General features: G+C 46.2%; 2 protein-coding genes and 1 long non-coding RNA gene across 8 annotated transcripts; 2 read left to right on the top strand and 1 right to left on the bottom strand.

Annotated features, from left to right (window-relative positions):
* Window positions 1-2,714: 2,714 nt before the first annotated feature.
* On the top strand, window positions 2,715-128,685 carry PRDM15 (PR/SET domain 15). 6 transcript variants are annotated; one of them, XM_049874919.1, is made up of 25 exons: window positions 2,755-2,777; window positions 3,427-3,497; window positions 47,276-47,321; window positions 47,942-48,035; window positions 50,553-50,706; window positions 53,534-53,786; window positions 59,836-59,937; window positions 75,518-75,742; window positions 78,782-78,911; window positions 80,472-80,653; window positions 80,864-80,958; window positions 81,435-81,522; window positions 86,781-86,948; window positions 92,267-92,361; window positions 93,374-93,505; window positions 96,028-96,162; window positions 97,691-97,854; window positions 98,680-98,759; window positions 99,116-99,235; window positions 107,910-108,041; window positions 109,996-110,079; window positions 110,492-110,667; window positions 118,120-118,200; window positions 123,335-123,544; window positions 125,005-128,685. In XM_049874919.1, exons 3-25 carry the CDS (start codon window positions 47,285-47,287, stop codon window positions 125,482-125,484), a joined length of 3,417 nt encoding a protein of 1,138 aa, XP_049730876.1. In that variant the 5' UTR covers window positions 2,755-2,777; window positions 3,427-3,497; window positions 47,276-47,284; the 3' UTR covers window positions 125,485-128,685. The 6 variants fall into 6 exon arrangements, with proteins under 6 accessions (XP_049730877.1, XP_049730878.1, XP_049730874.1 ...); XM_049874920.1 differs by lacking the exon at window positions 3,427-3,497 and having other exon boundaries at window positions 2,715-2,777; window positions 59,842-59,937; XM_049874921.1 differs by lacking the exon at window positions 3,427-3,497 and having other exon boundaries at window positions 2,715-2,777; window positions 123,335-123,526.
* Window positions 128,686-133,582: 4,897 nt separating this feature from the next.
* LOC126062119 (uncharacterized) lies at window positions 133,583-149,811 on the bottom strand. Its single transcript, XR_007513982.1, has 6 exons — window positions 149,743-149,811; window positions 148,797-149,001; window positions 145,172-145,259; window positions 135,268-135,405; window positions 134,622-134,701; window positions 133,583-134,176 (listed from the first exon to the last, which is right to left on the bottom strand). It is a non-coding gene; the product is annotated as an uncharacterized LOC126062119 (long non-coding RNA).
* Window positions 149,812-153,178: 3,367 nt separating this feature from the next.
* RIPK4 (receptor interacting serine/threonine kinase 4) lies at window positions 153,179-187,143 on the top strand. Its single transcript, XM_049874916.1, has 8 exons — window positions 153,179-153,390; window positions 163,795-164,086; window positions 172,134-172,282; window positions 174,520-174,569; window positions 177,073-177,231; window positions 178,141-178,244; window positions 181,057-181,321; window positions 184,410-187,143. The coding sequence occupies exons 1-8, from the start codon at window positions 153,209-153,211 to the stop codon at window positions 185,591-185,593; spliced, it is 2,385 nt and encodes a 794-aa protein (XP_049730873.1). The 5' UTR covers window positions 153,179-153,208; the 3' UTR covers window positions 185,594-187,143.
* Window positions 187,144-215,287: the final 28,144 nt, after the last annotated feature.

Here is a 215,287-nt window from a genome sequence, read left to right as displayed (position 1 = left end):
CTGTGGAGAGAGCCTCAGACATCGGAAGGATGACTTTCCAGCTAGGATTCCAGAATCTCTGCTCTTGTGACTGGATATTACATGGTGGCGTGGAGATACATCTCGTTTGGAATCAGGTGTCTAGGGACTGGGTTGGTTGCACTGTTGCCTCACCTGTGTGACTGTGGATCTACTCTGAGCCCGCACTCTGGAGGAGACTGGTGAGTTCTGGAAGGCCACATGTGCCCCTCTGCACCTACTTTCCCCACCTGCTCTCCTGCAGGTCACCTCCAGGTGAACACTGTGCCCTTGACAATCCAGTCTACACTGGCCAAATCAATCCACCTCGGCCACCAGCGGGCATTCTGGAATGTTCACTCCTGGGCCCCAGCACACCTCTGACTCACTGCTCTAATAATCTAGGGAAACTCAAGCTCTGCCTTCTCCATGAAGTGGCTTCAGCCACTGAGGATGACCCAGGGCACCTCCAAGGGCATCGACTGTGACCCGTCACTAGGTCTTTGCACCCTGAATCACTCACCAGCTGCTCTTGCTCCCCGGTTAGAATGCAAATTCCCATCTCCCCCCGTCCCCGGGCTGAGTACAGAGCCCACCCTGTGGGGCAACACTGAGTGTCAGCTGATAATCCTTCCGTGAGCACACACAGAAACCTTGTTCCCCCTATCCCACCCCATGTGCCAAAGATCCAGTGTTGGCGGACGGAACAGGACCTGGGAGGGGATGTCTGTGAGAACATACTGATCTTGGCTTCAGTCACCTCCTGACAATGCAGGGTGCTGTGTGCATATGGCAATCAATAAGTTCTAAAAAAAGAAAGTGCAGGTTGCTCACGGAGGGCTAGGTACTGACGGTGGGGTAGGGTCTACCTTAGCTGCAGTGGTCAGTCTAGGGCGCTCGGGGAACTAGGGGAGCATTTGGTCTAAGACCCGAATGATGAAGACATGGTCATGGAAAACCTGGTAGTGCTCAACACGTGCAGAAGACCCGAGAAACTGTTTGAGGAACAGAAAGAAGGTTGGGGGGAGGTGGGGGATGCCATGGCTGGGCAGCATATGAGCAAGGCCGAGGTGAGAATGGACAGGTGGTGCCATCTCACAACATCTCAAAGGCCATGGTTCAGACTCAGTGCATCTGGGAAGCCGTTGTACTCTCAGGAAGGGGGAGGAGTGACCCCCTAGCAGTGAAACACCCATCATGCTCTCTTCACCTGCAGAGCGCTCCCACCTATGTATGTACCATCATGTGTCACAGTCTTCCCTTTCAATGGGTATCTAGTTGATGATTAACCTTCTACAAGAGTCCCTGGGTGGCACAAATCATAAAGTGCTAGGCTGCTAACGGAAAGGTTGGTGGTTTGGGTCCACCCAGAGGCACCTTGAAAGACCTGGTGATCCACTTCTAAAAAATCAGCCACTGAAAACCCTGTGGAACACGGGTCTCCTCTGACACACATAGGGTCTCAGTGAGTTGAAGCTGACCCACAAGCACCTAGGGAAAAAAAGCCAAACGAAGCTTATACACGAGCCATTTCATACAGGTGTCTAAAGGATGAAGTCCTGCCTGTGCAATTTCAATTCTCCTACCAGCAAAGGATGAGAGCTTGTTTCCCTACAGCCTCCTCAAATAACGCGATTAAACTTTTTGATCTTCGTTAATTCGATAAAAATGATGTGTAACGTTTTCGCTTATTACAGTATAATTGAATAGCTTTCCATAAGCTTAAGAGCCAGTGTGGTTTCTTTCCTGCGAACCGTTCATTGACTCTGCTCCTTTTTCTATTGGTTCCTAAGAGCTTTATGTATGTGAGGGTATCACTGAGCCCTGTGTGGTATCAATTCCATATTCTCTCTCCTCAGCTTATCATCTCCTTTTTCACCTAGCAGTTTTTGCTAGGCAGAAATGAACAAGGCAGTTCGCTTCTCTGAATCCCAGATGCCAGGAGTAGGCTGAAAGCTCTCTAGGGACCCTCCTACGGCCAGCAGTTTGTGACTGCATGTCCATTCGAGGGACGGGGTCTGGAGGGCCACCAGCAGGGCTGGGGACGTGGGCAGGGCGCAGTAACACAGGTGTGGATTTCAGGAGCCCACTCCGCAGGGACTCCAACCCCACTCTTCACTCACCAGCAAGGAGCTGGGCCTCGCCAGGCCTCGGGGGACTGGATGCTTGGCGTTGCGGAAGTGTTTGTGTGTTTTAAACGGGCTGGGGACACGACGCTCCGGCAGCCACCCACCGGACACTCATGACCCGCAGGAAATCCCAGACCCGCTCTGGAGAAAAATCCGACCCCCGCTTCCACCCACCACTTTAAAAAAGGCATTAAGGCTCCACGCAGCCACCAGAAGAGGGGTGAGGGAGGCCGTGCGAGCTGCCGCCGCCGGGGGACGCGGGGTCGGGGACAAGCCACGCGGGTGGGAGCCGCGCGCAGCCCCCCGACGCCCCCAGCGACCAGAATCCGACCCGCGACACCCAGCGGACCTGGGGAGGCCCGCCGCCCACGCCCCCGTCAAAGGGGCCCGTGTTCCGTCCACGCCGCCCGCTCCCCAGCTCGCGCCCCCGTCCACACCGCCCACTCCCGGGTCCACGCCGCCCTGTTCCCAGGCCCGCTCCCGCGCGCCGTCCACGCCGCCTGCTCCCAAGTTCTCTGCCCCGGCCGCCCGCGAACTACAACTCCCACAATGCTCCACCGCCGCCCCCCGGCTTCCGGTGCTGCGCAGTTTCCGGAGCGGATCGCAACCCGGAGTCAGGATCCGACCCCGCTCTGTACATTCCACAGGCAGGTAAAGCCCCGGGCCGCGTCCCGCACCGCCCGCCCCGGCGTGCGCCGCCCCAGGCCCCGGCCCCCGCCCGCGCCCCGCTGTCCCGCGCGCCCGGTCCCCGGCTCGCCCGCCCGCGGCCCGCCCGCCCCGGTCCAGCCGCCATGCCGACTGTTCTTTGTTACATTCGCCGGCTCGGCCCGGTGGCGATCGGAGTCAAAACCCGGCTGGATTCCGCGGAGCCGCTCCGGGATCGCCCTGCGCGCCCGCCGCGCCGCCGCCGCCGGGTCCCCCGCGGGCGCTCCGGGCCGGCCGCACAGGGCGGCCGCCGCCCGGGACTCAGCCCGGCCCAACCCGGCCCAGGCCCCACCGGCCCGCCAGCCCGCCCAGTGCGGGACTCAGGGGCTGCGGGGCTGCGGGCCGGGAGGCACGGGCGGGGGGCTCCCGGCGACCCTGGCCCGCCGCGCCCGTGCGGCCGCCTCCCCCGGGCGGGCACCTGGGTCGCCGACGGTCCTTCCCGGTGTCACTTTTCCCTCCCTGCCCTCGGGGACAGCCCAGGTGTGGACTCGGGGGAGGGTCCCTGTACCCCTCACCCACCGCCCCCCGCCCTAAGTGTAGCAGGTCCCCAGACACCCCCAAGAAAACCTGCGTTTCATGTTTCCAAACCTTACAGTGACTCAGGGCAGGTGGTGAGAACGATGGACAGGTGACGTGTGCCCGCCCCCGGGGTGGGTGGCCGCACAGGTGAGGCTGGCCCCGCCCCGCGCCAGTAGGGGGTCGTCAGCCACGTGCGGGAGGAGGGCGAGGTGTTGGGGTGAGGTCAGTTTTGAGGCGACAAATGAAAAGTCATTGTGCATATAGCGACCCACCTGATGGTTATGGTTGTTATTTATTTACCTTTATTACAATCTTAATATAGTGGGCGAGTGTTGGTCACAAATGCGCAGAAACTGCGCCCCCTCCCCCCGGGCCACCAAGAGTGGGTTAAAACGGTAAAAAGCAGCGTGCGGTCGGGGTCATGTGGACCGGTGTAGGTACTCAAACCTGCCAAGACGCGTTTCTGAACCCACTGAAAATCCCAGACTTACCAGTTTGAAGATAAATTTTAACGCGGAAAAATAAAAAGTAACAGCTTTTCTGATAAATCCTAAAAGGCAGTGGTGGAGAACTCACTCTGAAGCGCCTGCACTGACTGTAAAAACTTCATTTTTAAAAGCGTGAGCCCCCCCCCACACACATTTTGTTTCAAACCTGGACAATTTCACATTCTCCACATTTTCAGAGCTCCACTCTGCTTCCTTGGATTTACTTGACAGAGCTGGTTTACGTGAATGACTAAGAGACAGCAGACCCTGGGTAATCTTTAAACTTAAACAAAAAATATCCTGTGCAGTCATCTTAACACCGAACAGTAGTTTAACTTAACTAGTAAAAAAAAAAGGTTTGCCTTGAGCAATTGGCTCTTTTAAGAACTATCTGTATGGTAACAAATTGACAAAAAGCAACAGCAAAGATTAGATAGGAACCTTAGGGGGCAGCGAGTTCATGCTGCTGAGGGAGGAACAACTCAGAAAAGGAGGGTGAGGTTGGTTGTAGAACCCAAAGAATGTCATCAGTGTCGCTGAATCGCACATGTAGAAACTGTTGAATTGGTGTGCGCCTTGCTGTGTTATGTTCTCAACGAGAGCAAAATACATTTAGGGGAAAAAAGAGCAGAATAATAGTTTGAATCTTGAAAGGGAAACATTTTTCTAAATTTTCCCCTTTATAGAGTTTGCTTTTTTTTCCCCTTTTGCTGATATCTATGATTCATATTTTTGTAAGAAAGTTACAGCCAGTAACATCATAATACGTTCAATTTCAGAAGCAGGAGAAATGGTTATTTCTCTGGAAGACAAATAAGTAAAATCAGCCCCAACTACAAGGCTGATAGATTTTTCTTTCACTGATTGTCTTTGAGGTGGAGTCTGTTCACTGGGCATGCGCCACTCATGGGTCATTCTTTCTATATCATCTGTGCAGAAGGCCAGGAAAAAGAATATTCCTCCTATGTCGGAAATTTAAGGGAACTGGTCCTTATACATGTGTTTTCAGAGGCTGAGATTGTGAGCAGTAACCTAATGCTTTCGCAGCCTCTGTTTCTTATTTGCGAAATGTAGGTGACATCTGTCCAACTCACCTCAAAGGGTTCCTGTGCACACTCATTTATTCAGCCACACATTCATTCATTATTTGCTGAACACCTACCATGTGCCAGGCGCTGTCGAGAACAAGACTGAAAGGCCCTGCTTGGTGGGCATAAGTATAACTACAAGGTGACAGACTAGGAAGAAAGGCCTGGCAACCTACTTCTGAAAATTAACCAATGAAAACCCTATGGTCATAACAGAGCATTGTCCTATCAAGAGCTGAAAGATGAGCTCCCTAGGCTGAAAGGCGCTCAAAATACACAATAGCTGTAACAGTGGACTCAAGAGGGCAAAGACCATGAAGCTGGTACAGGACCGGGCAGCATTTCATTCTGATGTACATGGGGTCCCCACAAATCGGAGCCGACTCGATGCTAACGAACAACATTATTAATGGGATCTCAAGTCTTTCTCTAGCTTTTGTATAAAATGCCAAGGAGCCCAAAGCACCTAAGCATTCATCTCGGATCAAAGTATACTTCTAGAGCTAGACAGCACTTGGTGGGAATGAGCAGTGGGTGACTGGAGGTGCAGCTGATGGATGTGGACGGCAGGGGCAGCCAGGGGCCCTATTACCTTTGAGATGTCACAGTGCCCCTGTGGATGGGAAAAACCTTTGCACCAGGCCAAGGTCCTCACCTTCCCTCTGCGCTCCCTCTCTCCCTGCCTGAGAGAGGGCCCCCTCCTCACTGTCCAGGAGGCCATGACCTCTCAACCATCCCAAATCTCGAGGTATGGAAACCTCAGGATCCCAACAACTGTGGGGTGAAGGGGGACTCCACAGTGGAGCAACAAACCCCTGGTTTTCAACAGATTGAAGGGGTCCTGAACTTTTGACCCAGGAGCTGTGGACTGGTGGGCGTTTGCAGTGATTGTTGGTTAAAAGTCACTGTGGTCTTTGCATGTAACTCAGAAGGGCCAGGTATTGAGGAACACTGTCCCCTTGGGTCCTTGGGAGTGAGGTATCTGTGCCCTGATGTGTATCAAGGCAGAAAACAGGAACACAGCTGAAGATGAATCATCTCACTATAGCATTAAGTATTATCCGTCCATGGCGTGTGAACTGTTTGGGAAAAAAACCCTATCCACTTCGTTATGTTGTTGCTGCGTGCTGTCGGGTCGATTCTGACCGTAGCAACCCTGTAGGACAGAGTAGAACCGCCCCACAGGGTTTCCCAGGCTGTATCCTTCATGGAAGCAGACTGCCACATCTTTCTCCCACGGAGCCACTGGTGGATTCAAACCACCAGCCTTTTGGTTAGCAGCTGAGCACTTAACCACTGCACTACCAGGGCTCCTTTCACTTCATTATACACACCTTTTATGTTAGGTAATTATTTATAAAAATGTATGCCACATTTCTGTCTCAATCAGTTGTGTTCCAGTTATCATAATGATAACTCAATCTGGAAGAATTTTTTTTAGCACAGTCTTGTGGTCAAAGAAAATAAAAAATTATTCAACCTGGTTGCATTTTTGCATTGCAAAGAAGTACGTCGGGTGATCGGTAGGATGATCTCAAGCACAAGTCTAGGACGGCAGGTTTAAATTCTGTAGTCATGGCGGTACGTGTTCTCAGCTGTTGTAAGCTTTCTGGTGGTGAAAGGAGAGCCTGCTTACATTCTCTGTAAACTGATGGTGGATGTGGCTGTGGTGCTTAGATTCCAGCCTAGCTTTTAGAAGAGCGGCGTAACTGTCTTACTTTAAAACGTCAGTATTTACAATAACCCAAAACCCACTGCCGTCGCTGGTCAAAACATCCCTAAAAAAAAAAAAACAACCCATTGCCATCGAGTCAGTTCCGACTCATAGCAACCCTATAGGTCAGAGTAGAACTGCTCCGTAGAGTTTCTAAGGAGCACCTGGTGGATTTGAACTGCCAGCCTTTTGGTTAGCAGATGTAGCTCTTAACCACTGTACCACCAGGGTTTCCGGACATCCCTAACGGCTGTTTAAACTAGTGCCGAGCAGTTTAAGCTGTCAGTGGAAGTGTGGGGAATCGTGTTTTATAAAACTTTTCCATGGGGATATTGGCACATTGGCCAGATGCCTCTGGTGTCTGGGGGAGCGTTGGAGTTGGAGCCTGGGACTCAGGGAGGGCGAGGTGGGGCCAGGAGGGCTGATTTGGGAGGTGATGAGGTTCGGTTGCTAGGGGGTGGGTGATGGTAATGAGAGAGAGGACCAAGGAGTCAGCCTGGGTTCTCTCCCTGGACAGACGATGGACACACATCAACAGCAGAGGGTGTTAGGAAGCAGCAGCCTTGACGTGGGAAGAAAATCAGGAGGGCACGGGAGGAAGGGTGTGATGGCTGGTTGGGGACCACAAAGTGAAGGGCATCTTATCAGGGCGCTTCCCTGGAATGATGTTGTTATTAGTTGCCATTGAGTTGAGTCCGACCCATGGCGACCCCATGTGTGCAGAGTACAACTGCTTGCTCCATGGGGCTTTCAAGGCTGTGATCTTTCCAAAACAGATCCCCAAGCCTGTCTTCCAAGGCACCTCTGGGTGAGTTTGAACTGTCAACCTTCGAGCTAACAGTGGAGCTCTTTACTGTTTTCGCTACCTAGGGACTCCCTGGAGTAGTGGGGGCAAAATCTCCAAGAGGGGATGGGAGGTGAAGAAGCGAACATAGCTCCTTCTAGACCATTTGCAATAAAGGGAAACAGAATGGGGCATTGTGGCTGGAGGGAGAGGTGATGCCAAGGAAAACTCATCTTTTTTTTTTTTTTTAATGAGCAAGGGCTGACTGAGACTGATGGGAAGGACCCAGGGTGTCATTAGGTGCTGCAGGGAGAGGCGCGTTATCAGGAAGGGACAGGTGGCATTGGGGCTCCATGGGAAGGTGGGTGTGGTGCATCTGTGTGGGTAATGATTTGGGCGGGGAAGGAGCAGGCTAGGAAGGCTTCAGAGAGGAGGAGACGTTTGGAAGTTTGGATAGGAGTTTGACACTTGGAGGGAGAGAGTTTCTGGAAGAGAAAGCTAGAGGAGGGGGGCATGGAGGCTGGGAAGCAGGTTATGAGTGATGGGGGATTGAGAGAGGCCCACGGACTGGCTCTGGGCAGCTCGGGGTCACGTGGAGGCCGCTGAGATGCCTTGTCCTGTTGAATCAGGAGACGAGAGAGCTCCGGGTCCTGCCCTCCCTTCTTCCAGGGCCTGTGGGGGCTGATGGGCATAGAAGGCTCAGCATTTTCATATTTCCGTGGCCTTAAACACTTGGTTGCTAACTGAAAGATGGGTGGATTAAACCCACCAGCCGCTTCACAATAGAAAAATGTGGCAATCTGCTTCTGTAAAGATTGCAGCCTTGGAAACCCCATGGGGGCAGTTCTACTCTAGCCTCTAGGGTCTTTCTGAGTCAGAATTGACTCAACAGCAATGGGTATGGGTTTTGGGTTTGAGGTGAAATTGGGAAGGCAGTGGTTGTTCAATGATAGAATTCTTTCCTTTCATGTGGGAGACCCGGGTTCGATTCCCGGCCAGTGTACCTCGTGTGCAGCCACCACCCATCTGTCAGTGGTGACTTGTGTGTTGTTACGATGCTGAACAGGTTTTAGCCAAGCTTCCTGACTCGGATGAACTAGGAAGAAACACTCAGCGATCTGCTAAGGAAAACCCCGTGGTTCACGGTGGTCCAATCTGTAATCGATCAGGGGAGTAACGCGGGCCTGGGCAGCGTTGTGTCACGTTGCGTGTGGGGTCACCATGAATTGGGGGCTGACTTCACGGCAGCTCACAACAGCAAAGTAACCTTGGAGCTTGCATTTCTCAGACGATGGTTTTCTTTACCTGAGACACGTGCTAAGTTGCTGCCTGTTTTAGCTGTTCAGCCTGGCCCGCCCGCCTGCCTGCGGATGACAGGTGCAGCTGTTTGTGATGGTAATTATCATCAGAAAACCTGCATTCAGTGACCTCCACCCATGATGTTGCCCCAGGCAAACGTGTTGGAAGTAGAGCAGCTTTTCAGGTCATGATTTGTGTAGGTTCTGCATGGGATTAGATGGCTGTCACCATTGAATTGTGTCCCCCCAAAAATGCGTGTACCTTTTGGGCTGGCACATGATTCCCGGTATTGTGTGACTTTTCTACTTGTTGTAAATCCTGCCTCTGTGATGTTAATGGGGGAGGATGGGCGGCAGTTGTGTTAGTGAGGCAGGACTCAACCTACAAGATTGGATTGTGGCTTGAGGCAATCTCTGAGATATAAAAGAGAGAAGCAAGCAGAGACACAGGGGGACCTCATACAACCAAGAAAGCAGCACCAGGAACACAGTGCATCCTTTGGACCTGGGGTCCCTGCACCTGAGAAGCTCCTTGACCAGGGGAAGATTGATGACAAGGACCTTCCTTCAGAGCTGACAGAGAGAGAAAGCCTTCCCCTGGAGCCGACATCCTGAATTTGGACTTGTAACCTACTAGACTGTGAGAGAATGAATTTCTCTTTGTTAAAGCCATCCACTTGTGGTATTTCTGTTATAGCAGCACTAGATGACTAAGACAGTGGTGCAGTGTTTAAGCACTCAGCCATTAACCAAAAGGTCAGAGGTTCAACTCTATCAGCGCTCCGCGGAAGAAAGATGTGGCAGTCTGCTTTCGTAAAGATTACAGTCTTGGAAACCATATGGGGCAGTTCTGCTCTGTCCTATGGGGTCACTCTGAGTTAGAATCAACTTGATGGCAACAGGTTTACATGGGATACTTGGTAGGACTTTCCCTTCCCGCCTACTTTCTGGGAGAAGGGAGCCGACCCTTTTGGACAGAGTCTGTCTTTGAGAAGTGGTGTTTCAAGGCCTTTGGTTCTTTGTAAGTTTAAAAACTGTATGTCCTACAAGCATTGTGGAAAATAGTTTGGCAGTTATTAAGGCAGACATGCACTTATTATCTGAGCTAGCAATTGTACTCCCGAGCGTGAGAAATGAGAACTTACATTCCTGCAAACACCTGGGTACAAATGCTCAGAGAAGCTCTGTGCAAAATCGGCAAACACTGGAAACAACCCAGATGCCCTTCAAGGGGTGAATGTAAAAAACGGTGGTATCTGTAGCGTGGACTACTAAAAAAAAAAAAAAAACAAACTACTACCCAGCAATAAAGAATAAACTATGGGTAGATGCCAGAACTTGGATGAATCTCAAGGAAATTACACTGAATGATAAAAGCCAGTCCTAAAAGATTACATAATGTCTGAATCTATTTATTTAACATTCTTGAAGTAACACCACGCAGAGATGGAGAACAGATAACTGGAGCCAGGGGTTAAGGATGGCTGGGCTGGGTGTGGTTACACTGAAAACCAAAAAAAACCCCAAACCATTGCCGTCCAGTGGATTCCAACTCATAGCAACTCTATAGAACAGAGGAGGACTGCCCCATAGAGTTTCCAGGGAATGCCTGGTGGATTGAACTGCCAACCTTTTGGTTAGCAGCCATAGCACTTAACTACTACGCCACCAAGGTTTCTGTGGTTACACTGGGATAAGGGAACACTATAGTGAGGAAAAAGTTTTGTATCTTGATTATGATAGTGGTTACACAAATACACACATGTGATAACATTGCACGAAGCACACACACGCACACAGCTGGTAAAACCTGAGTGAGCTTTCTCAACTGCGCCGCTGTCGATTTCCTGGTTTGACATTGTACTGTATTTATGTGAGATGTTAACGGAAACAGTGAAGGGGACTCCGGACCTTCCTATACATTTTCCCAGCTTTCTGTAAAGGTATAATTATTTTAAAATAAAAACTTTGTGTATATATATGTGTGTGTGTACACATACACATCACCTGTTGCTATCAAGGTGACCCCAACTCATGGCGACCCCATGTTGTCAGAGTAGAACTGTGCTCCACAGGGTTTTCAGTGGCTGATCTTTTGGAAGTAGATTACCAGGCCTTTCTTCGGAGGTGCCCCTGGATGGACTCAAAGCTCCAACCTTTCAGTTAGCAGCTGAGCGCATTAACCATTTATACCACTAAGGGACCGTTTGACAAAGGTTCAAAGGGAGTTCAGTGTTGAAAGGATAGCCATTTCCACACCTGTTACCAGGTAGGCGTGTGCCACTGTGTGAGCATAGACCGGTGGACAGCAGGAGTCTGGACTAACTGCGTGGAGGAAGAGAGCCTTAGTGGTGGAGTCCAGGTGACCCCAGGAGGACAGGAGGACTCTTCTCCTGGCCTTGGTCATTTTTCAGGTGACAAAAGCCAGCATAGGACCACGTTGAGGTGCTGTAACCCAACCAAAGTTTGGAGAGCTGCGGTTTCCTTATTCATGGTGACATAGCCAATGGCCCCGTTTTTTCATGTTTTACAATATATGGAGACGGGGTGGGCCTCCTGGGTCCACTTCTGTGAACCTTAAGATCTTGGATGGTCAGGTGGCGGGTTAGATGATGTGGCACTTTGGAAGTTAGTCTCGAGATGATGCAACATTCAACATATAGTCACTGGGCCTCGTGTGGCTTGGCTGGGGAAGTGCGGTGACCTGTCAGACTTGAATTCTGCCTCATATCTGCTCGCTTAAACTTTGTTGTTGTTAGCCGCTTAGTCATCTACTGCTGCTGTAACAGAAATTCCTCAAGTGGATGGCTTTAGCAAAGAGAAATTTGTTCTCTCACAGCCTAGCAGGCTACAAGTCCAAATTCAGGGCGTCAGCCCCAGGGGAAGGCTCTGGAGGAAGGTCTTTGTCCTCAGTCTTCCCCTGGTCTAGGAGCTCCTCAGGCACAGGGACCCCAGGCCCAAAGGATGCACTCTGCTCCCGGTGCTGCTTTTTTGGTAATATGAGGTCCTCCTTCTCTGCTTGCTTCCCTTTCCTTTTCTCTCTTGAGGGAAACCCCCTTTACATTGGATCAGAAATATGACCTGGGTAAGGGTGGTGTTACAATCCCACCATAATCCTCTGTAACATAAAATTACAATCACAAAATGGAGGACGACCACACAATACTGAGAATCATATTTTTGGAGGGACGCGATTCAGTCCATGACAGCTGCCATTGAGTTGGTCTCAACCCATAGCAACACGCAAGCCTCTGATGACAGATGGCTGGTGGCTACACATGAAGTACCTTGACCAGGAATCGAACCCTGGTCTCCTGCATGAAAGGTGAGAATTCTACCATTGAACCACCACTGCCTCACATGTGCTCACTCTAGTAGGGGGAAAGGGTATGAGCATAAACAGTGACAGCCTGTGACTTTAAAAATATCAAGTGCTCCCAGAGAAAGAGAGAGCAAGAGAGTTGAATCCAGCCTGAGACAGTGGGCAGGTGCCAGTGCTAGGGTGGGGCTTACAAGGCAACAGACTGTCAGGAAAAAGCCCAGAAATGAAAAACCTTGGGGCATGGAAAATCGCTTGATTTGCCTGGAGCAAATTGCCATGTATAATAGGAAATAAGATTTCACAGAAAGGGAAGTTAGAATCAGTCTATAGAACTGTCAACACCAAATTCATGAATTTGAGCTTTGTTAAATGGTAGACCAGCAGCACTGCTGTGTTTTACTGTTTCTTCTGTGGGAGTAGAGGATTGTGGGATGAAAATGTTTGAGAATCACTGTTTTATGAGGTTGCAATGATGAGCTGAATTTAAAAATCATACCTGTACAGGCTGGAAAAGAACTCAGCATATAGTGCAGCCCTCCCATTTTACAGCTGAGGAGACTAAGGCCATCAAGGGGAAATAATTTACTCAAGGTTTTTCAGATCTAGCAAACAGCAGAGCCCAAACTGAGACCCTAGTCACAGGCCTCATGTAGCAAAACCAGGTTCTACCCTTCTACCAACTCACCTGAGGTCTGTGCTGTGGAATGATAGTTTTTTTGTTTTGTTTTTAATAATTTATTTTTATTATTGTTGAGAATATATTCAGCAGAACATACACCAATTCAACAATTTCTACATTTACAATTTAATGACATTGATGATATTCTTCAAGTTGTACAACCATTCTCACCCTCTTTTTCTGAATTATTCCCTCTCCATTAACATAAACTCCCTGCCCCTGAGTTGCCAGTCTACTTGTTGGAGTCCCTGTAGATAGATAAAAAAGATAGATAGGTCTTTAAAAATCACAATGCTTAAGGCAGACATTCTTTACTAATTAACCTAAATTATTGTTTAGTTTTCAGAAGACTGTGCTGAGAAGCTTCTAGACTGTTAAGGAGTCTTCCTCCAGTCCTGATGCCCCGTTCTTCATATAGTCCAGCTTCTGGGATTATTTGCTTAGCATACAGAATGAATAAGTATGGTGCAAGGATACAACCTTGACACACACCTTTCCTGACTTTAAACCACGTAGTACCCCCTCATCCTGTTCTAATGACTAGACTGTTAGAGAATAATTTTTTTTTTAAGCCATCTACTTGTTATATTTCTGTTACAGCTGCCCTAGATAACTAAGACACCAATTAAACTTCTGACGGGTATACAACTTATTGGCATCAATTACTTTAATAGGCTGTGCACCCCTTACCCTTACTCAGTGTGGATTTTCCATCACCTTCATCCAAAACTCTGTGTTCCATAAACAATAACCTCCCGATTCCCCCTCCGTTCTGCCCCTGTTAGCCACTAATAAACTTTGGTCTCTATTCCTTTCCCTGTTCGTGCCTTTTTATATAAGTGAGGTGGTAAAATATTTGTCCTCTTGTGATTGACTTATTTCACTCTATATAATGTCTTCAGGTTCCATCCACGTTGTAACATGTATCGGGACTTCATTTTTCTCTCTGGTTGAGTGGTTTTCCATTGTAAAAAAAAAAAAAAACCTTGTGTATATGTACCACATTTTGCTTATCCATTCATCTATTGATGGGCATTTAGGTTATTTCCACCTTTTGGTTGTACGTACATCTGTTCATGTCATTGTTTTCAAGTCCCTTGTGTATATATCTCAGAGTAGATTTGCTGGGTCATATAGTAGCACTATTTTTAGTTTTTTTGAGGAAACACCATACTGTTTTCACGATGGCTGTATCATTTTGCATTCCCACCAGCAATGGAGAATGGTCCCAATTTCCCACATCCTTGGGTTGCTATGAGTCAGAATTGACTCGACAGCACTGGGTTTTTTTTTGTTTTTGCCCACATTTATTATTTTCCTTTTTTTTAACTACTAGCCATCCTAGTGGAGGGAAAGTGGTATCTCGTTGTAGTTTTGATTTGCATCTCTAATAGCTAATGACATCGAGGTCTTCTCATGTGTTTGTTGGCCATTTGAATATCCTCTTTGGTGAAATGTCTGTTCAAGTCCTTTGCCCATATTTTGATTGGGGTATTTGTTTTTTTGTTGTTAAGTCGTCGAAGTTATATATATATTTTGGTTATTAAATTCTTATCAGTTATTAGATTCTTATATGGTTTCCAAAGATATTCTCCCAATTGGTATCTTGTCTTTTCACTTTCTTGGTAAAGTCTTTTTTTTTTTTTTTTTAATTGTATTTTAGATGAAGGTTTATAGAACAAACTAGTTTCTTATTAAACAGTTAGTACATATACTGTTTCATGATATTGGTTAACAACCCCACGACATGTCAACACTCTCCCTTTTCAACCTTGGGCTCCCTATTACCCGCTTTCCTGTTCCTTCCTGCCTTCTAGTCCTTTCGCCTGGGCTGGTGTGCCCCATTAGTCTCATTTTGTTTTATGGGCTTGTTTAATCTTTGGCTGAAGGGTGAACCTCAGGAGTGACTTCAGTACTGAGCTGAAAGGATGTCCAGGGGCCAAACTCTCAGGGTTTCTCCAGTCTCTGTCAGGCCAGCAAGTCTATGCTTTCTTTTTGAGTTAGAATTTTGTGCTACATTTTTCTCCAGCTCTGTTTGGGGCCCTCTATTGTGATCCCTGTCAGAGCAGTCAGTGGTGGTAGCCAGGCACCATCTAGTTGTACTGGACTCAGCCTGGTGGAGGCCACGGTAGATGTGGTCCATTAGTCCTTTGGACTAATCCTTCCCTTGTATCTTTAGTTTTTCTCATTCTTCCTTGCTCCTGAAGAGGTGAGACCTGTGGGGTATCCTAGATGGCTGCTTACAGGCTTTTAAGACCCCACCAAATTAGAGTGTAGAATATTTTCTTTATGAACTATTTTATGCCAATTGAGCCAGATGTTTCCGGAGATCAAGTCCCCACAGTCCTCAGCCCAGCAGTTCGGTCCCTCAGGGAGTGTGGATGTGTCTATGGAGCTTCCATGACCTTGACTTGTACAAGTTGTGCTGGCTTCCCCAGTATTGTGTACTAAGACAGTACTTCAACAAAGTTACCATTTAACTGTTGTCTGTTTAGTTTTTTTTCCATCCCCATCCCGCCCCACCCTCATAACCATCAAAGATTGTTGCTTTTTGTATGTAAACTTTTTCATGAGTTTTTACCAATGGTGGTCTCATACAATATTTGTACTTTTGTGATTGACTTATTTCTCTGAGCATAATGTCCTCCAGATTCCTCCATGTTTTGAGATGCTTCACAGATTCATTGTTCTTTATAGTTGTGTAATACACCATTCTGTGTGTACCACAGTTTGTTTACCCATTCTTCTGTTAATGGGCATCTTGGTTGTTTCCATATTTTTGCTGTTGTAAATAATGCTGCAGTGAACATGGGTGTACATATGTCTATTCGTGTGATGATTCTTATTTCTTTGGGATATATTCCTAGGAGTGGAATTGCTGGATCATATGGTATTTCTATTTCTAGCTTTCTGATGAAGCACCATAATGTTTTCCAAAATGGTTGTATCATTTTGCATTCCCACCAGCAGTGCCTAAGAGTTCCGATCTCCCCGCAGCCTATCGAACATTTATTTCCTTTTTTTTTGATTCGTGCCGGTAATGCTGAGGTGAGGTGGTATCTCATAGTGGTTTTGATTTGCATTTCTCTAATGGCTTTTTTAATGGCTGGTGATCACGAGCATTTCCTCATAAATCTGTTGGCCACTTGAATGTCTTCTTTGGTGAAGTGTCTGTTCATTTCTTTTGCCCATTTCTTAATTGGATTATTTGTCTTTTTGTTGTAGAGGTGTTGGATTTTCTTGTAGATTTTAGAGATTAGACCTTTGTCTGATTTGTAATAGCCCAAATTTTTTTTCCCAGTCTGTAGGTGCTCTTTTAACTCTTTTGGTGAAGTCTTTTGATGAGCATAAGTGTTTAATTTTTAAGAAGATCTCATTTATCTTGCTTATCTTCTGGAGTTTGGGTGTTGTTGGTTGTGGTTTGTATCCTGTTAATGCTGTATATTGGGGCCTGTAGTGTTGATCCTATTTTTTCTTCTATGAACTTCATAGTTTTTGGCTTTATATTTAGGTCTTTAATCCATTTTGAATTAATTTTTGTATTTGATGTGAGGTGTGGATCCTGTTGCATTTTTTTGGAGATGGACGTCCAGTTTTGCCAGCACTGTTTGTTCAAAAGACTGTTTTTTCCCGATTTGATGGACTTTGGGCCCTTGCCAAATATCAGGTGACCACAGGTAGATGGATCTAAATCTGGCTTCTCAGTTCTCACCTATTGGTCAATGTATCTGTCATTGTACCAGTACCAGGCTGTTTTGAGTACCGTAGCTATATAGCAGGTTGTGAGGTCAGGTAGCGCTAGTCCCCCTACTTTATTCTTCTTCAATAGAGCATTACTTATCCAGGGCTTCTTCCCTTTCCATATAAAGTTAATGATAAGATTTTCCATCTCTTTAAATAATGCTGTTGGTATTTGGATTGAGATTATTCATATTCGTAAATCTCTTTGAGTAGACTTGTCGTTTTCACAATGTTGAGTCTACCTATTCATGGGCATGGTATGTTTTCCCATTTATGTAGATATCTTGTGGTTTCTTACAGTAGTGTTTTATAGTTGTCTTTGTATAGGTCTTTTACATTCCTGGTTGGATTTATTCCTAAGTATTTTATTTTTAGGGCCATTATAAATGGTATTGTTTTCCTGATTTCCTTTTCATCGTTCTCTTTATTGGTGTATAGGAACCCAACTGATTTTTGTATGTTTATCTTGTATCCTGGTACTCAGCTGAATCTGTCTAGTAGTTCCAGTAGTTTTCTCATGCAGTCTTTTGGGTTTTCTATGTATAGTGTCAGAACATCCACAGATAAGGACAGTTTAACTTCTTCATTACCAATTTGGATGCCCTTTATTTCTGTTTCTTGCCTTATTGCTCTATCTGGGCCTTCCAGCACAATGTTAAATAGGAGTGGTGATAAAGGGATCCTTGGCTTGTTCCTGTTCTCAGGAGGAATGTTTTCAGCCTCCCCCCTTAAGAATGATGTTGACTGTTGGTTTTGCATAGATGCCCTTTATTATGTTGAGAAATTTCCTTTCTATACCTATTTTATGGAGAGTTTTTATCAGGCATGGATGTTGGACTTCGTCAAATGCCTTTTCTGCATCGATTGAGATGATCATGTGATTCTTTTATTTATGTGGTGGATTACTTTGATTGATTTTCTAATGTTGAACCATCCTTGCATACCTGATATGAATCCCACTTGGTTGTGGTGTATTATTTTTTTGATGTGATGCTAAATTCTATTGGCTGGAATTTCATTGAGAATTTTTGCATCGATATTCATGAGCGAGAGAGAAAATAAAAAGAAAACTGGTTGCTGTTGGGTTGATTCCGACTCATAGTGACCCTACAGGACAGAGTAGAACTGTCCCATAGAGTTTCCAAGGAGCACCTGGTGGATTTGAATTGCCAGACTTTTGGTTAGCAGCCGTAGCACTTAACCATAACGCCACCAGGGTTTCCTCATGACAGATATTGGCCTGTAATTTTCTTTTTTTGTGGTGTCTTTGCCTAGTTTTTGTATCAGGTTTATCCTGCCTTTATAGAATGAGTTTGGAAGTATCGCTTCCTTTTCTATGTTCTGAAATAGTTTGAGTAGTACTGGCATAAGCTCTTCTCTGAATGTTTGGTAGAGTTCTCCAGTGAAGCCACCTGGGCCAGGGCTGTTTTTTGGGGGGGAAGTTTTTAAGTTACCTTTTCAGTGTCTTCTCTTGTTATGGGTCTGTTCAGATTTTCAACATCATTTTGTATTAGTTTGGGTAGGTAGTGTGTTTTTAGAAATTTGTCCATTTCCTCTAGGTTTTCAAATTTGTTGGAGTTTAGTTTTTCATAGTACTCTGTTATGATTCTTTTTATTTCAGTTGGGTCTGTTGTAATGTCCCCTGTTTCATTTCTTATTTGCATCCCTCATGTTTTTCTTATGTCATTTTGGCCAATGGTTTGTTGATTTTATTGATCCTTTCAAAGAACCAACTTTTTGTTTTTGTTGATTCTTTCTACCGTTTTTCTGGTCTCTGTTTCAATTATTTCTGCTCTGATCTTTATTATTTCCTTTCTTCTGGTGGCTGTGGGCTTCTTTTGCTGTTCTCTTTTTCTATTTGTTCTAGTTGTGTAGCTAATGTTTTGATTTTGTCCCTTTATTCTTTTTTGGTGTGTGCATCTATTGCTTTAAATTGACCTCTGAGGACTGCCTTTGCTGTGTCCCAAAGGTTTTGTATGATGTGTTTTCATTCTCATTTGATTCTAGGAATTTTTTTATTCTATCTTTGATTTCTTCTATTACCCATAGATTTTAAGTAAGATGTTATTCAGTTTTCATGTAATTTATTATTTGTTTTTTTCCTTGCTCTTCCTGTTTTTCATTTCTATTTTGATGGCGTGTGGTCAGAGAAGATACTTTGTATTACCTCAGTGTTTTGGATTTTGTTGAGGGTTGCTCTGTGGCCTAAGATACGGTCTGTTCTGAAGAACGTTCCATGTGCATTGGAAAAGAATGTGTACTTTGCCGCTGTTGGGTGGAGTGTTCTGTATATGTCTATCAGGTCAAGTTGACTGATTGTGCCCTATAGTTCTTCTATGTCTTTATTGAGTTTCTTTCTAGATGTTCTGTCCTTTACTGAGTGTGGTGTGTTGAAGTCTCCTTTGTGGAACTGTCAATTTCTCTTTTCAGTGCTGTTAAAGTTTGTTTTATGTATTTTGGAACCCTGTCATTGGGTGCGTAGATGTTTATTATGGTTGTCTTCATGATGGATCATCCCTTTAATCATTATATAATGCCCTTCTTTGTCTTTTATGGTAGATTTTGTTTTTAAGTGTATCTTATCTGAGATTAGTATTGCTACTCCTGCTCTTTTTTGGTAGCTATTTGCTTTTTTCCATCCTTTGACTTTTAATACATTTACGTTTTTGTTTCTAAGTTGTGTCTCTTGTAGACAGCATATTGATGAATTCTGTTTTTTTAATCCAGTCTGTCACTGTGTCTTTTTCTGGGTTCATTCAGGCCATTTACATTCAGCGTAATTATTGATAGGTGTGAGTTTATTGCTGTCATTTTGTAGTGCTTTTTTTTTGTGGTGCTAGCATTTTCTTTGTTCCTCTTACTCTCCTGTGCTGAGTTTCTTTTGTTGGTGGATTTCTTTTTTTTTTTTTTTGTAGATTTTGTTTTTATTGAGACTTTATGTTTTTCTTCTTTATTTTGATGAGTAGGTTTGTTAACTTTCTTTGTGGTTACCTTGGAATTTACCGTTATCTTCTTAGGTTTGAACTAGTCTATTATTACTTGATATCGCCTTGCCTACCTCTCCATTAGAAAGTTCTATATATATACCACTTATTCCCTGTTTTATTGTTCAGATGTTATTGTCATTTACATATTAACCTCTCTGGTTCCCTGTTGTAATTCTTTTGGTTTTGGATAGTCCTTCAGAATTCATTTCCAAGGTTGGTATCTGGTTGGTGCAATCTTGCATCCTAGCTTCAGGTCGTGGTCTAATGTTGTTTGTTCTCAGACTGAAAGATTCCCTTTAATAATTCTTGAAAGTTTGTTTTGGTTTTTACATATGCCCTTAATTTCTGTTTACCTGGAAATGTCTTAATTTCACCATCATATTTGAATGAGAGTTTTGCAAAATATGTTATTTTTGATTGGCAGTTTTTTTCTTTCAAGTTTTTATGTGTGTCATCCCATTGCCTTCTTGTCTGCATGGTTTCTACTGAATAATTAGAGCTTAGTTTTATTGCTGGTCCTCTCTATGTGACTTTTTATTTTTCTTTAGCTGCTCTCAGGAATATTTCTTTGTCTTTAGTTGTAGTGAGTGTGAATATGATATGCCTTGGTGATTTTCTTTTGGGGTCTATGCTATATGGGGTTCTTTGAGCTTCTTGGATGGTCGACTTTTCATCTTTCATTATATTAGGGAAGTTTTCTGCCAGCAGTGCTTCAGTGATCCTGTCTGTTTTTTCACTTTTTCCCCCTATTCTGGAACTCTGATCATGTGCAAATTTTTGCTTTTGATTGTGTCCCACATCATTCTCAGGGTTTCTTCATTCTTTTTTCTGATTTTTCCTCAAACAGAGTTGTATCCAAGTCTTCAATTTCGCTGACCCTGTCTTCCATCATTTCAAACCTGCTCCTCACCCCTTCTGTGACACTGTTTATTTTTGAAATCTTGTTGTTTATCTTTTGAATTTCTAATTGTTGTTTTTGTATGATTTCTAGTTCTGAATTTATTTTGGCATTTTGTTCCTGTATTATTTTCCTGAAATCTTCCATTTTTTTGTCTGTATTTTCCATGAATTTGTCTATTTTTTCCTCATTTTTGTCTGCTTTTTGCTTCAACTTTTAGAGAGCTCTGAGTATTAGAGATTTGAATTCCCTATCAGATAGTTCTAGTCCCTTTTCTTCTACTGGAAAGTCATCTGGTGTTTTATTTTGGATGCCTATGGGAACCATCCTGTCATGTTATATGTTTAATGTTGTCTTCTGTCTTCTGGACATTCGGTAATTATTTTCTTCATTTATTGATTGTAGATCTGTTTGTTTTGTCCTGCTTTTTTGTTTTATTTGGTTATATCTGAGCAGGCAGGCTGTGTGTTTTTTGTTGTTTACTCCTCTGTGGTTACAATACTTTTCACCACCTTGTCTTATAGGCAGGGCCAGTCGATCAGCTATGGTGCAGCAGGGTAGGTCCAGCTGAAGGGGAGGGGCTGGGATGGGTTGTTTGTGGCAAGAAAAAGCAAACAAAGAAACAAACAGAACAAAACAAAACAAAGCGAAAAAAAAAAAGCATCGGGGATCCCACCAGCATGGTGTTGCAGGCCAGGGGAATGGTTTCCCAGTTGAGCAGTGATTCACAGCCTTTCAAGAAGAAGCAAGGATGGCCCCCAGAGCCAGGTGTTCAAGAGAAAGGAGGGGAAGGTGGCGGGAGGTGTGGAAGAAACCAAAAGAAATGGAAAAAATCAACACCAGCAACAGACAAATGGCTCTCAGGGAGCCAGCCAGTATGGGCAGGGTAAGTCCAAATGGCATGGCCACTGCACTTCCCAGCAGGCTGAGCCACTGCTGCCAGCCAGGAAGCATGGAGGTAGAGCAGCGGGGAGAGGATGGGGGGTGGGAAAGTGTGTATTGCTGGTTATTGGGTACTGTGTCTCCTGCTGGGAGCTCCGTTAATCTGCTTTTCCATGTTCCCTGTCCACCGATCTCTGACAGGAGTCCAAGATGGTGAATCTCTGCTGTGTTACCTGATAGGGGACCTCCACATGTATCTCTCCTTGCTCTCTGTTCTCTGTCAGTTTCTTATTCCATTCAATTCTTGGCTGAGTTCTTTATCTCTTCATTGACACTTCAGGTTCCAGGAATGATGTTTGTCTCTGTTTTACTTAGTTTTTCGGGTCTTTTCTATAGAGGGATGGTGTGGTGCTTCTGTCTATGACACCATGGTGGCTGAAAGTGGTAAAGTCTTTTGATGAACAAAAGTTTTAAATTTTTATGAGGTCCCATTTTTTAAATTTTGTCTTCTGCTGTTTGTACTTTTTTTTTTTTTTTTACTAGATAATCCATTGTTAAAAACTAGGCCTGACAGCCCTGCCCCTGCATTTTCATCTAAGAATTTTATGGTTTTAGTTTTCACATTTAGGTCATGAAATCTATTTTTCATTTGTTTTTGTGTATGGTGTGAGGCATGGATCCAGTTTCATTCTTCTGCATGTGGAAATCCCATGGTTTTCCCAAAACCCTTTAATGAAGAGATTCTTTTTTCCCCATCAAATGGATTTAGCACCCTTTTTAAAAATCAAGTGACTGTAGATGTGTGGATTTATTTCTGGGCTCTCAATTCTTTTCCATTGGTCTATGTGTTCTACTATTCTGTAGCACATGTTTTCGAAAACAGCACTTGCATTTTTGTTTTTTCTCTTAAATAAAAAAAAAACTTCTCGAACCTGTAGACTGCATACTGAGCAATTAAAATGTAGCTGGTCTGATTTGAGATGTGGTATAAATGTAAAATACACACAGGATTTCTAAGACTTGGTACTGAAAAAGAATGTAAAATATTTTATTAATACTCTTATATTACATGTTGAAATGATAACATTCTGGATACATTGATTAAAAAAAATACATTACTAAAATTGTGTATGTGAATCCCAGCAAGATTTTTTTAGATATAATTGTTCTGAAATTTATATGGGAAGGCAAAGGAACCAGAATAGCTAAAACAAATTTGAAAAAGGTGAATTAAGTGGGAAGAATCCCTCGATCTAATTTTTAGGCTTACTCTAAAGTAATAGTAATAAAGATTACATGGTATTGGTGGAGAGCTAGACACACGATCAATACAGAACCCAGAAATAGACTCACACAAGTAGGGCCGACTAGTTTTGCAAAAGATGCAAGAGCAGTTCAATAAAGGAAGGGTTGTTGCTGTTAGGTGCCGTGGAGTCAGCTCTGACTCGTAGTGACCCTGTGTAAAACAGAATGAAATAGTGCCCAGCCTGCACCATCCTCACAGTTGTTACTATGCTTGAGCCCATTGTTGCAGCCACTGTGTCAGTCCATGTCGCCGAGGGTCTTCCTTTTTATCGCTGACCCTCTGCTTTACCAAGAATGATACCCTTCTCCAGGGGCTATTTCCTCCTGATAACATATCCAAAGTGTGTGAGACGACGTCTCACCATCCATGCTTCTAAGGAGCATTCTGCGGCTGTACTCTTCCAAGACAGATTTGTTTATTCTTCTGGCGGTCCATGGTGTATTCAGTAGCCTTCGCCGACGGCATGAATGGAAGGTATCAATTCTTCTTTGGTCTTCTTTATTCATTGTCTGGCTTTCGCACGCTTATGAGACAATTGAAAATACCTTGGCTTGGGTCAGGCACACCTTAGTCCTCAAGGTGACATCCTTGCTTTTTGACACTTTTAAGAGGTCTTTTGAAGCAGATTTGCCTAATGCAATATGTCGTTTGGTTTCCTGACTGCTTCTTCCATGGGCGTTGATTGTGGATACAAGTAAAATGAAATTCTCGACAACTTCAATCTTTTCCCCATTTATCATGATGTGGCTTATTGGTCCAGTTGTGAGGATTTTTGTTTTCTTAATGTTGAGGTGCAATCCATACCAAAGGTTGTGGTCTTTGATCTTCATCGGTAAGTGCTTCAAGTCCTCCTCGCTTTCAGCAAGCAAGTTTGTGTCATCTGCATAACGCAAGTTCTTAATGAGCCTTCTTCCAATCCTGATGCTGTCGTCTTCTTCATATAGTCCAGCTTCTTGGATCATTCGCAACTTAGAGATTGTGTAAGTATGGTAAAAGGATACAACCCTGATGCACACCTTTCCTGGTTTTAAACCATGCGGTATCCCTTCGTTTTGTTCAAATGGCAGCCTCTTGGTCTATGTACAGGTTCCTCATGAGCACAATTAAGTGTTCTGCAATTCCCATTCTTTGCAGTGTTATCCATTATTTGTTATGATCCACATAGTCAAATGACTCTGCATAGTCAGTAAAACACAGGTAAACATTTTTCTGGAATTCTCTGCTTTCAGCCAAGGTTCATCTTGACATCAGCAATGATATACCTGATTCCATGTGCTCTTCTGAATCTGGTTTGAATTTCTGGCAGTCTCTGCCAATGTACTGCTGCAACTGTTTTTGAATGATCTTCAGAAAAATTGTAATCATATGTGATGTTAATGATATGGCTCGATAATTTGTGCATTGTTAGATCATCTTTCTTTGGAATGGGCACAAATATGGATCTCTTCCAGTCTGTTGTCCAGATAGCTGTCTTCCAAATTTGTTGGCATAGATGAGTGAGTGCTTCAAGTGTTGCATCCATCTGTTGAAACATTTCAATTGGTATTCCATCAATTCCTGAAGCCTTGTTTTTTGCCAATGACTTCAGTAAAGCTTGGACTTTTTCCTGTAGTACCATTGATTCTTGATCATATGCTACTTCCCGAGATGGTCAAACATCAACCAGTTCTTTCTGTTACAGTGACACTGTGTATTTCTTCCATTTTCTTTTGATGCTTCTTGTGTTGTTCAATATTTTGCCCGTAGAATCCTTCAATATGTCAACTCAAGGCATGAATTTTCTTCAGTTTCTTCCAGCTTGAGAAATACCGGGTGTGTTCTTTCCTTTTGGTTTTCTAACTCCAGGTCTTTGCACATTTCATTATAATACTTTGTATTCTTGAGCCGCTCTTTGAGATCTTCTGTTCAGCCCTATTATTTCATCTTTCCTTTCTTTCCCTTTAGCTACTCCTCACGCAAGAGCAAGTTTCAGAGTCTCTTCTGACATCCATTTTGTTCTTTTCTTTCTTTCCTCTCTTTTTAATGACCTCTTACTTTCTTCATGCATGATGTCCTTGATGTCATACCACAGCTCGCATGCTCTTCAGTTATTAGTGTTTAGTGTGTAAAATCTCTTCTTGAGATGGTCTCTAAATTCAGGTGGGATATACTCATGTCATACTTTGACTCTCATGGACTTGTTTTAATTTTCTTCAGCTTCACCTTGAACTTGCATATGAGTAGTTGGTGATCTGTTCAGCAGTTGGCTCCTGGTCTTATTCTGAGTGATGATATTGAGCGTCTCCATCATCCCTTTCCACCGATGTAGTCGATTTGACTCCTGCATATTCCATCCAGTGAGGTCCATGTGTATAGCCACCATTTATGCTGTTGAAAAAAGGTATTTCCCATGAATAAATTGTTGGTCTTGCAAAATTCTGTCATGTGATCTCTGCCATTGTTCTATCACCAGGGCCATATTTTCCATCTACTGATCCTTCTTTGTTGCCAGCTTTTTGCATTCCAATCACCAGTAGATGTGTGGTGGCTTTGGCATTTATCTTAGAGAAATGAAATCTTGCATCCACAGTAATACCTGTACGTGATTGTTCATAGCAGCTTTATTCATAATAGCCCCAAACTGGGGAGAAAAAAAATTTTTTTCAACAAATGAATGGTTAACGAAACTGTGGTCCATCTGCACCATAGAATATTACTCAGCAATAAAAAGGAATGATGTATTGATACGCACAGCTACCTGGATGGATGTCCAGGGCATGTTGCTGAGTAGAAAAAGCTAATCCCATAAAGTTATACACTGTATGATTTCTTTTATATAACATTCTTGAAACGAGAAAATGGAGGATGGATTAGCAGTGCCCAGGTGTTAAGGATGGTGGTGGGGAGGGTGGCTGTGATCACAAAGGGGTATCATGAGGGAGATCCTCATGGTGATGGACAGTTCAGTATCTCAATTGTGGGGATGTTTACATGAGTCTCCGCATGTGATAAAATGGCATAGAACTAAACACACACGTTGTACCTATGTCAGCTTCCTGGTCTTGATATTGTACTATTGATACAACAAAAACATCTTTGGTTTTGGTAAAAAATTATAGGTCTTTGGGTGGCACAAACAGTTTGCTCTCAGCTACTAACTGAAAGGTTTGTGGTTTGAATCTACCCAGCGGTACTGTGGAAGAAAGGCCTGGCTATCTATTTCCATAAGATTACAGCCATTTGAAAACTCTGTGGAGTGAAGTTCGACTCTGAAACATGTGGGGTTGCCCTGAGTTGGAGCCTACTTAATGGCAATGGGTTTGGTTTTAGGTTGGTAAGAGTTTTGATATTGTCCTATAGCTATGTAAGATGTAACCTTTGGGGGAAACTGGGTGAAGGGTATGGGGACCTCTCTCTAGTATTTTTGCAAATTCCTAGGAATCTATAATTATTTCAAATAAAAACAGCCACAACAACCAAAAAAAAAAAAAAATTATACATGGGGCCCACTTAATATTTCAGAGTATAGTGCTGCTCCTGATACTGAATAAACAGGATACTGACAAATCCTCCAGGCCAACAGTGGACTCCAGAATGGCCCTGCCTCACTTGCTAACCATTCTTCTCTTTCATGTAAGCGGGAAGTGGAGTGCCAGGAAATTCCCAACCAGGTTAGCAGATGAAAGAACGTCATTCCACACTTGCATCACCAACCTCCTTAAAAACACCTTCCTCTTTGAGTTATTTCTAGCTACCTGTCCTTTAAAATTGTGAAACGTTTTCATTTCCCAGTGTTTTAAAAATATGATTGCTTTTTCTGAACCTCAGTCTTTGCAGATGACATTAAGAAATCATCTTTTAAGAGGTTTTTTTTTTTTCTGCATTTTCTGAGGAAGTCGAATAGAGCCTTCACTTGCTATTCTTTCACTGTATGCAGGGCCCCTTACACAGAAGTGTTTTTTGGGGGAAAAAAGAGCCCTCCGCCTTTTGGAAACAAATTTTGCATTGGGTTGGTCTGTGCTAGAAGGAGTTGCCGTTTTACTCTCTCTCTCCTTACTCTCCAGGTTAGTGTTTGACAGCAGCGTGTTGTCCAGAGGATGTCGAGTGGCTGATATTCTCTAGAACCACACTGAGTTTTTATAATTTTATAAAAAATTCATACAGAACTCAGAATAGTCAGGTGAGTTACCTGGGTGTTTGGGCCAAGGGTGGCAGCGGTATCGTTCCACATCTCAGAGCACATGCAAAGACTGTTCTTAGCCATAGAGAAATTCAAGTCTCCTTAGCGTAGGGTTTGTGGCCCCTGAGGTCTTCAGGAGATCTTATATGTAACAGAATGAAACGTTGCCAGTCCTACAGCATCTTCATTATCGTTGGCGTGTTTGAGCCCATTGTTGCTGCCATTATGTCAACAATCACGATGTAGTACTGGTTTATTGAGTGGGAGAAGTGGGATTGGCATGGACCCTCGTGTAGCCTTGCCCCACAGCTCTGCTTAGGTGACTGAGTTTGTAATTGACTCTAGTAGGGAGATCCGCCTTGGCAACAGCAAAACAAGCCCATATACGTTGTCCTAGACGTTTTCCCCTTTGTACTTAATGTACATGTTAGTAAAAGCTGGACAATGACAAAGGAAGGCTGAAGAATTGACACATTTGAATTGTGGTGTTGATGAAGAATACTGACTATGCTGTGGACTGCCAGAAGAACAAACAGATCTGTTTTGGAGGAAGTACAACCAGAATGTTCCTTATAAGCAAGGATGGCGACACTTCCCCTTGCTTACTTTGGACAAATCATCAGGAAAGACCAGTCACGGGAAAAAGACATACTTGGTAAAGTAGAGGGTAAGCAAAAATGAGAGAGGACCTCGGTGAGATGGATTGACACAGTGGCTGCAAGATGGCTCAAATACAGCAGTAGTTACAAGGATGGTGCAGGACCGGCAATGTTTTGTTCTGGTATACATAAAATCGCGGTGGGTCAGAGCTGACTCGACAGCGGGTGACAACAGCTTAGAAACACACGTGTAGGGCTTCTTCGAGAAACTGAAGCCTTCTGCCGAATTCTCCCCAGAAATGGAAGATGGGTATGTTTGTTTAGCGAAATCTGGCTTCTACTTTAAACAAGCTGTGGACTGCCTCATCTGTTGTATAGGACGCTCATCTGACTATTCTGAGTTCTGTATGAATTTTCTATAAAATCGTAAAAACTCAGTGGCTCTAGGGAACACCAGCCATTCAGCACGAAGGAGAGAATGTTCATACTTCCTCTTCTATCCCACGTAAACAAGCCCTCAGCACACCTAGATATGATGATACCCCAGGAATACCTGGACGAGTGACTTTGTTTTATTCGAGCTGATAAATGCTTTTGTGGGCACCAGACTGTTTGCTGAAAAGCTGTCCTATCTAGAACATTGTTGCCGGTTTGCAAGATTTCATCGCTAACACAGATTTTCTGTTAGAACTTTCTTCCGAGAGCATGTAGCCGGAAACCTTTAAGCAGGTTTAGCACGGGAGGAAAGGAAGGCTGGGGTTGGGCAAAGCGTGGACAGGCAAATGTAGCCGTCCCTCTGGGGGCTTACAGAGGAGAAAGACCTCAGTTCCAGGAGCCTGGACATCATAGGGGCAGGGCTAAGTAGGACCCTCCTTCCGAGTTCTGGGCCAGAGATTCCGTAGAACCAGCAAGGGTCATTGTGGTGACTTCAGAACCTTGCCCAGAGCAAAACCAATTTCTGTCGAGTCAATTCCGACTCATGGTGACCTGTGTGTGACAGAGTAGAACTGCGCTCCATGGAGTTTTCAACAGGTAGTTTTTTAGAAGTAGATCGCCAGGCCTTCTGTGGGGCCAGTGGTTTGGCCAAACACTAGTCTAGGTGTTGCTGTGAAAGTATTTATTTGATTAACATCTACAATCAGATGGCTCTAACTAAAAGAGATTATCCTCCATAAGTGGCTGGGCCTCATCCAATCAGCTCAAGGCCTTAAGAGCAAAAACCAAGGTTTCTAGGAGAAGAAGGATTGTGCCTCAAGACTGTAACATTGAAATCCTATGAGAATTTACAGCCTGCCAACCTCCCCTACAGATTTTGGACTTGCCAGTCCAAAAATCACATGAGCCAGTTCTTTAAAACCAATTAATCCCTGTCTCTTATATATAGGAGTCGCTTGGGTGGTGCAGATGGTTAACATGCTCTGCTGCTAACCAAAAGATTAGAGGTTTGAGCCCACACAGAGGTACCTCGGAAGAAAGACCTGGTGATCTGTTTCCAAAAAATCAGCTATTGAAACCCCTATGGAGCACAAGACACCACAAGAAAACTACAGACCAGTATGCCTTATGAATATAAAAGCCAACCCACTGCCATCAAGTTGATTCTGACTCATAGACACCTTATAGAACAAAGTAGAACTGCCCCATAGGGTTTCCAAGGCTGTAAATCTTTATGGGAGAAGACTGCCACATCTTTCTCCAGCAGAGCAGCTGGTAGCTTGGAACCGTTGGCATTTTGGTTAATAGCTGAGTGCTTAACCACTGCACCGTCAGTGCCCCTTCTTATGAATGTAGATTTCTAAAATTCTCAACAAAATACTAGCAAATAGAATCCAACAGCATATTAAAATAATTATATACCACAATAAGTGGAATTTATTTCAGGAATACGAGGTTGGTTCAACATTAGAAAATCAATGTAATAAGCTACATTAATAGAGCAAAAGAAAAGAATCATATGATCATCTCAGTTGACACAGAAAAGACATTTGATAAAATCCAACACCCTTTCTTGAAAAAAACTCTCAATAAGCTAGGAATAAAAAGGAAGTTACTCAACATGATAAAAGGCATTTATAAAAAACCAACAGCCAATATTATACTCACTGGAGGAAGATTGAGAGCTTTCCCCTTGAAAACAGGAACAAGGCAAGGATGCCCACTCTCACCATTCATATTCGATATTGTACTGGAAGTCCTTGCCAGAGCAATAAGGCAAGAAAAAGAAATAAAAGGTATCCAAATTGGAAAGAAAAAGGTAAAACTGTCTGTGTTCACAGATGACATGATCCTATATATTTAGAAAATCTCAAAGAATCCACTAAACAGCTTCTTGAACTAATAGAGGAATTTAGCAAAGTTGCAGGACATAAGATCAACACACAGGATTAAGTTGGGTTTCTGTACACCTGGCAATGAGAAATCTGAAAAGGAGATAAAGAAAGCAACTTCATTTACAATAGCATCTAAGAAAATAAAATATCTAGGAATAAATCTACCCAGGGATGTGAAAGACTTATACAAGAAAAATTATGAAATGCTATTATAAAACACTGAAAAAGACCTAAATAAATGGAAAGACTTTCTGTGCTCATGGATTGGAAGACTTACTATAGTCAAGACATCAGTACTACCCAAAGTGATGTACAAATACAGTGCAATCTCAATCAAAATTCCAACAGCATTCTTTATATAAATGGACAAACTGATCCTCAATCTTATATGGAAAGGCCAAGAAAGCCTGAATGGCAAAGCAATTCTGAAGAAGAACAAAGTAGGAGGCCTTACACTTCTTGACTTCAAACATACTATAGAACTACGGTAACCAAAACATCCTGTTTAATAATAGACACATACTCCCATGGAATAGAATGGAAAACCCAGAAAAAACTCGAACATCTCTGGTCAATTGATTTTTGACAAGGGAGCAAAATCCACTCAATGGGAAAGAAATAGTCTTTTCAACAAATGGTGCTGGGAGAACTGGATTTCCACATATAGAAAAATGAAGCAAGATCCATACCTCATGTCATACACATAAACTAATTCAGAATGGATCAAGGACCTAAATGTTAAATTTTAAAAAACATAAAATTTTTGGAAGAAAATACAGGAGCAAAGCTATGAGACCTGATTTTTTCCAGTGATAGATTATCAACGACATCAACAAGCGCCTAAGCAGCAGAAAACAAAATAGATAACCGGAACCTCATAAAAGTTAAATACTTAGGTTCATCAAAAGACTTTACCAAAAGAGTAAAAAGACAGCCTACAGACTAGGAAAAAACCTTCGGGAACAATATAACCAATAATAGTCTAATATCTAAAACATATATAAAGCTTCTACCAGCACCATTCTTTACATAAATGGAAAAACTAATCCTCAATTTTATATGGAAAGACAAAAGATCCCGAATAGCCCACAGAACCCAATTGATAAATGGGCAGAGAACATGAACAGACACAGGATATTCAAATGGCCAACAAACATGAAAAGATGCTCAACATCAGTAGCCATCAGAGAGATGCAAGTCAAAACCACAACGAGATACCATTTAACTCCCACTGGGATGGCTAAGGAGCCTTGGTAGCGCAGTGGTTAAGAGCTAAGGCTGCTAACCAAAAGGTCGGCAGTTCAGATCCACCAGCTACTCCTTGGAAACTCTATGGGGCAGTTCTACTCTGTCCTATAGGGTTGCTGTGGTTTGGAATCGACTCGACAGCAATGGATTTTTTTGGGTTAGGATGGCTAAGATTAAAAAAAGGAAAATAACGAATGTTGGCGAGGATGTGGAGAAATTGGAACTCTTCTCTATTGCTGGTGGGCATACCAAATGGTACAGCCGTTGTGAAAAAGTTCTGGTGGTTCCTAAAAAACTAAAGATGGAATTACCATATGACCTTGCAATTCCACTCCTAGGTGTATACCCTAGCCATCTAATGGAAGTAGCACAAACACGCATATGCACACCTATGTCATTACAGCACTGTTCACAATAGCAAAAAGATGCAGACAACCTAAGTGCCCACCAATGGATGAATGGATAAGCAAAATGTGGTACATACATACAATAGCTGTAAAGAAAACATATAATCAATAATAGTCTAATATCTAAAATATATATAAAGATCTCAAAACATCTTGCAATGCAGATGAACCTGGAAGACATTATGTTGAGAGGAATTAGTCAGTCACAAAAGGGCAAATAGTTTATGTTCTCACTTTTATGAAATGAAAAGGATAGGTAAATATACAGAGAGTAATGTTTTTTGGAGGGAAATATTCCCTGGGTAGTGGTCACTTTTTGTTTATGGTGATGGGAAAGGTCGCACCAAATGTGGATGAGGTTTGCACACCTTGACAATTGTAATCGATGTCAATAAGCTGTACATAAGAAAAAAGGATGAATTGGCAGATGCCAGGTGATATATAAGTTTGCAACAATAACAGCAACAAAGGAGGGAGGCTACAGGAGCTGATGCTGGTTAGACATACCCAATCACCTCATGGGATTAGTCCTCTTGGTTTGAGGGTGTTATGTATTGAATTGTGTCTCCCCAAAATGTGTATCAACTTGGCTAGGCTGTGATTCCCAGTATTGTATGATTGTCCACCATTTTGTCATCTGATGTGATTTTCCTGTGTGTTGTAAATCCTACCTCTATGATGTTAATGAGGCAGGATTAGAGGTAGTTATGTTAATGAGGCAGGCTTCAATCTATAACATTAGATCATATCTTGAGTCAATCTTCTTTGAGGTATAAAAGAGAGAAGCAAGCAGAGGGACATGGGGATATCATGCCACCAAGAAACAAGAGCCAGGAGAATAGCACATCCTTTGGACCCAAGGTCACTGTGATGAGAAGCTTTTCTACCAGGGATGATTGGTGAAAAAGACCTTCCACCAGAGCCAACAGAGAGAGAAAGCCTCTCCCTGGAGCTGGCATCCTGAACTCAGACTTCTAGCCTACTAGACTGTGAGAGAATAAATTTCTCTTTGTTAAAGCCAACCACTTGTGGTATTTCTGTTATAGCAGCACTAGATAACTAAGACAGAGGACTTATGGTCATGGTCTCCTGGGACAACTCAGTCAACTGGCATAATATAGTTCTTAAAGTTTATGTTCTGCCAGTGTCTGGGGTCTTAAAAGCTTACAAGTGACCATCTAAAATACAAATATTGGTCTCTGTTTGTCTGGAACAATAGAGAAAGAAGGAAACCCAAGAATCAGAGAAAGAACTGAACTACAGAATGATGAATTGTCTCCATTAACCACTGCCTCCTCTACCTTGAGACCAGAAGAACTAGATGGTGCCCGGCTACCACTACTGCACATTCTGATCAGGGGCACAATAGCTGGATCCTGGTAGAGAGGGAGAAAAATGTGGAACACAACTTCAAAGTCTTGAATCCAGACTTACTGGACCTATTGAGGCCGGATGAGTCCTTGGGACTATTACCCTGAGATACTCTTCAGACCTTGAATCGAAACTATCCCCTGAAGTTACCTTTAAACTAAGTAACAGTTCAGCTCAAAAAGTAGATTTTCACCCTGGAGTATTGTGTTCTTTTAAAAAAAATTGTGTAAGACCAAATGGACAACAGCTCTTTTAAAGTGTAGATGAGAAGGTTGGGGGCAGGGAGTTTAAGTCAACGGAAATGAAACAACTAGGACCGAAGTAAAGGAGAATTTTGACACCATGTGAAGGAAGTAACCAGTGCCACAAATCATTATGTCTAGAAACTTGAATGAGAGCAGGTTTTGCTGGGTATATTTTCACCAAAATTAAAATACTAATCAAAAGAAGAAAACCCTATGGAGCACAGTGATACTCTGCCACACATGCGGTCACCATGACTCAGAGTCAACTAGATGGCAACTGGTTTAGAGATATGAACATGTCTCCTATTGGTTCTGTTTTCTGGAGAACCCTGACTAATAAAACTTCCAAGTGAAGATGTCAGATGAGCAGTTGGATATGCACGTGGGACTCTGGATAGAGTCACCAGCATCAAGGTGATGCTTAATGTAAACCCCAAAATCAGATGTGATTGTTTGAGGGGGAGGGTGTAGGAGGAACAGAGATGGGAAGAGGGCTTAGGGTCAAGGTCAGGTGGTGCATAATGGAGGAGGACTCATTAAAGGAGGCAGAGCAGGAACAGAGAGAGGAAGAAAACCAGGAGAAAATGCCCACAGTAAAGACGAGAGAAGAGAGGTGAGTGGTTCACTGTGCCTGACACCACCAGGAGATCAAATCAGGAGAAAAAAGTCTTATTGGGCTTGCCACATGCCTGAGACCAGTTTGGGGGGAGGCATGTGAAGAGTGAATGGAAGACGAAGAAGTAGAAAGAGTGTGTCAGTACTATTTAAAAAATGTTTGATTATGAAAATTTTGAATGTAGAATACATTCACGTGTAGACAGAATAGTGGTAACAGACTCCCATGCACCACCACCAAGCACAACTGTCACTCATGGCTGATCTTGCCCCACCTACACCCCCATCCAGATCTCCTCACCAGTCTTATTTAGAAGGAAATCCTGGACATATAATTGAATTTGTGAACATTCCAGTATATGTCTTGAAAGGATAAGGACTCTTTTAAAATAACCACAATACCATTAGTACACTTAAAACACTTAGTACTAATTTCTTAATATCATAAAGTATTCAGCCAGTGTTCAAATTTCCAGTTGCCTAATAAATGCCCTAGGTGGCGCAAACATTTAAATGCTTGGCTACTACTGATTGAAAGGTTGGCGATTCAAGTCCATCCAGAGACACCTTGGAAGAAAGGCCTGGCAATCTGCTCCTGAAAGGCCACAGCCATGAAAACCCTGTGGAGCACAGTTCTACTCTGACACATGCAGGGTCTCCATGAGTCCAACTTGACAGCAACTGGTTTGGTTTTTGTCTGGTAATAAATGTCATCAACACTCTTGTGATTCAATCAGGACACAAACCACATCCAGACATTCATCTGGTTGCTTTGAGCCTTAAGTCTCTTTTAATCTATAGGTTTTCTTTCCATATCTTTTTGATTATTATTATTATTAGCCTTTTTGTTTTGAGTAATTGTAGATTCACATGCCGTTGTAAGAAATAATACAGAGAGATTCCATGTGCCCTTTACCCAGTTTCCCCAATGATAACATCTTGCAAAGCTGTAATGCATTATCCCCACCAGGCTATTGGCCTTGATCCAGTCAAGGTAGAGAACACTTCCATGTTATATAAATTGAATCATATAATATGTACTTTTGGGGATTGGCTTTTTGACTCAGTATGATTCTCTGGAGATTCATCCAAGCCGTGGTGTGTATCAATAGTTCATTCCTTTTTATCGCTGAGGAATATTCCATGGTGTGGATTTGCCACAGTTGAACCATTCACTTGTCACCGGGCATCAGGGTTGTTTTCTTCCATCCCCACAGTTTTTAGTTATTATGAATAAACCAGCTGTGGTGGTGAGTGATTAAAGCTACGGCTGCTAACCGATAGGTCAGAAGTTCGAATCCACCAGCCGCTCCTTGGAAACCCTGTGGAGCAGTTCTACTCTGTCCTGTAGGGTCATTATGAGTTGGAATCAACTTGATGGAAATGGGTTTGGTTTTGCTTTTTTAAACATTCGTGTACAGGTTTTTGTGGAAACACAAGTTTTACGTAAGTTTGTTTTTTTAAACATAAGTTCATTTCTCTGGGATAAATGTCCAGGAGTGCGGTTGCTGCGTCATTTGGCGGGTGAGCCTTTAGTTTTTCAGAAGCCGCCAAACTGTTTTCCATTCCCACCGACAGTATGTGATTGATCCAGTTTCTCCTCAACCATGTCAGCATTTCAGCCATTCGGACAGGTGTGTAGTAATATCTCATTGTGGTTTTACTCTACATTTTCAGAATGGCATTTTTTCACATGTTCATTTGCCATCTGTACGTCCTCTTCAGTGAAACATCCCTGCATGCTGTTTGCTCACTTTCTAATTGGATTATTTCTATTTTTACTGTTGTGTTTTGAGAGCTCTTTATATATGCTACATACTAGTCCTTTGTGGTACATGTTTAAGTGCTTGGCTGCTAACTGAAAGGTCTGCTGTTTGAACCCACCAGGAGCTTCTTGGGAGAAAAGACCTGGTGATTTGCTCCCCTAAAGCCTCGGAAACCCTATGAGGCAGTGCTCTGTCACAGCATAACAACAGTCCTTTGTCAGATCTGTGGCTTGCAAATATTATCTCCCAGTTTCTAGCCTGTCTTTTCATCCTCTCAGTATAGTCTTTTGCAATGTAAAATTTTCAGATTTTGAAGTCTAAATTTCAATTTTCCTTTTATAGGTTGTGCTTTTGGTAATGACTCTAGAAACTCTGGCTAGCCATAAATCTCAAGGATTTTCTCCTGTTTTTTCTAGAAGTTTCATCATTTTACATTTTAAGTCTCTGATTCATTTTGAGTTAATTTTTATATAAGGGGTGAAGTTTAAGTCTAAGTTCTTTTTTTTTTTTTTGCCTTTTTTGTTGTTGTTAGGTGCTGTCGAGTTGCTTCTGATTCCTAGCAACCCCATGTATAACAATGAAATACTGCCCTGTCCTGTGCCATCCTCACAATCGTTGCTATGTTTGAGCCCATTGTTTTAGCCACTGTCAGTCCACCTTGTTGAAGATCTTCCTCTTTTTTGCCTGTCTTCTACTTTACCAAGCATGATGTCCTTCTCCAGGGACTGGTCCCTCCTGATAACATGTCCAAAGTACGTGAGACAAAGTCTCACCAACCTTGCTTCCAAGGAACACTGGCAGTGCTTCTTCCAAGACACATTTGTTTGTTCTCTGGCAGTCCGTGGTATAGTCAATATTCTTCACCAGCGCTGTAATTCAAAGGCATCGACTCTTCTTCGGTCTTCCTTATTCATTGCCCAGCTTTCACATGCATGAGGCAGTTGAAAACACCATGGCTTGGATCACGCACACCTTGGTCCTCAAAGTGATATCTTTGCTTTTTAACACTTTAAAAATTTCTTCTGCAGCAGGTTGGCCCAATGCAGTACATCATTTGATTTCTTGACTGCTGCTTCCATGAGCGTTGATTGTGAAACCAAGTAAAATGAAACCCCTGACAACTTAAGTATATTCTCTGTTTATCATGGTGTTGCTTGATGGTCCAGTTATGAGGATTTTTGTTTTCTTTTATGTTGAGGTGTTATCCATACTGAAGGCTGTAGTCTTCAATCTTTGTCACTAAATGCTTTAAGCCCTCTTTGCTTTCAGCAAACAAGATCGTGTCATCTGCGTATCACAGGTTGTCCTCTAAGTTTTCTTCCAATTCTAATGCTGCGTTCTTCTTCATATAGTCCAGTTTCTTGGATTATTTGCTCAGCATACAGATTGAGTAAGTATGGTAAAAGGATCCAACGCTGACACGCACCTTTCCTGACTTTAAACCACATAGTATTCTCTTGTTCTGTTCGAATGACTGGCTCTTGGTCTATGTACAGGTTCCTCATGAGCACCATTAAGTGCTCTGCAATTCCCATTCTTTGCAATGTTATCTATAATTTGTTATGATCCACACAGTTGAATGCCTTTGCATAGTGAATAAAACACAGGTAAACATCTTTCCGGTAATCTCTGCTTTCAGCCAGTATCCATCTGACATCAGCAGTGGTATACCTCGTTCTATGTCCTCTCCTGAATCTGGCTTGAATTTGTGGCAGTTCTCTGTCGATGTATTGCTGCAACTGTTTTTGGATTAGGTTCAGCAAAATTTTACTGGTGTGTGATATTAATGATATTGTTAAATATATTCCCCATTCTGTTGGATTTTTTACCTACGAATGTCTAATTGTTTTAGCAGCACTTGTTGGAAAAACTATCCTTCCTCCACTGTGTTGCTTTTATGCCTTTGTCTGGTATACGCTGGGCACATCTCTGAATATCTGGGTCTATTCCTGGGTTCTCTATTCTGTTCCATCGATCTGTGTGTCTGTCCCTCCACCAATACCACCAGGTTGTCATTACTGTAGCAGTCTAATAAGTTTTGGACTGGAGTAGACTGATTCCTCTCACTTTAGACTTCTTTCTCAAAATTGATTTTAACATGCCATCATTGGGACCTGCCATGTAAACTCTAGTCATCATAGAAAGCATTCATCTGAAATCACCCCCTCGTTTCCTGTTGGCCACCGAGTTACATGCAGGTAGTTTTGCTCTGAGCTAAAGTGACATTCATGATAAATTTGGTTTCCTGATAAAACTATTACTGTGGTCTTTTTTTTTTTTTTTGTACATCAGATGAAGGTTTACAGAACAAACTGGCTTCTCATTAAACGGTTAGTACACATATTGTTTTATGACATACAGTGACATATCAACACTCTTTCTTCTCAAACTTGGGTTCCCTGTTACCGGCTTTCCTGTCTTCCTCCTGCCTTCTAGCCCCTGGGCTGGAGTGACCCTTTAGTCTCATTGTGTGTTATGGGCCTGTCTAACCTTTGGTTGAAGGGTGAACCTCAGGAGTGACTTCATTACTGAGCTAAAAGGGTGTCCGGGGGGCATACTCGGAGTTTCACCAGTCTCTATCAGGCCAGTAAGTCTGGTCTTTGTGAGTTAGAATTTTGCTCTATATTTTTCTCCACCTCTGTCCGGGACCCTCTATTGTGATCCCTGTCGGAGCAGTCAGTGGCGGTAACAGTGCACCATCCTGTACTGAACCCAGTCCGGTAGAGGCCGTGGTAGTTGTGGTCCATTAGTCCTTTGGACTAATCTTTCCCTTGTGTCTTTAGTTTTCTTCCTTCTTCTTTGTTCCTGAAGGGATGAGACCAGTGGAGTATCTTAGATGGCTGCTCACAGGCTTTTAAGACCCCAGGTGCTACTCACCAAAGTAGAATGTAGAACATTTGCTTTATAAACTGTATTATGCCAATTGAGCTAGATGTTCCCTGAGACCATGGTCCCCATAGCCCTCAGCCCAGCAATCCAGTCACTCAGGGAGTTTGGATGTGTCCACGGAGCTTCTGTGACCTTGCCCTGTACAAGAGGTACTAGCTTCCCCAGTATTGTGTACTATCCTACCCTTCACCAAAGTTGCCACTTATCTATTGTCTATTTAGTGTTTTTCCATTCCCACCCCTCCCCTCCCTCGTAACCATCAAAATTGTTTCCTTTTATGTGTAAACCTTTTCATGAATTTTTATAGTAGTGGTCTCATACGGTATTTGTCCTTTTGTGATTGACTTCTTTCACTTAGCATGATGCCCTCCAGATTCATCCATGTTGTGAGATGCATCGCAGATTCATCATTGTTCTTTATCGTTGTGTAGTACTCCATTGTGTGTATGTACCATAATTTGTTTATCCGTTCATCTGTTGATGGGCATCTAGGTTGTTTCCATCTTTTTGCTATTGTGAACAATGCTGCAGTGAACAGGGGTGTGCATATGTCTATTCTTGGAATGACTCTTGTTTCTCTAGGATATGTTCCTAGGAGTGGGATTGCTGGATCATATGGTATTTCTATTTCTAGTTTTCTAAGGAAGCACCATATCATCTTCCAAAATGGTTATATCATTTTGCATTCCCACCAGCAGTGCATAAGAGGCCATTATTCTCACAGCCTCTCCAACATTTGTTATTTTCTGTTTTTTTTTTTTCCATTTGTGCCAGTAAATGCTGGGGTGAGATAGTGTCTCATTGTGGTTTTGATTTGCATTTCTCTGATGGCTAGTGATTGTGAACATTTCCTCATGTGTCTGTTAGCTGATTGAATGTCTTCATTGGTCAGTGTATGTTCATTTCCTTTGCCCATTTTTAAATTGGATTATTTGTCTTTTTGTTGTAGAGGTGTTGGATTTTCCTGTAGATTTTAGAGATCAGACCTTTGCGCAATTTGTAATAGCCAAAATTTTTTTCCCAGTCTGTAGGTTCTCTTTTTACTCTTTCCGTGAAGTCTTCTAATCAGCATAAGTGTTCTGTTTTTGGAAGGACCCAGTTATCTAGCTTATCTTCTGGAGTTTGTGTGTCGTTAGTTATAGTTTATCCTGTTAATGCCGTGTATTAGGGCCTCTAGCGTTGATCCTATTTTTTCTTCTATGATCTTTATAGTTTGTGACTTTATATTTAGGTCTTTGATCCATTTTGAATTCGTTTTTGTATGTGATGTGAGGTATGGGTCCTGTTTCCTTCTTTTGCAGATGAACACCCAGTTTTTCCTGCACCATTTTTTAAAAAGACTGTCTTTTCCCCATTTGATGAACTTTGGGCCCTCGTCAAAGATCAGGTGGCCAGAGGTGGATGGATTTACGTCTGGGTTCTCAGTTCTGTTCCATTGGTCAGTGTGTCTGTCATTGTACCAGTACCAGGCTGTTTTGACTACAGTAGCTGTATAGTAGGTTCCGAGGTCAGGTAGTGCAAGTCCTCCTACTTTATTCTTCTTCTTCAGTAGTGCTCTATTTATCCGGGGCGTCATCTCTTTCCGTATAAAGTTAATGCTCTTTAAAGAATGTCGTTGGTATTTGGATCGAGATTGCATTATATTTGTAAATTGCTTTGGGTAGGATTGTCATTTTCACAATGTTGAGCCTACCTAGCCATGAGCATGGTTTTTCCATTTATGTAGATCTCTTGGTTTCTTGCAGTAGTGTTTTGTAGTTTTCTTTGTATAGGTCTTTTACATCCCTGGTTAGATTTATTCCTAAGTTTTTTTTTTTTTTTTTTATGGGCTGTTATAAATGGTATTGTTTTCCTGAATTCCTTTTCATTGTCCTCTTTATTAGTATACAGGAATCCAACTGATATTTGTATGTTTATCTTGTATACTGCTGCTCTGCTGAATCTGTTAGTTCCAGTAGTTTTACGTGGAGTCTTTTGGGTTTTCTTTGTATAGTATCTTATCGGAGACCCTGGTGGCGTAGTGGTTAAGTGCTACAGCTGCTAATCAAAGGGTCGGCAGTTCACATCCCCCAGGTGCTCCTTGGAAACTCTATGGCAGTTCTACTCTGTCCTATAGGGTCGCTATGAGTTGGAATCGACTCGATGGCCCTGTGTTTGGTTTTTTGGTTTAGTATCTTATCATCCACAAACAGGGACAGTTTAACTTCTTCACTGCCAATTTGGATGCCCTTTATTTCTTTTTCTTGCCTTATTGCCCTAGCTAGGACTTCCAGCACAATGTTAAATAGAAGTGGTGATAAAGGGCATCCTTGTCTTGTTCCTGTTCTCAAGGGGAATGTTTCCAGCCTCTTTCCATTAAGAATGATGTTGACTGTCGGTTTTGCATATATGCACTTTATTATGTTGAGAAATTTTCCTTCTATACCTATTTTACTGAGAGTTTTTATCAGGCATGGATGTTGGACTTTGTCAAATGCTTTTTCTGTAGCAATTGAGATGATCATGTGGTTCTTTTATTTATGTGGTGGATTACATTGATTGATTTTCTAATGTTGAACCATCCTTGCATACCTGGTAAGAATCCCACTTGGTTATGGTGTATTATTTTTTTGATGTGATGCTGAATTCTTTTGGCTAGAATTTTGTTGAGAATTTTTGCGTCTATATTCACAAGAGATATTGGTCTGTAATTTTTTTGTGTGTGGTGTCTTTGCCTGTTTTTTCGATCAGGGTTACGCTGGCATCATAGAATGATTTTGAAAGTATCGCTTCCTTTTCTAAGTTCTGAAATAGCTTCAGTAGTACTGGTGTAAGCTCTTTTCTGAATGTTTGGTAGAATTCTTCAGTAAAGCCATCTGCGCCAGGGTTTTTTTTGTTGTTGGGAGGTTTTTTTTTTTTAAATTATCTTTTCAATCTCATCTCGTTACAGGTCTGTTCAGATTTTGAACATCATTTTGTATTAGTTTGAGTAGGTAGTGTGTTTCTAGAAATTTGTCCATTTCCCCTAGATTTTCAAATTTGTTCGAGCATAGTTTTTCATAATATTCTATTATGATCCTTTTAATTTCAGTTGGATGTGTTGTAATGTCCCCCATTTCATTTCTTATTTGGGTTATTTGAGTCCTCTTCTGTTTTTCTTTTGTCAGTTTGGCCAGTGGTTTGTTGATTTTGTTGATCCTTTCAAAGAGCCAGCTTTTGGTTTTGTTGCTTTCTGTTGTTTTTCTATTCTCTGTTTTGTATATTTCTGCTCTGACCTTTATTATTTCCTTTCTTCTGGTGGCTGTGGGCTTCTTTTGCTATTCTCTATTTGTTCAAATTGTGTAGCTAGTGTTTTGATTTTGTTCCTTTCTTCTTTTTCGATGTGTGCATCTATTGCTATAAATTGACCTCTGAGCACTGCCTTTGCTGTGTTTCAGAGGTTTTGGGATGATGTGTTTTCATTCCCTTTTGATTCTAGGAATTTTTTCATTCTATCTCTGATTTATTCTGCTACGCAGTGGTTTTTAATCAGGGTTTTACTCAGTTTCCATGTAATTGATTTTTGTTTTTCCTTGCCCTCCCTGTTGTTAATTTCTACTTTGTTGGTGTTGTGGTCAGAGAAGATACTTTGTATTATCTCAGTATTTTGGATTTTGTTGAGGGTTGCTCTGTGGCCTAAGATGTGGTCTATTCTGGAGAAAGTTCCATGTGAGTTGGAAAAGAATGTGTACTTTTCAGGTGTTGGGTAGAGTGTTCTATATATGTCTGAGGTCAAGTTAGCTGATTGTGTCCTCTAGATCTTCTGTATCTTTGTTGAATTTCTTTCTAGATGTTCTGCCCTTTACCAAGGGTGGTGTGTTGAAGTCTCCTACTATTATTGTGGAACTATCAGTTTCTCTTTTCAGTGCTGTTACAGTTTGTTTTGTGGATTTTGGAGCCATGTCTTTGGGTGCGTAGATATTTATTGTGGCTATGTCTTCATTATGGATCATCCCTTTCATCATTATATAGTGCCTTTCTTTGTCTTTTATGGTGGATTTTGTTTTAAAGTCTATTTTTATCTGAGATTAGTGTTGCCACTCCTTTTTTTTTTTTTTGTAGCTGTTTGCGTGATGTATATTTTTCCATCCTTTGATTTTTAATAAATTTACATCTTTCTTTCTAAGATATGTTTCTTGTAGATGGCATATTGATGGAACCTGTTTTTTAATCCATTCTGTCACTGTCTGCCTCTTTATGGATACATTTAGGCCATTTATGTTCAGTGTAATTATTGATAGGTGTGAATTTATTGCCGTCCTTTTGCAGTGCTTTTTTCGTGGTGCTGATATTTTCTTTGTTTCTCTTACTCTCTTCTTCTGAATTCCTTTCGTTTGTGGATTTTTTTTTCATTTCTTCTGTTTTTGTAGATTTTGTTTTTATTGAGATTTTGTGTTTTTCTTCTTTATTTTGATGAGTAGGTTTGTTAACTTTCTTTGTGGTTACCTTGAAATTTACCCTTTTCTTCATAGGTTTGAACCAGTCTGTTATTACTTCGTGTTGCTTTGCCTTCCTCTCCATTCGAAAGTTCTATACCTACATCATTTATTCCCTCTCTTGTTGTTCTGACAGATTAACCTCTCTGATCCCCTGTTGTAAATCTTTTGGTTTTGAATAGCCCTTGGAAGTTCATTTCCTAGGATGGTATCTGGCTGCTACAATCTTGCATCCTAGATTCAAGCTGTTGTCTGATGTTGTTTGTTCTCAAACTGAAGGACTGCCTTTAATAAATTCATGTAAGTTTGGTTTTTGCATATTCCCTTAATTGCTGTTTATCTGGAAATGTCCTAATTTCACCATCATATTTGAATGAGAGTTTGGAGGATATATTATTCTTGTTTGTTAGTTTTTTTCTTTCAATGTTTTATATATGTCATCCCTTTGCCTTCTTGCCTGCATGGTTTCTGCTGAGTAATCAGAGCTTAGTCTTATTGTTTTCCCTCTGTATGTGACTTTTCATTTTTCTCAAGCTGCTCTCAGGATCCTTTCTTTGTCTTTGATTTTGGTGAGTGTAGTTATGATATGCCTTGGTGATTTTCTTTTGCGGTCTACCCTATATGGGGCTCTTTGTGTCTCTTGAATGGTCAGCTATTTATCATTCATGATATTAGGGAAGTTTTCTGTCAGCAGGTCTTCAATGATCCTCTCTGTGTTTTCCATTTCTCTCCCTGTTCTGGAACTCTGATCACTCAAAAATTTTGGGTTTTATTTGTATCCCACATAATTCTTAGGGTTTCTTCATTTTCCTTCGTTCTATGTTTTGTTTTGTTTTTCCTCAAACAATGTTGTATGCATGCTTTTGTCTTCAATTTCACTGATCCTGTCTTCCATAGTTTCAGACCTACTCTTCAGGCCTTCTGTGACACTGTCCATTTCTGAAATTTTGTTTATCTTTTGGATTTCTACTTGTCGATATTGTATGAGTTCTAGTTGTGAATGTATTTTGGCATTTTGTTCCTGTATCATTTTCCTGAAATCTTCCATTTTTTGTCTGTATTTTCCATAAATTTGTCCTTTTTTTTCTCATTTTTGCATGAATTCCCTGTTATGTAGTTGTAGTGCCTTTTCTTCTACTGGAACATCATCTGGTGTTTGATTTTGGATGCCTACTAGAACCATCCTATCCTGCTTTTTTATATGTTTTGATATTGTCTGCTGTCTTCAGGACATTCAGTAGTTATTTTCTTCATTTATTGATTATAGATTTGTTTGTTTTGTCCTGCTTTTTTATTTGGTTATGACTGAGCAGTTGGACTGTGCATTCTTTGTTGTTTGCTTGTCTCTGGTCACAGTACTTTTCACCTCCTTGTCCAATGGGCAGGGACATTCGCTCAGTTGTGGTACAGCAGGGAAGGTCCAGCTGAAAGGGAAGGGACTAGGATGGGTTGTTTGTGGCATGTACTGGGGTCGACAGGGGAGGCCGAGGGTCAGTGCAGGGCAGGTTCCGGTAGGCCGTGTCTGTGCTGCTTGGGGGTGTGATGTTCAGCACACAGTGCAGGTAGGCAGGAGCGAGAAGGAAGGTTGTGATGCGTGGAGCTAAGATGGGTATGGGAAAGACAAGAGAGAGGAGAGAGAAACAGGAGCCAAACAAACAAACAAAAAGTGCTGAGGGAGCTTCCCATTGGAGTGGAGAGATGAGAAGCTGAGAAATAGAGAAAAACAAACAAAAAGAAAAGTAAATAAAAATTTTTTTAAAAAAGAAATGCCCCCAGGGATCCCACTAGCGAAGTGGCTCCCAGTCCTCGGGCCATAACCTGTTTAGAAGGGGCAGAGATGGCACACAGCACCAGGTATTCAGTAGACTGGAAAAGAAGGTAAGTAGAAAGATATGAAGAGCTGAGAAATGAAGAAAAACAAAAAGAAAATAAGAAATGCCTCCAGGGATCTTACTGTGGTCTTATGATTACCATTTGTTTTGGTTATTTAGTTTTGTTTTTTTTTTATTGTAGTGGTAATAATAGAAATTTTTTTAAAAGTTCAGGGTGAGGCAGTGCTTCTCAGACTTGAGCTGCATCTGACTTAGCTGCAGGCCTTGTTTAAACATATTTCTGGGCCCTACCCCACAGTGTGTGTTTCAGTAGGTCTGGATGGGGCCCAAGAATCTGCATTTTTTTGTTTTGTTTTTCTCTTGTTCTCTCTGCTTTTCTCTAAAACAGTACTCTTTATGATCCCTTGTTCTGGGATTTCTTACCTGCCACAGAAGCCTAGAGACTGACTTCCCTTCTGCAAAGGAATGTTCAATGTTAAAGGGATCTTGTAAGAGAGCAGAATCTGTGGTGTCTGTTTCCAGGCTTATAAAAACCATTTTAGAGATCATGTGTTGGGGACCGGACACTACTAACAAAGAATGTTATTCCCAAGATTTAGGCATTTACACAGATAGCCCTGGTGGTGATCTTCTCCCATAAAGATTAAAACCCACTGCTACTGAGTCAATTCTGACTCTGAATGACCCTGTAGGGCAGAGTATAACCACCCCATTGGGATTCCAGGGCTGTAATCTTTATGGAAGCAGACTGCCACATCTTTCCCCCATGGAGCAGCTGGTGGGTTTGAACCACCAACCTTTCAGTTAGCAGCCAAGCATTTAACTAAGGGAGATCCTATGGGGCAGTGCTGCTCTGTCCTGTAGGGTCGCGATGAGTCAGAATCAACTCGATGTCTCACAACGACAGCAGACATTTGTATATAATAAGTGTGCAGTAAGATTAGAGGCTAAAACTTGAAGATACTTTAATACCTTCCTTCATATCGTCCCTGTAAAAAAAAAGCCAGTTGCATTCGAGTCGACTCTGATTGATGATGACCCCACGTGTGTCGAGTAGAAGTGTGCTCCATAGGGTTTTCAAGGCTGTTTTTTGGAAATAGACTGCCAGGCCTTTCTTCCAAGGTGCCCCTGGGTGGACTCAAACCTCCAGCCTTTTAGCTAGCAGCCGAGTGTATTAACTGTTTGCACCACCCAGGTCCGCTTTCCTTCCTGTAGTCGTCTTTAGAACCTTTCTCAGTGGGCTTTCTTCTGGGAGACTGGCTTGGTGGAGGCATTTCTTTGGGACACAGCGGAGGGCTGCCTGCTTCCCAGCCTCCTGCAGTCAGCACTACCCAGGAGGAGAGCCACTAGCCGGGGCCCGTGCATTTATTCAGTTTACACAGCAAGAAAAACTAGAGGGAATACCCTTCAACCTCTTGCTCAGATTTTGACCCGCTTTGTAGGCTCCATACTCTGTTGTGATCTGACTGCAGGTTTTTAACATTTTTTTACCTTTTTTTTGTGTGTGGTAAATATATAGGTAACCACACATTTGCCATTTCAACAAGCCTCACTTGTGCAGTTCAATGACATTAAATATGTTCATCAAGTGCAACCACCGCCATTCACCGTTCCCAACCACAGTTTGGAGTTGCCTCTTGAGAACCCGCTGTCCACTGCAAAAGGTCCTTGACGTTGAGCCACAGTGGTGGGTGGAACGCGTTCTTGCCCAGGAGTACACAGGGTCTCAGGCTTCTGGAGGCACACCAGCAACTTATTAGAGCCACACACACCCCTCCAGTCCTTCCTCTGCTTCTTCATTCCCTTTCCCCTCTACCACGGTGACCAGCTGCCATCCCTTTCCCAGACTGGCCACCAGCCACTCGTGTGGTGCTGGGCAAGCCAGCTTGGAAAGGCTAGGCAGAGTTTCCCCATTGGAGCCCTAAGTTAGTGTGCTACGGTGCGAGAGACATCTTTTAACTTAAATGGGTGTTCTCTTTTTTGGATCAGGCTTCTGCAGCAGAGAGAAGTTGAGGAAAATAAAATCTTTCGTGCTTCATTTATGGGTCGGGGGAGGAAATTGTGAGGGCACATTAAAAATCCCCATCTCTTCCTGTCTGTTACCCTTCAGCTCTTTCAGTGGTCCATAGGGAAGCCTTCAATTCTGTTCTCTGCTCACAAAAACGTATGTTCGGCAAATCTGAATTTTCATTTGGACTTTGCATCATCTGCTTCTCATTTTTTTAAGTTTCCAGGGGAAAGGGATGGGGGCGGAGGGTGTGTGGAACTGGCATTCAAGTACCCAACAGGAAAACTGACTCTCTAAACAAATGGTGCTATATTTTGGGAGTCCCTGGGTGGTTCAACTGTTAATGTGCTCAGCTGCTAACCAAAAGGTTGGAGGTTCAAGTCCTTCCAGAGGCACCTTGGAAGAAAGGCCTGGCATCCTACTTCTAAAAAATCAGCCATGAAAACCCTACGGAGCTCTGACACACATAGGGTTGCTGTAAGTTGGAGTTAACTCGACGACCACTGAAATATTTATTTTACAAGCGACAACTGATGGCCAATATAAAAAGATGAAAGTCTTAGTTCATGAAGACTCTCTACTATGAGGCCATTCAAATCAAATGCTTTTATTGAAAAAACAGATCACATTATTTTGGATGAGAACACATTTAAAGCCCCCTCACAATAAGAGAACAACCCCTGCGTGTGTCCTTTAAGGCACGAGCTAACGGTCCCTGCACTGGCTGTAGGAGGCCTTTGGTAGGAATTGCCTTTAAAGTTCGCTTGAGCAGCAGCTTGTAACTAACCCTTGTTCTCTTGTGTCCTTCCCGACAGGCGTCAGAGATGGCAGAGGACGGGAGCGAGGAAATCATGTTTATTTGTAAGTCCCAGGGTGCAGCCTGCGTGTGCTGGCTTTTAGCCGAGCCATGTCCACATTTCATTTATATAATTCAGAGAAGCTGTGGGTTCTTTTTTTTTTTTTTAAATGATTTCCTCTTGCTTCAGAAAACATGCTTTATTACACAAGAGATGAGTTGCAGAGGCATGGCTTTGATGGGGTCATCTTTCTCAGAACTCCTGGCCAAGGGCCCTTTTCAGGGAGTAACTGTTGATTCAGAAAAGTAACCCAAGGGTTGGAAAAGAGCGTGGTGTGTTGGCTGTATGATGGCAGATTGACGCTGGTGAATTTAATTCTCCTTTTTCCTGGGGGGAGACTTGTTCTCGGTGGCCACGGACGTAACCGTGTACCATTTGCAAATGGGCCATAGCCCTTGAGCTGGCTCTTCTCCTTGGGGGAGATGTCCTATTTATTTGTGGGTCCCTGGTGGGATGGTCTTCATGATGCACGTCTCGCTCTACCAGCTGAGCCCTCCGTGGTCTTGATGTGCATTTGTGTCATGGCCATTGATCACCTCCATCAGGCAGGGATCTGCGCCTCCCTGTGTGTGCCACACAGTTGTCAGCTATATCCAACAACAACGCTCCAATGTCTGCTTGCAGGGTGTGAAGACTGCAGCCAGTACCACGACTCCGAGTGTCCCGAGTTGGGCCCAGTGGTCATGGTCAAGGACTCTTTTGTCCTCAGCCGGGCAAGGTGAGTGGTGGCCGTGAGCAGTGTGTTGTACCCTCCTGTCTGGAAGATGGGGTTTTCTGTAAGTGAGCTGCTGTGATAGCCTGGCCGCCTTCATGTCTGTAGGAAGAGCAGACCCAGCTGGAGAATGAGAGTGGAAAATACCTGCTTTCAGCTTCCAGAGGCCATTAAGGGTTTCTAATCCACTGTGCACCGAGCAGCTTTGCTGCCTATGGCATGCGAGTGCCTGTCGTTGGGTTCAGGTTCTCAGGAGCCAGCTGTCTCAGGCGCAGCATGGCTGACATGCAGGGAGGATGGGTTTAGTTGACTTGCTCATTGAGTGATAATAGCCTGGCTTATAAGTTGACTGTGAAATAGTGACTTCACAGGACTTATCTAATACTACTCAGAGGAACAAACACTGCTCCACCTTCTGCATGCTTCAAGTCTAGGCCTGCCATCTGACCAAGGGATGCCACGGGGCAGGGTGGGCTGGGTGTGGCCCTGGGTCAGAGTGCAGGTAACAGTGCAAAGCCATTGCTGCTTCTGGGCAAACAGCTGCAGAGCAAGTGATGGATGCTCGGCGGCTGGCCTCTACAGTCGGCCCCGCCATTCCACACTCACTGGGCCACCCAGCTGGTGTTCTGCCTCAGGGAGCTGGGCTCGCCAGGTGCTGCGGAGCAGGGGCTCTGAGGTCACAGCCCAGCCCTGCTACTTAGCTGCTGTTTGAACCTGGGCAAGCATTTCCCCTCTCTGAACCTCAACTGCCTCATCTGTAAAGTGGGAAGATAATGGTGCCACCTGTAAGGTTGTTGTGCCCATCATATGTGATTGTTGCTGTTAGTTGCTGTGACATAGACGGTGGCTTATGGTGATCCCCTGTGTGCCAGAGTAGGGCTGCTCCATAGGGTTTTCAAGGCTCTGATCTTTTGGAAGCAGATCTCCAGGCCTGTCTTCTGAGGTGCCTCTGGGTGGGTTCAAACCGCCAACCTTTCAGCTGATAATTGAACACACTTAACTGTTTATTCCACCTAGATGCCTGTTATATGTGATAGTGCTTGGCATATAGAAGATGCTAAAAAGGTTACAGGAGACCCTGAGTGGTGCAAACAGTTAACGTGCTTGACTGCTAACCAAAAGGTTGGAAGTTCAAGTCCACCCAGAGGCACCTTGGAAGAAAGGTCTGGCAATCTACTTCCGAAAGATCAGCCATTGAAAATCCTGTGGAGCACAATTCTACCCTGACACACATGGCATTGCCATGAGTCAGAATCAATTCAACAGCAGCTGGTTTTAAAAAGATTATGAACTTACTGGTACTGTTTCCAGAAGCCTCTCAACTGATTTTCTTGGCCTCTTTATTATTTTTTCTCTTTGTGATTTATCCTACCCAGACTGAGATTGATATTTTTGCCTAAAGTTGAGGCCTGACCAACTCTTCCCTCCCTAAAAGTCTTCAGGGGCTCACTGTTGCCACTGAAATTCAGTTTACCCCATTGTCCCAGGCTCTGTGATTTGGGCCTCTCCCTCTTAGCTTGACCCCTGCTGACCCCGTCAATGAGTTCTTTGCTCCCCAGCCGCTCCTGGGCTGCCGGAGCCATGGCTTATGCTGAGGTCTTCTGCCCACGAGGCTCCCTCCTCCGCCTTCCAGTGATCAAAATTCCCAAGTTTGGTTGAAAAGGCCATTTCCTTGATGGAACTGTTGGCCCAGTTCAACTGAGCTGAAGGCGATTTCTAGCCGTGGGGCTGCCTGTGGTCCTTTTGAGTTTTCTTTGTGGTGCTCTCCTCATGGCAGCTGATCATGGAGGACTCTGTGTACTACCTGCTAGGCTAGACTGTGCACCTGTGAAAGCAAGAACTGCGTCTGCCTCACCTTGTTTGAACCATAGCACCCTTCACCCGGAGTAGATGTGCTGGAATGATCTGATGGACAGGGAGCTTAAGGCATCCGTCACCGAATGGCCCCTCCATTGTGTGCTGGGCAGATTCTGCTGGGGCCATAGAGGAGGCCTTTCTTTGCACTTGCTGTTATTGTCATTAGCTGCTGTCGAGTCACCCCCGGCTCATGGCAACCCCGTGTACAATGGAGCGAAACTCGGCCAGGCCCTGCACTATCCCCATGATGGGTTGCAGATCGGACCATTGAGATCTGTGGGGTTTTCATTAGCTGATTTCATGAAAGCAGCTTGCTAGGCGTTTCTTCCTAATCTGCTTAGTCTGGAAGCTCCACTGAAACTTATGCAGCATCACAGCAGCACACAGCCTCCACAGACAGACGAATGGTGGCTGCCCATGAGGTTCGTTGGCAGGGAGTCGAACCCGGGTCTCCTGTGTGGAAGGTGAGAGTTCTACCACTGAACCACCACTTATTAGGGAAGCTTTTATCTTATCCCTCTTTAATGTTTCATTTCAAAGGACCTGCCATGGCCACTGAGAGCAAGCCTTGAGGCTGTCTTATTCAGTTAGCCCTGGGATGCGAGCAGCCACTTTAGCAACAGGGACACAGAAGCACGAGCCTCTCTCATTTGTTTCCATGCCTAGGTCATCTCTGCCTTCCAACCTGGAGATCAGACGGCTGGAAGATGGAACCGAGGGCGTGTTCGCTGTAACGCAGCTCGTCAAGCGAACCCAGTTTGGTCCATTTGAGTCTCGGAGAGTTGCCAAGTGGGAGAAAGAATCGGCATTTCCACTGAAGGTAAAGACAGGTGCCAACCAGAGTGTGAGAACCAGAAATGGTTTTTTTGTTTTTATTGCAGTGAAAATATACACAACCAGACAGTCACCAATTCACCAGTTTCTACATGTACAATTCAGTGACGTTGATGACATTTTTCATGTTGTACAACCATTCTCGCAATCTTTTTCCAACTTAACCCACCACCAGCTACACAAACTCAGTGCCCCCTAGGCAGTAACTTCCCTTCCCTCTCCTTTGTGAGTGAGGAAGGTTAACTCCCGCGTTTCGGTAAATGTTCTGGAAACGTCCCTAAATATTGTAGTTTTGCTTCATTTCCAAGGAAATGTTTCTCTTTTTATTTTCATGCCCAGAGATAATCAAGGTTAACTTGATGTTTTGTAATTTTCCACTTTGTGGAATGGTAAAAAGAGCATATTTAAAATGTGTGCAGGAGAATTAGGTCAAAAATACTGGTTTGAGTTCTCTTCCAACGGGTTGACCCTGCAGGTTGCACTTGGTGGCGATTTCGTAGTTTTTTGCAGGGGCGTCAGCATAGTTATTTTCACATCCTTTGCAGTGTGTGGAAACCCTGGGGGCGTAGTGGTTAAATGCCGTGGGTGCTAACCAAAGGGTTGGCAGTTCGAATCCGCCAGGCGCTCCTTGGAAACTCTATGGGGCAGTTTTACTCTGTTCTATAGGGTCGCTGTGAGTCGGAATCGATTTGATGGCACTGGGTTTTATTTGGTTTTGCAGCATGTGGGTACTTTTCAAAACTCTCTAAAGAAAGGTGCTTTGCTTAGGCAGGGATGAGACACCAGATGATAGGACAAAATTTGGCAGCTCTAAAAAGCACACCAGAGAAAAAAGGCAGCCGCTCTCTTTTACCATCGGGAAGAACAAAATGCGTGTAAATTGCAACAGGGCCTTATAAAATAAGACTCTGGAAGCTCCGTGAAGAAGGCAGGGCAGGATCTGCTCACGGCCCTGACCCCCTAGATTCCAGCTCATGGTGACCCCATGTGATTCAGGGTAGAACTGTGCTCCGTAGAGCTTTCAATGGCTATGATCCTTTGAAAGTAGATTGCTAGGACTTTCTTCTGAGGTGCCTCTGGGTGAATTTGAACTGCCAGCCTCTCAGGCAGTAGCTGAGCACTTAACTGTTTGTGCCACCCAGAGACATCTGTCCCCTTACCCGTACGGAAGAGTGCCTGGCGCAGAGCAAGTCTTCAAACATAGTTGTCAAATAGACAAATGAGAGTGGCTGTTTAGTTATCCCAAGTTCCTGATGGAGGTGTGCTTTTCTTAGAAAGCCTTAAAGGGACGCACTTGTTTCAGGACAGGCAGATGGAATAGATGAACTCAGGTTTTTGGCAGTCCTTTGACAATATAGTTGACCAGGCGAATTTCAGCAAAGAGGGAGAAGTAAAGGCACTCGATTTACTTACAAGGGAAGAAGAAGGAGGGAAGGAGGGAGGGAGGGAGGGAGGAAAAAGAGCCCTCTGTACCCTTTTTGGTCTTTCTGGTACTCGATTCTGAAGGTCGGTGGCGTCTGGTGTTGAGTTGTTTTGCGCACTTCCCTCGGTGCTGTGCCCAGCCTGTGTGCCGAGGCGGAGAGTGCCCCCACAGCCAGGCGCTGAGACCAGCGGGGGTACGTCCTCCACACTGACTCGGGGGTCCCTGGGGACCAGTAGGAAGCCCTTAAAGGAAAAGCGTCAGGAGATAGAAAACATTTCTTCCTACAGTTAGGAAGCAATAATTATGTTGGAAAATAGGGGACAAAACCTCTAATTGTCAGGTTTATTTGAATTTCAAAATATTTTAATTGTTGGGGAGCACTGAGTTTCTGTTGACGGTAATGGGAAAATTTGGAAATGAACAGCAGTGATGGTTGTACAACGTCATGAATGCAATCAATGTCACCGAATTGTACATGTAAAGATTGTTGAGTTGGCGAAAAACAAAATGTAAATGTTTCTTTTTGCTCCCTGTCTGCCTGAATCCATAAAGCAATAGTTCTGTTTTATGGTGAGGAAGCAGCTTAAAACGGAAGAACTTTGCTAATTCATCGAGCATATGTGTAACAAAGCCAGGAGTAGAACTCAGGTGTCCAGATACCTACCTGGACCAGGAGTAGAACTCTGGTGTCCAGATACCTACCTGGACCAGGAGTAGAACTCAGGTGTCCAGATACCTACCTGGACCAGAATTAGAACTCAGATGTCCAGATACCTACCTAGACCAGGAATAGAATTCAGGTGTCCTGATGCCCACATAGGTATAGAAATCAGATGTCCTGGTACCTACCTGGAGCCCTGGTAGCGCAGTGGTTAAGAGCTATGGATGCTAATCAAAAGGCTGGCAGTTCAAATCCACCAGCTGCTCCTTGGAAACCCTATGAGGCAGTTCTACTCTGTCCTATAGGGTCGCTATGAGTCAGAATTGACTCGGCAGTAACAGCTTTGTTGTGGTACCTATCTGGGCCAATAAAAGAACTCAGGTGTCCGGATACCTGCCTGGACCAGGAATAGAACTCAGATGTCCGGATTCCTACCTAGACCAGGAATAGAATTCAGGTGTCCCAGTGCCCAAATGGGCCAATGACTTTTTGCTGTGTCTACTGCTTCCTTTTTGCCTGTGATGAGCCAGAACCATGTGGCCTTCCTGTGATCCTCTTAATTACCATAAACCCTAAACAGCCCCCATATAGGAGCCTGATGTGGACCCTGGCGAGGTGCCATCTAGATTGATTCCCCAGCACCCCCTCCTACACACACTGACACGGAGACACAGGTTGGTCCGTGCCCAGCTCCTCCTTGCCCCCCCGGGGGCTGTGCTCACCCCTCAGGTGTTCCAGAAGGATGGACACCCCGTCTGCTTTGACACCTCCAACGAGGACGACTGCAACTGGATGATGCTGGTGCGGCCGGCAGTGGAGCATGAGCACCAGAACCTGACAGCCTACCAGCAGGACAGCGATGTGTACTTCACCACCTCACGGGACATCCCGCCTGGCACAGAGCTGCGCGTCTGGTATGCTGCGTTCTACGCCAAGAAGATGGACAAGCCCATGCTGAAGCAGGCCTGCGCTGGCGCCCACGGTGCGTGGCTCCGACTGTACTTGTTCCCTGCCCACAGCTAGCCTTCCCTCCTAGACACTGATACAGTAAGCGCTGTTGGCGAGCTGTTTGTGGTGGGAGAGTGCAGGGTTTGAGTGATGCCACACAGTTTGGGTCTGTTGATCTATTTCTTAAATATCTGCCGGGTGGACAATTAGAAGGGCTCCCCCGTAAGCCACGAGCTGGCTTGTGGCAAGTTCTGTCCCCATCTCTACCGCTGTAAGTTGGGTACTTGGACACAGCACAGCTGACACCGAGGCAGCTGTGTGTCCAGGGCTTTCTATGCAGGAAGCTGTCTTCCCCATGCTGTGAGGTGGGACCTTACAATCCTTTTTGTCAGAGAGGCTGAGCACAGAGAGCTTGTATTAGTGTTTAGGAGCTGCCGTAATGAAGCACCACAAACTGGGTGGTTTACAAGGACAGAAATGTATTCCCTCACAGTTCTGGGGGCCGGAAGTCCCAGCTCAGAGTGTTGTGAGGCAGGGCCGTGCTCTTTCTGAGGCTCTAGGGGAGACCCCCTCCCTGTCTCTTGCAGGTCCTGGCTGGCCCAGGCACTCCTTGGCTTGTAGGCTCATTGCTCCAGGCTCTGCCTCTGTCCTCATGTGGCTTTCCTCTCTGTGTGTCTGTCCCTGTGCCCCCTGCTCTTCTTAGAAGGACACCAGTCACTGGACTTAGGGCCTACCCTACATCTGAGATGATCTCATCTTGAGGTACTTAACTGATTACATCTGCAAAGATACTATTCCCAGATAAGGTCACAGGCACAGGGACCAGCGGTTAGGGCTTCAACTACAGAGATTAAAGGACTTGCCCAAGGTCACAGTGCAGGAGATGAAACAGGCAGTATTTGAACCCAGGATCTGGCTCCACTGTCAGTGCCTTTCACCTCTGCAGCAGCTGCCTCCCAGCTTTGGGGTCTTTGTGTGTGTGTGTGTGTGTGTGTGTGTATGTATATGTACATGTGCATCTATGTGTGTGACCACATGTACATATGTGTGCGTGCACATGTGTGTGGGTGTTGTGTGAGGGTGCAGCACACATGCATGTGTATGTGTGAATGTATGTACATGTTTGCAGGTATGCACACATGTGTTTGTGTGTGCATGAATGCAGGCGTTTAAAGAAAACCCTAGAGAGGTCATGTGAGTGATTTGCCCAAATCCGACATTCCTATTGGAAGAGGAAATCGAAAAGCTTGCCCTCCCAGCCAGGGTCAGGTACATCCCTGCTGTCCCTGAAGGGGAGCCCACTATACTTTAACCACCTGTGCACCGTCTTTTGGGTATGGATCCTCCACGTCACCTCCAAGACCCATATGGAATGGCTGGTATTTGACACCATTTGATGCACAAAGACAGCAGTTACACAAGGGTTACCTAATACTACCCAGGGGAGCAAACCTGTGAACTGTTGCCCTGAAGATAATTTGCTCAAGGGAGAGAAGTAGACAGCAAATGGCTCTCCTTCTGAGCCCCAAAATGCTGTGATTCTGACAAAAGAATAGTTCTCTTTTTCTTATAAACGTAGTGTGGTATGAAGTAACCCTACAGGGTAGGTGTCTTAATCTATTTGCAAGGACCTGGTCATTCCCATGTATGTTCATTATAGTTGGAGTTTTGTAAAATACAACGTGACGTAGCCTTTCTAGTTGTCCCTGCCCAAAGAGGTGAGGGCAGGAGTCCCCGATGGGCTGCGTCTGAGTGTCTTGGGACGAAACAGCAAATATTTATTTTCCCAGAGTTCTGGGGGCAAGAAGTCCAAAATCGAGGTGTCAGCAGGCCATCGTCTCTCTGGAGGCTCCTTGCCTTTCTCCTAACTTCTCGTGACTGCCAACACCCCTTGGCTTGTAGACCCATCACTCCAGCCTCTGCTTCCTTTGTCTCTTGGCCGTCTTCATGTCCTCTCCTTCTTACAAGGACACCTGTCACTGGATTTAAGGCCCACTCTAAATCCCAGGATGATTTCATCTTGAGATCCTTAGCTAATTACATCTGCAAAGACCCTGATTCCCAGTAGGGTCATGTGCTGAGGTTCTCTGTACACTTGCCTATTCTGGGTTGTTCGTATAAGTGAACTCATACAGTGGCCTTTTGCGTCTGACTTATCTCACTCAGCATAGTGTTTTCAAGGTTCATCCACGTTGCAGCATTTATCAGAACTTTGTTTCTGCCTATGGCTGAATAACACTCCATTGTACGTGTATAGCACATTTTGTTAGTCTTTTCACCTGTTGGCTTGTTTCCACCTTTTGGTGATTGTGAATAATGCTTCAGTGAGTATTGGGGTACAAATATGTGTTTGAGTTCCTGCTTTCAGGTCTTTTGATATGAACCTGGGACTGGAATTACTGGGTCATATGGTAGTTCTATGCTTAACTTTTTGAGGAGCTGCCAAGCTGTTTTCCACAGCGGCTGTACCATTTTCCATTCTACCAACAATGCACAAGGCTTCCAGGTTCTCCAGATCCTCACCAGCACTGGTTATTTTCTGTTTTTCTAATAACAGCCACCCTAGTACCTGTGAAGTGGCATCTCCTTGGGGTTTTGATTTACATTTCCCTAAGTTGAGCTACTTTTCTTGTGCTTATTGGCCGTTTGTATGTCTTATCTGGAGAAATTATTGGCATATTTGACTAGCATCTTTCTGTTTTTTTAAAATAGCCTTGTTGAGGTCTTATTTACATGCAGAAAAATTCACCAATTTTAAGTGTACATTTCAGACAGTTTTGGCAAATGTGTATACTCATGTAGGCTCCACCAGAATCAAGATCTGGGACATTCCTATCTGCCCAGAAAGTTCTCCTGTGCCGCTTTGTGGTCAGTCCCCCCTGGCAGCCACTGAGCTGCTTTCTGTCCTTCAGGTTTTGCTGTTTCTTTTCTGGTCTTTTAAAAATTGTGTTTTTACCTTAAACCAAAAATATTCCCTAAAGTCATCTTCAAACCAAACAATAGTTTAGCTTAACTAGAAAAAAGATCTGCCCTGAGCATTAGGCTCTTTTAAGAATTATCTATATGTGATCAAATTGACAACAGCCACTGGAAAGATTAGACAGGAACCTGAGGGGGCAGTGAGTTTATGCTAATGAGGGAGGACCAACTCAGATCAGGTGAGAATGGTTGTACAACTTGAAGAATGTCGTCAATGTCACTAAATTGTACATGTAGAAACTGAAAAAAACTTTTTTTTTTACAAAGTTGAGGTCTTACTGCATGGTCCGTTTTATTGCTTACTTTTATTTGCCTATACACTTTGTACTTAGGATCCTCTGTGATGCATTTTCCCTATCATTACTATGTTTATGGCATTGTCTTATGGCTGTGTAGGGTTACATTTTGCATGTTGTTGTTAATAGCCCATCTGTTCGGCTCGGACGCATGACAACCCTGTGAATAACAGAACGAGTATTTGCCGGGTCCTGTACCATCTTCATAATTTTTGATATGTTTGAGTCCATTGCTGGCGGGTGTTGTGTCAATCCATCTCATTGGAGTTTCCTGGGTTTTCGCTCACCCCCCACTTGACTAATGTGCTATCCTGTTCTAGAGATTGGTCTTTCTGATGACAGGTCTAGAGTAGCAAGATGGAGTCTTACCATCCTCACTTCTAAGGAGCGTTCTTGTTGTATTTCTTCTAAGACTGATTTGCTCATTCTTCTGGCAGTCCATGGTCTAGTCAATATTCTTCACCAACATTACAATTCAAATTCATCAATTCTGTCTTTCTTTTTCATTGTCCTGCTTCTGAATGCAAATGAGATGATTGGAAAGACTTGGGTCAGGCACATCTTAGTCATTTTACTCAAACACTTCTGTTTTGTTGGTTATTTAAGTAACTGGCAATCTTGATTGCCCATTGCTGGCTATTTTTTTTTTCTTCCTTAAGATTCTTATCTTTTAAAAATAACTTTGGAAAATACCACCTCTTGATGAGAGGTTAGAAGTCATGACTAACTTGTTCTAGTTCTTCGAGTTAGTCCTCTTCACCTAGTATCTGAGCATCAAGTTGAAGAGAACCAATTTCTTTTTCTGATTAGTTTGAATTAGCATTCGCAGGGGCTGGGGGAACCTTATTGCTGTAGACATAGGATTGTTCAGAGTTGAAGAAATCACACCTGCTCCCAATTAATCCAGATTCCCAGCCTCCAGCAAGAATCCTACGTGTTTGGGAACGTGAGTGAGAAGCAGGAATTTGGCCCTGTTTTCCTGTTTGTTCCCCTGTCCGTACCCCGCAACCCCAGTCTCTTTTTGGTTCTTCAGCCAGCAAACTCTCCAGTGAGTGCAAAAGAGAGCCGATCTTAGCAGTAGCCTGCTTTGCACAGGGCCCCAGCCTGGCTCGTTCTCTCCTCTTTCTGTTAGCTTTAATAGGGCAAAACAAATTCCACGTTGCACTTACACTCCTTTTTTTCTTCTTATCTTAGAAACATACTTTTTTTTTTCTTCTTATCTAATGAAGGCCCTCAGAAAACACGTGTGGAACAACTTAGCAGTGATCCGCACGTTTTTCTTCTGTTCTTTGCTTCAGGATCGCCAGCTTTTGCCAACTTTTACAGCTTTTTAGGAGCTATTGTGCCCACGGTTCTGAATGGCTTTTGTAAGGACCAGGAGTCTTTGCGTGTGACTGGCTTCTGAGGGTGGCAAGGGTCTGGAGCTTGAGTCCTGGACGTTTGGTGGCAGAGCAGAAGGGACAATGAGGGGCTCTTGCCCCGGACCAGCCCCGATCTGAGGCCATGATATCTGGGAGGCTGCCAAGCAAGGTTTCGAGGAGCTGGGCCAGATCAGGAATTGTGCAGCTCCATTCGTGAAGGACCCTAACTTTTTGGCCCCACAAAAGCATCGGTGATAAAAAAGTAAAAGGGAGTCTGTGATTCTCCTCTTCAGAGCCAGGTGCACATCCTACCCACCTTTGTCACTGTCCTCCCTCCACTGACCCCTGTGTGGTGGAGACAGAGGGCCATGAAGAAAGATTGAGCAGCACTGCTTGGGATGGCAGCCTCCAGCCCCATGTGGCTGTTTGAATTCAATCCAAAGGAAACAAAGCGAAAGACTCAGTTCCTTGGACACATTAGCCACATCAAGTTCTCATTAGCCACGGTGGCTCTTGGCTGCCGTCCTGCACAGCACAGATACCGAGCATGTCTGTCCTTGCAGAAGGTTCTACCGGACAGCACTGGGCCAAGCCGCATCCATGCCGGGTGCAGGAGCCCCCACTGGCTGGCTGTTTTTGGTCTCCCTTCTTTCACTTGCATGAGCCAGTGAGAGACTGACAGATTAAATTTGGTTCTTTAGGATACTTTTTTTTTTTTTTCTTAAAGTCATCTGAAGGATGCATCTGACCCCACTGGTGCTTTTTGGGAGGTGGCAACAATTCCGTGACTGGCCACAGGGGTCAGGGGCTGAGGCAGACTGCTCTGGTTCAGACGGTGGTGTGATTGTTCCTCTCCGGGCTCAGTTTTCTTGTCTGTTAAATGGGGAATGTTTTGAGGCTGGAATGAACGAATGCATGTTAGACTCTGAGAATGGTGCTTTGTAAGTGCTCATTTTCTTGTTGTTGCTGTTGCCAGGGAGTCGGCTCCAACTCAAGGTACCTCATACACAACAAAACATTGCCCGGTCCTGTGCCATGTTGCCATGCTCCAGTCCATTGTTGGGGTGCTGTGTCTTCTGAGTGCCTGGCAACCTAGGGGCTCATCTTCCAGCCAGCACTGCATCAGGCAGTTTTATTGTGATTCATAGGGTTTTCATTGGCTAATTTTCAGAAGTAGACTGCCAGGCCTTCCTTCCTAGTCTGTCTTAGTCTTGAAGCTCTGCTGAAACCTGTCCACCATGAGTAATCCTGCTGGGATTTGAAATACCAGTGGCATAGCTTCCAGCGTCAGAGCAATGCACAAGCCCCCGCAGTACACCAAGCTGACAGACGGGTGGTGAAGTGCTCATAAACACCAAACCACCTGCCAGAACAGATGCGTTATTTGCTGGACTGGGGCTCCGTGGAGCTGCTTGTGATCACTGTTTTCTCCTCCTTGTCTTTGAAGCTGCAGGCACCCCGGAGAGCAGTGCCCCTGTGGAAGCGGAGCCCAGCCAGTGGGCATGCAAAGTGTGTTCTGCCACATTCCTGGAGCTGCAGCTCCTCAACGGTAAAGGGGCCTGGTCGGGTTGGCGAGTTTAAAAAAGTGCTGTGCTTGGGCTCACGCTGATTCCCACTGTCTCTGCCACATGGTCCCCTTTGGATGGGGACAACACATGCTCACTGTGTCCTTCCAAGCCCTGCCCTAACCCTCTGTCACACTGAAGTACAGCCTGTGGCCTTTCATAGTATGTAGCAGGTGCTGACGGAGCCCAAGCTCTATATGATACTTCAGGCAGTGCGGTTGTGAGAGTGTAACTGAGGAGGCTGTACTGGGCTGGACAGTGTCCCCCAAAAGTCCACATCCATGTCCAGGATGCCTTCACTTGGAGAGATAGGGTCTTTGCAGATGTAATTAGTTAGGATGCGGTTGTACGGGATTAGAGTTGTGTCATGAATTGAATCGTGTCCCCCCAAAATATCTGTCAACTTAGCTGGGCCATGAGTCCTAGTATTGTGTGATTGTCCACCATTTTATGTGATTTCCCTATATGTTGTAAATCCTATCACTATGATGTAATAAGATGGATTAGTGGCAGTTATATTGATGAGGTCTACAAGATTAGATAGTGTCTTAAACCAATCCCTTTTGAAATACAAAAGAGAGAAGTGAGCAGAGAGACGGGGACTTCATGCCACCAAGAATTAGGAGCAGGAGTGTGTGTCCTTTTGACCTGGGGTCCTTGCTCTGAGAAGCTCCTTGACAAGGGGAAGATTGATGACAAGGACCTTCCTCCAGAGCCGAGAAGAGAAAGTCCTCCCCTGGAGCCAATGCCCTGAATTTGGACTTGTAGCCTACTAGACTGTAAGGGAATAAACTTCTGTTGCGGAAGCCATCCACTTGTGGTGTTTCTGTTATAGCAGCACTAGGTGACTAAGACAATGGGCTCTAACTTCAATGACTGGTTCCTTAGAAGAAGGGGAGAACAGACAGAAAAGATGGCCATGTGGTGATGTGGGCAGAGACTAGAGTGATGCTGCCACACACCAAGGAACACCTGGAGCTTCCAGAAGCTGGGAGGGACAAGGAAGGATCTTCTCTAGGACCTCAGAGGGAGCATGGCTCTGCCGACACCTTGATTCTGACTTCTGGACTCCTGAACTGTGAGAGAACCAATCGCTGCTGTTTGAAGCCTCCCAGTTTGAGGTACTTTGTTACAGCAGCCACAAGACACTCGTACAGAGGCGTGCAGGCTGGAGGTGAGGGGCCCAGCCCAGGTCTCATCATCAGATTAGCAGTCAGAATGTTCCGGAACCTGTAAAAATGTTTTCTCGAGGCCAGATAAGTTTTACCAAAAGAAAGGTTAATATGAGCTTTCCACAGACTGGCAGCTGCGATTACAGAGCAGATTCCTCAGTGGCTTTGGGACGACTCCAGCTCCCGTCCTGCATTCACGGGGACATCCTGCCAGTCTGGCTGTAATGCGTTTACTGACGTATCATTTGCACTCTGCTTGGAGAGAAGCATTTTGTACTCGTCAGCAAGACATAAATAGCACAGCGGTCACCAGGTTTTCTAGGAATGCAGTGTTGCTGAAGAACAGGCATGTCCCTGGAACCACGTGGTGTCCAGCTGCAGGCATGTCCCAGGAAAGGACATTTCAAAAGACGTGATATTGAAACCACAGAGAAGAAAGGCTTTCTGTTTGTTTTTTACACTTTTCGCCTGATGACTAGAGATAGATGTTTCAAGTGAAGAAGAAATAGTCCTTCACTTTAACAGTAGCATGCCACTTCTAGTCATCCAAGTAAGGTAGTCAGTTCTGGTGCCCCTTGTATAATTGCAGCCATGGTGGTGCAGTGGTTAAGCCCTCGGCTGCTAACCAGGAGGCTGGCAGTTCGAATCCACCAGCTTTTCCTTGGAAAACGTATGGGATAGTTCTACTCTGGCCTACAGTGTCCTGTAAGTCAGAATGGGCTTGACGGCAACGGGTTTGGGTTTGGTTTTGTATAATTTGGCTAATGTTCACAGAGACCGACTTGGTGCTGGGCCCTGTTCTAGGCACATAAATGTATTAACTCAAGTCAGTCCTCACAATGACCCTTTGGTACAGCATACCAGGAGAGAGCTATTAACTGACTTTTGTGCAGCTAGTATCTAGTGGAGTCCAGAGCCCTGCTCCTTCCCTGCGCTGGTGGGCAGTCTCCTCCCGCGGTGCCAGGGTCCAGCAGCAGCCTGTCTCTGGGCCAAGGAGCTGAGGAGTGGGGGCCAGAGCTGAGCAAAAGAGAACTGCAAAAAGCAGGACCTGGGAGGCTGTCCTGTAAGAGCCATGGGCGTGTGTGTGTGGCCAGCAAACTGGCTTCGAGGCAGCCCCAGAGCTAGTGGTGTGCATGTTTGGAGCAAGGCTTCAGAGAACAGAATGGAGTCGGCTATGTCAAGATTCCTGTGTTTTAATGGGGAAAAAAAATGGGCGTAATCACTTTATTTCTTATTCATCCCCTCCTTTAGAAAAAAACAATGCAAGGAAAGGTCTGTAATCTGGTGCTATCTGAAATTGCCTTTCGTAAGGCGACATGTGAGAGATTTGCCTGATTTAGGAAGACTTGATTTTGTAGCTTCAGGATCAAGCTTGCCACTAAAGTGCTTTTCGAGGTTGGCGTACTTCCAAACCAAACCAGTGCTTTGGGTGTGGAGCCTTTTAGTTAAGTGATTAATTTCTTTATTTAGCATTCATTTAATTATTGTTTTTTGGAATCAGGCATAGAAGATGCATAACATCAGCAAATAAAGGTTGACTTAGGCACGCCCTTCAGAGCACCAGGACATGGGATGGCGTTGCTAGAGCTGGCAGGCTGGTCAAGCAAAAGACAGCCGTCCTTGCCCTTCCCTTAGAAGGAATATGCCACTTCCCTCTCCTGCCCTTGGTGAGTCCCACTCATCCTTCAAGAGTCAGCCGACGGACTTCTGAGTGAACATGGGGCTTCCAGCATGTGCATGAACGTTGACACCTTCTGAAATTCCACTAAATAACAATAACAAATAGCAATAGCAAATACACCAAAATGACAATAACAAAAGAATGGGGAAGCAGAGAACAGCTGGCAGTTTTGGGAGTTGGAAAGGATTTGGACAAATGAGAACTACTAAGCAGACAAGAGAAGCTGAAACCAGCCATGGGGGAACCCAAGAAGCACGTCAGCTCCTGCTGCAGAGTGCCAAAAAACTCAGGCATTGTAAGTGGAGAGGCCTTGAAGCCACAGGGTGGGACTGAAACAAGGTGTTGGTTGGACATCTGCGTGAGAAGTCGTAGACCTCTAGGTTCCCTGTCCTGTTCCTCTCAATTACCCATCTCCTCCTGCCCCAACCCAGCAGGTACTGGGCCCACCCACTGAAGAGGTTGACGTAGAGGGACTCGTAATTGGGGACAGCAGGCGTGGCACTGTCCTGGATATGGAGACTCAGGGAAGGCTTGATCTGGAAATGTGAGAGCCCTTCTGCCCCTTCTCCTGTTTTTTTCCCAGAACAGTGGCAGCCAGGTTTATACTCCAGGGGGAATGTGGGACTTCTCTGGAGAAACTGACCAACGAGAGAAGACTGAGGAATACTGTGAGGGGGCCTGACAATAAAATGACCACTCGCTCTCCCATCATTCTGCAGGGAAGCTACCATGCACCTGGGTACCCAGTGAAATTTTCAGTGTGAATGTTCTGCCCAGGATCACTAGCATTGCAAGGAATTCTCTAACATGAGAGAGGGGGACTACAACAACCAACAGGAAAAAAATTGTGCTGAGAAAGCAGGGTAAATTTCACAGAGGAGAAACTAAAAACCAAACCCCAAATTATGATACTCAGGGAGGAGATATTAACCCAGTGCCGTCGAGTCGATTACAAGTCATAGCGACCTTATAGGACAGAGCAGAACTGCCCCACAGAGTTTCCAAGGAGCGCCTGGCAGATTCTTGAAATAAAAACAGGTTACTTTAAAAAAGAAAAGAAAATCATTGGAAATTATAGCTATGCTAGCAGAATTAAGTTTGATGGATGAGTACCGGATAACATAGAGGAAATCTTTTAGAACAATGACCAAAAGACAACACTATAGAGAAAAGAAGACTAAAGTATTGATTCAGGAGACTCAACATATGACTAAGAGTAGTGCCATAGAGGAGAAAATGGAAGGGAGGAAATAAGCAGCAAAATGTCCCAGGCCTAAAGGACATGTGTTTCCAGGTTGGAAAAGCCCAGCAAGTGATCAGCACCATGAATGAAAATGACCCACATTGAGCCACGTCGTCGTGAAATTTAAATATTAGAATTAAAAAGAAGAAAAACCTTCAGAGAGATTTAAAAAAGGTAAAACAAAAAATCACAGCTCACTTCAGAAGCATTGCAAATCAGAATGGCATCATATTGTACGTCTCAACCCCAACTGAAAATTCCTGTCCCAGCCAAGTTATTGTTCAAAAGGGAGAGTAGAGAAAAGCTGTGTCAGCTCACACTACTGATGCTGGCTCAGACCCCAAACTCATGCAGCCTCTGAGAGCCAGGTGGCTCCACTAACTTGCCACAAAATGTGTCCCACGGGACTGCTGCCTCCTCACACTGCTCACAGCCAAGGTCACAGGCCTACGCTCAGGGCAGGAGAGGTTGGGAAAGAAGGTTTCTTGGGGCAGTAGGGCTCAGACAGTAAAAAATTAGCAGAAACATCAGAAGGACGTTTTATAGTTCTGGGCAACCAGAAAACAGGGCAAAAGGCCACTGCATGCAGGATACAGAAAGAGGGGATCAGGGTGCAGGGAATACCCAGGATGCTGATGAAGGAGATTCCAGGACAATAAATGTGCTGGCTCCGATTGGAGCAGGATCAAGGGCACCAGGAAAAATAGCTTAAAAAAAAGAAAAGAAGCACATTAACTGATGAGTTCTATATAAAAAAATTAATCATAACACATATATGGCTCAGCTGTGAATAAATTTCTATGGTCGTAATCATGTGAACGCTGATTATTGATTTACCTGAAAATTGTGATGGAAATATATTGAGGGGGATTGGACAGAAGTATGAGTATTTGGGAGGGGTTACAGTGTATTAAGAAAGCTATATCCCGTCTGGGGTCTTAAAAGCCTGTGAGCGGCCATCTAAAATATCCCACTGGTCTCACTGCTTAGAGAGCAAGGGAGAATGAAGAAAACTAAAGATACAAGGGAAAGATTAGCCCAAAAGACTAATGGATCACAACTCCACCAGAATGAGTCCAGTACAACCAGATGGTGCCTGGCTACCACCACCAACTACTCTGACAGGAATCACAGTAGATGGTCCCAGACAGAGATGGAGAAAAATATAGAACAAAATTCTAACTTTCAAAAACAAGACCAGGGGGCCAAGATGGCGGACTAGGTGGGCGCTACCGCGGATCCCTCTTGCAACAAAGACTCAGAAAAACAAGTGAATCGATCACATACATAACAATCTACGAACTCTGAACAACAAACACAGACTTAGAGACGGAGAACGAACAAATACGGGCAGACAGCGATCGTTTTCAGAACCAGGAGCCAGCGTACCAGCTGATTTCCTGGAAAAACTAGTTTCCCAGTGATGGCTCGGAGACAGCAGTCCATATCAAACCACATAAAGAAGCAGACCATGACAGCTTCTCCAACCCCCCAAACAAAAGAATCAAAATCTTTCCCAAATGAAGATACAATCCTGGAATTATCAGATACAGAATATAAAAAACTAATTTACAGAATGCTTAACGACATCACAAATGAAATTAGGCTAACTGCAGAAAAAGCAAAGGAACACACTGATAAAACTGTTGAACAACTCAAAAAGATTATTCAAGAACATAGTGGAAAAATTAATAAGTTGCAAGAATCCATAGAGAGACAGCATGTAGAAATCCAAAAGATTAACAATAAAATTACAGAATTAGACAACGCACTAGGAAGTCAGAGGAGCAGACTCGAGCAATTAGAATGTAGACTGGGACATCTGGAGGACCAGGGAATCAACACCAACATAGCTGAAAAAAAATCAGATAAAAGAATTTAAAAAAATGAAGAAAGCCTAAGAATCATGTGGGACTCTATCAAGAAGGATAACTTGCGAGTGATTGGAGTCCCAGAACAGGGAGGGGGGACAGAAAACACAGAGAAAATAGTTGAAGAACTCCTGACACAAAACTTCCCTGACATCATAAAAGACGAAAGGATATCTATCCAAGATGCTCATCGAACCCCATTTAAGTTTGATCCAAAAAGAAAAACACCAAGACGTATTATCATCAAACTTGCCAAAACCAAAGACAAACAGAAAATTTTAAAAGCAGCCAGGGAGAAAAGAAAGGTTTCCTTCAAGGGAGAATCAATAAGAATAAGTTCAGACTACTCAGCAGAAACCATGCAGGCAAGAAGGGAATGGGACGACGTATACAGAGCACTGAAGGAGAAAAACTGCCAGCCAAGGATCATATATCCAGCAAAACTCTCTCTGAAATATGAAGGAGAAATTAAGATATTTACAGATAAACACAAGTTTAGAGAATTTGCAAAAACTAAACCAAGACTGCAAGAAATGCTAAAGGAGATTGTTTGGCCTGATGACCAATAATATCAGGTACCAGCACAATACAAGGTCACAAAACAGAACGTCCTGATATCAACACAACTCAAATAGGGAAAGCACAAAAACAAACAAATTAAGATTAATTCTAAAAAATAAATAAACAAAATAATACACATAACAGGGAATCATGGAAATCAATAGATAAACGATCACAATAATCAAAAAGAGGGACTCAATATAGGAGGCATTGAACTGCCAGATGGAGAGTGATACAAGGCGAGATAGAATGATACAAGTCAGGTTTTTACTTAGAAAAATAGGGGTAAATAATAAGGTAACCACAAAAAGGAATATCAATTCCATAACTCAAGAAAAAAGCCAAGAAAAACGTAATGACTCAACTAACATAAAGTTAAACATTATGAAAATGAGGATCTCACAATCTACTAAGAAAAACGTCTCAGCACAAAAAAGTATGTGGAAAAATGAAATGGCCAACAACACACATGAAAAGGCATCAAAATGACAGCACTAAAAACTTATTTATCTATAATTACGCTGAATGTAAATGGACTAAATGCACCAATAAAGAGACAGAGAGTCTCAGACTGGATAAAGAAACACGATCCGTCTATATGCTGCCTACAAGAGAAATACCTTAGACTTAGTGACACAAACAAACTAAAACTCAAAGGATGGAAAAAATATATCAAGCAAACAATAAGCAAAAAAGAAGAGGAGTAGCAATATTAATTTCTGACAAAATAGACCTTAGACTTAAATCCACCACAAAGGATAAAGGACACTATATAATGATAAAAGGGACAATTGATCAGGAAGACATAACCATATTAAATATTTATGCACCCAATGACAGGGCTGCAAGATACATAAAACAAATTTTAACAGAATTGAAAAGTGAGATAGACACCTCCACATTTATAGTAGGAGACTTCAACACACCACTTTCGGAGAAGGACAGGACATCCAGTAAGAAGCTCAATAGAGACACGGAAGACCTACTTACAACAATCAACCAACTTGACCTCATTGACTTATACAGAACTTTCCACCCAACTGCTGCAAAATATACTTTTTTTCTAGTGCACATGGAACATTCTCTAGAATAGACCACATATTAGGTCATAAAACAAATCTTTGCAGAATCCAAAACATCGAAATATTACAAAGCATCTTCTCAGACCACAAGGCAATGAAACTAGAAATCAATAACAGAAAAACTAGGGAAAAGAAATCAAATACTTGGAAAATGAACAATACCCTCCTGAAAAAAGACTGGGTTATAGAAGACATCAAGGAGGGAATAAGGAAATTCATAGAAAGCAACGAGAATGAAAATACTTCCTATCAAAACCTCTGGGACACAACAAAAGCAGTGCTCAGAGGCCAATTTATATCGATAAATGCGCACATACAAAAAGAAGAAAGAGCCAAAATCAGAGAACTGTCCCGACAACTTGAACAAATAGAAAGTGAGCAACAAAAGCACCCATCAGGCACCAGAAGAAGACAAATAATAAAAATTAGAGCTGAACTAAATGAATTAGAGAACAGAAAAACAATTGAAAGAATAAACAAAGCCAAAAGCTGATTCTTTGAAAAAATTAACAAAATTGATAAACCATTGGCTAGACTGACTGAAGAAAAACAGGAAAGGAAACAAATAACCCGAATAAGAAACGAGAAGGACCACATCACAACAGAACCAAATGAAATTAAAAGAATCATTTCAGATTACTACGAAAAATTGTACTCTAACAAATTTGAAAACCTAGAAGAAATGGATAAATTCTTGGAAAAATACTACCTACCTAAACTAACACATTCAGAAGTAGAACAACTAAATAGACCCATAACAAAAAAAGAGATTGAAACGGTAATCAAAAAACTTCCAACAAAAAAAAGTCCTGGCCCAGACGGCTTCACTGCAGAGTTCTGCCAAACCTTCAGAGAAGGCTTAACACCACTACTACTGAAGGTATTTCAAAGCATAGAAAAAGACGGAATACTACCCAACTCATTCTATGAAGCTACCATCTCCCTGATACCAAAACCAGGTAAAGACATTACGAAAAAAGAAATATAGACCTATATCCCTCATGAACATAGATGCAAAAATCCTCAATAAAATTCTAGCCAATAGAATCCAACAACACATCAAAAAAAATAATTCACCCTGATCAAGCGGGATTTATACCAGGTATGCAAGGCTGGTTTAATATCAGAAAAACCATTAATGTAATCCATCACATAAATAAAACAAAAGACAAAAACTACATGATCTTATCAACAGATGCAGAAAAGGCATTTGACAAAGTTCAACACCCATTTATGATAAAAACTCTTACCAAAATAGGAATTGAAGGAAACTTCCTCAACATAATAAAGGGCATCTATGCAAAGCCAACAGCCAATATCACTCTAAATGGAGAGAACCTGAAAGCATTTCCCCTGAGAACGGGAACCAGACAAGGATGCCCTTTATCACCACTCTTATTCAACATCGTACTTGAAGTCCTAGCCAGGGCAATTAGGCTAGACAAAGAAATAAAGGGTATCCAGATTGGCAAGGAGGAAGTAAAGCTATCACTATTTGCAGATGACATGATCATATACATGGAAAACCCTAAGGAATCCTCCAGAAAACTACTGAAATTAATAGAAGAGTTTGGAAGAGTCTCAGGTTATAAAATAAACATACAAAAATCACTGGGATTCCTCTACATCAACAAAAAGAACACCGAAGAGGAAATAACCAAATCAATACCATTCACAGTAGCCCCCAAGAAGATAAAATACTTAGGAATAAATCTTACCAAGGATGTAAAAGACCTATACAAAGAAAACTATAAAACTCTGCTACAAGAAATTCAAAAGGACATACTTAAGTGGAAGAACATACCCTGCTCATGGAGAGGAAGACTTAACATAGTAAAAATGTCTATTCTACCAAAAGCCATCTATACATATAACGCACTTCCAATCCAAATACCAATGTCATATTTTAAGGGGATAGAGAAACAAATCACTAATTTCATATGGAAGGGAAAGAACCCCCGGATAAGCAAAGCATTACTGAAAAAGAAGAAAGTGGGAGGCCTCACTCTACCTGACTTCAGAACCTATTATACAGCTACAGTAGTCAAAACAGCCTGGTACTGGTACAGCAACAGGCACATAGACCAATGGAACAGAATTGAGAACCCAGATATAAATCCATCCATGTATGAGCAGCTGATATTTGACAAAGGACCAGTGTCAGTCAATTGGGGAAATGATAGTCTTTTTAACAAATGGTGCTGGCATAACTGGATATCCATTTGCAAAAGAATGAAACAGGACCCATACCTCACACCATGCACAAAAACTAACTCCAAGTGGATCAAAGACCTAAATATAAAGACTAAAACGATAAAGATCATGGAAGAAAAAAATAGGGACAACCCTAGGAGCCCTAATACAGGGCATAAACAGAATACAAAACATTACCAAAAATGATGAAGAGAAAGCAGATAACTGGGAGGTCCTAAAAATCAAACACCTATGCTCATCTAAAGACTTCACCAAAAGAGTAAAAAGACCACCTACAGTTTGGGAAAGAATATTCAGCTATGACATCTCCGACCAGCGCCTGATCTCTAAAATCTACATGATTCTGTCAAAACTCAACCACAAAAAGACAAGCAACCCAATCAAGAAGTGGGCAAAGGATATGAACACACATTTCACTAAAGAAGATATTCAGGCAGCCAACAGATACATGAGAAAATGCTCCCGGTCATTAGCCATTAGAGAAATGCAAATTAAAACTACGATGAGATTCCATCTCACACCAACTAGACTGGCATTAATCCGAAAAACACAAAATAATAAATGTTGGAGAGGCTGCGGAGAGATTGGAATTCTCATACACTGCTGGTGGGATTGTAAAATGGTACAACCACTTTGGAAATCCATCTGGTGTTATCTTAAACAGTTAGAAATAGAACTACCATACAACCCAGAAATCCCACTCCTCGGAATATACCCTAGAGATACAAGAGCCTTCACACAAACAGATATATGTACACCCATGTTTATTGCAGCTCTGTTTACAATAGCAAAAAGCTGGAAGCAACCAAGGTGTCCGTCAACGGATGAATGGGTAAATAAATTGTGGTATATTCACACAATGGAATACTACGCATCGATAAAGAACAGTGACGAATCTCTGAAACATTTCATAACATGGAGGAATCTGGAAGGCATTATGCTGAACGAAATGAGTCAGAGGCAAAAGGACAAATATTGTATAAGACCACTATTATAAGATATTGAGAAATAGAAAAAATGGAGAAGAACACATACTTTTGTGGTTACAAAAGGGGGAGGGAGGGAGGGAGGGAGGGAGTTTTTTATTGATCAATCAGTAGATAAGAACTGCTTTGGGTGAAGGGAAAGACAACACTCAATACAAGGAAGGTCAGCCTAATTGGACAGGACTAAAAGCAAAGAGGTTTCCGGGATAAAAGGAATCCTTCAAAGGTCAGCAGAGCAGGGGCTGGGGTCTGGGGAACATGGTTTGAGGGGACTTCTAAGTCAATTGGCAAAATAATTCTATTATGAAAATATTCTGCATCCCACTTTGAAATGTGGCGTCTGGGGTCCTAAATGCCAACAAGCAGCCATCTAAGATACATCAATTGGTCTCAACCCACCTGGAGCAAAGGCAAAGGAAGAACACCAAGGTCACACGACAACTAAGAGCCCAAGAGACAGAAAGGGCCACATGAACCAGAGACCTACATTATCCTGAGACCAGAAGAACTGGTTGGTGCCCGGCCACAATCGATGTCTGCCCTGTCAGGGAGCACAACAGACAACTCCTGAGGGAGCAGGAGACCAACGGGATACAGACCCCAAATTCTCATAAAAAGACCATACTTAATGGTATGACTGCGACTAGAGAAATCCCGGAGGCAATGCTCCCCAGACCTTCTGATGGCACAGGACAGGAACCATCCCCGAAGACAACTCATCAGACATGAAGGGGACTGGTCAGCGAGGGGGAGAGAGATGCTGATGAAGAGTGAGCTAATTAAATCAGGTGGACACTGGAGAGTGTGTTGGCAACTCTTGACTGGAGGGGGGATGGGAAGATAGAGAGAGAGGGAAGACGGCAAAATTGGCACGAAACGAGAGACTGAAGGGGCTGACTCAATGGGGGAGAGCAAGTGGGAGAAGGGAGTGGGATGTATGTAAACTTACATGTGACAGACTGATTGGAATGGTAAATGTTCACTTGAAGCTTAATAAAAATTAATTTAAAAAAAAAAAAAAAACAAGACCAGACTTGCTGGCCTGACAGAGACTGGAGAAGCCCTGAGAGGGTGCTCCCTGGACACCCTTTTGGCTCAGTGATGAGGTCACTCCCAGGGTTCACCCTTCAGTCAAAGATTAGGCAGCCTCATGAAAGAAAACAAGACTAAAGGGGCACACCAGCCCAGGCGTGAGGACTGGAGGGCAGGAGGGGTCAAGAAAGGTTGTTAACCAATGTCATAAAACAATATGTGCACTAACTGTTTAGTGAGAAGCTAGCTTGTTCTGCAGACCATCATCTAAAGTACAATTTTAAAAAAAAAGAAAGCTAAATCCTTGTTTTCTATATTAAATAATTAATAGGTAATATATAATACTGAAAAATGATGTAAGCTTGTTAGTTAGAAATTCACTAATCTGAAACATTAGTTTTAAATTTATGTACACCCAAAAACATAGCTTCAAAATATATAAAGCATAAAAGAGTTACAAGGAGAAATAGAAAAATTTACCCTCATAATGGGAGATTTTAAGGCATCTATTTATTTTAATAAACATTCATAAATCAAGCAAACAGAAAGGGCTTAAGGCTATAGAAGATTTGAAGAACGCAATTAACATACTCGCTTTAAGGGGCCAATAAAAAATGTTGCCTCCAGCAAGTAGAGAGTATATATCCTTCTCTTTGATATGTGGTCTGTGCCTCTCTTATTTTTTGGTTTTAATTATTTTTAATTTACATAATTTTTTCTGTTTTGAATTTGCTGTTGTTGTTAGTTACCATCAAGTCGATTCTGACCCATGGTGACCCTGTGTGTGCAGAGTTGAACTGCGTTGTAGGGTTTTCAAGGCTGTGACCTTTTGGAAGCAGATGACCAGGCCTGTTCTGAATTTAGAGTTATTTAAAACAGCATTTCCTAATTTCCATAGATAGGGTTTTTACTCCTTGTCATCTTTTGTTTTATATTTCTAATCTTTAAAATCACTTACCCGTTGTCTTTCAGAATTTCCTCTTGACCAGGCCTGTTAGTGAAAAACCCTTCTGTGTGTGTCTCAGAATGTCTTAGTGTTTTTTATTGAAAAATATTTTTACTGGGTATTGAAATTGTGGTTTACACTTATTTTCTTTCTGCATATTGAAGATATTATTACACTGCCTTATAATTTCCCTTACTTTTATCAAGAAGTCTGTTCTCATTTCAATTGTTCCTTCATAGATGTATTAATTTCCTAGGACTGCCATAATAAAGTACCACAAACTAGGGGGTGTATAAGAACACAAATTTATTCTCTTACAATTCTAGAGGCTAGAAGCTCAAATTCAGAATGTCAGCAGAACCATATTCTCTCCAACAGCTTTAGGGGAAGATGCCTTCTTGTCTCTCTCAGTTTCTAGAATCCCCAGGCACTCCTTGGCTTGTAAATGCATCTTTACATGTCTGGCCTTCCTCCATCTGGGTCTCTGTGTCTCTTCTCTGTTTATAAGAGCACCATTCAGCGGACCCACCCTACTCTGGCATGAATGCATATTAACTGATAACATCTTTAAGATTTTATTTCCAAACAAAGACACATTCGCAGGTACCAGGGGTTAGGACCTACATACTGGCCTTGGATGCATTTGAAGTCTTTGTCATTGAAGCTCTGCAGTTTATTACAGGGTCATCATTTGCATCTTTATTTTTATTTATTCTCCTTGCGACTTATTATGAATCTTCGATCTGAGGAATAATGTCCTTCATTCTGGATCATTTTCTTCCATTATCTTGCCCATTGCTTTTTCTTCATTCTCTGTTCTGACCTTTTGAAGGTCCTATTGTACATGTTTTAGACCTTCTCATATTGTACTCCATGTCTCTTTACTTCCCTCTTGTGTTTTTCTAGCAAAAAAAAATTTTTTTTTCTTTTTTTTAGTCTCTGTGCTACATTCTGGATAGTCTTTTCAGCTCTCTCTTTTAGTTTGTTAATTCCTTCTTCAGTTGTATCTAGTCTTCTGTTTAATCTATGTATTGTGTTTTTAATTTCAGTGTCAATATTTTTCCTGTTATAGATGTTTTACTTGGTTATTTTCCATATCTGCCTGCTATTTTTCATTATATCTTAATCTTTCCTTATAGTTTTTAATCCTTCTTTACTCATTTAAACATTTCTCCCATATATTACTTCCAAACATATTTTATTCCCAGCTTGCTCCATTATCTCAAAATACCAGTCTTCCTGTTTTTTGTGTCTGCTGACAGCCTGATGGTGAATTGTTTCCTTGTTCAGTTTTTTGTTTGTTGGTTTGCTTTTATTATTATTATATTTTTTTGTGTGTGAAATCTTTAGCAGGGATTCTTTTCTGTGGTGGTTCTTTTATGTACCCTGGATTGTGGAAGTATTGGTATAGGGTGCTTTTATTTTGCTTCTGCCAGGCCCCCCAGGGGTTTCATAGGCCTAAGACCAACTTATATATATATATATATATTTTTTTTTTTTTTTTGGCTTGAGAAGTATAAATTTGTGTTCTGCACCCACATGTGGCTCTGGCTTGGGGCCTCATTTTCTTATGGGACTCATTTGATCCCTCCATCCCTCCCTTTGTGATATCTGAGCAGAGACCAGCTTTTTCTTGCTTTCCTGGGCCAATGGACCCTAGAGGAGTCCTTCCAGAGATCTCGCTTTCTATGATCAGCTCAGCTTATAGACTCCCATGCAGACCCAAGGCCTTGTCTTCCAGACCTGTATGTATGAGGACCCCAGATCCCAATCCCTGGGTGCCTTGATATCAACCCATGTTTTTATTCTTTGGTTTTAAGTTTCTTCTGCACGTCTGGCATGAAAGCTCTTGCATTCTTTCTTTTAAGTTCAATGGTGTATTAGAAAAAGGGGGCGGTGGTTCCTATTTTCTCCACTCTTTCCCAGTGTTTCCAGCCCAGTGGGGTCATTGCTAACATGTTCTGCTATGTGGCTGAACTGCCAAATGGGTCACCCTGTATTGTAATTGCTTTTGAAGTTTCTTTCCCTTCCTCCATCCAGCTCGTTGAGGGCACAAACCCAGCACAATACTGAACAAATGAAAAAATGACAACCACTTAATCTTGAATGCCTACGTCGAATCAGTTGAGCTTTGCAATGGGAAGAGTCAGTCTTTGGCTCCAATTTGCACGAAGGTGCCTTCTGTCATTCAAGTGCTGTGGTTTTCATCTGTCTTGCGGGTCATTTCCTTCCTTTTCTTGCTGGTGCTCTGGGATCCTGCTTGTCTGAGCTGTAGGCTCCTTCGTTTGGGGAAATTGTCCATTCTTCAGCTGTGTGCCCCAGCCCTGCCCACCTGTTCCCTGTGTTTCTTACACTGATATTTTCTTGGGAGATCTCTGAGGCTTTCTTCAGTTGAAAATAAAGCAAAGCCGTATTGCTTCTATGCAGTGTTTTGGTTTTTTGCACATGCAAATGTGTGTATACTTTTGTTTTTTTACAGAACTCTGCATGGTGAACCTACCCTGCTTTTTTCATCTAATTTACTTTTGAAAGTAATAGTCATGTTTTGGGCAGTGGACATGCTTTCATTTTCTAAAGCAGTGGAAATAAAGTTTATTTACCTGTGTAAAGGGCACACTATTAGCAAAGAAAATAACCTCCCCACAGAAAAGCGAAAAACAAACCCCAAAACCCAGGAGGAGCAGTGGGGTAGGGGCGGGGGGGGGGCATACTGACAGGCTTCCCATTGTTTCTGCTTCTTAACTCTCGTCTAACAGTTGTATCTCTTTTCTCACAGAGCACCTGTTAACTCATTTGGAACAAGCCAAAGGAGCTCCCCCGCCCAGCCAGAGCGAAGCGACTCCCGAGAAGGAACCAGAGGCACCCCAGGGGGAGCCGCCCACAGGGCCCCAGACTGTCAGTGCCACCAAAGAGCTGAAGAAAAAGCCTCGAAGGGGGAGAAAGCCCAAAGCGCCAAGAACTGAGCAGCCACTAGTCATCGTGGAAGACAAGGACCCTGCAGGTAAGGGAGACAGTCCCTGGGAGCTGAGGGCCTGGAGGGACAGCCCCTTCCTGGGCCCCGAGGTCTAAAAGGTTTGAGGGGACCCTGAGGCCATCTCACCCTGAACAACCTGGGGAAACTCAGCATTGAGAGGTCACATGGAATATTCCTTCTGTCTCTAAATCATCTCTATGAATGTATGATGTGCTATAGTAAATTGCACACTAAAAAGCGCACAGGTTGTAGACTCTGAAGAACGTGTACACCTGGGCAACCAGCATTCCAGTCAGGACTGAGAACATTCTGACTCACCTGAGCATGCCCACATGACCCTTTCTAGCCCATCTTCCCACCCCCCAAGCCACACTCCAGGCAGCCACTTTTTAAATTTATTTTCATCATGAATTAGTTTTGCCTATTCTAGAATTTTATGTGAATGGAGCCCTTTTTGTGGCCGGCTCCTTGCATGTAGCATCATGTGTGCGGGATTCACTGTGTCATGTCCAGAGTTGCTCTTCTCCCTCGTGGCTGACCAGCGTTCCATTGTGCTCACGCGGAACCTGTACATAGACCAAGAGGCAGTTGTTTGAACAGAGCAAGAGGGTACCATGTAGTTTAAAATCAGAAAAGGCGTGCAGCAGGGTTGTATTATTTCACCTTACTTATTCAGTCTGTATGCTGAGCAGATACTCCAAGAAGCTGGACTATACGAAGAAGAACTTGGCATCAGAATCGGAGGAAGACTCAGTCTGTATGCTGAGCAGATACTCCAAGAAGCTGGACTATAGGAAGAAAAATGTGGCATCAGGATTGGAGGAAGACTTGTTAACAACCTGCAATATGCAGATGACACAACATTGCTTTTTGAAGATGAAGCCAACTTGAAGCACTTACTGACGAAGATCAAACACTACGGCCTTCAGTACGGATTATATCTGAACACAAAGAAAATGAAAATCCTCACAGCTGGGCCCATGAACAACATCATGATAAATGGAGAAAAGATTGAAGTTGTCAAGGATTTTATTCTACTTGAATCAGCAATCAACACCCATGGAAGCGGCAGTCAAGAAATCAAACGACGTGTTGCATTGGGCAAATCTGTGGCAAAAGACCTCTTTAAAATCTTAAAAAGCAAAGATGTCACTTTGATGACTAAGGTGCACCTGACCCAAACCATGGTATTTTCAGTCTCCTCATATGCGTATGAAAGCTGGACAATGAAAAAGGAAGAACCAAGAAGAACTGATGCATTTGAATTGTGGTGTTGGTGAAAAATACTGAATGGAACATGGGCTGCCAGAAGAATGAACAAATCTGTCTTGGAGGAAACGCAGCCAGAATGCCCCTTAGAAGGCAGGATGGTGAGATTTCTTCCTACTTTACTTTGGACACGTCATCAAGAGGGGCCGATTCCTGGAGAAGGACATCACACTTTGTAAAGCAGAAGGTCAGCAAAGAAGAGGGAGACACTCAATGAGATGGATTGACACAGTGACTCCAACAGTAGGCTCAAACGTAGCAACGATTGTGAGGATGGCGCAGGACTGGGCAACGTTTTGTTCTGTTGTACACTGGGTCGCTATGAGTTGGAGCCAGCTCAAGGGCACCTAACAACAGCAACAACAGTGTTCCATTGTGTGAATATACAACCGTGATGTGACTACCCCACTGTGTCTGACTATCCCAGCGTTGTGTAAATATATCAACCTAGTGTGACTGCCTCACCATGGTGTGAATACACTGCCTATGGATGGGCATTTGGGGTGTTTCCAGGTCTGGGCTAATGCTCCTCCCGTGACTGTACAGTGTCCTCCGTTGATTGTGACCCCCTCTCCAGGGGTTCACAGCCCTGCAGGGCTCTCCAAACTCTGTCCTCACTCGGCCTTCCCAGTCAGAGCTGCCGACACACGGCAGTTCCTCACCGGCCCCCTACATGGAGCCAGACATGATGTCTGGACGTTGGTCCCTTCACAACCTCGTTACTGATCACTGGGCAGGTTTCTCTTTGCTGTCTGGCGTATCTCAGAATTCCTTTGTGAAGATGAGAAGAAATTCTTATTCTGTCTCAGAATTAACAAAGGAAGTTCAGAAGAGCCTCTCATCATCTCAGGTTGACCTTTTCCTACCCTGGGCAGCCGCCATCTCCCAGTGTGTGCCCTGTTTAGGTACTGATAAAGAGGAGGGGGTTTAACTTATCCTCCAGCAGCATTGCTACTCTGTGTAAACAGCTAGCAGAAGGTGGGAAGGCCATGGGAGGTTGTTAAGTGATTACTTCGCTAATTATGACTTGTGTTAGGAAGACATTTAATAGGTGAAGTGCCAGAAACCAGTGGCTACCACAGTTGTCTTATTTCTCCATATTTAGTTGGTCCAGACTTTCAGGCCTGGGCCCCTGCAACGTGGATGTTTGACTTCTGTATACAGTGGTTATCTGCTTTTTGAATATACACAAGATGCCATGTCTTATTATAAAGGTTAATATTTCCAAATCGCTGTCAGAATTAATGTACTGAGTTATAAGTTTCCACTATATATCCAGAATATTTTTGATAGGTGTGCAGAGGGATTGAAGTAATGCTATGACTGCTGCCTAAGGGAAAAAAAAAATCGTAAATTATAACTCTGGTTTTGAGTTAAGAATAAAATTTTGTCTTTCTGTAGATACGGGTTAGTGTATAGATTCTAAAATGTTACTGGTTGGGTTTTTTCCCCCCTGTTTTTTTTAAATCTTAGAGTTTAGTTTCTAAAACTTTGGCTTGGCTGTGGTTCCCTTGGAGTTTCTGGGTGGCACGGTTAACGTGCTTGACTACCAACCAAAAGGTTGGAAGTTCAAGTTCACCCAGAGGCACCTTGGAAGAAAGGCCTGGTGATCTCCTTCCCAAAAATCAGCCACTGAAAGCCCTGTGGAACACAGTTCTCTGACACACATGGGGTCACCATGACTTGACAGCAGCTGGTTTGGGTTTTTGGTTTTGGTGCCTCTCCTGGGCAGGTCTTCTTGGTTTGGCGTGTTTGTCCCCTGCCCCTATGGTAACCTGTCACATTCACCTTTCACAGAGCACGTGGCAGAGATTGTCACTGAGGTCCCCCCAGATGAGCCTGTGAGTGCGGCCCCAGATGAGCGCATCATGGAACTGGTGCTGGGGAAGCTGGCCACTGCCACCAGCGACAGTGGCTCTGTTCCAAAGTAAGTCCCGCCTCGGCGTGTGGTCCATCTTGGTGGACAAAAAGCAGGCAGCTGACCTGATGGGGAGGGAAGTTGCCTCCCAGGGGCAAAGCCTGGTGAGAGGGGAATGGCAGTATTTCTTGTTTTCTGAACTCGTAGGCCTGGGAAGCAGCGGTGACGTATGGAACTCAGGTGTTCATAGTACATCCACTGTGATAACAGTGTCATATTTGAATGTCAGTAACTTAACACCTAGCTCTGGGTTTTGTTTTTTCTTTTTGCGAACAAGGAAAATACTTCTTTCTCCCTCAGCTATTATTCTTCATTAAATTTTTACCCTGAAGTAAAATTTGTGCTCAGCTGCAAATGGAAAGGTTGGAGGCTTGAGTCCTCCCAGAGGTGCCTCAGAAGAAAGGCCTGGCAATCTACGTCTGAAAAATCAGCCATTGAAAACCCTATGGAGCACAGTTCTACTCTGACACACGTGGAGTCACCATGAGTTGGGGCTGACTTGACAGCAGCTGACAACAATATGTAGTTGGTGAACCGGTGGACATACTGAAAAACGAGACCGAGTTAATGTCACAAGGAATGTTGCCTGTTTATACTCCGCTTTATTGCCAAGACGGTTTCAGGTGGCTTATTGTCAAAAGCACATTTCATATGGAGAAGAAATTTTTAAAAATCCAGTCAGGAAAAGTATAAAATAGAATAAAATGTCAAAACCAAGTGAGAAGAACAGAACACAAACGTACTTACTCTAGGTGAGGCACGAATTGAGCTCCATGCATCCTGGTGGCCGGAGTAAAACACATCAGAGGTGTGGCTATTACAGAATAAATTCATTAATGGCTGTTATATAGTCAAGGTGTCTTTCCCTGTTGGATGCTGTCTTAGTCATCTAGTGCTGCTATAACAGAAATATCATACATGGATGGCTTTAACAAAGAGAAATTTATTTCTTCACAGTAAAGCAGGCTAAAAAATATTTTTTATTTTAAAGTAGGCTAAAAGTCCAAATTTAGGGTGTCAGCTCCAGAGGAATGCTTTCTCTCTGTCGGCCTTCTCATCAGTGTTCCCCCAGACTAGGAGCTTCTCTGTGCAGGGACCCCGGGTCCAAAGGATGCACTTTGCTCCTGGCACTGCTTTCTTGGTGGTATGAGGTCCCCCTGTCTCTCTGCTCACTTCTTTCTTTTATATCTCAAGAGATTGCCTCAAGACAAAATCCAGTCTTGTAGACTGAGTCCTGCCTCACTAACACGACTGCTGCCCATCCTTCCTCATTAACATCATGGAGGCAGGATTTACAACATATAGGAAAATCACACAATACCAGGAATCATGGCCCAGACCAACTGATACACACATTTTTGGGGGGACATAATTCAATCCATGATAGATGCCCTGACACCTGGGGCAGTGCCGGAGCCCATTCCTACAAATCTCCCGTGTAGGCTCAGGCTTAATTGGGAGGTTGGGAAGGAGGCTGGCTCTAAGACGATTGCAGCCTTGGGCTTCTGTGTTCTCCAGCGACCCCGTCACTCTCCTCCCTTTAAGCGACTGGCGTGTCTCACCTGGCAGGTTCACGCATCCCCCGCATAGCACCATCAGCCTCAAGAGGAGCCTGATCCTCTCCAGCAGACACGGCATTCGGCGGAAGCTCATCAGGCAGCTGGGTGAGCACAAGCGGGTCTACCAGTGTAACACCTGCAGCAAGGTCTTCCAGAACAGCAGCAACCTGAGCAGGCATGTGCGCTCGCACGGTGAGTGTCCCATCAAGGGGTCCCTTCTGCGCTGTGGGAGACAGGGGTGATTCTCTCCCAAGGTGGGTCACCCCCAATGTGGAGGGAGAGAGGGCTCTGTAGACCTTTAAAAAAAAAAAAAAACCACACTTCAGTGATTCAGAGGTGGTGAACCCGTTTCCTAGTCAACGCCTGAATAGTGAATCAGCTTTCTGTTGGTTGGTTTCTTAGGTGACAAGCTGTTTAAATGTGAGGAGTGTGCAAAATTGTTCAGCCGCAAGGAGAGTCTAAAACAACACGTTTCTTACAAGCACAGCAGGAATGAGGTGGGTGGAAACGACCCCAGGGTTCTCCTTCTAGTTCGTGGAGGAAACAGAGGGTTGAGTCTAAATAATCACGTTGGGAAGAGAAGAAAGGAGAGAGAGCGAAAGAACAAGTATGTGCATGAGCGAGCCCAGTGAGGGACGTCTGTTGCCTGGGGCGTTTGTGGACCCATGGGCTGCACAGTAGCCCACCCCTGCCTGCTAAGACTGACAAAGGCGGGGGAAGGAGTTTGGGAGAGCGGGAGGTTGACATCTGGAGTACCATGACCTGGATATAGGATTCTCTTTCTAGGGCCGTTGGGTGGCAAGAGTGAAAAATTTGCTGTGCTCCTAAATAGAGTAGGCGGGTAGTAGTGGGAAGAGCTGTAAAATATACGCACTTCAGAAAATGCCAGAACAGTACACTGAGCGAGCTCGTTCTCCGTCCTAATCTGGTTCCCGGTGTCCTCCTCCTAACCGTGCTCCCTGTTTGAATCCAGGTGGACAGTGAGTACCGATACCGGTGTGGGACTTGTGAGAAAGCCTTCCGCATTGAGAGTGCCCTGGAGTTCCACAACTGCAGGACAGGTGAGAGGGTACCTCCGTGCGCCGCCATGACCTTGGGCGTCTCTCTGACTCGGTGCAGCTTTGATTCCCGGGCGTTGTTGTTCTTAGTTGCCATCAAGTCGATTCTGACTCATGGTGATCCCTTGTGTGTCAGAGTAGAACTGCTCTGTAGGGTTTTCAGTGGCTGAGTTTTTGGAAGCAGGTTGTCAGGCTTGTCTTCCGAGGTGCCCTGGGTGGGTTCAAACCACCGGCCTTTCAGCTAGTAGTCTTATGCTTAATCGTTTGTACCGCCCAAGTGGATAACCTGATAGAAACCATTGAACTTTTAAAAAGAAGTTAAGATTATTTTAATGAACAAACCTTGCCTCTGGCGTTTCTCTCGGTTCATTTTGCTTCGAAGCAGTTAGCACTTATGCTAAAGATACACCGTGGAAACTTCCGGTGTCAAAAGGAATTGAATTCTTACTTCCTGTCGGTCTTCCATCGAAATGCCATGTGGGCTCACATTTGAGGCCTTTGTTGAATGGGGGTTTCCATCCTTGCTAAGAATGGTGAGCAGCGTATGGTTTATTACAGAACCCTGTGGGAAGTACATAAAAAGGTCAGGATAACAGCTCTAGAAGGAGGTTCTTAGTGATGCTGATGGGTCATGTGCTCAGCTGCTGACTGAAAGGCTGGCGGTTCGGATCCATTCAGGAGCCTTGAAGAAAGGCCTGGTATCTATTTCTGAAAAAAATCAGCCACCAAAAACCCTATGAGCACAATTTTACTCTTATACACGTGTGGTCACCAGGATTCGGCGCCAGCTCGACGGCAACTGGTTTAATGGCTTTCCAAGAGAGAGTTTTGCCTCAGCCATTGGAGTGATGTTCCTTAGTTATTAGCTGGCCTTGACTCATTTTTCTTGCCAGCATCCAGCGTAGGACATTGTTGATACCTTGCAAAAATCATTTTTCTTTGACCCTGCTCTGTCCACCAGTCTCCAAGAGTAAAATGAAAACTCATTCCTGTCCCGCCCACATGTGAAGTCACAAGCTGCCTTGCTGTGACCAGCCTGCGGAGAGAGGAGGAGGCGTCTTGGGTCCGGCAGAGTTTGCAGCTGGCTGTGGTGTAGCAGGGAGGCGTTCATACAGGAATCCAGTGGTGCACCCCCTCTCCCTGCCTCTCTGCAGACCCTCCTGGGTGTGCCATGGTGGAGCCACACACCTCCCAGGTCCCCATGGTGGTCATGGCAGGAGGCCAAGCGCCAGGTAGTGAGGGTGACACTGCTTTGTGTTGTGTGTCCTGAGGAGTCATGGCAAACCTGGGATGGGGCACCAGTGGCGGTCGGCTCAGAGACCTATCAGGTTAAACCATTATACCAAACCCCTTTCTCACTGATCACTTCGTGTGCGTCCCTGGATCTGTGGTGGCAAGCCGTCCCCATATCCCTCCGAGAACCATAACCGGCATTAGCCAGGTGGGAGCAGCCCAGCCACCAGCCCGCCTGCCTCCGCAGTGGCTGCTGGTGTCTTGGTTTTGTTTGTTCCCATGTTGAGGGTTCCTATTTGAAAACCTGTCTTGTTTCTCTGCCCACGGGCCTTTGTCCCCATGGCAGGTCTTTTGTAAGTCTTGGTTTGACCTAAGCTTTAGCTGCTCTAGAGGATAAGGGTCTGAGGTGTGAAGTAGCCTCCAGAAACCTCCAGATGATTTTTCAGTGTGCCACCCCACCTGTCTTCTAAGGCCTCCCCTCCCTAGGGTTCCCATCCACCTATTCCCATCTGGTGTGGTATCCGTCAGACGGACCAACCTTCGTTTTGTTAACTGTGGTCAGGGAGGGTGCCCCTTCAGCCGTGGCAACACATGTTCCAGGTAAGTGAGGTGATGGTGGCATCAGGACTCAAGAGAGGGCACGTCCCATCCCAGTGTCTTTTGCCGTGGGGAGGAAGGCCTCTGGGCCATCATCTCAGGTAGAGGAAGAGAAGCTGTCCACTTTTTATTTTGAATACTCTCTCTGCCCATGAATGAAGGAGAACAAAGTAAAAGAAGTCGAAGCAGCAGTTGCTATGTGTCAGTTGAAAGTTCTGTTACATCAGATGTTTATCTTTGTTCGTTAACCGTTTGCCGTTGAGTGGAAGCCGACTCACAGCGACCCTGCAGGACAAAGTAGAACTGCCCTGTAGGGTTTCTGAGGCTGTACTCTTTACGAAAGCAGGCTGCCACGTCTTTCTCCCAAGGAGCGGCTGGTGGGTTAGAACCGCTGACCTTTCAGTTAGCAGCCGAGTTCTTTAACCACTGTGCTCCCAGGGCTCCTTGTTTGTCCAGCAAACAGAAGTAACTGAGCAACAGTACACTGAAATGCAATTTCCTTCCCCTGGGATGCTCTCATTTCAAAAGTTAGAAGTTTTAGGCTGAAAATAACAGGATACAATCTTGAAACTGAGCTTATTTGCATAATATATTGTTAGCATGGTATTTGTCAATACTTTTTATAGCACTGAAGTTATGAGAATGTTTATCTCCCACAGACCATTATACTGAGAATTTGTACAACGCAAGGGAAAGTGCTCTAAAATGTGGAGGCTGGTGGTTTTTTCTCCAGCTTTGGCTCAACGGGACAAGTCTTTGTATTTATCCCCTGCAGTGAGACAAACTGTTGATGGGACTCATCTGAGTGTTCACTCTGCTGCCTGTGACCTTAAAGACTGACAGAGAGGAGCAAAGCCTGAAGTCCAGGCCCCCAGGCAGGCTGGTTCCCTCGAAACCCGCTCCCCTGTTTCCGGGGAACCCATGTACTTGCCCTTCGTAACTCACCCTCTTCCTCAGGCCCAGGGACAGGCACCTGATGCAAGTTGTTACATTTTATTAAAGTGAAAACATAGACCCCACAGCAGCGGGACCATTGATAGAGAAGCGCTGTCATTGGGATCAGGTGCCTTCTTGGACTCCTGATCCACCAGCATCTGACACCTGCGGTAGGAAATCCACCCTGTGATGTGGCCAGTTAGTCCCGCACCTGCAAGGAGGGCGGGCTCACCTGTGCTGTCCCGCATCTGCAGGGAGGGCGGGCTCACCTGTGCTGTCCCACATCTGCAGGGAGGGCAGGCTCACCTGTGCTGTCCTGCACCTTCAGGGAGGGCGGGCACACCTGTGCTGTCCTGTACCCGCGGAGAGGGCGAGCTCACCTTTGCTGTCCTGTATCTGCAGGGAGGTGGGCTTACCTTTGCTGTCCCGCACCTGCAGGGTGGGCAGGCTCACCTGTGCTCCTTAGCAGGCCCAGGTTGGATAGAGAGCATCCTTGATTTGATGAGGTGGCACTGTATGGGTGTGGCCCCTTCACAAAGCAAGGTGGCGGGTGCCCTTGAGTTTGATGGTCTCGTTCTTAAAAATTCATGTGAAGGAAATATAGCAGAGGAAAAAAGGTCCGTTATTTTAAATCGCATCATTAAATTATCTACAAGACCAAAGATAATGAAGTAAATGGTGACAAATTTAACTGGATTGAGTAGTATGTAGCCATTACAATAACTGTGGAAATGTTTAGCCTAACATTTAGGAAGCATACATCAATGCTTGTTCCCTAGGACTGCATAGCTACGTGCACAGACCACCAAACACTAAGCCAGAAAAGCACGGTGAAAGGAGTGGGGTCGTGTGGGTCATTTTACAGTTTAAAAAAGAAACCCAAGCAGTGTGTTGGGCTGTGCAGCACCATCCAGGTGAGAAAGGCTCTGAGTCAAGGCCACACCGTGGGTCCAGCTGCCACTGCCCCAGTCTCCAGCTACAGGAGCTCCAGGCCCGGCTGACCCAGCTCACCCAGAGGAAGCCGTCAGGGCTGGGCCGCGGGAGCACCGCTGGCTCAGGGGAAGCCAGGCAGAGGAGCTCAGGGGGTGTCCTGGGCGCCTGGAGGGAGAGTTCCCACGTTGGGGGGTATATGAAGTGGGACATGGATGGATGGGGCCCCGGGTAAAGTGAGGAAACCACAGTTTGGCAGCTATTGGGTGAGAAGGGCTTGAAAGGTGGGGCAGTGGACACAGGGATGTGAGCTGTGCCTGCAGGCTTGGTTGTGTGCGTGTGTGTGTGTGCGTGTGTGTGACTGAGAGTGTGTGCATGAGTGATAGTCTTTGAAAGTGTGTGAGAGCGTGTGTGCAACTGAGAGTCTGTATGTGAGTGTGTGATAGTCTGTATGTGAGTCTGTATGACTGAGAGTGTGAGATTGAGTGTGAGTTTGTGAGTCTGTGAGTGTGTTTTAGTGATAGAGTTTATGAGAGTGTGTGTGACCGAGGGTCTATGATTGTGCATGTGAGGGTGTGTGTGTATGACTGAGAGTCTGTGGTTGAGAGAGTGAAGGTGTGTGTGTGACTGAGACTCTGTGAGTGTGGGGCTGAGGGTGTGTGTGTGTGTGACTAAGAGTCTGTGATTGTGAGTGTGAGGGCGTGTGTGTGTGACTGAGAGTCTGCATGTGAGTGTGTGAACGTGTATGTGCGAGCGAGAGAGTGTATGTATGTGTGTGGTGTGGGCATGTGGGTATCTGCATTGAGTGTGTGGATATCTGTGCATGTGCCAGTGTGTGAATGCATGAATGCCTGTGTGAGAGAGTGTGAGTTTGCGTGAGTGCGTGTGGGATGTGGAAAGGTTTCTACGAAAGGGGAACCTAGGAAAAAGACAGATGTATTTAATGGTGGAAGAAACTTGGGGATATTTACCTGCCATGGGGAAGGAGTCTGTGGGAGAGACAGCAGGGAGCAGGGGGATTGTTGGTAGCGTTGATGGAACCTGCTCTTGGGAAAGACGGGTAGGGGGCAGGCTTGCTGAGGAGCTGGCAGAAGGAGGAGCCTGTCCGGGAGGAGAGAAGGCCACCGTTCCCTTTAAGGTCAACCCCACCGACCTGGGGCCTGAGGACATGTGGGGCCAATGGCCACAGCCACATTTGATGGAGGTACAGAACCAAGGACAGTGTTGGCTACTGCATTTTTTGCAAGGAATCACCCCTGAATGCTGTGGGGGATGTTTGGCGTGGGAGGGAACAGGGCTGACATAGTTTGGCAATAACAGGACGTGAGTTGTTTGTTGTTACAGCTGAGAATGAGCCTTCTCAAGGGCATCATGACCCACCTTCTGAGTGGCGGGTCATTGGGTAGATGACTGAAGACAGGGCAGGGGTGCTCTTTCCTGGCCACGTTGCCCTTTGGGCTCCCTCCTGTCTCTTGTTGCTTCTTGCCATTACTAAGGCACATGGTGGACTCTGTGTGAAATGCTATTTCACCTTGACATTGTTTGTTTGTTTGCTTTCTGGACAGATGACAAGACATTCCAATGTGAGATGTGTTTCAGATTCTTCTCCACCAACAGTAACCTTTCCAAGCACAAGAAGAAGCATGGGGACAAGAAGTTTGCCTGTGAGGTCTGCAACAAAATGTTCTACCGCAAGGACGTCATGCTGGACCACCAGAGACGGCACCTGGAAGGTGAGTACGCCGCCTGGACTACGCTCCTCAGTGGACGGTGGCGGGTGGTGAGCTCTCCTGCACCTGGGGACGGATATGTTGGCACAGCCGCTTTGGAAGGCAATTTGACATTGTCTTATCAGGAGCCTTAGGAATGCCCATCATTAGATCCAGAATCTTCCTCTGGGGATCTGACTCGGACACAGAGATGTGTTGGTGTACACAGATGTTAATAGTGTTGTGTATCAGAAACAACTTCAGTCACTAACCAAAAGGTTGGCTGTTCAAACCCACCCAGTGGCCGTGTGGAAGAAAGGCCTGGCCATCTGCTCCTGAAAGGTCCCAGCCGTGAAAACCTTATGGAGCAGTTCCGCTGTGTAATACAAGGGGCCACCACGAGTCAGGGGGCTGACTCAGCCGCAGCTAACAACCTCAGTAGAAAAAATTGAAAGCATCCTAAATGTTCCACAGTGGGAAAAGGATTAGTGAAATACTCATAAGGTTGGATGTTACACAGTAAATTCAGAGTATTTTTTTTCCATGAGTTTTTAATATTGTGGGAAAATGTTTTTCCTATTAAAAAAAAGCAGGAAAAACAGTATATGAAATTATGTCTGTGATATGCTCTCAACTGTATGCTTAGAAGAGAACATCCGGGGTGGTTGTTGTTGGTGGGGGGGTCATGAGTGGTTTTCCCCTTGTTCCATATCCTCTTCTGTGTTTCCCATTTGGCCTCTAGTGAGCGTTTATCGTCCACTGGGCCCCTGGGCGACGTGCTGCCATATGTAGCAGGCTTGGGGTACAGGGGCAGGTGAACTTACGAGATAAAAGCAAAAGCAAAAAAAAACAGCATTTACTCTACTCATGGCAACTCTGTGTGTCACAGTAGAACTGTGGCTCCGCAGGGTTTTCAATGGCTGATTTTTCAGAAGCGTATCACCAGCCCTTTCTTCTGAGGCACCTTTGGGTGAACTGGAACTGCCAGTGTTTTGGTTAGCAACCCAGTGTGTTAACCGTTTGCACTACCCAGGGACTTCATGAGATGCCAAGGGCAGGGCAAAGATGAATTTCCACAGGCCAGTTGTGTCTGGGGAAGAGTGAGGCAGCAGGACAAGGAGTAAGTCGGGAATGGGATCGAGATGCAGGGGTGTTCTGCATGCCCCTCGAGCGTGTTCACCTTGCAGAGCAGACCCAGGAAGTGGATAGCTGGACTTGAAAAGCTCCGTCCACAGTAGTCGGAGAAGCTGCTTGAGTGCAGACACCCCTCAAGGTTCCCAGCACCCCAAGGCCCTAGGTGGAAGGTCCCATACAGACCCTGGTCCAGAGGTGCTCGTAGTTTTCTGCTCAGACAAGCCCTCTGTCTTTTAGAGAAACAGAACCAGTACAATGTATGTATGTGTGTGTATCACGAACCAATTCCTTCCAGTAAATCCATATCACTCGTCCTGTCTAAATGTGTGTGTGTGTGTGTGTGTGTGTGTGTGTGTGTGCATATATATAAAACCTGTTGCTGCTGAGTCGATTCTGACTCATAGTGACCCTATAGGACAGAGTAGAACTACCCCATAGAGTTTCCAGGGAGCACCTGGTGGATTCGAACTGCAGACCTTTTGGTTAGCAGCCATAGCACTTAACCACTATACCCCCACGGTTTCCTATATATATAGAGAGAGAGAGAGATTGGTTTATACATAGAGACAGAGAAAGAGTAATATATAAAATATTAGATATATAAAATACCTTCTTCAGTATGTTTAGAGAGGGAAAGATATTAATGGATTTACTTCAAGGAATTGATTTATGAGATAAATGTTGTTGTTAGGTGCCGTCGAGTCAGTTCTGACTCATAGTGACCCTTTGTACCACAGAATGAAACACTTCCTGGTCCTGTGCCATCCTCACAGTCGTTGTTATGCTTGAGCCCATTGTTGCAGCCACTGTGTCAATACATCTCGTCAAGGGTCTCCATCCTTTTTGCTGACCCTCTACTTTACCAAGCATGATGTCCTTCTCCAGGTACTGATCCTTCCTGACAACATGTCCAAAGTATGTAGGATGCAGTCTCACCATCCTTAACTCTTTGCTTTTCAACACCTTAAAGAAGTCCTTTGCAGCAGATTTGCCATGTGATATATAGGTTTTGTTTTGTTTTTTTATATAGGTATAGATATATGTCTGCCTTAGTCATCTAGTGCTGCTAAAGCAGAAGTACCACAAGTGAATGGCTTTAACAAAGAAATTTATTTTCTCACAGTTTAAACCCTTTGCCGTCAAGTCGGTTCCGATTCATAGTGACCCTACAGGACAGAATAGAACTGCCCCATAGTGTTTCCAAGGAGCGGCTGGTGGATTCAAACTAGTGAACTTTTAGGTAGCAGCCGAGCTCTTAACCACTGCGCACCAGGGCTCCTCTCACAGTTTAGGAGGCTAGAAGTCCGGATTCAGAGCACCAGCTTTAGGGGAAGGCTTTCTCTCTCTATCGGCTCTGGAGGAAGGTCCTTTCAACACCTGTGGGCCCGGTTTCCTTGGAGATCTCCATATGTCTTGGCATCGATCTTCCCTAGGTCTAGGAGGTTCTCAGCTCAGGGACCCCAGGTCCAAAGGATATGCTCCATTCCCAGCTTTTCTTTCTTGGTTATAGTGATGTCCCTCTGTCTCTGCTCGCTTCCCTCTCTTTTTATCTCTTGTAAGATAAAAGGCTATGCAGACCACACTCCAGAGAAACTCTCCTTACATCGGATCAGGACTATGACCTGAGTAAGAGTGATGCATCCCACTCTAATCCTGCCTCATTAACCACAAGGAGAGTGTAGGATTTACCACACATCCCAAAATGGAGAACAATCACACAATACTGGGAATCACGGCCTAGCCAAGTTCACACATATTTTGGGGAACACAATTCAATCCATGACAATATCTTCTATCTTACTGGTAAATATATATATTTAGAGAGAGAGAGAAAGGTACTGATTTATTTCAAAGAATTGGCTCACCCTGTTGTAGGGGCTGCCAAGTCCAAAATCCATGGGTCAGCCAATAGGCTGGAGACACCTGCAGGCTTGAGTCCTAAAATGCATAAGTCAGGAAATAGAAGAGTGAGGGAGTTCCAGCAAAATATCCATTCATGGTCTGGAGGCAGAACATACCCTCGGGAAACTCCCTTTTTGCTCTTAAGGCCTTCAACTGACTGGATAAGGCCCACCCACATGGTGGAGGATGATTTCATTTACTAAGACTGATGGATTTCATCACATGTAACTACTCCATAACAGCAACTAGACTAGTGTTTGGCCAAACTCCTGGGCACCACAGCTCAGCCAAGTTGACCCATAAAACTAACCATCACACCCTCTTTAAAGTTAGCATTTTCTCTTTGGTCATCCTGACTTTTGCTCTAAAAGCGACTGCCCTCTTGCTGACCAGCACTGAGTAACTACCACACTCACTGACCACAGCATCTTTTTATAAAAGTTTGAGGAAAAAAAGAAAGCCGTTTTTAAAAGAATTGCAAATGAAGTATATGGTTGTTGAAAAAAAGCGTCAGATTAGAAAGTCATGTATAAAGTATAACTAGATCCATACCAGTATGCGTATAGGCATATCATTGTACCTCTTTTAAACACAAGACTGGAATCCCAGCCTGCATGACTTTTTGCACCTTGCTTTTTCACCTGGTACGTAAAGATCCACAGCTTTTTCCTGTTTGATCTGCACATGGCGTACACAGGACCTCTTGTGTCAACCTATCTCAAGTCAAACTGGACTCCCACTTAGCGACTAGATGTAGGTATCCCTCCTTCTCCAACACACACCAGCAAACCCTAAATCTCCTCTCTGACACCAGCTGCCCTCACGGCACTTCCTTGTGTGATCCTAACCGTCAGAGCTAGGTCTCATAAGTTAAAAGAGCACAGTCCTCAGTGTAACCCAGGGGATATGCTTGTTCTGTGAGTTTTTTCTTCATATTGGAGTGTAGTCTAAGTACTTCCTCAGACTTGACGTGGGGGCTGTGCCTTGATGTCACTGGTCTCTTCTGGGGAATGTTGAGTGTGTCTCACATCCAGTGGCTGGAGTGTGTCCGCGTTAACACAGCACTGATGCCACATTACTCAGGGGTGTTCCAGAAGCTGACCTGAGAAGGGCTTTTCTCTCCCTCTTTTGTTCAGAGACGACCTGGTTTGTGTATTTTTTTTTTCCATTTTACTGTGATAAAATATACATAACAAAAGTATGCCGTTTTAACTGCACAGTTTATTGGCATTGATTATGTTCTACATTGTGCAACCATCACCAATATCCATTCCTAAAAGTCCTTCATCGCCCCAAACAGAAACTTAATACCCCTTAGGCAATAAGCCCCCTTACCCCACCCCCTGGTAAAAAAAAAAAAAAACACTCATGCGGTCTACTTGATTCCGACTCATAGCGACCCTATAGGACAGAGTGGAACTGCCCCATAGGGTTTCCAAAGTTGTAATCTTTCTCTCGTGGAGCAGCTAGTGGCTTTGAACCGCTGGCCTTTTGGTTAGTAGTTGAACATTTAACCACTGCGTCCCAGGGGCTCCTTCAGCCCCTGGTAACTGCTGATAAGCTTGGTCTCTATGCACTTGCCTAGTGTAGGTATTTCACATAAGCAGGATCCTATAGTGTTTGCATTTGTGTCTCATTTGTTTCACTCAGCACCGTGTTTTCAAGGTTCATCCACGTTGTAGGGTGTATCAGGACCTCATTTCTCTTAATGGCTGAATGATATTCCACTGTATGGATACACCACACTTTGCTTATGATAGGAACTTCTACAAGTCTGCTTTGATTCCTCTTATGAACAGCACGCCCTAAAACCATAGAGATTTTATTATCAGCTGACTTTGCACTCTGGTCCTGATTCAACTCATTTAATTTGCACAGGATGAATATTTGTGACCTTCTAATAAATATGCCTGCCTACTTACAGCCATCTGAGAGAATCATGACTTTGCCTTGAGCCTTTAGCCTGAGTGAGAATACCTCCCTCGATAGTAGCTCACCCTAACTTTTCCATATTATAAAATTCAGAAGGCACGAAGCCCTGACGTTTCCAAATGTCACTGATGGGAGATCTGGGTCACCCGTCCGGCAGCCTGGCATCACGTAGGCACCCTTCTTCCCTGTCAGCTCCCAGCCACCTGAGAGCCAGCCGGTCAGGAACTGTGGTCAGTTGTGGCCATGATGTCACTTACACCCCTGTGTATCAGTCCCTCCACTCCAGCTGGGAGGGACCCTGTGCTGAATCAGAACTGACCTGTGTTGATGTGGTTCTCATGTCCTGTCTCATGCTGGGGGGCTGGGGGTTTCAGGAGTGAGGCGGGTGAAGAGGGAAGACCTGGAGGCAAGCAGCGAGAACCTGGTCCGGTATAAGAAGGAACCTTCTGGATGCCCAGTCTGTGGCAAGGTAACACTCCGCTGTCAGTTCTGTCATCTGCAATACAAGCTCATTGCTTTCTTCAGTGAAAACTCAGAGTGTTACCCATAGAACATTGAGTGGAAAACATATTTGGCCTAACAGTGGGCTTTTGGGGGGTCTTAAGCTTAAGTGTCCACCTATTCCATTACTTGTCATTGTGATCTTTTAAAAAAACAGACACAACAAAATATATACCAATGTAACAATTGTTACACGTACAATTCAGTGACATTGATTGCATTCTTCAGGTTGTGCGACCATTCTCGTTGTATCGTTTTTCAGATCATTCTACCACATTAATGCACTCAGTGCCCCCTAACCAAAACCTCCACCTCCCCGCCTGTGTGAGGGGGTGAGGGTAACTACCGTGTTTCAATACATGTTCTGGAAACGTCCCTAAATACTGTCATTTTACTACATTTCCAAGAAAAGTTTCTCTTTTTATTTTTTGGTCTCATTTTTACGCCACAAGAGAATCAAAGTTAACTTAGTGTTTTGTAATTTTCAACTTTGTAAAACAGCAAAAAGAATGTATTTAAAATGTGTGCAAGAGAATAAGGCCAAAAATGCTGGTTTGAATTCTCTTACAACAGGGGTTGATCCCGGAGGCTGGATGGGAGGTGGTGATTTTTGTAGTTTTTTGCGGGGCGTCCACATAGTTATTTTCACGTGCCCTGCAGAGGGTGTGGTACTTGGCAGAACTCTCTGAAGGAAAATGTTTTCCTCTCTCAAACCACCCTTTATACTGAAAACTAGGAAGTGGTTAATTCTGTCCTATATAGAAGCAAGCATTTCAGCCACCAGGAAAGAAGAGTCATTCCAGCATCAGGTAATGATTTGTCTCTCCGACACTGAGGAGTTGTGAGAACTGCAGTTCAGGACAAAACCGTATTGCATCTGTGTGCCTGGTTACAGTCTATGAGGTGAAGGCAGATGGCGATGACGTCGCCGCGCCCGAGACCCCGCAGCCCCTGACTTGTCCCGGCTCTGCCTCCCCCAGGTGTTTTCCTGTCGGAGCAACATGAACAAGCACCTGCTGACCCACGGCGACAAGAAGTACACCTGCGAGATCTGTGGGCGGAAGTTCTTCCGGGTGGACGTGCTCAGGGACCACATCCACGTCCACTTCAAGGTGCCCGCGCCGTGACCTTTCGCTCCCTTGCGCCAGGTCACCGAGGCGGGAGGTGCCTTGGGTTCCCCGGGGTCTGCAGCCTAAGGTAGCTGTCCCCCAGCCAACTGGACCTCTCTGAAATGAGCTCCTACTCCTCTGTTTGCTTCGTCTCCTGCAGCCTGACTGCAGGACTTGAGTTCAAATCCCTCCACTACTGGTGCGTGCTAGGAGAAAGCAGGAGTCAGAGAATGGTGGCGTCTGCATCCCTCCCGGCCTTTGTGGAAAGTGGGCAGTTGAGTGGGGAGCCTGGAGGCAGCGGTGTGGATGTGGTGTGATCCTTAAGGGCTAGGAGAAGGCACCGACCCAGAAAAAACCTGAAGAAACAATAGCGCCAGTAACAGCTGCGGTGGAGTCAGCTCCAACTCGTGGGGAGCCCGTGTGTGTCGGGGTAGAACTGTGCTCCACAGAGTTTCAGTGGCTGATTTTCCAGCAGTAGATCACCAGGCCTTTCTTCCGAGGCACCTCTGGGTAGACCCGGACCTCCGGTGTTTCGGTTAGAAGTTGAGCATATTAACCATTGGCACCACCCAGGGACTCCAAAGAAATACTGGGTGGTGCCCGAGACCTCAGTGAAAGTGAGGTGCTGGCCGCTGCTGAAGCGTCTTGTCCTCAGCAGCTCCCAGCCCTGAGGCCCAGGTGGGGATCTGTGGCAGGTCTGAGAGAAAGCTTCAGGGTGAGGCATCCAGAGCGGGAGCGATTCTGGAGCTTAGAGGAGGAACCCTGTGGACCAGACTGGGATGGCTGACAATCCTGGGGGAGCCGAGAGCTAAGGGGAAATGGGTTTAGAGAGACCTCGTTGGGGTTCTAACCACCTTGTCCTAGCTGTGGGACCTTTCTGACTAAACTAGATGCAACCAAGGTGAGGGACCTAGCTTGCTATGAAAAAAAAAAAACAAAAACAATTGTTGTAGAGTCAACCCTGACTCGTGGCGACCCCAGGTGTGTCAGAGAAACACTGCCCTCCGTAGGGTTTTCAATGGCTGATTTTTCTGAAGGTAGATCACCAGGCCTTTCTTCCAAGGTGCCTCTGGGTGGACTTCAGCCTCCAAACTTTCAATTAACAGCCAAGTGCATTAACTGTTCGCACCACCCAGGACTCTGCTTTATGGATAAAAAAACCAAACCCTTGCCGTCGAGTCAATTCCAACTGGTAGCAACCCCACAGGACAGAGTAGAATTGCTCCATAGGGTTTCCAAGAAGCGGCTGGTGGATTCCAACTGCCAACCTTTTGGTTAGTGGCTGAGCTCGTAACCACTGCACCACCAGGGCTCCACTTTATGGATACATAGTGCTAATTACAGCCACTTGCCCTCCTGTCTTCCTCAGGTCTCACTCTTTTTAAAGGGTGTTGCCCTTTCTTCGCTAATGGAAAGCTTATGCAGAGACTCAGTTTGTATCAAAGGAGACAGTGGCCAATAGGAGAAACAAAACAATAGGCCTTTGTGAAAAATCTCTGTGTTTGAGAGGGAGGAGAAAAGGAGGAGAGATACAAACCTTTTCCACCCTTCCCAGAATCCTAGATTTAGCTTAAACCTAAAACTTTGTCTCAGGGCCGAGCCTCCTGGCAGCGCCATGGTGAGGAGATGAGACAGGCTCTGAGGCTGCTGTGAAGGCGCCTGTCACTCGGGACCCAGCCTTGTGCTCCTCTAGCGTGTAGAAGGAACATGGTGGGGCATTTGTGGCTTAGTGGTAGAATTCTCTCCTATCTGGGAGACCAGGGTTCAATTCCCAGCCAAGGCACTCCTCTGTTGGTGGAGGCTTGTGTATTGCTGTGATGCTGAACAGGTTTTAGCAGAAATTCTTCCTCATTTGTTCAGACTAAGACAAATGAGGAAGAAAGGCCTGGCAACGTACTTCAAAAAATCAGCCAGTGAAAACCCTATGGATCACAGCGACCCAACCAATAGTGGAGATGGTGCAGGACCGGGCAGTGTTTATTGTTTTGTTGTACGTGGGGTCGCCATGAGCTGGGGGCTGACTTCATGGCAGCTAACAACAGAATGAATACTGAAGATGCATTTCTTGTGGTCTTTTTATAGAGAAATTAGCAAAACTTTAGGGATACCCTAGTGTGGCCTCACAGCAGAAACCTTGGAGGTCCCTGATCTCCCCCGGCTGATAGGTGACACTGTTGAGGCCCAGAGAAGCTAGGCGCACAGTCCCACCCAGCACCAGGCCCAGCTGAGCCCAGGGCTGCGGGCCTCTGCCCTCACCCCAGGGGAACCAGGTCCTGGGCATGCAGATTTCACCTGAATGCAGGCAGGGGCCTGGTGCTTGACTGTCAGAGAGTCAGGTGTGTCCTAACGTGAGGACACGTTAGGGCCCAGGTTCAAGCTCTGCCCCGTGTGTGACACACAAAGGACGCCCTGCATATCAGAGGCTGTGCCTTCTCCTCTTAGGTGAGTGATTAACTGCGATTAACTGCTGCTGTGGGATAAATCCCAATGAAAGCTTTGGCCAGCGTTGTACCTCTGTCTTCCAGGACATCGCCCTGATGGACGACCACCAAAGGGAGGAGTTTATTGGCAAGATTGGAATCTCATCCGAAGAAAACGATGACAATTCTGACGAGAGTGCTGACTCAGAGCCTCACAAGTATAGCTGCAAAAGGTGCCAGGTAACTCCACTGGCCTCCGTGTGAATGCCCAGCCACGGGAAAGGAGGCTCCTAACACAGGGCTGCCCACACCCCACATGCCTCTTGTGTGCTCCCACCCACAAACACTCTGGCTTGTTGAGTTGTGCACAGACTGGGACGCACCACACACACCCTGTGCCAGCCGGGGCACCCCACACACCTCCCCGTGCTGTTCAGGGTACCCCATGTACCTCCCCATGCCATCTGGGGTACCCCACACACCCCCTGTGCTGGCCGAGGCATCCTACATGCCTCCTCATGCCGTTTGGGGTATCCCACATATGCTTTGTGCTGGCTGGGGCACCCGACACACTCCCTGTGTTGGCCGAGGCATCCCACATGCCTCACCATGCCATTCGGGATACCCCACATAGCCTTTGTGCTGGCTGGAGCACCCCACACACCCCCTGTGCCATTTGGGGTAACCCACATACCCTTTGTGCTGGCCTGGGCACCCCATACACCCCCGTGCCATTTGGGGTACCCCCACATACCCTTTGTGCTAGTGGGGGCACCCCATTCACCCCCGGTGCTGGGCTCCCATGCCACAGAGCACATTCTGGAAGGCTGGTCTGTGTCACATGTGTGTGGGTCCCACCATGTGGCCCAGACCACACCATCACTCACATCGCTCTCTGCCTCACACCGCTCTCTGGGCCCCGTGCCTTCACGCCCAGCCATGTGGCTCCCAGGAGTGGTCCATTTCCCTGAAGCTCAGCAATGCTGGCCTCAGGCCAGGCTCCGCTCCTCCTCCTCCTCCTTCCCCAGAGGCCTTCCCCGAGGCCCACCCTAGAATGGAAAGGGGCATCTGCTTAAAGAGAGAGTGGTTTTGTTCCCGTGGGGCTGTGCTCCTCATTCTACCTGGCTGTGCTGGTGGCGAGGCCACCTTAGGGCCAAGAGCCCACGTTAGGGCCCAAAGCCCACCTTAGAGAGCCCACCTGAGGGCCAAGAGCCTGCCTTAAAGAGCCCACCTTAGGGCAAAGAGCTCACCTCAGAGAGCGCACCTTAGGGGCAAGAGCCCACCTTAGGACCTCTCTGCTATGGGGGTGCCAGGTCCCCTCTGAACACAACACCCCTCCCAGGATCCCCAAGCACCTCACCACCACGTGATTGTTGGGAGGTGGGGGTGGGTGGTCATGCACCTTCAGAGCCACCCAGGAGAGGGGTAAGGGGCAGGGAGGGGGAGATGGGGGCAGAAGACGATGAGGGTCCAGGGTACCATCTGGAGGGGAGCCCAGGGTGGGGGCCTGGCACTCGCCCACCCAGGAGGTAGGGAAGGAGCTGGAGGGGGACTTGGTAACCCTGGCCCCTTGGCAGCTTTGTGGGTGCCTGTTCTGCCTGCCCTGTGGTGACCCCTCTGCTCTGGTGTGAGTCCTGGCTCTCAGAGAGCACCTGGGGGAGCGTGGGAATGACATAACTGGCTGAGCAGGACCAGGACCTACAGCGCCCACCCTCTGCCTGGGCGTCACAGTGTCGCCTGTCTGTCTGTCTGTCCTCGGTGCCCACAGCTGACCTTCGGCCGGGGGAAGGAGTACCTGAAGCACATCATGGAGGTGCACAAGGAGAAGGGCTACGGCTGCAGCATCTGTCACCGCCGCTTTGCCCTCAAGGCCACCTACCACGCCCACATGGTCATCCACCGGGAGAACCTGCCAGACCCCAATGTCCAGAAGTGAGGCCCCAGGCGGGGCGGCCGGGGGGAGCGGCCAGGGGGGCAGACACGTTAGTGGGCCGCCTGTAGCCTCCCGGCCAGGCTTGTGACAAACATGCTGTGGGTTTTTCCTTCACTTCTTCACAGACCTCAGTCTCGGCCCAGTCACCGTCCCAGCAAAACTCATGGCTCTGCGAGGCAGCCTCACAGAAAAAATAGAATAGTTCTCACCCGAAACACCCCCCATCCCTGCAGTAATTACCAAAAAAACCAAACCAAACCTGTTGCTGTAGCATCTTAGTGACCCTATAGGACAGAGTAGAGCTACCCCATAGGGTTTCCAAGGAGCGGCTGGTGGATTAGAAGTGCCGGCCTTCTGGTCAGCAGCTGAGCCCTTAACCACCGTGCCACCAGGGCTCCCCACGGTAATTAGGTCCCTTTCATACTGCCCCTCGCCTCTGGCACCTAGCTCACCATCGGTGCTATCTGGGCAATTCGAGGGAATGAATTGTCCTATTTAGAGACAGAATACTTGAGTTTCTCATCCAAACAAGGGGCCCTGGTGGTGCAGTGGTTAAAGCGATCGACGGCTAACTGAAAGCTCAGCAGTTGGAAGCCACCAGCAGCCCCTCAGGAGAAAGATGTGGCAGCCGGCTTCTGCAGAGATTTACAGCCTTGGAAACCATGTGGGTTCACCGTGAGTCCGAGTCAGCTCTACGGCAGCGGGTTTGCTCCGGGATCAGCCACACCGGCCTGTTTACTCCCCTTTGCCAACAGGGGCGTTTAAGCAAAGGCCTGCTTCCTGCCTCGGGGGCCTGGTCCTCAGTGCCTTGCCTTTGGTTTCAGGTACATCCACCCCTGCGAGATCTGTGGGCGCATCTTCAACAGTATCGGGAACCTGGAGCGGCACAAGCTCATCCACACAGGTGGGGGTGTGGCCTTGGTCAGGTGACTGACTGCAGGGAGGGGGACGTAATGTGAGTTCTCAGGGTGCTTCCTGCGGGCAGTGGTCACGCCCGACGTCCCCCTGGGTGAGATCCCACCCCTTTCCCCAGCTCCTGCTCCACCTGCCTCGCCCCCCAGCACTGCCCACCTGGCCCTGCCCCTCCTGGGCCCTCAGGGCGCCTCCTTGCCAGAGAGTTCGCAGAGGGGAGGGTCTGCGACACAAACGAAGAGACCCTCATGGCCTTACTGTGGTTCTTTCTCCGTTACAACTTCTGCGTGAGAATCTCAGGTGTGGATTTTGCAGCTTTGAAATGTGGGTTTTTGTTTTTTCTTTGAGGTGTGAAAAGCCACGCCTGTGAGCAGTGTGGCAAGTCCTTTGCCAGGAAAGACATGCTGAAGGAGCACATGCGCGTCCATGACAACATCCGCGAGTACCTGTGCGCCGAGTGCGGGAAAGGTACGCGGGGCCCCAGGCCATGCTGCGCCAACCACGGCGGGTAAACCAAGCCACAGCCAAATAGGCTCCACGGTGTAGGCCAGCCGCTGGGAGACGCAGGAGAAAATGCCACCACGGCTGTGCCGACCACAGCGGGTAAACCGAGTCACAGTGAAACGCTCCTTATAGTTAGGCCAGCCGCTGGGAGATAAGAGAGAATGCTGCATTAAAGCTCCGTAAGAGGAAATATAAATAAGGACTTGGTTTTATATAGCAAGATGTGAGAGTTGTCACCAAAGCTGTGTCTGAGGTCAATCCATAGACTTAAATTATTTACTTGAAAAAAGAAAAGAAAAATGTGGCAAGTATCCAAATCAGGAATTTAGAAGATAAAGCAGTCTGAACAGCACAAGACATGCTAAATTTAAAGGCACAAACACATGATTTTAAAAGTGGGAAAATATAATGGGAATCCCTGGGTGGTGCAGATGGTTAAGCGCTCAGTTGCTAACCAGAAGGTTTGAGTCCACCCAGAGGTGCCTTGGAAGGAAGGCCTGGTGAGCTACTTCAAAAAATCAGGCATGGAAAACCCTATGGAGCAGAGTTCTACTCTGACATAACGAGGTTACCACGAGTCAGAGTCGACTCCGCAAAACTTGTTTGGTTTAAAGTAAGAAAATAGTGCACCATACAAATGTTTAAAGCATAAAATTACCCTGAGAGCCCCACAGGGTCTGACGGTAGATACAGAGCCCTCAGCACAGGAAACACGTCTGACTGAGATCAGCTCTACGTTGGGAATAATTCACCATAGCCAGCGAAGCTTTATTTTAATAACATGTCACTGCTTAAATAAAGCAATCTACTAATAAAACATCTCAAATAAACAAGTGAAATAAGAAAAATAAAAGATAATCCCAGCACAGGCTGACATTTCAGCCCATTTCTGTGTTTTGTTTTGTTTTAAAGCTGTTTAAAAGATTTGGCGTGGAGGGTCCATCTTTGGCTGTTTCTGGTGGCGGCCAGATCCCCTTGTATGGTGAGCAGCCAAGACAGCCCCACTCAGATAAGGAACAAGTCAAGCTGCCTGCGTTGCCATTAGGATTTTTAAAAATTGTATGTTCCACCACCACCTGTCTGTCAGTGTGTCATACTGTGGTGGCTTGTGTGTTACTGTGATGCTGGAAGCTCTGCCACCGGTATTTCAAATACCAGCAGGGTCACCCATGGTGGACAGGTTTCAGTCAAGCTTCCAGACTAAGACTAGGAAGAAGGACCTGGCGATCTACTTCTGAAAATTAGTTAAACCCTATGGATCACAAACACACACACAAATCTTATATATTCCATAAATGGTTTTATTGTTTCCTTTGATTTTTTAAAAAAATAAAACAGTAATGTGTGAAGAAAATAAAAGTGCCCCATAATTCCACTAACTAGAAATGTTTATTATTGTTGCTAGTGCCATCGAGTCGATTTCTGCTCATGGCTACCCCATGTATGCAAAGTAGAGCTGCTCCATATGGTTTCCAAGGCTGTGACCTTTGGGAAGCAGATCACCAGGACTTATTAGCACATTTTAAAATAATTGTTGTTGTTGTTAGGTGCTGTCAAGTTGGTTCCGACTCAAAGCGACCATACGTACAACAGAACGAAACACTGTGCGGTCCTGTGCCATCCTCACGATCGTTGTTACTCTTGAGCCCGTTGTTGCAGCCACTGTGTCAATCTATCCCATTGAGGGTCTTCCTTTTTTTTATTTTAAATAATATAACACGTAAAAGGTTAAAAATATTAACCGCAGAGACAAGCATAAAAAGCAAAGTTTCCTTTTCCCCTCACTGCAGACCCTGGTCCCTCTCCCCGCAAAGGTGGCGGCTGTCGTTAGTTGCCGCTGAGTTGCCTCTGACCCACGGCGACCTTTGTATAACAGAAAGAAATGTTGCCCAGTCCTGCGCCGTCCTTACAGTCACTGCTATGTTTGAGACTATGGTTGCAGCCACTGTGTCAGTCCATCTCGTTGAGGTTCTTCCTTGCCCTCACTCGCCCTCTACTCTGCCAAGATGATGTCTTTCTCCAGCGACTGGTCCTCCTGAAAGTCTTGCCATCCTCACTTCTAAGGAGCATTCTGGTTGTAAAAATGGCGGCATTAGATCGCCTCATCTAACTTCATGAAGGGAGAGAATAATCAAGATCAGCCCAAAGCTGATTCCTGTGCAGTAGAGGTCAGGCATACCTCTACCGTGCAAATTTTAAACCAGTTCTGACACCAGCCATCCCTCCTATGGCACTCTCTATTTCCCTGCTCGTTGGTTAATTTGTTGCAATGGTCACACAGAACTCGCAGACCACACTCATGATTATGGGGATTATTAGGGAAGTAACAGGTTATAATTCAGGATCAGTATCAGCTTGGAAGTCACAGGAACAACTCAGGATACAGTTGCTGCCAGGCCCTGCTTGGCTTCTTCTCGGCTGTGCCCACAGGCCCGCAGGCCCCTCTCTTGGCCTCAGCTCTCACTCTTGCCTGGCTTCTGCCCTGCTTGGGTAAGTGTTACAAAGCTGGTTAGCTCCACCAATAAGTGCTCCAAGGCACCCCACTCCACCAGCAAGCCTCCTACCAGAAGGTGCTCAGCTCTCTCACTCGGCCAGGAAGCCTCCTGCGTCATTTCACGCCGGTCTCCTGATTCCCGCTGTCTCACGCTGCTGCCACTCACAGCTTTACAGCTTTCCAGGGTTACAGCTCTCTCTGACTCCTGGGTCTAGGAGGTTCTCGGCGCAGGGACCCCGGGTCCAAAGGATGCACTTCCCTCCTGGTTCTCCTTCTTGGTGGTAGTGAGGGCCCCCCAACCTCTGGGATTGGCTCTTTTTAAGCCTAGTGGGATGGCAAAATTGACCAATCCCCTTGATGAGCCACAGGCACTTTATTTGCATATCTCAGCAATCATGGCAAGAGTTTTACATACTTTATTTGCATGGTACCACCCCTGCAAGGGTTCCATGCACTTTATTTGCATAGTCTCAGCCAGTCATTTAATGAGAGTCACAAGTCCATGGCTAGAAAGGCTGCACAAAAGCGACTCATTGCACTGTACTAGTTGTATTGTTTCTAAAACTGATTTGTTCTTCTGGAAGTCTGTGGTATATTTAATACTCTTCACCAGCACCACAATTCAAACATGTAATTTCTTTGGTCTTTTTACACTATGCAGCTTTCGTATACATATGAGGGATTGAAAAGACCCTGGTGGGTCAGGCACACCTTAGTCATCAAAGTGACATCTTTGCTTTTTAAAATTTTAAAGAACTCCCCAAAGGTAAATCTTCTTGCCTGTCCTCCAAAAGAACTTTGATCGGGGCAGCACCGGTATATTGTTTTATTGAAAAAGTAACAATTTGCCTGGCCCAAAGGTAAATAAATAAGTAAATTAATAAACTAAAAATCAAACCCATTGCTGTTGAGTCGATTCTGACTCATAGAGACCCTATAGGACAGAGTAGAACTGCCCCATAGGGTTTCCAAGGCTATAAATCTTTACAGAAGTAGACCGTCACACCTTTCTCCTCCAGAGCAGCTAGAGGGTCCAAATCACTGACCTTTCGGTTAGCAGCCAAGTGCTTAACCACTGTGCTACTAGGGCTCCTTAAATATATAAATAATAAATGAAACATATGGGTATCTAAAAACAAGTTATTACTGCCTCAGACCCACCCCATTTGCCCTCTTGCAAAGAACCATTGTCAACAGTTTCCTGTGAAGACTTCTAGAAATTTCTCTGTATGTCAAAGTGATCGCAGTGCTGGTTTTCCCAGTCTGGCATTGCCGGGTACCCAGTGTTTCTTAAGTAGGTGCACACTGGTATTGCAGCAGCCTCTCTCAGCTTTCTTGGCTCACTTTCCAACTGTAACGGCCCATACCTGTTGCCATAGCTCCTGCAGCCTCTTCCTCCACATGCCACACGCCACACACCACACCAGCAAACCTTACCCCTTCTGTCGTGTCTTCGCTCCTCCTCCCCACTCCCGCTGAAAGTAAAGTCTTTTTAAAAAAGTGAGGCGGCCCCGTGTAGAGCAGCTTGGGATTGGAAGGGTAGAGGTAGACAGTCATGGCATGGATCGAAAGCCCTGGGAAGCTGGAATCGAAGCCACGTTTCGAAACGCATTTTTATATTTGAAGTGTATTAAACATTTAGTTTCCTGAGTTCTTTAAGTGAATTCTGAACACTTCAAATAAAATGCTGGTATTAATACTTTGGTATTTATTTCACGAAATACCAAAATACCGGTATTGGGTATCCCAGTCACTAGCACCTGCCAGCAAACACTCACAGGGTCCGTTCTTCCTACAAGGTATCCTGTACCTTGCTTTTCCTCGACTTAAAAATAGAGAACTTAAAGACCTTTTCACATCAGAACAGACAAATATTGCCCGTATTTTCTCTTAAAATCTTGGTAGGATTCCATAATGGGGACTCCTATAACCAGGCCCTTTATCCCATATATTAAGTTTGCTTTTGTTTTTTTTCTTTTGCGGTCTTTTAGTGTTACAAACGATAGTACAGCGAATGTTCCTGTACATTATAAGTTTATACTTTTTTTTTTCTAGAAATTCTAGAGCTGATCGTGGACTTATTTGATGCCACAAGACCAGGGGGAGAGGCTATCGAAAGCAGGGAGTGTTCTGTGTCAGCAGAGTGGTGGCTGGTGTGGAACCGCTGGGGGATTCCCAGGTGTCATCAGTAGCTAACAGAGAACATACCAGAAAATTGCCAGCTGCCGTCACGTTGACTCTGACTCATGATGACCCCATGTGTGTCAAAGTAGAACTGCTCCACAGGATTTTCAATGGCAGATCTTTTGAAAATAGATTGCCAGGCCTTTCTTCCAAAGTGCCTCTGGGTGGACTTGAACCTCCAACCTTTCAGTTAGCAACTGAGCAGAGTTAACAATTTGCACTTTTCAGGAACTCCTATCCAGGAAAATATCTTGTTCAAGATCCCATCATGGACTATGACACACACATGAATAACCTTAGTGAGACATTGTGAGACCTGCATGAAGAAAACCACCAGACACTTAAAACAACGGCATGCTCATTCTAGACTTGCAAATTTTAAGTATTTAAAAAATATGTCAGTTTTCCCCAGAGTGATTTGCAGATGTGATGGAAGCTTAGTCAAGATCCCAGTAGAAGGTGCTTGCCACTTCTAAGCTGTTTCCACCAGGTGGTAGTTTGTGGACATAAAAACGATTTGCAGATTTTTTTTTTTAATGGAAATAAAAACATCAGCGCCACCATTGCTGGCTGTGGGTGGTGTGGTTAGGATGTGGGGTGGACTTTTTTGTCTCTTCTGTGTGTTTTCTGTGTTTTTTTTTTTAATGACCGTGCAGTATTTTATAATTTAGAGTAAGTTCATTCTAGAATCTGAATTAGGACGAATGCTGGTGTGGGGCCAGCTCCCTCTATGCCCTTCATTACCCACCTGACTTACCTTGGCTTGAACGAACTGGTATCAAAGACTAGAGCCCAAGTGCCCGCTGCACTGTTCATAACAAAACCAACCAGTTGCCATGGAGTGGATTCCAACTCATGATAACCCTGGGTGGTGCAAACAGTTAATGTGCTCATCTGCTAACCAAAAGGTTGGAGGCTTGGGTCCACTCAGAGGTGCCTTAGAAGACAGACCTGGCAATCTATTTCTGAAAAAGTCAGCCATTGAAATCCTATGGCAGACAGTTCTACTGTGACCCACATGGGGTCGCTATGGGTGCCATTCATAGCCTGGGGTAACTCCTAATGCTGGGGGGTGAAGGGAAGGGGAGGGAATAGGCATGCTCCAGGCCTTTGGGGCAGAGTATAAACTAGTGGGGGGGAGGGGGTCAGTCGGGCAGTGTCTGCCAAAATGAAATGTGACTGGACACGTGCCACGTTTATAAAGACATGTGGATGGTGTGTGAAGATACGTCCCAACGTGTTGTCCATCCACAGCACTGCCTGTGATAAAATGACCGAATAGTCGGGGTTCATCAAATGAACTCTGGTGCCTTGGCGTCAGGGCTCTGGGCTGGCTCTTCCCCAGCAGGGGATGCTGTCCCTCAATGACTCGGCCCCCCCCTTCTTCCAGGTCTTTTCTTCAGAACAAATCAAACGCTGCCCAGTCCCGCGCCATCCCCATGATCAGTTGCAAATCAAACCATTGTGATCTGCAGGGTTTTCATGGACTGAGTTTTAAAAGTAGATGGCGAACGCTTTCTTCTGAATAGCATTTGGCTGTTGAAAATAATGCAGTCATCAGGTTTGTACTGGCTGGAACGGACGTGCTTTGCAGCAGAAGCAGAAAGACAAGTTGGGGACCAGTATCAAACGGTAGCCCCTACAGAGGCGGCCGCATGGTGGAGGAGGTGTGGCCGTGGAGCTGGCTAGGCATGTGGGGCCAGAAAAAGCTACCCAGATGTGCACAGGGGAGTTTGTGAGTCTACAGTCCGCCTCTGGAGGGCAGGACCTCTGATAGCCTGATTTTTTTTTTTTTTTTCCCACTATGCCTGTGTGTGATTTTTTTAACCAAAAAGATTAGAAATGATTTTTTTTTCCCCAGGGAAAAGCCCTTTCGTAGTTGGCAGTTGGCCCACACATGTCCTTCCCACCCCCATAACATTTTTCCCTCCTGACTCAGGACGACCCCAGGTGCGCCAGAGTAGAACTACGCTCCACAGGGTTTTCAGTGGCTGGTTGTTTTGGAAGTAGATCACCAGGCCTTTCTTCCAAGGCAACTCTGGGTGGACCTCCAACCTTTTGGTTAGCAGCTGAGAGCATTCACCTCCCACCGACTCCCCCAAGTAATGTAGCAACCTGTTTCTGGATTTACAAGGCAATGTGGACTTCATGCCGAAGGCTTTGGCGCCCTCTACTGGCTCAGTTGTGTCGAGTTTTTGTGGCTTTTCACAGATTGCCGATTTACCTGGTCCAGGGTTTAGGATTGGCAGGGGCTGGTGAAAATTCACCTCTGCATCAACTAAGATGTAGTTTCCCAGGCAACCTAGTAGAGCAAATTGAGTTAGAAGGGATCTGCTCAAAGCTTAAGAGATCTGTTTTCAAGCACAGGAGTTGTCCTCCTACCACCGTGACCCCTAGGAGTAATGATAGCCCTGGTCGGCTGTCAGGGTTGGCATCAGGGTTGTTATCTGGAGTAGCGATGAGTCGGCAGTGACCTGCCCTCTGCCTTATGGCAGGGTCTCTTGCAATCCACGGGGCAGATCTTTAAGGTTTCCCGGGAATCACCATCACCGTCTCCCCTGGGGGGCTCGTGAGCTGGGCCTGAGCCCACCAGGAGTAAACTCCCAAGCCACTGACCCTGTGTCTGGGTGTCTGTCACCCACAGCCTCCCGAAGCCATCACACGAAGCCTTCCTGGGCAACACTGGCTCGCCTGGATGGCGTGCCTGCCCTGTTCAAACTCCATCCTCTAACCCAAACCCTGCTGGTCTGATTGTAGCTTTTTTCACCTCTTTAAGATTGGCATTGTCAAGTTAAACTACGGGAAGTCGGACATCGATATTATACCGTTTAAGCCACACCAGGTACCCGTTGCTGGCTAGTCCGCTCTGACTCGTGGAGACCCCGTGTGTGTCAGAGCAGAACTGTGCCCCGTGGGGTTTTCAGTGGCTGATTTCTCAGAAGTAGATCACCAGGCCTTTCTTCCGAGGCACCTCTGGGTGGACTCAAACCTGCAGCCTTTTGGTTAGTAGTTGGGCACTTAACCATTTGCACCACCCAGGGACTCCTTTTAAGCCATAGTGTCTAATGTCAAATGGCTTTATTCCTAATTATAATTAATATCTATGTTATCAAGATCCAGAGGAAGCCTTGGTCAAACTTCTACATATTTGTATTTTGACTTAAGAAGTTATTTGATCGGGTCACAGTGGTGAAATCTGGGCATTTGCTGACAGCTGCTACCATTGCACACACGTCCAGTGCAGCCTCGGCGCCTTACAGACGAGCACGCATAGCTCTCACCATAAGTCTACAGCAGCCTCCCGGGGCACTGGCCTCCTGGGGTCTCCTTGTGGGTAGAGCCGGGTGTCTGCCCTGGAGATGAGTCGCCCTCACTCTTGCTCTTTCTGCCCAGCAGGCCCGCACTTTCTGACAGCTGTGCCTGCCAGAGCTGATGAGCTGGGCACCATCCACGGGGCACTGGGTTGGGTGTCCTGGGATTGGAGTGGGTTCGTGTGTACCGGGGTCAGGCGTCCCAGGATCGAGCAACCCAGGATTGGGTTTCGCGGGGTCGGGCATCCCAGAGTCGGGCATCCCAGGGTTGAGTGGGGGGTCGGGCGTCCCAGGGTCAGGCATCCCAGTGTCAGGCATCCCAGGGTCGGGTGTCCCAGGGTCAGACATCTCAGTGTCAGATGCAGGGTTGGGCATCCTGGGGTCAGGCATCCTGGGGTTGGGCATCCCAGGGTTGGATGCAGAGTCGGGTGTCCCAGAGTCAGACATAGCAGGGTCAGGCATCCCAGGATCAGGCATCCCAGTGTCGGGTTCAGGGTCAGTCATCCCCGAGTCGGACATCCCTGGGTCGGGCATCCCAGGGTTGGGCATCCCAGGAGCGGATGTGGGGCCGGGCGTCCCATGGCCGGGCGTCCCAGGGTCACTGGCAGAGGAGGCCCGCTCACCCCCTGACCTGCTTCTGTCCCGGAAGGCATGAAGACCAAGCACGCGCTGCGCCACCACATGAAGCTGCACAAGGGCATCAAGGAGTACGAGTGTAAGGAGTGCCACCGCAAGTTCGCACAGAAGGTCAACATGCTGAAGCACTACAAGCGCCACACGGGTGAGCGCGAGGGTCCCCGGGCCGCTGTGTGTTTGGGGGGTCTCCCGTTAGAGTGCGCTCCCTGAAATAAAAGCAGACAGGCTGGTGATGAAGCACTGCTATGGAGAACCACCTCGCTGCTCTTCGTTTCCTTGAAAAACCAGTTGCCACTGAGTCAACTCTGACTCAGAGCGCCCCCACGTGTGTCAGAGTGGAATTGTGCTCCAGAGGGTTTTCAGTGGCTCATTTTTTTGGCCTTTCTTCTGAGGTGCCTGTGGGTGGACTTGAACTTCCAGCCTTTTGGTTAGCAGCCGAGTGCTTAACCGTTTGCACCACCCAGGGCCTCGTCATCTTCTCTAGACGCCCAATAAGCTTCAGTCTTCTGGGTGAGGCTCACGGGAGCTGTGGGGAAGTAGCTACGCTTCCCCGAGAGCTTCCCTCCCGTCAGCTCCTGATTACGCTCAGTGGAGCACGCGTGTCAGTTGTCCACGTCAGGGGTGGAGACCGTGGCGCAGCTCGTCAGCCCGGCACGCGGCAGTGTCTGTCCGTGCTTAGACGTTCTCCCCGCTGACCAACCCCTTTCCCTCAAGGAGTGTGTGCACGAGAAGGCCAGGTACGCAGAGATGGGCGTGCTCGGCCGCTCATCATGGCGTTGCTTGTAGTAGAGGAAGCTGGAAACGTCCCAGGTGCCCATCAGCAGGGCAAGGGCTGAGCTGTGGTGCATCCACGAACAGAACAATGTGTCTGTTTAAAATGGTTGTAAATATGTGTGTTTGTGTGTATATGTGTGTGTCTGTGTATGCACTTGTGTATGTGTGTGCATTGTCTATATGTGTGTGTGTACATTGTATACGTGTGTGTGTGCATTGTGTATATGTGTGTGCATTGTGTAAATGTGTGTATATGTGTGTATATGTGTGTGCTTTGTGTATATATGTGTGTATGTGTGCGTGCATTGTGTACATGTGTATGTGTGTGTGTGCACTGTGTATGTGTGTGTCTGAGTGCATGTGTGTGTGCGCATTGTCTATGTGTGTGTATACATTGTATATATATGTGTGTGTGCACTGTGTAAATGTGTGTATATATGTGTGTATATATGTGTGCTTTGTGTATATGTGTATGTGTGTGCATTGAGTATATGTGTGTATGTGTACATTGTGTATAAGTGTATATGTGTGTATATATGTGCATATATGTGCCTTTGTATATGCGTATGTATACATGTGTATGTGTATGTATGTGTACCCGTGTATGTGGGCATGTGTGTGTGTATATATGTGCGAATATTTGTGACTGCGTGTATGCGTGTGTATACGTGTGCATATATATGTGTGTGTGTGGAGGGGGAACCCTGGTGGTGTAGTGGGTAAGCTACGGCTGTTAACCAAAAGGTCAGCAGTTCGAATCCACCAGGCACTCCTTGGAAACCCTATGGGGCAGTTCTATTCTGTCCTATAAGATTGCTATGAGCTGGAATCCACTTGATGGCAACAGGTTTGGTTTTTTCTGTGTGTTTGTATATGTGTGCACATTTCTATGTGTGTGTATGTGTCTCTGTCTCCCCGGGGGGTGCAAACAGTTAATATGCTCAGCCCACCTGCCCATCACCTCCCAGCTGCACCCCCAAGTGGTGGTTCAGTGGTAAATTCTTGCCTTTCACGCGGAGGCCCAGGTTCGATTCCCAGCCAGTGCACCTCATGTGCAGCCACTTCCTATCTCTGAGTGGAGGCTTACATGTTGCTCTGATGCTGAACAGGTTTCAGTGGAGCCTCCAGACTAAAACACACTAGGAAGAAAGGCCTGGCAATCTACATCAGAAAATCACCCAGTGAGAACCCTGTAGATCACAGCAGTCGAATCCCATTGTGCATGGGGTTGCCACGAGTTAGTTGCCATGGCAACTAACAATAACAACAACGTTTAGTTAAAGGAAACACTAAACACATGAAATTAAGTGTGTCTTTTCCTGCAGGGATTAAAGATTTCATGTGTGAGTTATGCGGAAAGACATTTAGTGAGAGAAACACGATGGAGACCCACAAGCTCATCCACACAGGTAAGCTTGGTGTGGTCTGAAGGAGTGTCCTGGGCCCGCACGGCAAAGGGATGGGGACGACTGTGCTCTTACTGTAGAATGTCGACTTTTTCAGAATACTCAGTGCAGCCTTGGCTTATTGGCGGCCCCTCCCCCTTAAAGGTCAGCCCCCCTCAACTTGCAAATAGGCATTCTCGAATTTACAATACCGGGGCAGTGATACAACTGATTGCAAACCTTCTACGTGCGAGATAAAGGCCACCTCTTAGAGTTTGTTTTGGGGTCCCTGCTCCTCCTTTCTGGGCCTGACCAGGACAGAGGGGTAATAAGGTCAGAGACCAAGACCCCAGGGAGCGGTCTTCGGGGGGTCAAGGGAGGAGCCTCTTGTGACCTGCCTCTTCTCTTCCTCCCTCTGTGCATGCGGCGCGAGCAGTGGGCAAGCAGTGGACGTGCTCGGTGTGTGACAAGAAGTACGTCACTGAGTACATGCTGCAGAAGCACGTGCAGCTCACCCACGACAAGGTCGAGGCGCAGAGCTGCCAGCTGTGTGGGACCAAGGTGTCCACCAGGGCCTCCATGAGCAGGCACATGCGGCGTAAGCACCCCGAGGTGAGCCTGCTGGGTACTTGGCTCCTCCTCCCTGGCCCTCCTGGCGCGGTTCTGGAGCTCCGCAGGGAACCTTCTGGCAGCCGCTCAGGAGAGTGGTCCTCTCCCCCTTCTGCCACCACTGCCCGGGGCGTAGCTACTACTGCAGCTGGGTCACACACAAACCGGCTTCTCGCCACACCCCGAGCTCCCGAAGCAGGGCCTGCGTCTTCCCTTCCCCTCTGAATTCCCAGGCTTGCCACTAGGGGGCACTGCATGTGTGAACAGGTTAAAATGATTCACTCACTGAATGTACAGCAAGATGGAAGTGCAACCATGCCTCACCCCTTTTTCTTCCCTTTGAAATAACTGATAAAATGTGCAGATAGGGATCCTCCACGTGGCGCGGGAGCAGTGGGTACAAGCGGTGTGTTGAGGCCTGAGAGCGAGAAATGGTGCAAGAATCAAGGAGAGCCCAGCAGGGCCGAAACCAGTTCCAGAAGAAGTCCAAGGTCATTGAGTAACTCAGTGTGCTTTCAGAAGAAGTAAGCTAAGAAACAGAACTAGAAGAAAATGCAGCTGAATAGCTACCAAACAACAACAACAAAAAAAAACCCTATAGGACAGAGTAGAGCTGCCTCATAGGGTTTCCAGGGAGCCACTGGTGGATTCAAACTGCTGACGTTTTGGTTAAAAGCCATAGTTCTTAACCACTTTGTCACCAGGGCTCCAAATAGCTACCGGGTCACTGAAAGGGAAAGACTTCCTGAGCATAAAAGCAAGGAAAGAAGTCACTAACAAAAAATAATAGATTTGACTAGTAAGCATTTAGAAGTCAAAGGACAAACGGATGTGTGTAAGACATTAACATCTTTAACAGCTAATACTCTTTAGCGGATGGAATGGGAAGAACCCAGTGCATATATGGGTTCACGAAAGAGGAAATGGGAATAGCTAATAAGCACATGAAAAAGCCTTCAGCTTTTCATTAATCACAGAAATGCAAATGTTTATGGCAGAAATGTCACTCTCTGCCTGTTGAATTAGCGCAAGTTTTTAGATTCGAAATAGTGGTGCAGGCTGGCTGGCATAAGTCAGGCACTGTTGTGGTTAGGTGTTTTTCTGGGAAGAAAAGTGTTTTGTAAATTATTATTTGGACCCCTCGGTGTCTAGCAATAGGGACGTGATTAATGGTAGTTTAGCAATGTGTTTGTCTATATAAACGTGCTTACCGAAAGCTCTAAATAAAACTGCGACAGGCTCGTTATATAAATGAAATCAGCAGTATATCTTGTGTCTTGACACCAGCATTGTGTATATCGTGAATCCATGAAATATACTATGAGAGGTGAAAAAAGAAAGACGACACCGTACGGTAGTTTTCTCCTCGTATTGAAGTCTTGGGTAATTTCCGTCTTTGTGTTTTTCTCTGCTTTCTAAAATTTCCTTTAATGAACACCAATTACTTTTGTGATTGCAAAAAACACAAGCTGTTCTGAGTAGAAACCCAGCGGCTCCTGAATTTGGAGATCAGCATCGCACGTTTCGTTCTGAACGTCACTGTGTTCATTCTTCCCCACAGGCCTTTCTGCTCCCCCTTCCGGTGGTGCAGGGAGCTACCCAGACCCTCCAGTCCTCCCGCCCTGGGAGCCTGCCTGCGTGTGGGGCTTCTCTTTCCTGTTACTGAGCCCTTCCTACTCAGCTTCCATTTTCACTTTAGTGGCCAGTTAGTGTCTTCGTCTGCTAAGGTGGCAGTAACAAAATGGCACAAAGTGGCTGGCTGATGAGAACAGAAATGTACTCTTTCACAGTTCTGGAGGCCTAGAAGCCTGAAATCAGAGTCTCAGCAGGGCCGTGCTGTCTGTCTGTCTGCTCTAGGGGGGACATCCTCCCGTTTCTCTACAGCTTCTGAAGTGTCCAGTGTAGCCTGGGACGTTTCCTGACGTCCCTCGACTTGTAGATGTGTGTAACTCTGTTTCCGTATCTGCCGTTTTCTTTTATAAAATGCCGCTCAGGACGGATTAGGGTTAAGACTCACTCTACTCCTGTATGATGCCATTAACTGATAACATCTGCAAAGAAAAGCCCTATTTCCAAACAAGGTCACATGACAGTGCAGGGGTTAGGACTTCAGTGTATCTTTGTGGGGGGGGGGGGGGTGGGGCGGGTACAGAGTTCAATCCATAACAGCTAGTGTTTTCATCTCGGAAAAAAAGGCAGGAGAGCAGGAGTGTGAAGTGTCAGGACCTACTTGAGTCCCCACTGTTAGCTAAAACACACTGCCATCGAATCTCAGGGCCCAGAGGAGGCCGGGAAAACTCACCCAGTGGCTCAGGAAGGTGCCACTCTGGAGCCTGGAGTCTGAGTGATTTCTCTACATTACTGTGGTCATATTGTTGTTATTGCCATCGAGCTGGCTCTGACTCATGGTGATCTCATATACAATAAAACAAAACATTGCCCCATCCAGCACCATCTTCACAGTCGCTAGTACTTCTAAGTCCGTTGTTGCAGCCACAGTGTATTTTGAGTGCCTTCCAAGCTAGGGGGCTTATCTTTTAGCACCCTGTTGAACAATGTTCTGTTGTGATCCATAGAGTTTTCACTGGCTAATTTTCAGAAGTAGATTGCCAGGCCTTTCTTCCTAGGCTGTCTTAGCCTGAAAGCTCTGCTGACACCTGTCCATCTTGGGTGACCCTGCTGGTATTTGAAATACTGTTGGCATAGCTTCCAGCATCACAGCAACACACAAGCCACCACAGTAGCACAAACTGACAGACGGGGGTAGATCATGGTCATATGTGGGTTTATTTGGTTAAATGTATTAACAGAGTGTGTAGGTCAGGTTTTGCTTATTGGATGTTTGATAGGCTTTGCTTGGCAGGGCTTTGCTATAAAAAGGTCTTCAGTCAATGCTTTTGTCCAGTAGAGTCCTCTTTCTAATTTGTCACTTTGCAAATTCAAATGTTGGTGCTCTGCCTCTTAAATGGGACACGTTCCCATTACCCATTCCTCTCAACTCAAGCACACCAGCGAAGGGTAAAGAAAGTGCCGCTGTGGCTATTTTCTTTGGTCACTTGGTTCTCAGTTTGTTTGTTTCTCCAGACTTTAGGCCTGTTCTGTCTGGGCCATGCCTTTTGACCATTTGACTCTATACCGATTCAAACTAATGTCCAACAAGCACGTACTGGGGATGCGTGCCGGCCACTCAGGAGTACACCTGCCAGGCCGGCACCGCCTCTGCCCTCCTAGACGTCACGGCTGTGGGTGGGGAGGGAACAGAGGGAAAAGGAAACAGACAAGGGGGTAAAATAATGACAAACTAGAATGAATGATACAGAGCCGATCGACCTAGGGCAGCGGGGGCGAGTGAGGGGAGGAGAGGGACTCGGATGGCCTTGTGTTGGGATGCCTTCGTGGTTACATGTTGGAAGCAGGTGCTGCTGTTCGGAGAAGCGCAGGACCATGGGCGAGCCATGCCCGGCTTGGCCCCGTGAATGCTGAGCACAGACGCAAGGGGTTTCGTTCCTTCGAGGCATATAATCCAGCGTGAACTGCTTTTAGAATTGATCCTGTTTTATAACTTCAAGCTGTGGTCTTTCTGCTTTCCATGAAAGTTACACCAAAAAAATTAAAACACACGAAACACTATCTAAGGCCTCATCTCCTAAGGAGAGCAAAGCAAATACTTCTGTCGTCTTTCTTCTGGGTCATCAGCTTCTGAACTGTGACTAGAGCACTGATGACGTGGTCATTGATGACGTCCGTGGTGGTGATGGTGGTGGTGACTGCGGTGATAGTGTGATGGTGGTGGTGACTGATGATGGTGGTGATGACTATGATGGTGGCAGTAGTAACTGTGATGATGGTCCTGGTGACTGATGATGGTGGTGATGCTGATGATGACTGTGATGATGGGGGTGGTGGCTGTGATGATGGTGGTGATCGTGGTGGTGACTGTGGTGATGGTGGTGGTGACTGATGGTGGTGGTGACTGTGATGATGATGGTGACCATGGTGATGGTGGTGTTGACTGTGATGATGGTGGTGATCGTGGTGGTGACTGTGGTGATGGTGGTGGTGACTGATGATGGTGGTGGTGACTGTGATGATGATGGTGACCATGGTGATGGTGGTGTTGACTGTGATGATGGTGGTGGTGACTGATGGTGATGGTGGCTGTGGTGATGGTGGTGGTGACCATGATAATGGTGGTGGTGGCTTTGATGATGGTGGTGGCAATGGTGATGGTGACTGTGATGATGGTGGTGATGGTGGTGGTAACTGTGATGATGGTGGTGACTGATGATGGTGGTAGTGACGGTGATGATGGTGGTGGTAACTGATGATGGTGGTGACTGATGATGGTGGTGGTGACTGTGATGATGGTGGTGATGGTGGTGGTGACTGATGATGGTGGTGACTGATGATGGTGGTAGTGACGGTGATGATGGTGGTGGTAACTGATGATGGTGGTGACTGATGATGGTGGTGGTGACTGTGATGATGGTGGTGATGGTGGTGGTGACTGATGATGGTGGTGACTGATGATGGTGGTGGTGACTGTGATGATGGTGGTGATGGTGGTGGTGACTGACGATGGTGGTGACTGTGATGATGGTGGTGGTGACTGTGATGATGGTGGTGATGGTGGTGGTGACTGATGATGGTGGTGACTGTGATGATGGTGGTGGTGACTGTGATGATGGTGGTGATGGTGGTGGTGACTGTGATGGTGGTGACTGTGATGATGGTGGTGGTGACTGTGATGATGGTGGTGGTGACTGTGATGATGGTGGTGATGGTGGTGGTGACTGACGATGGTGACTGTGATGATCGTGGTGGTGACTGTGATGATGGTGGTGATGGTGGTGGTGACTGTGATGATGGTGGTGACTGATGATGGTGGTGGTGACTGTGATGATGGTGATGGTGGTGGTGACTGTGATGGTGGTGATGATGGTGGTGGTGACTGATGATGGTGGTGACTGTGATGATGGTGGTGGTGACTGTGATGATGGTGGTGATGGTGGTGGTGACTGTGATGATGGTGGTGACTGATGATGGTGGTGGTGACTGTGATGATGGTGATGGTGGTGGTGACTGTGATGGTGGTGATGATGGTGGTGGTGACTGATGATGGTGGTGACTGTGATGATGGTGGTGGTGACTGTGATGATGGTGGTGATGGTGGTGGTGACTGACGATGGTGGTGACTGTGATGATGGTGGTGGTGACTGTGATGATGGTGGTGATGGTGGTGGTAACTGTGATGATGGTGGTGGTGACTGATGATGGTGGTAGTGACGGTGATGATGGTGGTGGTAACTGATGATGGTGGTGACTGATGATGGTGGTGGTGACTGATGATGGTGGTGACTGTGATGATGGTGGTGGTGACGGTGATGATGGTGGTGATGGTGGTGACTGTGATGATGGTGGTGGTGACTGTGATGATGGTGGTGATGGTGGTGGTGACTGATGATGGTGGTAGTGACGGTGATGATGGTGGTGGTAACTGATGATGGTGGTGACTGATGATGGTGGTGGTGACTGATGATGGTGGTGACTGTGATGATGGTGGTGGTGACTGTGATGATGGTGGTGATGGTGGTGGTGACTGACGATGGTGGTGACTGTGATGATGGTGGTGATGGTGGTGGTGACTGATGATGGTGGTGACTGTGATGATGGTGGTGACTGTGATGATGGTGTTGGTGACTGTGATGATGGTGGTGATGGTGGTGGTGACTGTGATGATGGTGGTGATGGTGGTGGTGACTGATGATGGTGGTGACTGTGATGATGGTGGTGACTGTGATGATGGTGGTGGTGACGGTGATGATGGTGGTGATGGTGGTGACTGTGATGATGGTGATGGTGACTGTGATGATGGTGGTGATGGTGGTGGTGACTGATGATGGTGGTGACTGTGATGATGGTGGTAGTGACTGTGATGATGGTGGTGATGGTGGTGGTGACTGATGATGGTGGTGACTGTGATGATGGTGGTGGTGACTGTGATGATGGTGGTGATGGTGGTGATGGTGGTGGTGACTGATGGTGGTGGTGACTGATGATGGTGGTGACTGATGATGGTGGTGACTGTGATGGTGGTGGTGACTGTGATGACGGTGGTGATGGTGGTGGTGACTGATGGTGGTGGTGACTGATGATGGTGATGACTGATGATGGTGGTGACTGTGATGATGGTGGTGGTGACTGTGATGACAGTGGTGATGGTGGTGATGGTGGTGGTGACCGTGATAATGGTGGTGGTGGCTTTGATGATGGTGGTGGCAATGGTGATGGTGACTGTGATGATGGTGGTAATGATGGTGGTGGTGACTGATGATGGTGGTAGTGACTGTGATGATGATGGTGGTGACTGTGATGATGGTGGTGGTGACTGTGGTGATGGTGGTGGTGACTGTGATGGTGGTGACTGATGATGGTGGCGACAGTGACGTCAGTGGTGATGACAATGGTGGTGAGGTGGTAGCAGTGGTTATGACAGTGGTGGTGTCAGGAAATGTAATGGTGGTGATAATGATGGCGATGGTGGCGATGATGATGGTAGTGACAGTGATGGCAGCGATAGTGTTGAGGATGGTGGTGATGATGATGATAGTTACAGTAATGGTGGTGGTATTGAGGGCAGTAGTGATAACTAAGTAATCACAATAACAAGGACAACTGGCATAAGCAGATTGGCAAGCTGTCACTGACTCTTGATTAGAATACCCCTGACCTGGTGGCAGGGGCTCTGTGGGCACACAGCAAGGGCAGAGAGGGAGAATCCCTGAGTCACAGCTATGAGCCGAGGACGCCTCTCAGTGTGGCTTACTGAGGACACTGTGGTGGTAATGGGGGTGTCAGTTCATCACAAAATTGATAAATGGAAGTACCTGTACATGTGTTAAGCTAAAAAGGAAAATGTTTAAGGTGCAGATGTATCACTTTGGTGATTCGTTGTTTTAACTGACCTCTCACCGTTAGTAGGAAGATAGGACACGTTCACTGAACTGTATCTCACTCTGTTCAGTTACTGACTTGAAATAACAGAAGATCCTCTGAAGGTCCATTTACTGAAAGCACACTGGTGTGGGACAAAGAAAGTGGGAACTAGAGTCTCCATTCTCCAGGGGAGTACATAAGAGATGATACAAAGACAGGTGCAGAAGGACGCCTGCCATGTATAAGAGCATTGTAGAACTTTCAGATAAAGGGAGTAATGGGGTTGGGGAAAGGCAAGCCTGGACAGGATCCGGAAGCAAAGTTTCCAGGCATCCTGAGCACAGGAGGGGTTGAATGTCTGGGGGAGGTGCACCGGGAGGAGTAATGGGAGTCCTTGGATGGCCGCATATGTGCTGCAGGTGGCCCATCTGGCAGCATGTCTGGTTCCTGCCAGTGGTCAGCATGGGCGGCCTTCAGGCACGGCTGTCCCCAGACTCACTGCCCTCTGCTTGCTTGCAGGTCCTTGCCGTGAGGATCGACGATCTGGACCACCTCCCAGAGACCACCACCATCGACGCCTCCTCCATCGGCATTGTTCAGGTGAGCAGTGCAGATGGGCCCTGCAGGCCAGGGGCCAGGAAAGCTTCCAGACAGACAGACACACACCTGCCAAGCCAGATGTAAGGGCTACGGCGGGGAGCAGTGAGTGGGCAACTGTGAGCAGCAGGCACCTTGGGTTTCACTGTCCATCCAGCCTCACTCCCTGCTTTCCTGGTTGATGTTCTTCCCCAGGAGCCCTTTAGAATATCTTCTCATTTCAGGAAAGTTTCTAGAACTTTGGTTTTCTGAATGCAGGCATACCTCACTTCAGAGAGTAGGTGGTTTCCAGAAAAGCTTAGCATCATCAAATTGTTGTAAACTTAATAAGTTTAAAATGTATTAGATGAACTTGTTAAAGGAATTCTTAGTACCTCAGAAAAACTTTTAATATAAAGCGACTATATCACCCTCTGGTGATGATTGATAAATGATGATATACACTATACCCGTTGCCATCAAGTCGATTCCAACTCATAGCAACCCTATAGGACGGAGGAGAACTGCTCCATAGGGTTTCTAAGGAGCGCCTGGTGAATTCAAGCTGCTGACCTTTTGGTTAGCAGCTGTAGTTCTTAACCACTATGCCACCGGGATTTCCAAATGATAATATGTCATATATGAAATGCTTAATATACTGGAATATATCATGCTCTGGCGATGATTTAAAATTCCATTTATGCACACGTTTCTCAAAGCAGCGCTTTGGAGCGCCAAGTTACTGTGGTTCAGTTGTGCCCAGTGGGCACGAGAGTGGTGCCAAGGCCTCCCCCATGGAGTCCAGAGCCCCAGGAGCCATCTGTCCCTCTGACGACTTACAGGAGGAGGGCCAAAGGGAGGATCCATGAGAACCAGGCTCTGGCAGGCTTTCTGATGGGACTGTGTCCCACCAGGTGGGACTGGACTGCATAGCGTAGCACAGGAAGGTGGCAGAGGACCAGGGTGAACAGCCACCCAGCCACACACCTGTACCCACCCCGTGGATTCTGTGACACTGAATGAACACCTGGTCAGAAGACTCACCTCTGGACACTGGGCTTGGGCAGGGCGGCCATGCTGGGCAGCACGAGCCCTTAAGGCTCAGCAGGAAGTGCGGGCGGGGATGCCAGCCTCGTGGGAGGGGCCACACTGTCACCAGGAGGAGTCCCCACATGGAACTCCTGTTAGAGCTCAGTCCTGTTTTGCTATTCCCAGCGGAGTGGACCGTACAATTCTTGTGGTCACACGCATTTTGAGTCACTTTGTTTTTACAGTAAATTCGCTTTAGCCTGGGTTATGAGGACTCAGATTTGAAAATCTCGGGCTTACCCACCACCGGAGCAGTAGCTTTTTCTTTTACCTAAAAAAAAAAAAAAAAACCATTGCTGTGGAGTTGACTCCAATTCATGGCACGCCATTGTGCAGGTAGAACTGTGCTGCATGGGATTTTCAAGGCTGTGCTCTTTCAGAAGCAGATCGCCAGGCCTTTCTTCCAAGGCACCTCTGGGAAGACTCAAACCTCCAACCTTTCAGTTCGTAGTTGAGCGCTTGACTGTTTGCACCACCTAGGGACTCCTTCTTTTACCTAGTGACTTAAAAAGGTTAGCGTTTAAAGTTGTTTACGTTTCAGCACAGAGGTGGCTTATTTTTTTTTTTATAATTTATTTTTGTTATCGTTGAACATGTACAAAGCAGAACATGGACCAATTCAACCAGGTCTACGTGTACACTTCAGTGATGTTGATGACACGCTTCGAGTCTGCAACCATTCGCACCCTCTTTTTCTGAATTGTTCCTTCCCCATTAATATCAACTCACTGCCCCCTAAGTTTCCAATCTAATCTTCCAAGTTGCTGTTGTCAGTTTGAACTCATACAGATAGATCTTAAAAGAGCACAGTGCTCAAGGCAGACATTCTTTACTAGTTAAGCTAATTTATTGTTTGGTTTTAAGAAGACTTCTTGGGATAATTTTGGTTTAAGGTTTAAAGATTATCTCAGGACAATAGATTCAGGGGTTCATCCAGCCTCAGTGACTCCAGAAATACTGGATTTCATGAGAATTTTCGATTCTATTCCTCATTCTCCCCCTTGTGATCAAGATTGCTCTATAGAAACTTTGATCGAAATGTTCAGTAATGGTAGCCACGCACCATCCAGTTCTTCTGGTCTCATGGAAACAATTGGCCACACATTCCATCTGCCCCTCATCTTCCTGATACTCCTTCTTTCTCTATTGCTCCAGGCGAATACCAAAACAAAAAACCAAACCCAGTGCTGTCAAGTCGATTCCGACTCATAGTGACCCTGTAGATGCCCATTATTATACCTCGGATGGCCGCTTGCAAGCTTTTAAGACCCCAGGCACTCTGCAGTGAACTAGGAGGTACAACGGAAGCAGTGAACATGATATTAGGCCAGTGAACTGGGATGTCCCATGAAACTATGACCCTAAAACTCCAAGCCAAGGAACCAAATCCCATGAGGTGTTTAGTTGTACATAAGCAGCCTCAGCAGCTACCATTTTTTGTCGTTGTTGTAAATACAGCTGTCACACAACTTTTGACAATTCAACTTTTTACGGGTGTACAACTTATTGACAGCAATTACGTTAATTGGCTCTGCAACCCTACTCTTAATCAGTGTGATTTTTCCATCACCATAAATGAAACTCAGTGCTCCGTAAGCAATAACCCCTCTTTACCCCCTTCTTCCTGTTCCTAGTCATCACTAATAAACTTTGGTCTCTACATCTGCCTGTTCCTGTATTTTTATATAAGTGAAGCCGTACAATATTTATCCTTTTGCTGTTGACTTATTTCACTCAGCCTAACGTCTTCAAGTTCCATCCATAGCGTAGCATGCATCAAGACTTCATTTCTCTTGTGAACTACATAATATTTTGATGTATGTATATACCATATTTTGTTTATTCATTCATCTGTTGATGGCATTTAGGTTGTTTCCACCTTTTGGCCATTGTGAATAGTGCTGCAGTGAACATTGGTGTACAAGTATCTGTTTGAGTCTCTGCTTTCAGTTCTTTTGGGTATATACCTAGCAGTGGAATCTCTGGATCATATGGTAGTTCTGGAACCCTGGTGGCAAAGTGGTTAAGAGCTTGGCTGCTAACCAGAAGGTCAGCAGTTCGAATCCACCAGCTGCTCCTTGGAAACCCTGTGGGGCAGTTCTACTCTGTCCTGTAGGGTCACTATGAGTCGGAATCGACTCAACAGCAGTGGGTATGGTAGTTCTATTTTTAGTCTTTTGCGGAACCACCACACTGTTTTCTACAGCAGCTGTACCATTTTGCATTCCCGCTAGCAATGAACAAGCATTCCAATTTCCCCACATCCTTGCCAACATTAAAGTGCCCTGGTTAAGCATCTGGCTGCTAAACAAAAGGCTGGCAGTTCAAACCCACCAGCCACTCCACAGGAGAAAAATGTAGCAGTCTTCTCCGGTAAAGATCACAGCTTGAAAACCCTATAGGACAATCCTCTGTCCTATAGGGTCACTGTGAGTCGAAATCGACTCAATGGCAATGGGTTTGGTTTTGGTTAACATTTGTTATTTTCTTCTTTTTTTTTTAATCTTAGTGGGAATGAAATGGTATCTCGTGGTTTTGATTTGCTTCTCTGATGGCCCGTGACGTTGAGCATCTTTTCATGTGTTTGATGGTCATATGACTGTCCTCTTTGGTGAAATATTTATTCAAGTCCTTTGCCTACTTTTTTGATTGTCTTTTCATTGTTAGGTTTTATATATATTTGGCTAATATATGTTATTTATATATATTTTGGTTATTAAATTCTTAGTGGAACAAATAATAGATTGGCTTATAAAATAAACAACATCACCCATGAGTAACGTACTCCCTTAGCAATCAACTATATGAGACCAGAGGGTCAACATTTACCCAAAGGCCAAGATGAGAAGGCAGGGAGGGCCAGGAAAGCTAGATCAGTGGAAACAGAACAAACAGAATGGAAATCAGGAGAATGCTGACACATTGTGAAAATTGTAACCAGTATCACAGAACAATTTGTATAAAAATTGCTAAATGGGAACCTAATTTGCTGTGTAAACTTTCACCTAAAACACAATAAAATATTTTTTTAAATAAATAAGTTATCAAACATATGGTTTCCACAGATAATCTCCCATTCGGTAACTTGTGTTTTCACTTTTGTGGTATTCTTTTGGTGAACAAGTGTTTTTAATTTTTATGAGGTCCCATTTATTTGTTTTGTCTTTTGCTATTTGTGCCTCTGTTATTATCTTACATAATCCACTGTTAGAAGCTAGACCCGACAGCATTGTCCCTGTATTTTCTTCTAAGAATTTTATGGTTTTAGTTTGCACATTTAGGTCCTTGATCCACTTTGAATTTATTTTTGTGTATGGTGTGAGGCATGGATCCCATTTCATTTTTCTGCATGTGGAAATTTATTTTCCCAGCACCATTTATTGAAGAGACTCTTCTTTCCCCATTGAATAGACTTAGCACCCTTGTCAAAAATCAGTTGACCATAGATACATGGGTTTATTTCTGGACCCTCAATTCTATTCCATTGGTCTGTGTGTCTATTGTTATACCAATACTAGGCTGTTTTAATTACTGTAGCTATATAATATGTTTTAAAATCAGGAAATGTGAGTCTTCCTACTTTGTACTTCTTTTGCAGCATTGCTTTAACTGTTTGGGGCCTCTTGCATATTCCATGTAAATTTGAGGATTGTTTTTTTCCATTTCTATAAAGCAGCCTATTGGAATTTTGATCATGGGTGCATTGAATCTATAGATCACTTTGGGTAGTATTGGCATCTTAACAATATGTAGTCTTCCAACCGTTGAATGTGAAACATCTTTCCATTTAGTTTTCTTTAATCTTTCTCAGCAGCGTTTGGTAATTTGAGGCAACTTATTTTAATATGATCTGTCTAATTTTCTTCACTTTTTTTTTTTTAACTGAAACCCTGACTGAGAAACGCATGCCAGCAGACACACTGTTGTCACTCTGTGTCCTGCAGCAGTTCTGTGGCCTGACACATTGACCATTCAGCCAGGCATGCGTCCAGGGTCAGTGAGGGGACCACTCCCACCTTGTGGATATAACCCATTGACCTTGTCTTTTGCTGAAACTTGTTTCCTGCAGCCTGAACTGACTCTGGAGCAGGAGGAGTTGGCTGAAGGGAAGCACGTGAAAGCTGCAAAGCGAACTCACAAGAGAAAGCAGAAGCCAGAGGAGTCGGGAGCCCCAGTGCCTGAGAGCGCCACCTTCAGCGAGTACCCAGAGAAAGAGACGGAGTTTGCGGGCAGCAGCGTGGGAGACGAGACCAACTCAGCGGTACAGAGCATTCAGCAGGTCGCACCACTTCTTCGTGTGTCGATCAGCGCCCTCCTACTCTGACCAGAGACACACTTGCCTCAGCTTTAAAGCCCTACCTTCCTGTCACTCCAGTCCCTTTTTCAAAATGCATGATTTGTTGTTGTCGTTGTTGTTGTTAGTTGCTGCCCAGTTGGCTCCAACATTGCTGGGTCTTACCCCATCTTCATGCTCATTGGCATGTTTGAGTCCTTCTTTGCGTCTGTTGTGTAGTGCATTCTAGTCTAGGGGGGCTCATCTTCCAGCACTGTATCAGGCAATATTCTGTTGTGATCCACAGGGTTTTATTGACTGGTTTCGGAATGTATGTCACCAAGCTTTTCTTCTTAGTCTGTCTTAATCTGGAAACTCTGCTGAAACTTGTCCACCATGGGTGACCCTGCTGGTATTTGAAATACTGTTGGCATAAGCTTCCAACATCATAGTAACACATAAGCCACCATACTGGGACTTTGTATAGCTCTTGTCAGCTGACACTTCCCATGTCTCACTTGAGCATTCTTTCACATCAGTACTTCTGAGTTTTGACCTACAACCACACTGCTCATTGTTGAGTACACCGTGACATCCTGGTGTGTTAAGGAGAGCCACTGCCCCCTGACTGGGATTGCAGTAGTTACCCAGTTTTGATGCTTATAAATAGCCTTCCTAAGTGTGTTCCCTTAACGTGGAAGTGGGGCCTTGTGTTATCTACTGACCAGTCGTCGTAAACCACACGATGGTCCCAAGAGCACAGTGGGTGAAGGACTGACTCAGCCAGCAAGTCCTGCCTCTTTTAATGGGACCCTCCAATTCAATCTTTGCCACTTTTGTTTTTGAGGCTCCCAAATCCTTCATTAGCCTGGGTCTAATACTGCACACCTCTCTCTTCTCTTCAGAGATGGTAGTCCTGATTGTAAAAATTGTTATATTTACTTAGCCTTTCACCCCTATCCATGAGAAAAAACACTACTTTATAATTTATTAGATCTTGGTACTGTAAATTAGTTCATTGCCCTTTCTTAGCTTTATACTTGGGGTTTTCATTTGCCAACAGTAAAGCTGGTTAGAGGAGTGGGTGGAAAATGAAAACCAGGTTCCCTGTCATTCATTGTCATGGTTTTTCTCTTTTCTTTTTTTCCTAACCAGTAAAAAAGTTGTTTTGTTTTTTTTTTCTCAGTTCTATTTCATTGCCTATATGGTTACGTCTGTGTGGTTCTTCTTTTTGTCCAGAAAGACTTTTTTCAGGACAGAAGTCACCTATTTTAAGTTACTTAGTTTAATTTTAAAATTAAACTTTAGTTATGTACTTTAGTCTTCCACCAAAAGCTGTCTTGCTGTTTTTATTTGGACAGGGCACATGATTTGTCCAGCATGAAATGTGCATCACAGGAAGCGTTCTTTTGTTCTCAGTTTTGCAGAAACGATTGACTCTTTTATGTTGGTTGCACCTCTTTCAGGTGGTAGTGACGCTGGGTGACCCAAATGTCACCACTCCGTCGAGCTCGGTTGGCTTGACCAACATCACCGTGACCCCCATCACCACTGCAGCTGGGACTCAGTTTACCAACCTCCAGCCGGTGGCTGTTGGCCACCTCACCACCCCAGAACGCCAGTTGCAACTGGACAACTCCATCCTGACCGTGACCTTTGACACCGTCAGCGGCTCCGCCATGTTGCACAACCGCCAGAACGACATCCAGATCCACCCGCAGCCAGAAGCCTCGAACCCACAGTCTGTGGCGCACTTCATCAACCTGACCACCCTGGTCAACTCCATCACGCCGCTGGGCAACCAGCTCAGTGAGCAGCACCCCCTGGCATGGCGGGCGGTGCCTCAGACAGACGTCCTGCAGCCCCCACAGCCACAGCCCCCGCAGCAGCAGGCGGCCCAGCCCCAAGTGCAGACAGAGCCACAGCAACAGATGTACAGCTATTGAGTCTCCCTGCAGAGAACTCGGAAACAGAAAGACAGGGAGGTTCTGGTGGACTTGTGAGGTTTGTGTGCTGGATACCAAACAAAGAAAAAAAATACATTGCCATGTTAGTAAAGGTTGACTTAGCTTTTGCAGAATTATCTCCAGACCCCCCAACCACCATTACAGTCTGCCAGGCAAGAGTTTTCCCCTGATGGGTTCCACACTATGCCTTACTCAAGGTGGCCAGTCGTGGGCAGCGGCCCCGCCCCAACCTTCCCTTCCAAAACCCTGTTTGTTTCACTGACACGGACTTGGGAAAGTTAAACATAAAGAGAAGTGGCATCATAGGAGGCAAGTGATATGTTACTGGGAGCATAAGTGGTTCGTTTTGGCTTTCCCTTTGGCGCTCGGATATTGTGTAAAAAAACAGATAGCAACAAAACCCCCTTTTCTCCTCACTTCTGGGGTTTTTTTTTTTAGTGAACGAGCAGACCGAAGTTAAAGTAACCTTGACTCTCTTTGAAGTTTGTATTGAGTTGAATTTGTCATACTTCCATGGACTACAACCACACAAGAAAGACATGCTGTGATAGCATGTGTCTCTTCAAGCCTTCAAGTTCAATAGGCAAGGGTGCGTTATGTGAGATCCCTGAGTCAGGCATAAAAGGCTTCTTAGTAATATAATACAGAAATCAATTTTTAATATAGTTTTTTGTTTCAAGCAGGGATGGATTACCCAGTAAGCAAGGTACGCACAGGCTTAATTGTGCTTCCTTACCAAGCTGTAGTGGTGAAACCCATGTGAAATTGTGCACTACAGATTAGTAAGTAAACACAATTAAGCTCATGTGTACCTTGCTTACTGTAAGCTGGTACACACCATGCTTACTGGTTAATCCGCCCCTAATTTCAAGCATTCGTTATGTGTTCAAGACAAGGTTACGGCCAATGTTAATTTTGATTTTATTTTATTTTAACCTGGTAAAGTCATTTGCACTGTAGGACTAGCCGTCCATGTCCAATTTTACACACCTGCCCAAAGGCAAAGAGACACCTCTGCTGTGTGCAGCAAGTCAGTCCTCACGCGGGCGGTCACTTCTGGCGGCTCCTTCAGAGTTCTCTCAGGATTCTCTGCCATCCAAATCTATTTATTATGGCTGAAGATCAGCCCAAATCCCCTGAGCAGAAGAACAGAGAAGAAATCCTTGTTTCCTTTCTGTTGACACTTTGATTCCAAAGGCTAATGTGTTTCAAGACCAATTTTCCTATAAAAATGTGGAAGGAGTTTGGCTCTTTACAGTGGAGAAATGTAGGCATTCCTAAAATGCAAAGATATCACTATTTCCTGCCAGGCAGCACTGAGAACAGAAGAGGTTAGTTCTCTGATAAGTGACTGTGCCAATTAACAACCAGCTCTGCTTGCAGGCAGGACAGGGGGCACACACGCCAATTTCTCAGGCGTTGGTCGAGGTTCAGCGATGGTCGTGGCAGAAGCAGAAAGAGGCATGAGAAAAAGCAGTCTTAACTCTCCCAGTACTTTTTCACTTTGTCCACTGAAGTGATGCCTTTGCCTTACTCTGTCCATGATCCTTCTTGGCCCAGGTCTTGCCATTTGGGAAGCCATCCAGAAGAAAGGCTGACGAAGGGTCAGTAGTGGATAAAGGAAACCCAGAGTAACATTGATGTTGCTAATGAGGCAAAGGGTGGTTAGTTACCCAAAATGCAACCGTCCCAGCACTTCATTCCAAGTGGCAAAATGTTGAGGCGAGGGCTAGGATTTGTTTTGTGCATTACAAGCCTTCGCTAACTAAGGAAGGTTTATCGCCCACGCATCTCGGGAAGGAGCCTTCAAAGTTCATATAATTCACACCCACACTCACTCACCCTCATACACTCCCCACCCTCCCTCTCAGCTAAGTTCCTATGGGAGATTGACCTTTTAATTTATGAGAATTATTTTTATTTATGTAGGTAACTTACTGCTTTATACATCATAGTTCCATTGAATGAGCTTGGGCCAGGGGTGATACATTTTCTAAAATGTCGTCTCCATTCTCCAAACACAAGTGGCCCAGGTATCCGTGGAATCAAAAGTGCTCCGAGGTTTTGAAGACATATGTGTGTGTGTGTGTGTATATATATATATATATATATTTTTTTTTTTTAAATACTTGACCATTTTCTTTTTTTGGAGAACCAAAAGGGCAAACAACCCAGTTAATAATCCAAACAGGCCTTGAGCTCATGAGTCAACATCCGCTAGCATTTACCTTATATTCCTCTTCCCTCTAAATAAAGGCCTTTTAAATCACAATTTTATTTTTTTAAAAAGGTGGTTTTTGTGCCTTAGAGTAAGAAGGCATTGGATGTTCTCAAAGAAGCTAGTTTAGGTGACTTGGCCCTAGAGAGCCGCCACTGTTTACTGCAGTACACAGACATCTCATGCTTCTCGTTTTAATACGTGAGAACTCTAGATCAAAATCCAACTCCGTCCCAAATCCCGTAGGTGTATTTGCTCTTAATAGCGTCACCATTTGAGGCAAGGTGGGTTCACATTGTCTTAAAGCAGTCGTGCATTTGTATATAAGAAACTGGATAGCAAAAAAAGAAAAAGAAAAAAGTACTGTTCAGCCAAAAGAGTGAGCTACTGTAGACTGTCCTTCATCCAGGTCATTGTTTATGGACAGGAAATATTTAATTTTTTAACTGATTGAAGGTGCACAGATGTATCCACAAAGGAAGAAATGCGATCGAGCCATTATGGTCACCAAGCTCTGTGAATTTATCTTGGTTATAAACTAATAAATCACGAGAATTTATTTTTTGCCTGTGAACGTGTAAAGGTGTACAGTTATCTGCCACATGGCAGTGGGAATCTTGCAGAGAGAGACCCCAGGGTGCAACTCGTCCCCAGGAACTTCATGCTGTGTGTCAAGGAGGGGGATGGGGCCCCCAGAAAGGCTGTAGTATGGGGTGTGTTCTCTCAGGAAGACGTTCTGTGCCCAGTGCCAACTCACTGTGTCCAACATTAGAGTCCTTTGAAGAACTCCTGGTATGGACCGCGGGTTTCATGCACCTTCCACATTTTTTCCCACCCACAGTGTCCAAAGGCACCAAGTTCATGGCTTCCCAACTCAAGGCAACATCAGCAACCTTCCCGTTGGATTCTGAGCCTCACTAAGACTGTCTTGAGAAGTTGAGTTTATTTCATGTCCCATCCATTTGTGTGATGACAAATAAAAGGTGCTGTGACCTGTGTTTTTAAATTGCTGGCCCTGTGCTCACACGTCCCATCCCAAAAGGTTGAAGCAGTTGGTGTGTTTTCAGAAGGGTGGTAATCCCTGCTGTCTTCTATAGCATCTTAACTTATCTCCAACCTGTAAAATGTTTAGATGATTTGAAACGATCCCTGAGATATTGAGGTATCAGAAGCTTTCACGGGGGGGGGGGGTTAAAAACGTTTGTTGGGTGCTATCCAGTCAGTTTCAACTCACAGGGAGTCCTTGTGATGGCGTAGAACTGCCCCCTAGGGTAATCTTTACAGGAACTGATCAGCAGGTGGTTCTCCCGCTGAGCTGCTGGCCAGGTTCGAACCACCAACCTTTCAGTTAGTAGATGAGCTCAAAATGTTGGTGCCACCAGGAACTGCCCAAGAAGGAGCTGGTATAAGAAAGAAGGGTCAGGAGAGGGGAAAACTTGAGCAAGGCATTTTTTTGGGCGGGTGGTCTGCAACGATCCCTAATTTTATTGATCAATTATTCAATTACGTATTTTGATTTGTTAGCAGTGGCTATTTTAAAGTTATGAAAGAGCTTAAGTATCCAGTCTTGTAAGGATTCGCGCTGTGAATGTTTAGATGTTTTGCTATAAATCATGTTTTAGATATTTCAGGCAGATTTCAGATGGTGTCTGGTAGCTGCTAATTCTCCAGCCAGTACATAGGATTCATTCATTTAACGTTGACAAAATCCGGAGCACCTTCTTGTAGGTACCAGACCTCTGTGGTTCTCTTTGCACACGAAAGCAATCATTCAAAACATTTCAAAGGAAGAAATGATGGTGATTTTTGTTAATCTAAATGTAATGGGGCAGCTCTACTCTGTCCTGTAGGGTCGCTATGAGTCGCCATTGACTCGACAGCAATGTTTTTTTTTTTTTTAATGTTGTATTCATCCACACCCTCTGTGTTCTTTTTGGAGTACAGATTCCCGTCGCTGTTTGCTCACAGCCACGTGGTGAGGTGGAAAACTGCTTCACAATCTGCGAACATAGCCTACTAACACATTAAAAACAAATTCCCATATAAAAAGGGAAAATAGCTGGGTCACCGGCTGCTTCCTCTTGTCAGTTTTCATGTCTGGTTGGATTGTGTCTGCTTTCCAAAGGATCCAGCTCTAGAAAGACAGGACAGTTGGTCTCTTGTGTAGTGATGCGTTAAGAATTATCCCGAAGTGCCCCTGGGTTGCCTGGACAGAGAGCTAGCTGGGACCATCCCTCCCGCCTTTCCTCAGTTGTGGTGACTGCCCCCAAGTCCTGCTTCCTACAGAGCTGAGGGCTTCGAAAGAAAAAATCTCATCAATAAGTCAGTTTGAGTGAAAAAGTTTTTATTGGGCAGAAGAAACCGTTGTTGAGCAAGGAGCGCCCCTCTAAAGAGATGAGCTGGTCACGTTACAATTTTGATCTGCTTATATACAGTACAGACTGTTAGGGGATTTCCCAGAAGGGTCATTTAAAATGATTGGTTGTCATTCACTTAATCGGCAGGAGGTAGCTTGGATCTGTTTATTAAGTTTGTGTGTCTGCAGTCTATAGGCTAGATAGGGCTTACCTAATTACTTAAACTCTTCCCAAAATTACTTAAACTCTTCCCAAAACTGTCTTTATCATGAATTTTTCATTTCTGTGAAGGGTTAAGAGTTAAGTTTAAATGGGGGGGAGGTAGGCGTTTTCTTTAACACAGGGTATCTCAGTCATCTAGTGCTGCTATAACAAAAATACTAAAAGTGGATGGCTTTAACAAAGTAAAGTTTATTTTCTCACAGTAAAGTCGGCTAAAAGTCCAAATTCAGCGTGTCAGCTCCCGGGGAAGCCTTTCTGTCTCTGTCAGCCTTCTCTTCAATCTTCCCCCAGATTAGTGGCTTCTCTGCTTAGGGACCCCGAGTCCAAAGGACATGCTCTGCTTCCCACACTGCTTTCTTGGTGGTATGAGGTCCCCAACTCTCTGCTGGCTTCCCCTTCCTTTTATCTCTTGAGAGATAAAAGGTGATGCAGGCCACACCCTAGGGAAACTCACTTTCCATTGGATCAGGGATGTGACCTGAGCAAGGTTGTTACAATCCCACCCTCATCCCCTTTAACATAAAATTACAATCACAAAATGGAGGACAACCACACAATGCTGGAAATCACAGCCCAGCTAAATTCATACACACTTTTTTGGGGGGACATAATTCAGCCCATGACATAGGGAATGGCAGCTTCCCCTGGGCCCCAAGCTCCCCAGGTACAGACAGCTGCTGTTCCCACACAACACCTGAAAACATGATGATCCAAAACCAGACTTGGAACCAAGCAGCCTGCTCTTCCCCCATTGGTGGGTTTGCCTTCTCACATTTGTCCTATAAAGAGGGAGACCTGCAGGGGAAGGGGTCGCTTCACTGAAACCTAGAGCCACTGTCTTAGTTTCTTAAGGCTGCTGTAACAGAAGTACCATAAGTGGGCGGCTCTAATAGATAGAAATTTATTTCTCACAGTTTAGGAGGACAGAAGTCCAAATTCAGGGTCCTGGCTCTAGGGAAGGCTTTGTCCGCTCTAGGGGAAAATCCTTATCTCAGCTTCTCCAGCATTCTCGGCGTTTCTTAGCAGTCTCCACCTGGCATCTGTCTGTCCCTCATTTGTGCTTGCTTCTGTGCCGGATACGCTGTTTTTATAATCTAAAAGTGATTGGATTAAGATACACCCTCCACTGATATGGCCTCATTAACCTAACGAAGAAAACCCTATTCCCAAACGGGATTATGTCCACAGGTACGGGGGTTATGATTCCAACACACATTTTGGGGGGATACAGTTCAATCCATTAACAGCCACCATACGTCTTCGTGGAGAACCCTGCCTGGCACTCCTCTGGGAAGAGGTAAGATGGTAGACCTCAGCTCCTCCCCACCTGAGCCTGGTCTGGTGAGAATTTCCACTCCCCAGTGAAGCCTATTCCATACCAGGTGGTGGTCCACCACAGAGCCCTTGTGCATGGCCCAGATCACATGGCAGCCTGGAGCTTGGACAGAACCCCAGAGCTCCTCCTCTGGGTGTTAGCCATAAAACCTGGTAGCCAGGTAATGAAGACAAGAGAGGGATCTGCCCCTGGATTGTAGGAGCTGGCCTCTAGCAATTCAAGATGGCACCCCTGCCGATGGACAATGATCTGGGAAAGGTCGTGCTGGCTAAGACCTGCCTTCAGTAGGGCCATGTGTGTCATTTGGGGATGGCCACTTTTTGTTGAATTTAAGTCACCAATTCATCACTGGGACATCTCAAAGGAACCTCAAGCTCAACATGTCCGCCTAACGGGGTCCATGATCTTCCCCTAGGCCTGTCACGCACCTAATCACACGTCCTGAGCACATTCCGACTTCCCACAGCTGTGTCGCAGGGACTATTTTCTAACTGTAGTAAGATATATATATATATATATATATACATGTATTTTTTTATGTATATGTATATACACAACACAAAAAAAATTTTCCAATTCCACAATACTTACATACATGATTCAGTGACATTGATTATTTTCATCATGTCATGCAAACATTACCACTATCCTCCAAATTATCCCACCACCATTAACAGAAACTCCGTGCCCCAAGCAACGGCTCCCTCTCTCCCCCTCCCTCCCACCTCTGATAACCACCGATAGTAACCTTTGCTCTGCATACATTTGCCTGTATCTCAGAGATGTTTTACACTGTCCGGGTTTCACCATGTCCACCACTGCTAACCTCCTCCATCTTTCCACTTGATAGCAACCATTACGTGGCTGTCCAGCTTCCCTGCCTATCCCTGGGAGTCTGTTCTCTGTACTGCCACCCGGAGGGTCCTTTAAAGATGCATGTCTGGTTGTGTCACCCCGGGCACCAAACTCAGCACCAAACTCAATGGATGCTAAGTGCTCTCTGATACAGCCTAAATCCTTTCTGTCTCATCTCCTCCCCCTTCAAGGACTCCAATAACGTGGTGGTTCAGTGGCAGAATTCTTGCCCTCCATGTGGGAGACCTGGGTTCAATTCCCAACTGGCGCATCTCATGTGCAGCTATCACCCATCTGTCAATGGAGGCTTGCATGTTGCTATGATGCTGACCAGGTTTCAGCGGAGCTTTGAGACTAAAACGGACTAGGAGGAAAGGCCTGGAGATCTACGTTCAAAACTCAGCCAGGGAAAACTATGGATCTCAGTGGTCTGATCCGCAACCAGGGATGGTGCAGGAACGGGCAGCATTTTGTTCAGTTGTGCATGGGGTTGCCAGAAGTCACCGGCCAACTCGATGGCAGCTAATAACAACAGATAACACATATACAACAGATAACACATGCTTGAAGCTGTCACTCAGATCACAGAGGCCCTGTTTCTTTTGGGGCGGGTGGTCTTTTCTTCTGTGTGCTCATTCTGAATAGTTCGTATTGCTCTATCCAAGTGCACTAATCTTTTCTTCTGTGGTGTCTGTCCAGCTGTTTATCCTGTCCATTGTTGCATGATTGTTTGGTAAGGTTCTCAGGTATATGTGAAGTGGTAGACTATGATAAGTTAAAATAGTGTCTTATAAAACCTAAAACCCAAAAAACCAGTTGCTGTCAACTCCGCCTGACTCAGGGTGACCCCGTGTGTGTCAGAGTAGAACTAGGGGGTTTTCAGTGGCTGACTTTTTTGGAAGCAGATCACCAGGACTTTGTTTAGAGGCAAAAAAAAAAAAAAAAACTTTTTTTTTTTTTTTTCTGGGTGAGTTCAAACCACCAACCTTTCTGTTAGTAGTAAAGGGCTTGACCATTTGCACCACTCAGGATGCCCGTAAACCCTAAACCAACCACTGTAACAAAAGAACAAAGAATAATAGCTAATAAACCAACAAAGCTGATAAAATGAAATCATAAGACATAATACAAAAGAAGGCATTAAAGGAGAAAAAAGGGAGCAAGGAACAGATGGAACAGATAGAGAACACGTAACAAGATGGAGGATTAAAATCCAATCATATAAAGAGTAACATTAAACGGTCTAAACACCCCGATTAAAGGACAGATTGTCAGGTGAGATTTTTTAAAAAGCAAGGCCCAAGCCCATACTGCCTGTAAGAAACCCATTTTAAATGTATATAAAATTCTCTGGTCTGGAAGTGACACCCGTCACCTCTGCTCACAACTTCTCAGCGAGGACTAGTCACCCAGCCCTGCCTAACCACAGGAGCCAGGACTCCTTCCGACTGCACACCTGGGAGGGACGAGAAGTGGAAATCTGGAAATATCCGCGGATCAGCACCACTGACCACCAGACTCTACAAGGTAAGCAGTCGTATCCTCACCTTGTTGTTGTTGTGTGCTGCGGAGTTGATTCTGATGCATAGCAACTCTATATGACTGAATAGAAGTGCCGCGTGGGGTTTCGCAGGCTGTAATCTTCACGGAGCAGAATGCCAGGTCTTTCCTCCCTCGGAGTGGCTGGTGGGTTCAAACCAATGACCTTCCGCTTAGCAGCTGAGTGCACTAACCATTGCATCACCAGGGCTCCTTATCCTCACTTTACAAATGAGAAAACTACTAATGGTAAGGAACATAGCCCCAGGTCACACTGCTGGTAAGTTGTAGAGCTGGTATTTTACACCCATCCCTGCCTGACCCCCAAACCTGTGTTCTCGGCTATCACACAATACCTATTGCATAGAAGTCTTTGAAAGGAACATTGTTATAGGTTGAACAATACAAAATTGCCACCTTTGTAGGTCAAAAATTGTCCAACACTGTGGGGTTTGCAACCAATGTCACAAAACTGTTTATGCATAACATTTTTGAATGAGGAACTAATTTGTGCTGTAAACTTTCACTTAAAACACAATAAAAAATAAGTTAAATATGTGATCCAACAATTCCAATCCCAGGTACATACCTAAAAGAATTGAAAACAGGAATGCAAATGGAAACCCGTGCCCCAGCGTTCATGGCGGCAATGTTCAGAACGGCCAGAAGCTAGAAACAAAGCAAGCACCCATCAGCAGATAAATGGATAAACAAAATGTGGTCTATACATGCAATGGGATATTAATCACCCATGGAAGAAATGAAATCCTGATGCATGCTACAACAGGGATGAACTTTGAGAATGCTGTGCTGGGTGAAATAATTCAGACACAAGAGGACAAACACTGATGATCCAACTTGCGTGAAATTGGCGAACGTATGGAGACCCAAACTCACTGGTGGTTAGCAAGGTGAGAGCCTAGGGAACGCTGGGTTTCTGGAATAATTTGGAAACACCTAGTGGTAATAATTGCACAACATGACAAACGGAATCAACGTCCCTGAATTATAAATGCAAAAATTGTTGAATCAGCAAATATTTTGTTATATATATCTTACCACAACAAAAAAAATTACATCCCTGGCTCCTAAGTGACTGTTATTCATCTTCAGTGGCTCCCATAAGCAAGCCTCCCCTCTCGGGATATAATTTACCTCCGGCCTTCAGGGGGAATCAAAGCTTGAATATTTTAACTGATTATTCACCAGCCAAAGTCAGACTCTACAAGGCTTACCATCCACTTCAGTTGGTAGTATTCAAGCTGTGAGAACGTCTCTGTGGTGGACAGCTCATTCTTGGCTCCAGTGACTCACGGCTGAGCCCAGCGTCTTTCTCTTCAACTTGGGACCAAATCAAGTTTTACGGCCCTTCCCTGCAATTTGGAGACCATTATTTCAAACCAAAAACAGAAACAGGACTAAACTCCCCCAGACATGATTTATTTTGCCATTAATGAAGCAAGCGGAAGAGATTTCACAACTTCCTGCAATAATCTAGCAGTGTTCCTGCCGGGAAACGTCCCCGTATTGGATAATGGAGGAATCACCTCTTGATCTGTTCCTGGGAAGAGATCAGGAAGAACTGATTATAGCCTTACGTCTACTAACCTTTCACTTCTCCAGCCCACAAACTCCTTAGCCAGCCTCGTCCTTCCGTGTTTTCTCCAGATACTTTCTCCTCTCTGACTCTCTTCTGGATGTGCAGAGATTTCAGATACTGGGTCCGGGAACTTACAGTATTACCCTGCATACTCAAATTGAAGGGTCTTTCTGATGAGGGCTACATGTGTAATTGGAGTCTAGTGACTTAAAGACTGAATCATTTTACTTCGAATAAAACCAGTTGCTGTCGTGTCAACTCCTACTCATGGTGACCCATGTGTGTCAGAGTAGTACTTTGCTCTACAGGGCTTTCGATGGCTGATTTTTCAGAAGTAGATCACCAGGCCTTTCTTCCAAGGCACCTCTGGGTGAGCTTGAACTGGCAACCTTTTGGTCAGCAGCCATTTGCACTACTCAGAGACTCCTTACTTCAAATAAATGTGATTTAAGTATATAGGGATTTTCTAGAATTTTTGGACTGTTTGGTCAGCGGTGAAGTCTGCAAAACATCACAGAGATAATGAAATTAAAAAAAAAAAAAACTCACTTTCCTGGGAGTGGTAAAACAAAGAAGTATTTGAATCACTTTCCCATGACCTGAGGAAGAAAAGCTTAAATGTTTCAACCAGTTGACTGCAGTGACCTGAATCTACACACCTGTAGTAAAGGGCAGCTCAGATGAGAACGCACCCTGGCCTCCTGAAGGCTACTGTACAAAGGACATTGCTCAAAACATACAGCCCTTACCTGCTTCTTCCTTAAATTATAATGATGAGGTTCAGGGGAAAACCACCTGTTGCCCACTTGTTCTTATGCAGTCTGAACCCCATCTCTTGTTCTTATACAAGAAGTTTTTCATTATCATATATTTCTGTGGTTTTACTTTCTGTCCAAATATATTATCCCCATAGAAATGTCAAACTTAACTTCTTTGATGATCCATTTGTTAGTTTTCCAGGGGAATTTAAATTTTTAATCCATCCATCATCCAAGGCATCGTGATTCCATCAAATTTGAATGTATTCTATAAACTTTAAACATTAAACCACCGCCCGCCCACCAGTTTGTCGTACTGTGGTGGCTTGCACGTTGCTATGATGCTGGATGCTATGCCACTGGTATTTCAAATACCAGTAGGGTCACCCACGGTGGGCAGGTATCAATGGAACTTTCAGACTAAGACTGGGAAGAAAGGCCTGGCTATCTACTTTCAAAAATCAGCCAATGATTTTCACAGTGATCACCACAGAAGACTGTCTGATATAGTCCTGGAAGATGAGCGCCCTAGGTAGGAAGTCACTCAAAATACACAGTGGCTGCAGCAATGGACTCGAACATACCAACGATCGTGACAATGGTATAGGACAGGGCAACGTTTCATTCTGCTGTACATGCGGTCACCATGCGTAGGAGCCACTCTGACGGCAACTAATAACAGCAGCAAATACCACACTGGTTTTACATACACTGAGGGCCTGGCTGCTCCCATACTGTGTATTCTTCTTAGTCTTTTCTTATTTTTTAAAGGAGCAGTACTAGCAGCGACAATTCCAGTTCATTAAAATCCCATCATAACTAGATGCGAAATAAAACTTTCAGGATTCGATAATTCCTTTCGTACAATATTGCACATACAATCTACATGTTTTTCCTTTTTAAGCTAATATAAATAGAGTCCTAAACTAGGCAAAAAGAAAAAAATTTTCCTCAAGTTAATAGTCTTTCTTCACTTTCAAAATGCCTCGAATAAAACATTGCCTTTACCTTTTTGGGAAAGTTGGTCACTGAGTGCTAGGGTGACTTACTCGGATTGGATGAGTTCCGCCAACTTGTGTGGATAAGTATTGCTAACTCATGCTGATAAGGAACATTTTAAGTTTCAATTCTGCATACAGTGGCTGATTCTTGTAAATAGCCTTATGATTAAATCCTGTTTGGTTCTTGGTGCTAGGAAACCTTTTAAACTCTTGCCTCTATAAAATTTTTAACAGTAGCAAAGAAAAAAATTTAGTGCTATTCTTCTGAAGTGCCATCCTTTCCACCCTTAGGTACCTTCTTAATTTTGTAGTAATGTGGGGAGTTCAAGGCCCTTGCCCTATAAACTTATAAACCCCTTGGGTTCCAAATATTTGTACTGAATTAAAATGGGCCAGGAGGCCCTTGGTTTTGCCATATCTAAATAGGAAGCACATGTGGGTAGAACATTTTAAGATCAAGCAGTATATAAGTGGACTCTCAATATGAGTAATAAAAACTGCTGTTGGCCCAGCCATGCTTTCAAAATTTGAGGCCTTGTTGATAGAAAGCTTTTCTGGAAGGACAGTTAGTAGAAATAAGAAGACATTTTCATCTATGTAAGCTCATACACACACGCATACATACAAGTTTAAGGTCTTCAGAAGAGATTTTTATATTTGACATTTGTATTTAATCGACTCGACGGCACTGGTTTTTTTTTTTTTATTTGATGTGCTTAGTTTGTCTCTATAAATGAGTCTTTAACATTAGTAGAGATAAAATATCTGCTGATACATTTGTATTTGCAGTTTATTACAGCAATTTTAATCAATTAATCAAATTCTCTGTGGTCAACTCTTTTTGCTTTGTATGTGAACCTCTTTGTTACTTTTATCTCATATAGATTTTTTTTATATTCATAAAAAATCTCTTATTAAACCATTCTTGACTAATGAGTTTATGTTTAGTTTCAGTGCAGGTGTTTGTCAGTAATGTAGCAAATACCTTGCCAATAAGAAAATTCTATGGAGCCAGGCTAGCACGCAGGGTAAGATAGGGTTCTTTGTACTTTTCCCATAAGCACAGATCGCTATATTGAGATTTTTTTTGGATTTAAATATAAAAAGATATGCCACTTTATAAATTTATATAGTTGGTCTATTCTGAAAAGAGAAAGCACTAGTGGAAATGTATAATTGGATTAATTAGAATCTACTAATTAAAGTAGAAAGAAAAACTAAGATGAATCCCTACAGAAAACAGGGAATTCACCTTAAAAAAAAAAAGTACATTTATAGTTTGTCATTGGTTTCGTTTTGTTGGTTTGCAACTTTGGAGACCCCAGGTGATACAGAGTAGAACTGCCCCATAGGGAATTCTTAGGTGTGATCTTTATGGAAGCGGATAGCCAGGCCCGTTTCTTCTGAGGTGCCCCTATTATTGTTGTTATTATGTGCCGTCAAGTCGGTTCTAACTCACAGTGACCCTGTAGGACAGAGTAGAACTGCCCCATAGGGATTCCAAGGAGTGGCTGATGGATTTGAACTGCCGACCTTTTGGTTAGCAGTCCAGCTCTTAACCATTGTGCCACAGTGGTGCCACTGGGTGGGTTCTAACCATCAACTTTTTGGTCACCAGCCAAGTGCAAACCATTTACACCACCCAGGGACCTTTGACTTTTTATATTTTGGGAATTTCCTTGCAATGAGGGGGCTTTTTTGTAGTGGTTTTCAGTTATTGGCATATTTGCTGCTGAATAGTTTAGCATCAAAAAGTATATGATTTTCATAACAACTATGGTTAAGCACTCGGATATTAACCAAAAGGTCAGTGGTTTGAACCCACCAGCCACTCCAAGGGAGAAAAGACCTGGCAATCTGCTCCCACAAAGATTACAGCCTTGGAAACCCTATGGGGCAGTTCTACTCTGTCCTATAGGGCCACTATGAGTCGGAATCAACCAGATAGCACACAAAAACAACAATATTACCCTTTCCACCTCTGACCTATGGCAATTTTCAGTTGACCATTTCCATCTGCAATGGTTGGGGCACTGTTTCTCCCTGTACCTTTGAGCTGCCAGGGAGCCCTGCCAGCCGGGATTACCTGTCTCACCTCCATTCTTCCCTTCCTTGTCAGTCAAAGAGAAGAGATAAGGAAGCCAGCACGGAGGGACCAGGATATCACACCTGAGAGATGGTTTAAGAGACAATCCTGGGAATTGCCACTTGTAAATGAATACCCATTTCACCAGCTCCCAACCAAAAAAATAAAAAATATAAGTCATTCTTGGGCTGTAAGTTCAGAATGATTTAAAACCACTGCTTAAAAAAAAAAAAAAAAAAATGCCATAAGAACCCTACAAATATGTTGCCTGCCTACCATTACTGAACATTTTGATCGAAGATTTCATAGAAAAATCCTGATCAAAAGGGGGGAAATGTAGAACAGAATTTCAAATTCTCACAAACTCCAGACTTCCTGGAACCATGAAGGTTTGGTGACCTCCTGAAACTACTGCCCTGAGATAACATTTAAACCTTAAACCAAAAATATCCCCTAAAGTCTTCTTAAAACTCGTTTAACTTAACAAGTAAAAAAATGTCTGCCTTGAACATTATGCTCTTTTAGAATTACCTATATGGGGTCAAATTGACAACAGCAACTTGAAAGATTAGATAGGAATCTTAGGGTGGAGTGAATTTATGTGAATGGGGGAAGAACAACTCAGAAAAGAAGGGTGAGAATGGTAGCACAAATCAGAGACTATAATCAATGTCGCTGAATTGTACATATAGGAATGGTTGAATTGGTGTATGTTTTGCTGTGTATATTCTCAACAACAAAATAAATAAAATTATGTATATAATTGGCATGTTGAAGAAAAGGGCTCCAGGAATTGATGAAGTATCAATTGAGATGTTTCAACAAACGGATGCAGCGCTGAAAGTACTCACTCATCTATGCCAAGAAATTTAGAAAACAGCTACCTGGCCAATCAACTGGAAGAGATCTATATTTATGCCTATTCCCGAGAAAGATGATCCAACCAAATGTGGAAATTATCAAACAATATCATTAATATCACATGCTAGTAAAATTTTGCTGACGATCATTCAAAAGCAGCTGTAGCAGTATACTGACAGGGAACTGCCAGAAATTCAGGCCGGATTCAGAAGAGAACGTGGAACCAGGGATATCATTGCTGATGCCAGATGGATCCTGGCTGAAAGCAGAGAATACCAGAAGGATGTTTACCTGTGTTTTATTGACTATGCAAAGGCACTTGACTGTGTGGATCATAACCAATTATGGATAACATTGCAAAGAATGGGAATTCCAGAACACTTAATTGTGCTCATGAGGAACCTGTACATAGACCAAGAGGCAGTTGTTCAGACAGAACAAGGGGATACTGAATGGTTTAAACTCAGGAAAGGTGTCTTTTCACCATACCTATTCAATCTGTGTGCTGAGCAAATAATCCAAGAAGCTGGACTATATGAAGAAGAACGGGGCATCAGGATTGGAGGAAGACTCATTAACAACCTGCGTTAATCAGATGACACAACCTTGCTTACTGAAATTGAAGAGGACTTAAAGCACTTACTGATGAAGATCAAAGACCAGAGCCTTCAGTATGGATTACACCTCAACATAAAGAAAACAAAAATCCTCACAACTGGACCAATGAGCAACATCATGATAAATGGAGAAAAGATTGACATTGTCAAGGATTTCATTTTACTTGGATCCACAATCAACAGCCATGGAAGCAGCAGTCAAGAAATCAAAAGATGTAATGCATTGGGCAAATCTGCTGCAAAGGACCTCTTTAAAGTGTTGAAAAGCAAAGATGTTACCTTGAGGACTAAGGTGCGCCTGACCCAAGCCATGGTATTTTCAATCACATCATATGCATGTGAAAGCTGGACAATGAATAAAAGAAGACCAAAGAAGAACTGATGCCTTTGAATTATGGAGTTGGTGAAGAACATTGAATATACCATGGACTGCCCAAAGAACGAACAAATCTGTCTTGGAAGAAGTACAATCAGAATGCTCGTTAGAAGCGAGGATGGCGAGACTTGATTTCACATACTTTGGACATGTTGTCAGGAGAGACCAGTCCCTGGTGAAGGACATGATGCTTGGTAAAATAGATGGTCAGTGGAAAAGAAGAAGACCCTCAATGAGATGGGCTGACACAGTGGCTGCAATAATGGGCTCAAGCATAACAAATGATTGTGAGGATGGCCAGGACTGGGCAATGTTTTGTTGTTATACATAAGGTCACTATGAGTCAGAACCGACTCGATGGCACCTAACAACAACAACAACAACACGGTAGAAATGGCAGTTTCGTGACTTATAAAATTAGCTGCATAAGGTACAGAGGAGGAAGAGAGAACGTTGCAGTTTGGAGGAACAATCCTCCAAAATATGCATTAGATGATGATGACTGAATAGATGGGCATGATCAGTTATTACCTGGTTATTCTGGGCTGCATCCACTTGGCTTCTTCTCGCTTCTAGATTAATGCAAAGGTGTACCTGTCCTTCCACGTCGCCTCCCCCTCAAGGGTACACCAGCTCAGCTGCCATTCTCTCCCTAGGCATGCGTTTTGGGGTATATTGGTGGCTTGTTTTGTTCCCAGTGTTCCGTAGCTCTTGGCTCATCTACTAGAGTTTACTGAGAGCACCTCCAGAGTCTACTCGCGAGTGCCTGGCACTATTAGGCATCTCCCACCTTCCTCCCACATTGCTCCCAATCTCTCTCTGCTTAAACATGGAGGTTCAAGTCCACCCAGAGGTGCCTCAGAAGACAAACATGGCAATCTACTTCTGAAAAATCAGACCGTAAAAACCCTATGGAGCACAGTTCTACTCTGACATGCATGTGGTCAGAGGTGCCTCTGGGTGAACTTGAACCTCCAAACTTTAGGTTAGCAGCCAAGTGCATAAACCATTTGCACCACCCAGGGCCTCTATTTATAGGTACGGGGGTTAGGATTTCAACATATATTTTGGGGGGACACAATTTAATCCATACATATAGATACACATAAAAAATATATATACATAGATACACATACATACATATAAAACCAAAACCCATTGCCGTTGAGTTGATTCCAACTCATAGCAACCCTATAGGACAGAGTAGAATCGTCCCATAGGGTTTCCAAGGAGTGGCTGTTGGATTCAAAAGGCTCACCTTTTGGTTAGCAGCTGAATGCTTAACCACAGCGCCACTAGGGCTCCAAACCCACCCATGGAAGCTAAAAAAAAAAAAAAAAGAAGCAGCAGTCAAGAAATCAAACAATGCATTGCATTGGACAGATCTGCTGCAAAGGGCTTCTTTGAACTGTTAAAAAACAAAGATGTCACTTTGAGGACTAAGGTGCGCCTGACCCAAGCTGTGGTATTTTCAGTCGCCTTATATGCATGTAAAAGCTGGACAATGAGTAAGGAAGGCTGAAAAAGAGGTGATGCCTTTCATTTATGGTGTTGGCAAAAAATATTGAATATATCGTGGATTGCCAGAAGAACGAACAAGCCTGTGCTAGATGAAGGACAGCTAGAGTGCTCCCTGGAAATGAGGATGGCGAGACTTCATCTCATGCACTTTGGACATGTTATCAAGAGGGACCAGTCCCTGGAGAAGGGCATCATGCTCGGTAAATGCCATGGATTGAATTGTGTCCCCCTAAAATATGTGTCAACTTGGTTAGGCCATGATTTCCAGTATTGTGTGGTTGTCCTCCATTTTGTGATTGTAATTTTATGTTAAAGAGAATTAGGGCGGGATTGTAACACCCTTACTAAGGTCAAGTCCCCCATCCAATGTAAAGGAAGTTTCCCTGGAGTGTGGCATGAACCACCTTTTATCTTACAAGAGATAAAAGTAAAGAGAAATGAGCAGAGGGGGGACTTCACACCACCAAGAAAGAAGCACCAGGAGCAGGGCACGTCCTTTGGACTCGGGGTTCCTGCATGGAGAAGCTCCTAGGCCAGGAGAAGATTGATGAGAAGGACCTTCCTCCAGAGCCAACAGAGAGAAAAAGCCTTGCCCTGGAGATGACACCCTGACTTTGGACTTCTGGTCTTCTAGGCTGTTAGAAAATAAATTTCTCTTTGTTAAAGCTGTCCACTTGTGGTATTTCTGTTACAGCAGATGACTAAGACACTTGAGGATCAGTGAAACAGGGGAAGATCCTTGACGAGATGGATTGACATGGTGGCTGCAACAATGGGCTCAAACATAGCAACAATTGTGAGAATGGCGCAGGACCAGGCAATGTTTCCTCCTGTTGTACCTAGGGTCACTATGACTGGACAACACCAAGCAACAACAAAAATTACAGCAAGAAAACGCTATGGAGCAGTTTTACTATGTAACACATGGGGTCACCATGAGTCAGAACTGACTCGACAGTAATGGGTTTGGTTTAGTGTCATCTTCCTTATGCTACAGAGGGAGAAGCTGAGGCAAGAGAGCCCCAGATCAGGACAGGACCGGGACGTGGTGTGCAGCCCTACGTTCTGTGCAATGCTTCCTGTTTCTGAAAGCCTGGATCCCTGGGATTTTACTGAGGCCTAGACTGAGAGAGCAGGAGGGAGAGTTATTTAGTGTTGCTATAACAGAAATTTTCTGGGGGTATAACAGAAATACCACAAATGGATGGCCTTAACAAACAGAAATTCATTCTCTCACAGTCCAGGAGGCCAGAAGTCAGAATTCAGGGCACCAGCTCCAGGGGAAGGTTTTCTCTGTCCCTTGGCTCTGGAGGAAGGTCCCTGTCATCAATCTTCCCCTGGTCTAGGAGCTTCTCAGTGCAGGGACCCTAGGCCTAAAAGATGGGCTCCCCTCCTGGTTTTTCATTCTTGGTGGCATGAGGTCCCCGTCTCTCTGCTCACTAGTCTCTTTTATGTCTCAAAAGAGATTAACCCAACATACAACCTAATCCTATAGATTGAATCCTGCCTCATTAACATAAATGCCGCTAATCCTGCCTCATTTACAACATGGAGAATTTACAACACATGGGATAATCACATCAAATGACAAAATGGTGGACAACCACACAATACTGGGAGTCATGGCCTAGCCAAGTTGACACACATTTTTGGAGGACACAATTCAATCCATAACGTTCCACCTTTGGCCCCCCAAAATTCATATCCTTGCCACAAATAAAACACTTTCACCCCATCATATCATCCCAAAAGTCTTAGATCAACTCCAGATCCAAATTCCATCCCGGGGTAAAATTCCTCTTCATCTGTGAAATCTAGACTACAAGTTATCTGCTTCCAAAGTACAGTGGTGGAACAGGCACAAGGTAGACATTTCCATTACAAATGGGAGAAGTCGGAGGGAAAGAAGGGATAACAGGCACCGAGTAAGTCAGCAGAACACATTACATTGTCTCTTATGGTTTGAAACTATTTCTCTGTTCTCTGAGATCATTTAGACAATGGCCCTGGCCTCCAGACTCTGAGTGTTGGCCACACTCCTGATTCTGGATGGAGGTCTCTCTGCCCTGGGCTTCAGCTCCGCCTTCCAGGCCCCCCAGGATGGCAACTCTGCTCCATTGGCTTTGGGTGGCCCCATTCTCCTAGTCTGAGTGGCGACGCTACCTCCTCGGCCCCGGGCCGGCCCATTCTTCTGCCCCTTGGGCGTGACAGCCCCGCCCCCACAACCACTTGTGCTAACAGCAGTGCCTGGCACGAAGTAGATGCACCATAAATATTTGTTGAGTATCCGAATGACGGTTTGGTTGGCAGTTGACTCACCTGCTGGAAATCCTGACTCCCAGGCAGCCATGACTGCAGTTCCCAAGCAGGGCCCCCAGGGGGCAGATGCACACGTCATGGAAATGCTCTGTTGAGAATTTTGGCAAACCTAGTCAGGGTGTGTGTGGGAAACAACCCAAGAAAAATTCTTTCCCAAATAGATGTCTTGAGGAGAAAAGCCTTGGCTGGCGGTGCCTGATCTGGAGCTATGATAGGACAGTCCCCGCTGGCAGAGCCTGGGGTGGGCATGGCACACCAGGTGGGAGGGTAGGAGATGGCAGGCGGCCTCCCCCAGGCCTCCTGCAGTCCTGGCAGCCCTTCACAGGAGAAGCACAGTGGAAAAGAGGAAGCAATAAAAGCTAAACCCTTTACATTCCTGCAATCAGGCGGGAGGCCAGCTTCCCTCCTACACACGCCTCCTTTGAAGATAATTTAATACAGGCCATTTCAGCTACAGAAAGAGAGCGCCTGATTTCTCCATTCTCCGATTCTTTTTTGTTGGAAGACCTGTCTAGACAAGTAAAGCCTCATCTCTCTCTCTCTCTTTTTAATACGTATATATATATTAAAAAAAAAAAACCAAACCCGTTGCTGTCCAGTCGATTCCAACTCATAGCAACCCTGTAAAACAGAGTAGAACCACCCCATAGGGTTTCCAAGGAGCAGCTGGTAGATTCGAACTGCCGACCGTTTGGTTGGCAGCCAAGCTCTTAATTGCTGCGCTGAACTTTTTTTTGTGTGGTAGATTATATAAGTTACAAAACATTGGCCATTTCAAGTCTTCGCACGTATAGTTCAGCGACATGAATTACGTTCATGTTCTTCAACCATTGCAAGTTACTGTTAAGAATTTTTCAGTCACCCTTAATGGAAGCTTAGTGTCCCCTAAGCATTGAGTCCTTCTTTCCCGCTCCTTCCCCCAGCTCCTGGTACCCACTAATAAGCTTTGGCCTCTATACAGTTGCCTGTTCTAGGATCTCATATAAGTGGGATCACATGGTATTTGTCCCTTAGTGGAATTCTCATCTTTTGATTGTATATATTACTCACCTTGAACAGTAACCTCACTCTTCATGATAGAGTCTTAGAAATTGCTTTTTATAACAAAACAAAATTGAAAAACCCACAAAACAGCCTGCTAAAATGTAAGCGAATCTACCAGTCTAGCCAATAAAAACTGGCCTGGTTTTTTAGGACACAGAAAAGTGAAATAAGAAACCTTTAAGACCCCGCCCCCTCCCCCCCTCCCAGGTTGGATTAGAAGTCCTAGTGGTGCAGTGGCTAAGAGCTTGGCTGCTAACCAAAAGTCCAGCAGTTTGAATCCACCAGCCGCTCCTCGGAAACCTTATGAGGCAGTTCCACTCTGTCCTATGGGGTTGCTATGAGTCAGAATCGACTCGATGGCGACGGGTTTGGTTTGCTTTTTAGTAGGTTGGGTTATTGAGCAGTTACAGTCAACAGCTAGTAGGCTGGGAGTGAACACAGAGACTCTGTCCCTTATTTTGGCCCAGGCCACCTCCCTGGGAGGATAAAAATAGGGTCCTTGTAAGTGGTGGCTCAGTGGTAGAGTTCTCTCCTTCTGTGCTGGAGACCCGGCTTCAATTTCCACCTCAGGCACCTGTTCTCATGCCCAGCCACCACCTGTCTGTCAGTGGAGGCTCGCATGTTGCTATGATGCAGAACAGGTTTCAGTGGAGCTTGCAGACTAAGGCTAGGAAGAAAGGCCTGGCTATCTACATACAAAAATCAAGCAATGAAAATCCTATGGATCACAACAGAACATTGTCCAATATCATGCTAGAAGATGAACCCCCTAGGTTAGGAGGCCCTCAAAACACACAGTGCCAGAACAATGGACTCCAGCAGATCAATGACTGTTAACAGGGTGCGGGACTGGGCAGTGTTTCATTCCACTACGCATGAGTCACCATGAGTTTGGGGCAACTTGATGGCAGCTAACAATGACAACAAGTGTGACAAGGAATATTGATCTAGGTGGGTCTCTCCCAGGCCTGGCTTCAGCTCCAAGATTGAGACCCATGTCCACCTTGGAAGGTAAGATGGGGTTCAGGACATAATTATGGCTGTGAGAATGAAAGTTCCCTTCCCCAGCCCACCAGCCCCAGGTCATTTTAAAGCACACACACACTCACACACAGCTCACCCGCTTGGAGTATAAACTCCTTACACATAAACAAACAAGGACAGTTGATCCCAGGTCAGTGACATTAAGTATCACTGGTCCAGATAATAATACTCACTGCTCTCTTTTGAGCCCTGGTGGCGTAGTGGTAAAGCGTTCAGCTGCTAACCAAAAGTCAGCAATTCCAGTTTACCAGTTGCTCCTTGGAAGCCCTATGGGGCAGTTCTACTCTGACCTATAGGGTCACTACGAGTCAGAATCGACTCGATGGTAACGGGTTTGGTTTGTTTGTTTGTTTTTTCGGTCTGTCTCTCAAAACAATGCTGGTTTTCAAGGTCTTAAAGTTTCACTTTTAATCACTCACAAAAGGACAAATATGATATGATCCCACTTATAGGAAAAATCTAGATTAGGCAAGTGTATAGAGATCAAATTAGCGAGTACCAGAAGCAGGCAGGAGGGTGGGGGACAGGAGGACTCAATGCTTAGAGGACACAGGGCTTCTGTTAAGGGTGATGGTTTGCTTTGGGAATGGATAAGAGTAATGGTTAAACAACCATCGTTAATTATGATGAACATAAATGATGTCACTGAACCGTGCCTGTGAAGATTGCTGAAATGTCAAATGTTTGGTGACGTAGAAATATTTACCACAAACAAAAAGGAGTAAAAAAAAAAAATTCACTTTGCCTCAACAGGTTTTGTTATCATAACTCACTTTGAAGTCCGTCACGTATGCAAAAGAGATTTTAAGAGTCCTATTTTTGCCATCCAGCTCCATAACATTTCCAAGGATGGGACTTGGAATCTCTTAAGCTCCTCCTTTGTCTTCAGAGCAACCTGACAAGATCGCCATTTTCTTCTGTTACGAGTTTAAAACGCTAAGGCTGACTTCATTCCATGGGCTCTTGGCGTCTCGTGATGCAAGACAGCGTGGGTCAACCCCCCGCCCCCGCCCGTCTGCCTAAGAGTGAGGTACCACTAGATGCCAGGGTGGTGTAAATGGTTAACACACTCAGCTGCTAATCACAAGGCTGGAGGTTCAAATTCACCCAGAGGCTCCTTGGAAAAAAGGGCTGGCGATTTACTTTGGAAAAATCAGCCACTGAAAACTCTGCGGAGCATCGTTCTGCTCTGACACACACAGGGTTGCTGTAAGTTGGAGTCGACTTGACGGCAACTGGGTCACTAAGTTCAAAGAAATTCTCCAAGAATTTATTCGCCAAGAAATTAATATTTCTTCCAGAGGGGGTGTTTTTTGGAAGCAATTGGCCAATATTTGAAAGATTATTGGTGACCCCATGCACAACGGAACAAAACCCTGCCTGGTCCTGCACCAACCCCAGGATAGGTTATGTGATCCACAGGGTTGTCACTGGCTAAATTTGGGGGAGTAGATCAGCAGGCCTTTCTTCCTAGTCTGTATAAGTCTAGAAGATCTGCTGAGACTTGTTCAGCATCATAGCAACATACAAGCCTCACCTGACAGGTGAGTGACAGCTGAGCGTGAGGTGCATTGGCCAGGAACCGAACCCAGGTCTCCGGCATGGAAGGCGAGAATTCTACCACTGAACCACCGCTGCCTTCGGGTGGTCTACTAGCTCCAGGGAATTCAGTTTCAACACTGGTTTGTGCGACATTCCTTTCAATGATGTTGTATCTTTGCAAAGTTGGGTTTTAAAGGTTGCTGTGATAAAAAAAGCAATTACTGATATAAGGGACAAAACTATGGGACTAATTTAAAAAAATAAAAAAGATTATCAAACACAACTACAAATCCATGAACAACAGAGAGCAAATTAGATAACTCAGACCACCCAAAAATCAAATACATTAAATGCTTGTGTTCATTGAAAGAGTGAAAAAACAACCTACAGGTTGGGAAAAAATCTTCAGGAATGACATATGCGATAAGGGTTTAATCTCTAAAAAATATAGAAAACTTAAAAACTCAACATCAAAAAGGCAAACAATCCAATTAAAAAATGGCAAAAGGCCATGAAGAGACACCCCACCAAGGCAGACGCTGAAGCAGCAAACACTTGAAGAGGTACTTACGTTCATTAGCCACTAAACCAAGACTAAACCCATTGCCCTCAAGCTTTGATTCCAACTCATAGCGACCCTACAGGACAGAGTACAACTGTCCCCACAGGGTTTCCAAGGCTGTAACCTTTAGGAAAGCAGACGGCCAGGTCTTTCCTCCCACAGGGCGGCAAGCGGAGGGTGGGTTTGAATTGCGGATCTTTGGTTACCAGCCAAGCACTTAATTAAGCATTGCGCCACTGTGCGGCCGTGGCTTGACTTGTGGCTCCATGTGCCTCCTCACCACGTTTTAAGACTAAACCCAGTGCCGTCGAGTCGATTCCGACTCTTAGCGACCCTAAAGGACAGAGTAGAACTGCCCCATAGAGTTTCCAAGGAGCACCTTTGAGGGAGCTGATTCCAGCTGTGGGGTGCTGGCTTCACTCTGAGCCAGCCCAAGGCAGACTTCAGGATCAAACGGAGCCACTCGCTGACAAGGCCAACATTTTTCCAGGGACTCTGAGGAAGACAAAGATGAAAAAGACTCAGAGTTGAAAATCTCACAGAGCAGACAAATGGAGGGCCTGGATGGTGCAAACAGTTAATGTGCTCAGCTGCTAACCAAAAGTTTGGAGGAGGTTTGAGTCCACCCAGGGGTGCCTCAGAAGAAAGGCCTGGTGATCAGCTTCTCAGTCTCTGATACGCATGGGGGCACCTGGAGTCAGACTGGGCTCCACGGCGGCTGATTTAATAAATGCCATTGTTTTTGCAGCACCTGGTACATGCCGTACACAGGAACACCTTGGGTCCTCGTGGCTATCCTGAGGGGGGTAACACTACTGCCCCAGTTCAGGATGAACAAACTTATCCAGGTCACAGTCCTGGGACCCCACCCCAGGCAGGCTGGCTGGAACCCCAGAGCCCTCTAATCCCATCATCTTGGCCTGCAAGCTTGGTCCATTCCCCACTTTACGATCTCAGGGAAGCCCAGTTTCCTGGCCCTGCACCCACCCACTCTGCTGGGTCAAACAGCCTTGGCTTCGGTTCTGTTCATTCTCCTGGCCAGGCAGGCCATGAGGCTAAACAGCCCACCACAGAGAAGGGGACGTGCTGCCTCTCTGAGCTGGTGCACCCGGAAGGCCTGAGCTAAAGGGATCTCCTAGTGACAGGTGCTGACAGTCAATGTCCTACGTAGAAGGAAATAGGACTTTTATGGGAAAGGCCAAGAGAATCTTCTTGCCCGTCTCCTCCCAAGGCTCACCTGCATTCCCCGGGCAGGTCAGCCCAGGTCTTCTCTTCGATTCATGCCTTCTGTGCTCATGTCTGTAATGTGGTGGCTCACAGGACTAAAAACAATCATGTGAACTCCCTACTGTGTGCCTGGTGATGCCCTATCACTTTATACTCACGATGCACGGTGATTGATTTCATCCTGACTGCGCTGAGCCCCTCGCCCATGCCAGGCACTTCACAGACATGGAATCCAAGGTGTTAAACTGGCCCTGGGTGTGAGTAAGTGCTCAGCTATAAACCGAAAGGTTGGAAGTTTGAGCCCACACAGAGGCACCTAGGAAGAAAGGCCTGCCAAACTACTTCTGAAAAATTGAAAACCCTGTGGAGCACAGTTCTACTCTGACACACATGGGGTGGCCATGAGTAGGAACTGACTCCATGACAACCGGTTTTGTTTTTGGTATTGTTCACTTTAATGATTTTCTTAAATCAATCCACTTCTTAAAATGTATTAAAAATGAAACTTTACTTTTATACATGCAAGTGGCAATCTCACCTGCCTTATCTATAAAAACAAATGGCCATTAAAATAACAAGTGCTTACCTGTAATCCCTGAGGGTTCAGGACCTCACCTTCAAAATCTCTTCCAGGAAGTTTATTTTCCTTTTATATATTGGGAGACTGAGGCTTGGGGAGAGTTTGGTGACGTGTCTAGGGAACACAGCTGAGTCTGCAGAGGAGCTGGGGTTCCAAGCCCGGTCCACCCAGTCCTGGCTGTGGTATTCAAGGCCGGAGCCTGCAGTAGACACGCCATAAATATTTGTAGAGTGAAGCAGGCAGACGATTAAACAAATGAAATTAAAGCGTTTTATTACTTGCCTTGTGTGGACTGTTAGTCACCCATGACTGCAGAGCTGCGTGCCAGCGAGACTCTAGAGTCTAGAAGGAGTTATGGGTGCTGTGGCTGAGCCCCGGAGACAAGGCGGGTGATGAATTTTCTGGTCAATTCATTTTTTTTTTCCTACCAAAATAACATGTTTACTTTCCAGTTATTTTTATATTCAAGATCCCAAGTATTTTTAAGATGTTAGTTTACATGTTAGTCCCTGGGTGGTGCAAATCTTAGCTAACTGAAAAGTTGGCAGTTTGAATCCACCCAGATGTGCCTCAGAAGAAAGTTGGAAGTTTGAGCCCACACAGAGGCACCTAGGCGATCTGCTTCCGTAAAGATTACAGCCAAGAAAACCCTATGGAGCTCAGTTCCACCCTGTAGCACATGAAGTTGCCATGAGCTGGAATCAATGCAAGGGCAACTGGTTTGGTGTTTTTGTTATTCCCTTTTTTAGCTTGTATGTTATTTACATTTGCATAAACAAGCTTAGTATAATTTTTGCCTCCTCAGTCTCAAGGAGACCACATTTAATTTCAAGATTTTGTGTTCAAGGTTGTGCCTGCCCGGGCTTTCTAAGAGGCCCCCAAGCAACTAAAAAGCCCCCCAAGCAACTACTGCGGTGTTCAGAGGTGTTAGCTGGGTGTTCAGAGGTGTTAGCTGCCCTGAGGGGCACGCCAGGGGCAGAAGGCTGTTTATTGAGGCCGGAGCTCACACCTTCGGATGTGTGCCTCGATTGTTGGCTGTAAAATAAGATTATCCTGTGTTCAGAGGAAAATAAACTTTATAGAAGCTAAATCTGAGGCTTTGCACTAAAATTACTTTCTTCTTTGAGAACACATTTAAAGCTGTTAAAATGCTCCATTGTTCTCCCCGCCCTCATTCATTCCGTTTGGCCAAGAACAATTCTTCCTGTACAGTTGTACAGTAATGAGTGGTTTTTAGACGTTGAAGTTTATGATTACATCGCCTGATCTCCCAGCCCCCTGGTGTCTTTACGAATCTGATTGGCCTTTTCCAATAGCAGAGGGCGTCCAAGCTAGAAATTATTTTCCCCAAAGGTGGAAAAACTTCTTTCCTTTTCAAAAAAAGGTTACTTATGTATAATTCCGTTTACCTAACATTTTGGGAATGACAAAATTTTAAAAATGGAGGAAAAAGATTCGTGGTTGCCAGGGTTTGTGTGTGGGGTGGGGTGCGATTTTAAAGGGGCAACAGGAGGGATCCTTACGGTCATGGAAACGTTTCTTGTTTTCACTGTGCTGGTGGATAGCTGAACCTAAACAGCTGATAAAGTTGCGCAGAATTTAACAAACATGTGCAAACGAGCGCAAGAGAACTGGGAACAGAGGAGTAAAATCGGTGGCTTGTATCAAAGTCAATACCCTAGTTGTGATGCTACACTTTAGCTTTGCAAAATGTTAAACCTGGGGAAAACTGGGCAAAGCGTATGATTTCTTACACCTGCATATGAATCTACAATTACCTTGAAAAAAAAAAAGAAAAAGTAAGTCACCTGTCCCACAGGCCCCGGGCCCTCCTCACGCTCCGCGGCCCCCAAGGGGACGCAGCGTCCCCATTTCTAGGTCCATCGGTCCGTCTACATTGGACTTGGGGTAGGGGGAGGGACGGGCGGGCCCGGCGGGGGCGGGGTGCTCGAGGGAAGTGACGTCACGGGAGGGGCGGGGCGCGCACCTAGGCACCTGGGCGGCCGCGGCTGCGCCGGGCGGCGGCTAGAAGCGCGCGATGGAGGCCGAGTGCGGGAGCCCGTGGGCCCTGGGGCTGCTGCGCACCTTCGAAGCGGGCGAGTTCAAGGGCTGGGAGAAGGTCGGCTCAGGCGGCTTCGGGCAGGTGTACAAGGTGCGCCACGTCCACTGGAAGACGTGGCTGGCCATCAAGTGCTCACCGAGCCTGCATGTCGACGACAGGTCAGTGGCCCGGGCGGGGCGCCGCGGCGCGGGGGTTGGCGACCCGGTGGGTGTCTCCACGGCCGGCTGTGGCCGGGCCAGGGCTGGATTCCGGGGCTCTACGGCACTCACCTGAGTTACCTGCGGAGCCACCTCCAGAAAGAAAGAGACAGCGTCAGCTCGACCGACCCGGGCCAAGGGACGGCGGAAGGGGCTTGGCGAGCGTCGGGGCTTCGGGCCATCAGCGTCTCCGGGGCGCTGGGGTCGGGAGGGGGCGGTGGCGTCGGCCGGAGACCTCGCCATTGATGCTTTGTGCGGCTTTCCAGCCCCTGTTCCTAGTGTGGTCCTGGGAAACTCGGGGCTGTCAGTGAGCCTGGGACTCGCTTCCCCGCCACAAAGAACTGGTGGCTTTTTGTTGTCCCAGCCCGGAACCGGCCTGCGCGCTGCGGTCTGGCCGGCCTTGGAACAATTGCGGTGTAGGATTTGGGCATTACTTAGCCCCGTGCGCTCACGTAGTAATTTACACTGGAGCACAAATTGCTGTAAGACGGTAATTATTTCGGTCGGAAGCTCTGGCTTGGCACGGGTGCGGCTCTCTCGGTGCCCGGGCGCGCGCATTGAGGCTGCGGGGTGCGGGCCTGCCGGGGCTGGGCAGGGGACCGGGGCCCGGGCAGGGGACCGGGGCCGGGCAGGGGACTGGGGCCGGCCGGGAGCTTTTCCTCCGCACGCTCTCGTTTTTAGCCAAATTCCTTTCCAGGCTGAGCGTCTGGGGAAGGGGCCTGTTTGGTGGCCATGCCATCGGGCCCCACAGCACCAATTACCTCGTCCCAAAACCGGAACGGAATTTTGCCTCTCACCGCCCCCCGCCCCCAGAAGTGCCCAAGTTAATAAGGAGGACTACAAGGAACGCAGAGACGTCCTCTGTTAAATTCGATGGGTCGGTTGTGGATGCGCTTAATTTCAGGGGTGGTAGGGAACGGAGGGACTTAAAAACAACTTTGTGTGTGTGTGTGTGTGTGGATTTCACCATTTATTGTTGAGTTTTAATAATTTACATGTAAGCTTCAAATTAGCACACTGGTACCGCTTATCCTTTAATGAACTTTGTATTCTACGTGGAAGTTATTTCTCTTTGTATTCAACTGGTGGCTTTTAGCTGTAAGCCTCAAACCCAGTGATTCTCGGAAACTTTAGTGCTTTGGTGTAGTGGTGACAAGTGTCCTAGAAATACCACTAGCTCAGGTGGAAGCTTGCCGAACCTCTGCAAACTCTTAACTGCCTTCCTCTCTCTACTACTGGTCCTGGGAACTTCTCAGGCCAGAAGGGGCGCTGTGGTTATTTTAATGAAATCCAAAACCTTTTGAATACCAGCCAGTGGTTGGATTCTGGAAAACACGGTGTGCTCCATAGGGGCATTTTTGTGCTCTCCGGGACCGTTGTCTGATGGAGTCTCTAGTCAGAGTGAGCTCGGTTTGTAGGTGCAAGCTTTTATGTGATTTCTTGTGCTGGAAAAGTAGCGTAAACAGCACCTCTCCAGGCTGACTCATCAGCCAGATGCCTAGAATTTTCTGTTATTTTCAACAACCAGCCCCTTGGTTCTTGGGTGGCCTACTTGGAAGGAGGGTTTTTCTACTTAAGGCGGGCCACTTAGGCTTTTGCGTCGCCTGGTTGGAACACTGTTTTGTCCTTTACCTGGAAGCCTTTCCTGCTGTGCCTGACCAGGCAGGTGGTGTCTTGCACTGGGCTGTGATGGCAAGGTCAGCATGGCCCAGCAGGAAGCGTCTCACCTGCAGGTCGCTCGAGGCAGGCATTTGCAGCAATGGTTGGTTTCTTTGAGAAGATGGTCACACGCCTGCTCTTTTTAAAGAAGGCGACTCCTTTAGATTCATTATTGACTATGCGGGCTTGCGGTTCCGGTTAGGAATTTGTGTTGGTCCTTCTATGGTGGGAGTCCCTGGGTGGTGGAAATGGTTAAGCCCTTGACTACTAGTAGCCAAAAGGTTCAAGCCCGCCCAGAGGCACCTTGGAAGACAGGCCTGGGGATCTGCTTCTGAAAGGTCACACACAGCCTTGAAAGCCCTGTGGAGCAGTTCTACTCTGCACACAGGGAATCACCATGGGTTGGCGACAACTCAGCGACTAACAACAGCAGCCGCTATGGTGCAGGAGGAGCTGGTTCGACTCAGTCTTACACGGTGGTTGCATTTAGACCTTGGTGTAGTCAGTCACTGAGTCCTGTCCACCTTGGCAGGTGGGCCCTAGTGCTGCTTTGATGAGCTGCCTCCCAGCCCCACCTGCAGTTTGCAAGGTGTTCCCTGGAGTGTGGAATAGGGTTTTCCTGATGTTCCTGAGTGCCCCCAGCCCTGTGGCCCTGCCCAGCTAAGTCTTATCTCCTCTGATGGAGGGACTGCACCCCTTACCCCTGCCGAGGCTCCATCCTCCAACGAGATGCAAGAGATCAGAAGGCATTTTATGGCGCTTCCACTTGTCACACAGGCACCCACCACAGGTGCTGGGCGAGCTGGTGTCCATTCCTCGGCCAGGGCTACTTGTCCCTCAAGGTGGGCTGGGGCCTCTTGGCTCCCCCCTAGAGCCCCGTCTGTCTAGCAGGCCCTGATCCCCAGTACCCATTCCAGAGTCCTCATGGCAGTGGGCATGTCTGTGCAGGAAAGGTTGGGGCTACTGAAACACCTGCCCAGGGGACCATCAGGTAGTCCTCAGTGACCCCCCCGTACCCCCCATTTATTCACATTTCCCCACTCCTGGGTGCCTTATGAGGCTCGGTGGCCTCGGGAGGACCTTGTCTCTGGTGGCTTTGGGGAGGTCTCTAGCTTCCCTGGCTTGACCCTCCTTAGGGGCTGTGGGGACTGGGATGCGATGTAGGCGTTGGCTCCTGTTGCTAGGCAGAAAAAAAAAGTGAGCCCAAAGGCCCAATTTCTTCCCAGGCCTCCCCTCCCCGCCCCAGCCCGACCGTGAGAGAGGAAGCCCAAAGAGCAACAACAAAGCAGCAGCTAGGGCAGCTTTTGCAGTCGGCTAGTCGGGGCGAGCCTGAGCAAACCCCGCATTCGTAGCTGCAGTGCTGTCAATCGGACAAGCCCGCTTCTTGTCGGTTTTAAAAACAGCAGTGTGGGAACTCCTCCAAGTGCCCTGGGAACTAACTGGCTTCGTGCGGAGCGAAAAGCCCTCGCCTGAGAGGCATCTGCTAACATAACGATGAAAACATTTTTCCCTGTCGCCTTTTCCGAAAGGTGGTTCCCAGCTTTCTCCTTCTGAGGAGTTCTTTGTTACCGGAGCATCTTTTACACGCCCCATCCTTTTTCCCTCTGCCCACAGTTTACGGGTGCTCCGTCTGAAGATGTGTCCCAGGGCCCGCTGCTTTTCCCCTTTCCGAGGTAAATAGTTCTAGAGAGGGAAATGCGCTTCCGCTGGTCTTCGGAATTTCCAAGGAGGAGACCTCGTGGTGTCTCCAGAAAGCATCCTTCAGAAATGGACGGTGTGATGATATTTTCGCTCTTTCTGCTCTGATAGCCTCCTGGGCGTTTTAGGCCAGCCCTAAGCAAGGAGGAAATGGAACTGATGTAAATGGTATTAAGAACCAACCAAACCAGTTGTCATTGAGTTGATTCGACTCCAGAACAATGGAATCTGGAGCCTGGGTCCTGTTAGTGGCCAGAGAGTTGCTCTCTAGCAACAAGAGGGGCCCTGGGGGAGCTTTCAGAACATTCTAGCCCTAAAGCAGTACTAGGAACCCTTTCCCTGAACATCAAAGGGGAAGATGTTTTCGAAATGATTGCAGAAGAGAAGCATGACCTCATCCCCCCTGAATTCTGCCTCGTCGGGAATACATGTTAAGGTGGTGCTTTAATTAAGACTGATGTCAGTGGGTGCTAATGGCCTGAAAATGGACATTTCACTGGTAACAGTAGAAAATGCCGTTTGGTGATGACGTGAACACAAGCCTTGGCACCGTGGTGTGTGTTTGGGATGTTTCCCGGCCTCCTACCCCCACCACCAAGGCTCCTGTTTTTAAGATATCAGTGGACGTAATAATAATGAGCCCTGGTGGCTCAGTGGTTAAGTGCTCAGCTGCTAACCAAAAGGTCTGTGGTTCAAACCTACCCAGAGGCTCTGCAAGGAGCAAAGACCTGGCAATCTGCTCCCATAAAGATTATAGCCTAGAAAACCCTATGGGGAGGCAGTTCTACTCTGTCCTATAGGGTCACTATGAGTAGAAATCAACTCGATGGCACACCACAACAACCAATTAAAAAAAAACAAAAACCGTTGCTGTTGAGTTGATTCTGACTCATAGTGACCCTATAGGACAGCGTAGAACTGCCTCTTAGGGTTTCCAAGGAGCGCCTGGGGGATTTGATCTGCCATCCTTTTGGTTAGTAGCTCTTAACCACTTCGCCACCAGAGTTTTCAACACCACGACAACGGTCAGTAGTAAATCTACAGTTCTTTTTGTGCGGTCACCAGCACAAACCAGAAACACTGTGTAGAGGAAAAAAGTTTTTATAAAAATATAACTGCCCCTTGACAAACAATTGATGGTTTCTTCCTCTTTACCCACCACTTTATAAATTCTTAATCAGAAATGTCTTCTTGCTGTTTCCCCCAAGCCCAGAGGCCCATTTTAGACTCATTGAATTGCAAATACTGCTGGAGACGTCCCTCTGTTCTGTGCAAGGCTGTGGCTTCCTGCGGGTTTGTGTGTTTCTTGAGCTATTGAAGAAAGAGACTGAAGGGACGGGGCCAGTTCAGTCATTTGGATTTGGGCCCACCAAAAACAAAACCTGTTGCCGACTAGAAGTGGGCAGTGTTAGCGAGAGACACAGGAAGGTGATCTGTAGCCCTTCCTTGTCATTTTTGTTATAAAAACCAAAAAACCAAACTTGTTGCCATCGAGTCAATTCCAACTCATAGCAATCCTGTAGGACAGAGAACTGTCTCATAGGGTTTCAAAGGAGTGGCTGATGGATTCCACCTGCCAACCTTTTGGTTAGCAGCTGAGCTCTTAACCACCAGGGCTCAGGATTTGGGGTCGGTGGTGACTACGGAATTTCACAACAGGGTGTTTTTTTTTTTTTTTTTTTGAGTGGTGCACATGATTAACACATTTGGCTACTAGCTGAAAGGTTGGAGGTTCAGTCTGCCACAGGCACCTCGGAAGAAAGGCCTGGCAATCCACCTGTGAAAGATCAGCTGTTGAAAACACTGTGGAGCAGAGTTGTCCTCTGATAATCATGAGGATGCCATGAATCAGTTGATTCAATGACAATTTTTTTTTTTTTTTTTTTTTAGTTTTGGTGACTGACTAATGAACAGAATGATAATATTCTGTGAATATGCCGGCCATTCTGAACAAAACTCAGCACTGGCAGGCGAGGGCACACCAGCTAATCCACTCCCAGGCAGGGTGCGTCCGTTGTTCCTGTGAACAACCATGTGCCAGGGACCCCTCCACCAGAACCTGGGGATGCATGGCCACCCCAGGGCCTGTCTGCCTAGGTCTGACTGAGACTTCAGGAAGAGATGACGTTGCCCCTGGAGACAGTGACTTGTTTTCCAGGAGAGCTTGTTTTCTGGAGGAAGTGCCTGGTAATGCATGATCTCCGGAACAGGGACATCCCTTTCTGCTCCCTTGAGGCTGCTGTGCAAAGCCTGCTTGCCGTGTCTCCGTTGAAGTTCAGGCTGTGATCAGCTTTCAGGTGCGAACCAGCGGTGTGGTCTGTCTTTGTTTGTAAATGAGGTCTCTGTATAGGGTCGCAAGCTTAACTAGGAGTTGAAGTTACCTCAAAGGCAGTGGGGTTTGGTTTTTGGGATGGTTCTGAGGAAAGGGCCTGGGGCAGGGGAGGGAGGTAGCGAAAACTTGCCGAACTGGTGCAGAGGGTGGAGTGAAGTGCTGCCAAGCACTGCAGGGAGCCTCTAATGAGGGGAGTCTCTAATGAGCTCGCCATCAGGAGTCACCTGGGTTTATGTATTGAGCCCTTTGGGCAAATGGAAGAAGTACTTTACTTGCAGAGTGGCTCGGAGATTCCACTTACTAAGATATTCCATCTTAATTGATTTTGTTCTCAAAATACCTCTTTGCGTTCCGGCACACTTGGCTTGGGTGGGGGGCACTCTCAGACTGTTGAAAGCGGAAAGGTGGTCTTGTCATTGGCCACCCGAATCCTCAGCACCGCAAACCCAAGGGAGGCACGTCCTATGCTGCTTCACCTGGAAGTGCGTCTCCTGAATCCTGGCAAAGGGCGTGTCAATGCCACCTGGCCCAGGGCCCCTTGGAGGAGCACCCACACTGGTGTGGGCAGGGGGAGCAAGCTGGCCACTTTTTAAAAGAAAGTAGAAGCAGTGGGGCACAAATACAAATCATGAAGCTGATTCTTAGTAAAATATACAACAGAAGCAGCATCTGGTTAAAGGGACAGTGCAGGTTCTTAGCCCAGGGCGTTTTCCCAGGCAGAGGGGAAATGAGAGGTGTTGCTTTTTTTCTCCTCCTTAAGCCGCTGATTTCATTTTAAAAGATGCTTGAGGTCAATACCAGCCCTTGGCCTTCCTTGTCTTCCGGTGCCTGTTAGGCTGGAGTGGGGTCGGGAGTCCCACCAGCCTGGCTGGGGCTTGGTCACCGTGCCTGGGCTGACCCCACATCTGGCCCAGGCCTAGTGGGGACTTGCTGAGGGCCCCCACAGCTGGATTATGCCCTCCTATAGAGACATAATCCATTCATGCTTCCCATGCATTCACATAACCAGGGCGCTAAGGGGCACGGTGTGCTGAACTCAGTTCTATTGCATAATAATTTAGCTTCGCTTCTAATACTGAGGTCAGTGGGATTCTTTGCCCCCTGAGCATGCTCACAGTGGGACTCTTGCCTCTCCCACCCCTGTTCCTTCTGCAAGATTCCCACTCCCATAGCTGGTCCCCACCACCGCCTGGGCTCTTGGTGGGGACACAGGAGCGTTCTTGCCTCCTGTCCTGCCGCAGCCAGGCCTCACCCAGGCCCCTTGTTTTCCCTTCCGCGGATGTCAGCCAGATCGGCTTCCTCCTGCGCCACTTCTGCAGCCAAGCCTCAGGCCCACCGTGCCCCCTGGACCCTGGTAGCCCGGAGTCCGTCTAGGTGTCCCTTCTCTTTCCAGTGCCCCCAGCCCCACTCCACATCCAGCAGCCCAGACTCACATCTGAACACACCGTCGCTGCTGTAAACCATCAGGCAGGGTCAAAGCCCAAGTCCTGCCGCGGCTGTGAGGTCCCGCGAGGCCTGACGCTGTCCCCCCACGCTGATAACCTTCGGATCCTCCAGAGAGCTGGCCCTTTGCCCCCTCGGGCCCTGGCAGGTGCTTCTCCTGTGCCTCCCTCACGTGTGCCTCCTTCACTTGGGCCCCGCACCTGGGCCTCCCTCACCTGTACCTCCTTCACCTGGGCCTCCCTCACCTGTACCTCCTTCACCTGGGCCCCCTCACCTGGGCCTCCTTCACCTGTGCCCCCCATCTGTACCCCTTCACCTGTGCCTCCCTCCCCTGTGCCTCCCTCACCTGGGCCTCCTTCACGTGGGCCTCCCTCACCTGTGCGCCCCATCTGTACCCCTTCACCTGTGCCTCCCTCACCTGTGCCTCCCTCACCTGGGCCTCCTTCCCCTGTACCTCCCTCACCTGTGCCTCCTTCATCTGGGCCTCCTTCACCTGTGCCCCCTCATCTGTACCCCTTCACCTGTGCCCCTTCACCTGTGCCCCCTCACCTCTTCCTCCTTCACCTGGGCCTCCTGGGCAGGTTCTCAGCTTCTCAGAGCCTTCCTCGTGGCCCTTTCCTGCATTCCTTTCCCCACTCTAAATCAGGGTCCCCGTTTATTCTCTCAACTGCATCCCCACCCCCATACTTTTCTTTCAAAGTACTTAGGTTTTCTAACTACACTTTTTTGGGGGGCATGATTATCCATCTTCTGGGTAGCCCTGGTGGCGCAACAGTTAAGTGCTCAACTGCTAACCGAAAAGTTGACGGTTTGAACCCCCCCGCGGCTCCATGGGAGAAAGACCTGGTGATCTGCTCCCGTAAAGGTTACAGCCCAGAGGAATCTCGTGGGGCAGCTGTCCGTCGTCACCTGGGGTTGCTGTGAGTCAGGGTCAGCTCCATGACACCCAACGCCAACACCCATCTTCTCCAGAAAGTAAACGTAAGGAAGGCAAGACCAAGTCTCTTTTGTCAGGAATCCCAACATGCAGTACCTACTCAGTAAATGCTTTCCATGAATTAATTTTAATTAGAAACGGTTTAAAATAAAGGTAAACTAAAAAATAAAGTAATAAAAGAAAATGAAGGTAGACTAAGAGCTAGGACTACAGTCGGCCGTTCAGCCTGTGGTAGTTTATTGTAACGGCGACTGAAAGCACATCCATACCAGGGGTTCTCCACCTCTGTGCTGTTGACATGTGGGGCCAGGTCGTTCCTCACTGCGGGGACGTCCTGTGCACTGCAGGATGTTTACCAGTGTCCCTGGCCTCCACCCACCAGGTGCCAATAGCCCCCCTGAGCTGTGACAACCAAAACTGTCTTCAGGCGTTAGAGTCAGCCTAGTTGAATCCCACTCTCTACCCCCTGGAGCCCTCTGCCTGGGCCACCGAGCAGCCCCAGGCGTGTGCTCACCTGTGACCCAGTTCGCAGCTGTAAGAGTTGGACTGAGGCAGCCAGAGAGGCCGAAGGTCTTCTCTGTCCGGTGCCTGCATGAGCTTCCTGGCGAGAGCTCAGCACACACAGAGCCTCGGTGCTGCAGCTCTTGGTAAACAGTATCATGCAGGGGGAGTCCCTGGGTGGGGCAAATGGTTAACTTGTTCGGCTGCTAACTGAAAGGTTGGAGGTTGAAGTCTACCCAGAGGCGCCTTGGAAGAAAGGCCTGGTGATCTACTTTCGAAAGAATCAGCCACTGAAAACCCCATGGAGCACAGTTCTAGGCACATGGGGTCGCCATGGTCAGGACTGACTGATGGCAGCTGTTACTGGCGTCATGCAGGGACTTCTCCTTACCTCCTGCCCTCCTTCCATAGAACGTTTTCTCCTAACTCTAAGGGAAGCCTGGGAGCACGTCCCAGGTGGAGGTCCCGCCCTGGTGGCCCAGTTCCTGATTCTCCAGCCGACTAGGAAGTTGGAGCAGGTGCTGGCTTAGTGGTTTCCTAGCGGCAGCTGCAGGGTTAGCACTGGGAGTGGCATTTGCCACAAAGCAGCAGCAGACAGCATCACAGTTCCAGGGGGAGCCTGGGTGGGAACCAAGCCGCTTCCTGGGTTGCGGGCGGGCCTTGTTGCGGACCCTGCACTCTGAACGGATCACCTGGAGGCCGCCTCCCCCGCTGCCTGTACTGCCTGTGCGCAGAGGCTCCTAAGCCCCCAGCTCCAGTAGGCCAGGGTCTCTCCAGGTGAGGTTCTGGCAGTTTCCTTCAGAGGAGCTTTTTAGAAAGCAGGTTGCCCAGCCCCAACCCAGAACAACAGAGCCAGTTTCTCAAGGAGTGGGGCCTGGGGATCTTCATTGCAGCAAGCTCGCCTGGTGATTTCTACTGTGTACAGGTTTGGGAGCTGCTGACCTAGTTTGTACATGTCCAAAAGGTGCCCTCATGGAATCTAGCCTTTTTCCCGAGTGCACTCGGGGACTCCTGACCTAGAATGCTAACACAGACCATTGCCCTGGAATTTTAATCTGCATTACATGAGCTGAACCAGAGAAGAGATCTTAGCCCACGGCTGGGCAAACTTGCTCTGTGAAGGGCCAGAGGGTAAATAGTGAACTCTGCCCCAACTTCCTAACTCTGCTGCTGTGGTGTAAAACAGACACAGACAATGCACAGATGAGTGCAAGTGGCTATGTTACCGAAAAAAAAAAAATTATTTACAAATACAGGGGGCAGGCTGGACTTGGCCCTCCGACTGTAGTTTGCAGACCCCCACTTTAGACTCATGTTGTTCCATTAATTGAAGTGTGAGGTTGAATTCAGGAATAATTGGGCTGGCCAAAGTGTTGGATTTAAACAGAGAAGGGGAGTTGGGTCCCCTAGGATAGGTAGTTAGTTACAACTTTTAGTTGGAACTTCATTCTGAGACAAGGGGTTGTCGGCATTGACCTCCTGATTCTGAGACCCCAAGTGTTTGCCTTGGTTCCGTGCTACCTGTCGGTGTTCAGATAATTAGAATAATTAGAATCTCTCTCCTCATTGGCAGTGACTTTATGATGCATAGGTGTAGGACTGCAGACGTTGGGGGGGCCTGAAATTGGATTGTGTGACGTTCATGTGAGCTCTGTGTGTGTGTGTGTGTGTGCGTGCGCACACCCTCAAATCATTTTTTCAGCCATCTGGAGCTGGTGGTCGCTTGGCAGGGGTGTTTCATTCTGTTGGTGGGGGGTGACTGTTGCACGCTGTTCACATCTTTGAACTTTTTCAGGGAGCGCATGGAACTCTTGGAAGAAGCCAAGAAGATGGAAATGGCCAAGTTCCGTTATATCCTGCCCGTGTACGGCATATGCCACGAACCTGTCGGCCTCGTCATGGAATACATGGAGACCGGCTCGCTGGAAAAACTGCTGGCCTCGGAGCCGCTGCCATGGGAGCTGCGTTTCCGTATCACCCACGAGACGGCAGTGGGCATGAACTTCCTGCACTGCATGACGCCGCCGCTCCTCCACCTGGACCTCAAGCCCGCCAACATCCTGCTGGACGCCCACTACCACGTCAAGGTAGGGGCTTGCCCGGGCTGGGTGGGGGCAGGGCGGCCAAATGGGGCTCAGAACGCTGGGTACTTCCAGGACACAGGGCAGATCCATCTCCAGGGTAATGCTGGTGAGAAGTGGCAACCTCGCATGTGTCAGAGTAGAACTGTACTCATTAGGGTTTTCAATGGCTGTTTTTTTTTGCATGTATATTGCCAGGCCTTTCTTCCAAGGCACTTCTGGGTGGATTCAAACTGCCAACCTTTTGATTAGTAGCCCAGTGCTTAGCCTTTTCTGCCACCCAGGGAGTCTGTTTAAATTCTGTACAAGGACAGAAAAGGAAGATGGTTCTTCGTGGGGGAAAGAACTTTAAGCAGATGCCTTTCTTGGCATGAGATATGCAATAATTCCTAACCTTGTTGCATTTGGTGTAGACAGCATGAAAATGGTGTAGCTGGAAAATGGACCCTTAGGGATACAAGAATCGTTGCTTCAGATCCTGGCACATGACTAAATTCTGGGCATCCTGGAGAAGGAGATATGGATTCTGGTCTTAATGATAGGTTCCTGTCAGGCTGACTCCAGCTCATGGTGACCCCATGAGTGTCCAAGTGGAACTGTGCCCCGTAGGGATCTCAATGGCTGATTTTTTGGAAGTAGATCACCAGGCATTTCTTCTGAGGCACCTCCGGGTGGACTTGAACCTTCAACCTTTCAGAGAGCAGCTGAGCCCTTAACCGTTTGCATCACCCAGGGACTCCAGTCTTAATGAGGGTCTTAGGAAATCAGACTGTGGCTCAAACGTCTCCATGTGAAACCTTTGGTTACAGAGGTTTAGAGATGTATTTCCCACGAGTGGTTTCAGGAGCTGGGGGTGGGTGGGAATGTGTGGGCTCTGAAATGGAGGCTGCAGAGCTTTGTGGGAAAAGGGGGCTCATTTGACCCTCTACCCCTACATGGAAGGAGGGTGCAGAGATTTGGAATATCCTTGTAATGCAAAGCCTAAGAATTTTGCACTTTGGGGGCGTTTATAAAACATAGAAAAAGTATGAGGGATAATATAACTTAAAATCAGGTGCCAGCCACCCAGAATTGACACTTGCTAGCATTGTCTTTTTTGCTTGGAAGCTGTGTTTCTTTGAACATGTTTTCCCTTGGGAAGGAACTTGGTGTCTAAGGTTGGATTGTTGTCTGTGCCCATGGTGGCCTCTGCTGGGGCTTTCTCCCACACAGTGACATCTACACTTCTCGGGGTACTCAGGGCTACGTGCTGGGCCACGCCATTGCTCAGTGAGTGGGACAGATGCAAGCATGATGACCTAGAAGCTTCCCTAGCTTATTTAGGGGAGCCGACGGAGGAGTTCGGCTGGCATGCTCTGACTGCTTTACTCTTGCTGATTCCGAAGTAACTTGAAGGAAACCTCTGCTGGGCTGAGGGTCAGAGGACCCTGGGTCCAGGGGTGAGCCCTTTCCTTCTTTTATTTGGGCCTTGGTTTCCTAACCTCTGAAACAAGGGTGGGCCCAGAAGAGAGACTGCACGCGGGCTGTGCGTGGCTGCCGGCCCCGCTCACAGATTGTGGTCCCTCACCACGCTATCCTGCCAAGCGGTGCCAGCAGTGGCCAAGTCGGTTTCCAGTTTGCACAGTAAGTATAAGTTGCCTCAAAGTAGGTTTTTTCTCAATAATAGGATGTTAGCTAGAAGATAGAAGTTGTCATCAGCTGCCATTGAGTCAGTCTTATGGCAACCCCATGCACAACTGAACAAAACACTGCCTGATCCCTGCGCCATCCCCGTGATTGGTTGCACTTGGACCATTGTGATCCATAGGGTTTTTGTTGGCTGGTTTTTATAAGTAGGTGGCCCGGCCTTTCTTCCTGGTTCATCTGAGTCTGGAATTTCCGCAGAAACCTATTCAGCATCACGGCAACACACAAGCCTCTGCTGACAGATGGGTGGTGGCCGTGCATGAGACGTGTTGACTGGGAATCGAATCTTTATCTCCCACGTGGGCGGTGAGGACTCTGCCACCGAACCACCAATGCCTTATACCAAAAACCAAACCCACTGTTGTCAAGTTGATTCCGACTCATAGCAACCCTATAGGACAGAGTAGACCTGCCCCATAGGGTTTCCAAGGCTGTAAATCTTTATAGACGCAGACTGCCACATCTTTCACCTGCAGAGTGGCTGGTGGGTTTGAACCACTGGCCTTTTGGTTCACAGCCGAGCGCTTTAACCACTGTTCCACTGGGGCTTCTCAAGGCCTTATAAAAACCAAAAAACCAAACCCAGTGCGGTCAAGTTGTTTCCAACTCATAGCGACCCTATAGGATAGAGTAGAACTGCCCCATAAGGTTTCCAAGGAGTGCCTGATGAATTTGAACTGCTGACCTTTTGTTTAGCAGCTGAGTTCTTAACCACTGCGCCACCAGAGCTCCCTATGCATTATAAAAAACAAAAAAAAAACCCAAACCTATTGCCATCAAGTTGACTCCGACCCCTAGCAACCCTATAGGACAGAGTAGAACTGCTCCATAGAGTTTCCAAGGAGCAGCTGGTGGATTTGAACTACAAACCTTTGGTTAGCAGCTGTAGCTCTTAAACCACTACAGCACCAGGGTTTCCCTATGCCTTATAAAACCAAAAAACCAAACCCGTTGCCATCGAGTCAATAAGCACTTAGTACTTGCCCCCCAAGGAAATGAGCGCTGTTCTGTGGGAAGCCAAGGGCTTGCTTTCCTTGGAGGCAGTTTCAGCATTGATTCCTGAAGTCTTCTTGCTTGAATGCCTTCTTTCCCCTCTCCGGATAAGCATCTGAGTTTGCGGGCCTGCTGGCTTTATGGCGGTTTTAATTACTGGGTGAAGATTCCGGAAAGAACGGCAGGATGCGTTAATAAGGAGCCCAGAGCGGCTCAGAGAAGAGTGAGGTCCAGGTGTCACGGGGGCTGTTTACCTGACAGAGCGTGTGACAGGAGGTGGGGTGATGGTGGGTCCAGTGCTGTCACCCCTGGCAGGGCTGGGACACCAAGCCCCCTCCTCCCTGAGGGCCTCGTCCCCAAATGCCTGCAGGGTGGGTGCTTTGTCTGACTTCTTGTTAATCAGGTGCGTTAGTCACCATCACGGAAGCCCCAGAACAAACAGAAAAATATATTTACATAACATGTTTCTTTTATTCTTAAAATAGCTAATTGGGTGTGTACAGGGCAGCAAGAACAGGAGTTTGACGATTGGAGTGTCAGCTCTTTTGTTCCTGAAGACAGAGCTTGAAAGCTTTGCATTTATTTGCCATTGGGCAATATCCAACCAAAAAATACCAAACCCATTGCTGTCAAGTCAATTTTGAGTCATAGTGACCCTGTAGGACAGAGCAGAATTGCCCTGTAGAGTTTCTAAGGAGTGCCTGGTGGATTTGAACTGCTGACCTTTTGGTTAGCAGCCGTAACTCTTAACCACTGGGCTACAGCATCCAGTGGGTGATTACGTGAACCAGTTAAACTGTAACGAGGAATCTTGAAATAAACTCGTAGGCTGACATTCTAACCGCTGGCCTGGTGCCCCTCATGTATGATCTTTTCGTAAAGACAGTGGAGTCCCTGGGTGGTGCTAATAGTTAATGAGCTAGGCTCCTAACCAAAAGGTTGGAGATTCAAGGCTACCCAGATTTCTTAGAAGAAAGGCTTGATGATCTACTTTTTCTATTTATTTTTATTGTGCTTTAAGTGAAAGTTTACAAATGTAGTCAGTATCTTAGAAAAATTTATATACACCTTGCTATATACTCCTAATTGCCCTCCCCGTAATGAGGCAGCACACTCCTTCCCTCCACTGTTTTCGTGTCCATGCAGCCAGCTCCTGTCCCCCTCCACCTTCTCATCTCCCCTCCAGACAGGAGATGCCCACATAGTCTCATGTGTCTACTTGAGCCAAGAAGCTCATTCTTCACCAGTATCATTTTCTATCCCATAGTCCAGTCCAATCCCTGTCTGAAGAGTTGGCTTTGGGAATGGTCCCTGTCCTGTGCCAACAGAAGGTCTGGGGACCGTGACCACTGGGGTCCTTCTAGTCTCAGTCTGACCATTAAGTCTGGTCTTTTTACAAGAATTTGAGGTCTGCATCCCACTGTTCTCCTGCTCCCTCAGGGGCTCTCCGTTGCACTCCCCGTCAGGGCTGTCATCGGTTGTAGCCAGGCACCATCCTGGTGATCTACTTCTGAAAACTCAGCCCCTGAAAACCCTGTGGAGCACAGTTCTGTCACACATGGGGGTCGCCAGGAGTTGGAATCAATGTGATGGCAGTTGGTCCTGACACGTACTGTTAGAAAGAACGGAGTTTTACAGCAACCTCCAGCTTTGCAAGGCTTGACGTGTTTGTGTGACCAGTAGTATAAATGTGTAAACACATTTCGAGTTAAAAATAAAATGACTTGGTTTGAAGTCGCAGGCTACACTTATATCCAGTTTGTCCAGAACAGACTGTGTTCAAAGGAACACGCGAGGGGAATGTACTGCTGTGGGTTAAAAGTCGCCTCTCTCTAAGGAAGCACAGCCCAAGCTAGCCCTTTAGTTAGCCTTGTCTGGTTTGACTCAGGAGCTGAGGGGACCACATACTTGGGGACACTGTTGAGCACTGAGCTTTCGGTCAAATTGAAGTCAGATGTGTATGGGAAAGTGCACGTGTGAATTACAAGATATTTGCTGTTGAAAGTGACTGTGACAGTGAGGATCCATGTAGGGAGGGAGGCAGGCCGCCATGAGGCAGGTCAACTGAGAAAGGCCCCTAGATGGTGTGAACAGCTTGTACCCTGGTGGCTCAGTGGTTAAGAGCTGTGGCATGCTATGGCTGCTAACCAAAAGCTGCCAGTTCGAATCCACCATCTGCTCTTTGGAAACCCTATGGGGCTGCTCTGAACTGTAGAATCGCTATGTAGTTCTGCTCTGTACTGTAGGGTCGCTATGAGTTGGAATCGACTTGGCAGCAATGGGTTTGGTTTTGGTTTGGTTACTAATCTAAAGGTTGGCAGTTCGAACCCACCCAGCACCACTCCAGAAGAAAGGTCTGGTGATCTTCCTGTAAAGAAGCAGAAAACCCAGTGGAGCTCAGTTCTCTGTAACACATGGGGTCACAATGAGTGGGAATTGACTTTTGCAGTGGCGGGGTAAATCTGAGAGTGACAGAAATAAAAAGGTCACAAGTGAGGGGGAAGCTCTGGGCACAGAGTCCTACATCTCAGTCTGTTGATACACTTATATATATGTATATATATCCAAAAACCCACTGCTGTCGAGTCAATTCCGACCGATAGCTACTCCATAGGATACAGTAGAGCTGCCCCATAGGAATTCCCAGGAACAGCTGGTGGAATCGAACTGCAGACCTTTTGGTTAGCAGCCAAACATTTAACCACTGCGCCACCAGGGACCCATATATGCAAAGATATATAATTTATTAAAGTTTCATATAAGACTGCTAGGAGCTAAAAATTTTGGTGCATTAATCAATCACTAGCAGTTTAGATATTAACATTTTGGGAAGGAGGACAAAGTTGGTAACTCCGTAGTGTTCACTGGGACTTAAGAAGCTAGGCCAGAAACCTCATTCTCGACGATCTAGAATATTATCCTCAGGTAAGTTCACCCAAATGCCTCTACAGCTTTTAACAGCTCGAAGGAAGCAGCTGCTTTTTCTTAACTGGAGCATTCCCGTTGGTAAACTTGTTTTGAGAGTTACAACACATTATTTCCCAGCTCCTAGCTGCTTTGCAGGTTTGCGAGATTGCAGGGGTTTTATTCTGGTGAGGTAACGATTTCCTTACTAGATCAGGGAGAGGGGAGGGTCCTCTTAAGTGCTGCTGAGGCTTGGAGGCCATAGAACAAGCAGGAACTTAAGGGGTCCAGAGATGGCATCTTGCCCTGGTGCACCGGGCCCACACGGCCGCCCCCTCCTGGTTGCGTGCAGAGGCCTGGCTGCAGAAGTAGAAAACCAGGCCCTGTCTGGCCGGCTTCCTTCCCTCCTCCTCCTTGCAGATGTGGTTAGGGATCCCTTGAAGGACCAAGTCACCAGTTATAAATCCTGCCATTCAGCTGGCGGTGACACCAAGCACATTGCTCACCTGGGCCACTGGTTTACTTGGGCACAGCCAGTGTGGAATCATGGCTGACTCAGCCCCGTTTCCTATCTCTCAGTAGGTGCGCTTGAGGCCGAGCCCAAGAGTTAATTTAAAGGCTTAAAAAAATCCCTCAGCCTTGAAGGAGAACACAAAGGGACCGTTTTCCACGTGGATCCTGGTTCCCATTAATGTTAACAAGTTGTGGCTTAATCCCACACACGACGCTCAGCGGCTTCAAAGGGGTCTGGTTCATGCAGGAGAGGGGGAAGCCGGGAGCAAGGCTGGTGTGCCACCAGGGCTGCCAGGTGGGCCAGAGTCTGCAAAGTCTGTCCCTCACCAGTCATGGGCTTCAGTGAGCTTTAAGGACACTATAGATTCCCTGTCACTGAAAGGGAGAGCTGTGAGTCCTGGGTTCCGGATGTCCTTCTGAGCCGGGGTGCTGTGGACCGGGAAGGTGCCTTCAGACCTTCACTCCAATGCCGCGTGTTGGGCGAAGTAACCGCAGGTCCCTTGATGGCAGTATTCTGGGTGGAGAAGAGAAGGCCCAGCGAGGCCGTGTGTTTTGGGCTTTGTTTGCTTTAAAGGGCTTCAGAGGTGTGTGCTTCCCTTTAAAAGAACTTGCTGCGACTTGTCTGCCTTCCCCACGCCCGATCACGTAACCGGATTGCCCTGGCAGGCCTACCCGGCTCTTCACGTGTCTGCTCTGGGCCGGTGCAGTCTGCAGCCTGCTTTCCCGATCCTACCCAGGCTCTTGTCCCTGGGTGGCTCAAACGGTTTGTGCTTGACTACTAACCTAGAGGGTTGGCAGTTCAAACCTACCCAGCGGAGCTGTGGAAAAAGGCCAGGCTATCTGCATCCATAAAGATGACTACGTATTGACCACATATTGTATGATTCCATTAATAGGAAATGTCTGAAATAGGCAAATCCATAAGTCGGAATCAACTCGACGGCACTGGGTTATAATGATAGAAAGTAGATGAGTGGTTGCCGGGCGTGCCGCTATGGGGGAATAAGTGACTGTTTTAATGGGTGCAGGGTTTCTTTTGGGGGAGTTGAAAATATTCTGAAGATAGATTGCAGTGCAAGTCGTACAAGACTGTGGATATACCAAAAACCACTGGGTTGTACTCTTTAAAAGGGTGAATTTAATGGTATGTGAATTATATCTCATTCAAAGGGAGAAGGGGACAGAAGATTTAAATTAAAAAAAAAATAAAAAAGATTACAGCTATTGAAACCCCATGGAGCACAGTAGTTCTACCCTGTAACACACAGCGCCGTGAGTCGGAATCATGATGGCATCGGGTTTTTGTTTTTATTTTCTTAACCTAGGCCGACACCTATAGCGGCAGCTATAATGCCTCCAGGAAGAAGGTTGTAATTCTTCTTGAGTTCTTTCTCCCCGTGAATTCCTTCCTTAAAGCATAAACTTTGCTCCCGTCAATCAGATGTATTGCTCTAGTGGTTTCAGATCTCACTCCTTCTAACCCGCCCCTGCCTGCCTGCCTGGGGACAGGACTACAATGACAATTCCAGGGCATGGTCTGTCAGGACCCCTGGGAAGCTCCCCGGGAGCGGCTTTCTTCCTTGGTGCCACCTCAATTCGGGTTCGCGCGCGGGTGGAGCGCAGGGGCCCCAGTGGCACTGCAGGGGGCGATGTTCTGAAGCTGATTGTTGATAAAATGTCAGCGGTCACTGGGTGCTGCAAACGGTTAAGTGCTCAGCCGCTCATTGAAAAGTTGGAGGTTTGAGTCCACCTAGAGGTACCTCGGAAGAAAGGCTTGGCAACCTGCTTCCAAGGGAAAAAAATATCAACCACTGAAAACCCTGCAGAGCCCAGTTCTACTGCGACACACAGAGGGTCACCATGAGTCAAGGTCAGCTCGATGGCAGCTGGTTAGGAAAATTTCAGTCCTGGAGACAGACAAAGGGTAAAGGCCTCTTTCTGCCACCTGTGTTAACAGATTTCTGACTTCGGGCTTGCCAAGTGCAACGGGCTGTCGCACTCGCACGACCTCAGCATGGATGGGCTGTTTGGCACCATCGCCTACCTCCCTCCAGAGCGCATCCGTGAGAAGAGCCGGCTCTTTGACACCAAGCATGATGTGTACAGGTGAGTGAGACGCCACCTTCTGCCCCGCATCCCAGGCTAGCCGGGACTTGTTCATGCCCTGGACGACACATCCGGAAACACTCCCTGTGCCTGGCAAGGATGGGTTTAAGTCCAGATGAAGGGATGAGAGCTTGTTGGGTTTGGGATGTTCTTAACTGGAGGGTACAGGCTACCCCAGGAGTACAAGGGACATCTCCAGGAGTACTGTCTGGGCGAGGGTGGAGGGTGCATGCCAGTGGTGGTGGGTGAGTCCATTCGGGCCAGTTAGGTAACCAGACTGACCAGCTTCTGCAGTGTAAAAGCTTTGGTGTTTTTATAAAGTGTGGATTTTATTGCTTGTCTGTTGGAAGGATCTGCTGCTTTAAGTGCCTCTGTGTGTGTGTGTGCGTGTGTGTGCACAGATTTGTGTAGATTTGGCCTCTTCAGCACTCAGTTTCCCCTGGCCCAGCAGCTCACACTCCTAGCTCTCTTACCTTTGGCTGAGAATGTAGACACCCTAGAGGCTGTCCAGAAGCTAAAGTCAGTGAGAATTACATACCTAAGGAACAATCCCCAAGTCATTCGCTCCTTTTCTTTTTCAAATTGTGAAGAAGAAAAGAGGGAGCAGAGAGCAAGCTGCCACATAAGCCTTCATTGTGGTTCTCCTCTTACCCATTGGGACTCTGACCCTAAGCCCCGAGTCACTTGGCCTTCTGCCTAGTTGTCATTGCCACCCGCCCGAGTCCTGGCTGACTGGTTTGGCAGTCACACCATGTCCAGGTGCTGAGCTGGGCCTTTGAGCTGTGCATCCACCGGGGAAGGGCACCTCGGGGGCTAGCCCTGGCTTGTAGAGTTGGGGGAAAACCAAAAAGTCTTTTATTTATTTTAGAGCTGAGACTTTAATAAACTTTTGAACTTGCTAGTTTGAGTTGTAAGGGGAGAATTCTTGCTTCTCTCTAAGCAGTTGCTCTTAACTTTGCACAGCAGCTTGATTTTGGGGCTCCTGGTTATCAGGTTGTTTTTAGTTACCAGGTTGAGCTTTTTTTTTTTTTTTTTTCTGAGTAGTTATTAAATATATATATATGTATATACTTTTTAAATTTTTTTGTGTGCATTAAATGGATAGATATGCCTTCTAACAGCCAAAATAGGGCTTTGGGACAATCAGCTGGCTTGACTCCTGATGTCTTCTGTGTGTTTCCTTTATCAACCCTCTAATGAAATTACAGTGATCAAGCCTCTCGCTGAGCCGCAGCTAGGCATCCAGATGTAGCAGAGGAGAGAAGGGCATCTGAGTTGCCTGTCATTCATTCATCCATTTACTCGGCAAATGCTTGAGCACCTCCCGTTGCCTGGTGCTTGCAAGAACGTGGTGGGGAATGAAGCAGATGTGGGCCATACTCTCTAAGAACCTGGGGCCCCAGAAAAGGCCACATAAATCAGAGACTACATCTGCCTGAGATGAGAAGAACTAGATGGTGCTCGGCTACCACTGATGACTGCCCCTGACAGGGAACACAACAGAGAACCCATGAGCGAGCAGGAGAGCAGTGGGATGGAGACCTCAAATTCTTGTAAAAAGACCAGACTTAATGGTCTGACTGAGACTAGAAGGACCCCGGAGGACATGGTCCCCAGACCTTCTCTTAGCCCAAGACTGCAATGATTCCCAAAGCCAACTCTTCAGACAGGGATTGGATTGGACTATAAGATAGAAAATGTTACTGGTGAGGAGTGAGCTTCTTGGATCAAGCAGACACATGAGACTGTGTGGGCAGCTCCTGTCTGGAGGGGAGATGAGCAGGCAGAGGGGGACAGGAGCTGGTTGAAAGGACACGAGGAACAGGGTGGAGAGGAGTGTGCCGTTTCATAAGGGGGAGAGCAACTAGGAGTATATAGCAAGGTATATATAAATTTTTTATGAGAGACTGACTTGATTTGTGGACTTTCACTTAAAGCACGATAGAAAAAAAAAAAGCCCCGGGGCACCATCATGGATTGGAATCCCAGGCTGCGGGAGACTTGTAGCTCGGGGGTGAGGCTGTGGCAGTTACTTCACAGCTGAGCTATCATTGTGGCTTGTTCCGTGATAAGAGTTTTCTCCGTTTTAAAAATGCATGAGAAATATCTTGGTGCCATCTCTCTTTGTAAAAGCCTTTGGGGTGGTTTTCTTCCCACTTACTGCTGTGTAGGAGGGCTGTGTACTTTCTTTGGGGGTCTGGGTCCTGAGACACTCATGTCCTTGGCTTGTCTTCCAGCTTTGCCATCGTCCTCTGGGGAGTGCTTACACAGAAGAAGCCATTTGCCGGTGAGTGGACTTCTCTCCTGGTGTCATGCAGTCGTCGTCCTTGTAACTCCTCCTGGTCTCAGATGTACCTGTGGTCTCCCAGGTGCACACCTGTGATGCCTGCTGCCCTGCGCCTTGAGGCCAGCTCAGCCACCCTTGGGTCGGGCTGCTCCGTCCTGCTGGGTGGTCTGTGGAGAGATCACCCCCCTCCCAACAAAACGCTCTTGCTGTATAACTTACCCACAGGAAAGGGCACGAATCTGAGGGCTTCTGTTACGTGTATTTTGACAAACGTGCGCACCCGGGCACCCCACCCAGCTCGGGATCTCTAGCTTTCCTTCCTCACCTTCCAGCAGCCACTATTCTTATTTCCGTCACTGTAGATTAGTTTTCCTTCAGCATCTTAATACCTTGACTCAGGTCATTGTATACGTTGAGTATCCTTGCAGCGTCATTGGAGAAGGATAGCTCTTTCTTCTACAGGCATTTCTGCCCATCAAGCTGAGCTCAAGCTTCACTTTCCCAACAGCCCCCCTCCCCCAGCTCCCAATACACCCCGTGGGAAAAGAGCTTTGGAGAGGGAGGCGGATGTTATCAGAAGGTGTGGAAAACTGGCCCAGAGTTACCGACAGCTACCAGATCCTACACTGATGTTTTGTTCCACTTTCCCGTTAAATCATGTGCAATCACAGTTTTTTTAGGTATGACCAAAAATACCTAAAAATATAGATCAGAGTCGGTATGTGGCTCACAGGTCTGGGGAGTCACTTGCTGGTTGTGAGCCATAGACTGTTGTTAGTTGCTGTTGGATCGGTTCTGACTCATGGCGACCTTATGTGTAACAGAAATGTTGCCTAGTCCTGCACCTTCTTCATGACCATTGGTGTAGTCACAGACCAGGAGTCTGTTTGAAGTTCATGCTGGCTCTCAAAACCTAGACTATCTTGGGGACTTTCTTTCTTTCTTTGGTTTCTGAACAGTTTATTTCTTCTGACTAGGAAGTGGGCTGGCCGGGGGCAGGGAGGGCATGGCCACTGCAGACCGTGGCGGGCCACAAGCTAGCAAGGCTATATCTACGTTGTCTTAACCACCTGTTATCCTTTCTTCCTTAATGGCTCATTTCCCTCTATTGAGTCCTGTGATCTGAATCTTGTTTTTGACCTGGCAGCATGCCACTCTGCCATACAGTTGTCTGATAGAAGTGACATCTGAAATCCAAGCACATGGTGTAAAAAGTCAAGAATAAGTCCCTCACACTTTATTGCTTGGTCGATAAAGGAGTTCAGGGTGCCGGAGCCACGCGTGTCTCGTGATACTTTTCAGAGCAGTTCGTGTTGAGCAGCAGAGATTATTCTAGGCGTTGAGTTCCATTGTCACATCATTTCACTTAGAGGGCCCGTTGGCTTTTGGAAGGCTTGGTTACCATGGGAACTGTATGTGGATACGTCAGGTTGCAGTTGTACAAGATTTAACTGGAAAGTGGAACAAAACATCAGTGTAGGATCTGGCAGCCATTGGTGACTTTGGGCCAATTTTCTACATCTGCTGATACGTGTCAACCTGCCTCTCCAAAGAGTTCCAGTCCTGGGGGGCGTGTCGGGAACTGATAGGGGGAAAGGGAGTGTTGGGGACTCAAAGCGTGGGCTTGATGGACAGTGTGGTTTGAGGTTGAGAAAACTGGCCCAATGAAGATCCCCCTGAGCCCATTCCAATTGGAGTAGAACCCCAACCTTTACCCCCCAGTAATAAAAAAAAAAAAATTTTTTTTTTTTTTTTTTTAAGCCTATGTGTGTCCTGCTTGCACACTGATTAAGGTTAGTGTCTTGGGGCTGGGTCACTGGAAGTTAGCGGGGACCTGTGTTTTGGGGTAGGAATTGGAATTCAGGAAGACTTTTTTTTTTTTTTTAAGCCATTTTCGGGAGAAAGACACCATGCTTGGTAAAGTACTGGGTCAATGAAAAAGAGGAAGACCCACAATGAGATGGACTGACCCAGTGGCTGCAACAATGTGCTCAAGCATAACAATGATTGTGGGCATAGCGCAGGACCAGGCAGTGGTTTGTTCTGTTGTACACAGGGTTGCTATGAGTTGGAACCGACTTGAAGGCACCTAACAACCACCACCACAGGGAGATTTGGGTCCATGTGCATGCCAAATGCTGCAGATGCCGTGATTTATGTCTTTGACCTCCTTGGGCAGGCACGGGCCACTTAGGAACATGCCCAGTCAGATATTTTCCTGCTTTGAAGCTGCTTTCCTTTGAGTTAGAAGCTCAGCAAGATCTCTGTGATACAGCACCCTGATTCTGTTTGGTAAATCATAACCCTTGAATATAGGTATGAGAGCGTGTGTGCCCTGTAAGAACAAGGGCTAAAGAGGGCTGTGTGCCTCGCAAAGGGGGTTTCCCAGGTGACGAGCCTGTGCCCCCGGGTGCTTTCCCACGGTTCCTGCTTCCTGCTGCAGATAAACCGCGCGTCCCCCCACTCCCAGAGCTGCCGTGACTTGTGCACCTTCCCCTTGCAGATGAGAAGAACATTCTGCACATCATGGTGAAGGTGGTGAAAGGCCACCGCCCTGAGCTGCCACCTGTCTGCAGACCCCGACCCCGTGCCTGCAGCACCTTGATCCGCCTCATGCAGCAGTGCTGGCAGGATGACCCGCGTGCACGGCCCACCTTCCAAGGTGAGTGGGTGCTGCCAGCTAGCCCCCGCCTGTCCTTGGAGAGGACCCCTGCGTCGGGCTTCCCCCAGAATGTTACTGCTTTCCTCTTCTGCTGGTGTTGTGGAAGAAGGAGTGTCTGCTAGGGCGTAGGGTCAGAAGAGAGCTGCAGGCTCAGGTCAGTGTGCATAGAGAGGTGGAGCAGGTCGAGCCCTGAGCTAGCAGGCGGGTCACACACCTGCCTGTGACCCTCAGACTCACAGTGGGGATGGAGGTGACCAGTGCTGCATGGGCAACTCCTCCCCAGGCCGCTTCCAACCCAGGGCTGGGTTGCTGCCTGGAGGAGCCTGTACATTGCATGTCCAAATACAGCGATTTGTCTTTAGGAGACTAACAGGACAAGTGGTCTGAGGGTTCCCGACGCCCTTTGCTGCGGGTCTTGTTTCCTTAGGCCAGATGTGGCATTTGGTTAGGAAAGTAGCCTGATTAAATGGAAATCCATCACTGTGTTTAAATCACACAGGGGTGATGACAACATGGGTGAGGCGGGCGCTCCACACCCAGGTGTGGGCAGCCTGGCCACCTAAGGGCCACAGACCCTGCACGCCTGGCAGGCGGGGCTTTCCTTGACGAAGCCTCCTTTAGGATCCTGGAGAAGAGCGGCCCTTAAACTTTCAGCCTGGCGAGAGTCTGCAGAGCTGCCGATGGGAGGCCCAAGTGTGGCCAGCAGCCGCCACACAGAGGCCCCTGGGGTGGCCTGGGGAGCCTGGCTCTGGGCAGGGTGCCTGAGAAATCCAAGGAGCCTGGCACGGTCATCGCCGTGATGCTGAGGCTCGGGGCTGTTGCCGCTCTGTCCCTGTGGTTAGACGTGGAAGTAGAGTACTTGTGGAAGTGATTATCTGAGTGACGCACCCTTTTTTTTTCTCCCCAAAGAAATTACGTCTGAAACCGAGGACCTGTATGAAAAGCCTGACGATGAAGTGAAAGAAACAACTCAAGATCTAGATGTGAAAAGTTCCCCCGAGCCCAAGAGTGAGGTAACCTGGATCTCCTCAGAGGTGTCATTTGGGTTTGTTTTCATGCCTGAGTCCTCCCAGCAAGACTCATCTGTTCTGCAGATAATTCTGATGCTGTGAAGGGTTCCCCCCATGAGCCTAGGTGCTCACGTCCCCTTCTGAGGGTGGTGCCTTACTGAGCCCGTCATGTGGTCCGTGCACGGTACAGGGTGTGCATCCCCTCAGCCAGCCGCATCCCTGCTGTGCTGTGCTCCCTGTCCTCCGCCTCCCGTCTGTGTAGTTACATGTAGACTGTGTGGGTGCTCCCTGTCCCCCTCCTCCCATCCGTGTAGTTACATGTGGAGTGTGTGGGTCGCACTAGATTTATTAAATAGCCACACTGGAAGCTCTTTGAAGCACAGGGAATGGAACACCCCATCCAGCTGCTGGGCCCAGTCGGGTGGGGAGGCATGATCTGGGGTGCAGTGTCTTTGCACCCCTGGTGTGGGCATCTGGCCTCTTTTGTTTTAACTGCTCATAAGTGGTTCCATTACTGAGCATCACGTAGCTATTTAGATGCAGTGAGAACTTCCAAATGCTGGGACTCTCTAAGTCCATTTTAGGATAATAAGACTTGTAAAGTAAAGCCTAATAAACTGGCTTTATAGCACGTTATCTGGTATTGGGCAATATATTCCAGGCCGTCAGTGTAAAGTCGGGAGATAAGTAACTTCTGTGGAACACCCACTGTCTGGACATAAAGGGGTGTGTTGTGCTTGTGGGGGTCAGGAGCAAAGGTGGCCAGGGAGGTGACCCCAAAGTCAGACCTGGCCACTGATGCAAAAAAAACAAAGGCAACCAACAAGTGGATATGACTCAATACAGAAAGCAACAGAGGAAGAATAAATCAGGCTCTTGAGTGTCTCTGGTTCCCAAGGAGAGGAGAGATTTGGAAGCACATGGGTATGAATCAGGAAAGATTCATGAGTCACAGGCAGATTCTAGTCACTCACCAGAAATCTATTCATCTCACAACCCATCAGTGTATATTGGATCGGACAGCTGTGTTGTCCTTGCAGCTAGTCTCCACCACTCTCTAGTGGCCACGCTCAGCCCCTAAGCCAGATTTGCAGGGCTCTAGGGGCAGTGGTGGCACAGTGGTAGAATTCTCACCTTCCATGCAGGAGACCCAGGTTCGATTCCCAGCCAGTGCACCTCATGCACAGCCACCACACATCTGTCAGTGGAGGAGGTTTGCTTGTTGCTATGATGCTGAACAGGTTTCAGCGGAGCTTCCAGACTAAGACGGACTAGGAAGAAAAGCCTGGTGATCGACTTCCAAAAATCAGCCAGTGAAAACTCTGTGGATCACAACAGTGTGATCCCCAAGCAATAATGGGAATGGTAGAGCACTGGGCAGTGTTTATCGTTCCCTTGTGAATGGGGTCTCCGTGAGTCAGCCGATTTGATGGCAGCTCACAACAGTGATACCTGGGACCTGGTGGCGCAGTGGTTAAAGAGCTTGGCTGCTAACTAAAAGGTCAGCAGTTTGAATCTACCAGCCTCTCCTTGGAAACCCTACGGGGCAGTTCTACTCTGTCCTATAGGGTCACTATGAGTCAGAATGGACTCGATGACAATGGGCTTAGTTTTTTGGTTTTCGTAACAATGACAAGGAAGGGCTGCAGATCACCTTCCTTGTATTTCTCACTGACACTGCTCTCTTCTAGATGGACAAGGTGCGGCCACTCCCATTTCCCCCGCTCTCTGAGCTTGTTCCACTTTTGCCTTTTGTCTGGATAGCGCTGCATGTAATGCCACTCAGCTTTTGGAATCCGAGCAGAATAATGGGGATTTTCAATTTTTATCAAGTTGCTTTTGTCTTACAATTTCCTCCTGCTGGGTAGACCCAGCCTAATGTCTTTGCAGCTCTGAGTGTTGGACTCCCCAGTGCTGTGTGTATGGTTACAAATGATTGAATTCTCTGCCTCGCTTACTGGCAGCTGATGGCGTTCTTTTCTTCTTCTGGCCCACTGTCTTAGATGCCTAGTGTTGCTGTAACAGAAATACCACAAGTGGGTGGGTTTAATGGACAGAAATTTATTTTCTCAGTTTAGGAGGCTAGAAGTATGAATTCAGGGTGCTGGCCTAGGGGGAAGGCTTTCTTTGTCTGTTGGCTCTTGGGCAAGGTCCTTGTCTCTTCAGCTTCTGTTCCTTGGTTCCTTGGCAATCTTGATGTGCCGTGGCAACCATCTTCCCGCATCTGTCCTTCTTTGCTCCTGTGCCTTGTTGTCGCTAGTAGATTCCTGCTCCTGTCAACCCCATGTGAATTGTCCCATAGGGTTTTCCTAATCTTTATGGCAGCAGATCACCAGGTCTTTTACCTGAGGAACCGAGCTGCATTTGTTATGCCACCAGGGCTTCTTTGCTTCTGTGCCTAATCTGTTCATTTTATATCTCAAAAGTGATTGGCTTAAAACACAGCCTGCACTGATATGGTGTGGCCTCATTAACAAAACAAAGAAGCCCTATTCCCAACGGGATTACATCCACAAGTATTACTGTTGTCAGTTGCCACAGAGCGGATTCCAACTCCCTGAGACCCTATATATGTGGAGTAGAACTGCCAGGCCTGTCTCTCAGGGTGCCTCTGGGTGGGTTCGAACCTCCAACCTTTTGGCTAAGTAGTTGAGCGCTTAACCATTTGCAATTCTGGGGGTGGGGGGACACATATTAGTCCCTAACAGTCACCCTTCTGCCTGTAGTTCCTCTTGCTTTTCCACATTTGTGTCCCGGGTGGGCCGAGCAAGAGATGGTGGGTCTTCATGCCTTTCCCTCTCTCCACTCCGTACAGGTAGTGCCCGTGTCCACGCCCCTCAAGCGCGCCTCAGCCCCACCGTTTGATAACGACTGCAGCCTTTCAGAGTTGCTGTCACAGCTAGACTCTGGGATTTCTCAGACCATCGAGGGCCCAGAAGAGCTCAGCCGCAGCTCCTCAGAATCCAAACTCCCCTCAACGAGCAGCGGCAAGAGGCTCTCGGGGGTCTCTTCAGTCGATTCTGCCTTCTCGTCCAGAGGGTCGCTGTCCTTGTCTTTCGAGCGTGAGCCTTCAACGGGCGGTGAGTGGGGAACACCTTTGTGTCCTGAGAACTAATGAGCTTACCCATGGGCTGGGAGGTTCATGGGGCATGGGAGTCAGCGACAACTAAAAGGATCAGGCGTCCAAGTTCTTGACCGTAACTCCCTGCCCTTCTCTGAGGGATGGTGGGCGTCAGTGCATTGTCAGTTCATTGAGCCCAAATCCGCTGAGCTCTCGAGTGGCATTTAGGGAGTAAGAGGAACAGACCGAGTCACTGGCTGTACAATAGGAGCTCACCTGTGCCAAATCAGGCACTGGGGCTGACCTCAGGCGCCCAGATTGAGGAACCTGAGGTCTGTGTGTGAGCCTATGAATGAATGGAGACCACCCACCCCCACCCAGGGATATTTCTCCCTGGTAGATGCCACCGTATACTCCTCCTTAGCAGTGCTCTGTAAGCACCCCCACACTTCCTTATCTCTGGGCTACCCACTCACTCACTTACCATGCATTACGATAGGTTAGTTGGCCTTGGAGTTTAAAATACCCTGGACATTTATAAACTACCAGCTATGGTAGGAGCCCCTAGAGGTTAGCTTATCTTTTTATGTTAATTTTTGTGGGTTTTCTTTTTAGGGAGTGCTTTTTGCCTGGCCCATCCACATAGGGGCGGTGGCGGTTTAGTGGCACGATTCTCTTCTTCAGTGTGAGAGGCTTGGGTTTGAGTCCCGGCCAACGCACCTCATGTGCAGCCACCACGTCTCATGTGTGTTGCTATGATGCTGAACAGGTTTCAGTGGAGCTTCCAGACAAAGGCTAGGAAGAAAGACCTGGCGTTTTACTTTTGAGGAATCAGCCAGTGAAAACCCTATGGGTTGTAACAGGTCAATCCCATTGTGTATGGGGTCATCATGAGTCGGGGGCCAACTCGATAGCAGCTAACAACAACAGCCCCTGCCCCAGCAGTGGGGGTTGGTGCATGTCGTAGCTCCCTCTCTGCCCACTCTGGGGGTAAGTTGTGGTCCTGGCCCGTCCCTCAAGGGGCTGCAGTTCTATGAGGAAAATACAGACACTCTGGCCATGGTGCACAGAGAGATGAGGGCCTGGAGGGTCTTGTATAGCCTGGACACCAGGAAGAGGGGACGTTTGTTTGTCCTGGTGGGTCAGGGAGACCTCTTAGAGGGGAGAATTTTACTGGATCTTATGGGCCTGCTGGAAACCCTGGTGGTGTAGTGGTTAAGAGATACGGCTGTTAACCGAAAGGTTGGCAGTTGGAATCCACCAGGTGCTCCTTGGAAACTCAAGGGGGCAGTTCTGCTCTGTGCTACAGGGCCTCTATGAGTTGGAATCGACTCGATAGCAGTGGTTTGGTTTTGGTTTTTTTAATGGGCCTGCTAGGAACTTTAGAGTGGAATGTCGGTGGTAAAAGAGTAAATTTTGGTTAAGGAAACGCCTCAGCAAAGACACAGAGGTGGGGGTACTGGTTTGATGACTAGAGGCAGACACTGGACAGTAAAAGTCAGGACGAAAGTCAGGGCTAACTCAGAAACTGGAAAGGAGTATCACCGTTCCCATTGGCGAAATATATTCTAGAAAATTCTTTTTGGATCTAAAGCTCTCAGCTGACATCTTGTCTTCATGCTAAGACAGTGTCATTGACTCAACTCAGAATGAGAGTGTAGTAACACCAAATCCAGACTGATTTGTTTCCATTTTTTTAAGACCGCCCACACCCCACCCTTCTCTTAGGTCCCTTTGAGAATGTTGAATGTGAGGAAGGAGAGTTTTATTTTGCACAACTCAGAATTTCAGACAACGTAATAGGATTTGTACATTAAATAGAACTTTTCCTGTTCTGGGCTAACTAACGTTCCTCCCAGTCCTTTAGATTTTTCTAGGAAACGTGCTTTATGGGTCACCACGGCAGGGGGTGGCATTTTGAGGTTGGGCTGAGAGCTAGGTTGTCCCTGCCCAGCTGCAGGCACCAGCTTTGCAGCCGGCGAGCTCTGCAGGGTGGTGCGGTGAGCACTGCTGAAGCTCTCAGGGCTCTGGCCTCATCTTTTCAGCCCCTGCCTTGTCTTTTTTTTTTTTATGAAGGAATTTAACTATAATTTCTGAGCACCACCTGGGAGCTCTGAGTTTTATATCCTTTATCTAATCATGCTTTTATTTTTTAAATGCATTAACTGAACTGCCCAAAGTCTCCACGCTAGGAACCTGGAGCAGATCTGTGTTAATCAGGGCTCTCCAGAGAGACAGAGCCAGTAGATCTACCTACCTATCTACCTACCTACCTACCTGTTGTCTATCCACCAGCCCATCCATCTATCCATCCACCCATCCATCTACCTACATACCTACCTATCATCCATCCATCTATCCACCCACCCACCCATCTGTCCATCCATCCCCCTACCTATCCATTCATCCATCCATCTATATATGTACGCACATATCATATATAGAGAGAGATTTACTGCAAGTAATTGGTTTAAATGATCGTGGGGCCTGGTTACCAAACCAACTCATGCTGACCCTATAGGGGACAGAGTAGAACTGCCCCCTAGAGTTTCCAAGGAGTGGCTGGTGGATTTGAACTGTTGACCTTGTGGTTAGCAACCAAGCTCTTAACCACTATGCCACCAGGGCTCCAGGCCTGGTTGGGGAAGTCCGAAATCTGGTGGTCAGGCAGCAGGCGGGAAACTCCGGTAGGATTTCTGTTACAGTCTTGAGGCAGAATTTCTCCTTCTCTGGGAAACCTCGGTTTTTGTTCTTCAGCCCTTGCACTGACTGTATCAGGCCCACCCACATTATCCAGGGTAATCTTTACTCAGAGTCAGCTGATCATAGATGTCCACCACATCTACAGAATACCTCTGCAGCTATGCCAATGTTTGATTGTGTAACTGGGTGCTGTAGCCTAGCCAAGTTGACGCATAAAAGTATTATAAGATCTAAGGCTAAAATAAAGTAGAAAGCCACCTGGAGGCCATGCGTCCTCAGATGTCCCTGCTCAGCATCCCTTGGGGACCCTGGCCCCATGAGAACACCAGAAAGGCTCCAGGGTGAGGCTGGAGGTGCCTCTGGCCTTCGCCTCCGTTGACCCTGTGCCTCTCACCTGCTTGCAGATCTCGGCACTACAGACATTCAGAAGAAGAAGCTGGTGGATGCCATCTTATGTGGGGACACCAGCCGGCTGATGAAGATCCTGCAGCCCCAGGACGTGGACCTGGTCCTGGAGGGCAGTGCCAGCCTCCTGCATCTGGCTGTGGAGGCTGGCCAGGAGGAGTGCGTCAAGTGGCTTCTACTCAACAACGCCAACCCCAACCTGACCAACCGGAAGGGCTCCACACCCCTGCACCTGGCTGTTGAGCGGAGGGTACGTGGTGTTGTGGAGCTGCTGCTAGCCCGCAAGATCAGTGTCAACGCCAAAGACGAGGACCAGTGGACAGCCCTGCACTTCGCTGCTCAGAATGGGGATGAGGCCAGCACGCGGCTGTTGCTGGAGAAGAATGCCTCTGTCGACGAGGCGGACTGCGAGGGCCGCACGCCTGTGCACGTGGCTTGCCAGCACGGCCAGGAAAGCATCGTACGTATTCTCCTGCGTCGCGGTGTGGACGCTGGCCTACAAGGCAAGGATGCCTGGGTCCCACTGCACTATGCTGCCTGGCAGGGCCACCTGCCCATTGTGAAGCTGCTGGCCAAGCAGCCAGGTGTGAGCGTGAACGCCCAGACGCTGGACGGGAGGACACCTCTGCACCTGGCTGCCCAGCGGGGACACTACCGTGTGGCCCGCATCCTCATCGACCTACGCTCCGATGTCAACATCTGCAACCAGCTCTTGCAGACACCCCTGCACGTGGCCGCAGAGACAGGCCACACAAGCACCTCGCGGTTGCTCCTGCACCGTGGTGCCGAGAAGGAGGCGCTGACTGCTGAGGGCTACACTGCCCTGCACCTGGCCGCCCGAAATGGACACCTTGCTACCGTGAAGCTGCTGGTGGAGGAAAAGGCTGATGTGTTGGCCCCTGCGCCACTGGGCCAGACGGCCCTCCACCTGGCTGCTGCCAATGGACACTCAGAGGTGGTGGAGGAGCTGGTCAGTACTGACAACATTGACGTGTCTGATGACCAGGGGCTCAGTGCACTGCACCTGGCCGCACAGGGCAGGCACGCAAAGACGGTGGAGGTGCTCCTCAAGCACGGCGCCCACATCAACCTACAGAGCCTCAAGTTCCAGGGTGGCCAGCAGCTGGGCGGGTCACCTGGCCACAGCCCTGTGTCCACACTCCTCCGAAGAAGTAAGACCTAGCCTGCTCCTCACAGAGTCCAGGCATCTGTGTGGGACTCTTGTCCCATGGTTGTGTTCCGCTGCAGGGACAGAGCAGTGCCGCACTGGTGGGCTGCGTGTGCTTTGTCAGGGACTAGCTGAAACACTGGACAAGTGGGGACACACTCACGGGGCGAGAGAGCACTGGGTGCAGTCAAGAGGGAGGTGGCCACACAGTGTCTCCATAACATGCCAGGCATCTGTTTGGGCATGCTACCCTCCAAATGAAGTTGGTTGGATTGCGCTTGACTGTTGACCCATCTGCTGGTCAGCAGGCCTGGTGTTGGAAGGGATGATGGGTCGGAATCATTTCGTTGTGCTCCTGTTCCTAAGGGGCCCCTGATGTTGGGTCCTTGGTGACAGAGTCATGGGCAAGATTGAGTGTGCTCTGTTGCCGAGAGGCACCACCTCTGGTTACTCAGGGCACACCACTATTGGGGAGAAGAGATGTAGAGGGACTGTGTCTTTTATCTTCATATACAGTGGCAGGCAAAGAAGCCTGTTATCAGAAATTTTTAGCGGAATTCTTGTTTTATAAAATGATAGATGAACATGATGTCAATTCTTGCTTTAAACTTGTAAAGGTTCGTAACATTGAATAGTCTTGTCTGTAAAGAACAAGTATGAGAATAAGGTTGGTTATTTTTTTAAAAAACGATGATCTCACTGACTCGTTTATATGCAGATTTATTTGTCCTTCAAAGTAGTCCTGTTGGTGACCAGGTACTTATACTAAAAAGACTCCTTGCTGACGTTCACTTCTTGTTGCGCAAAACATTTTTTGAGCTCTGGAGCCAAATATGTACTGTATTTTTATGCAGATAATGCCTGCCTTCTACATTTGTTTAGCGTGCTTATGAAAATACCTCATGGAGGGAGGGAGTGGTGGGCAAACAAGTGTAGAAGGTGTGTGTTTTTATTAGTGTAAAAATACGGTAAGCTCATAAAAAAAAATCATTTAAAAATTTGATTATGACCTCAGTTTTGGACTAAAAATAGGATTACCTGGTCAGACGAACCACCTCACTTGTTCAGTTTCTTTCCAGCTTTCATTTTTGGTAAGGTGATTGATTGTCCCAAGGGATACTCTTTTGGGGCCACGGGGGTTTTCTGACCTGTATTACAAATGGCTTCAGCTGTCGGACCCTGGGCAGCTTGGGGTGTACACCCTGAGGTGGCTCCAGGACTCAGCCTCATTCTTGGATATAAGAGGTCCAATTATCTAGTCTCTCATGTTTGTCCCATGTGGTGCCTTCTGATGCTGTTAGAATGAGTTTGTTGCAGAACTAAACCCTGTATGCAAACCACATCCTGTGGCCTAGTGTATGATACAGAGATTGATATTAATGTACCGTGTATGTTAATGTGGATCTACGGGCAGGATACTTCTTTTCTATGACAGGAAATATCCAGACTGTTTAGAACTGGCTATGTTTTAATATGCCTCATTGTGCTTTATTGTGTGATGCAACTAGTATATAGAGAAACTATTATACGAATCGTGAAGAAGACAAAGGTTTGATGGCAATAAAACAAAGTACTTATCTACTTCTCTGACGTCAACGAGACTGCTTTTCCCTTCAAATGAGCTCAAATAGTCTGAGTTTTGAAGACCAGAAGTTTGAGGTGGTCATGGGCCCTTCCAGATGTGTGATCCCCTGGGAGATAATACAGTCTTGGTAGGAGAATCTCTCTACACCAAAGTTGTTATTTCTTTGTAGGTATTTACAGGTCTTATTTTCATGTGTTAGCTTTATAATTTTGAAATAAGTTCAGATTATTTCTGAAATAATAATTCCAGATTCTCCATTTGTTGACATTTTATCCTATTTGCCTGGTCATTCTCTTTCCTTTCTGAACTATGTCATCCAGCCATTTATCCACCCATCTTTCCATCCAGCCTTCCTCCCTTCCTTCCTTTCAAGAATAGGTTGCAGGCAATGTGCCCCATTACTCCCAAATACTTTAGCTTGTATCTCCTAGAAACAAGAATATCCAGTATGCACACCAAAATCAGGAAATTAGCATTGATACAATTATGGTCTAATTCACAAATCCTATAAAAATTTTTGCTGATTTTTAAAAAATGTATACCAGTACAGACTCTCACAGGTTCCTATTTAATCAGCAGGTTAACATCTGTTATCATTTTGATACTCAATTTGTCCCTGAGTGGCCAGTTTGTGCTCCTTCACTGTGTCTCCTGTGTCTTTTGTGATGCTCCCACATCCTCTTTAAGTGTTTACTTTCTGGCACAATGAGATGTCACAGACTCATCTACTTTTCCTCAGCCTTGGAAGCAGCCATTTCTCTAAGGAGACCTGGTTTCTTTCAGTGGAGAATGGGGTTTAGAAACCAAGGACAGGTTGCTGGGTGTACTTACTGTTACTGGGGTGCCATGACTTCTAGCCCTTCTCAGTGATCAGATCTAGGAAATGTGTATATAACATACATGCAAATACACACATATGCATCTGTTTTTCTGTATCTTAGTGAAAATTATGATTTCACACTAATGCTTTCAATTATGACCTAACACCCATGGTTTATTTCAGCCTTTCCGTGTTTGAACCTCCTTCCTCTGACAGTGAGAAACTTGGCTCCTATCATCCTAAACATCTGTGCATATTTGCTCAGTCTCTGTGTATGAAAGCATCTGCCTGTCATGTTGGCTCCCTCCCTTCTCAGCCTTGGCCCCTCCAGGTTACTCTTGGCCCGACCACACACGGCCACGTTCCCTGGCCCTGCAAAATCGAGGTTTGTAAACTCTTATTAAGACTGCCATTTGGCTTAGCTTTTTTATTTTTTCCATTTAGGTAGTCTTAGTTTCCTAGTGCTGGTGTAACACAAATACCACAAGTGGGTAGCTTTAAGGAACAAATTAATTTCTCACAGTTCTGGAGGCTAGAAGTCCAAATCAGGGTCTTGGGCTTATTGATTCCTTCTGTGGGCCTCTCTCCTCGCTTTTGATGACTGCTGGCAATCCTTGGCATCCTTCACTTGTAGACAGGTCCTCAAATGGCGTCTGCTCCCCACTCCCCCTGCATGTGTGTCTATGTCTATTCTGCCCTTTTTATGACACCACTCAGAAGTGATTAGGCTTTGGACCCACCCTACTCTGGTATAATCTCATCAACATTAAAAAAAAAAAAAACCTATTTCAACCAGTGTCATATTTACACAGGTACAGGGGTTAGGACTTCAACACACATTTTAGGGGGACACAGTTCAATCCATAACAGGTACCTTCATTATTTCTCTTCCTGCCTTGAAATAGTGATGGGTTCCTAGAAGATTTGGGCCTTTTCCCTTTCCTCTTAGATCCCTATCCCATGCTTTTTCATTCAGAATTATCTTCTAGTCTGACAATTACACTTTAGGAAGAAACTGCCCTTTTCTTTCTGGGAGGAATCGAAAGGGAATCAGGTGCTTTGTGGTTGCTGCGGGGCCCTTAGGACACCACCCTTCAGGCCCTCCAGGGCACCAGCCACGGGTGAGATGAGGCCAAGCCAGCCTTTCTTCAGCAGCTCTGGATGTGGAAAGTTGTAGGTTCTGGAAGAGAAGTGGTTCTCCCACGAGCCTCCCCTGAACATTGAGCTGCAGACAACTCTCAACTGCAGTGCTTACAGCAACCTGGGAAGGAGCTCCACCAGGTCAGATACGGTGGCAGCAAACACTCCCTTGTTCCACCAGTCGACCCTGATTCATGGCGACTTCTTGTGTATCATAGGGTTTTCAATGACTAATCTTTGAGAAGTAGATCACAAGGCCTTTCTTCTGAGGTGCTTCTGGGCGGACTCGGATCTTTGGGTTGGCAGCAGAGCACTTCAACCGTTTGCACCACCCAAACCAAAAACCAAACCCATTGCCATTGAGTCAGTTCTAACTCATGGCGACCTATGCATGCCAGAGTAGAACTGAGCTCAATAGGGTCTTCAGTGGCTGTTTTTCTCAGAAGCAGATCACCAGACCCTTCTTCTGAGGGGCCTTTGGATGGACTTGAACCTCCAACCTTTCGGTTAGCAGCTGAGCACATTAACTGTTTGTACCACCCAGGGACTCCACTCCCTTGTTACTGACCTGGAAATCTAGGTTGGGGACTGTCCAGCAAAAAAAAAAAAAAGGGCTAGCAAAGGGCCTGAACCCCAGCTTCTGACTCCATCCCGCCATTATTCACACCACCCACACTTCTGATGTACGTCTTCCTTAGCCTGATCCGTTGCCAGATGTACTCCATTGGGCTTGACTGAATACAGGCAGTCCACGGGTTAGAAAGGTCTGACTTAACAAACAACTCTTACTTGAGAATGGACTGCCATAAAAAAAAATGGACTGCCATAAAGCCTATTATATTAAAAACCTCAGTTAAATACAATGGCTTATAATAACAAACGCACGCACTATTTTATGACGCTCTTGAAAACACTGCATGGTCTGAAAGTGTTTAAGTGTTTTGTATGCACAGAAAGGTAAAATGTATACTATATACTAAGACAAACATTTGACTAACTGACGCTAAATAAGCACCGTAGGAACTTGTTCTGACTTACCTACAGAAGATTCTGCTTAAAGACAGACTTAGGAACAGATCTTGTTCACAACCCATGGACTGCCTGTAGTGATCTCATCCTCAGTGCACCTGAACCCGAGCTCTTGGTGAGCAGAGAGATTGCACACCTCAGCCCTGATTGGTGTGCCCTCCTGCCCCCACAGTGTCACCACTCTGTGTCCTACAAATAAATCTGAGGAAGTGTTGGGCCCTGGTGCAGGGTCCTTCTGAAGTCCTTTGGGCAGCAAGCAGCAGCCATTGGTCTCTTGCTCCCCGTCTGAACGCGGGACAGCGTGTGTACCTGAATACCTGTGGGCTGGATTAGCAAACAACTGGTTTACCACTTGATGGTCCACTCCCCAGAACTGATTATCAAAGAATGCATCATCTTCCTCCAGATAATTGACCCTGATCTCACATTCTGGGGCCTTTGTTGGCCAGGAGGCATTTCACAGTGCCAAGCATTAGCTACGTCTTTCAAAAGAATGGGTGGGGCAGGCAGGGTTATTAACGCCTCCTGTTTACATAGCAGCCCAGAGGGAGCCGGTGTTTTGCAGAAGTTGACATTCAGGGAAGAGAGAATCTCTGGCCCTAAGCTTCTGCTAGGTGGTCAAGTTCTGGAAAACTTAACTCTGGACAAGTTTTCTTCCTCCGCCCCCTGCCCCCCTCCCTTTTTCTTTCCTTCTTTTCCTTCCTTTCTCCCACCCTTCCTTCTTCCGTCTCTCCCTTTCTTCCCCTCCCTCCCTCCGTCCCTCTTTCCCTTCTTCCTTCTTCCCTCCTTCTCTTCCTCCCTCCTTCTTCCCTCCTTTATTTCTTATAATTAATTGTCAGGCATTCAGGACTCCACTTCACAAGGCACAGCTCTGTATTCTCATGCAGCTGGAGCTCCAAGCCTTCCACTTTGGAAAATTAGCCAATGAAAACCCTGTGGAGCACAACGGTCCAATTCACAACAGGTGGGGGGGGGCGGGCAAGACCAGGCAGCAAGTTGATCCACTGTGCGTGGGGCTGCCATGAGTTGGGGGCCAACTGAAATGCAGCTAACAAGGGTCCCTGGGACTGACCAGGCCTGCCTGGATCAGGTTGGTAGACTCCGCCTCTGAAAGGTGAGGGTAGTCATTTCCTAGACGAAAATCAGGGATACTCTTATTGGGAAAGGTGGGCTAGAGACTGGGTAGTCACAGCCACAGATGTCCCTCACACAGGGAAGGGGGGACACAGGGTTCTCAAACTGGGGCCCTGTGAGAAGAGTCCACAGAGCAGCTTAGTGGGACTGGGAACAACCAGGAGTTGTATATGGAATGTGCTTCGATGTGCATTTTCTGAACAAAATCCAGCAGAGGACTCCTGACCCAGAAATTGCGGTTCACAGAGCTCCACTTGGTGGCTGTATGTTGGAGGGGCAGCTGTCAGCCCAGCTGGGGAGACTCTGCCAGTGGATTTGAAGTCATTGGAGGGGGCCAGAGGGCGAATCTGTCAGCTGCCATGCTGGACTCATCAGAAGATGGGGAAGAACCCTCAACTCCAGCCTCTAGTGAGGTCTCCAAACTGTGTCACAGACCAGGTGAGAAGGAAAGGCCACACTAGCCCCTGAGCTCCACCTGGAGGGGAGGAACAGAGGCCAGACCACGGCCAAGATCACCACCCAGGTCAGGAGTCCGGGAAGAGGCCAAGGCACAGCAACCCCTTAGCTGAAGAGAACAAAACCACCAAATAATGGGAAATGATTTGAACTCACCTTCCCCTTGCTCAAGATGACCGCCTCTTCTGGCAGTGAGCATGAAAGAACATTCCAGAACCACCCAGGTAAGTGCTGTGGGCCACAATGTAGGGGTTCAACAAAGAGTAAGTTGTTTTTGTGGCTGATGGAAAGTGTTATCACTGAGGTTAAAAATGCTCACACTAAAAGAAGTGAGCTTAAATTTAAGAAGTGCTGGATTAAGGAAGAGAAAGAAACAAGAGGAGCCAGAAAAGCGTGTTGTAGAGCAGGATATATATTCTGCTTATCATTAAAAGTATAAATTTAGAGTTGGGTGTAGCTCTTCTGGAAGACGCTCCCCGGAGTGTTGACAGTGCTTGCGCCAGAGAGGGACCCCGGAGGGGACCTGGGCGGGGGCGGGGGGCTTGCATCTGTTACGTGACACACTTTGGGCTCACTTGCTGCCACTTGGAACTGAGCCTGGTGGCTTTGTCGAGCCTCGGTCCCTCTGTGGCAAACAAAAAAGAATGAGGTCTCCCTGCGGGTGTTCCCTCCTCTCCAGCGTTTTCTTTCCTCCTTGCGACACTTTGCCCAAACCCAGCGGTGCTACTGGAAAAACGAGACTGAGGTGAGGTGGCACCTGGTGAGGATGTCAGGAGGGGTTGGGCAGAAGGTGCCATCTGTCTGGGAGACAGACTTGTGGGAATGGTGGCCGCCTTCTCCTTGATCTGTATCCATGGGACCTCTTGGCCAGGCTTCTTCTTTTTCTTTGCATCTTTTCTGGGTGGCTGTGGGTTAAGAAGCTAGCCTAGACCCAGTTGACTTGGGCTGAGCAGCCAAGAGAAGGAAGCTGTGTCTTTATCTTTTAATTTAAACCACCAAAAAAAAAACAGTTGCCATTGACTCAACTCCAACTCATGGCGACTCTGCGGGTGTCAGAATAGAACTGTGTTCCACAGGATTTTCAATGGCTGATTTTTCTAAAGTAGATCACCAGGATTTTCTTCCAACGTATCTTTGTGAGGACTCGAACCTCTAACATTTTGGTTAGCAGCCAAGCGAGTTAACTGTTTGTATCACCCAGGGACTCCTTTAAGCCATTAAGGCCAGCTCCCCAAGCAACATGATACATGTTGTCATCAATATCATCCTACTTGGATCAATATCTATAGGAGCAGTAGCTACTGGGCAACTCTGCTGCAAAAGACCTCTCTAAGGTTTTAAAAAGCAAAGATGTCACTTTGATTACTAAGATGTGCCTGACCCAAGTCAAGGTCTTTTCGTTCACCTCAGATGCATGCAAAAGCTGGACAATGAAAAAGGAAGACTGAAAAAGAATTGATCCATTCAAACTGTGGTGTTGGCAAGGAATATTGAATATACCACGGGAGGCTAGAACAAATCAGTTTCAGAAGGTGAGGGCACTGAGGGCCTCCCTCACCTTCACCAACCCTCTACCAACCATGATGTTCTTTTCTAGGGATTGGTCCTTCCTGATGATGTGTCCAAAGTAAGAGAGCTGGTCTGGCCATCCTCATTTCTAAGGAGGATTCTGGTTGTATTTCCTCTAAGAAAGGTTTGTTCATTCTTCTGGCAGTCCACAGTAAATTCAGTACTTTTCGCCAACACCATAATTCAAATGCATCAATTCTTCTGCCTTCCCTTTTCATTTTCTAGCTTTCGCATGCATATGAGGTGATTTAAAAGACCATGGCTTGGATCACGTGCATCTTAGTCATCAAAGTAATTGCTTTGTAAAACTTCGAAGAGGCTTTTTGCAGCAGATTTACCCAATGCATTACATCATTTGATTTCTTGACTGTTGCTTCCATGGACATTGATTTTTGATCCAAGTAGAATGCAATAGCTGACAATTTCAATTTCTTTTTCATTTACCCAGACATGGTTGCACTAGAGTTTATTCTAAGCACAGTGGGAAGCATCTGGGCATTTCACATAGGTAAGTGACATGATCATAGTGTCTTTTATTTTTTTCAGATTAGTTTGGTTGCTCTCTGGAGAAAGGGCAAGAGTAAGAGCATGAGGTCAGCTGGGTTGTGGCTGTTGTCAGACAAGAGTTGTTGGTGGCCTGGGCTAGAGTGGTACAGGGGGTGGTAGGAAGCCATTAGATATTGAATATATCCTGAAGGTCAACCAATAAACTTTGGGGTGAAGGTGCCAGACTCACTGTCGATTGAGGAAGGAGTAGGACAGAGAAGAAGACCTCTTGAAAGCCTTTATCAGGAGTTGTTGACACCCAGGCTTCTCCCCACTCTACACAAAGCCAGTTTTCTACCTCCCTGCTACCACCCCATCAGAAGGGTGGACAAGCATCCTCCGGGCAGTTTGAATCAGGTATGCCTGGACCCAAGAAAGACAGCCCATATCTGGAGTGGGATTGGGGAAAGAAATTCAATGAGAGGAGATTAGCAAAACTCTATCTGCTGAAAGGTGAGACCTGTACCACTCCCTACTCCTTCAGGCCCCCCTCCTCTCAGTACCCACGATGCTGGAAGCCAAGGTTATATCCCCAAGTAGGAAAAGATCTACAGATTGACATTTAGAGGTCCCTCACCTCTGATCATCCCACTGTGACGCTCCCTCCTTGATAAACCCCACCCATGCACACAGAATTCCCAAACATCTGTTAGTAACTTATGTCTGGAGAATGAACAGAAAACCCCACTAGACACAGAGAATGTCCCTAATACCAAAGACAAAGACACAACCTCCCCCAACCAACCCAACAAGCCAGATTTTAAAAATCAGAGGAAACACAGAGTATGGATCAAGAAGAAAAAATTTTAAATCTACAATTATTTCAGAGAGAAAACAGAAGACTCTAAATCCATGAGAACCAGAACAGGAGTGATTGTGTATCTGCTTCTATGTGTGCATCAACATTTAGAAAACAGAAATTGAAAAAATATTTATATGATGAGAGAAATAAGACTCTCAAAAGAAGGAAAGAAGGTTTAGGGATTAAAGATGAGAAATTCACAGAGGAAGGGAAACAAATGGTCAAAGAGGTGGAACATGGGAGAGGGAAAATAAAGAAAATTAGAGAATTGATCCAGGCACTCCAACATCCCAATAATGGGAGTTCCAGAAAGAGAGAACAGAAGAAAAGATTCCTAAGCTAAAGGATACGTGTCTTCAGAGAGAGAGAGAGGGCTCACTATGTGTGTAGAGTGATGTCTGAGAGGAGGGTCTTCAAAGCAGAGCATGGCATCAGGGTGGGGCTGGAGAGGTGATCTTAAATGCTTCCAGGGAGACTGGGAGTTTCTGAATCAGGAATCAGATGGCATCAGACTTAACAACAAAAACAGGAGCTAGAAGACAAGAGAACAATGTCTTTAATATTCTTTGGAAAAGTGATTTTCAAAGTAGAGTTCTACTAATTTTCTCCTTCAAATTTCTTAACTTCCCTTTCATATTTTTATGTCCCTGGTTTTTTTTTGTTGTTGTTCTATCAAAAAACAGAAAAACTAAAGCTGTTGCCTTCAAGTCAATTCTGACTCATAGTGACCCCATAGGACAGAGTAGAACTGCCCCATAGGGTTTCCAACAAGCAGCTGGTGGATTCGAACTGCTGACCTTTTGGTTAGCAGCCAAGTTCTTAACCACTGGGCCTAGGAACTGTACCTTCCAGTTGACCAGCTGAGCTGACTTTGCTGTGTCAAATCTGCAGTTAACCTGGCCATTGATATTTTTATTTTACCCACAATATTTTTCATTTCTAAAATTCTCTTTCATTCTTTCCAAATCTGCCTTTTTTTGGGGGGGGGGGTTAGTATCTTGTGTTCAGTTCCTTGTTTTATATATAATCATTTAAAACACATTGTTAAAGCCACTGTCTAATAATCTTATTACCTAAAGTTCTTAGAGATCTAATTCCTCTGTTTATTGGATCTGCTGCTGGTAAATTACTTTCTTGTTTGTTTTATATTTTTTTATTGTAAGCTCATCTTCAGTAAGGCTGTATCTGTGGGAATCTTTTGTGCCTGGGTTGAGGGTATGTTTTTACTGAGAGGTTTTGTGTTTCCAAGAATCCCAGTTGTGTTGCCAGCCTCGGATCATTTTAACGTTAATTTCATTGTTCTGTGGGTCCCAGGCCATGCAAATTGTATAAATTTGAATCCCAAACCTGGACACCATCATTAGAAATTCTCGAGGGTAATTTTTTTTTTCCCCTACTTGGGGCACAGGCTAAGATAGGTATGCTTTTTCTTTTTTTGGTAGGTAGATATTTTCCCATAGGGGTGGCCCTTCAAGGATCTCATGTGGGTCCTCAGCCTTGTCTTCTGCCCCTGAGTGATCATTCAATTCAAGCTCTTTGGATACTAAGACTGGTGCAATTCCCACGTCAGCCGAAGGGCCAGCTTGTATTCACCACTCTCACCTTTATTTCCCTCTTTTCTATTGACCCTTAGTGATTTCATCCCTTTTATTTCTTGTATGTTCTTCTGGTCATTTTAAAGGATCCCTCATAATTTATCCAATGTTTCTAGCCATGTAGTGGGAAAGTTCCCATATTTAATCCACAAAATTGCCAAAGAAGAAAGCCTCCTTGAAGCTATAATTCAATACCCAGCCAAACTAGCAAGCATGCGGCTGATATAATTGACCTAGTCATAATGATGTATAAATACGGAATTTTGATTTCACTATAATGACATAACTATACTGCCTGGGTATGGATGAGGCTGATGTGAAAGACCTAAATCTTCATCTTCCACAAGAGGAAATTAAGACATACAATCTTAAACAGAAAGGGCAAGAAAATAGCAGCTGAATTACACGAAGGTTAAATTTTAGAAAAAATAGCTGCACGGTATGAAACTGATTGCCTCTGCTGTTGGAGAACCGGAATTTGGGGGTGGAGAAGTGGAAGGACTGTTGGTGTCTATCACGAGTTTTTCACTTTTTAAACTGTATACTTTCACTGATTTGACTTAAAAATGATGAAATTAAATGCTGCCTAAACTTGTTTGTTTGCTGAGGCGGGGAGGGGGCATCCAGTGGGACTCAGGGAACAAGAGCTCAAGGCAGGGGTAGTGGCAGGAGAAGCTCTCTCTGAGGGATCCCAGAATTACAGGAATCACAATCTCTATTTAGGGCGGCTGCCTCCACCTTCAGCAACTATTCCTACAACAACCATTTCTTTAGAACCTGCAAGTGCCAGGGACTGGGCTAGCTCAGGGCTTTCTCTGTAGAGAACAGGAAGACACATGGAAGTGATAGCCCAGTGATGTGGAACCCCGACTGACACCAAAGGACTGTTCGGTTGATTTAGAACTGATCAGTGGACTTCACCATCAACCCATAATGGGTTTCTGTTTTCATGGAAACAAACCCTCAAAGGCTCATGGTGGTGTTTGGGGGAAGGAAGCATTACCAAGGAGCTTTCCTGTCCATTCCTTTCACCCCGAGTGGGAATAATCCATGTTTACTTGGGTGCTGAGTAACTGGGTGGAGATTCCTTAATGAGCTTTTTCCTCCAACTCTCCTCCCTCCACCCAGCTGCTGGATTAGCTTCCTGAGGAAGCAGAGCCCTTTGCCTCTTGCCAATGACCGTGACAGGCTTGTGTCTGACCTCTCTGAGGCCCTCACCTGGTTTCCTCTAGCTGCCTCCTGGTGTGTGGGCAAGCCTTGCCCTTTCCTGTTGCCCCGTGTGCAATGGAAGGTGATGGGTACCTAGCCTCTGCAGAGGCTCAGGACAGCCTGGCATGGTGGGTATTGCCCAGTCTATTAAGGTGAATATGCACACTCTCCACTTCCTTCCACGTGGACCTAAATTATCATGACAGCTGACCTCTGCAGTGAAAAGACCACAGCAATTATGGGCAGGGGACCTGGGTCCCAGGCCTGGCTTTGCTCCTCCTGACTGAGCCCTTGGTCACAACCTGACACCTGGAGAACAATAGATGATGTTCTCCAGACCCAAAGTTTTATCAACTTTTAAAAAGGGTGTTGGGAAGAATTGGAAACGGATAATGGTGATGGTGGTTCAATGTGATAAACATAATGTCACTGAGTTGTACATGGAAAAAATGCTGAAATGGCAAATGTTTTGGTTATATATATATTTGCTACATTAAACAAAAACCCAAGGCTTCTCAATAGAAGCAAGGTGTCCAACTGACACCAACACAGACAAGAAAACAGAACCTGAACTAGAACAGGCAAATGGTTGGTTGTTCATATTAACCTTCTAGTCTCACTAATGGTGGCTGTGGTGGTTCAGTAGTAGAGTTCTCCCCTCCCATGCAGGAGACCCGGGTTCGATCCCCAGCCCATGCACCTCATGTACAGCCGCCACACATCTGTCAGTGGACGCTTGCATGTTACTATGGTGCAGAACGTGTTTCAGCGGAGCTTACTGACTAAGATGGACTAGAAAGAAAGGCCAGGTGATCTACTTTTGAAAATCAGCCAGTGACAGCCCCACAGATAACAATGGTCCAATTCACTACCGATCGTGGGGATAGCACAGGACCGGGCAGCTTGTGTTCCACTGTGCACGGGGTTGCCATAAGTCCGGGGCCATCGCCTAACAGGGTGGCCAGTGAAGCAGCTCGCCCCAGGAATTGAGCCAGCTTGTTCCCCGCTTTTGTACATTTATTTTTTGTTTTATGATTTTCGTTTGATATTTATTTTATGATTTGATTTTATGAGTTTATATTTATTTTTGTTTTATGATTTTAGAGCTGTGTTAATACCCATAGAACTCAGCTGTGCAGTATGACGAAGCAAGAATAGATCATTCATTCATTCATTCGTCAGTCATCTGCTAGGTATTTGTTGAGCAGGGCCATATGCTGGGGAGTTGGCAGGATCAAGTCTTTCTGACTGCCTGAGAGAGCCCTCATCCATCCTCCGTGGTCCCTGGCAGAGACAGGCAGCTCAAAGCAGCCTGTGTTTCCTGCCAAGCACTACCCACCACTTAATGGTCCTCTTGTTTATAAAGGGCAATACCAGCAGGTCCACTGCCTTCCCTGTCCTCCGTATCACCATCTGAAGGGCGCTAGGTAATGGAGGGAGAGGGCATGGAGGGCAGGGAAAGGCCAGAGTTCTGATGCAGGGGGAGGAGGCAGCTGAGAAGTCCCAAACTGGATGGTCAGGCCACATGGAGTCATGGCCAGGCAGTGGCTGTCCTGGGATGGCAGGAAGAGAGGTGGGAAGCTTATTTAAGCAGCATGGGTGTGTGAGAGGCTGGATGCTGGGAATCACCTGGATGGAAATGGGGTGTGGAGATACAGGGGTACAGCCCAGGACTCACCCTCTAAGTCAATTCCAAAGCCCTTTTGGAGCTGGCTGGGCAGTGGTTCACTTTCCCTTCCAGGGCCCAGGCGGGGAGTGAGGTACTGACAAGTAGAGGGTCCTGGCATTTCCGGGCTTTGTCTGTGCTTCCCGACAGGTTCAGACAAAAGAATGAGGCTTATTCTTTGGGGTTGGGGTGATGGCTGGGTGGGGGTAGGGGTGGTGGGGGGAATAGGCTCATGGAGGAGCCAGCCAGTGTGGGAACAGGAAACCTAATCTCCAAGTCCATCCTTAGCCCTTCCTCACTCCCTCCCAACATTTTCCCCTGTTAAAAAAAAAAAATTTTTTTTTTTTTTCACCCCAGCTCTTCCCAGGAGCAATGCTCCTTCCCAGATGGATCTCCATTGTTCTGGAACAAAACAAGGTAGATGGGTACTGAGTGCTGGAAGTTTCCACTGCAGGAAACATGTTCATGGAAGGGGGGGGGCATGGGCTGTGAGTCCGGGAAACTACACGTCCATCGGAGCACTTCCCAAAATGGCAGGAAAGATATGCTCACTGGATAAGGAGGAGGCGGGGGATTTGTGTCCATCTGGATGGTATGAATCACTGTGGCGTAAGCACTGTGAGCTGCTTCCTAGTGGCTGTGAAAGGAGACAACAACAGTCACATCTACCACAGACAGCAGGGATGGCACACAGAGGGGATAAGGGCCTCTGGAAGGGGCTGCTGTTTTATTGTTTGGCCCAGATCTGACCCCTCAGCCTCAGCCAAGCCTAGGGAGTTGTGTGTCTGATGCTCTTAAGAAGCAAGCAGAGAGTCATGGTGAATTTTACATGTCAACTTGCCCAGGCTACGGTGGCCTTTTGTTTGTGCCAACACTAGTCTAGATGCTGCTACGAAGGTATTTGCAAGTGATTAACATTTACAATTGGTTGACTCTGAGTAAAGGAGATCACCCTCCATAATGTGGGTGGGCTTTGTCCAATCAGTTGATGGCATTAAGAGCAAAACTGAGGCTTCCCGGGGAAGAAAGAGTTCTGCCTCAACCCTGTAACATAGACATCCTGATGGAGTTTCCAGCCACCATCTGGTCTACTGATTTTGGACATAAGACTGCTGGAGTTTCCAGCCTGCCACGGGCCCTTTGGATTTTGGTCTTGCCAGCCCCACAATTATATAAGCACATTCTTTAAAATAGGTATCTCTCCCCTTCTCGGTATATTTATGGATATATATATATATATACACATATGGAGTCGGAGCCCAGTGGCGCAGCAGTTAAGAGCTATGGCTGCTAACCAAAATGTTAGCAGTTCGAATCCACCAGCCTCTCCTTGGAAACCCCATGGAGCAGTTCCATTGTGTCCTATAGGGTTGCTATGAGTTGGAATCGACTCAATGGCAATGGGTTTGGCTTTTGTTTTGTTTTTATATTTGTATATAGAAGTATGTATGGAGTCCCTGGGAGATGCATTCAGATAAGCACTCAGCTGCTAACCAAAGGGCTGGAGGTTTGAGCCCACCCAGAGGTGCCTCAGAAGAAAGGCCTGGTGATCTACTACCAAAAAATCAGCCACTGAAAGCCCTGTTGAACACAGCTCTACACTGACACATGTGGGGTCACTATGAGTCAGTGTTAACTCACAACAACTGATTTGGTATATATCTGTCTTTATCTCTGTGTCTCTTTGTTGTTGTCATTGTTAGGTACCGCCCAGCTGGTTCTGACTCAGCCACCCTAAGCACAACAGAACAAAACACTGCCTGGCCCTGCACCATCCTCACAATCACTGTTACGCTTGAGCTCACTGTTGCAGCCACTGTGTCAATCCGCCTCGTTGAGGGTCTTCCTCTTTTCTGCTGACCCTGTACTCTGCCAGGCATGATGTCCTTCTCCAGGGACTGATCCCTCTTGACAACATGTCCAAAGTATGTAAGACACAGTCTCGCCATCCTTGTCTCTAAGGAGCATTCTGGCCGAACTTCTTCCAAGACAGATTTGTTCGTTCTTTTAGCAGTCCATGGTATATTCAATATTCTTCGCCAACACCACAATTCAAAGGCATCAACTCTTCTTCGGTCTTCCTTATTCACTGTCCAGCTTTCACATGCATATGATGAGACTGAAAATACCATGGCTTGGGTCAGGCGCACCTTAGTCTTCAGGGTGACATCTTTGCTTTTCAACACTTTGAAGAGGTCCTTTGCAGCAGATTTGCCCAATGCAATGCGTCTTTTGATTTCTTGACTGCTGCTTCCATGGCTGTTGATTGTGGATCCAAGTAAAATGAAATCCTTGACAACTTCAATCCTTTCTCCGTTTATCATGATGTTGCTCATTGGTCCAGTTGTGAGGATTTTTGTTTTCTTTATGTTGAGGTGTAATCCATACTGAAGGCTCTGGTCTTTGATCTTCATTAGTAAGTGCTTCAAGTCCTCCTCAGTTTCAGCAAGCAAGGTTGTGCCATCTGCATAACGCAGGTTGTTAACGAGTCTTCTTCCAATCCTGATGCCCTGTTCTTCATATAGTCCAGCTTCTTGGACTATTTGCTCAGGATACAGATTGAATAGGTATGGTGAAAGAATACAACCCTGACGCACACCTTTCCCGACTTTAAACCAATCAGTATCCCCTTGTTCTGTCTGAACAACTGCCTCTTGATCTCTATAAAGGTTCCTTATGAGCACAATTAAGTGTTCTGGAATTCCCATTCTTTGCAATGTTATCCATAGTTTGTTATGGTCCACACAGTCGAATGCCTTTGCATAGGCAATAAAACACAGGTAAACATCCTTCTGCTATTCTCTGCTTTCAGCCAGGATCCATTTGACATCAGCAATGATATCTCTGGTTCCACATCCTCTTCTGAAACCGGCCTGAATTTCTGGCAAGTCCCTGTTGATATACTGCTTGTGTGTGATATTAATGATATTATTTGATAATTTCCACATTTGGTTGGATCACATTTCTTGGGAATAGGCATAAATATGGATCTCTTCCAGTCAGTTGGCCAGGAAGCTGTCTTCCATATTTCTTGGCGTAGACGAGTGAGCACCTCCAGCACTGCATCTGTTTGTTGAAAAATCTCAATTGATATTCCATCAATTCCTGGAACATTGTTTTTCACCAATGCCTTCAGAGCAGCTTGGACTTCTTCCTTCAGTACCATCGGTTCCTGATCATATGCCACCTCTTGAAATGGTTGAACATTGACTAATTCTTTTTGGTATAATGACTCTGTGTATTCCTTCCATCTTCTTTTGATGCTTCCTGCATCGTTTAATATTTTCCCCGTAGAATCCTTCACTATTGCAACTCGAGGCTTGAATTTTTTCTTCAGTTCTTTCAGCTTGAGAAATGCTGAGCATGTTCTTCCCTTTTGGTTTTCCATCTCCAGCTCTTTGCACATGTCATTATAATACTTCGCTTTGTCCTCTCAAAGCACCCTTTGAAATCTTCAGTTCTTTCTTTTGCTTTAGCTGCTCGATGTTCAAGAGCAAGTTTCAGAGTCTCCTCTAACATCCATCTTGGTCTTTTCTTTCTTTCCTGTCTTTTCAGTGACCTCTTGCTTTCTTCATGGATGATGTCCTTGATGTCATTCCACAACTCAACTGGTCTTTGGTCACTAGTGTTCGATGCGTCAAATCTATTCTTCAGATGGTCTCTAAATTCAGGTGGGATATACTCAAGGTCATATTTTGGCTCTCGTGGACTTGCTCTGATTTCTTCAGTTTCAGCTTGAACTTGCATATGAGCAATTGATGGCCTGTTCCACAGTCGGCCCCTGGCCTTGTCCTGAGTGATGATATTGAGCTTTTCCATCAGCTCTCTCTACAGATGTAGTCAATTTGATTTCTCTGTGTTCCATCTGGCGAGGTCCATGTGTATAAAAAAAAAAAAAAAATAGTCAACATTTATGTTGGTGAAAGAAGATATTTGCAATGAAGAAGTCATTAGTCTTGCAAAATTCTACCATTCCATATCTGGCATTGTTTCTATCACCAAGGCGATATTTTCCAACTACCGACCCTTCTTTTTTTCCAACTTTCGCTTTGCAATGGCCAGTAATTATCAATACATCTTGACTGCATGTTTGATCAATTTCAGGCTGCAGCAGCTGATAAAAATCTTTTATTTCTTCATCTTTGGCCCTAGTGGTTGGTGTGTAAATTTGAATAATAGTCGTATTAACTGGTCTTCCTTGTAGGCGTATGGATATTATCCTATCACTGACTGCATTGTACTTCAGGATAGATCTTGAAACATTCTTTTTGACGATGAATCCAACACCATTCCTCTTCCAGTTGTCATTCCCAGCATAGTAGACTATATAATTGTCTGATTCAAATTGGCCAATACCAGTCCATTTCAGCCCATCAATGCCTAGTATATCAATGTTTATGCATTCCATTTCATTTTTGATGATTTCGAATTTCCCTCGATTCATACTTCATACATTCCAGGTTCTGATTATTAATGGATGTTTGCAACTGTTCCTTCTCATTTTGAGTCATGGCACATCAGCAAATGAAGGCCCTGAAAGCTTTACTCCATCCACGTCATTAAGGTCGACCCTACTTTGAGGAACCAGCTCTTCCCCAGTCATCTTTTGAGTGCCTTCCAACCTGGGGGGCTCATCTTCCAGCACTGTATCAGACAATGTTCTGCTGCTATTCATAAGGTTTTCATTGGCTAATGCTTTTCAGAAATAGACTTCCAGGTCTTTCTTCCTAGTCTGTCTTAGTCTGGAAGCTCAGCTGAAACCTGTCTTTCATGGGTGTCCCTGCTGGTTTCTGAACACCGGTGGCATAGTTTCCAGCATCACAGCAACACGCAAGCCCCCACAGTATGACAAACTGACAGACACTTGGGGGCTGTGTGTCTTTATCATCTATCCATCCATCCATCCGTCCATCCGTCCATCATCCATCCATCCATCCATCCATCCATCCATCCATCCATCCATCCGTCATTCATCCATCCATCCATCCATCCATCCGTCATCCATCCATCCATCCATCCATCCACCCACCCACCCACCCACCCACCCACCCACCCACCCACCCACCCACCCATCCATCCATCCATCCATCCATCCATCCATCCATCCATCCATCCATCCATCCATCCATCCATCCATCCATCCATCCATCCATCCATCCATCCATCCATCCATCCATCCATCCATCCATCCATCCATCCATCCATCCATCCATCCATCCATAATCTCTCCTGTTGGTTCTGTTTCTCTGGAAAGCCCTGACTGACACAGAGAGGAAGGGCTTGGCTGTGTCCTCTGTGTCATGGTGGAGGAGATGAACACCTCAGACAGAGGCCTGATGCTCCCCTTGACCCTGTTATCAGCCCTGGGCTCTGAGGGCCACACAGGATGGCTGAACTATCTAGGTTCCCTCTTCAGCCCCCTTTTGGTTGGATGAGAGTCTTTGTCCCCACTCACAACTGGTAAACCACTGGCCCCTGCAGCCCGGGAAGCAGGTAGGTGGGCGGCCCCCCACAGAGATGTTGCGCCTCACTTGGTAGCTTCTGGTCTGTAAGGGACCATTCCATATGGAAGCGTTAATGCGGCAAAGGCACACAGACATATATCTGTGGCTGCCAAGTCACCAGGAACCGCTCCTACTTATCGGAGCACATTCTTCCTTCATTGACAAAGCTGGCCTTGGCCTGTTGCGACCTGCCACAGGAAATCATCACATTTCCTTACCTCAGTGTGGCCTTCTGAGACAGAGCCAAACCTTCTTCTTGTGCCTTCCCTGACCAGACTCTGCCTTTGAGAGGCCTCCCAAGCCATCCTCCCACAGGCCACTGCCTCCAGTTCCTGGTCTTTCTCTTACTCTTCTTAAAAGGCCACACATACATACACACAAAAAGCCCCCAAACAGTTGCTGTTGAGTTGACACCAGCTCTTGGTGACTTCAAGTGTGTCAGTCTAGAACTGTGTTTCAGAGGGTTTTTAAGAGGTGATTTTTCAGAAGTAGATCACCAGGCCTTTCTTGGGTACTGTGTGGAAGGGTACTTCCTGTGTGGGGCGTACTGAGTGGAAGGGTACTGTGTGGAGGGGTACTGTGTGGAGGGGTACTGTGTGGAAGGGTACTGCGTGGAGGGGTACTGTGTGGAAGGGTACTATGTAGAGGGGTACTGTGTGGAGGGGTATTATGCATCGGGCACTGCAGGCACATATCTACCCCATGACATTCCAAAGTGCAGACCCAGGACCCAGACCCAAGGCTCTCAAATACCAGGCCTCATGCCCTGACTGCAGGCCTTGCTGTCTGTGTGCAGCGAGAAGGTCCAGGACCCCACGCCCAGCACCTAGGGGCCACGGCTGCACCTGGTCTCCAAAAACATGCTTAGATAGATACGTAGACAGATTCTCGGTCTTCTTCGGGCAATCGAGCTAGTTCACCTCTTCCTCCCCACCACCTGGGAGTGACAGTTTGACCTCAGTTTTCACAAATAAGGCCAGGCGAATCAGTCTCTGGGTGCGATTTCTAACTCAGGCCCACAAAGCTTTCCTCCCTAAAGCAGTGAGACAGCTGGGGAGGGGGATTCTGGTCCCTTCCGTCAAGCTATGTTGTGAGGGCCTCTAAAAAAGCCCAACCTGGAGTCCCTGAGCGGTGCACACAGTTAACACACTTGGATGCTAACTGAAAGGGTGGAAGTTTGAGTCCACCCGGAGGCACCTCCCTGAGCCTCAGCCCCACACTGTTGCCCAGGTGCCTCTCTGCCTCTAACTTCTTCTTGACCTTGCCCTCAGCTTTCTGCCCTTCCTGCTCGGCCTTAACTCAGGCCACATCTCTTGTGTACCACCTCTCCAGCTCTTTTCCTGGGACACCTGAGTCACCATCCTGAAGCCTCAGGACCTCCAGGTGGCTGCCAGCTGATATGAGAGGCCTCAGCCAGGCATTTGAGGCTCTGGGGATCTGGCCTGGCCGGACTGTCTGTTCCCTTCCTTGCTCCAGCCCTCCAGGTGGGGCACATCCACCTCCTGCCCCTACCCTGGCTCTTGAGGGTTTACTGTCTCCCCACCTCCTGCCTTTGCTCTCACTGTTCCTCCTTGGGATGCCCGTTCACTTCCCCTCTGCCACAAAGGAAACCAAAGCCACTGCTGTCTCCTCCAGGGGACCTTCCCAGCTCCCCATCCAGGCAAGAGGACCCTCCCTTCTTCCAGGGAGGGCAGCCTCTGCTAGCATGGGATTTCATTCTGCTTTGGGGTATACTTACTTTTAAGAAGAAGGAAAGAAAAAAGAGAAGAAAAGGAAGATAAAAGGAGGGAGGAAGGGAGAGAGGAAAGAAGAAATGAAAGAAAAAAAGGAGGGAAGGAAAGAGGGAAAAATGGAGGAAGAAAGAAAGGAAAGGATGGGGAAAGGAGGGAGGGAAGAGTTAAATCAAATTTCAGATAAAGAGTAAATAATTTTTTAGTGTAAGTATATCCCAAATATTGCGTGGGACATACTTATGGTATAAAAAAAAAAATCATTAGTGACCTAAATTCAATTTAACTAGGCATCTTGCATTTTATCTGGCAACCCTACTTATATAACCTAACAATGGTTGATTATTTGAAAGAAACAAATCTTTCTTTTTAAATGTCCTATAATTCGGGTTTCTCGCAAGTAGGTGTATTTCATAGCTTTTACTGTAACCCACAGATATCGTAACTCTATTCACAAAGAGGTTATGCTACATGCATTACAAAGACTAAGTGCTCTGTCATGCACAAAGGTAGAAATAAAATAAGGGGAACCAGAGATTCTCCTTGAAATGCCGATCACCTGTTTCATATTGTTGGCCACCACTGGCCAAGGACTTCGGGGAGGGCTCTAAGGTGTGACAGAATCAAAGGAGACCTGGTCCCCATTTCTGGAGGCTGCCAACCCTGCAGTGGGTACTATGGTGTGGACTCTGTTATGGACTGAATTGCTTTCCCCCCAAACATATGCTGAAGTCCTAAACCCTGTGCCTGTGAACGTGACCTTGGTTGGAAGGAATCTTTGAAGACACATCAGTTGGGTTAACATGAGGTCATAAAGGAGTAGGGTGGGACCTAATCCAATCTGAGTAGAGCCCTTATAAGATAGGAGAAGAGACACAGAGAGACCCAAAGGAAGGCCAGCCACGTGGAGATGGAGGCAGAGATTGGAGCGATGCATCTACAAGCCAAGGAGTGCTGGGAGCCACCAGAAGTGGAGAGAGAAAAGAAACATCTTCCCCTAGAGACGTTGGAGGAAACATAACCCTGTCAACACCTTGAATTTGGACTCCCAGGCTTCAGAACTGTGAGACAATAGATTTCTGTTCTTACAAGCCACCCAGTTTGTGGCGTTTTGTTACGGCAGCCCCAAGAAACCAGTATAGGTACTATGGCTGAGGACCCAGGCTGAAGCCAGACCCTGGGGCTTGTTGTTGTGGGGCTTGTTCTGTCCTGCACAAAATAGACGTAATGATAGTGCCTGCCACATAGGGGTGTTAGATGAAGTTATGAGTGGTAAGCGTTAAGCCAGGCCTTTTTTCCGAGGTGCCTTTGGGTGATCTTGAACCTCCAACCTTTTGGTTACCAGCTGAGTGCTTAACTATTTGTACCACCCAGAAACTAACTCATGAGGAGGGCTAGTGCCAGCCAGGATAGTCCTATGGGTTGGGGTTAAGGGATGGTAATTTTCCACTGAGGGTGGAGGAGACAGTGGGGTTGGGGCAGAAGAGGGGGCACCAGGCTTGGAGGGGAGGGAGGGAGGGAGGGAGCCACACCTTCCCTCTAAGTCTGTCTGCAGAGCTGCTGGGGTGATCAAACAGGGCACAGAGGATGAAAAGGTTTTATAAATCATAAAGTATTCCAGTGTGAGGACTCATAACTGCATGGAAACCTTTTAGCACGTGCTTTCTGCTGGTCCTAAGGCTATGACGCACATTTTCACCCTCACCCCCTAAAATAAGTCACTGAAGTAGGAAGCAGTATTCCTACATTCAGATGAGGAGACAGAGGTTCAGAGAGGTCACTCGCCGATTCTCAAGATTGCAGAGCTGGCAGGTTCCAAGCAGATCCCACCTGGGCTCCCACCTGGGCTGTCAGACCTCAGAACTGCAGAATCAATGCTCTTTGGTTAACCTGACTACATGTTGTATTATATTTAATTTTTTGGTCTTATTTTGAATTCACCCTGTTAGGGGAGTTGAGCTGGAGGAGACTGTGTCTTTGTTTGAGGTGCAGTGAGTTACTGATGGCCACTCACTCCTCTGTCTCAGTGACCACCCCCCCCACCCATCATGCTGGCACCCAAGGCTGCACCTCCATCTACACTCCAGGCACACCTCCTCTGGTGTCCCAGGGGTGCCCCAAACACAATAAGCCAGACGCTCACTTGTAGCCTGTCCTTTCCTCACCACACCCTGGGGCTCCTGCCTCCCTGCGCCTGGCAATGTTTCCAGCGTCTGCTAAATCAGGCAGCCTCACACCTTCTCCTCTTTCATCCCACCCCACACCATTTCCAGCCTAGAATCAGCTTCTGCTCTCAAATACTCCTGAAACCCAGCACAAAGCCCGCCCCATCCCCTCTCAGCACCCACTATAAGAGCCTCAAGTTTTCCAGGCCCCCTACCCCTGCCCCTCCAGGCCACGGTGGAATCTGTCACTCCAGGCCTGATGCCCCGCAGGCCCTTCTATGCTGCAATTGCTCCCAGCTGAAGGCTCCTTCCTCTTACCCTTCTCCAGCCCTACCCTTGCTCACTCCCCCGGACTCCATCCCAGCCCCTGGATGCTCTGCAGCTGTCTCTTTCCTCCTGGGGCACCCCGCCTGGCTTGCAGCCTCAACCGGTTGTCTCTTTCTCAGACCAGGCACAGCCACTTTCTCCAGCGAGGCTCCCACCCCTGAGCCAGCCTCAGATCCGGATCTGTAGGAGGATGCACTTATCTGTGTGGCTGCAATGAAAGATCCGTGAGGGCGTTTCCCCAGACACCTCTCCCCCAAACCAAGGAGAACTCCGTCACAGAGGTGCCTGTTCCTCCCTCTGACCTCCCCATCAAGAGAGAAGTCTTTCTGGCAGGTGCCGGGCAGATCTATATAATATAACGGCTGTGGAGCCTTGGTGGTGGGGAGGAGGAAGGGAAGGTGTTTTGGGCTGAGGCAGGCAGTGAGGCAGGAGTTAGGACAAGAGATTTTAATCAAGATTGCTTGGGTCAAGGCATGTAGATACACGTTTATGTCCATTTAGAGATGAAGAGAAAAGTTTGTGGGTATGTGTGCACGTGTGTGTGGGTTCATGTGTGTGTGGCTGTGGTAAGGGTGCTTCCTGAAATTCCAGCCCTCCGGAACTCAAAGATCAAACCAGATTTATGTGGAATCTACTTTTGTTATACAGTCCCTGGGTGGTGCAAAAATTAATGTGCTCAGCTGCTAACCAAAAGGTTGGAGGTTCAAGCCCGTCCACAGGCTCCTCAGAAGAAAGGCCTGGAGATTGATTTCTGAAAAATCAGCCACTGAAAATCCTAAGGAGCAATGTTCTACTGTGACACATATGGGGACACCATGAGTTGGAATCGACCCCACGACAACTATTTTTTTTACTTTTGTTACGGATTGAATTGTATCCCCCTCAAAAGATTTGTGGAAGTCCTAACCACTGGTACCTGTAGATGTGACCTTATTTGGTAATAAGGTCTTAGAAGATGTTCCCAGTCAGGTTTAACATGGAGTAGGGTGGGTCTTAATCCAATATGAATGGCGTCTTGATAAAAAAAAGAGAAGAGGCACAGAAGGAATATGGCCAAGTGAAGATGGAGGCAGGGATCGGAGTGATCCATCTACAAGACAAGAATTGCCAAGAATTGCCAAGAACAACCAAAAGCAGGAACCGGCACAGAAAGATTCTCCCCTAGAGACTTTGGAGGGAGCATGGCCCTGCCGACACCTTGATTTTAGACTTCTAGGCTCCAGAACTGTGAGAGAATACATTTCTGTTGTTTTGAGCCATCCAGTTTGTGGTGCTCTGTTATGGAAGCCCTAAGAAATTAATATAACTTTTTACCCTGCTCCGTGTCATGTCTAGATGGGAAGCTGAGTGTAGGCAGGAGTAGCACCTATCTTTTTTCCCCTGGTATTTCCCCAGTACCAGAGCAAGGCCAGCCCACTGTAGATCCACAACTGTTAACCCGCTGAGTGATGATGAATGTAGGTGTGCTGGGCAGAATTCTGGGATGACCCCTAATTCCCAGCCCCTGGAATACATATACCTTCTCCCAGGTATTCTCTCAAACACTTACCTAAGTGCCACTGTGAAGGGATTCTGCTGGTCTAATTAAGGTCCCAAATCCGTTGACCTTAAGACAGGGAGATTGCTCAGGTGGGCCTGAATTGATCACATGAGCCTCTGAAATCTGGGTCTTAAGTTCAGAAGAAAAGGAAGTCTGAGATTCGGAGCATGAGAGATATTCAACACGAGGAGGTTCTCCGTTGCTGGTGTTGAAGAGGGAGAGGACCACATGGCAAGGAATGTGGGCCACCTCTAAGGGCTGAGAGTGGCTTCAGGCTGACAGCCAGCAAGGAAATTGAAAGTTCAGTCCTACAACTGCAAGGAACTGGATTCTGCCAACAATCTGAATAAGGCTGGAAGTGGATCCTTCTCCAGAACTTCCAGATAAGAACACAACCTGTCCAACACCTGGATTTCAGCCTTCTAAGGAAGATGGAAGAACTGATGCATTTGAATTATGGTGTTGGCAAAGAATTCTGAGTATACCATGGACTGCCAGGAGAATGAACAGATTTGTTTTGCAAGAACTACACCCAGAATGCTCCTTAGAAGTGAGGATGGCAAGTGCTTTGGACATGTTATCAGGAGGGACCAGTCCCTGGAGAAGGACATCATGCTTGGTAAAGTAGAGGGTCAGTGAAAACGTGGAAGACCCTCAATGAAATGAATTGACACAGTGGCTACAACAATGGGCTCAAGCATAGCACTGATTGTGAGAAGAGAAGGCATAGGACCGGGCAGCGTTTTCCTCTGTTGTGCATAGATAGGGTCGCTATGAGCTGGAACCAACTTGACAGTACCTAACAGTAACAAGACTTACAGAAATGTGAGCTAATAAATGGATGTTATTTTAAGCCTCTGAATTAGTGGTAGAATTTACACCTTCCATGCAGGAGACTTGGATTCAATTCCCAGACAATACACCTCATGCACAGCTACCACCCATTTGGAAACGCTGGTGGCGCCATGGTTAAGAGCTACGTCTGCTAACCAAAAGGTCAGCAGTTCAAATCCAGTGGAGGCTTATGTGTTGCTAGGATGCTGAACAGGTTTCAGCATGGCTTCTAGACTAAGGCAAACCAGGAAAAAAGGCTTGGTGATCTACTTCTGAAAATCAGCCAGTGAAAACCTATGGATCACAACTGCCTGATCTGCAACCAATCATGGGGACGGCACGAGACTGGGCAGCATTTTGTTTCATTTTGCATGGAGTCACCATGAGTCGGGGGCTTACTCGGCAGTTAACAACAACCACATTTTAAGCCCCTAAATTTGTGATAATTTGTGATGCAGCAATAGAAAATGACTATGGACGGTCTCTGGATTTTTGGTCTTCAAGGACAAAGCAGCTTTTTGAAGCAACAGGAGCAGACTCTGACTTCAGAGCCGAAAACATGGACACAAACATTTTCCCTGCCAGCACTCATGGGCCTCTCTAGCATCATAACAATAACAACAATACTAGCTATTTATGAAACCCTCCACTCATCTGTCAGTTTGTTGTACTGTGGTGGCTTGTGTTTTGTTGTGATGTGGGAAGCTATAATGAAGGAAGACTAGATGAATTGTAGAATGACATCAAGGACATCAAACATGAAGAAAGCAAAAGGTCATTAAAAAGACATGAAAGAAAGAAAAGTCCAAAATAGATGTCAGAAGAGTCTCTGAAACTTGCTCTTGAACATACAGTAGCTCAAGTGAATGGAAGAAATGACGAAGTAAAAGAGCTGAACAGAAGATTCCAAAGGGCAGCTTGAGAAAACAAAGTTATAATGAAATGTACAAAAACCCAAAGTTAGAAAACCAAAAAGGAAGAACAAGCCCAGCATTTCTCAAGCTGAAAGAACTGAAGAAAAAAAATTCAAACCTCAAGTTGCAATATTGAAGGGCTCTATGGGCAAAATATTGAATGATAGAGAAAGTGTCAAAAGCAGACGGAAGGAATAGGCAGAGTCACCAAAATGAATTGGCCTATGTTCAGCCATTTCAGGAGTCAGCATATGATCAAGAACCGATGTTATTGAAGGGAAAAGTCCAAGCTGTGCTGAAGACATTGGTGAAAACAAGGCTCTAGGAACTGATGCGATACCACCTGAGATGTTTAACAAACACATGCAATGCTGGAAGTGCTCACTCTCTATGCCAAGAGATTTGGAAGACAGCTACCTGGCCAACTGGCTAGAAGAGATCCATATTTGTGCCCATTTGAAAGAAAGGTGATCCAATAGAATTAGAAAAGTATTGAACAATATTATTTATATCTTATTCAAGTAAAATTTTGCCGAAGATAATTCAAAAACAGTTGCAGCAATACATCGACAAGGAACTGCCAGAAATTCAAGCTGGATTCAAAAGATGAGGGATATCATTGCTGATGTCAGATGTACTTTGGCTGAAAGCAGAGAATACCAGAAAGATGTTTACCTGTGTCTTATTGACTACACAAAGGCACCCGACTGTGTGGATCATAACAAATTATGGATAACACTGCGAAGAATGGGAATTCCAGAACACTTAATTGTGCTCATGTGGAACCCGTACATGGACCAAGAGGCAGTTGTTTGAATAGACAAGGGGATACTTCATGGTTTAAAATCAGGAAAGGTGTGTGTCGGGATTATATTCTTTCACCATACTTATTCAATCCATATGCTGAGCAAATAATCCAAGAAACTGGACTATATGAAGAAAGATATGACATCAAGATTGCAGGAAGACTCATTAACAGCCTGTGATATGCACATGACACAACCTTGCTTGCTGAAAGTGAAGGGGACTTGAAGCACTTACTGATGAAGATCAAAGACTACACCCTTCAGTATGGATTATATCTCAACATAAAGAATAAAAATCCTCACAGCTGGACCAATAAGCAACATCATGATAAACGGAGAAAAGGCTGAAGTTGTCAAGGATTTCATTTTACTCAGATCCACAGTCAGCATCCACGGAAGCAGCAGTCAAGAAATCAAAAAACACATTGCATTGGGCAAGTCTGCTGCAAAGGACCTCTTTAAAGTGTTGAAAAGCAAAGATGTCCTTTTGAGGACTAAGGTCCACCTGACCCAAGCTATGGTATTTTCAACCTCCTCATCTGAATAAGGACGAACAAAGAAGAATTGATGAATTTGAATTATGGTGTTGGTGAAGAATATTGAATATACCACGGACTGCCAAAGAATGAACAAATCTGTCTTGGAAGAAGTACAGCCAAAGTGCTCCTTAGAAGCAAGGATGGTGAGACTTTGTCTCACATACTTAGGAAATGTTATCAGCAGGGACCAGTCCCTGGAGAAGGACATCATGCTTGGCAAAGTAGAGGGTCAGTGAAAAAGAGGAAGACCCTTGACGAGATGGATTGACACAGTGGCTGCAACAATGGACTCAAACATAGCAAAAATTGTGAGTATTGTGCAGGACCAGGCAGTATTTTGTTCTGTCGTACATAGGGTCACTATGGGTCAGAACCCACCGGACAGCACCTAACCACTATTTATGAAGCACCATTTTAGAGCCAATGTTGTGGATTGAATTGTGTCCACAAAAATGCGTGTTGCGAATCCTAACCTCTAGGGAATGGGTTTCTTTGATATGTGAATGAGGCAGAATTAGTACAGAGTGTGTTTTAAGCCAATCACCTATGAGATATAAAAAGAGCAGGTTAGGCACAAAGAAGCAAGCAAAGATGGGGGAAGACAGATGCTAGGCCCCATCAAGATTGCCAAGGAGCCAAGGAACAGAATCTGAAAAAAGACAAGGACCTTCTCCCAGAGTCAACAGAGAAAAAAAGCCTTGCCTTAGAACTGGCGCCCAGGATTCAGACTTCTGGCCTCCTAAACTGTGAGGAAATAAATTTCTGCCAGTTAAAGCCACCCACTTGTGTGTGGCATTTCTGTTATGGCAGCACTAGATAACTAAGACAGCCAGCTACTTCACTTGCATTAGCCCTAACCTCTTACCACCCTTGGGAGTCGAGAGTTATTTTTCTGGTTTTACTCACCAAGAAGCTGGGAGAGGCTACATGATTTACTCAAGGCTGCCCAGCTGGGTAAGTGCCAGGGACCTGATTTAAGCCCAGACCTCTTGCTTCCAAAGCCCCCCAAATTCCTCCACCCCCTGTTGGCCTCAGGTCCACCCAACATTTTCAAAATCATTGCTGCTTTCTCTAACGAAGATATACAAATGGCCAACAAGCACAGGAAAAGATGCTGGACGTTATTAGCCACTGGGGAAATGCCAATCAAACTCATGGTGAGATACCACCTCACGGCCCCCCCACCGCAGGATGGCTAGAATCAAAAACAGGTAGCAGATCTTAAATTCTCATAAAAAGACCAGGCTTAATGGTCTGAATGAGACTGGAGGGACCCTGACGGTCATGGTTCTCAGAGAGACCCTTTGATGGCTCAAGATTGGAACCATTCCCGTAGCCAACTCTACAGACAGGGATTGGCCTGGAGTATAAGACAGACAACGATGCTGGTCAGGAGTGAATTTCATAGCTCAGGTAGACACATGAGACTATGTGGGTGACTCCTGTCTGGGGGCGAGATGAGAAGGAAGAGGGGGACAGTAGCTGGTTGGATGGATACTGGAAATACAGAGTGGAGAGGAGGAGTGTGCTGTCTCATTAAGGGGAGAGTGGCTGGGAGTACATAGTGGGGTGTGTATGGCTTTTTGTATGACAGACTGACTTGATTTGTAAACTTTCACCTAAAGCTCAATAAATAAATTAAAAAAAAAAAAAAGGGAGCAACAAGTGTTGGCCAAGAGGTGGAGAAATCAGAACTCTCATTCAGTCTCCGTGAGAATGTAAAACGGTGCAGCCACTTTGGAAAACAATGCTGCAAAGGGTTAAATAAAGAGTTATGATCCAGCAATTCCACTCCTAGG

The sequence above is a fragment of the Elephas maximus genome, chromosome 2 (assembly GCF_024166365.1).
Source record: "Elephas maximus indicus isolate mEleMax1 chromosome 2, mEleMax1 primary haplotype, whole genome shotgun sequence".
In the NCBI taxonomy this organism is placed as follows: Eukaryota; Metazoa; Chordata; class Mammalia; order Proboscidea; family Elephantidae; genus Elephas; species Elephas maximus.
The sequence above is the reverse complement of the archived record's forward strand: the minus strand, read 5'-3'. Positions and strand labels throughout refer to the sequence as shown.

Coding starts and splice junctions, on each gene's coding strand:
- PRDM15 (XM_049874917.1), top strand. CDS start 47,285: ATGGCAGAGGACGGGAGCGAGGAAATCATGTTTATTT. Junction 48,036..50,552: donor TTTGTCCTCAGCCGGGCAAG/GTGAGTGGTGGC, acceptor TTCCATGCCTAG/GTCATCTCTGCCTTCCAACC. Junction 110,080..110,491: donor CCACAAGCTCATCCACACAG/GTAAGCTTGGTG, acceptor CGGCGCGAGCAG/TGGGCAAGCAGTGGACGTGC.
- RIPK4 (XM_049874916.1), top strand. CDS start 153,209: ATGGAGGCCGAGTGCGGGAGCCCGTGGGCCCTGGGGCTGCTGCGCACC. Junction 172,283..174,519: donor ACCAAGCATGATGTGTACAG/GTGAGTGAGACG, acceptor CTTGTCTTCCAG/CTTTGCCATCGTCCTCTGGG. Junction 174,570..177,072: donor ACAGAAGAAGCCATTTGCCG/GTGAGTGGACTT, acceptor TTCCCCTTGCAG/ATGAGAAGAACATTCTGCAC.